This window comes from Lonchura striata, chromosome 9 (assembly GCF_046129695.1).
Source record: "Lonchura striata isolate bLonStr1 chromosome 9, bLonStr1.mat, whole genome shotgun sequence".
In the NCBI taxonomy this organism is placed as follows: Eukaryota; Metazoa; Chordata; class Aves; order Passeriformes; family Estrildidae; genus Lonchura; species Lonchura striata.
The window spans coordinates 22,734,630-23,014,418 of NC_134611.1; the positions used below are offsets into that span (position 1 = coordinate 22,734,630).

The window sequence follows — 279,789 nt, forward strand, 5'->3', positions numbered from 1 at the left end:
CTTGTGTACAGCCTAAAGAGCAGCCAAATAATGAGGTAGAGGCGTCTTAGCAAAAGCAGTCGTTGGAGGGCAATAGTAGGTTAAGTGTTGCCAAGATGTGTTGCAGTTGTGTTACCTAAGGAGAACTTGGGGTAGGATTTTGAGGTTAGTTAGTGTATACATTTTGTGGATATGACCGACTGATTAAAGTGTCAAAGATGACATGTTAGACGGGATCTTAGTTGAATGTAAAATAATCCAGGGACTAGCACGATGGGCTGGAGGTGAACACCTCAGCAGAAAGCTGGGGATGAAGGATGGGGTAAGACCAGTGCAGCTCTTTATTGCAGACACAAATTGGAATGTCCAGCGCGGCAGCAGAGCGTGGCGCGCTTGGCCGCTGTGGCCCCGCTGTCTGCGGCCCGGGCTGGCCCGGCCGTTCGGCTCCCCGCTCCCTTCCAGGCTCGGCATTTCTGCACGGCTGCACTTGCTGTGCCAGCTTTGAACGGCTCAACTCTCCATTCCCGCACGTCAAAATCATAACAAGTTTCTAAATGTTTAGAAAAACTTTCATTAATATATCCTCATGTGGGAGAAGTGGGAAAGGAATACATCTTTGATGGTTTAGTGACAGCTTGATTTGTTAAAGGAATAACTGGAGCTAAAGAGTATTTCAGTATTAGAAAATCCAGTAATATATGTCTCTGTTTTATTGCAAAGTTCAAGATCTATTTATCTCCTAAAAAATGGGAAATGCTAGGATATGAAACCAGGTGTATGTTAGGCATTTATTTATTACTTGCGTAATAGTTCATTTAATGTTTCTGTAATTGCTGGCAAATTTTTTCTGTTTCCTTAAATGCATTGTTTATGCACAAAATTTTAATGTGAAAACTGGAAATAATTCTGCCTGGGCAATCTTTTACTATAATTGTGGGTATTTTAACTTAAGTATGTTGTTACATGGATTTTTTTTTTTTTTAGTGGCATTTATTGTGTGTTTAACAGGCTGCGTTTTCTAGCAGTTATTCCACTTGTTGAAGCCAGATGGGAACACCCACACATTCAAGATAATTTTGTTATTTGTAAAGCCTATAATCAGACCTACTGGGACAGCTGTTCAAGAGCTGGTTTTGTTTTCTTGTAATGGCTATCTGGCTAGTACTGCTGGAGGTCTCCCTTCAGGCCTCTGGAGGGCCAGATTCATGTTTGGAACAGTTAGGTTACTGCAGAGCTTTTCCAAGGCCTCCAGGAACCATTTAGTTAAATTTAATAACCAGATAATGCTATCACCTGGATCAGAGTAAATCTAGAGTAATTTAATTTCTATGCCTTGAATAATTGCAGGTTTATTTTTGTATAATTTGGTCTTTAGACAACTTATACACCTTCGCAAACAGCAGTTAAAAGCATAAATCATATGTAGCAGTGCAATACAGTTGTTTATTCCAGGGTAGGGAGTCTGTACTGTGCTGGGGTTCATTGTCACAATAGTTTCCTTGAAGCAGTTTCCCCCTCATGCAGAGATGTTTTGCCTTCCATGTAAGTACCTTTCCTGGAGTCTAACACAACATACTGTAAATTCTGCTGTAGAATTTTGTGGTAGAGTTCTACAAATCTGGTAGAATTTTGTACTTTGGATTTATCAAATTGGTGAAAACATTCTCTTCAGGAATATTAAAAGCAAATAAGCAAATAACAATTAGTTGAGGATCAGGGGGTAGGGGGGTGATAGTGGTAGTAGTAGGCAGATGTTCCTCTGGTTATTTCCATCATGTTTTCAAATAACACCTTACAAAAATTCCTTAAAAGCACTAGGATTTGGAAATCTATACCTGTGTTATTAGAAAGTCTTGTTTTGTCTGTGCTGGAAGATTGAGCAGAGAAATCTGAAAGTTATAATATTTAGAAAGTGAATGCTTATTAATTTAGTAGCTAAGAACCCTTCAGTTAGGTAATTAAGCATTTCTTCCAAATTTCAGCAGATACTTTTTATTGGTTATGAAGTAATTGTTCTAAACTAAATATTGACGTTAAATGTCGTCTTGCTTCCTATCTGTCTCCCTGATTTCATTTAACATAAAAGGCTTCAGTTAATTGTGGGGAGTGGGTGTTTCTGTGTCTACTGCCATTCAAATTATAAAGCACTTCAATATTTCCTTAGAGAGAGAGCTGCAGTATAGCTCTTTCAAAAAGAATCTCTTAGAGGGCAGAACCCCAGTGTTTGAATTTTAACTTAATGTTTGACTGTCTGAAGAGCAACCCAAGTGCTTGGTGGTCAGTGAATCCTTTAGAAAAGTGAGAAATGGGGTGATGGTTGAGGATGGGTTATGACAGAAAGGGAGAAGGACTTCTAAGTGAACACCTAAGAGACACAACGAGGATGTTTCTTCACCTGTAGAGTGTTTCAAAGGGAGGAAGTAAGAAAGAGAGGAAGTTCTGATGTCTGGTGTTATCTGCATGCTGCAGCAAAAATGAAGGGGAAGCTGCAGTTAACCTCAGTCTGGGCCTCGGGGTTTGTCTGTATGACCCTGTGTTTCAGTGGAACAGACAGCACAGCCACAGGGCTCTACTGCTGTTACACCAAAGCACAACACTGCCCTGACCTGGAGTTCTGACCACTGAGGGGAAGAGCAGCTTGAGGAACTAGTTGTACCGCAGATAAATTTCCAAACTTATTTGAAGTATCACCTGGTTTTCACTTCTGAGCACTAGAAACTTTTTAAATATTGAAATCTCATGGGGAGGAGAAGTGACTGAAAAAGCATTTTTCACTTGGCTGAAATGAAAAATTGGCAATATTTTGTCAGCCCTATTTCCACCTCTTCAGCCAGTTCACTATGGTCTCTTGAAGTTGACTCAATTTCTCTATCTTTCACCCTTCTTCAGCATAGCTGAAATGCTACTGTGAATTTCACCCAGAAGGCATCAAAATCCCTGGAAATATAAGTACTACATCAGACTCAAAGGTTTTATGTGCTTGAATGTAACATTTTAAAGTCTTTTGATGTCATATACAGAAGGTAACTCAGAATAATAATTGCTGTAATAGTATCTTTTGTCTCATAAATTTAATTCTCAGCGTACTCTATTTAATTTGCTATAATTATATACTCAATGTACTGCCAATAAATACACTCTTTCAACACATATCTGTTTGATGTATATATATTTTCAAACATGGGGGAAGCAGTAGAAGTCAAGGATACTTCATCTTTAGCATTTTTCACTATTAATGCTTTGTCAAATACCATGTTATGTTAAATTTCTTTTCAGGAAACTGACATGAGGATGCTTTGAAATAGGATGCTAAATAGTTGTGATAGGGATTAGTATACACCACTCACACTTGTATGTTTCCTGTGCTAAAAATTTAAGGATTTCTCTGAATTAGCTGAAGGGGCATTGGCATAGCATGTAGGTGTCTCTGTGCCCTTCTCTTACTTTCTTGGAAAATTGTAATTGCTGTATTCTCAGAACTTGTGCTAGCTTCAGAACATGTGGAAAGTGGATGGCAGGTAGTACTACCTGGCAGACACACTTCTTTTTGGAAAGTTTTGGTCTTTGTTTCTTGCTTGCTCATTTTCACTACCCTCATAATTAATCAGTAACTATTGTCTGCTGAAAATAAGAATGCTGCTAACCCAAATCCTGCTTAGCTGAACCTGTCTTCCAAGCTAAGAACCACTGACTTTTCTGCCACTGTTGCATGTGATTTCTAAATGCTGCTTCCATTGCTGGGGTTACTATTAAAAGAAAAAAAACCCTCCTGTTGTTAACATATGGGTGAGGAGTGACTGGTAATGGGTCATAAATTTAGACGGTGGCAAGTTCAGCAGAGCACAGACATTTAAACACAGGAAGTCCAGGATTAGTTTCCCACCTCTACAGTGTTAATTCTGCCTGCTTATGTCACTCCCAGAGTGCCCCAGTAACACTGATGTTTTGTCTGAGTACTGCTCTCCTCTGGAGCTACTTCTGTCTGTCCTGTTGTCAGGATCACCTGTATGTGCTTGATCTGTAATCCCACTGTATGTGTGCCAGGGATTATACAGCACTTCACACCATGCCAAATCTCAGCAAACTTTGCAGCAGGCCTCCAGGTGCATTTGCCTTTAGATTGCACTACCTATTGTTAAATATTTAGTTTATAAAAAATAAATACTCATCTCCTACAATCTACAGTTCCTTTGTTCTCACATCTGTCACATTACATGTTTAGCCTTCAGAAAACCTCCCAGCCTATGCTGGTGTCTGACCTAGCTGTGTACAACAGCCTTCTGGGCTCTGTTTCAAGCATGGTCTGCAGATTGAGTGCTGAATTGTGTCACAAAGGTTTCCAGAATAGTTCTTTCTTTGGATCATCATATGGTTTTATACAATAGAACAGCTCAAATATTAATTTAATGCCTTTGGAGATGTTATTCCCCATGCCACGTTCTGCAGAAAATTACATGGCATATACAAACTAATTCATTAAAGTTGTGTTTATATATTACTTCTACACAGGTTGATTTTAAAAAAATCTTTATATCTTTGGATGTGTAGACCACAGGTTTATCTACTACTCTTAAAAAATGCATTTCTATTAGTTACTGGAAGCCACATACTCCTACCTTTGTTTTACTTCCACATCAATAGAGAAAGTATTGGAAATACAAAAAAAAACTACCTAAAACCCCCTTCTTTTTTCTGTGAAGCTTATATTTGAAGTTGAAAGTATCTAGCTCCGCTGCTAAATACTGTGGACTAACTATCTATGAGATGCATGTTCTTCCTCAGGTACTTCTGACTTGAAATGTCAGAATGCCCCTTTTCCAATGCTGTTTTGCAGCCCTTTCTTCATTCTCAGATGTATTACTTCACTTGAAATCATGTTGAGAACTATTTCAAGCACCTTTGTGGTGTGGATGTTTAACCCTTTTACAGCAGAGCTGCAAAGGCACATTTGTGCCTCAGTAGTGCTCATGGTACTGTGACTGTAGCACCTGGGATAATGTATTTTCTTCAGTGGCTGTGGAAATTCTCACTCAGTGCTTCATGAATCACTACGTAGTGGTGAATCACTGCAAAGTGGTCCTTAGACAACTGACCTTGAGTTGACTCTCCCAAATATTTTCACTTACTAAACCTAATTAAAAGATGCATTAAGGATATTTATATTGCTGTATCTCTATAATTACAGTTGCTATAAGGATGCTATTCTTTTGTGAAAGGGTGATAAGATGTTAATAAATAGCCTGTCTTTCATACTGAGAATAGCATCATACTAAGCTTGAAGGTCTTTATAATAATGGATTATAGCAAATTAATACTTCTGCATAAGGAAGATTATCTATCATAATTGTGTTCAAATGTATCACAAAAAATAATGCATTCTGTAAGGAATTTGTTTAGTAGATGGAATATCAGACTGGAGGAACCCAAGAAACTCCTCATGAGCAGAAGTCCCCTGACTGTAGTGACCTGATGGCCCTAAGAAGTCAGAGCAGTAGATTCTTAGTGCAGAGCAAAAATTAGAGGATTTACAATTTAATCTGTGGGACATGTTACACAGTACCTGGTTACCCTGGCTTTCTGTACACCCAGCCAATACTGGTCTAGCCCGGCAGTGAGGGACTGTGTACCCACAACAGCCTTGATGGTCAGCAGCTTCTCTGTGGAACCATCCGAACAAAAACATCCCGCTAAGACCAGGAGTGACCTAGATCTGTACTCTGTAGGAATGTAAAATATTAGATAAGAAATGTCACGGAGCTCAATTTCTGGTTTTGTCCAAGTTGTTTTGTGTATCTCATGGGTATAACAGGACTTTCACATTCCATGTATTCCATATATTCCCTGTTTCATGTTGTGTGCTTAACACCTAGTGCATCTTTCACCTCCTGGTAGAGAGCTCTGTGTGTCTGACTCTTCTGTCCGTGAGAGTCACCTCCTCCTCCCTGACCTCTGGCTAAATGGAGGAGTTACTAGCAGAGGAATGTCACACTTCCAATTTGCCAGGTAGGCGGTAATTGCTGCGTTCCAAAGCGGTTACCACAGCAACCCCCTCAGATACGCGCAGTGCACTGTGCTCCCAGAGTTTGTTAAAGTTATATATCATGTTTAGTGTATACTTGGTATACTTTAACTTAGCTATTTCAACTCCAAGTAAAACCCAGATATATAGGTATCTGTTTTCTCAGGTGACCAGCTTCTCACATTGGTCTTCCCTGCCAGTCCTAATAGAAAGTAATTATTATGATCTCAGCCATTTCCTTTTCCTCACCTTCCTATTTTCCATTACACAACTATAATTATTATTGATTATACCTAATTAGGATTCATTGTGCTTCAAAGATTTAATACTTGGTCCTTGCCTCTAAAAGGTGATAGTCTTACACTTAGGCTTAACATCATGAGTGATACAAGAGACAAGGGGAAAAATCAAATGCAAGGACAAGAGCAACCACTTCATAAACACATGATCTTTTCCTTAGTTAACGAGCTAGTTTTCTGTAATTTAGTAAAGTCTAAGTTCAAAACATTTTCATGACATATATGGAAGGGGATAGTACTAGTGTGAAGCATATTTATTTCTGAAAAATGTGTTGTCTTGAGGGCAGCAGTATTTATGGGTATAGCGCATGTGCGCTTTACTGATCTTGTAAATTGCTTGGCTTGCTTACAAACCAGGGACTCCCTTTTTCCATTGCACAAAAAGGTACCCAGTGAGTCATGATTCCCTGTAAACAGGCACTTTTAGATGCCCATCCCTCACATGTTTGCAGCTCTTCCTTGTTATGTTCTTTTCAGGTAATTTCTGCATTTTCTTCTATGTTCAGGTCTTTGTGTGCACTTTATAGCCAGGGTTATGTGACAAAGAAACTATGACAGGAATTAGTATATTCCATCCCATTGTCCTCCAAAACAGATTCTCCTCTTCAAAATACTAGGAGTTGTGTGTATTCTCATGTTATTATTTTATCTAGGAAGTTATATGTCATTGTTAACATTGTTAACATTTTGCCTTATCTTGAAAAAGGGAGACTAGAGAACCTGATTCTTGACTGCCTGAGGGGGAAAAAAAAAAAAGGTTTTAGTAGCCTAGTTAAAATTATGGTCTATAGGAATAAAAGTCTTCTGGCTTGGTCTATAAGAATGAAAATTTTGGCCTGGTAATTCAAGTCTCAGGATTGAAAGTCTTGCCAGAAGAGTAAGAATGTTTACAAATTAACTTTGCCAATAAGAATTTGGTACAAGCCACAGCTCACACAGGAAGAGCATGTTCAGTCTGATGGAATAGTCAGTGATGTTGTAGAAAATGCATTAGGAATGAATAAATATATAGGTCAAAAAAGCTTCTGTAGACATGCTTGGTCTTCAGCCTCTAAATCCATTGTCACTTATTCTGCTAACTGTAGTGAGCAGTCTTTGCAAACTAGAGCTAATTGCACTACTAAAGCATGTATTACATGAATTGCTCTGAGTCTTTGTCTGTTACACATTCTATTACTGTATTTCTGTTTATACTATCTATTACCATGCAGTGGAAATCCCAAACAGAAGCCAGGTTTTTTTGTTTTGATAATGAATTTGTGGGCATTGTGGGGACTGTGTTAGAAAGCATTATTAAACTCTATCCCAGTCAAACAATTGCAAAATGATGAGTAGAGAAGTGCCTGAAAACACATATGTTCTAAATATACTGGACTTCTAATTATTTCAGATATGACTCCAGCAATGTTTATTATTTTGAAATAAAAGGGAGATATTGTTCCAGCTGCTAGGAACTGACTATTTATAGAAAGTGAGTTGGTTTTTTCCTTGTAGTAGATTTCAAATTCACCATGAAAAAAAGTTACAAATACCAAACAAAATTTGTTATCTGACTATTCCTTATAGTGTTAACTGCTGAAGGAATGGGAATTCACCTCCTTCTGCATTTGAAAAGGAAAACTCTGTGCAACCCAGGTGACATGAGAGCACATCCTGTGGTAACTTCTCACTGCTATGAAGAGTGAAAGGAAGGGCTTGGGAAAGAGTCAGGGAATACCTCTGGAGCTATCTAGACTCTGATTGACTGACAAGTCCTCAGTGCCAACACACATGTCCCAGTTCTGGCACAGCTAGAGGAGACCTGTAAATACTTTACAATAAACATCAACTTCTACTGAGAAAGGCCACAATTAAACAGTTTCTTTGTGGGCTTCTCTTGGGCTTTCCAAGTGTCTATCAGAAAATTAATATATTTGTATTAAGGCTTTCTCTGGAAGCCCCAAGAAGGTGTTCTTGTGTGGATTATAATGCCATATGCAAACATAACCCTTTATCCAGTAAGCTTATTAAATCTTCTTGCAAATATTTTTTATTTATGTAATAAGTGTCTTTTTATTTTGACAAATTTAAAGAGTCAAAGTGGTGGAAATTATAACACATTATCAAGTGAAATTAGTCATTCTAGTAGGAATTTAATCCAATAGATACATGCAGCATCTCCATGTTACCCACTCACCGTAGCTCATCAGTAGCTGCTGCAAAGAAACACAAGAGAGAAATCTTTAACTAAGTGTCTTTCACTAAATCTTTGTGTTCAGGTCATGAAAGTAAGCTATTTTAGATGAATGAGTGAAGCAACTTGCAGACTCTAAAATATTTTAACAGTCATTTGCATTTACACAAAATGTAAAAGTAGATTACCACCAGGAATTTATTTAGTTTACACATAGAAGAGTCGTTCTTGATACCATATGACAACTATCTCTCAATAGAAGAGTGTGAACAGCTAGTGAGAGATGCTGACTTGGCATAATTAAGGACCTGGTGGATCAGGCAGAACTTGGCACAGTATAGTTTTTGCCAAGGCTAGATGCACTAGAATGGCATCTGCAAAGTACCTTAGAAAAAGGGGGAATAAGATAGATTTTGTGAAATTCATGAATACACGTGCTTCAGGAGTGACATGAAATATACTCCTGATTACATAGGTGCAGATAGATCTTGGTTGGAATCAGGAGGGCTGCCTGTGATGGATTTATGCTGGATTACAGTTTACATTCTCAGGTTCCATCTCAGATGGAAAATCTCCTCACTGAATTTTTGTTAGAAGCATCAATTGACAGTGACACATTTGTTTGGTTTGCTGGACAAAGTTTTCAAAATATTTTTGCTCAGTCTTTGGTATTTGGACTTCTAATCTACAGTCAAATTTACAAAACATATTTCCTACATCCAGTCCAAGGTATGGAGACTTTTTCAATTTTAGGCAATTTCTTCACCTTTAGGAAGTCCTCAGGTTGGAGGGGAAAGGAGCATCATTTTATGTGATCGCATTCATGTTTTTCTACTTCTATTATCAATATCTCTTTACTAAATTCTTATTTAATTAAGCTTAAGTTAAGATACTGATGCTTTTAGGAGTAGAGAAGGTACATCTTTACCTATCTCCTTGATTTATAAGGCTAAATATTCCACTGGTTGATTTTTCTATTTTTTTAACCAAAAAAAAAAAAAATAGCATAAGCAGTTTGTCTGAAGTAACCAGGGAACAGTGACAGTATTTTTTCCAAAATCTGTAATGTGGGAGCATACATTTTCTGGGTGCTGTCTTTCAAGAACTAATCTGTTGTAATTGTTATTAGTTTCTATATTTTTTTCTAAAAAGTCATTGTTATTGTGGTGAGAATGAAATAGTTCTCTGAGAAAGGCAGCCATAATAAAAGCATTTTCTTCAGTTATTTTTTTCACTGTGGCTCCAATTGCTGCATCTATATGACAAGATTTGCATTTTGAAGACAAGATCACTTAAGTGGTTGTCTTTTAAAAATGTTGAGTCAGAGTTTTTAGTGTTGTAGATAGTTTCAAGTACCAAAAGTTCTAGAAGTAATCCAATAGTAATTACTATAAATTTTTAACAAAAGGTTGTATATTTGAGTTATGTTTGGCTTATTTTCTTTATGCTTGATTAAGATGCAAATGGAAATTTTAGTTCCTGAATAACCATTTTATACATCAGTTTTGAAAACAAGTCAAGTTAGTATAAGATTTGTTGCATAATAATATTCTGTTAGTCTAGAAGCAGCTCACAAGATGAAGATATAAGGAAATTCTTCACCATCAGCTAAAGTAAATTGAGTTGTGCTACACAGTGCTCATGCCTAATATGTACAAATAGCTCATATCCAATAAATGGCTCTTGTTCCAAGTAATTGAGAAGTCTTTGTTTATATAAATTAGCTAGTTGAGCCACCTAAGCAAGTTTTTTCTTCTGATGCTTTAAAAAAAGGATGAATAAATGGAGACAAAACAATTATTGTTATTTTCAGTTACCAACCTATCCATGGTCAGACACTCGTATGGGTCAGACTTCTCATATGTTGTCATTAAAGAATAAGCCTACCGTGAGCTGTGTCATTGATCTGTCTTCCTGAGCCATTCATGTTCTTCCTTATAATTTTCTGAAAGTATATTTTCTCTCATCCTACTACTATCAAGTACTTTGGGATTAATCTTCTTTTAGAACTGCGAAAATGGTTTGGATATAAAGTAGGAGATGGAGTTCTGATGCAATGACACCTAATCAAGTCCTGAAGTAATTATCACAGGACTGATTTCAGTGCAGTAAGCTATCTGCAGAAATGATAATAGGTGTTGCTCAAGCCTGGCACACCTAACTTGGTGTTTCCCAAGCCATATAAATAAATAGTCTTCCCTGCGTACCCACACCTCTCCTGTCACACCATTTCTGAGCAAAGAAGGGTCCTTAATCTAGATTAGCAAATAGATTGAAGCAGACACCCTCCTGTTTTCATAACACTAAGTAGAATTTTGATATACTTGCAAGTGGAGAGTATAATTACCATTATCCTCTGGTACTATAAGTGACATTGCTGTTACTGGCTCCCAATCTTCATCTTTAGGAACCTATTGGTTTTCATGCAATACCACAAAAAGAAAGCTACTTTAAACTTCAGCTCAGATGATGCATTTTCTCTAACCTTAAATTCAACCTTGCATTATTAAATACTTTTATTAAGAAACACTTCTGTTAGGAAAAATAGCATAAGAAACAGCTGATTCTGTGCTTATTAATGTGCCTCTAGTCATTCCAATACACTGAATATGCTCTACAGGTAGCTTTAGCCTTGTAAATGAAAATTACATTAAGTCCTCATATACTATATGGTATGGTTTTGATTTTCATTCTTCATTAGCACTTCATTTTTGTATGATCCACTGGATTTCTGCATGTCAAGTAAACCATTTTTGAAAAATTCAATTTTTTCTAATTCTGAACTACAAAACAATATCAATAAATCATAGTTGATCAAATAGTTGATCTTCAGTAGAAAGAAAATCAGATTACTAAGATGAGTTGCAAACTCAAACTCCCCAGCATTCCAAGTCAAGACTCGTGTCATTTAGAACTTTGGAATGCAGCAAATAATTTGCTTTACAGACTGTTGATGAACTTGAAGATAGTTTATGGCTGAGAATTATCATCAGTTCAGTGTGAGATTCTACAGCACAAAGCCAGGAAAGAGCAGATATCCTTAGGCTGCTGCAAGATCTGTTCCAAAAATTAATTGTAGGGTAAGTCTAATGAAACTGTTGAAAACAGGATATGATGAAATATGAAGCACTCCTTTGGCTCCCTCACAACACCCTGCCTCCTCTTTCCATATTCTCTCTCAAAATAAATAGCGTGGCTGGGTTGAAACCAGAGTGCCACTAATGCTACACTTTCAATTTTATTTTCTGAGTTTCTGTGGTTGTTAAATACTGGAGACTGAGCCATAAATAGACACAATTTTCAGAGATCCCCATTTTTTACCTTATATCCTGATTTGGAGATTATCTCATGTGTGTTTGTTTAGACAAAAATTCAGGGCCTTACTGGACCCCTATTTCTGTAGGACAGTGTGGATTAAATCTTCGCCCATGTTGCAGTAATGAACTCATGGTTGCACTGTTCTAAACTTCACCATAGTGAAAATGGTCTAGTTTAGTAATGCTGCAGCCTGTATTTCTCAGTCTTGTATTGCAAATATTAAAGAAACAATTTCACAAGATTTCTGAATCATGAGAGGATGGTCAAAAGGGACTGACTAAAATGAACACACCTAGAAGGTTGTGTCTTGAAGGCATTTGAACATACATTTCCTGTTCTAGCAATAAGTCAAAACACTGCTCTAATTTATTATTCTTCACATTTTTACAATACATGAGCAGTTCTAATAAGTTATTATTTAATGATGTGAAATGTCTCTCTCGACTGCTTACAGGAATTTCAGTTTCTCATTTCCACAAGTGGCATTGCAGATCAATATCAGCAGCTTGGCTGACTAAGCCAAAGCTGTGGAGATCATTGGATTTTGGTCCAACCCCAATGTTGATGTGAGGGAGTTCTACAGCAGCAGTCTCCCCTTTAGCTAGAAAAGCAAAAGTACTGAGAATTCAGGATTGCAAATTCAACCATACAAACCTACCTGAGTAGAAAAATACTAATCCTTGTTCTCAGTATTTACAATGCTGGCAATATTTTCCTTTCTTGGGGGGGGGGGTGGGGGGGTGGTTTATTAGTTGCATGTCCCAAAATGAATTTGCCCAGAATTTCTGTTTATTGTTTCTCATCTCCACATCATCTGCAGTCAGCTGCCACAGCACACTGAGACACCAGTGTGTGTCCAATTAGCTTGTGTTTCCACAAGAGGGAATTGGAATCTTGGTTACTATTAACCAAGAGGCCAGAAAAATTTGTGATGTGTCCCCATTAGTGACAATATTAATTCATAATAAATTAAGGTCCATTCCATTTCTCTAGGGCTCCAGGTCAGTGTCAGCCTTTGAACTATGTCTTGAAGCCTTCCAACAAAGTGACCCTCTACAATTAAACATCACTTTGCCAGAATATAAATTATAAATTTATAAAATTTCAGGTACCTTGCAGCTAAGCAACTAGACATTACAATTTGAGGTTTATTATATATATGAACATTGAAGAGTGAATTTCTCTACTCTGTACTTACTAATGCCATGTATTACAAACATGAATTATAATGGAAGTTAATTTTTATGCTCTGAAATTATAAACTTCCTCTTGTTGCTCTTAAAGATTTAATACTGAGATAGGAAAAAAAGGCAAATTTGATTCAGACGATAGCTAGGCCACTGATCATTTTTTTTTGGTCATCTCTGCCTTTCTCTTGTAACTCTGCATGGACATTTGCATGGGGAGAAAATTGAAAGTTTATGACTTTCAAAGACCTCTAATTGCTCTCACAAAAAGCTGACAGGGAAAGAGCTGCACATAAAAATAATGTCTAGTAGTGTTCTCAGTCCTTTAGAGCTACTTTTGGGTCACTCAAACCTGAAGCTTTGCCAATGTAAAGGTGGAAAATGAGTATTATTTGCAACTCTTACTTTGGGAACTCAGTCCAGTCCAGTCAAATATTTTACTTTGCTGGCCCTTTTCTCTATTTTTTTTCTCATTTCAATATTTATATGTTTCTGCCTTCTAAGCAAGGCACAAGAGTTTGTCCAATTTAAGAGCTCTGTATTCTTGATATGATAGTTTCTGTAGCTGCATGGTATGGTATGTCCTTTATCATTTCACACAGCTCGAATTAGATGGAAAGATAATCACCTGGGGAGTTGGAGAATGAGCTGGCTGGCCTCAATACACAGTATTATATTTTTATCCACTCATCTAGCCAAACAGATTTCAAAAGCAAGATTCAAAGAAAAAATAAGTAAACTGTAACTGCTTCCTTCCATGTTTTAAATGCCTACCCCCATTTTCTTGTACTTTTTAAATTCCTAATTTTCATGAAATTTACATACACCTTCTTCCTAACACTTATTTTGAAGAGTGGTTTACTTCTGTTGTTTTTTACATATCAACTATATGGTAGCTTGTACCTGTACAATCCTTCTGCGAGCATTTCATTAGAAGAAATAGGCCAAATTTTAATACTCTCGACCTTGCCCATTCCAGTTAATCCACTCCCAGCTGTACATCTTCTAATGCCTACCTTAGTCATGCCAAGCTCACATTTTTCTCCACTGAGTGTTAGGTCCTGCTGGCAGACACTGCTTGTCAGTTAAAAGTAGGGCTCATTCTCAGCTATAAACCTCTGTGTTGTTTTAAGCAAGTGTAGACCTGTCCAGACCTCTTAGCGAGATCATCTTAGACACAGTAGTTACTGCATTCCTTTAGCTGAAAGCAAATATTTGGAACTTAGATGCCGTGACGTAATTTTAAAACTAGAGATTCTAGTGTATAAACACATGCTAGAAAAAAGTCTCAGCTTTAGTGGATTATCAGTTTTAGGTGTAGGACAGGCCTTGCCCCATTTCTTCTGTTTTTGGGCTATCTGCAGAACAGGTGAATCTTATTGTTTTAAAATTTAGAATAAATTAACCTGAAAGTTTTCAGAGGTTTAATGCTGTCTCCTGTAGCATATCTTCTATTATTTGACTTGCAAGAATCTGAATTGAGCATCTTAGTAGAAATAGGTTTTGAGATCTTTCTTGTTGCAAAGGGTTTACTGAACACAAACCCTTCCATCCAACAAAACCAGATGGAAAAGAGTAAGAGAAGTGGAGCAGTCTGTTCAGGTATTCCTGCATCTAATTTCTAATCTTAATATAATAGTTCATAATTTGTCATTGATTTAAAGTACTGATACTAACAGCGTTAGCATTATTCAGACACTACCAAGCAGAAACATTCACTTTCAATATGTGCTATACATTCCTATTTCAACTCATTTATTATTGAGGTTTTGAAATTTGCTATAGCAGATGGTAATCTTTTCTTCCTTTAGAGATATTGACCAATTAGATCATGTGTGTTTCCTAATATACTAGTTGCAGAATGAATATTTTAGGCTGCTCACTCACTGTAAGAGCTCTGGACACATATATATCATAATTTGCCTTCTGTTTTGCTTGTATTGATGTGAATCAACTCACTTGGTGATAGAACTGAACAGTGCGACTAGGTACAAATCTATTTACATTACACCTTTTGTCCCTACTCAGAATTATTCACTTTCCAATTATACAGTAGTTCATTAGGCACCAGTGTGATATTGTAGAATGTCCTGATCTTTAAGATATGACACAATGAAATGTGACAGGTATGAGAGGATCCTTATTTGGCTGTGTTGCTGTGGATAGATTTCAGAACATCATTGCAAAATGGTGTGCTGAAATCCTAAATGCTGTTTATCTAGCTACTTACCCTGTGTTTGACTGGTCATGTGAACATCACAGTTGTTCCAAGATCTCATATTTTTTTCTGAACTGTGGCTCTTCTGTGCACAGATAATGTTTCCTAGAGAAAATTCATTTAGATTTCTAAAGCATTCTGATTTGGATGGACCAGTGCTACAGTTTGTAGTGCTACTATGATTGGACTTTGATGTTGGGAAGGATGGATAAATATAATTATTCATAAATAATACAGCCGGGATGAGAACGGTCCTCCCTGCTGGCTGGACCATTACCCTTACCTACAGATAAGTCCAAAAGTCAAGTGGACTGTTCCATCTCACCCCCCAAAATGTATGGTTCACCCCGCACCTGTAACCCTCCCCTAAAACATCAAGTGCTGTAACCCCATTGGCCCAAGCCTTGTTCCAGCCCGCCTTGAAGCCCCTGATAAGGGGTCTCCGAGGGGCCAGACGCTCTCTTGGATCTTCCCCCCGCTTAGGATCCCCACCCTCTCCTAGAGCATCCTCTTCTCTCTCCCCTCCCCCATCCCAGCCTCGTCACGTGCTGCGTCTGGCAGCTCCAAGCAAGACCTTTCTCCATCCCTAATAAACCTGATATCCCAAGAGCAGCCTTCAGAGATCTCTCGTCTCCATTCATCTAAACCATCCTGGAGTACAGCGCTCCCTACACTTTATTTCTGCTATGATTGTCATACACACCTATAATTCCATGAATGCTATGCTTTACCTTTGGGAATATCTTCTGCAGACAGTGATACAAGAACAGCTTTCTTTGTCTCTCACATACTATGTTCTTAATTGTACAATGCTTCTGTTCTTCCTTGGTATTTAGTAACATGTATTTGGTGAAAAGGAATACTTGATTAAGTTTCTTTTTCAAGTAAAAAGGTGGCTTGTTATTTCATGTACTCAAGGCACTTGCTGTGGATATCAACATTTTTCATTTGTGGGATATCGGTTATTTACAAACAGCATACATAAACAGATATATTTCCTTCAGGCAATGTTTTAATTTGAAGGGGGAAACAACATGTGGTCATTGACATTATATCAACATTAAAACATCACAAAGAATTTAGGCGACCAGTATAAATCCTTATCACAAATGAAATGAAAATTGCTGTGGTAGAAGCAGAATCATTAATTTCAAGTTGTTGCCTAAAAATATGTTACCAATCATTTTGTCAGCTTGAATTGTTTAAGGTTGTAGGAGATAGTCATCACATTTTTCATGGCCAAAAGCAGTTTAGAAGCATATTTGATATCCCATCATCTCTTCAGTAAAAGGAACATAAACCTTAAAAAATCCAAATCCCAGCAAATATAGATAAGAAGAAGAGAGATGATGGGACACTGGGAGAGGTGAAGTTCTGGGAAATTAGAACTGCTGAGTATGTGTATTTAACATTTGATACCTACATCCACAGGGGTGTTCCAGAAAGGTTATGTGGGGCTTTTTAGAGATCCTAAGCTGCTGTGATTGCCACTGACTGTATGAATTAGATATTTTTTCACAAATGCATTCAGACTTCACAGATACATTCCCATCTAAGAGTATGTGAATGCCAGACACATTAGTTCAAGTCCCTTTGCTTTCTAGAATATCAGAGGGAAAATCAACAAAGAATCAATTTATGTGCTACTGTCTATGACTGATCTGTCAAATGGTGGGTTGTACTAATCCATAGCAAATTTTAAAGCCCATAGGCATTTCTCTAAATCTTTTGTAGTCTGATGTCTGCAATTAGATTCTAACAGTAGAGAAAGGATGTTTTATTTTCTAAAGACAGTATCTCTTCCCACAGACTTACAGATCATTAAAAATTTGTCTTGATTTTGGGGTCCAGACAGTATGCACAGTTACCACACACGAAGGAAAACAAAAATTTCTCACTAAGTGACTCACTTGCTTGGCCAATCTTGTCTGTGTAATGCAGAATTGTGATATTGTTATAAAGTGACTCTCCTATAACCGTCCCAGCAAACATAATCGCGGTATTGCTGTTTACTCTGACAGCAGCTTCTTTCCATCCAAGAAGCTCAGCAAATTTCACAACCATTAAGCCTCCCAATGAAATAGTTAAATGTCATTATCTCATTTTCTAGATGAGGCATATAGAAATTAATGACTTGTTAGAGTCAAACAGGAAATTTGTGACAGAGCAAAGAAGAGATGGCAGCTCCTCCAGCTCTCATGCCTATTTTTTAGTTTTCAAAATTATTCATTTTTTCCTCCAATAAGAGCCACTCCTGGTTTTGGAACAGCACTATAAATGAATGAACTGAAAGGCTCAGTTATTGAATAAGTAAAAGAAAAGTACGAAGAGCAGTTCTGCTGCTTTTCTAGCAATATAATGGAACAACTATGCACAGTTGTTGGCACAGGATTGCTTTTAACTAGAAACACACTAGAATCTAGATCTCAATTTGAAAAAGGTGAGAGAGGGGAAGGAAGACCTCAATGGTTTGATATAGCACTAGAAACCTGGAATAAACAGCATAGAAGAAATAGTTTTGTTTGATCTGCTATCAATGCCTTAAATGTGCTGATTCATCCCTGGGCTTCTTGATTTGGCTGTGGCTGCATCTCACTAATTCTGTTTAAACTGAGCAAAAAGCAGTGTTCACTGCTGAAGTTCATTTAAGTTTCTCACACATAAAGAAATCCCCATTAAGTCCACTAACTGTTCTGATACACAAACACAAGGAAATAAGATGTGAAATTCATCATATTAGTGCTTACACAAAATACATCAGTGATTTTTTTTTGAAAACTACTGTAAAAGTGAAACACTTTAGGATGTCTGTTTTAATTTTTTAGATTATTTTTGCCATTTTTTACTTGATACATAGTGCCATTTATAGTGTAATACTGTCTATACAGAAGATAATATGCTATCTCTATGTTTGTGTGTATATATACATACATATAGATATATCCACATTGTATGAAGATAATATGCTATGTGTGTGTGTGTGTATAAATAGATCCACATTAAATTTATGAAATTTTGAGCTGATTTATATTGTACAGCAAAGGATGGTGGAGAGTTTTAAATGCAGGAGTAGAAATGGGAAAGTTTGTGTCCTGAGAGAAATATGTATGAATCTTTGAAAATAATTACTGCATGTATTTATTGTATGGATATTATCCAGCCCACCTACTTAGGTTTAAATTAGAGGAGTCCCTTAGGAGGAATTTCTGGCAGAGGTGAAAATAAAGTACAATCTTGTAGATAATCAAGAGCGCTAATTAAAAAGTAAGAAAGCTGGGCATCATGCTCAGCCTGACTCTGACCTGGGCTGATGAATTTTTTTCCAGTCAAGGTTAGGGTGGAAGATGATGCTTATGAAATCTTAAAGATGCTGGCCTATGCAGAGAAAGGAGTTGAGTGAACTTTTCAGGGAGTGTCACTGAGTGCTGACAAGGACTGATGCATACCATGAGTGGCAGCAGACTTTCTATATGACCTTGGCCGAGTCACTTAATCCCTCTGTGACTTGGTTTCCTCATCTGCAGGATTGGGTGTAAACAGTAATACTTCCCTGCCTCACAGGGAGCTGTGGGGATGACTTCGTTGCTGTTTGCAGGGTGTGCTCAGAGACAAACAGGAAGAATGCAGTGGAAGTGTTACTATTTGTTGCTGGAAACCTGTGCAATATCAAATGCCTTGTTGAGCCTGTCCTGGAAAATATATTTTTAATGGGCTATTTCTTGGGAATTGGATATTATTGGAAACCACATGAGCCCATCACACCTTCCCTATTTGCTCTGCTACCTTTCTGCTCTCCAGTAGTTGTGCACACATAGTTAGGCAAAATTAAACAACCTCTCTTCCCATAAAAAGTATGCGTCTTTCTAGAATGACAGATTTTTTGGCTTCTGTAAATGAGGAAACTGGGACTACCCAAATCTACAGTCACATTCTCTTACCTAGGAACAACATGTATAGATTGACATAAAGATAAGTAATCTTCTTAACCTTTAGTCACACTTTTGAAGGAGTTAATAGCAAGTGTTTAAAGTTGATTTTGAATTCCAAAGGAATGTTCACTAGTAAGGACATCTCCCATTTGGCTTGAGAGATTGAAAGAAACTCTTAGAAGCTGCAGCTCTATGCTTATTAATAACAGATCCAAGCCTTTTTTGATCACACAGTGGTGCAGGTCTCGTGCATATCTGTTACAGACATGTAATGATGTGACCCCAAGTTACCTAAAATTCAGTTAGCCTAAGCAGCCAACATTTTTCAATGTCTGGATATCCACCAGCAAAGGGAGTTTATACAATCCAGTTTTGTATCCTGTATCTATGCTGCTTTTGACCCAGTACTCTTGGATTGGCAGAAACTCTAAAGCTGAATTTACATGTCTGAATCCCTGCTGCTCACTCACCAGTGGACCATACAGGCATAGATGTGCACTGCCTTAACCCCACTGTGCAGAATTTTCTAGGCCACAGGGACTTAGAAATAGCCTGTAAACATATTTCAGTGGTACTTGAAGTATTCTGGATCTATAAATACAAATTACAGTCAAAGAGAATTTTTCAGTAATACTAGTAGGTAATGCATGTAAGAGAGACCATTTATCTTCTCCATGACTGGGAAAACAGTGAATTTTTGTTGTTAATATTAAGGCTCCAATTTTCTCATGTACAGCATATCTTGGTAGCAGGATCCTTCTACTATAATTTCTTCCATTCCATTAACATGTTTAGGTTTACTTAAATTTGAATGTAGAGTCTGGTCAATCATTGACAAATGGTAGTCATTGTGGCTTATATGAAGTGTTGCATATGTTTGCAGCCACACCCAGGCACTCACCTTAAAAGCGCATAGGGACAATACCACTTGTTAGCTTGCACAATGCATGAGATAACGTGATGCAATGCTCAGATGTCATTGCTCTGTATGTGCTGGTCACGTCGGGTGTTTCTCCTGAGCACCATGTTAAGTGCATGGCACCATCAGCTCTGCACAGTCTTGTTCACTCTCATCTCTACTGGGACACAGAAGGTTTGGCAGAAGTAATTCATTTGATCACTCCCTTTCTGCTCTTATGTCAAGTCAAGGCAAACCTGTTTTTTGCTCACTAATTTTCATATAAGGCTCCCAGTGACTTCATCTATCTAGGACTTTCAGGGTGTGAACCATTTTGTTATTTATAGAATTACTTATTTTTTTACACTAATGTTGGCAGGATTTAAATCAGACAGGAAAACTGCTAACATGAGTGAAGACAAGAAATTAAAGACAACAAGGAGTTGAAATTTTTTAATATGTAGGAAAGGATAATTTTTATATCTTTTTTTTCCCTAGAAAAATGTGGTTTGCTGAATTATCAGAGTTGAATGTTTATCAGGAAGACATTTAACATATTTCCTTGGGAGAGCAAAATATACTATGTAAATTTTAGTTGGTTTTACAATTTTAAAATATAATTATTTTGAAGAATACCACCATATTTATATCTAGAGTTATTCTGAACAATATGTAATATTATTGTATTATATGTTGGTGTATTTTCAATATGGGAATCTATTTATCGAGCATAGGAAAGAAAATGTTCCTTTATAAATAAAAAATGTGGCAATACTTTATGTCCTGGGAAACAGGATGTAAATATTGACATGCTAGTATAAGGCAGGAGGCAGGCTGGTTATGAAGGAAGACTAAATTAATCTGTCTTTTCATTTAATCATTATTCACATAGCTGATAAGAATCCATACCACTAAACTTAGACTAGAATGTTTTTGAAAATAACTTCTATTGAATACTCTGGAGTTATACACAAAAAGTATACAATTATTTCATCCTCCTATCACACTAATACTGTACACTGAGAAAGCCGCTTTCATTTGGAGACGAAATGTGGAATACTACAGAAATTTCTCAGATGGTCAAAATAGATGTCAGGAGAGCAAACTTCATTTCTGTAATTTTTAGGGATTATTCTTGACCTTCCCTGTTTAAGCAAGGAAGAAACAAAGAAAAAGACTGGGAGAGCTTGGGAAGGCACCTGGCACTTAAGAGGAGCCAAGGATGTTCAGAAACAGTTGTGATTTTTTCCAGAACTCTGAAAAATAGTGCTTGGAAGAAATGAAGTTTCTCTCTCTCCCTTCCCACTCACTTTTACTGTTCCATAGAGTCAGTTTGGATTACTTAGCAAAGGTTGTTATAAACTCAGCTCCTCATATCTTTAAGAGCACTTGTTATGTACGTTTTCTCTGAAATAATTTTGGAGTGGCTACTGTTACAACATTCATTGTGTCCAGCACATGTGAGGCATCTGAGCAAAGAGTTTGCCAATTCTCCTGCCCAGGCCAAGACTCAGGAGTATATCTATTGCCTATGGGAAACAGCAAAGCAGTTTGAGGATACCAGACCCTGATGAAAAAAAATCACCTATTTTACCATGTTATTTACATATGTATGTTGGCTTTAGCTAAAGATTTTTTAGGCTTTCTAACCTTTCCAGTTGTAATGTAAACTGCCAGATTAAAAATAATCTTTGGCTCAGTTGTTGCAGAGAGCAAGCAGAAAACTGTTGAGGGTCATGAAAGTGGTTGGAGGTCCTGATGTCAGTAAGGAAGAAGGAAGTGGGCTGCTTATTCTGATTTGTTTTAAACAGTTTTTAGTAGAAACAAGGTAGTACTGGAAAGAAAGTCTGCCAGGGTTTGCAGTCCTTTAGTCAAGAAGACAGTCTTTTGTTTATGTGAGTAGCTGGCTTCCCCTGTGTCCATCATGTACCTTTTAAAATTTTCACCTACTGCCCACAGATATCCCCTTCCTTACGGTGTTCTGGACTCTGGCCTCTCTTCCATGCTTCCTGGCTTCTTCCTAAAATGAATTGGCCCACTGTCGGTGGGACAAATCTAACGTGATTATTTTAAAGAAAGACCAGGTAACTCCTTATGGGCTACATACAATCAAAGATCTAAAAAAAGAGGCGAATATTCCCACGGGAATTTGCATTGAAGGTATTCCAAGCACCAGGGAATTCCATGTGCACACAATGTAGTGTTGTTCTGCACAGGAGTTTCAGTACATAGCAAACTTTGTAATCATGGTTTCACTGGAGTCGGGAGTTTGCCACTTGTTCAACTGGTATTTAAATTATGATCTCAAAATTGTCCTTTCAAGTGTGTGGACCTGAAAAAGACTTTATTTTTTAAACTGGCATTTTAGAGTACAGGTAAATTAATACTGAATCAGTCTTCTATATTTGATTCAGTGGGAATACTGTTCCTTTGTAATAAACCGCAAGCAGAGGGTTGTGTAAGAGGGACGCACGTTTACAGCTCTCACATTGTAAACTAATGGTCTGAGTCTTTACCAGCTTATTCACAGTAGTGTTTTATTAGCGCTACAGCCAACAAAAGCATATTGCTTGTGTTATCTATGCTACTTTATAACCATATTACCAAGATTACAGCAATTCATTGCCTGACATTTATCTATCTGACTGTCAAATCAAATATTCATGGAGTGCTCACTGCTGCTCAAAGTAGCCTGGAGAAATAGTTCTGATCCCTCTGGTTACCTCTCAGTACTTTCTAGCTGGTTGTGAGGGAGGTCTTGCATTATGCATTTGCAAGATCCCATCTCTTTGGTTATATGTTTCTGGTGTGAGCACTTGTCATTCCTTTACTGTGTAATTTATTTGATGGTGTTACTGGTATGTTATTGCATTTGTGGTGTGCAGCATGATTTTGCATTGCTATTTATAACATTGGTATTAATGGTAAGTTTGGTGGTATAGTAAGAGAAGAAAGATTGTGATCTCCTTCCCGATGGATACCAGCAGATAGGAAATAATGCATTTCATAATAGAACAATATAAATAAAATGCTACTCATTAATTAAAGGTAATTAACTGAAAGAGAATACAGTTAGTTAAATGCACTGAATCTTAAAATTAGCTAATTTTCTTAAAATGCTGTGAGCATTTTGAATTTAAATACATTTTAAATGTATGAACATTAAGGAATTGAAGAAGGCTCTTATAAATAGTTTTTGGTTAAAGGATTTCCATTAACCAAAGACTCATAGAGTCACAGAAATCCTTGTTTAAATAGGAATGTTTGTCATACTGCTAAGGTCTTTGAAAATGTCCAGAAGAGGTCAACAAAGCTGGTGAAAGGGCTGAAAGCAATGTCGCCTTAGGCGCACCAAAGAAGTTTGGGCTTGTCTAGTTTGGAGAAAAGGAGGCTGAGGGGTGACCTCATTGACCTCCACAACTTCCTGAGAAGGGGAAGTGGAGAGGGAGGTGCTGATGTCTTCTCCCTGGTGTCCAGTATAGGACTTGTGGGAATGGTTCAAAGCTGCTCTGGGGGAGGTTCAGAGTGGACATTAGGAAGCATTTTTTACTGAGAGGTTGGTCGTGCATTGTAACAGGTTTCCTAGGGAGGTAGTCAAAGCCCCAGGCCTGTCAGTGTTTGAGAGGCATTTAGAAAGGCATGAATTAGACAAATAATTGTAGATCCCATCCAAATGAAAATATTCTATTCTATATGTCATTCAGCTTTTGGACTTCTCCCAATCTCCAGTAAAGACCTTGTGAAAATCTTCTGAAGAGTAAAAGAAATATTTGTTTTGAGTGCAGGTCAGTTGCAATAACTTCAGATTATTCCCACAAGGTGCATGAGAAGAAACAGCATAATTAACTCTTTGCTGTGAGAAAACACTTGGAAGTATGACATTCATTAGAATTTTCCAAGTCTTTTCCAACTGTGAAAAAGGAGTAGAAAAGTGAAAAAGCAGTACCAGAATACTCTGTGGTAACAGATTAATAAGACTAATACAGAATATTTTACCAGAATTGTTATGAAATATTAGTAAGGGTTTTTTGTATAGCATAATCCTTTTGTTTTTAGTCAACATACTGGTTTAGGGTACCAGCCTTCAGAAGCCCTGCCTGTGCCAGATGCCTCGATAAAGGTCAGAGGGGTGTGACTCACCTGTGAGGAGGGTGTTGTCACCGCCAGCTCTGGGCAGGACAGTCCCACCTGTGGTGTCCCAATTTCCAGGGCAGATCACAGCCGGCCCTGATTGGCCGCGTTGGCTCCCGCCTTGGCACGGATTGGCCGAGCCTTCCACCTCCTCTGTCTCATCTTGCTGGGGCACCGGCACTGCCCGGCTGCAGCTCCTCCGCACTGACCACAGAGGCACCGGAGGATGCCCACGCACCGGCACTCGGTCGATAAGGTGTGTTGGTGGGGATGTGGTGGACAGGGTGCACACCAACTGGGGATGCTTATTCTCGAGGGATGGAGAATAAGTCTGTGATGCTCATCAGGAGTGTCTAGGAGAAGGAGAAAAATACTCATAAAGAATGGGAATAGAAAGGGATATACAGGAGACAGTCTTAAACTGTTGGCAGGATGGACTTGCAAGAACTGTGTTTTTCAAATTATAGGATAGGTATTTATCATATTCACTAAATGCTCTATATTTAAAAGCTTTTAAAACAACTTTTGTCTCTATTCAGAAGTTTGCCCAAGGCTTTGGAGGAGCAAACCACCAAAGTGCCTCGTCCCAAGTCCAGGAGACTTTGCAGTAGCTAACTAGCAGGGATTTAATTGTTGGCCTGAAGACACATTAGACTAAATATGGAAAAGGATTCTTAAGGTAGCAGCTCAGGTGTTGGAAAGGTGAGGGCCACATAGACTCATAGAGAGAAAAGTTTGAATCTGTGATAAAAAAAATTATAATTTTTCTATCAGATGGAGGAACTGAGGATATATTTAATTTTTCATCATTATATCCAATTAAAATTTTGCAAATAATATTTATTTGCTAGAATTCTCTATGCTTCCATATTATAAATATTTAATTTTTGTTTCTTTACATTTTTCATGGAGAAAATGTAAAATATGTGATGCAAGGTAACATGATTGCATGGAGTATGTATTGGAACTCAGAGCCCATGGAAGTTTTCTGCCTCAGGTCTGCACTTGGAATTTTTTAAATGCTAATATCTCTCTTTCTCATCTAAAAGCTAGTTCCAAAAGATGACATGATGAGACTCATAGAATACCTCTTGAACTATTAAATCAGAGAGCTGATGCAAAGAGAAGGCATCTCAACTGTGTTTCAACTTGTTGTACTTATATTTCTGGCTCTTTTCTAACAAGAAAAAGAGGAAAGATTTCAGACTGGCCTTCTTTCATGGCAGAGTGCAGTTCCAAACTATTTTCCAATCCTAGCTAAACTAGGACTTTGTGCTTTGAAATTGAACATCTAATTAGAAACAGACTTTTTTTTTGTCTCTCCATGAGTCAGAGAGAGATTTCAACAACACAGTGTTTCTGTGTTGATATTAAATCACTGTTTACTGCATCTCTTGATATAATAGCACCCACATGCTGTATTTAAAACTTAATTAGAGGTGGGCCACGTCAAAATCGTCACAAGAGATTGGATAGCCGCACCCAGCGTGCTGATACCAAAACATGATGCTTACCAGGATCCCATTAGAGTGACACTTTGATGAGGCTTTGGAGAGGACGGTCTTCATCTGCTTTACAGATGCAATAACTTGAGTCCATCACTTTCCTGGTTGGTGCACTGAGTAGTTGTGACACCATGCAAACCTTCATCATCCTACTTGGAAATCTTCCAGCATTTCACTGTCACCTGTTTTATTATTTGTTGACTCAATGGCTTTTTAAAAAGTTGTTAGAGTTCAGAGTTAAGCACATGAATGTTCAGAGTTGTGTATTCTTCCCCTGCTTCCAGATGCTTCTTTTACTTATTTCATTAGCACATACAAAACCAAACCATCTTACACAGTTATGCATGATTTAAGATGCACAGGTAGATGGTACAAATTGAGCATACCTCTTACATTGTGTTTGAAATGCTTTAAAAAATCTCAAGTAAATCTCTCCATTCTTTCTGTTACTCTCTGTTGTGTCACATGAGGCAATCTTGTGGCAGACAGCATGTAACATAGCATTATTAAATATTTCTGGAGATTGAGCAGTTGTATCAGCAATTTTGTAGCTGGAAGAGTGAGTGGTTCATAAGATTTAATGGCCTTTTAACTATGTAGTGCTATAGTTGAATATTTAGGTTTTGAACATGGGCTGAAAAATCTGATATTAAACACCTGAGAATACTTTTGGGAAATGTTTCCTTTCTTTCTTGGAAACAGTTTACCATCATTGCAAGTGAATTATAAAGAAAATACATTTTTTCTTTATGGACAACCCTGGAAGACTGGACTTTAGTCTTGTCTCTTAGTTATTTTTTGTGAATTTCTATACTGGTTATAGTTTCTTTACTGGTTATAGTTATTGTTTACTAATGGGAAGTATGCAGTAGTAATTTAGTATTTTAAAACTGTTTAGAAGTTCCAGAGGACTTTGCAGAAATCTTTTATTAAATCCTTCAGGAAACAAATACTTTGAAATTCTTTAAGAGTACTCTGGGGCATTTAACTAGATTTCTTGACCAACTTGTGGAAGTGAGAGTAGGGAAAGCCGTCAAAGAAGAGCATGCTAATTATGGTTATATCTACAATTTGAGAGAGCAAGGATTCCCTCTGAGCTCTTGCATAACCAGGGAGCTGAGCTAAATCTGCTGGTGTGACAATGAGGAACTTTGTTTTAAGGACTTTTCTAGTTCAAAGGTGTAATGCAGCAGACATGGCTGTTAGTGGATTGCTGACATGTAATCTGAAAATTTAAACTTCCATCAATTATTCAGTATTTTTAAATTATAATATTTGTGTGTCTTATTGCACTTTTCTGTCAATGTATATAAGTATTTTATTTTAATTATTTTTCTTCAAAATACATGAATGCAAAGAAAGAGCAGCTTTCTAGGCTTGCTTTGTTTCCTGTCCTGGAGAAAAGCAGATATTTGCCAAACAAGGCAACTACTTAAAAGAAGTTACTATGATCTGTATTGTCTTTTTGTTCCACAGATGAGGAGACACTCCTGCTTTATTTTTTTGTTCTGTGGGGTATTTTTGCCTGGAATCCTTGGTTTTCCACAGACAAATACCTCAATTGATTGTGATTCTCTGTTACCAAACTATGAAGCTGAACCACAGACATCTGCACCACCATATATTATTGCTGTATCTTTTGATAACTTTGAGCCAGGAAATGAAGTCCAAGGTAAAGAATCTGAATGACATAAAATCTTTAACTGTGTCTTCCAAAATTACCAATCTTCATAAAAATCCCCCCATTTCCCTCTCAGTCTAGATAATTTATTTTTAAACTTCAATCTTGTTCATGTATACCTGAGATATTATTATTTTTTATGTTTTTTATCTGTATGTACATACTTGTATTACTGAAAATGCATTCTTTCTTTCTTTTTTTCTTTATGTAATAAATATATATTAACTTTATGCTGTAATTTTTGTGACAATTAAAATGGAGTGGGACAGCTCAATTAGTCCAGGCCAAACTGGACTAATAATTAGTTGCTCTTTAACTTCGTATTTGATTATTTGCTGTTGAATCAAGCCTCTGCAATACAAAGGGATCCTACTCATTAGTTATTCACATGCTGTCATCCTACAGGAAAGGAAGAATTCAGGGCGCAGTATGAGACTATTTAAGAGTGATACATTTTGAGTCACCCTTCTAAGAGCTGCATCCCAGATTTTATCACATTGCAGGAGGAGGAGCACTTGTGGTTTAAGCTCCCTTTTTATTTTCCTAATCCCAAATTGCTCTCTGGATGGAGCACCTTAACAGCCTTGTTTCTTCACACTGTGATGCCATCTCATGGTGCTGTCACACTTCAAGTAACTTGTGAATGCTTCTTTTTCTAGTCATTCATACTAGAAGAAGCATGGAAGTGGAAGAGAGTTGTGACCTGTCACATGTCTGTTGGATCTCAGTAGCTAAAAAAAAGCATTATTGACAAGTAGTTACTCTCTAGCTGGGATTCTGTTTTACTTTGACCTAGTAGCATGGATGTACTTCCATGGAGAATGATGTATAGGGAGAAGAATGGAGAAGCCTTAGAGCCCTGTTGTGGCTGCCCTTCTTGGGAAAGCATGTGAAGGGCATCCTTTTAGGATGGGAGGGCTCTTTCAATACTCTTCAAATATTTAAAATACTATTGACAGAAAATTGGGGGATGTATTTAAGTATATTCAGATTGTTCAGTAAGTTAAATGAGATATATCATGACAAAAATATTGAATCCCAGATGCTACTAACCTTGCCTTTTTTTGTCCCTTTTTTTCCCTAATGATGGATTTTTTAGCAGTCCTTTTTTCATGCTCCCCACTGTAAGCACCTAGTACATGGTCTCAGGGGGCCACATTAGGACCCCTTGCTTGAGTCTGCTGCAGTTTCACTGTGACATGCCACGTGCCACTCCTACAGATCATCCCTGCTGCATTTAGCCCTGCATTCAAGGGCTCCATGTCATTGCTTCTGGGACACCTGGGGAAATTAGTGAATTAGGACTGAAAGTTGATGAAAAATTGGAAGGCTAATTATGCAGATGTTTGGAAATACTGAATTATTGAAGTATGATTGATTGGTCTTTGCCTTGATTTCTGTGTCATTCCCACTTAATCTGTCCTTGTTTTTAATAACAACGGATATCTTTGTTCATAAACCATTATTCTGATTCCATTCTCTACTAATGGAATTAGCAGAGAAAAGTTATAATAGATCATAGCAAATTTGGTTATGTCTTTTGAAATCTAATTTCAGTATTGATACACACAAAGCACAAAACTGCTCTCTACCATAATTTTCTGAGCTCTTTCAGTAACAAAATTTGAGTAATATTGATTAGCTCATATAATTATTAACTTTTCATATTTAATGTAGAACATGGAAGCCAAACTGTTATCTATCTTTCCAGTTCTAATACATTAAATAAATGTTTCTGCATTTCAACCTTATGCAAAAGCTAATCTTTTCTTTTAAAACAGGTAGAAAGAAATGCAATTCTCTTTCTCCTGTAGCATTTTTGACTTTGTACGCCTGATTAGACAGAAAATAAATAACCTTTTTGTTAACAGGGCCACTTCACATTTAGTAGAGCAGAATTCCTTTTGAAATTGTCAGTAAATCATAAATTTCATGTTACTTTACAGAGAAGCACCTTTCCACATTTTCTCCTTCACCTTTATTGTCATTCCCCTTATAATAAAGAAAGGTGTTTTAAATGTTTTTTTCTTAGAATTGTACAGGGCTTAAAGGAATATCTGCACTGTGCAGAAATCTTCACAATGCAATCTTGTGCCTTGGCATGAAGCAAATTGCATGGTAAACATTTAGGCAGTTTTAGTGGTATATGAAATTTATATTTCTCAAAATGCTTCTTTTCACAGTAACTCTAGAAGCACTTGGAGATGCTGGGTTTAAAGGATTTAATCTACAAGCTCGAGAAATCGATGGAGATGTTCCTGTTGGTACTTTTAAAATTACAGATCCAAACACAAAAGGCTTGGAATGTCATAACATGACGGTATGTGTGTAGTCTTTGGAATATTTACTGAAGCTTGGGTTTCTTTTAAGCAATAGAAGTAGGGATCATTTTTATACAGCAAAGCTATTTTATCAGTAGAGTTTAAAAGATTAGGTTTTCTCAAGAACTTCATCTACCCTTTATATGTGATATGAACCTAATGTAGAAATTCCCTGGCTCTTTGTAGCAGGACACCACTGTTACCTGTTGTAGTAGAGACAGTTTCTGTAAAAGTATAGCTAAAAGTCACTCTTACATCTTATATAATTATTTGTATTTCTTTTTAATTGCAGAATTCAGCAGTAATTAATGCCAATTCAGATGTGAAACAGAAGGTTACAACAACATGGATTGCTCCACAGAATGTTAGAGAGCTTCAATTTATGTAAATATTTGGTTTTTGGGTTTTTTGCCTTGAAATTTTCTTTCTGTATTGAGATAGACCTGTGTTGCTGTTTGAGATATTCTTGTTCAACATAGGTTTTTTTCATAGTTTGCTATAACTTCACACTATGTTCATTAAATTATTTCCATTTCAAGATATATTTGTAAAAGTTAATGTCCTAAAGACCTTAATATATGTAAATAATTCCATTAAGCATAATATTATTAATGAATCTTTGAGTAGCCATTTTTACACTTTTAATTCTTTAATTACAACAGCAACAAAATATGAATGTAACTCCTTCCCTGAAAAAATGAAATTCAGACCTATCCAGTTATACCTTTCTTCATTTTTAATAGTGACAGAATAGTAATTCTTCTAATATAAATTTTAAAATTAGTGTATGACCTATTAAGTGAGTTCTAAAAACAGGGGAAGACATATTTAGCCTACCTTTAATGCTACATTTCTTGCAGATGTGAACTTTGTAAAAACACCACCTACTCTAACAATTGCATGCTTGAAGTATATTGGAAAAAGCCTAAATATTTGATAGTTTGCATTCTTTGAAGTGAAGATTTATGATAGGGCCATCTTTGCCTTGCTTCATTAAATCTTGAGGAATACCAAGAACAGGCAAAAGAATACCAAACTGCAATTGCTTCCACTCATTATTGCCATAAAAATCAGTTCACCATCATAGATGCAGATTGTCAGAATATGTGGGACAATTCTTCTGGACATTTAAGCCAATGCTCCTCACTTTTGTCAGTGCTTCTTCAAACATTGTCTTTCCCTCTTCTGCTTGTTCTCAGCATCTGTTTTAGTTATCTTCAAATTTATGCTGGGTGATAATACAAGCCACTACAAGGAAAAGTATTCTGTGGAACTTGCACTTAAAAACAGAACACAGTGGATATTCTTGGCTGGGGGCAAAGGGGGACAAGAGTTTATTAGTATTTTATATTGAAATACGCTGATAAAAATAAATTATTTTGTTTTCTCTCTAGTGCAACTGTTGTTCAAAATCTAGAGAACTTTTGGGTTGGAATTCAAAGCAAAAGTCTCACACCTACACATTCTGAGTCAGTTAATGTGACAGGAAAAAGTAAAAGGAAGGTATGTATATTTTAGTGTATTTGAATGATAGAAATTAATACAGTAATTAAAGTATCTTTGGCTTGATACAAGATATACATTTGTTGTCATTTATTCATTAACTAAGGCAAAATCATTAGATGTTTTCAATAATTTCAATTTAACTGCCTAATCCTTTTATAAAAATGATGAAAAAATGAAGTTAATACTCTTTTTCTCCTACAGAAATGAGGAAAGTAATAATGTATTTATCAAAACAATCCATATCTTAAAGCAAAAAAAAATAAAAGAAAATTTGTAATAGAAATGTACTGTACTTCTTACGTACAGTGCTGTTCTTAACTGCTGCCCCAGCCCCTGGGAATTGTAACCCCAGCATATTCTTGAAAGGAGTTGGTAACATGTTTTTTGCCAATAATTATGCTTCTATGAAACACATTAAACTTTGGCAGCTCAAGTAAAGGAAGTCTCCTCAAATCTACTGTGTTGGACTGCAGCAGCAGTGATTTATGTGAATTTGTAATGTAACCAAGAATGAACACCTGTCTTAAATCTCTCACTTCAGCAAGTGTATTTTCTGTTTCCGATAATAAGCTACTTCTTTTTATTCTGTGAATAATTTGGTAATGTTTCATCTTCTGTTTTTTCCCCCACAGCTTATGATAGAATTAGAATGTAGCAAGGTAAGAGCAATTTTTCTTCAATTTCCCAACTTCCAGTTACCTCAGTTTTAGAATTCTTCTCCTACTGGTCCAGTTGTTTCATGCTTGTAGCATGAAGATTCTATTATACCATTAAAATTACTTTCCTATCAGGATGTCATTTATGCTTTATTTTTTTTTATTCAGTTCTGATTTTTTTTGAATTAGTTAACATCAGTTTGCAGATGAGATTGTTAAAATGTGTAATATGTTAGCAATTAAACCTTTGATTTCTTCACTCAGACCATCCATGTGAATTCAGTTGATTTCCTGTTTAAAGTAGTGCCAGTCAATAAACAGTAACTGGAACCTGTATTCTCTTGCAGCGTGGAGGGACTTACTCAACAGGCCGATGTATCATGGTAAATATTCCTTCTCCAAAGACATTGACATTCTGCTAACTGCCCAGGATCTCAAGGCCTAGTCAAAAGTTGCTTCTAGATATGTCTTTATCCCCCCTGTAACTCAATTTAATTTTCTTTTTGTTAGTTTATCTTTGTTGATTAAAAATCAAAAACTGTCCAAAGGGTTGTGAGCCTTGTTACCATTTCCTTCTGCAGATTCTCTCTGCTAATCTGTAGTAGCTCTATAATAGAAGTTTTCTTTTTCTCTTTTAACTCTTTATTCTTAATGTTTTCTTACTTTTCAGGATCACTTATTTACTTGCCTTCTGCAAATCATGATCTAGATAAAAAATATAGCTATTTGATTTTTTTCCTTTGAAAACTTTCACTGGCAGTGCAGGGAAGAAGCCTCTTTTCCTTCTTTGCTTTTTAACAGTAAATATGCTAATGATTACCTAGCCATATTAGTAAAAAGCTTTCATCTGCTTTTAATGATTGTGGTGGTGTAGATCTCCTCCTCAATGATGGACATCAAGTATGGGAGATGAAATACAAAAGGATGCAAGCAGCAGAATTATGTTATTTATAACAGCTGGATTGCCACGGTTTTGAATATTTGTCTTGAAAGATCTCTGAAATAATTTTAATAGTATCAGTTGGTGGAATGAATGAATAGAAAACTACTTTGTGAGTTCTTCCTTTTCCCACCAAGTAGAACTTTCTTTCCTAAAAATCACTTATTTAAAATAAATTTTCAGCCAGATAATAAATACCAGTCTGTTTTTTTTTTCAGGTTGGACCTTCTGGTTCCTCTCAGAACAGCTATTCAGGCAGTCAGGTATGAGTCCTAAATTCCAGTATTTGTATGTTTTCCTTCAGTAACCTTGAATGACTAAAATTCTGTAATGTGAGGTGATTTAGTACTGTACTGATATATCTTCTCTGCTGATTAACCCAGAATGGCAGAGGTGTGTATCCAGCAAATAGTGTGTTTGTACCTGGGCTGGGTTCAAATACCTCCACTCCTCTGAACTCAACAGCTTGCTCCAGTTTAATGTCTGTATTGCTTTTAACACTGGACTATATTTGCAGTTGAAAATTTGGGGCCATCACTGCCTAGTTAGCCTTTTAAAATTTCTGGGGTATACATGTCTGCATTGCCACTACTTTCACTTCATTAATCACAACAAGGTATATTTGGTTTTTAGTTTATTATCTCCACTATCATATATATGCCTATTTTCCCTTTAAGTCTTAGATACTTTCTGGTATGTCTCCAGTTTCTTGAACTGATGTTATCAAGGACATACTTCTTACTACTTACTAGTGGTTATATGTATTAGTGAATTATCTGGTAATATTCCATTTCTTCAATCTTTATTGCTTGTAATGAATACCAGATACAGAGAAATACAAATTATTTTCATGCATATGCTAAAACCTAGTTTCCATGTTTTTTTAATATATAATACATATTCTTTTCTAAGAGTTGAGCTTCTCATCTTGTCATATAAGTACTTGAAGTTACTCATTTTTTTATAAAATATAAGCCATTCAGTAACATTCTGAAAGATTTCATGACCAGTGACAAAGCTGATGAAATTTATAAGAAATACAGATGATGTCTCACAATAAATTACAATCAATACAGGCAGTGCCAGTGAACTGGTAACCTCTTTACTTGCTTATCCCTTGCTTGTATATACACATTATCAGCTGCACAGCTTTTCATGCCATAAATAGCATGGCATTGGGTTTTTTTCTCTCTTGCCCATTTGAGTTTTTTATATGGAAATATTTAACTTCTGTTTTTATTTCAGGGTGGAGTAGTCTACACAATAAGCAAGAGTGGATGTACACCTGTAAGCACTATTTTTACATTCTCTTTTTTGTCCCCAGCATAACTATATTTATGGTAACTTTCAATGGCATTATTTGATAAATGTTTATGTGGGAGTCTCTATTATAAATATAAAATACTGATGAGAAATAACTGGTTTATTTTTTGTCTTAGGGAGGTGCTGCTGGTGCATATAGCCAACAAGCCTGCAGAGATGTAAGCTGGTTATATATGTTTTTACTGATTGTCTCCTACTATGCTTATTAACTCATCTCCTTATTGAAAATTGCATTTGATTCTGTTCTGTAGAGCTATTGAAGCCTTCCTAAATATATTCAGGAAAATACTGTTAGCTTGAGATATTGTTCTGAAATTAAATCCCAAAATTAAAAGGTGTTACACTGCCAGTTAAAATCCTGATAATTTATGCTTTGAGGTGTGTATGTACACACCTCTAATAGGTGATACATAATATCACCTATTAGAAACTCTTAATTTTTTCCCTACTAGAATGTCAGAATTCTTACTGCATAATGCTTTTTATCAGCTAAAATTATTGTCTTTGGATATTGCATATTTTGGAATATTATTAGGGGTTCTTTACAATCTTTGCATATTAATTTTTTAATTAGTAGAGAAATTTTTATTGCCTATCTCATTTATTTATTTTGCACATGAAAACAAATTAATAATTAGCAAATTATTTTATAAATAAATAACTGATTTTTCTTTTTGTTTCAGAGTGCATCCTTATCTGGCAGTGGTCTTACTTATGGCCAGGTAACTGTGTTCTCCAACATGCTTTTAGCTTCATAAGTTATTCAAAAGCTAAACAGTTATGTCCAAATTTACCAAACAATAATTAAATTCGTGGAAGAGGATAAAGGAAAACTGTCTTCAAATTATTTAGTAATGATCATACCTAGAAATAACTTCATGAAGTGAATTATGTATTTGGTGTTTGTTGCTGTATCCCTACTTCTATTTTCCAACAAAAATTAATTACATTTATTCTATAAATGGACAACAGTTCCTTTTACTATGTTTTTTCCAAAAGTCAGTGCTTTATTTGATGGTTACTAAGAATTAAAAGTTTGGGGTTTGTTTTTTGGCTTTTGCTTATATAATTTTATGCTTCATTTAAATAATTTTTCTTGTTATAACATATCCCAATTTTTCTAGATTCTGCTGTTGTTTTTTAAATTGAGCATATGGGTTCTGGAATTTGGTTTTTTAGGATGAAGGTAGAAGAGCCTAATTTTTTTTCCTACTGATAAATATTTTTCCTACAAACAAACTTCCAATTTGATGAAACATTTGCAGCTTTTATACAGGACTCTGTAAAACTAGCAAAATAATTGGGCTTTTAAAAAAAATTAAACCAGTTGATTTATTGCAGTTGTTTATTTATTAACTGCCAATACATTAATTTTCTTCAGACTTTTACTTTCTTTGGTGCTTCATGGGTACCATGTTAATATAATACTCTTGTGGAGAATAGTGCTGTAGTTAATTTGCCATACATTTACCTAAGCTACAAATTAATTCTGTATTCTTTACAGTCTGTCCCTTCAAGCAGTTCAGATTCCAGTAAGAAGGTAAGCTCTCCTGTTCAAAGGGATAAAATTCTTACATTTATAACTTGGCATGACTCCTGTTATTTCAGCCAAGACTTTTCAAGGTTTTAACTCAGATTGATTTATATTATTTAATTTGGTTTGGTTCTTAGAGGCTGGGAGAGCTTCTAAGGAGAGAACAGTAACACAGCAGAAGATACAATTACAGCATTTGGCATATTTCGGTTTTCTTTTGAATTAACTCAATATCAAGCCTTTTTTATTTCTTAGCATAATACTGAATAAAGACAAAATAAATTGGTGTTCTAGTTTGGGGTGGAAAGTTGAGGATCAAAAAAGGGCATACAGTACAAACCAGTAGATATGGTACAATACATGAAATCCTGCTTTTGCCTCTACAGCTGAGTCATATGGTTTGGGGCAAATCTTTCATCTACTTTACTCCTGTGTATACTATGCATAAATATATATAATTCATTGTTTGGTAATGTGCATCAATTTTTTTTTATAAAAATAACCTTTTATAAAAGGGATCTTCCATACCATTATTACCAGAGTTTTAAATTTACACATTTTTGTATTCTTCATTTTTTTGGTGACATATTTAGCAATATTTAAATAATCTTTATGGTGAGTAAACAGCTTCCTCTGGTTTCTCCATAGGTAGTGGTCGTTGCCAACAGCAACCCTTTTCCACCTGTGGTAAGCTGTTTTTCTCTACAATACACATTTTCTCTACAAATAACTTTGACCCAAAAAGCTTTCAAGTATCATCGTTTTTAATTTTCAGAAATATTCCTGGAGACAATTTTTTGGCAGGCAGGATTTACCCTAAGTGTATATTTACCTTCAGGGATGGTGTGTTTTAATAAGATAGGTGAAATCCTTGTAGTTCTGTGATTGCTGTTAATACTTGCAGAGACAATGGATTAGCTGCAGGCACCAGGTTTCTCCATGTACACAGTCTTTGTGTTCCTGAATAGTGTTAATTTTCTCTTTCTGTTGCAATTTTCTTCTGTAAATTTACTTCCATTCTCCTTTCTAAATTATTATGTTTACACTCTGGATCTCTCTGGAACTAAAACAAAGTTTAGCCTTCAGGTGCTTGAAGTGAGCTTTTATAATGTAATATTTTATATATGTTTAATTTCTAATAGAACATGTTTTTCTAAGTTGAATAAAGGTTAAGTTGAATAAATGCATTTATTCTATGCCATTCTTTTTATATAATTCTTTCACATTCCACTATGTACTGCATCTGAAATATAAGGGCCCTTTTTCCCTTTCTATGCTGCAAAATTCTGTTTGGGCAAGCCCTTGTGCAAAATAATGAAAGATTTTTCTGTTTCTTTGCAGCGTCACACCTTCCCCCAGGTAAGAATACTTTTTATTTTGATTCCTATAATACCATTATAGTTTTTATGGGATCAAACCAATTGTCTCAGGATCATGTGTGCTACCCTTTTACGCTTGTCCCTCATACCTCAGAATTCAGCAAAAAAATGCCTGGATGAGGAAGCGGATTTTGTATGTGTTGATGTATGTGCAGTGCAAGTGACAGTGAGACAGGTTAGAGGAGTGATGATGTCCCAGCTTCCCTCCCTGTATGTGGAAAACCCAAGCTGACTGCTAGTGCAGAAAGGTGGTGCACATAACCTGTGCTCTCCACAGAAGGTGTAAGAGTAGAAAATTACTTAGTAGGGTCAGCCTGCCTCCCCAAACCTTCAGAACAGAGAATAAACTAGCTTAATGCTGGGTGTTAAGAACTGGTACATAGCACATCCCACATATGACCTTTCCCTTTATTCTCACAAATGAAATAGTTCAACCTAATATTTTCTGTTTAAGTGCATTGCATTAAACAAGTAAATTAAATCTGCTATATTATGTTTCTTTGTTTCTGGATTTTTTTTCAGAGTTTGGGAAGCTCTGCTACAAGGATCATAGTACAGGTAGACATTTCTTCTCCATTATACTTGAGTTTTAAATGAAGATTTGTCTTAGTAGACTAAGCAATAATTCCTCTCATAGAGAATAAGTAAGTGTGGATAACTCAGAGGTATCTTAGATGTCCACAAACTACAGTGGTGGAGTAGGGCATTTCTGTGACTACAGCAAAGGGGATATCTTAGCTGGTTGCTGAATAGAGACTGTTGGAACTATTTTCTACATGTAAAAAATTTTAAAACCTCTGTAGGTAAATTCCATTGTGCTCTCAAAATTGGCAAAATTTGACCATCTCAGTCTGCTCAGGAAGGAGGATGGAATTCTAGAACTAAAGCTTGAATGTTACTCAGTACAAAATCAAATATAGATTGCAAACTGCACAGTTCCATTTTAATTTAAACAGTCATTTTTTTTAATGGAAACACCCAGTTCAGAATTACATTTTTAAAATCCTGCTGTTAATGCCTAGGTGAACTGTTGTATTTGTAATGTTGCTTCTTGATAACCAGGCACTTAGAAAATTTATTGCAATCTAGTCTCATAAAGAGCATGCTTATATAATTCAGGCATATTTATCTGGGTTCTTTGTCATTTTAGCATCCATCCCACTGTTAATGGCTAGCCAGTCCATTAGATGCCAGTCCATCAGACTATGACAACAAATTCTCACTCTCATTGAAAGATCAGCAGCAAGTTACACCAGCTGAAATTTGTCTTTCCAAAACAATTGCTTTCAAAATGTATAGCATTATTTTCTTCCATGACTAGTGATGAATTCTGGCAAACAAAATAATAAGATTTCCTTGTTATTTAAATTCTGATTTTAAATGTACTGTGTTTTGATTACACAAGCTAACTATTTTCAACATGTAAATATAAAAAATATTTTTGTCATCTCATAATCCACATATTTTCTTGGAATCAAAATATTTTTTGTAGTGGCTTTCCCTTATGTTAAATTTTAACTGGATTTTTCAATTTTTGCTTTGGCAAAGCCTTTGTCAAAAGCTTATTAAAGAGAAAAATCATTCATAATGTGAATACAAATAGATATGGGTTTAAAGCTATTTGCAGGGTACATTTGAAAGGCAGAATTATTTTAACTCACTTCAAATACCACAATATGACACAAATCTGTATTACACAATTAATTTTAATTAATAAAATTATATGAAATATATAAATACTTGTAATACTTAATTTGTATAGGATTTTTATATACACTTTGTAGCACATGAGGATGGCATAAAGTAAGAAAAGGTATAATGAACTCTTCGTAGCTTTCAAATTGTCTAGTAGATAGAAGGACAGAATTGCTTCTTGAAATGGCTTAGTGTATAAGCAATTCCTCTTAAAAATAAATAACCTATTTTTTTTGTTCCTGTGTAGAGTGGACAAAAACAGCAAACTAGCAGCAGTACTTATATTCAGGTAAGTAAACTGTAGAAGTGTTATAAATATTCCTATAGACTTCCCTAAAACAGGGCCAGCACAATTTACAAATAAATTACTTTCTGCATTTAAAAATGGATTTCACAGGTGTAGGTATTTCTATTTCCCAGACGTTTGTTCACGATAATACCATCTGATATTGGTGTTGAAATTATTTTGTTTGCGATATTCACAAATGCATTTCCATGTGTGATGGGTTACATGAAATGAGTGTATTGTACTTGGAGCATAAGGGTCAAGGCCCTGAGAGGAAGAGATTCTAGGCTCCTTACCACACCACCAACCCCATACTGATAGATTCAGGGCCCATGCATATTAGACCTCAAATTCCAAAAGTTGTAAAGGGTAGTTGTTGAGCCATATCAAGAATGATGAAAAATCATGATCGTAGAACTATGTGCAATGTCTTCCAGCATTGCCTAAAGCCATAAAGATAAAGCTGCTTGTGTGAAAAAAAAGAAAAAAAAAGTGAGGGAATTTTAGAAAATACTCACACAGTGGCATCATAAATTATTGCAAACTAAAACTTGAGAATATTCATAGTATGGACTCAAGTATGAGGACCCGTTAGGTCTTCCTTCTCTTGGGGGCTGTGGGTAGGAGGGATGCAGAAGTCTGTCAATATTCTCTGTAGCACTACATGCAACCAGAAGACTCTTTCAAAAGGGTAGGTATGACTTTTAGGGATTAGGGCCAGAGGGAGGCTACTACTCAACATCACGAGTATTCAGTATGTACAAGGTTGGCAGTCATGGCTTCTGATGAGAAGAGGACAATCTATTGCAGGGCTGTGAGCATACTGCTCTGTCTCCTTAGTGCTTTTTGAAAAATCCCCACACAACTGTATTTCTGTAAACATCATGGTCTTTAAAAAAGGCTCCTTGTCAAGGTGGTAATTATCTTCTCTTTATTTAAAGGGTTCCCAAGGCAGCCAGTCCTATGGTCAGGTGAGATGTTTTGCTGAAATGTTTTGAGCTTTTCTATAAGAGCCTCTGTTGTGTTTTTACCTTCTTGATGTTTTGAGTGGTCCATGAGTTTGGTTTCTACCACTGAAATGCAATGAATTAAAAAGAACATAGTACAGAATAAGTTTAAGAGGAAATGGACTTTTCTGTTGCTGCTGTACTAAGGAAATATAGCTTTGTTTACAAATGACTTCTTACCTTCCTTACAGGGCTTCAGACCTCAAGGTGGCAGTTCCTATGGCCAGGTAAGCATCAGTCAGTCACCAGTCAGAATAGAGCATTTCAAAAATGGCACTATAAAGGTACTTAGCAAACCCTCAGAATCTGAACTTTAAAGGACATTTTCTCTGAAAGTGTCTATTCACACTCGACATCTATGCATGTGCTACTCGTTGATCAGAATCCCAGTGTGTGAAATCATCACACAGCATCCTCAGGAGAGCCCAGAGATGCCTGGCTCTGCATTCCACCCTGCATGGCTTTAGGATGTAGCTGCTTGCTGTTGCTAGTGCAGGCTGGACCCCTTACTGAAAGGGAAGTAACCAAATGGTGTCCTTGTCTTAGGGTGGACCAAGTTTCTCAGGCAGCAGCAGCTCCTATGGCCAGGTAAGCAAACTGGCTGTCCTGTAGAAAGTTCTTCACTGATCTCTCTGTGGCTGGCAAGACTGGAAGACACTTGAGAGTGATGTTTCCCATGGCAGTCTGTGCCTCAATTTGGACCATGGCTTCTGCTGAGAATAAGGCAATGTGCTGCACAGATGCACAGCTGTTAGCATACTGCTCTGTGTCCTCTGGCACAGGAAGAACCTTTTAGGGAATCCCACATGCAGCTGTTATTTCCATAAATATCATGCTCTATAAAGAAGCCTTCTTGTCAAGGTGGTAATTATCTTCTGTTTATTTAAAGGGTTCCCAAGGCAGCCAGTCCTATGGCCAGGTGAGACTTTATTGCTGAAATGTGTTGAGCTTTTCTGTAGGAGCCTGTCCTGTAAATGGGTTTTGGGGCATGGGTGTGTTTTTCCTTCTCAGTGTTTCTGGGTGGTTCTTGATTTCGTTTGTGCCACTGAAATGCCATGAGGTGTAAAGGAACATCGTAGAGAGGAACCTTTAATGGAAATGGCCTTTTTCTCTCTGGTATTCTGCTTCTGTTGTGCTGGGACTACACTTACACAGCTCTTTTTACAAATAACTCTGTGCCTTTCTTACAGGGTTCTCAGTCTCAAGGTGGCAGTTCCTATGGACAGGTAAATGTTAGTTGGAGTAGAACATTTGAGAAAGTGAAGTGCCATTGCCCTGAAAAGTTAACAAATTTTAAAAAATTCTTTCTTCAATTCACTTTTAACTCTTAACCCATGTATCTCTGAATCCATTTAAAGTGTTTTGTTTTGAACATGACCGTTGTGTTTTTCATGGATATATATACAGGAATCCTAGATTTCTCCTGCTATGTTATCTTTTCCATAGGTGGAACTTTAAACAGTTTGGTAGAAATAGTCTATTTGATGCTGTTCTCATTCCAATTGACAGTATAATAAAAATTTATTGTCAGTTCTATGGTTCCTGCTTTGCTCTCAGCAGAGAAGTAGCATTGAGAAATTAAAGAATCTAGGGTCAGATTCTCAGCTGACTGAGGTATTTATCTTGGAACCTGCAACTAATGAATATCTACCTCCCTTCACAGTTTTTATGTACAATAAAGCAGTCCTAAAATAGCTATGAGTTTTGTCAGGATCTCTATGTCAGATAGAAAAAATAGACAGCATACTTCAAATACTTTTTGATAATCCCTGTCTTCATAACCCTGCCAGGTAGCTATGGCACAGATCTACAGGTACATGGACTGCACTTTTTTGAGATTATATTAATGGCTGATTGCAACAGCACATTAGAATCACAGTAACTTCATATTACTGAGAATTTTTTTATTAAGTACAGTCATCCTTGGCTAATTTGTTTGACCTGCTACTTCGAATTGCATTGGTTTGTTTCCATTTTATGATGCTATAATTTTTATAAGATTGTCTTAATTTTTAAAAACTTTTTCTCACCCTAACTTTCTCTCAGAGGAAGGGAATTATGCAACTGGGGCCAATGGAAAATACAAATATATTAAATCAGTATTCACCTAGTATTCAGCATTAGCCATCCAATCCCAGTGTCTAAAAAAAAGAAGGAAAAGTAGACATAATAAGAAAATTTTGTGTCCCTTCCTGTAAAACTCTCCTAAGATTGGAGTACTGTCTGAGACAGCAATGATTGTCATTCAATGAACACAGTGTGATCACCTATTTATCCAGAATAAGAAATATCAAAATAAGTGTAGTTAAGCAGTAGAGTCTGTACATTCTCTTTACTCTATTTTCTTATCCCAAAAATAGATATTAGTGTGGTAACTGCATCACAAATAAAGTAACTGTGAATCAATCATTAATTTCACACAGGGATACCAACCTCAAGGTGGCAGTTCCTATGGCCAGGTAAGCATCAGTCAGTCACCAGTCAGAATAGAGCATTTCAGAAATGGCACTATAAAGGCACTTAGCAAACCCTCAGAATCTGAACTTTAAAGGACATTTTCTCTGAAAGTGTCTATTCACACTCGACATCTATGCATGTGCTACTCGTTGATCAGAATCCCAGTGTGTGAAATCATCACACAGCATCCTCAGGAGAGCCCCGAGATGCCTGGCTCTGCATTCCACCCTGCATGGCTTTAGGATGTAGCTGCTTGCTGTTGCTAGTGCAGGCTGGACCCCTTACTGAAAGGGAAGTAACCAAATGGTGTCCTTGTCTTAGGGTGGACCAAGTTTCTCAGGCAGCAGCAGCTCCTATGGCCAGGTAAGCAAACTGGCTGTCCTGTAGAAAGTTCTTCATTGATCTCTCTGTGGCTGGCAAGACTGGAGAACAGTTGAGAGTGATGTTTCCCATGGCAGTCTGTGCCTCAATTTGGACCATGGCTTCTGCTGAGAATAAGGCAATGTGCTGCACAGATGCACAGCTGTTAGCATACTGCTCTGTGTCCTCTGGCACAGGAAGAACCTTTTAGGGAATCCCACATGCAGCTGTTATTTCCATAAATATCATGCTCTATAAAGAAGCCTTCTTGTCAAGGTGGTAATTATCTTCTGTTTATTTAAAGGGTTCCCAAGGCAGCCAGTCCTATGGCCAGGTGAGACTTTATTGCTGAAATGTGTTGAGCTTTTCTGTAGGAGCCTGTCCTGTAAATGGGTTTTGGGGCATGGGTGTGTTTTTCCTTCTCAGTGTTTCTGGATGGTTCTTGATTTGGTTTGTGCCACTGAAATGCCATGAGGTGTAAAGGAACATCGTAGAGAGGAACCTTTAATGGAAATGGCCTTTTCTCTCTGGGATTCTGGTATTCTGCTTCTGTTGTGCTGGAACTACACTTACACAGCTCTTTTTACAAATAACTCTGTGCCTTTCTTACAGGGTTCTCAGTCTCAAGGTGGCAGTTCCTACGGACAGGTAAGCGTCAGTCAGTCATTAGTCATTATATACCATGTTTGTTATGTTCCCTTATATGCATTGAGAATCCAGTGATTTCTAACTTGAAATAATATAGTAAGTATCACTTTAGAACTAAGTCCTGTGAACTTTTTTTCATATGGCTCTGGCTCTCAACTTTCTGTTGCAATTTATTTTTCAACATACTCAGTGTTTTACCAAATAATTCTCAGTTGGATATAGCTGGTCTTCTGCCTTTGAAGCAGCCTGGCAGCTAAAGCCCTTGAAAATGTATATCTGTGTTTGAAATGAGAAAAGAGAATGAGAATATTTGGATCGTGAGCTGCTTTTTTTTCTTTTCCCCAGCAGGGCGGATCTGCAGCTTATTTTGGCAGCAGTGGCTGTGGACAAGTAAGACTTTTTCTCCAAAATATTTCAAAACTAGTCGCAGCTTTCATCGCAATACTAACATGCTTTTAATAATTTTTATCTTTTTTGTAGTTTGAAATCTATTGTTTTCATTGTTACATGAACTTATCTATCACAGAGGTCAGGAAAGGCTTCTATTGTGGCCATCGTAACCAATATGAAGTGGCTGCTCTCGTTCTGAGTTACACATGGAAAACAACCAAGTGATTAATCTGTCTACTCATTAAGTATATAAAGTCTTTGCTTGGGAATTTTTGGATGTTGCTCCATTTAATTTCTATAGAAAAGAGCAGGAATAGAGAGTGGCTTCAATGTAGCAATAATTAAATTTGTAGTTTTCATCCTGGTTCCATTTCAACTTGTTTATGTCTACAATGGTGTTAAAGCAATGCATTCAGTGATGAGATCCCAGGGAAAGGATCATGAATGAGGCCAACAGTAAAGCTACATTTAAATAAATATATTATCAAAGCAAACAGAATGAAAGATAATCATAGAGATATTTTAAGCAGTATTTAGCCAAAATATTAGGATTAATGTAAGTTAGGCATGAATGGAAATGCCTCCAAAAGCATCATAAGAAGCAGTGCAAGGACACCATTACCAGCAATGAAAGTGATAAACACTAAAGAATGTGTTATTTCTGCTAAGCTGTGTCACAGATTGACTTATTAAGAGAAGACCTGTACTGTAATAATGGGAGAGTGACTACACAAGTAGAACCCTTTCTGTGTACTGTTCCTCATCCTGTTACCATGAAATATACCCAAAACAGGCAAATGAATGGCCTGAGCAGAAACCTTGCCTAAAATCCATGGTGGTGAATCTAGCAAGATTGATGGCCACATTTAGGTAGATAGTCACCCAACAGTAACAGTTACTTCCAAAAAAATTCACCAACAGTTCATCTTTACCAATCAAGAGGAAATCAAGGAAACCATCCCAAGCGAGGGATAATACAGACAGACATCAATTACCAACCTACCTCTTTCCTTTGATCATCTGTATGCAAGTGTCTTGATGCTTGTATGGGAGTATGAGAGTGACAGAGGGTAAAGCCACACACTTAAAAGGTTAAATAAAATTAAACTCACCCTCTGTAAAGTTATATGTTGAATTTTGTTACACTAATTCTCATACAGGAAATTTTAAGGAAACTAATTACTTTGCAAGAAAAATGGCATTTACCTTTTTGTTTGGTTGGTTTTTGACAGGGTGTCTCCTATGATAGCAATCCCTGCCACCAGGTAATTCAGCTTTCTTCTCTTATTTTAAGATGCATCTGAAATTACTTTTGCCACTACCTCAATTAGTTCCAAATTCAGATTCATATTGCACAAATTCTTGTATTCTTACAAATTTTGAGATTAGAACTCACTATCTTCTTATACACAGGAGTATCAGAGGGATGTTGGAATATTTTTTGCCCCTTTTTCCTAGCATTATGTTTTGAAATGTCTAATTCTATAGGACATTAAGGCCAGATTCTGGAAAGAAGTCTGCTGCAGAGCTGCTTAACTGGCATAACTTAAATGAGGGCTGGAGCTCACCAGCCTCTCTTTTCCTATCAAAAGCCAGAAAATATTTTAGGACTTCACTTGGAGTCCCTGAAAAAATGTTTGTGCAGTGAACTATAGATAGCTACATGTGTATATGTTGTAAGTTCAAGTGTTGGAGCTCTACAAACCACTATCCTAAAAGATGTCAGCTATGTTTAAAGAAGTCACCTCTGTGATGTTAAAAATTAGGCAGAAAATGGCAACAGATTGTTTCCTTTTTATTCACAATACTTCTTTTGATTCTTACTGAATTTTCACAAGAAACAGAAAAGTTGAAGAGATTGCTTCAACAAACACTGTGTTTTAGTAATATAAATATATACTATATTTATAAATATGCAAACAACACAGATGTTGCTACAATGTATTATTATGTGGTGAGAATGTACAATGCATTGTATGTAATTTATTATAACCTTATAGAATATTATATTTTATAACAGCTTTTATGTTTAAGATAAACTATTTATTTTTAAAACTAAAGAAAATACTTAAATTTTGTTCTAAAATCTTCCAGAACATTAAGAGATACTTTTCATTTAATTTTTCTTTGTTCTGAATGAAGCCTCAGTCCCATTTTAGTGAATGGCAAATATCCAGGTCACTTAAGTAATTAATTATTTCACTATTCTTATTGTGCACTTTTGACACTAATACTTCTACAAATGTCTCTTCTGATTTCACTGGAAGGAGTTACATTCCTCTCCTAAAGAGGGAACATCAAAACAGACTGAGAGTTTTATTTAAAACCTTTTCCTCAAGACTCACAGGTCACAGCCTCCTGCATAATAATGCTACCAGGAGAATTTGTATAAATTCATTCCATTTGTATAAATTAGGTTTTCTACAGGAGAAAAAAAAAGATACATTCTCTAGAAAGTGTTCAGAATGGAGCTCATCTCTGCACTAGACATTACTTAAAGTTAAATGTTTGAGGTTCATTGATTTATGTCTCATCTAGTATTTACCATTGCATTACTGGCAATCTGTGCTTATTACATTAAAAATCATATCCATATTGCATATCTGCCTCTGCTTCTTACTCTTCATAAGCAAGTATCATAGCTTTCATCAAAAATATTTCATGGCCAAAGAGTGAGTGTCTAAAGCCTTTTTGTCTGATTTACAGGGTGGATCACAGGGTGGTCAGGTAGGTAGATCTTTATTATCCATTGATAAAAATGTTTAAAGCAATTCTAATCCACCATGCAGTTTTATTATACATGGGGATTTAGATTCTTGCAGAGTCTCTCCATGTCCAGTCTGTAACTCAAACATACTCTGCAAACAGACTCTTTAGCAGAATTTCCATAGAACTCAGCAAACTAGGATAGCTGTATTGACTCAGATAAAATTCAGCTTTCCAGCATTATGACTGTTGCTATTTTGTTTTCACAGGATGATTCATACTCCTCACAAAACTATGGTGGTAGCCAAGTAAGTATTTCCTCCACCAAGGTTTTATGATGGTTTTAACTTCCATGATGACTGATCAATATCTGATCAGCAATATGGTAATGTAAATTCTAATTATTTTGTTGGTTTTTTGGGTTTTTTTTAGCAGAGTGGATCATCATCCTCCCAAAATTATGGTGACAATCAGGTAGGTAGACCTTGATTTTCTCCTGGTAAGAATTTTTATAATGTTTGATAGTTATCCAGATATCTTGAAAATTGTATTTGTTCAAAGGAATCCTAGCCAATTGTTTATTCCAGCTTTACAGCCTCTGAACCAAATCACAGTTTCTTCTGAAGCAGAGTTTGTATTTGTTTGTTTTGTAGGATGGATCCTACTCACAAAACTATGGGGGTGGCCAAGTAAGTAATACTCTATTTCACTACTTATACATCACTTCGTATAAACTTTAGCATCTGCTCAAACAAAATCAGGTTTTCTTCAATTTTGATTGGGTTTTTTTTTTTTTTGTTTTAAAGGGTGGATCATCCTCAGACACCTATTATGATAATCAAGTAAGTAGTTCTTTCTTTCTCCTAGTTACATAATATTTGTAGTCCCTCAATCAACTCTGTACTCCCTCTATCAACTCAAAGATCTAATAAAATATAATTGTTTCTGACCTTTTTGTGGTTTGGATTTGTTTAGTTGAGTTTTTTGTTACTAAGGATTGGAACATTCCCTGTCAGCCATTATTGCAGCTATGTATTTGGCTCCTTTTTTTCTTATAAAAATCCTAATTAAATTTAACTCAGCTTCTTCTTTGCATGATCATCTCTTCTGTCTTTTAGAGTAAACATGAAAATGTATTTTTAGCAATTCATTTTTGTGAGGAAATAACTGGTATCTGATGTCCTTCTAGGAGTCACAAGATTCCTCATATGATAATAATCCCAACGCTTGTGATGATGTGAGTATGCTTCCTTTAATATATTTTCATCACAACATTTTTCCCATAGATGAGAAAATATTGCTCTGCTAGATGCACTCTTTGGAGCAGAATAATCCAGAAAGAATGCTGAGTTTCCACACTAGCAGCTGTTTCAGCAACTGCCTCTTTTCTTGCTAAGAATTGTCATATATGTTCACAGATACAGTTAATGCTTTTAAATGCATTTAACTGGATGAAATTAAATACAAATAAAAATACTTCAGTGCAGTAACAGATATTGCATATTTGCAGCAACAGATATTTTCCTCAAAATCTAAGGGTACATTTTATATGAATTAAAAAAAAAAAAACTGCAAGAAAATCTTTGAGTACATATTGTGAATGCATGAAGAAGTGACAGATATTCCACTGCTTTTCATGTTACATTTGTACTAATCTAAGGTTGTCATTACAATGTTTTTCAGACTGCAATGGTAGAATTTCAAACCAATTTAGACAAAGCTGTGGAGAATAGGAGGAATAAGTGATTTTCATTATGTCTATATGCAGTATCAGGAAATAATTTTCTTTAAGCTTGCTTTATTTAAATAATTATTTTTAAAAGGTAATAACATATTATTTTCCAGAATGAAAGTACCTACAGTGCCAATAGTCAGGTAAGTACTTTGTTCTGTAATGTTCAAATTCTAATGATTAATGATGATGTTAATAACTGAACACTTCTATATTAGACCTGTGGACTTTTATATGATTGCTTTATAATACCCTTCAAAAAGTTAATTATTTCTCTGTACTGAAGGCTGATGCACAATTACTTCAAATGGCACTTCTAAGAATATATACTAATACATTTTCTTCAGAATCTATCCACTTTGACTGGATAATTTGGGAATTAATCACCTGTGTATGAGGCATGTAGCCATCTCAAGCTTTTCTCACTCATTCAGATTTAATGTCACTTACATGCTGCTATTGTAAAGTAACATTTGTGCCTGGTATTACTCTCTCTGTCAAGACTTTCCATCTGTCCTACAAGCAGAAACAGTGATTAACATGAATAGATTGTGACCAAGAAAATACACTGTTGTGTAAATAATTTGTGTAAATAAATTACATTTTCTCTACTTGTTTCTGTTCATAGAAAAGCTTTTTTCCATCTGTCACAGCCTCTTTTTGTTTTACTGCCATCTAGAGCAACCTTCTGTCATCAGCTACTTGCCTTTTCAGTTCTCAGCCATTCACTATTCTGCTTCATTGTTGTCCTTATTTTCCCTCTGTAGTATTTAAGTACTGCACCAAATGTATTCTGGACTGTACAGAGGCCTTCTGAAAACATCTTTTGTTTTGGCTTGTATTTACCTTGAATTCATTGCACCAGGTCCAATTCAAAATGTTCTGAAAAAAAATTCCTTCATCAGCAAGCCCTGTTTAGGAGCCTCCTCACTTCCTCCTTTGTACATGAAATATGTTAGTATTCCCTTGGTTATCTCTATATCCAATCTGTATGGCTGGACTGCTTTGTAAGAGAGTTGGCATCTAAACTTTCTTACAAAGAAGCATGGGGAATGCTAAAAAAAAAAAAAAAAAAGGGAGAGAGAAAGGATCCTTATACAGATTGTACACTAAACTACTAAACTACAGTGGTTCAGCTGAGGGAGACTCCCCTAAGCAGGAATATGCTTTTTAAGAATCTTACTGCTAATAAAACAAAATCTCTGGACATCTTCCTTTTCCAAACATCACTCTGACAAGTAGTAGATTTTTGTTAAAGTATTTTGTGTAGAGAGCTACATCTATAAAGTACTAACAGGCTTGTGGCTCCTTTGCAGCGTTCTGGTTGTGCAAAGAAGAAAGTTGTTGCCCGTGTAAGTAACACATTTTTTCTTTCACTTTTTTCCTGCTTGTAGGATTTTAGTCCTAACAATACCTAATCTGTCTTAACTATACCTGATTTGTCCCTAATCATTTTTATAGTAGTCAATATCCTCCTACATAAGGGAAAAATAAAATAAAATTAATTGGGTATTTGCTCTTTGGATGAATATATACTTTCTTTTTAAAGAAAGTATATATAATATGGAAAAGAAAAAGACATGAAAATCATGCTTTGAAGTACAGGGTAGCTCAAATTCCTGTTCTTCATTAAGCACATACAGAGCTGGTCCAAGCTAAATTTAAAATTAAATGAGTATCTTACAAACAAAGGACCACTAACATTTTAGCTAAAGAAAAATAGACTAATAAGTAAGAAATAATAACATTTCCTATTTTATTAGGCTCATAATAGGAGATACAGATATCTGTACTGTATAGTTGCAGGTCAGACTCAGCAGTAGCCTTATTAAAATTATATGCAAATAGCCTTTTATTTTATAATAATGCATTCCTACTCAATGTACACAATAATGGGTCTGGTGCTATTATAAACAAATAATATGTAAAGAAAAAATTACCTGTCACCGATTATAGACTTTTCATCTCCTCATTGTAAATGTCACTATTTTTTTACAGGACACGTCACATGTTTTAAGCAGAAGAGCCTATGATGTACAGGTAAACCATTCCTGTTCCTTTTTCTGAACTACTGCTGGTAGTAGTAAGCTTATAGCTCCTTGTGTATTACCTACAAAAGAAGAAGGATTTAGTGTCCACAAAAAACAGCTTCTTCTACTTAGGGTTAGGTATTTCTTTCCAAATAGAACTATGTATTTTATTTTATTACCCATACAGATATGTATCTTTTTTTTTTTTCTTTTTTTTTTTCTTTACAGAACGCATCTTCTCCTTCAAATAGCAGCCATTCTGACATGCAGGTAATAATGTAGTGTCAACTGCATGATATCAAGGCGATTTCTGGTAAATTATATTTCATTTTGAAAGTAAGGTTCCAGTAATTTTTTGTGCTGAAGGATGCTATTTTGATTTGACAGCATTTTCCCCAGAATGTTATAATTTTGCACAGTTGTAAATAGTGATATTAGGCTCAGAAAAGATAGTTTCTTCTGTTCCTTCACCCCACTAAGCAGCTAAGAATTTCAGGTCTTTCTTTATATGACATTTTGTAAAATTAATTTGAAAACCACAAACTATATATTTTCAGATTCTTGTTTTAGAAACATTCTTGCATTCTTCATTGTAACGGCCATATATATAATTGTTTCCTTTTGCATTTGGTAAGAAGGTACATTTTAGTACATTTTGTACTTCTGTTACAAAAGTAGGTCCAACTTTCATACTCTGTTGGATTATGTACTGCTGCACCAGTGCTTATTGTAGAGAATTATGTGGAATTTAACTGATCCAGAGTGGCACCTTGTTCTGTATTTCTTAGTATCTTGGATTGGTACCCATCCCAGGGGTCTGAAATCATGCTACACCCAGCATTATGGAGATTTAACAGTAGCAGAGTCCTCTGTCTCAGAGAGTTTGGAGGTTAATTCAATGTTGCAGACAGATCTCTGAGCTCTGGAAGGTAACAGTTTTCTCAATTAGTTTCCCTAATGCCCATTCCCTGCAAATTGTATCAAGTCACTTAATAAGGTTCATCCGAATTTGTATTTTCACAAAAATACAACAGGTTATGTTAGTTGGTTCAGGGAAGTAATAGAGTTTGTAATAGTGTTTCTCACTACATAGTTTTATACTTTAGGTTCTAATAAAATGCTTTAATAAAATATAATTGTTTTCTTCACAGGGTGGATCATTTATTGCAACCAGTGGATCAAGTAATCAGGTAAGGATTTTCCTTATTTTTGACTAGTCTTGTTCAGATATCTTCTTATTAATTAAACTAATTAAATTCAGAAATCTGAGTTTAAGTAGTTTTACATGCAAGATTCGTGATGTTATCCATTAACTTGTAAATAAAGGGGTCCTGTTCTTGTTAAATTTATCAGAAATGGCTTTCTGAAATCACTTTTTAGCAGTGTTTCAACATAACATGTGGTAGCACAATGGGATACTCCTTACTACCGTAGACTTCTCTCTTGCTGAAGCATCTGTCATTGGGACATCCCACTGGGAGATGCACTATCAGTCTGACTTCCAAAGCAAGCATTAACAGCACACATCTATGCTGTTCCCTCATTCGTTCTAGGCATACCAAAGGTCATACCTTCTCTGTATTCCCACAGACTTTCTTCCCCTAAAAGTTTTGCATCTGAAATTAGATTTTATTTTAAATTTCCACAAAGCAATAATTGTTTCCTTTTTTTTTTTTTTTTTTTTTTAATTTGTAGGGTGGTTGCATTTGTCCTGATGGCAGCAGTGGTCACAGAGAGGTAATTATATTTCTGAGTTTATACTTGCTTCTACATAATGGAGTATTTTGAATTAATCACCTTGTAAATATGGACATTTGGTTAACACTAAACATTAATGGTGATTTCCTTAGTATGAGTAGAACTACATACAATTAAATGAAAGAATGAGTTCCACTTAACTGCATAATTACCTTTTGACCACTAATTTTCTGTAACTGTTCTTGGTGATCCACATGTTCTATCACTTGACTATTATGTGCCAATTATTTATTGTGTTCAAAAAACAGTCAATATACCTTGTAGTAACCACAGTACTTAGTTGCATCCATCTTAATTTCCTTGTCTTTCTCACTGGTGCTATAAAATAGTGTGAATAAAAATATAAAATTTGGTAAATATTTCAAAATATAATCTCTTAAATCAACATTTAAACTATTCTTTCCTGTAAAGAGAATACTTGAAAAGGCCCAGGAATGTGCTTATGTGGGCATTATAGACTAGCTCTACCAGGTTTCTGGCTTTTAAAGTCACTTGGATTTTAAAGTAACCTGTCTTCTATCAGGATACACATTTCTGAATCTTTTATTGAAGCTGTATTTACATAAACCCATTTGAATAGTGGAATATTTTTTTTAGTTTTCAATTTCAACAAGAAGCATTTTGTGAATTATTCTTTCTGTAAAAACCCCCATGCTATTTAAACAAACTAATTGTACAAAGAAATTATTACTTTCTGAACTTAACTTCATTAACTTAAAAGATAGCAACAGCAATTTCGGTCTGATACAATATCACATCATTCATATGATTGAGACTAAGCAATAACCATTGCTTACATGCTTTAAAATATAAACTAGTCCTTTAAAATAAATAATACTGAAACTGCATTGAGGAAAATGAAATAAAAATCTTTTTATTTGTCACGTGATTGTACAAAAATACATTTATAAGGAAAAAAGTGTAGATCATTATGCAAGTTTTTTCATTCTAATAAACATTTTTCTTTGCACGATTTAATTGTTGCAAAAAAGATGTTCTTAACAGAAATTTAGCACAGCTTGGTTGAGGAGAGTGTATTTGGTTGCTATCAAGAAGAAATTTTCAACATTAAGAAAAAAAGTCATTAAAATAGGACAGATGAGAAAACCAGTTCTCAATGCAATTGTGTCAACTTTGATACACAAGAGACTTATTTTCCAATTTGCAATTGTATCAGCTGATCGAATTAATTTATGATAAATTATGCAGCAGTAGATTTGGTCTTTACTTTCATGGTCTTATTTTAATTTTCAGGGCAGCTACAGTTCTTACAGTAGCATGTAAACAGATTGTCCATGACAGGTTACATTCTAATAATAGTAAAAAAAGCAAGCCCTGGTAGGTGTATATGTACAAATAAACTACCACTCATAAATCTTACATTAAAGAGAGAGTGATTGACTTCCTAGTGCAGTGGTCACAGCACCAAGCCTGACAGAGTTCAAGAAGTGTTTGGACAATGCTCTCAGGCACATGGTATGACACTTGGGGCTGGTCAGGACCAGCAGGACCAGGAGTTTAACCTGATAATCCTCTTGGGTCCCTTCCAACTCAGTTTATTCCAATTCCTTGAAGATTCTTCAGTAGAAGAGAAAAATTCTTGCAAAAAGCTTTCTTCTAGATTTAAGTGCTGTGAGTTACACAAAAGTCTCTTCAAACCTGGAGAATATTATAAATTAAAAGCCAGAGCTATACCTATTTAAACTATCATGTTTCAAAGGAAAAATGCGTTTATGTATGTGGATCCCGAAATTCCTCACACTGCAATTATTCTGCTTTTTCTCCAAGCTTCATTTAAAGACAAGATCTTAGTCTACAAATAGTCTCAGAGGAAGCAACCTAACCATAGAATAATATTTCCCCTGTTTTTTATATAAGGGGGAAGTGACAGTTATAGTGAATGTCAGAAACTAGTAAATAGTCTTCTCCTTTAAGTGGTGAACTGAAAAATTTGCTCTCCTAAATACTCTTTATACTTTGAAAGTCCAATATTCTGGCAGTTTTTTAAAAGCTCATCAAGGTCATGATTATTTATAAAAGCATGGAGTCTCAAAGGTATGACATGGGATTCTGAGACTAGAAAAAGTAAAGCTAAATATTAGTCAACTTTCAAATCTTTTAACCTGAACAGGAAATAACAGAACCTCTACAGGTTTCCTATCTCTAAAAGAAGTATGAACCAGCAGTCTCTTTTAGTGGTTGCTGTAAACTTTTATTTGAAAGAATAGACATTCATAGCAGACCCATTTATGTAAATGTCTGTTTGCAAGCAAATAGCTAGTCTGTGTTTTCATTTCAGAGAGTCCCAGGTTCTTCATACAACACATATTCTGGTAACCAGGTAAACAATCAGATAAAATGCCCTATTCAGACAATCCATCTAAAACCTTCCCTGGAGGAGTAGCCAGATATAAACCAGTAACCCATTCTGTCTTCTGCACAGGGAGGGCCTTTCTTCTATCCTGGAGGATCCTATGGACAGGTAGTAGTTCTTCCTCCCTCACCAGGACAATACAGACTCCCATCCTCCTGGTTCCTTCACTCCCAATATTGTGGGTGCTATGACATATTAAATTACAGACCTGGCTGTTATCCCTTAAGCAGAAAAAAATTAATCAATCCTGATGTAACCTGGTGGTGTGAAGCTTGACAGAGAACAGTACAGAAGGGTCTCAGCAGTTTCTTTTCAGAATTCAAGTTTCAGCAGGCCAAGAAAATTGCTACCAGAAGATTTCTTCCACTTTAAAAGCAATGGCCTCGAGTTTTACTTAGGCACATAAAATTACCTCAAAACTGGGAGAAAGGGTAAAGTGAGAACCAGATGTGCAGGTATTTAAACTCTCATCTGCAAGAAAACAGCTGGTTTGTGTTTTTCTTTCAGGGCGGCCCAGGTTCTTCCCATGGTTCTTACTCTGATAACCAGGTAAATATTCTGGTCGCTCTGCTTGCTGAGGAGCAGCCTAAAAGTATTCTTTAAGAGAACATTCAACTACAAAATAGTAAATGTCTATATTTTCTCTGTAGGGAGGGCCTTCCTACTATCCTGGTGGATCTTATGGACAGGTAGGTGCTCTTTTTTCTTTGTAGAGATAGAGATTTCTTTTATCTTCATTCCTATATTTCCCATCTAGTGGTTGCTGTGAAATATGACATCCAAGAGTTGAGTCTATCATAACACCTAATAATTTTATCTGCTGTCTGTACCTTGCAACATGAAATCTGTCAGAGAGAAAGACTAAATTGTACTTTCAACTTCCATGGAACGATCTTTCATCTAACCAAAAAATTAGTGATAAGAAGCCCCTGCTTGTTTAAGAGTACTGGCCTGGATTGAGATTTAGATAGATTGGTATTTACACCATCCTGTTTGCAAGCAAATAGCTAGTCTGTGTTTTCATTTCAGAGAGTCCCAGGTTCTTCATACAACACATATTCTGGTAACCAGGTAAACAATCAGATAAAATGCCCTATTCAGACAATCCATCTAAAACCTTCCCTGGAGGAGTAGCCAGATATAAACCAGTAACCCATTCTGTCTTCTGCACAGGGAGGGCCTTTCTTCTATCCTGGAGGATCCTATGGACAGGTAGTAGTTCTTCCTCCCTCACCAGGACAATACAGACTCCCATCCTCCTGGTTCCTTCACTCCCAATATTGTGCGTTCTATGACATATTAAATTACAGACTTGGCTGTTATCCCTTAAGCAGAAAAATATTAATCAATCCTGATGTAACCTGGTGGTGTGAAGCTTGACAGAGAACAGTACAGAAGGGTCTCAGCAGTTTCTTTTCAGAATTCAAGTTTCGGCAGGCCAAGAAAATTGCTACCAGAAGATTTCTTCCACTTTAAAAGCAATGGCCTCGAGTTTTACTTAGGCACATAAAATTACCTCAAAACTGGGAGAAAGGGTAAAGTGAGAACCAGATGTGTAGGTATTTAAACTCTCATCTGCAAGAAAACAGCTGGTTTGTGTTTTTCTTTCAGGGCGGCCCAGATTCTTCCCACGGTTCTTACTCTGATAACCAGGTAAATATTCTGGTCACTGTGCCTGCTGAGGAGCAGCCTAAAAGTATTCTTTCAGAGAACATTCAACTACAAAATGGTAAATGTCTATATTTTCTCTGTAGGGAGGGCCTTCCTACTATCCTGGTGGATCTTACGGACAGGTAGGTGCTCTTTCTTCTTTGTAGACATAACATATTTCTTTTATTATCCTCCTGTTCCTGAAAGATGGAAAACACTTTCTTTGGAGAATCAAATTAATTAGCTTTTTTTATTTTCTCTGCAGGGAGGATCTTCTTCTTATGATGGCAGCAGTGAATCCTATGGTCAGGTAAATACTCTGTTCTTCTCCTTTGTGTAAATGTTGCTGAGGGTCAATACCCTGGATGAAGTAGATATGCAGCCATATCTGTATTTCAGCCCTCACTATATTCTATTGAAAGTAATCTTTTATTTGAGGAATGATTAAATTTGTATATACTTTTAGCTAAGTAGCTTGAAAGTTTACAGGGCAGTAAAAGGTGAGGTGCCTCCAACTTTTAAGGGTTATTCTTCTCAACAATGCTAGTTTTGAGTTACCTGCAAAAGTGGAGTCTCTTCAAAAGTGGAATTAGATTTTGAGTTTAAAAATATGTATCATTAGTATTTTACAGGAACATAACTCTGAGTTGATGAACAGTTCTGATAACTAAGTAAAAAATAATATTTTTTAAATCTGCCAGAAGAAGATCCCTACAGTAAGGAAAAAAAAAAAAAAAAAAAAAAAGCCTGTTTGCAATATGAAAATTATTTATTTTTTCTGAACAGGGTGGATCTTCTGTATATAGTGGTTCTGAGGCTTATGGCCAGGTAAATGTTATTTGTCTCCTACATCAAAAGCTTAAGCTTGCTGTGTTTGTTCTTATGTGTACTGGGTTCTATGCTTCAATTATTTTTAAGTGACCATGACCATGAAAATGCTATTTTAACTTTTGTTTCTCTTTACCTTTCTAACAACTCAAAATGTCTCCATAATGTAGAGAGCATGGGGCACTATGTATGCTGTTTTTAACTGTGACTAACCCTGTGACTATTCAATGCTTTAACAACTTTATTTTTCATGTGTTAGCTCATTCAAAAGAAAAATATTTTGTGCATTTACTTTACATACCTTACTTATGCAGAAGCTGTTGAAAGTTTAAATAATGGGATTTTTTAAATATAAAGAATGATAACTTTGCAAATTAACTTAATTGAAAAGTTTTTCCCTATAAAAATGCATGTTTGCAAGGAAGGCTTTTTTCCAGCCTCTTCTGCTTAAGCAACAGGTAAAATTAAATATTTTTTTCTTTTCTTGCACATCCCCTAGTTTAGGTAAAATTTGAGATTCTAAGTGCTTAGTTAGTTTTATTCTTCTATTTTATATTCCCCACAATTAAGAATATGTAAGAGTCATTTTTACATGAAAATAAATGTTTTTCCATTATTTTACAGGATTCACTTCCCATAGGAGGCAGTGAAACTGAAGACAGTGTAAGCATTTCTTCTCAAAAATATCAATATCTTCATTGACTACCTTTTAAAGTATCTAGGTGCTTTACATGGACCTTTATGCTTTACATGGATCTGATGTCACGTGATTGTGCTATACATGATAAGGACTTTACAAATTAAAATTTAAATTACAATATTTCCAACTTCTAACAATCAAACATTTTTTGAATTTGTTGTTAGAAGTAACAATTACAAAGAAAGCTCTTTTTATTTCACAATTTCCATCAAAACTCAATATTTGTATATGACTACTTCCCTTTTTCAGTCCCCAATTTGCACTACATTTCGTTTGTTTTTCCAATGCCAGAGATATGATTCAAGTTCCTTCATCTACATACTGCAAAAGAATGGTCTGTTTTAATGTAGTGTGGTGAAAACTGCCTGCTTTTCTTAAGAAGATGCCTTTTCTCCTGACTGAAGTATATATTCTATTAACTCTGCTGAAGCAATTGATAAAACTTTACCATTTTTAAGTGTTTTCCAGGGCCTTGATTAGTAGGAAATGGCTCTCTGCAAATAATTACAAATTCAGATGTTCACTTTAGTCACAAGTATACTGTGTCAATAGCTTCAGTGCAGTTTCTGAACCAAATCCTCTTATGGATATTCAAAAAAGCTAAAGTATGATACTACAGAGGGTCCAAAAATCCCTCTGAAAGAAACTACAGTGTAACAACAGATGTGTACCACATCTTGGTCTTTGAAAAATCAAGACAGCTTTGGAAATGCTGATGTTTTCCCCTGAAACATTCTGGAGGAAATAAAATAGATTGAGATGTGACCTCATTCCTTTATTTCACTATACCAGGATTCAGCTTTCAAAGTAAAGAAATGGCTTTCTCCAGAAATGAGCAGAGAAAGAATTTGTAGACTGCTTATCTACAGCCTACATCTTCAACCTTCCCACAAGCAGTACCTTCCTTTACTTCTCACCTTTGCTCAGAAAGAAATGCTAAAATTTGCCATGGCAATAACTAGATTCTGATATTTTTTAGGATTCCTCCTCATCGTCTGGTAGCCGCCAGAGTGAACGGGTAAGCAATCCTTCCTTTATGTCGTGCCAGGTGGCAGCCCCAGTGCTTGCAGCACCTAAATTACATCTCCTGTGGAAACCCTGAGGCAGTTCCAGTGTGGGACAGAAAGCCCTCAAGCACAGCAGGAATGAGGATATGGTTAAAGAGTCTAAGTACTGCTAGAAATCACAGCTGATGCTGAGGTGTGCTCTTGAATCTCAAACTCACATCACAAATGTGATAGCACAATTTACTTGTTCAGGTCCTTGCATTTTTTAAATCATTGATTGACTGCAGAGCTTCAATACCATGATTTTTCCAGCACTTATTCTAAGTGCAACCCTTTGTTTGCTGTGCCATATGACTTACTGATGAAGGCCTCCATTTCCCTATCATTTCCTATCAGACACAAACTGAGAAATTATTTTGTTGGAGATTTAACACTTTCAACTGTTGTATCTTAGAGATTACCTTCCACCAGAAGAGCAACTATCAACAGTTATGAAGGACATTTGCTGTTTTCTATAGAAAGACAGTAGATATTTTTTGTTTTTATTGAACAATCCATAACAGAAAATTAAGGCATGTGGAGAAGCAAGGAGGAGTGTTTTTATTCCACTCTGATATTTCCAGTTTTTGGGGTCTTGTTTTTCCATGTAATTTCATTTTAAATACATTTTTCCAGGATTTTTATTCCCCAGGAGGCAGCCAGTCAGGTGGACATGTAAGCATCTATTTTATTTATTATTTGCAGTTGTCTTTCAAAATGGCTGTACTATTTAAAAATTATCCCAATGAATAAATTACACTAAACCATTAATTTCCTAGAATTTTTCATTACATCTGGCATCATGTTTTGTGAAATCAAATTACAAACTGTTTGAATAAAAAAATTATAAATCATGTGTGTACAAGTCTTGTTCTCCAGAAGACATTTCAAAGAAAAATAAATTGGGTCTTCTTTTTGCAGGGGTCATCTTCTCAAAGTGGTAGCTACTCCACTGGACAGGTAAAAACTAAATCTTTGTAATTTTGACCTGAAGTATCAGCCATACAAAATTTTGGGGCCTCATTTTGTATCACAACAATTTTTAATGTGTGAATGAAAAAGATCGGTTCATTCTTCCTTACCTAGCGCTACATAAAATTCCAAATGCAAGCATAATCAAGAGTAATCAAAAAACAATTCATGTATTACCTGATATTTTAACACCAGGAAAAATTAAAGTAATAAATATTTGGCATTCATTTATATATTTTAAATAGAAAGTAACTGATTTTTATTTTTTTCAGGACTCAACCTCATCTGGAAGCAGCCAGTATGGTGGGCAGGTAGGAAATTTTTCTTCTTCATTGTTATTGTGAGGGGTTTTCTCCCCAATGTACATATTTCAAGAAAATATTACTAGATTGCCAATACCTATGTTTCCAGACTACTCTGTGGTTTATTTTACCCTCATTAATCTTTCTATAGATAAAATTGTATTCTCAACCAAACAGATCTTTTCAAACACAATTAAAAGAGTGAAAGACAATACTTTGTATTTAAATGCATGTGTCACAGAAAAAATTTTAAACAAGAATGTAATGTTTACAGAGTTCACCTTCCGCAGGAGGCAGCCAGGCTGGTGGACAGGTATGAATTTCTTTCTCCACAGTCTTCAGCTGGGCTATTGTCAGGCACTCTAATTTATTTCTCTCACCTTTCCAAGAACTGTTTTCTTTCACCACTGTCCTTTTTGCCCAAAGCCTCAGCAACACATTGTTTTCTTTTGTCACTTGGACATCCTGCAAGCCAGAGTAGCCAGTAGTGACTGTTCGGCATGTGTGTAGCTTCTGTACCTGCTTTGGTACTAAACAAAGATCATACATATTGAAAGTGTAAAGTGAGACACTGAATGGTGAACTCCTGGCCACCTCTCAGTTAGATTTATCAGAGTAGAAATCACCTGTTTTCTGTATCATCTGTAACATGAAACAGTACTACATGTACTCCAGATACTCTGGCCTCTTTAGAAAAAAAAATTGCTTTCTGTGGTACTACTCAGAATTTTGTATTCATCCTTTTGCTCATTATTTTTAAGGTAAAAATTGTAGGTAAGAAAATCTGAAGATTAAAAAATTCACATTTTATTGCCCCATCAGAGCAATAAGTGCAGAAACAGTTGCATAGGATGAAATAGACTCAGTTCTAGAAGCTGGGCAGTTAAAATGTAGCTTTTTGGCTTGCATGCCTTGGATGGCAGAAATAATTTGAGTTGTAATTAGGACCCATTTCAGTCCTGTGCTCTTGACATCTTAAATAATTTCTGCATTCTTTACAGGGTGGATGTGATTGTTCTGGGGGAAGTCCTGTAAGTGCTACTTGTTCATTATACTTTTTTTTTTAACAAAGTATTTAACTGGAAAATTATGCAAGATCCTGTTTATTTCCAAGTTAATTATTTTAACGTACTCTTTAATTTTACATTCATTGTTCCTTTGGTGACTTAGATGGTTCTGGTATGGTGGGAGTTATTTTTTATTATGCCAAGATTCAGTGCTACATAATCATTGAATCATTTAGGTTGGAGAATGCCTCAGGTCCAACCATTAACTCGGCACTGCCAAGGTCACCACTTAGCCATGTCTCTAAGTGCCCCATGTACATGTCTTCTAAATACCTCTGGGGCTGGTGACTCAGCCCCTTCTCCAGCACTCTCTCTAGTGCTTGATAATCCTTTCAGTGAAGAAATTGTTTCCTAAAATCCTATGTGAGCCTCCCCTGGAGCAGTGTGAGGCCATTTCCTCTTGTTCTATTGCTTGTTACTTGAAAGAAGGGACCAACCCCCGCCTGGCTACAGCCTCCTTTCAGGGAGTTGTAGAGAGCAATAAAGTCCCACCTGAGCCTCCTTTTGTCCAGGCTAAACAACCCCAGCACCTTCAGCTGCTGCTCACAAAGTCTGTGCTCCAGACCGTTCCCCAGCCCCTTTGCCATTTTTGGACACAATCCCACACCTCAAGATCCTTCTTTTAGTGAGGGGCCCAGAAGTGAACAAGGATTTAAGGCGGCAGCCTCATCAGTATCCCATCAGTGTAGGGGACAATCACTTCCCTAGTGCTGCTCTCTGGCCACATTAATTCTGATAAAAGCCAGGAAGCTCCAAGGCTGGCAGTGAGCTGCATTTCTGAGCAGTGATGTCATTTGCTAGACAGTACTTACAAAGATGTGTATCTCTTCTCAAAAAGCCAAAAAAAGATTGCATTAAGTAGCAGAATTAATTGACAAAAGACCTATCATGAAAGAAAGCTAAAATAATACCTAATATATAAAATTGCCAATCATAAACATTTGTATCAAAAAGCAATGTTTACAAAATTTAAAACATAAATAAAACAAAAAATGGAGCAACTTGTCACTTGTGCTTTTAGGTCCATATGAAATTATTTAAGGACTATGAAATAGGGTAAACCCTGTTTTCAAAGCAAACATATGTGGACAATCAACATGTAGCATGTAAAGGACATTCCTGCACCTTGGAAATACTCTTATTTCCTAGGCAATGAATTATAGGTAGATACAACATGATATTTTATGATTTATGGTCTTCTAGGCCAAAAAAAGCGCTATTTCCTCTATTGGCAAATTGATAAAAGTAAGTGAAGTATAAATGTAACTAATTTCAGGCTGTGATATTCTTCCTTTGAAATGCCATGGAACAGATATTCTAAGGTTACATTTCATTTATACTTTATGACCAAAGACAAAGGCTAATTTTTCTTTTCCTTTTTTTCCTTTATAGGGTGGATCCTCTAGTTCAGTCAGAAGTGATTCCTCTACAAATGTAAGAAATGTTCATCAGCTTTTTAGTGTGTCCTCTGTTTGTTATCAATATAATGGCTAGAGAGAATAAAAATAATGGCTAATAGAAGTCATACACTTGAGAAAATAACATACTTTGGTTACAATTAAAAATACACACAGGACATTTTTTTAATTGTAACTAAAAAATGCACACAGGACATTTATGTAGTGATCCCAGTTTCTCTTTCCATTTGAAATAGTTTTCATTCAAAGTCTTACAATGAAAAATGTTGTTACAAACACAGGCAGATATTTACTTTGGGAGTCAATTCCATTGGCTTTCTTGGAATTATAGAAAAATATCCCCCAAGGACATGGATTTATATGATTTTATTCCTCTTAGATAATTTACTGCAAGAAAGTTTAGTATTAGTCTTTATGTACTACTATCTTCCAAGTTTTACTACAAAAGACTTCTTCTACAGCAAAATAATTGGTGTTTGCATTTTTCCCCAGGACACATCTTCATCTGGAGGCAGCCAGTACAACAGCCAGGTAAGGATTCATTCCAAAAGGACAGGTAGTTTGCCACTTCTGAAAATGATTGTTAATTCATTCAATTAAATTCAATTTTTATATAGGAACTGGGTAAAAAGAACGAAGCCCAGCAAGTTCACTTTATTTTTTATTTATTCACTTTATTTTTTATTTATTTATTTATTTATTATTTATTAATTATTATTCACTTTATTCATTATTGAGTTAGATATGTCCTAAAAATTATAACAATGGATTTTTTAGCAAATAGTGCCCTGGCTTTGTGAAACTTGCAAAATGAAGCTCAAAAAAAAAAAAAAAAAAAACCAACCCAAAATAAAGTATGGGGAAAGAATGAATCAAAATGCATAAATTTTTATTCCTATTTGACCTAATTCCATTATGAAAAAAATCCAATCTCCCCTCTTTAAAGAGACATCTGTATGAGGTTTCAGTAAATTTTCTTCCTTTGGTTTTTAGACTCCTGTTAGGTAGCCTATATTTTACTGTTAGCTCTGGCCCAGCATTCAGCTTTCCAAATAAAAAGAAGTCATTCTCCAGAAGTGAGCAGAGAAAGAACAGGAAAGAATGTCACTTTAACCTTTCCAACATGTCACACAGAAGACTATGTCTTTGCCTCCCACCCTTGCTAAGGATCTCAAATTTACTTGCTCAACTTAAATCCTAGTTATTAAAGCATTCTGAAAGTCCTGCTCACTATCTTCACTCTTACCTTGCTTTCTTGCTCCTGTTGTCCTGGCAGAATCATGTTTTGATTTAAGGAAATCCTACTGCAGGTAATTCACTCATCTGGTATTCTTTACAGGATTCATATTCCTCTGGATCTAGCCAGTATGGAGGACATGTAAGTTCTTCCTTTAATATTATATATTATATTTTTAATAAATATTTGACTCATATTAAGGATCTCAGTTTGATATATCAAGAAAATTTACAGTGGTCTATACTCTGTAGTAATATTGTGAATTCAAGGAAGACAAAAAAACAGAGTTTATTTTGGGATAATTACACACAAACACTCAATTAACAAAATATAGGTGTCTTTGCCAATTCTTTCCCTTAATTAGATATCCAGAAATAACTAATTATAAATTTTTTTCCAGGAGTCATCTTCTTATGGAGGCAGCCAGTATGGTGGACAAGTAAGCATTAATAGTCCCCATTTTTGTAGTTTATTTATTGTCCACCTGACTGACTCTATCTTAGCTTTAATTTAATCTAAAATCTTTTCAGTGAATCTTTCTCTGTAGTGTTCTGATGCTACTGTAATTAAACAAAACAAGTTCAGATGAAGATCATCATCTAAGACTAAGAAAAAATAGAATGTAAAATACACGGCTGACTCAATTGACTCTTGAAATTTGCAGGACTAGTCAGGTCTTTCTGAAATAAATAAATACTTTATGAAGCTAACCAGAAATTTTAAAGCCTCATGAAATGATTTTATGAGTCTATGAAACCGGTGTAACAAAGTTTCAGCTTCCATTTTTTGCTTATTTTCAGCGTTCACCTTCCTCAGGAGGCAGCCAATATGGTGGACAGGTGAATATTCTTCCCTTATAGCATTTACTACTTTAGCAAAGAGATTTGGCAGTTCTCTGGGTAAAAGAACATTTTAAGGAGATTGGGGTTTTGTCTGGGGGGTTCTGTCCATTTTTTATCTAAAATGGGGTTTTGTCCATCTAAATGGGTTCTGTCCAATTTTGTTGCGAAGTATATAATTGTTGTAAATGTATGGGATCCCAAGCCACAGAAGAGTTTTTAAGATGGAATTTCTGATGCATCATGGTAAATGCAGATGAGCCTCAGCCATTTTGGCACAGTCTGGTTCACAGTCCACTCACAGGTCTGGAGTGAAGGAAACAGGGTACTCCTTCATATGGAGCACAGTTTAAAGGAGTATTATGACATTGATATAGAGATTATTTATTTCTTTTTTGTTCAGAGTTCACCTTCTTCAGGAGGCAGCCAGTATGGAGGCCAGGTGAGAATCTCTTCTTGTTCTATACCAAAACTTGGTATTTTAAAATTTACTCAAAAAATATTTTGTGAAAACTATTTATCTGATAATGAAGAGGTATCTGAAGATGTATTATCTGAAGCAATACAAAAACTATGGAGATGTGCTGCTTCTGTTGTATTAAATGCAGGTCTGGACTTGTTCTACCCTCTAGCCTACCCTGTGCTGTCAAAGTTTCTTAGCTCTACCAATAAGGAAGCAGATTCATCCCTCCTCTATCTCATTTCCTTCAGCAAAATGCAGTATGGTTTAAAATAGGAAGAGGGGAGAAGGTGAGGAGTTACTAAGACTCCTCATGCCTCTGTGAAGTGAAAGATGACAGAGTTCCTAGTGCTGCCTGGAGGTATAGTCCCTAATATGGAGTGACACATAAAGCAATAGGCCGAGTGTTTATCTTACTGTCACTTTTCATTGTGCAACAGAGCAAAAATAGTGTTTCTTTAAAAAGCTCTTGAGGAAGCTTTTTGATTTGAGAAATAATTGGCACCTTTGCTACAGGGTCCATCTTTCTCAGGTGGCAGACCTTATGGAGGACAGGTGAGAATTGTTTTTCTGTTTATTGGTTGTTTTCTCCATTGTTTGCCTTTTTTTTTTTTTTTTTTTGAGAAATTTAGGATATTTTTTAAAGTAGTATCTTACAGAGAAACACTGTTTAGGCAGAATAGATGAATATCTGACTCTGCTGTGTCAGGCCACTCACATAAGCAAAGTATAGAAGGCTGCTGTGAGCATGCAGTCCAAGCCAGAGCACTACTCACACCTGCCTGAAGCTGATTTTGATTCAAACTTCATTGTTCTGTTTAAACAGCAGCCACTGTAAAGGCTTTCAGTGGGTTTCAGTATGGTTATATAGTAAATGTTCAAGTCTCTGTGGCACTTAAATCCAAGGAAGACAAATAAAAATGTGTTTTTCTGTGACAGGTCGTAAGTTAAAGAATGTGCAACAAATACAAATGTTTTTTCGTTTCTTTAGGGTATAGCTTCTTCAGGAAGCAGCCAGTATAGTGGACAGGTAAGACTTGCTACTTTCATGGTACTTGCAGTTTGGGTACACAGTTCATCAGGAAAACAGACCGGTATATTTTGCAAAAAAGGAACATTCTGAGATAGAATAGCTTTAAGCCAGACTGAAGCAGGATTGCTAAATATGAGTCTTTCTGGTATATCAGATCATGTTAAAAGCAAATGATGCAGGGGCCTGTGACACTGCATGGGAAAGTTTCTTCAACATACCACAGTTTAAGAAGACATTTTTTTCTTCTATGTTTAAATGGAAGCAATTTGAAAGACTGAGAACCACAGAGAACAAGTGAAAATGTTACTCAGTAACACAGAAGTAATTAAGTAACTCATTTCTTCCAGGGCTTTTCTTCAGGAGTCAGACAGTCTGGTGGACAGGTATGTTTTCTTTCTCTGCACTGTTTGGTACTGCTAGTGTCATACGCTCACAAATTGCTTTGTGTAACTTTCTTTCACAAAAACTGTTTCCAGTCACACATTTCATCCAGATTGAATGTGGAAAGTGAGGCACTGAATATTAACACCTGGCCCCCTCTAAGTTTTATCAGAGTAGAAGTTACCTAATAGGCCTCCACTGGAAGTCCTCTAAAGAGTGAAGATACTGCATGTATCCATAGGATCATAGAGTACACTGATCCATCAGGATCATCAGTCCAACTCCTGGTCCTGTGCAGGACAGCCCAAGAATAAAACCATGACCCGGAGAACACTGTCCAAATGCTTCTTGAATTCTGACAGGCTTGGTACTGTGATCACTTCCCTGGGGAAATTCTGGTAGCTCTGGTATTCTCAAGGGAAAATGAAATATAAGCTGTATTACTATTCAGAATTTTTTACTTATCCTTTAGTGAGTAGGTTTTTACTGTAAATTTTAAGTGAGAAGTTAGAAGATTCTATTTAAAAATTTGATCAGTAATTGCACAGCTAGCCTAAAGGGCAGGGGAGACATAAAGAAATTGCCTATTTAAATGGAGCTTGATAAGTTGATGAGCACTGTTTTATAGTACATTTTTTTAAGAGTAGCAGAATATGAGTTTGATTTACTAATTCAAAGGCCTATTCCAATCATAGACCCAGGAAAGTAAGTTTGGTTGTGTTTTGTACAGGGTGGGTGTGTGTGCCCCGGTGGAGGTTCAGTAAGTATTGCTTGTCTTTATATATATTTTCTCATAATATGTACATATACTGGAAAATTCCCAAGGAACTACACTTGAAATAATTCTGTCTGTGAAGTTCTATGATGAAATATTTTCACATATATCTCATGGTGGATATATGTGGGTTGGGTTTGGACTTTGCTCTTATGATAGTTATTAACAGTATGATTGAACTAGTTAAAATTAGATTAAAATCTTGGCTCCAAATGCTTTCAGAATGGAGCAGAGAAACACATTTGGAAAAGTTAAAGCTATTTCCATTTTCTGTCTAATTAGTATATTTCCTATTTCTTTGTGAATTCCTGAAAAAAAAGCTAAAACGCCCCAAATGTACAAAATCCCCTCCACTGTTTTGCTGAGATCAAGTTAATTTACTTCTGAAGGAGGGTTCAGTTACCTGGTTTTTTATCAGTAAAGTCAAAATTGCTTGGATCACTACTTCTCTTTATTGGTCTGCATAATCAAGAAAAATTACATCCCAAGTGTATAATCCATGGTATATACACCAATTCTGAGAATCAAGTGTTGAAAACAACATATAAATTAGAATTTATATAAATAGAAATTATACAATAATAATACTCACTTATATACACACTATATATATACATATATATTCCTTGACATAGAATTCAAGATGAATCAGAATAATAGTAAGCAGCGTAAATGACTTGATCATTGCAATAAGTCAGTGTGTTCTCTTGGATTTCCTCTGTGTGACACTGAAGTTAATGCAGAGTAAACATTGCTGTTTCTGTTGCATGCAGGGCTCTTTTGCAGGAACCAACTACCATGGTGGACAGGTAGGCAGTTTGTCTCTAACATTTACACAGATTAGTTTCTCAAGAATAAACATGGTTCAGTTGTCATATTTGCCAGCAGCCATTAAATATTAAGTTCAGTTTAGTCAGAGACATAGGTACAATAATTCTAGAGAGTGCATGGGACTTTTATTCAATCACTCTTGGCATTTCAATTATATCCTTCCATATACAAGAGCCAAGGTTTTACTTTGTAGTTATGGAAGCTTTCTTACCTTAAGAAATTACTGAAGAATTATTCATAGGCTTCATCTCACTGCATAAACCACCAAGATGATGTGTGGATAATTAGTCATTTTCCACTGCATTAGTAACTGTGTCAAGTTATTCCAGTTAATCAGTGTCATGAGTACTGTTTATATTACATTAAGTCCAGGATCTTTTTTTGCCATTTAAAAATTTGTTGCTATTAAAAAAAAAAAAAAAAAATATATATATATATATATGTATTGCATTCTTTTTATAGGGTTCATATCCTGGAAGCAGTCAGTATGGTGGTGGACAGGCAAGCAAATTTTCTTTGTTTTCAAGATCTTCTATTTGCAATTTGTCAGCTGAAAAAATAACATGCAATACATATACTGACAGTTTTTTTAGGGTCATTTTACTCCTAATAAATATTTGAAAACAGGGACTGTCAGTAGCTGGAATCTACTCAAAATGGAGTAGCATGAAAAAATTTCCATGTAAAGAAATTTCATTGATCATAATTTTAGTTGTTTCACCTCAGAATGCCTCTTATTTCAAGTGATTACTTTAATATTTACACTACATACTTGGAAAACTTGGTACAGAATAAACCAATAGATGCTGCTTAAAAATATATAAATTCCAGTGTGTTGCACACAATAACACTACTTTCCCCTTTAGAGTCACCTCAAGACTCTTCCTGTTAAGCATATACCTTATGCAGACTATTTGGCACCAATTCAGAAAGGTTACTAGTGCAAATAGCTGACATGAAATGCATGACTAGCTCAAAAGATGGAGCTTAGTTTCCATTAGTATTACTGTATTTGCAATGTCTCACTCTACCATACTAAAAAAATTAATTGCTTTTTACTTCGCTGGCAAGCATTGGTTTTCAGTATCACTCTGTTAAAAGATAATCTCATGTAGAATGAAGAGGATTCTTAACGGCAGCAAATCTTTTTTTTTTTTTCCCCAAACTACCTATTTGGTAATATTAACAATATTTTAACAATAATACACATGGTGCTCTCTAAACATGTCTGATGTAGAAAATCACAAATAAAGTCAATTGGTTCTTTCCTCTTGAATAGAGACATATATAAGACACTTTTAATCCATTTATTTATGGAACAGAACAGTCTCAGAAGGTGTTTTGTGACTGCCCAATTTACTACTTTCACCTGTTGAAGAACTTAGAGGTATTAGATCAGAAGTCTTTCACTGCATCTTTTTAGATTAATATACTTTCCAGATTGACTGAGATCTCCTGTCAAAAGCCCTGTAATGTTTCATTTTGCACAGAAAAACAAAAAGTATCTGCTGTTAATTTTCCCTGATTTTTTTTTCTTAATAGGGATCTTATCCCTCAAGAGGCAGCCAATATGGTGGGCAGGTGAGTGTTATCTTTCCATCCCATCACTTCAAACTCACTCCTAACATGCTTTGTAGGTCAGTTACTTGATGCTGACAGATACATTAACTTGGACATTTTATTAAGTTTAAACAGTGCAGGTAATATGGATCAAAGTCGCTTCAGTAAGGTGAATAAAAGATTTGGTTACAATGAGTTACTGCTCTGTGTAAAATATTCCTTTGAACATATTCTAGTTGCCAGGCTGTATTTCTTAACACCGCTTTCTTGATTCAAATTGCCATTGTTGTGGTTTGTAGTACACAGTGTAAATTTTAAGCGTTTTTTTTTGTTCAAAGAACACCCAAATAAGCTTGTCCTAAGTACTGCAAAAATTGTCTGAAGACAGTGATAGAAGATTTTACATTCAATTAATACAAGTCTGCTTGACTTCTTACAGGGCTCATATCCTTCTGGAGGCAAACAGGGTAAACCAGTAAGTACAAAACATTCACATTTACCTTTCTCTTTTCTTATACACCTGCTAAAAAACCCTAATACCAAGTTAGTTATGGATTAGACAGTTGGAGTTTTACTTTAACATGCAAAGAGTGGCACATGATTTACTTACCTGGGATACTTTCAACAAAGGCAAATACAGTATTTTCACAACAGTTTTGAGACAGCACATTACTGTGTAGCTGAACTTCTAGTAATCACAGAATGAGGTCATTGGATTTGTGTATGTATAAGGAACTTCTGAACAGCTATTTATCTTTATATTTATAATAATAATAATACACTTTCTGCTCAAAGCTCAGCTTTTCATTGATTTTGTATGCATTTGTCTTAAGTATTTTTGTCTTGCTTTGAAGAAAACAATTTTCCTTTTCAAAGGAAATAATAGTTGCCATTTAACTATGCATATTTTCATCTTCTATAATTTCAGACTTTTTTACTTTTTACTATGTAATTTTGACCTCACTCTTGCCATTCAGTGAGAGTTGATAAAAATGTTTATAGAAAAGATCTTATAGAAAAGATGTACTTGTTATTAAAAAGTGATCATAAATGTTACATTTTCTAATACATGAATCCTGAAGGTGAGACATTTTCTGTACGTATTTGATGGCATTTCTTAAAGACTTAATGATTGTAACATTTCCTGTTGGCAATGTCATTCAAATAAGCAGAGCCACTTCACCAGAAAACTGAATAAGATGCTTTCAGAACATCTAATTTTTCTGTACCTACTTTTATTTTCAACTATCTTTATTTTTAGAGTTTTCTTTAAGTAGGGGCTATAGAGTAAAGGACTTTTATAATTTGCCTTTTTTTGCTGGTGCTGTCTTTTTTTCTCCCAATGTAACCATAGACTGATACCAGGAGAATTATGGTTTAATTGGACCTTATTATTTTTTCTATTCCATATATTAAACATAACTATAAACCAGTTCTTTTTTCTTCAGAATTTTGTATTAAATTGTCCAATACAACATTTGAAAGAACACACATAACAGAAAATGTTAAACACATGTATTTCAGATAAGGTTCTACCTGGGATTTTTGGATGACTGGATACAAAAGTTTTCATTCTTCTGTGGTCTTTAATTACGTATAGCAAGACTATTTAAGCACAAATAGATTTAGAGTGAAAAACAGGTATCTTTTTTCAGGGTTCCTCTTCCTCAGGAGGCAGTCATCAAGGAAAGCCAGTAAGGATATTCTTTCAGTATTCTGCAACCAAATTAGACATGGGGATATTGGGTTTTAAGATAGGTAACAGCAATGAGGGTGAAATTTTAAATTATGTTACAATGGTAAATGTATGAGAAAAATTACCAATAAAAATTGGAATATTTTGCTCAAGCTTGAACCTTAGGATGAGGCAGCATTTATTCCTCCATAGCAAAGTTTTGATATACCCTGTTACTTACTCATAGGAACATTCCTGGGTCATTCTAATAAGAATGATGTATTTAAATATCAGGGCAATTGTTTCAGTTTCCAACTCTGTAGCTCAGACAAGACACATTGCTTTGATCCATTCCTCTGAAACTGTTCATGCAATGAAATGGACATAGCCGTGCTTGTTTGAGACCATTCAATTAAAATAGGGGGGGAAAGTGCAGTGAAAATGGTAAAATCAAAATCATTATCAGACCCACTAATATCCAGGGCATTTTCAAGATTGCTGTGTGCTCTTTGGACACTATTCATGCAGCCTTGTATGACAAAATTAAATGGTTCATAATTGTTTCACAGGGTGGCTCTGGCTCAGGAAGCACTTACTCTGGGAAACCGGTAAGAACACTTTCATCACAGCACTTTAATCTTCTTTTGTCAGTAAAGAAAGAACCTGGGTGGTGGATAGAGAAATTTTGGGATGACTTGGTCTGAAGAGAAAAATCTATATTAATATTAGTTCAGCCTTCCTCTTGAACAACTTAAAACTATGCTGTGGGTTAAGCTATTAAAATCTTGTTGATCACAGGAAGAAACTGTTCAAAACCATTGGCTGGGAGATGCTCTATAAATTTATTTCTTGGTTTGTTTTCAGCAATCACCCTACTCAGGCGGCAGTCAAGTGGTAAGAACTTTTCCTCTGTAGTTTCTACTGGTTTCTTCCTATAAATGTCACAGAAAACTGAAATCTGTCAAATTTCCTACATCTGAATAAATGTTTGAGAACACATGTGCAACATAATAAATGAAATAGTCTTGACAAAAAAGAAGAAAAGTGGGACCACATAGGTGCTTTATACTTTTGACCCTGACTATCACTGAAAAATACGTGTTGATATAAGCGTGGCACATGGTCTTTTGACAATAGAAGTGTCTACATAATAGATGGGGCTAATACAAAATTATTTCTCTGAAAATTTCAATGCTTTTATAATAGCAATAAAGAGAACTATTTAGGAACGGTTTTATCAAATTTCTCTTTTTTTTTTTTTTACAGAGCTCTGCTGGGAAACACTCTATTCCCCAACTCCTGATGTTATTCAGTGTTTTGAGTGCCTTTGCTCTCTCTGCTGCTGTATCAAAATGGTCTATATGAACTTAAGTGTTACTTGACATCCTAAACACAGATTATAATCTGTATTATTAGATTACTTAATGTAAGAAAAAAAATACCACTATGTTAAATTGGCAGATGCTACTTGGCTGTTATGTTGCATGTCTAGCTGGTATGTCATGCCCCTCATTAGTTTACCTGTGGTTTTAGTCATTAGTAGTTATCATTAGTTGTGTCAGTGTTTTAGGCATCATTTTAAGAGAGCATATGGTACCCTACCTGTAGGATTTATTTTTATTTCCAATAGGGAATGAGATGAACACCTACCTGATATGATTGGTGTGACAAATGAATATTTAGGGAAATATCTGGTTATTAACCAAAGTGGACAAGGGAAATAAACTGTTGTATTTGCAAACTGAGCACTGTGCCTAGTAATCATCGCATAAGGTAAGGCTAATGTAAACTTCTGATAAGCAGTTCTCCATGGGACAGAAGGAAAGATGCTGAAGTAGTATCAGAGCATTGGTTTTAGTCTTTTGTAATCAAATGCAAATTCAATATGGAGATTGCAAAGCAAAAAACTCCCAAAAACTCCACAGGTCTGAATTTTTTGGGGGTTAATTAAAGTTTATTCATTAGAAAAATGAAACAGCTCAGAGCAAAAACATTATGAACTCCATTCAAACCAACTACAAATACCTAGAGTTCTGTAGAGTAGCATATGAGGCACATGTACCCCACATTAGGCTGATGAACTAAAAGCTGCAGAAAAAGAAAGCCTTTTTCCTTGGAAGGAATAGAAAAAATAATTAAATTCATAAAACTAATACAATCTTGGCTTCCTTTTTCAATTATTTAGTTCAACCTGTGATACCTCGTGTATCTGAAAGGTTAATTTCATGAGTGCAGGTACATCAGTGTGCTCCCAGAAATACCAGGGCCTGGTTTTGAGCTCAGCAGCAGTTCCACACCTTGCAGCAAACTCTTCCGGAGCTCTCAGAGCCACCTTCTGTTTGGTGTTAACAAAATGCATTCACATAAGGCATACTTTTAATGAATGTGTTGTTGAACATGTGCCTGCTATTAAAATTACCGTTATTAGAAGTGTGCTTTTCTGTCATGGTTTACAATTGTAATTGGTGGAAGAGGTTTCCATTCAAGTTCTCCTACCAGCTTCTGCGGGGCCAGGATTTCACCCGGTTTTGGTGAGCAGCACTACCCTTTGCCAGCCATCGGTAAATCAACCTGCAAAGGAAACACAAGGTTATGCCTATATACGATCTTCAACATTCAGAGGACAATTTGTTTCTTCGGACAACACAGTACCGTTCTGTTTGAGAGGTCCGCACCTTAATTCGAACCAGCCCTACCATTCTCTAATAAATTTGTGATGGGCTTGTACAAAACGCTGCTGTCAGCGGCTGGCGAAGTCCCCCGCTCACGGTCGGGCGGCACACGGCCCGTGCCGCGCCCCGGCCGCAGGGACCGCAGGCTGCGAGAGCCGCCCGCGCCCGCCGCCGCCCCTCGCCCTGCCCGGGCTCGCCGCCGCCCCTCGCCCTGCCCGGGCCCCTCGCACTGCCCGGGCCCCGCCGCCGCCCCTCGCCCTGCCCGGGCCCCTCGCACTGCCGGGCCCCTCGCACTGCCCGGGCCCGCCGCCGCCCCTCGCCCTGCCCGCGCCCGCCGCCGCCCCTCGCACTGCCCGGCCGGGCCCGCCGCCGCCCCTCGCCCTGCCCGGGCCCCTCGCACTGCCGGGCCCCTCGCACTGCCCGGGCCCGCCGCCGCCCCTCGCCCTGCCCGCGCCCGCCGCCGCCCCTCGCACTGCCCGGCCGGGCCCGCCGCCGCCCCTCGCCCTGCCCGGGCCCGCCGCCGCCCCTCGCACTGCCCGGCCGGGCCCGCCGCCGCCCCTCGCACTGCCCGGCCGGGCCCGCCGCCGCCCCTCGCACTGCCCGCGCCCGCCGCCGCCGCCCCTCGCCCTGCCCGGGCCCCGCCGCCGCCCCTCGCACTGCCGGGCCCGCCGCCGCCCCTCGCACTGCCCGGGCCCGCCGCCGCCCCTCGCACTGCCCGCGCCCGCCGCCGCCCCTCGCCCGGCCGGGGCTCCCGCTGCAGCCGCGGCCCTGGGAACGGAGCGGGCGGGGCTCGGCTGCAGCCGGAGCCTTTGCGGGACGGGACCGCGGCTCCCGGAAGCACCGGGAGCCGGAGCGAGCCGCGCTGGGCCGGCGGTGACGGCGAGCGGGGCCGCCGGGCGGGCGCAGGTGGGAGCGGAGCGGGGCTGAGCGTGAGGGGCCCGCCTGAGGCGGGCCTGTGCTAGGGGAGACCTTCGGGATTAGCGGGCGGGCGGGAAGCAGGGCTGGGGAGGGAAGGGTGGGCTTGAAGACACCCAGAGCAATGTCTGGAAATGGAGCGGTTTGGGCAAGAGGGAGGAGAGGGTGAAGTTGAGGCTGCTGTGGGGAAGCGGCCGTGTGTGAAATTGGGAACGGGCACGGATCTGGCCAGAGCTGTGTCAGTGCTGCTGAGGAGATGCTCACTATGCGGGATGTGGTGCTGCATGTAAAGTTCAAAGAAATGCATTTTACGAGTATTTGCATGGTTATCATAATTTTATACCAAGTTTTTGAAATGAGAAACGCTCTAGCGGTACAGCACTTATGGATTAAGCAGGAACTCAGAGGACAGAGATATAACAAATGTAATAATACATATTATGGAATAAACTGAAAGATAAAAGGTAAATATGAGAAGGTACCCGAAGTTGTTTCATTTTATGAAATCCTATAAACTATGTTTTAGACCAGAGGGAGGAAGACTTGGATTCCAGATAAAATATTTTAAGTAATGATTGGGTGAAGAAGACTGACACAGCTTTGAGCAAAAGAGGGGTGTGTTATTTGGGACATAAAGAACGTATAAAGAAACCTTTCTAAAACTGAGCACCACAGTGGGAAGTTTTCTTTTCCATGGTGGTCTCTACACAGGAAAATTGGGATGTGAGACAACCTTTATTTTTTAAAGACCATATGTGCAGAATGACAAAGTAGGTCTTGGAATAAACATTAGCTGATGGACTGCTTTTCTCGAAATCTGTGGGGCTGCCTCTCTCCATAGGCACTGCACTTGACTTTCAGTGTGCTCACTGAGTTGAGCTACAGGCTGGAAGATGAGTTTGAGGGAGGTGACAGTTGCAGAGAAAGTGATTTACAATAATCTCTCCCTTTGGAAACTGTAGTTCTTTATTCCCTTGTACATTGTTGGGCATTGTAAGAAGAACTTGTGATTGAAAATCACAGTTCTGGGTGATAAATATCCGTTGGTTCAGGATGCATGATGTTCTGGTTGGTGGAAGTAGTATGTGTAGCAAAAATATTGGTTTGGGGAAAGGCTGGTTCTAGTAAGTATAAATTTGCTTTCTTTAGAGCAATGTATTGTTAGGATTAACTCAGCCTCCAGCAATCCTACAGCATGCCTACACAGCCTAATTCCTTATTCGGGTGATGCTATTGTTTACAACAATGAGAAAAAGGCAGGGATCATCTGAGCCCAGTACCTGTGGAATTCAAGTCACATGTCCCCTTAAACCAGTTCCTGATTTGGCAGTGTTAAAGGGAGCACATCACATACTTATCTTTGGGACAGGTTTGCTGGACACAGTTATTCCTCCCATATTGTTGTTGAATTGCTCACTGCCTGGGCTTATTTTTCATCGGGTACTTCAGTTTCCACCGTGTTTGTGCTGCTTGTGCAGCCTCCGTGCCTTTGCTGGAACTCAGGAGGCTGCGCAGCTGGATCACATCAGTGAAGGATGTCTCTAGAAGGGAGGAGAGATTCTTAATATCTGTACTTCTCAGGATCTGGCATGATAATGTCAGATGGTTCTGGAGTTAGGAGTTCAGGATTTTGCCACTGGATTTCTCAACCTTGTCTTACATTTATACCTCTTCAGTGCAGTTCAGTTGTCCCATTTTATTTGTAATTCCTAGCATGCTGCTGTGCCTACAGATTGATTTTCCCTGGAGGATCTAGTTTGTGTGACTCTACTCCAAGTAGGTCACCTTGATTGAGGTGTTTGACACACTGTGTTGCCTTGAGCACCCAGACTTTATTTGTAATTCATAAATAGCATAAGTGTAAGCTTCAGCTGAACCCCAGCTGGATTAAATGTTCAGTCTTTCAGCACCTTAAATCAAGCTCCTTCGTTGGCTTGCTGCATCTGCAGGAACTTCATTCCAGCAGTCCTTTGGTTCATGGCATTGCACTCCTGTGTGCTTGAGGAGTGGGCATTTGAACTGCAACTGAGAACTGAATGGCTCCTTGCTTGCAGAGTCTGAATGTGGCTGCTGGGATCTATCTATACTGTGATCTATATAGTGAACATAGTGTATGTACTGTGTGAAAACAAGATGCAGTTCAGGCAGCTTGTATCGAATTTCTGTGCTGGCAGGCAGAGTTGGGCTTAATGACTGTTATGTCAATATAAAACTATTGCACTGCTAGGCAGAGTTAAAGTCTTCATCTTACAAGAAATGCTGGTGTTGACATTTAGCTCAATGAGGGCCTGAATTTCCAGAATGCAGAATATTTATACTCAATATGTGATTTGTATAATATTCATCAAACCAAATTTTCATCAGTCAAAAAATATGATCTCTGGATTCTTAGGTTTGGTGTAAAGGATAAGGGTGGTGGGCTTAAAGAGCACTTAGCCACAGATCCCACATTTTAAGATTCACAATGCTTTACTCTTCCTGCCTGGTACATAGATTAGAATGCTATTTATTCCCCACAAAAGAAAGAAACAAACCGAAAACCTTTGTGAGCTCATTAAACAGCTCACCCACATTTCCTTTCTGCTCAGTTTTCTGACATGTAAGAAAACCTTGCCTGGGTCCCAAGGAATTTATAGCATTCTCTGAAATGCGACTTTAGTTAATAGTTAATATGCAATTGGATTCCCTCTGTTAAACTTGGCAGTGATGGAATTTCCTGGTTGAATTATATATATGGCCAGTGAATCACTGATACAGCCTCCACTATCTTTGGCAGAAGCCAAGGTTTTGGAGCAAAGTTGAGAAGAAATCATTGGTTGATCTTTAACAATTACCATTTAATGTGTAACTACTCTAAAACTAGGTGCACTTGCCAGTTTTGAAAACCATCTGCATGGTTTTAAAATGGCCAAGAGTTGTGGTTTGACCCCAGCTGGCAACTAAGGCACAGGCACTTGCTCACCCCCCTGGTGGGATGGGGCAGACAATCAGAGAGGTAAAAGCGAGAAAACCTGAATTGAAACATAGACGTTTAGTAGGTAAAGCAAAAGCTGCACTTTCAAGCAAAGCAAACCAAAGAGTTCTTTTACCACATTCCATGGGAAAGCAGGTGTTCAGCCATCTCCAGGAAAGCAGGATTCCATCATGTGGAACAGTGACATGGGAAGACAAACACCATCACTCTGAACCTCCCCCTCCTTTCTTCTCCCAGCTTTTGTACTGAGCATGACTCCAGATGGTCTGGGATACATCCCTGTGGTCTCTTGAGGTCAGCTTTCTTGGCTGTGCTCCTCCTTTCTTCTTCTCCCAGCTTTATGTACTGAGCATGACTCCAAATGGTCTGGGATATATCCCTGTGGTCTCTTGAAGTCAGCTTTCCTGGCTCTGTTCCTCCCAACTTCTTGTGCATTCCCAGCCTCCTCCATGGTGGGGTGGGAGGCAAAAAAGTGTAATCCCTGCTCAATGATAGTGAAAACGTCCCTGTGAGCACTTTTCAGCACAAATCCCAAACACGTCTCCCTGCCAGCTGCTGTGAAGAAAATGAACTCTACCCCAGCCAAAACCAGCACATGAGATATGGTTGTGCCTAGGGAGCAAGATGACGTTGCAGGAGCAAGGTCCTCCAGTGATCTACAGTGTTCTACTTGATCACCTTGTCTTAAAAATACCATTTGAATGCAGTTATGTTTTTAATTCTTTTCAGTAGTTAAGATTTTTTTTTAATGTAAATCGAGAAATTGGAAATACTGCCTGAAGAAACTTTCATATGGAAAAAAATCTTTGTTCCTCAGTTTCTGCTCAAAGAGTAAGGAACAGACTTTGCTAGGGGCTTTGCTTTTAACCACATTTCTGAAGAATTGTACAAGCTCCAAGAGAAGCACAGTTTTGCTTCTTTTTTTCATAGTGTACTTAATGCACTTTATAATGTCTCCAGCAAGAAAAATGAGTAACAAACTGGGAAACGAAAAAAGAAAGAGCAAGGTAAGTTTTAAAATGATGAAGTTAATTGCAGTGATTTAGTTGCAAAGTGCCAGGTATGTGGGGAGGAATAGCTGACAATTGTAGATAGCTTATGGGAGGGAACAAATAAGAAACTTGTTCACAATATGAGGAAAATGGAAAACATAGTAGTGACATTTTAAAGTGTGAAATACAAAATATTTAGGACATGCATTACTACAATTACAGTGGCATGACAGATTTCAGCTTGTGGTGAGAGGAGAAAGAATTGTTAAATTTTAGCAGTCCAAATATGGCAGTTAAATTATTTGTGTGTTTGTAAAACCTTCTTCAGAACGCAGTTCAGCAGCTCCTAACTTTTTAGATTTTAACTTTTTTTTAGATTTGGAGAGGTCTATGTGCCCTCTGTGCCATGTGGGATATTTGTCATAAAATCATAGAATGGATTGGGTTGGAGGGGACCTCAAAGATCATCTGTTTCTGACTCCCGGCCATGAGCAGGGACACCTTCCACAGACCACGTTTCTCAAAGCCCATCCAACCTGGCCTTGAACGCTTACAGTAATGGAGTTTCTCCAGTTCTCTGGGAAGACTGATCCTGAATTAGCCCAGCCCAGGCCCTTGCACTTGGCCTTGCTGAACTTCATGAAGTTCCTTTCTTCCACTTATTTCTATACTTAAAGTGTAAGTTGTATTATATACTACTTCTGATAAATACAAAGCTATATTCACTCAAAAAAAAAAAAAAAAAAAAAAGGAATATTTATGGAATAGAACTTTCTCTGTGGAATGTAGCTGTGTTGCAGAAAGTGTCATGTTACTTGTGTGTTATCCAGCACAGGGAAGAGGGCAATGTGTGTAGAAAGTAAGTAAAGCATAGAAAGAAGTTTTATAAAGATAGGTCCTTCAGGTTCTGTGAGTTATCTCTTACTTCCAGCCGGGCTTTTCCTTTGTTGGCAGCTTATTGTATTTGTATAGGTGTGGTGCCAGCACTAGGTTCATATTTAATAGGAGAAATATGAGAACACCATCCTGTTTTCTTTAATCTCTTATCATGAGCTCAAAGCAAATGCTCAGGAGGTGTGTCCATACATGTACCACTGGAACGACACAGAGGCAGATTCAATCAGTGTTTATTTTCCAGCAGATCGCAAGGGAGAATTTGGTGTAGTAGCACAAAAAAATTAAACTTTGCCTTTGGCAGTTGTGAGGGCTGGTTCTCTACTTCTGTGTTGGGCTTTGCATTTTAATTGAAACACAAATGCCTTTTGTTGGTTGAGCAATAGTAAACTGATTAGTCATAAAATGGAATAAGACCTAGGAAAAATAACTCCTGTAACTTGGCTTTTTTACTCTAAAAACCGTCAGCAGTGAAAACATTTCACAGTTAGGCTGGAAGGAATTCAATTCACCTAACAACATCACTGTGAAGATTTGGAGCATGATACTAGTTAGTTTATTTTTCTTTTTTTAAATTAAACTTTTCTTGTGACAGAGTATGGAGGAGTAAAGAAATAGTTGTCAGTAGAGGTTATTTTTGTCAAATCTTTTGGTGAATTTAGCTTACTTTTTTGTTGTGAGAATTGCTGGAATTTACTGTTAATTTTTTTCTTATATTTCATCTACTTCACATAATGTTGGGTGCTTGGAGTTTTTCCTATAAGTTTCTCTGATACTTCCTGTAATTCTGAGTCCTTCTACAAAGATTTTGAGTCCTTACACAAACTTAAGAATAGAAACCAGTTCATAAACTAGTCCTTAATTTTGCACAGGATTTTGCAACAGTAGATACTTATCAGCTGAAATCTTCAGAAGTTTATACCATTAGATCTTTAAAAGACAAAATCTTAAGGTTAAGAAAAGTTCCATAATCTTACTGCTTTGTAGTAAACCGATTAATATCAAGGAGTTTTGGTGTGCTGTTTATTAATTCAGATTGATTGTGGCTTAATTTCATCTGCAAATATTAGAATTTACTAGTATTTTAGGAGAGAAAGTGTAGGGATGAAATAAAAATATTATGTTTTAGCCTGGGTTGGAGGTATTACAAAGGGAGATGAAAATCTGCAAGTCAGAAATGTATTTATTTTTGAATTAATATTATGAGCTGGAAACATGTGATTTTCCACTTTAAAAAATTTGCTTCCTTTGAAGAGTTATTCTTCATACTTTGGGCAGTATGGTACTTTGAGCTGAAAGTATTACTTCCTGTATAGATTGCATTGCTTTGCTTTGCTTTGTGTTCTGAAAACCTTTCCAGGGTCCTTCTGCTTTTCACTTGCAAGGAGTGCAGCTCTTCACATAGAATCCAAATTTAATGCAGCTGTGTGTACTGAATCCAAATGTTACGTGGCTGTAAATGCCACCTTGGCTTCCTGTGTGTTGGCTCCTGTGCAGGGCTGCCTTCCTTGTGGCTGCAGGGTGTGTCCATGGCACACTGAAGAAATGACGCAGAAGGAACTGGTTTCTTTTTTCACATAGCCTAACAGAAGAGAAGAGAAACGAGCCCAGTCCCTGAGATGAGTTTCTTAATATTTTAGTCAGGAAACTGCACACCCTGGTGTAAAGCTCAAAAGAAAGAATTAATGTCACCACTCAACTTTCAGTCTTTGAATTAGCAAACCTAAATCTGACTTTTCAAACAGATGCTTCCTGCAGAGTACCAAGTAGTGCATCCAAAGCCCAGTAAGAAACCTAAGTTGTAGCTCTGTACAGGAAATGCAGTGGGAACTTCACTATCATTGTTGGTTTAAGATCCAGGTGGGGGTTGTTACTGAAGGCAATAGTTCATTTGTTCTGGGACTGCACAGCTGCTGCTCTGAGGGTAGCAGGAGCTCATGGCTACAAGTGAGCTCTTACCCCTCTTGGCAGTCACTTGTAAATCTAAAGGTGTGAGACTACAGTTGAAGACAGTCTTTAAAGTTCAATATTTTTCTCCTTTTTTGGATTGTTCCCAGTTTGCACAAGAGGTCCATGAGCTGATAAGCAGGTCTTTTAAAAGAGAAGGGACCAGGAGAGCTGATGAGGTGTTCTGTGTGCTTAGGAGAGCGTGTTTATGTTATTGACATGTGTACATTTCAGAACTCTAGTTCCTGCTCAGTGAACCAGCTTGTAAGTACAGCATGAAACTTCACACAATTGCTGTCTACAAGCCTGTCTTGTTGACCACTGACAGGACAACTTTTAAAAGATACTCTTATTTCAGCTATCATGCTGGAAACTTAGGTTCCATTCTAGTTCTATTTGGAACTCTGAAATGCATTAGTGACTTACAGTAAGGAAATATTTCCTGCTACTGGTGCCTTTTTGAGATACATTGTCTGGGGAAAGTTCCCTTTTTAATCATGATTTCTGAGGAAAACAAGACAGAAGTTAATGGTGTGGTATGGATTCTTTATGGCTTTGCTTATGGCTTATTAAAGTGTTGTGCTTGTGTTTTTATTTTCATGCTGATTGCTTTGCTACTTCCTCATTAACAATGTACTAGTGACTTACTTTTAAAATTGCATTTTAAGCTGCTTCATAAATAGATGGCTATATTTAAAAAAAATAATGTAAACATTATTTTTAATATTATGATCCTCTTTGAAGGTTACAGAATTGATATCTGATGATTTTAACATTTGTAAAACCCTTTGTCATTTCACAGGCTGACAGAATGCAGAAATTTGGGTCTGAGTCAGGAGGGAAATGTGTGTTCCCATTAGCTGTATTTTGTTTAGAAGCATTTTGAAAACAAAAAAAAATTAAAAAAACCACCACCACCAACAACAACAAAAAAAAAAAAACAAAAAGTTTAAAAAACCTACATCTTAAAGTTCTAAGGACTTACTTATCTGTAGGTGTGTTTTCATGAAATTCAGTTGTTTTTGTCTTGTTGCTCTTTTTTTCCAGTTTTTCAGGTCTGAATACTAAGAAATTAGGTAGGTGGGAACAGTGAAAGAAATTGTTTGTTCAAGTTGGCTCACATAAATGTCAGTTTTCTCTAGTATCATAGACAAGCCTTTTAGTGAAATTCAGTTCTGTGTCCTCTCTCAGTAGGATTCTTTCTTCTTTACTGTTTTTTCCTCTCATCTTTGTGTTGCTGGTATTTTTCCAGAAAGCATGGTCTCTGAATGTGCATGTCACTTCTTCATCACTTTGCAGGAGCTGTTATTTTTCTCCTACTTCTCAGCTGTAGCAAATTTATTCTTCAAAAGTTGTTCTCCTGTTAAGATTCCTTAATGAAACCTTGTGTGTTTCTTCCTTAGTTTCTGCATCCTGGCATCTTTTTCTTCCATATTTGCCAGTATGTTTTTACAAATATTTTTACAATGGCATGATTTTTGAGATGTACAATTTTATTGTGTAGAATGCAAGTGTGTACTTCATATCTTTGTGGCTGTTGATAATCCACTCCTGTTTGCAGGTCACTGCAATGTCTTTTAAGTGTCAGTGTTGTATAAGTAATAATTTGACTTTGAGTATTTGACTGGAGAAGATCTATAAATGCTTAGAGACAAGATAAGGACAAATCAGAAATATTTGAAGAGTGTAGCTCTCCAAATGTCTACAAAACCATCAATGAAGTGCATCTTGAGCTAGAGAAATGCAGTTAGCAAGAAACTGCTTCAGTTCTAGCCACAAATACCTAGAGGTACCAGCACATCCTTGAGCAGTGTGGACAAAGCAGCGTAGTTCATGAGTCAGAAGTTGTGTTTTACACCTGCCAGTGTAAAACATGAGGACAGCTCTGCCATATGCACCCAGCAAATGGGGTATGTCTGCACTTCTGAAATTGGGAACCACATGCATTGTCTTGGCTTGTTACTCTTCTTCTACTTGTAAACATAGTTGTAAACTTCTAGTTATTGATTTAACTTTGACATTATAAAAAAATGCTTTGTTTTTGAATAACTAGGCAATGAAGGAAGTAGAAGATAATCTTTTATAGAAAACATTAGTTTTTGTGTATGAAAGTTCTTTATATGAAGCATAGCAAAAATTATGTGATAGTCTGAGTAGCAGCAAGCTTTTTTAAATCTTCTTGTCATATATTGTGCTTCCAAAAAGAAAATTACTGTCTCTATTAGTCTTCTGCACTAAGTTGATCCTTTAAACTGGTGACGAATTGCAAAGAAAACTACATCAACTTAGTGGAAGTTCCTGGTAGAGATGAGGATGGTACAGCTTTACTAACATGAAGTTTGTGGTAGTCAGTGCAGCCTGAGAAAGCAGTTGCAGTCACTGAGTCATCTATATTCAATGATTTTTTTTCTGGGCAGGATAATCAGCAGGACAGCTTTAGTGCTACTTCCCCTAAAGCTTCTCCATCCCATGTCTTCTCTCCAACTGTGCTTTCCCACAACTCTCCTTTCCCTTCATTGCCAGCCATACCTCTCATTCTCATTTAAAGCCTCACCCTTCTTTTGCTGGCACGGTGACACCTGGCAAGGCAGAGACTACAACCTGACAGGCTTGGGAGAGGTGGAAGAGTAGGAAGATCTCTTCAGTTGGGAACAGCTCACTGCAGCAGGAGTACTGGGCATTCTGCTGTACCACAGCTTTCACCTTGAAAACACCTTCACCTTGAAAATACCTTCTGAGCCTTCACCTACATAAAGAAATCAGTGATTCCCAATACCTGCAATATTTCCTTTGGGTTTGTTTCTTTTTTTCTGTTTCAGAAAGGAAAAAGTCAAGAAATGTCTGCCAATTTAAAGTACCTTTCCTTGGGCATCCTGGTTTTTCAGACCACAAGTTTAGTGTTGACCATGCGCTATTCTCGGACACTGAAAGAAGAAGGACCTCGTTACTTATCCTCTACTGCAGTAGTTATTGCTGAACTTCTGAAGATTTTGGCCTGTGTTCTATTAGTCTACAAAGACAGCAGTATGTGTCAAATTTTGCACCAAGTAATTTTCCTAATCAATATGCTGTATTGTAGTGGCAACTGCAAAGCAGCCATGTGAGTACAGGCATACAACAAAGCATTTCCTTTCTCCTTGTGTAAGAAAGTCTTGGAAAGACAATAATCATACTGCATATTTGCTTAAGAGAATGAATACTGAGGAGTGCAGGAATGAATTTTATGCTAACATCTCAAAGTTTGTGTTTGCTCAGGCATTTTAAGAAATCTGTATGTAGAAGCAGGAAAAAATGAAAAGCTTTAAGTGTGTCCAAAGCACAAATGATAATTTAGAAACCTTTGATAAACAGCAGAGGTAGAAGGGAACAAGCAATTTCATTGTTACAGGAAGAATCATAGTTTTAAACTAAGAAAAATAAAACTATATTCACATTTACTCCAGCTCTTATTTTGCATATTTAAAACTGAATTTATTTAAAACTGGTTTCTGTTTGATATTCAACAGCTTAAAAATGTCAATCTATGCATAAATATAGATGACTGTAGGATTCTAAATATGTTCTTTTTAGGTGGTACTCTTTGATATATTATCTTAAATTACTGAAACAGTTTCAATAAGTTTAACTCAAAGTATTTTGAATACTTTTTTCATTCTGATATTCCAGGCTGCAGGAAGACACTTGCAGCCATACGTCCTTACATATACAAGGCCTGTGAAAATGAAACCAAGGTAGATGGTATTTTCAGGTCTTAGCATAGTGATAGCTATAAAAAGGGGAAACAGTTTAAGAACAGAACATTGCTATTTCTCCTTTTTCCACTCCTTTCCTTTAAGTGAATATCTATTTCTTTTACTGTTTCTTTGGGTAGAATGCAATTTACGGACTCTGAACAGAGTGCTACGTGATGAAATCCTTAACAAACCCATGGAAACTCTTAAACTTGCTATTCCTTCAGGAATTTACACTCTTCAGAACAACTTGCTATATGTAGCATTGTCAAACCTAGATGCAGCCACATACCAGGTATTGCATATTTGGAATTCTCTGTAAGTTTGAAAAAAAACCCATGAATTGTGGCATAGTAGTAGTAACTGTTCCTGGTTCTTCTAGGTTACATATCAACTGAAAATTCTCACCACAGCATTGTTTTCTGTGTCCATGTTGAGCAAGAAACTGGGTGTATACCAGTGGCTGTCACTTGTAATATTGATGACAGGAGTGGCATTTGTGCAGGTAAATATTAGCAGGTATTTTGTGGATTTTAATGAGTTTATTCAAGAAACATGGATTTTTGTACTGATTATCCAGCTTTCAGATTCTGCCAGCTGCACATGAGAACCAGAGTAGAGTCAGGAGCTATGAATCACAACTGGCCAGGTCTGGAGGACACCAGAAATGGTTCAAAGGCAGAAGATAACACCTCTTTTGCAACCCAGTGCTCTACTGTAGAATCTGACAGGGCCTCTGGAGCAACCTGCAAGTAATAATGATAGTTTATATTAGCACATTTCTTCAGGCATTAGGAATTCACAGACCATCTTTGCCAGTACAGGCTGTGTTCACTTTGTCATATGGATTCAGTGTGGCAAATTTACTTTGGACTAATTTCAAGGTTCTCAATAGTGCAGGCACCAGGGTTCATAGTTTTAAGAGGGCAGGATCATGGGATAAGAGGCTATTCTAAAATTTTTCAGCAGATTTTAGTATATCCTAGAAATCTTTATTTTAAAACTTAAGAAATTGAAAAAATATATTGTGATTAAATTCAATAATGAACAATGAGAACAAAACACTCTGACAGTATTTAACAGACTCCTCATAAAGTTTGTCCCTGGCATTGCATTTTATTCAGTTAGCCTTAGGCACATTGCAAGATTTAACTGGTCTGCAGAATCACCAAAGAGGGGCACATGAAAAAGACAATACATTCTACCTTAAAGACAGTGGGTGTAAGTAGTTTTCTAACTGTGTTTATATTTGTAGGGTAGGGTGGCACAAGTTGGTGGCAGAGAATGACCATGATAAGTCACACTGAGATTCAAAACCAGTTCTTGCAGCTGTTTAAATTGATAAGTATTCTCCCAGTTCAGGCACAATTTTACTCCTTACAAATACGTAGGAAAAAATTATAGCATTGCAGTCCTTTAAAAGTATTTATAGTACAAAATACAAAACTTTTCAAGTATGTGATTGTCTGTATTTAGTAACTGTTACTGTTGGTGGAAAACAAATTTGCATTTTGTAGAGGCTCATGACTTGATTTCATCAGTGAATTTTGTGTAATTGTTTTTACATCCAGTGGCCTTCAGATTCTCAAGCAACACCTGCTAAGGAGCACTCAGCAGGATCACAGTTTGTAGGCCTGATTGCAGTTCTCATAGCATGCTTTTCTAGTGGATTTGCTGGAGTTTATTTTGAGAAAATTTTAAAGGAAACTAAGCAGTCTGTGTGGATCAGAAACATTCAGCTTGGTAAGTTTAATTTTAATCATCTGTTAGAGATATTGCATTCTGAAGCAATTAAGATAATTGTGCAAAATAAATGGATAAATAAAAAATACAACTAGCATTTTAGTATGCTGCATATATAGTATTTTAAAACCAGAAGTCAAACTCTGCTAGAGGAAATTATAGCAGTTACTTTCTGATTTCAGTCTAGTTCTTGATTTACTTTGTTAATAGAGTATCTGTACATTTGTACAGAAACTGTCAATTTTTTTTTACTATTCTTTAGAGAATATAGGAATGTTAAAACAAAATACATTTCCAAGTCAGTGTTTTGAGATGTTTTAAAATTAACATATTTTTTTCTCTTGTGCCTGGGTAGGCAGCTTTTTGTATTAAAAGTGCAAGCTATAAAATCTGCTTTGTTTGTGAACAAAGTTGAGGGGATTGTTTACTGTTATTTCAATACCAAAGGTCAGTTTCTTTTGTGTGCAAAGTCACTGAGGAGAAGCTTATGCAAAAGACCAGTTCATCTTAACTATTTGAATAGCTGTAGCATTCTATTCCCAAAGCAGCCTTGGGCCTTGCAGACCCTGGATGTTAAAGGTGACAGAGCTGGTCTGTGTTCATGAGTGAGTTTTCCCTACCTTCAAAGCAATCTTGTCCAGTTTAGAGGGTTGGAAACAGGGCATCAACAATATCTTTTTGTTCCTGTTTTACAACATGGACAAAACTTATTGGTGCCTTTGTTTCTCTAATGGAACCCTTCTAGTCTTCATCTGTAGGCAATACCCATTTATGGCATATTTGAATGAGTGCATAGAGCAGAATTTGACCTTCCCAGCACCTTAGAACAGACTAGGGATCAAATCCTCAGTGTATAGTTAAGTCATGAGATGATTTAATTGATCAGAGCTGCGTAGTGAGTCTGGTAGAATGTAGTGCAGTACTATAAGAACAGGACATTGTATGGCTTCTTTTGTAATTAGTTAGTTGGTCAATAAGCCATCTGTATTTCCTTTATTTTCCTACTACTGTGTTATAATTATAAGTGGTTTCAGTTAAAAAAGCAGAAGTTAATTTTGAATATATTAAAACATTTTTACATGACCATAGTGTTTTGAAACCAGAGTATAGTGGGAGGAATCAAAACCTCTCTTTACTATCTGCTTGTACTTATGGAAACAGTGTCTACTCAAACTAAATTTCCTGAACAGAGAGTAGGTAATACATCAGGAGACGTTATATTGGGGAATTCTGGGGGCAGAGAAAGGTTGCTAGCTGGGGATTGGTCTAGGATCTAAGATAAGATTTGGTGGTATGGGTGGAGCTGCAATATAAAATCCATTGCCAAAGAAAGCTGATTATTATTATTACTCTCAGTTTCCATGCTAAAAGTACTTTCATGGGCAACAGATATCTGAAATAATTTCCAGAAAGAATTCATAATTGTTGAAAAAAATCAATAATCTCTTCATATTTTTCCACAGTGCACAGAAGTATGTACACTTAGTTTAATAGTTGGCCTGGTCATATATTGAATGTTCCAGTAATTCTTTGTTAAACAAGAAGATCAGAACAGACTGTCTGAATGCTGACTCTTTTAGGTGATGAATGACTAGGAGAGTGAAGACATAAATGTCTGATTATAGTGAGAATCAGATCACCTGAGTTTTGTATTTACTTTTGTAGTGAGCTTAATATGCCTCAATAGGAAGTTCAGTTGAAAAATAATGTTGTCATATTTCATTAAGTTTTTAGAAGCTATTTAAATACATAAATACAGTTAAACAATACATATTAAACACATATAAAAATAAATACAGCTTTTACAGTACAGCTTTCACAAAATATGTAAAATGTGAAATCACATTAGAAAATACATTGGTGTATTCTTTCTGCAAGTGCAAGGTAGTCACTCACTTTCAGACATTGTGTTATTCAGGAGCAAGGCATTCATAAGCAAGAGCTCTGAAATAGAGCTTTTCTTACAACACAAACAAAAAACTGTATATGTTCAACCAGGTTTTCATTTTCATATCCATAGAGAATTATTAAAACTATAGGAAATATTGGGGAAATAAATTAGAATTGTTTTAAAAATCAGTTTTTAATGCACACCAAAGCCATAATAGGGATGTAAGAATAAGTTATTGTATTTCTTTGTTTTAACAGATCAATTGGAAAATACAAAGAAATGGTTTAATCTGAATGATAACTACATTTTTAATTCTGCCTACAAAAATCATTATTTCTTATCAAACAGAAGGTGTTATTTTGTTCAAAACAATTCTGCCTTTTTCAGATGCTGAGAAATGTGATGAAAATCACCTTTTCACAGAGAAGGAATAGAAAAAAAGTGTTGAAGGAATAGAAAAAAAGTGTTGACTCTTTCCCGCTCAAGACTAGAGCAGACATCAGTCACCCATTTGATAGAAGAACACTGCACTCACCAAATTAAAAGCTCCACAGTCTCACCTCAGATTCAGCTTTAAACATTAAGTCTCTACTAGTAAAAACTCATTGTGTTTGAGACTGGCTCAGGAGAATCCCATTTAAAAGATCCTTGTCTGAATTGGCAAACAGCTAATTGCTGCTCCGGCTGTGCCAGAGACCTCTTCCACTGAGTGTTTTTCCTGTTTTTCTCTTCAGGTTATAGGGTGGCTTCAGCCTTCAGTCATGACTAGTTTTAGGAAAACTGTAATAACATTTAAGTGAATTTTGCTATATGCATAAACAAAAATCATTCAATTCCAGTAGAAAGCAATGGAAGATAAGTATATAAGGATATCTTAATGGAAACAATAAAACTTGTTTCAAGTGTAGAGACTAGCTTTTAAAAGAGAACAGCAAACTGATTGCATTTGGATGTGATAGTATTGCAAGTGACAGTCCAATTTTAAAATCAGAAATACATGAGTAGCCTTTAAGGACAGGGAACCCATTTGTATGTTTTTCACCTGAAGCTTTTAAACCAATCTTCTACTTTCAGGATTTTTTGGTAGCATATTTGGACTTATGGGTGTTTACATTTATGATGGAGAACAACTGTCAAAGAATGGATTTTTTCAAGGATACAATAAACTTACTTGGGTGGTGGTTGTTCTACAGGTGAGACCTTGTGTTGCATGTTTCTGTGAAGGCACTCAGATTTACTCTTCCATAAATAACTGGGGAAACTAATGGGTGTCATTGAAGGTGCTGAGAATTCTACAGTTGAAAGTCTGATCTATCATTATTATCATACTCTAAACGAAAATCTGGAAAATAAATAACAAGTATGTGATTAAGTATTGTGCAAATTAAAAGCGTGTAAGCATTATTTATTTTGTGATGTTTAAAATTATCTCTCTATATGCCCTTTCCAATGTGGCTAAAAATGTACTACAAGTATTTCAACTAATTTAGTGATGGTTAATGTGATCAGCAGTTTCTTTAATGGGGAAAGAGCTACTCCTCCAGTATTTACTTTCAACAGTACATATTCCTAATATAAAATAAATGTATTGCTCCTCAATATAGACAAAAGCTTTTCCTTAAGTAGGTGCATGGTTTTAAAACAGATGCTCTCAGTTAAATTATCAATTAATTCAAACCTCACTGTTTTTCCAGGCACTTGGAGGGCTGGTGATTGCTGCTGTTATAAAATATGCAGACAACATTTTAAAGGGATTTGCAACTTCTCTCTCCATTATACTGTCAACATTGATCTCCTATTTCTGGCTGCAAGATTTTGTCCCTACAAGGTAAGAATGATTTTCCATGTGTACTGAAAGAAAATAGTTGAAAACTATTGCGAAAATAAATAAAAAACAAATCATCCAAGCCATACGTTCAAAATATGTAGGTCCAGCTTGCAGACCAAAGTTTAGGCTCATCCCGTAGTGAGTTTCTCAGGCGGGTGGCTCGGGGTGCCGCGGCGGCCGCGCTCCCCGCGGCTGCTGCCGCTGCCCGGGGCCGCTGTTCGGCCCGGCCGCGCCCCCTGCGGCCCGCGCGGGCACCGCACCCCCGGACAACGGGGACAAGGGGGACAACGGGGACAAGGGGGACAACGGGGACAACGGGGACAAGGGGGACAAGGGGGACAAGGGGCCGCCGCCGCTCCGTGTCCCGCGCTGCGGGGCTCGGGACAAGGGGCCGCCGCCGCTCCGTGTCCCGCGCTGCGGGGCGGCACAGGGACATCGCCTCTGTGCCTTTCATCGCCCGCACTACAGGCTCTAACACAGGTCACGCACCCCTGGAAGTGATGCTGCAGCACTGAGTTGCCCAAGAGCACCCAGAAGCCCAAAGGCAGAGCTGTTTCTAAAGGCAATGCCACATTTAGTAGTGAGAACAGCTAAGAAAGAAAAATAATTGCTTGCTCCTTTCTTTTAGACCCCGTACAGTGTCCTGATGCTTTGGGGACCAGGTCATGGTGGCTCTGTGTGCCACAGGTTTTGTACATGGCTAGGCTGAGAACACTGCTTGTCTTGGCAGTGCATGTTCCTATGTGAAGTGTAGAATTAATAATCCCACTTCCAGGTGTAGGAATAGGATTTTACTTTTGACTGACCAACACTCATTGCATACGTTGCATGCACTCATAACATAAAAGTATCTTGAATAATATTTACGACTTTTGAGTCTGGTACAAAAAAAATGTTTTTATCTAAAATATATATATTTGCAATACTGTGGTCCCTTCTATCCCTACCCATTCTGTGATTTGGTATTATCAAGACTTAAGCACTCGAAAAAGGAAATGGAATGGCTGTTTAGGCTTAAGAAATAGGGGACATTGAACATTAATTATAAGTAGATTATATTTGTCCCATTAAAACAAATGTAGAAAATGTTTTAAGAATTTCTGTGTGCTTAAATGGAAAATTAATAAGTAACTTAACAGCTTCTGCAAACATGTTAAAAATTAAATACAGCCAACTAGAAGTATGTAGATCTTGAAGTGATCCCATTTAATAAAACTTGACTAACTTGAGTTAATCAAACTTTATGCTAACAGTGCATTTGAACTGAAACTGTGTAATTGTTTCTGTCACATCAACAGACAGTTTCGATAAGGGTAATAGATGTAAAGTACTTAAATGCTTAAATGTGTTGCAAGGGGCCGTGTCCCAAAATAGGCTAAATGTATTCTGTGAAGGATTATCATGTCATATGCCACAGTTTCTTTAGCATTTGGTTCAGAAGATGAAATTGTTGAAGTTGTCATGTCTGTAAGGAGATTCTTTTTTAAAGTGTGTACTAATTGTCTGCTGGCTTTGATTTTGTATCATTTAACTATCAAAACAACTTGAAAGACCAAAATGTCATGATAGAAAAGATGCCTTTATTGTGTTTTCATGAGACAAATCTTTCTGTATCTGCCAAAAATTAGATTATACTGACTTGCAAACTGGTCCTTGGGCAGCAGTGATTTGTTTTGACATAAGCTTTGGGCTTCAATGCAAATACAGCTCCAACAACATTATATATGTAGTATGAGAATGAGTGGGTAACCACAGAAGCTGCTTTGCACACATCTTTAGATAAAAGTTTAAGAAAAAAAAAGATTGATCTGATTGCTTTTGGAAATTCTTTCATGAAAGTGTAATTTTAATTTTCAGGATATGTTAGTATAATGATACATTAATTTGTAGTTACAAGTTTCTTACCTCAACAACTTTCTGCATCCCTCTAAAATAAATACATACAAATTATTTTGCACTTTATCAATTGGACAAATATAATTTATCTTTCTGTTTTCCTCATGGAAAAATGTCCTTTCTTTTGATTGTATTGCTTAAATAAATTTGCATCAACTAAAACAAACCTTTTTTTTTATCTCTATTCAGTGTCTTTTTCCTTGGAGCCATCCTTGTAATAGCAGCTACTTTTCTATACGGTTATGATCCCAAACCTGCAGGAAATCCCATTAAGGCATAGCAGACTTCCTCATCAACCTGCTTCTTGAGATCATGCACTGGGGGCCTTGCTAGCACTGGCATGTGGGAAGTGTCACTGTGCACTGCAAGGGAAGGATGTCTGCCCTGAATATATTGAAGAAATGCCGATGAGTAGTTCTGGACAGCCAGAGGGCTTACAGGTGGAGGGTGATGCTGTCTGCAGCTGACGGGGTGTGGGGGGGAAACGTCAGGGGAATGCCCAGTGCAACTTGCTAATAAAAACTTGAAAGGAACCAAAAGTTTCCAAGAAACTACAATTAGGAATGTTTACAGCTTTGACTGAGATTGCATCAAAAGAATTACTGTATTGACTGCTGCAGAAAATATGTCCTATGCACTCTTGGAAAGAGCACACGACAACATTGTCAGATTGTATGTTTTTGCTATTCAATACTATTTAATCTTAGTAAATATGTTTTTAACTGTTTGTCTATTTACGTGAAATGAGCTGAAAGTCATAGTTCTAAAGTGATGGTTCTAATTAGGTACTCCTTATTAAAACTGAAAATTGAAATATGATTGAAAGACACTCATATCAAATATTTTTATATTTTTAGAAGGCTGATTTAATAACAGAAATCTGTTATTAAATGATACTATAATTCTGTTGCTTCTATAAAACTATGGTAAGAATGTTAATATTCTCACTGGAGTACCAAGGGAGGAATACTCCAGCCTTCATCAGCCTGTAGTGTTGGAGCAGATGGAATAACTCTGGGAGCAGGGGCTGGAGGTTACCATGCTAACCTGGGAGGAGCAGTAGGGTTATGGTGGGTGCTTGCTCAGATGCGATGTTGATTCTTTTTTTTTTTACTGATTATAAATCAACTTTTTGGTAGAACCTTAAAAGTAGCTTTTGTGCTTTAAATAGCCTCTGAAGATTTTTTTAAACCATGATTTCAAAAAACAAAGAGCCCATAATAAGCATTTAAAGGCATTATCATTGTCTGTAACAGCTCCATCTGGAGATATTATGGTATGGCATCTGTATACTGTACTGTACTTTATTACAGAGGTGTTTTTTAAACAAATGTTTACTCATGAACTCTTCCAGGCTTTTTCTATATATTTCTATGTAATGGCTTAATTAGAATTTTGGTGGTTTTTTTTTAATTATTATTATTTTGTTCTGAGAGTCCTTGAGCCAAAATGAGTTATCTGGACCTATTTGTTCTAGTAGTGGAATTACTTTAATAGTAGATATAATTTAAAAGCAATTAATTGTGCAATAGGTAAATATAAAAGCATGCTGTTATTCTGTTTAAAACAAAAAAAAAAAAAACTTCACAAAGAAACCTTGCTGCAATTAGATCAATTAGACTGTTATGAACACTTCACTTGAAGTATTTGCATATAGTCAGAAACACTAAAAAAATCTTGAACTAATAAACATAAAAACTGTCTTAAAAATCATTGGTTTTCAGGTTTACAATGGATGTTAATGTAGGGTGACTCGTGTGACACCTGTGGTGATGCATTTATATAAAAGCATTTTAGGAGTCCCTTGCCAGTAGAATGGCAAGTGGTATAAATGTCTTTATTCCTTTGTTCCCTGCCACCACCCCCTCCATGCTCTTTCTCACATCTGTCTTGTACTAAAGAAAATGTGTGATAGAAGGGTGTTTTGAAATGTTTACCTAAGTACCTCATCTGACTGACAAGGAGATTCTGTAGGAGTGCTCTGAGATTTCTTAATGAAGTATTGTAAATGGGAAAGGAAGAATACAATTTATGTTAGTTAAGTAAATATAGTGTCTTTCTTCTGTTGACAATTACATGTTTTATCAACGTTTTGTTTGTTTGTCTTATCAGAGCAAGACATTAAAGAAATATCAGAGCTCTGCCTTGGGCTTGCTAAGCTTTGTGAACTGTGAATCTGTCCCAGCATGTTGTAATTGCAGTAGCTTTGCTACTTGGCGATCAAAACTATCTAAATGGGCATTCTGTGTTACTATTAAATGTTTTACATGTAACGTCCAATGTGGCACAATCTTTGAAAAGTCCCATTTAGCCATTTCCCCCTGCAGTGCAGGCTGAGGTAAGATGTGTGTGTAGAGCAAGCAGTGGCTCACAGCGGTGCCACGTACAGAATGGGAACTGCATTGCTCTGAAATGAGGTGGGAGGTGTTGGTAGTAATTTCTCAAATGGAGTTTGGCCCTACACAATAATACTTTTGATTTCGTGAGTCACAGTAGTGGGAGTGTTCAAGTGATAGAATAAGCAGGTTGTGAACACTTTAAAGTTGGTTGTACAGGAAGGGACCAAAAAAGCCAAAATATTACCACGTGGCTGGAGCTCTATGACATGTAGCCTGGTTTTAATATTTCAGGTGCACCTGTCAATATTTGCCAGGATGTTTAAAGGAAAGACCAGGAGTATGTGCTCTTTGCTTTGGAAAAGGATGCCATGCAGCTTTGGAAAACTGCCTGCTGTACTAAGGAACAGTAGCTCCTTTCTGTAAAGGAACAGTAACTCCTGTCTGTAAATCAGTGACTTCCGTGCTTTCACTTGACAGTCCCATTCTGGTTTCCAGCAGAAGGATAGATCTCATCACAGACTTGTTGCTGAAAAGGAAAAATGAATTTGCATTTTTAGCTATGTTTCCTCACAGAGAGGAAAGGCTGTTCTCTGAGGTGTGGCTCCGGACAAGGGGAGGTAGCACATGTTTTCTGAGAACAGAAAGGGCTTGAGGAGGGCTCACTGATTTCTGTAACCTTTGCACCGGGGAGCATATGCACATTTTCTCACGGAGATACTTTTGTATTTGGATTTTTAATTTTTAAGTAGCTTTAAGTCTATAACTCATTAACTAACCAAAGAGGAATAGCTAGCACAGAGTTTTGGGAAGTAGTGGATAATGTGCTTTGAGTTTGCCCTAAAAGCAAATGCTGTAGGAGTCTAACTTCCCAAAAATAAACTTGTCTTCCTGAACTATTTTCTGACTTTTAGACAATGGTTTTGTTAGTTAAGTTGTATATTTAGGAGGCTAACCTATACTTAGCAGAATTTTGTTTAAATATTTATAAAGTTGTAGCTAGCTATTTATTTGTAATAACTTGAATTATGTGATCTTCCTTTCTAGACTTATATATTGGGTGTACTAGTATTTATTGAATACTTGGATATTTGGCAGTTTTATTTGAGAATATCTGGGATACATGGTAAATGGTCAAATAACAATAAAGTTAGGACTATCTTCAAAGCAAAATAGATCAGTTCAGTGGTGAAAAAACTTAAAGTCTAATAAAGTAAGATAAACTTTTCTTTCAACATTGTATTTCTAAGCAATCCACAAGTGCCCAAAAATTTATTTTCTCAAAGAATTCAGGTAATTGTATAGTTTTATTCAACTTCATTGTTTTAGACAAACTTAAAAAATACCTTCCTTTTTATTTCAGTAAAGGGTAGATTAATGTTCTAGATTCAACTCCTATAGTATAACACCTTTGGATTTTTACTACAATGTTTTAATAACTATTGTGTTATTTTCCCTCAAAAAGATAAAACATTCTCATTTTGCTTGTGTTTCATGCACATGAACACAGGCCTCTCACAGACTCTTAGTAGTACATAATTCTTTTGTATTTCTAACTTATTTTTTGGCTGTAGCAAAATACTGTAATAGATTTTGTTCATTTTTTTAATTGATAAATGAAACATTGCATTTGTTCTGGTTTTTGTTGTCAGTAACTTTCATATTTGAATGTATTTCCTGATCAGCCCTGCATGTTCTGTTGTATTTAAGTGATTGTCATTTCCCAAATTTGCTTGTTCTCCTGGTGACAATGTTTCTTGGTGGATATTGTGTGGAGGTTTATGCATTCCTTTCATATCTGAAATTTATGTTTGTGAGAATGAGTTATTAAAAACCAGTAAGGGTTTTTTTTTTTGTGTGTGTGTATTATAAAAGTAACATTTATGTATAACACAGTATTGTACCATAAATGTATAAAATGTCATCACCTAAGATAGGCATTACTGTGAAAAAGTCCAAGCAGTGTTTCCTTACCTTTGTTTTAATTGTTCTTTTCATTTTTAATGCTGATAATGTTCCACAGGAAGAGAGTCCTGCTCTTTACAGGTAAGCTCATTGTATGTTTTTAGTTATCTAAAATTAGTGCATTTTACTAAAGAAAAATTTGGGGCAAAATGCAACAAAATATGTGGAATTGATTATATCATATCTTCTGCTTCAGTTACTGTCCAAAGTTCTGTTCCATTGAATTCTTAGGTTTTTGTAAGTATTTCTCAGCTGTATTTATAACTTTCTAGAAGAGAAAATAACCTGTCTTAGCTTGCCATTCAGTGCTTGTTCTTGTTCTTGAATGTCTGCTGCACATTTGCATCCAAGAGTAGACATGGCACATTAACTTGTCTGCAATCTCCCGTCATCATTCTGACTGTAATTAGTCATATTCACTTCATTAATGATTTAGAGCTCAGTAAGAATTGCTTGTACGCTAAGCAGATGTTTGTATTTGCTGCCATGAGTATGATTTTTTTCAATTTTTTTAAACTTTGTTCTTATTGTCAATATATGAGCCCAAATATATTATTCAAACATTGTAGCAAAATTTTTAAGGTAGTCTTAGTTTTTTATATGTTGATATTTGTGTGTGATTACACTGAATACGGTTCTAATAGGTGGTGTTTCCAGGCAGTTTGGAAAAGGTTATTTTTTTTGGTGTAGCACTGCTGAACACTGGAATGCATCTTACATGACCTAACACAGTCCTTCTTTTAATCCATGTTGAGGTAAAATACTGTATTTTTTTTCTTCTATATGAGTAAATAATGTCACTATAGTAATAAACTGGTTGAAATTAAGCATTTGCTTTGTTAAGAATATGATTAAAAACTATTTGAGAACTTTGTTAAAAGGAGAGGCTTGCCTTATGCATATTCTTGCAGAAATAAACCACAATTTTAAGAATGCTTATTATTTCACAATATAATTTTAGCATAATTTTTTATAAATTCTAGAAGGCTATTGGATTTTTTTAATGGTATATTTTAACATAAAACTTGCTAAATGTTGCCAGCAATTTAATTTTGACTGAGATGTGCTTCTTTTTGACCATTGTGTCATGACTTCTTGCAGTGTTCTTGTGAAACTTTTCTGGTCTGGAACCCCAGATGTGTCCTGAACCAGGGGTGGTAGGGAGCATCTGTGTATCAATACTAAGTTATATTGTGGGGTGTGGTTGTAAAACACTATAACACTGTAAGGAGCTATGAATAGCTGTAGTTTACAATATATCAAAGACCTGAACAGAGTTCACAAGGAGTTTCTATAGATGATGAATAACATGTTTCTCTGCCTGTTCTGCAGATGCATATAATAAAACCGGGTCATTTCACCACCAGTTTTCAGGACACTTCATTTCTATCAGTTTCTTTTGTAAATTTTGCCCTGCTCTGAATGTTAACATGCAACATGATTTAAACTGAAAATTTTATGCCATTAGGTGACAAATCAATGATTCCTTATTTAGGGATATTGTTCTTCAAGATTTGTGTAAAGGCACTCCCTGAGGAATCTGACCTGAAACTAGTGAAACTATCATCTGCCTGTGCCTTGGAATACCTCTAGAGAGATAAGTCCTTTTTCATCCCTCTTCCAAAATGATAGTAATGTCTTCTACAGCTAGCAGTATGCATTTACTTAGTAGAGATGGTTGAACACTGTGGGTGTTTAGATGTAACAGGCAATTCTTGTTTCTCTTCCTTTATTTGTGTTAAATAGTGTTAAATATTAAGGTTAATGTTATGTTAATATATAAATTAAATAATGTTAGAGCAGATTATATTGAGACTTGTGTAGGTGAGTGGAGTTTAATATTTGAAAATATGTAGCTTGCTGAATTTCATGACAGAAACAGCAAGTTTATTCTACATTCTCATTATCTGAGTTTATTCTACATTCTCATTATCTGAGTTTATTCTACATTCTCATTATTTGAATCATCTGCTCTGTCTGCATGAGCAAACGTGATACTTAAATGCATTTATTTTGATAATGACACCAATAACAGGTGTTGGTTTAATAGAAGGTGTAGATACAAAACCATCTTGTCAGCCTAGTTACCAAATGACTGCTGACATTGTAGTCAACAGTAGTGTTGACTTTTTACATGAGTCCCTTACATGTCACCTACATGTCTGTGTATGACTTTCCCACCAAAATATAACAGCGCTCTGAGGAATAGACTTGAAACTATGCCAGCATTTTCGGACTCCTATCCTTTTAAAGTAGAAGTGGGACAAAATTGTCAAATACTTCATGTGACACCCTGATACTTGTAACAAATGACTGATAATAGCAAACATCCCAGACTCGCTAGATGTACTCTCTGTTTCATGAGCTGGAGTCGGCTTGTCTTTGTCTAGATCCGTTGGTCTGAGTAGGGCTGTGTCTCGGCAAGTTCTGTATTCCTTAAAAGGTGCATTATGATGAGATAAGAAATGCTTGATCTTAAGGCTCAGGGTTTAACCTAAGTCCATGCGATCTCAAGTGGTGAGTGGTTGACACCCGTTTGGTAACGCGGTGGGAGGCGCAGTGCCGGTCTGTCTCCGGGATAAGTTCCACTGTTGGTAGGGACAAAAAGCTGTTCCTGTGAAGATGAGGTTTTGGGGGAAACGGGGGTGTCACAGGAGCTGGGGAGATGGAGATAAGCAGCAAGAGGGATGGAAGACCGAGGGCTAAGAACTTAGATACGTGGATACAGCCGTGGAGACTTGTGTCTGTATCGTGAATGTAATGGTATAGCATGGACAGTTGTTTTTCCTTAGTGATGCCAGACATCAACAGCGATGAATTTACAAGCCGCAGAAAACGTAATAATGCCAACATGTTTCTAGAAGATTTTCTCCACTAATTGGCATGCTGCTATGTGGAAGCTGATCCCTGTTATCTTGTTACTTGCAGGCGCTGTGGTAAATCGGAACCTGGGATGACCTGCCCGTTTGAAGGTGCTAGAGCTTTCATAAGCTAAGTTTAAAGCTTGATATTAAGAAAGAAGAATATCTGTCTCCAAGCTGGATCGCTAGGGTGGATTATATCTGCTTGTGTACTCTGGCTCTAGAAATGTCAGGTATATCCCGTACTAACTGCGTTCCTTTGGTACTTTTTCCCGGGCGCCTCAGCAGCTCCAGCAGGGAGGAAGCGGGGCCGGATGTTTCTATTCGGAGGGCCGGGTGGTGCCGGGGGCCGGATGAGAGAGAGCCTGAGGCTCCCGGCCGGGCCGCGCTCCGCGGGCGGCGCTCCCGGCGCAGGCGCGCTCCCGGCCGGGCCGCGCTCCCGGCGCAGGCGCGCTCCCGGCGCGGGCAGGGCGGGGGCGCCCTGCCCACGTGAGCGGCGCGCGGCCAATGGCGCGATCGCGTGATGCGCAGCGCCGGCTGCGCGCGCGGTGGGGCTGCGCAAGATGGCGGCGGGCGCGTGAGGGGTGGCGGCGGCCGCGGCGCAGGGACGGAGGGAGCCGAGGCCCGAAGGGAGCCGGGAGGGGCCGCTCGAGCCGCCCCCGGGGTGCGATGGTAAAATGACCCAGGCGGGCAAGAAGAAGAAGCGCGCCGTGAACCGCAGCATCATGCTGGCCAAGAAGATCATCATTAAGGACGGCGGGACGGTGAGGCCGGGGGCGCAGGACGGGCCGGGGACGGCCGGCGGCGGCGGGGCCCCGTGGCGGTCCGGCGGCCGCGCCTGTGTCGGTCGCGGTGCTCTCCCGGGCGCCGCAGCCCCGAGAGCCGCGCTCGGCAGCCCGGGCCGGTGTCGGCGGGGGGCTGCCCGGGAGCGCCTGTCAGCGTGTCAGGCTGCCCCGCTGCCCAGCCGCGCAGTTGGCTCCTCTGTGCGCCGGGTTTCGGGTCGCGAGAGCGGCCTGGGGCGCCCGGCCCGGGGCGCGGCGGGGCGTTGCGGGAGCGGAGCGGCTCCGAGCCCCGCCTCGCCCAGCGGGGCTGCCGTGTGCGGGGTGCCGTGTGCGGGGTGCCGTGTGCGGGGCTGCCGTGTGCGGGGCTGCCGTGTGCGGGCTGCCGTGTGCGGGGTGCCGTGTGCGGGCTGCCGTGTGCGGGGTGCCGTGTGCGGGGTGCCGTGTGCGGGCTGCCGTGTGCGGGCTGCCGTGTGCGGGGCTGGGACCGCTGGCCCCGCCGTGCCCCTGGCCAGCCTGAATGGGCCCGAGCGGGGCACAGACCCCGCGCCTGAGCAGTTCCGCAAAGGGCGCCTGGGAGAAAGGTTTGGCGGTTCTTCCCACTGTTTTGCTTCCTCGTAAATACATAAATTCGAAAAAGAAAGGAAGTTGTCAAACGTTTTGGCTGCTGGAGCTTGGAGTTGTTTTGGGTGCGGTTTTTGGTTGGTTATTTTTTATATTGATGAGTGCCTTTACTTCAAATATATCATTGCCCCTGGATTTTTTCCACTGTGTAGCTTCAGTGTGCCCTGTTCTAAATGGAGTGCCTTTATTTCAAATAAAGAGACATCTTGACAGACTAAATTGCTGATTCAGTTTGTCTTTTTGGAACAAAAATGGAGAAGAGACAGGTGTGAGAGTCACTGTACTTGTTCATTGAAGTGGCCAGCTGGCTGGATTACTGAAGTGTTAGAAAGCAAAATTAATTCTGGTATTGGTTGTTGGTGTTTTCCAGGATGCGTTCCTGCTGTTTGTAAAGATAGAAATGTAGATTACCTTGTACAAATGTTAAATGCAAGTATTTTAGATAGAGTAGTACGAGCAGAATAAATGTTTGTTACTCGGGGGACATAGTGCTTCATAATTTCTCTCTGAAGTATCATTGGTTAAGATACAGTGTGTTTCCAGGCATCCCTAACCTCTCAAGTTTAACTTCCTTTCTCCAAGAGAGGAGAAAGTATGTTACAATTAACTGCATTCCATGATACTTTTAGTACATCATTCAGTGCCTGCCACCAGTTTCAAAAGCTGAGTGCCAGCTCCCGTGAGTTCTGTATTAATTTAATTATTGGAAAACATGTAAAAATGAGCCATAAACATTAGATGAAGGTACATGGATTGTTGTTGGGCAACAAAAACTTCCACTTGTGATACTTTCTGCTTTCAAATAAATGCTTGGGAAATTATTTGTTTTAAATACATATTTTTAAGTTACAAAGTTTGATATAAGAGTGTTCTTTATAACAACAGCAGAAACTTCATGAATGGAATTTTTTTAAATATTTGCTGGAATGTGAAGTTGGCCTTCGGTGCTTCAGTGTCCTCAGCTGCTTCATTCATTACCCAGCGTGCTGTGTGACATTGTGGGAAACAGGTATCTGAAAATGGCCCCCGTGTCTTCAGTGTTTCCCACTGGCAAACCAGTAATTAATTAAGCATCTTTGTGCAAACTTTCCAGCCTGATTGGTGTATTTTGGAACTGTTTGACATCCGAAAAAATTGTGTGAGTCAGAATGAACGTACAGATGGTTAATGAGGCAGTGGCACAGGCAGAAGGAGTTTCTGATTGAAAACCAAAAAAAAACGCCAAACAAACAAAAAGGAAAACCCATCCATTGTTTCTGCAAAGCCTCTCTACCCACTGCAGTTTCTGCTGGGTCTCCTTGGCAAAGCAGTGGGTGGTGCAGGATCTTGGGTTGGTGCTTGGTGGTATTTTTGTGTTTTTCTATTTGTAGCTTTACTAGCTGTATCACAGAACGTGTAATGGTGTGTTGCACTCAAGTGTGTGTTGTCAGATTTCACCAAAGGAGAGGTAGTAACACTGGTGATGTGGTTTCATAGAATCACAAATGGTTTGGGTTGGGAGAGACCTTAAACATCATCTATTTCCAACCCCCTGCCGTGGGCAAGGACACCTTCCAAAGACCAGGTTGCTCAAAATCCCATCTAGCCTGCCACTGGACACTTGCAGAGGTGGGGCAGCTACAACTTCTGTTTCAACATGTTTTTTCCCCCCAACAATTTAAATTTTTCCTTCCTTTATGTATTCATCTTATGTACAATGATGCATTTTTGAAGCAGTCATAAAATGAACTAGAGATTAGGACTTCATTTGGTACTTTTTTCCTTTCCAGCACAGGAGCAGCAGTTGTGGTCTTATACACAATACCTTTGTTGTTTTGATGGTTATTTTGTTGTTGAACATGTGTGTTCTTAGGCTGGCCTGGCATGTACACTTTTTATCACTGGCATGACTGACAGTTCAAAGTGTTTGGTAAAAGGCATTCTTGGAGCTCTGGTTGTGCAGTGGGTTTAGCCAGGCACAAATACACTCTGCTCTGGCTGCTGGTAGCAGAGGAGGGTTGCTGTACTCTGATTGGAACATCTCAGTTCCAGATTGTTCACACAAGGGCTCTGTGTCTTTTCTTTCCAGGTCTGGGGCCTGCTGCTTCAGTTGCACTTAGGCCCTTGCATTGCACTGTGTTAGCCCCTTAGGAAGGCACAGGGGGCACTTTGTAGGGTGGGGCAGGGCTGGACACCCAGCACCTGCACTGCAGCTGTGGGCTCCAGCAGTGCATCAGGCTGGCACTGAAACCTTGTGAGTGCTTGTAATGTGCCTTAATACACTAACTGCTTATCCTCCCCTTGCTCCCTCACCTCACCTCAGAAGCATCCTTGCTACTTGATAGTGGCCACCACCTTTAAAAGTGACTGTAGAGGTGATGATCTAAATGTGACTAAATTACTTCTTTTTTTCACAGATAAGAACAAATAGCAGTACCTGTGATAAGTGAGCACTGGCAACAAGAAAGCAGGGAAGCTGCACCGTAGGGATCTAAATGTCACTTCTGCTTGTTTTTGTCAGCGTGTTGGAAAGCTCTGTTGGTGTTGCTTACAGCAACATGGCAGAGGGCAGCAGTGACCCACCTGAGGCTCTGAAGCCAGCAGCAGTTCCCCTGTGCAGAACAGCCGCTGCTTTCGTTCTGCTGTTTGGCTTTGTGCGGGCGGTCTCAGAGCTGCCCGCAGCTGGACAAAGGCAGCACAGGCACAGATGGCCTTGGAGTCACTCGTGTTTGCTGGGAATGGAGGTGCCCTTGGCCACCGTGCTGGGAGGGGTGGATGGTTTGTGACACCTCCCTCGCTGTCTGTCAGGCCTCGGAGGTCACGAGCCAACAGTGTAGCAGGAATCTGGGGGCTATCACAGTGAGCCTGACTTCATGAGACTGAGTCAAACAGCCTACATTGGTACTTGCAGTTTGTGCAGAGATGGATAAATTTTTAACCCAAAGCTAAAATAAGGATTGTGGGTGGAAAGGGAAAGGGATTGTGGGAAGAGAGGATAATTATAGCCACTCTCTGTACCTACAAAAACTGTTAATTTACATCTTTGGGAGAGTAGGCAGAAAAAATAGCAGAAATATTGGTATGGTATGTCTGTATTTACTGAAGAGGGCTTGGAAAAGAAAAATAGCACAGCGCTGAGGTACTTTTGTATTTCACCTTTTACAGACTGATGTCATTACTTTTGAAAATTATGATCTTATTTAGCAATAGGAACAAGTAGGCAGTGAGGCTTTCTGTATTAATTTCATACTTTTGTTCAGTAAAACTTTTTTTCCTATGTTGGAAATACTGGAATCTGGAAAGAAAAGCTAGGTATAGCTTGCATAAATCTCCTAATAAAGGAAAGACTCTAGTGTTACCTAACTGCAACTTAAAATTGTGTAGTATTTGAGGCTAGAAGGCACCTCCAATATCACTAATCCAACTACCCCAGTCTCTTAGCCCAGACAGGGTCAGCTGGAGCAGTTTGCTCAGGGCTGTGTCTAGTGGGGTTTGGAGGTTGGCAGCTCCACACTTCACTGAGCAGCCTTTTTCAGGAAGGGTTGCTTTCTTGAGGTTCGAGTGTAATTTCTTGTATTTCAGTGTGTGCCTGCAGTCCTGTCACTGACAGCTCTGAGAAGAGACTGGCTCTTGTGTTTACTCTTCCATCAGCTCCTCACACACATTGATAAAATCCCAGTGAGCCTTCTTGGGAAGCAGCTGAGGTCCTTAGCCTGTGTGTGTGCTCAGTGTAAATGAGTGATATGTCTGGTCACATCAGGGCCACTCTGTTAGTAACTCACCTTTGCACAAACCAGCAAAGTAGATGTTAATGAAGTGCTTCTAAGTTGAAAGAACACATAGGAAATTTCTGAGGAGTTATTCATACTGCTTTCATATGAGAATAATTAGTGAATCCTGTCCTTAATTTGCAAATGTTGAACTGTGGCATGTTGTTTGACAGCATTTACAGAGTCTACGAGATGAGCAGGTTTTCCCTTCTATTCTCTTTATATTCTCTTCAAAAACTACTTTTGATTCTACCAAATCACTGAGAATTTCAAGTTCCTTTTGTCAAATCTTTTATCTGCATCTCTTCCTGCATTTGAAGCACACTGTAACTGATAGGCCTGCACTCAGTATTTGGGAAGTGATCAGTGCTGTTCCTGAGATTTGCTTCTGGTGTCCATTATTTTAGTTTCTTTCCTGGTTTAGAGCTGTTTTGTATGGAGCAGTGGTGCCTTTTAGTAACAGAAGAGCTGTTTGATAGGCCAGGTAGTGAGACTTGGGGATAGCTGAAGGTGAGCACTGCATATTTGTGTATACTTAATCACTTTTCTCAAGGAAAATAAATTAGTTGTCTGAAGAAGAGTCTTTTCCCTGTTGCATCCTTGTTTCCCAAATTGGCAGTGTAAGTGGTTTATTTTTTGAAGGATCTGCAGGATTCTGCAGAATAAGAGTAGGACACTTCAGGACATTAACATCAAAGGGTTAAAAAAAGGAGTTTTATTCCATACATTTAATTTCAGTTGGTTGGGTAACTATTCCCAAGCTTTGAGTCCTGTTTCATTATTAATTGTTCTTTTTATAGTGTTCAGATGCATTTCTCATGACTCTGACAGATGATCAGATGTTTTAATCCCTTATCTTTTCTCCTATTTCAGCCTCAAGGAATAGGTTCACCCAGTGTCTACCACGCTGTTATTGTGATCTTCTTGGAGTTTTTTGCTTGGGGACTCCTGACAGCTCCCACTTTAGGGGTAGGTGATCCTTAGGATCATTTTTCTTGCTGTATGGGAGGTGGGACAATTACTGCAAAGGCACTGAGCATCTTCAAAATTACATTAAATGAAAATGAAAATTAAATTAAATTAAAATTACATACCACTGAGCTGCACTCTTGTGAAAAGTTCTATATTTTTTCACTAAGTGAAAAGTTCTATATTTTTAGATGGTATCAGAAATTTCATTTATTTCATTATAGCAGTGTAATGCTGTAGCACAACAGTTTACATGCAGGTTTGCTAACACTCAAGCTTACATGTAAATAGTTTATGATTGGAACCAGCAAGGTGGTAAGGAAATTATCTTTTCTTTCAAGACATTGGAATATTATAAATGTAAGGACAAAAATATATTTGAAACGTGGTAATCGGTTACACCAGTCTGCTACACCAGTCAAAGCATCCCCATGATTAGTGAAACAGTCATACCAGTGTGTTTGTGTGATCAGACTGAGACAGCTGCATTCCTGCATTCTGCTCACCAAACTTGAGAGCCCCTTCAGCATGGTGACATCTCTCCTCTGTCTCTCCCCAGTCCCCAGCAGATGACACAGTAGCATTTGGAGGATCTGGTCAGGGATAATTTTCTAGGTTCTCTGTGGTTTATTTATATTTCAGGCACTGAAATCTCAACATGTCTTCCATGCAAATTAAAGATTAGTCACATTATTTGTGGTTTGCCCTTTTTTCATCTATTTTTTCCTCTGTATTCTATGAAAATAATCAAAAAAACTGCTGTGCATCATAAAGTTGAATGTATCATGAGTGATACTTGTAGTTCAGATTGTGTAAATGACTGTATTCATATTTCCTCTCCAGGTTTTGCATGAAACCTTCCCAAAACATACATTTCTAATGAATGGTCTAATTCAAGGAGTAAAGGTAAGCTGACAGAAGTTAATCAACAAGTACAATTTAAAATAAATGGTGGGAGGAATATAGAAATAACTGCCAACTGAGAGAAACAGTCAAGAGGCTTTTCAATATGGCTTTCACATTATTAATAAAATGAGAATAAATTACTGCTGAAAGTGGAAGTGTACATCTTTTTACTTTTAGTAAGGTCTGTATCTCTGTTTGGGTTCATAAAATAAAAAGGTATTCCTTAATCCCAAATTATGCATGTGGTACTGAAAGTGGATAATTTTTCACTTGGAGTTTGTTGCTGCAGTAGACTATAAAACACAGTTCATGAAACTGCTTATCTGACTGCATCATCTGCATTTTGAATTTTGTGTAGCTCTGAGATAACAGATCTCAAGTTTGATGTAGTCAGACGTGGGCTAGAAGATCAGTGATGCTTGGCCACACTGCCTTTGGTGCATTGCACTGTATGAATGAAAGCAGAGCCCGGGCTGCTCTCAGACCGTGCTGTGGTGCTACCACGAGTCCGAGCCCTTCGTTCTAACTGCACGTTTTGTTTCATTAGGGCTTATTGTCATTCCTCAGTGCCCCACTCATAGGTGCCCTGTCTGATGTGTGGGGACGAAAGTCCTTCTTGCTGCTAACAGTATTTTTCACCTGTGCACCAATACCACTAATGAAGATCAGCCCATGGTTAGTAAGTTGTTTCATGCCAGATTGGCTGCTGTTTGCTACCTAATGCTTGTGCGTGTAGCATAGTTGATAAAATGCTCTTTGTGCTTCATGGAAGGTTGAGGCTTTTGTATTATTTCTGTGCAAAGCTGGGGGTGCAGTCAACTTTATGCAACTGCCATGAGGCCAATGGCCTTGGTCAGAATTTCAGTGGCTGCTGATTTTGGTCTGTGTGCTGTAAACCCTATGTCCAGCACATCTGCCAAAGCTGGAGAACACTGTCCAGTGAACTGTGCAGGTCTGGATTGTGGCCACAGTTCTCTCAGCTACCAGCCAGCAAAACCTTACCTAATGTTGGGTGCATGAGGTAACCATTTGTAAGGTACCATTTTGCAGCAGTTTTAAACTTCGGTTTCTCAAATTCTAAAATGGATCAGCTTTCATGCTGTGTGCACCTTACTGACCTGTTAACTGGCTGGAACATTGCCCAGGTAGGGCAGGAGTCAGAGCCCTGGGCTTGCTCCTGACCCATGCTGCTCCTGGGCGTGGAGCAGGGGCACAGCCTGCACTGACACAGGCCAGTGCCAGCTGCTCAGGCAGCTCCGCCAGCCTTTCCTGTTTCCTCCCTGGTCACACAGGCTGTTCATCCCTCTTCCGAAGGAGCTTGTTTGCTAAGTGTACATTAAGGTTTCAAATGCCAAGTGTTAGTGTCTATAGCATACAGATATGGCTAATGTGGGGGCCTTTCAATGACCAAGTTCTCAAAACACTGAGGTTCCTAATTTGCTTTGGGTCATAGACCAGTTAAGTTCATTAGCTGAGCACCTCTTTTCTCAGTAGGACTTAATCACAGCAACTTCTTGTAGGTGTTACAAAACACCTACAGCTGCTTGTACTTGGTGCACATGTGTTACACAGTTCTATCAGGACACAGTCACATTGGCTTTATCCAAGATTATCTCAATAAATTATCAAGATAAGTTGGACAAGGTGATTTACTGTTTAACTGCACTTGGATTGAATAGACTTTTTGTTTCTATTTAGCTGTTCTAATATTTTTTATCATGTTCTTAGGTGGTACTTCGCTGTAATCTCTGTGTCTGGAGTTTTTGCAGTGACATTTTCTGTAGTTTTTGCATATGTAGCAGACATAACCCAAGAACATGAGAGGAGCATGGCCTATGGTTTGGTATGTATTGTTTGGACTCTTTTCCTGTGGTGTTCATTATTGAGCCATTAAGTTTCTAATGCTTTTCAAAGCCGTGGTTTTGTTTCTTCTGTGGCAAGTTGATTTTAATTTGGAGTCAGTTTTTTCTGTTTAATTGTTCCTGTCATCCAGTCTTGTATCTCTTGAATATTCTGCTTCTAAATGAAACAAAACACGACCATGTTAAAAGCTGTTGTGGCTGTCTTAATGGCTGTTATCAGTCTTAATGATGTAGTTTGAGGAGCTTTAGTTATTCCTGCATTGTTGCCCACACTGGTACTACTCTGTCATCCAGAATCTCACCTTTTGTTCTGGAACTGCCATTGTGTGATTGTGACTGCCCCTGCCTGTGTCTCCAGTCACTCTTCTGAGCTGCAGTTCAGAACAAACATAGTTGAGTTACTTGTCTCTTTGAAGTTCTTGCAACTCGCCTCTGGTTCTCTGTTATCTCCTTCCGGGTCCCAGGAGCCTTGACAGCCTCATGTTATTAGGGATTAGCAGAATTATTTGTGTTTAAGTTACAGAAGCCATTACCATTCAGCAGGAAGAGCTGAAAGCAATGAATATAGACTTAAATAGTTTCTTTGTGCCTGTACACATCAGGGATTGAGATATGTTGAGAAAGTTCTTTTAGTTCTAAGTTAGTATCTTTCACAAGGCCAGCTGATTAACTGGCAACTATTGAGTTGGATTAACCAATATATTAAATATACCCTTTATACATGTGCTTTTTTTAACAGACATTGCCTATTTCACTAATATGAAGATTAAATACAGCTCATTGCTTCCCAGAGGTATCAGCAGAATCTACAGTTAATTAAACATAATTATGTCAGTACACGCAAGAGTGCTGTGAGCCTCACAGTGAGCTGTCCAGTTATCAGAAAATATTTCTTTAAAAATTGTGATTGTCTAAAATACCCAGCTGCTACCACATAGGCATAGGAAAAAGGTTACTTTTAATCACTGTGTGATTATAATGGTGAGGTTTCTGAAAAGGAGGAAATGTGGGTAGTAACACTGCTGACTTGTCTCACTGAAAAATTTACCAGCTGTTATTTATTTCAGGTTTCAGCAACTTTTGCAGCAAGTTTAGTCACCAGCCCTGCTATCGGTGCCTACCTTGGCCGAGTGTACGGCGACAGCCTGGTGGTGGTGCTGGCTACAGCAATAGCCTTGCTGGACATTTGTTTTATCCTTGTCGCTGTACCGGAATCGCTGCCAGAGAAGATGAGGCCAGCGTCCTGGGGAGCACCCATTTCATGGGAACAGGCTGACCCCTTTGCAGTAAGCTACTTAAATAGGGAATCTGAACACAGGGAAGAGACTGAATTTACAAAAGTTCAGGCTTGCAAAACAAAACCTTCAATTTCTTCAAGCTTGACCATGCTTCACTGGTGATCCACTAGTCTTGCTAAACTTAAGAATTCTTTGGTGGTGCTGCATAACAACTTCATTAATTGTCAGGCTTCTCAGAGCCCAGCTAGGGATGCTTTTTGGAAATGAAGGTGGAATGTTTTTTAATTCTTTTTTCTTGCCATAGTCCCTGAAGAAGGTCGGCCAGGACTCCATTGTGCTGCTAATCTGCATAACAGTCTTTCTTTCCTACCTCCCGGAGGCAGGCCAATATTCCAGCTTCTTCCTATACCTCAGACAGGTAATGTAACATTTTGGTATGACTTTGAACAAAAGTAAATTTACAGGATTTAAGGAAGTTTTCAGTGTTACTGAACTAATATGGCAAATACAGATAACTCATGTAATTTAGAAGCTTCCAACAACTGATGTAAGTTCCCTTGTTCTGTTTTTCTCTTTTAGACAGGCAAAAAGAGAGGAAAGTGATGAATGAGTTATAAAACATTTTCTTGTATTTTGTAATTATTTGCATTATTCTTGAACTGTGAGGTTCAATATCTTAAACTGGTGTTATTTTTTAGGGAACAATTTGGTTTTTATTTATGCCACTTTATTTTCATTTATTTGTTTGATGTAATGGAAAACAGATGAAGAACTGAATAATACTGGTCTTCTGCTTTGTGTGTTCCCTCACTGGGGTTTGTAACATCATGACACATGGTTTATGGCTGATAATCAAATTGCCTTTTTTTTTTAATATAGATAATGGGATTTTCATCTGAAAGTGTTGCAGCATTTATAGCAGTTCTTGGGATTCTTTCCATTATTGCACAGGTGAGTTACTGCTCTGTGTGTCATTGAATTGGCAAGCTGAAAAGAAGGAAGCACTGTGGAAAATGGATAACACTGTGGTTCCATAAATGTAACTCAGCTTTTCTGTGTCAGTTGTTTTCTAGATCTCTAGAAATTGATCAAGACTCTAACTTAGATGAAAACACTTGACAACAAATGTTTGGTTCATTAAGGGAAAACTAAATCCTCTGTGCATCAAAGAAGAGATGATGGTTTAGTCCTTTAACTTGCTAAATGCTGCTTGCTTTTTTTTTTTTTTTTTTTTTTTTTTTTTTTTTTTTTGTAGAGGCAAATAATGTTTTTGAAGAACCCTACAATAATATTTCTGCATGTATTTGAGAATACATGCAGAAATTATTTCAGGTGTTGTTTTTTTAATTAACTCATCAGCTTACTTGTGTGTAACCTTTAGGATGTTATTTTTCTGACATTTTACTTTTGCCCTCTCTGTTAGACAATAGTGCTGAGTTTACTGATGCGGTCCATTGGAAATAAGAACACCATCCTGCTGGGCCTGGGGTTCCAGATCCTGCAGCTGGCCTGGTACGGCTTTGGGTCAGAGCCATGGTATGCACGTTTCGCTTTACTTTGACTGATGCGGGGTTGAAGGGTGCGAGTGCAGGACAGCCCATCCTGCTCCCAGGGCAGTCACTGCAGGCTGTGTTTTGCAGGATGATGTGGGCAGCCGGCGCTGTGGCTGCCATGTCCAGCATCACTTTCCCAGCTGTCAGCGCCCTGGTCTCACGAACTGCTGATGCCGACCAGCAGGGTAGGTTTGCTCTTGCTTCTTGGAATTCTAGTTGAGGAATACCATGCAGACATATTGGGGTCTGGGCTTACTGCTCGTCATCCAGGCCCAGTCTTGTCAGGGCAGCCCAGATACCTGAGCTTAGAGCACCACATTAAATCCAGGTTGCCAGGAAGTTGCACTGTGTGTACCATGTACTTCTGCTGCAGAGGGACAACTCAACGAGGCCTTACAGTTGCAGAACATTGAGGAAACTCCACACACTGTTCCTCTCCATTGCACGCAGTGCTCTCTCCTGTGTGACTGTGTGCATATCCTGGCCTCTGAACCAGCTTAGCATGGCAGCTATCAATAAAGAACATGTATTTTACTTTTCCCAGGTGTTGTCCAAGGGATGATTACAGGCATTCGAGGACTTTGTAATGGTTTGGGACCAGCCCTTTATGGTTTTATATTCTATATATTTCACGTTGAACTGAATGAACTGCCCATGCCCGAATCATCATCAGGAGGTAGTGTGGTTGCACAATACCATTTACAACAGGTATGTTTCTTCTGTACTTACTGCTTCCAAAAGAAGTTAGGAAGGGCTCCTGTGCTCATTTGTTCTCCAGTTTGATGCTGTGGTACATTCTGTTGCACGGACAGTAAATGCAGGGCATAGAAAAAGGTTTCGAAGTCCCTCTAGGGGAGGATTGTTTAACTAATCTGTTTAATTGTATGCACTAGTTTAGCTTAATTTTCAATAGCTACAGCTGACAGTCGTAGACAACTGTGACCTTTGTGAGGAGAATACCTTGAGGGAAGGGTGGACAGATAGCAATGGTGAATGTTTTTGTTCTGTTGTCCTTTTACCAAGCTTTTTTTTTTATTATTAAGTTTCTGGGGAAACTCAGCAGGAAGAACTTGCACTAGAAAAGGAAGTTGGCATGGATTAGTAAGAATGATGTGCTCCCTTGTCCTAAATCTTAGGATGTTTTCACACTGTATTCAGCAGTGTGTCAGGCAGCAGCTCTTAAAAGTGGGTAATTAGCAACTGTAGCCTGTTAAGGTGTGTTACACTCACTAACACTTTGTTGTTGCTTTCAGAACTCCATAATTCCTGGACCCCCATTCTTATTTGGAGCGTGCTCGGTGCTGTTGGCACTACTTGTTGCCTTGTTTATTCCTGAACACACAAACCTAAATGTAAGATCCAGCAACTGGAAGAAACACTGTGGCAGCCACGGCCATCCCCACAGCCCACAAGCTCCTGGTGAAGCTAAAGAACCATTACTGCAAGATACAAATGTATGACAAAAATCCAGGAAGACGGATTGGACTCTTCTTTCATCAGCAGTCTGGGATACACATTCCAACTCCATCAAAATGTAATTTCTTAAGGTAATCTTAAGAAGCATCTTTCTGCATGAAATCTGTAGGAATTGAAACAGGAACTTTCTCCAAAGATGTTGCCATTGAACTAAAAACTTACTTGCTTTTATAAACAACTGTTACATACTTGTCTCTTGCCATGAAATACTGTTACTGCTAAACTTTACATTCTTAGTTCAGAGACAAACAATAGAATCAAGGCATGAGCATGTGTCCTTCTGTTTCCTTACGGTGGTGAGCTTTAATTCTAGTCATGCTACGTCTCAATGAGACAGACTGGCATCCATGTAGACCCATTTGTTTTAATGTTGTAAAATCTTGGGTCAGCTGATTCAAAGCCTTAATGTAAATGTACTTAAGTAGGGAGGTGAATTGGTATCATTTCTTTTAAAAGTCACATGGCAGGTTTTTTTTAAGTTTGTACTAATATAAAAATCACAAGCACGCTTGCTGAACAGTAAAAGTTATTTTTATGTAAGTGCATTTACTCTTTCTATTTTTGAAGAAACGGTCGTATCAAACACGTGTTGAAATATGAAGTGGGTGTTTTGGGCCTACAAATTTTAATATTGGCTCTAAACCTCTGCTTTCCTCTGTACCGTTTATTAAACCACTCTATTTCTGATGTTTGCGTAATCATAAAGGACCTCAAAACTTGAATACACGGACTGAACTCTATAAGCTGATAGCCTTGAATCTGTCATGTGCTATATAGTGGCCTTTGAGGACTGTCACAAGAACCCTTCTGCATTACAGAGCTAAAGTTTTAGTCCTAAATTTTCAGGACCCTTAGTACAGAAGAGAGCTTTATACAATTACTGATGTGAATTTCTCTAAAAGTGTATATTTTTGTGTCCAGTTGTATTATTTAAGTGTTCCTTTGTATAAATTTGTGTATAAAGTATTGTATAGGTTTAAAATGTTTTCATCTTGTGGTTATTGCTTAATGCTTTTTTACCTTTGAACATTCACCATGGTTGACCAAGAGAAGGAAAAAAAAATGTAAATATACTGTTAATAAAGTTGAATATTTTAATGAATTTTTAAATAATTGTGAATGTCTCTTCAAACCTCAAGTGAAGTTCAGTAGTTGCATGTGTGTTATACTTCAGCAGGTGGAAAAAGTCATCTGGAGTAGTGATCCAGCATGGAGCATTATGCATTAGGTAAAGCAGCCCTGAGCACAGTGGGAGGCTCCCTGCTGCCAGCAGCACAGGACAGAACTGCCTGCAGCTGCTCCTCGGGTCCTGGGGACCCAGTGAACAGGACGAGCACAGGCCCAGGCTCCAAGGGACAAGTCAGTTGCACACAGCCAGCCTGGCCAGGGCTCCCTTTGGAGTTAAGTGGCCTGGGAGATGCTGCCACACTTCTGTGCCAGCAGCTCCTCTGCACTTGGAGATGAACACAGCCTCAGGCACAGGCACCTAAGGACAGCAGGAGAGGAGCTCTGCGGGGCTGGGCAGGGGGAACAACGAGCAACATGGAAAACTGCAGAAAAAGGTAAATAAAATAGAGCTGTTCTGGTGCTTACCTCAGCTGGGAATTCCAGTACAGTGGAGATGTTGGTTAGTACTACTCCTGAAGCAGAAACTAATCAGAGCTTTTGATAAAAACCATTTAATATTTCTACAAAAACATATACATGACAAAACCAGACACTATACATTAACATGGTGCTAATTTATAAACAAATGTAAACATCTCACACAGCAAAACAAACCACTGAAATGTACAATCCTCTGGGTGCACCTGAGCAACTAAGGTAAAAGGAATGAAATATCTTCACCAAAAGTAAAGAATAGTCATTGTAAGGGTACTTTGCCTGGTATAAGTCCATGCATGCTTGTTCTGCAGGGGACACCAAGTCCCAAGTGGTTATTATGTTGAACCCAGACAGTAGAACAAGCTAAATAGATGTAAGAGTACCTAAAATTTCTGTATAGTCTTACAAGTTGTAAAGGGTGATTTATAAAAATAAAGTAACTTTGAGATGTTGATACTTATCAACAGTTAACTAGTCAGCTACTTCACCTTTTAATGTTTCATGCATGGTGGCCTATGGAATTTAATACTGAGAGATTAACAGAAAAGTTAGGGGAACCAAGACTGAGAATTTTAATTTTCTACCTTCAGTGAAATAATTTAGCATTTTTAGTATGAGATTATTTCTAAGTCTATATGCAATTCAAATAAGCTGGTTCCAAAATTAAATAAGTTTTTAAAACTAAATCATGTTCCTGTATGAGCTCTCATGTGCTTTCACCTCATCTGTTCTCTGAAAGGAGTGAAGAAATAGAAATTCAGGTAATTGCTCTCAGGGAATGTACACTTCACTAGTTATAATAAAGAGCACCTCGGTGAGTTTTTAGGAGGATCTACATGTCAACAATATACTAAGAAATTCTGCACAGCCCTGGTGATGTCAGTGTTGTTCCCACTAAGGCTCCTTATGGCTTCATCTTCTTCTCCTTAGGCTCAAGCACCTTGAAACATCATCCAAGTCAGTCAGGATCCCTGCCTCAAAGAAAACTGACTCATAAAATTTTGTCAGTTCACACTGATACTTTACTTAACACACTACTGCAGGACACTCAAAAGAGACTCTTACTGTAAGAAGCCTGTCTATGATCCAGGAAAATAGGCCGAGGCTGGTGTTCCAGCAGCTTTTGGCGATGGCTGTGCTTTGGCTGGCAAGTAGGGTCTCAGGTACTCTGCAGAACAGCACAGGACACTGCACTGAGCCAGGGCTCTGCCCTTCAAGTACATTTCAAACAACACCTGCAGTTTCCTACTTACCTGAGTTAAGTGTGTTTTGACTAAGCCCTCGTAAAGGAATGCTGTCATCTTTTTTCTTGAAATACTTTGATTCCAGCCCCAGTTGATCACCACTAGAAATAGAACAGCAAATTAAAATTTAAAGCAAATTCAGTTGGTCATCGGTGCATTATAATGAGGGCAGCTACAGACTCGCTCAGAAAAACCTTCACTAGAAGTGCAACTACTGTGCTTCATGACCTTTACCATGTAAAATTAAACCATCACTGAGCAGGTTAAGAACAGACTAGAGCTAATTTTTTCAGTGACCCAGTACTGATGCCTTGGATCTCTCAGCAGGAGCAACGCTGAACTGTTGTTCCTTGGGGCCCACTCCTGCAAGCACAGCTCTTCCTTTGGTTTCAACAAACCAACACAAAACTGATTAGCATCACAATGAAGAAAGGCAGATCACAGAAACAAGCTAATACTAGGACCTTTAGTCAGTTCCAAATACACCAAGATGACAAAGGGCTTTATAAAATGAATTAACAAAAATACTAAATTGCAGTAGCTGACACTCACTTCTCCTTGTTTGCTGCGTGATGTGCTGCAGGCACTGTGTGAGCATCCAAACATTGACTGGGTTTCAAAAGCTGTGAGTTCAACTGAACCTGCAGAGAAGAGACAAAGAGCTGCAGGTTAAGACTTACTCCAGATCTGAGAGTCTGAGAGTCCCCTCCCCCGAGGGCATTCACAGAGCCAAATTCCCAGAGATTCCTGTTTCTACACTTCACTGGCCCTGCTGTGCAGCAAAGCCTGTGAGAAACAGCCTAAAGACAAGCATTAGCTATGAATAACAGTCATAATGCTCAAGGCAGAGAGCCCAAGAGTAAATACAGGAAATATTTATGTACTTTGTGAAATAGTCAAAATGTTGTTTTGATATTTTATACAACTTAAATAAAAATTTATACAATGAATAAATAAAATTGTATACAATTTTATACATTCTTAAGCAAACAAAAAAGTCAAAGTGCCTGCCTTTGATACTGGACATTGGGAACTTCCATTTTTGCCGTGTATTGGTTCCACAAAGTTTTGGAAGGCATAGAGAGGAGAAATGGGATGACTGATTCCTGAGCTATGAAACAATGGTCGGTCAGGCTGTAAAAGAAATAGAAACTCATCCATAAACGAGAAACATAATTTTACAAGTAACTGTAGAGATTAAAAATTCCAAAATTAACAAGTAACTGCCATTACAAGGCCAACACTTACGTGAATCTTCCTGATGGGAAGAAAGCATAATTTTTTCCAAGATTTGCACACTTAAGGAAAACCACTTTGAAAAAGTTAGATGAGGTGAGCACTCTCAGCTAGTAACAAGCTACACACCCTGTCATTGATTAAAGCACTTAATGTATCCAGCTACAAATCCTCTTTGTATGAACACTGAACAAGCAGCTCATCAATTCCTGCTGTTGCTGTGACAGCACAGATCTGCACAACACAGGGTGAGAAGCAGCAAGTTACAGTATTCAACAATGACTGCAGGAACATTCCTCAGCCCCTGACTTTTCCTGTTTCTAAAAATTACTTTATCATTAAGAGTACTGAAATAGTACACTTTGGGTTTTAATCTTTACAGAGGGAATTAGTAAGTTAACCACTCAACACAAAAAAGCTGCCTTTTTTTGTCTTCACTCTGTATTTCATATTTTCAAAAGTTAATTCTATTACTCCTTTGTGTATTTTACATAAACAAGAGCTTAGAAGATTTTTACATAGAAGGCTCAGGGCATCAAGAAGCATCAAACAGGGTTTTATATTGTTAAAAACAAACAAAGCCAAACCACACCACCCAAAACTGTAAGGCCAGAAGAAGATGAAAGCATTTTTTCCTCTTTGAAGGCTCTGCATTTTAGCACCTGATGCCCACCTGACCAGCCTGCTCTACCTTACCATGCTGAGAGGTGAAACAGCAGCCCTTCCAGCAGCAGGGGCACTGGCAGGACTGTCCAGCTTCTTTGCCATCTGAACTTCACTCAGCTGTCTGTTCAGCCATGTGATAACTGCAAGAGGAAGAAAAAGCTCAAGTCCACTTGCTCTCTTGTACAATCTCTTGGAAATGGCCAGTAGCCCTTCCTTCTCCCTAGTACCATGCAGAGCCATTTGATGAAGCTTCCTCCCCTCTCCAGGCCTCTGAGCACCCCACAGCCCCAGGCTTGTTTTCCACGCATGACAATAATGGCAGCTCTTCACAAAAACCCCAAAAATTACTTCTATCAATTTCAGCAGTGGTGAGATCACTGGGTCATTTTTACAGAGGGAAAAATCAAGCTTTATAAACCTACCATTTTCATTGGTTTTCAGCAACTGCTTACTTTCTTCAAGTTTTTGTATTGTACTTTCTAGCTGCTCTCGTAGCTTGTCAACCTGTAATTCCCATAAAAATTGCAACACTATCAGGAGTGTTATACTACTAGTTTTATATACTAAATACAAACAACAAAAAAAGCATTTACGAAGTTATTCTAAAATTAAAGAAGTTTGAACTCAGTTTGTCACAAAAGCAACATAGTAATTCTTTTAAAGAAAGCCCTACTTTCAGCTAGGATTTTGGCAAGGTGACAGCCAGAATCCTTTCTGATCTTCATTTTTCTATGATTAGTGCAAGGACTCTAAACAGGAGAATGTCCTGTTGAATGGAATTGAAGAAAAAGGTTCACTCTGTTCTTGTTCTTACTCCCTTCACCAACTTACACATGAATGTGCCTTCTAAAAGGTGCTGATTCATCATTATGTTGCTTTGTTCTCTTAAAACAATTTTGATTACTTTCCATATAAATGGATGGCTTTTACAAATCAGGTTAACATTAAAATTCTGAAAGTTGATGACACATTTAAAGAAATACATTAAATAAGCAAAAGAGTATATCTATTGCATGGAGAGATTTAGTACCTTATTTCTGTAACTAAGTTAAAGCCCACAAAACACAGCAAAGTCCATACAATTGCACTTCCAGCACACAAGGTTAACCCATCAATACCTCCTGCTCTTTCATTTGAAGGGATTGTCCCATCTCCTGTGATTCCCTCTGCTCTTTTTGAAGTTTCTCTTCTTTTTCTGCCAACAGTTTTTCTTGCTGAATTGTCACTGTATTTTTCAATTTTAATTTACTCATTAGAGTTTTCAAATTTCCTTGTAACTTCTTGATAATTTCATTAGCCTATTAAAAAAACCCAAGCCATATATTACAAAAATAAATACCTAAGAATAAGGGAGATGCACAAGGGAAGTGCCATGAAATGCCACGTTCAAACAAACCTTAAGGAGCTCAGCTGACAGCGACTTAATTGTTGTCTCTAGTTTCTCAATATGCCTCTGTTTTTCCTCTGTACTCTCTTCCAGTATCACCTTGAAAAGAATGTTACAAAATACAATAAGGCTGTGATATACATTGTTTATGATTTCAAGTAGAATGTTCATAATCCTTAAGAGTACTATCCTTACAGGGAACCAGCTGCTGCTTTTCAAATTTTAAAGGATCTGGATTAATCTTTTTTTTCCTACCAACAATACCATAAACTATTACTCCAGTACCACAGGATTAAATCTGAACCCAGTATACTTTTGATGCCATCATTTAGAATCTTAACTACAGCTGTATTCATAAAAACTGGCCAGCAGCTCCTCTATGGAAACCAGAGTTAGGAAAGTTTAAAAACAATAATGAAAAAACCTTTTGCTCCTGTGTCGCATCTAGGACTTCTTTCGTTCTGGTGACGAGCTGATCTTTGTCTTTGATCTCTTGTTCCAAGACAGCAACTCGTGTCTGCAGCTGATTAATGAGCTTCTCTTTTTCATGGCATTCAGCATCCAGAGTTGTGTTCTCCCGGCGTAGGGACAGCACCTCCTGCTTTGCTCTTTGACATTCCTAAATGTTGGGAAGGAATTGAATTTTATTCTTCAAGAAAACCCGTAACAGTAATTTAAACAGACATATTTAAACAGTAAGCATAATATGGAATAAAGAGGAAATAAATGAACTTAGCATGCTGAATTTTCTATAACGTGCCCAGGCAGGCACAGTTAATAATCTAGCAGTAGTAAGCTTAATTTTGGGCATTGGGAAGCCGTACATCTTCTAATCCAGAAAGCTTTGCTTTCAGTTCTCTGACTGTGGAGTCTCCTTTGTATCTCCTCTCTGTTAGGTCTTTATTGATGACCTCGAGTTCTGAGAGCCTGTTCTGCAACTGCTGAATACTTTTCTGATGCAAATTTTCCAATTCCTTTTTCTGTTGCTCATGCTGTTGTTGGTACTGAGTTTGTGCCTGTGAGGAGCACAGAAATGAAGCAGTTATTTGATGACTCTGACTATTCCAATACAAGAATCCTGTTCATTCTTTCCAGCCATTGTACCTGGAGAGCTCTTTCCTTCTCACTGGTCAGCTCCTGCGAGTGTTTGTTGCTCAGAGCTGTAGTGTAGGCTGTCCATTCATTTTTCAGTTTGTCAAGTTCCCGGCTCTTCTCTGACAAGCTCTGTTTAAATTTGACAAAAGCACATAGAGTTTAAAAATGTAAATATTTCAGCCAATACCGAGTGACTGTTACTTACTAAAAAAACATGGAATTATTAAAAAAAGTCTAAATTTCAGCACCAGATGCTGCAATATATTAATTTTGTAAGCAGGAAAAGGCACTGAGAAGCTGAAGAGCACTGTTCTAATGCTGTGGATAAAAGAATTTTAATTTCCAATTGCATTTTTTTCCAGCCACTATTTAAGCGTGAAAAAACAGCCTGCTGCTCTCTAGCCTTGTAACACACAGCACTCTGTTAGGGGAAAAAAGAATAAAGTTCTTCAGCAGCATCTTTTCCTTTTTTTGATTTGTAATTCTGCATTCCAATTCAGCAAACACATTCCAGTAACTCAAACTGAAGCTGCAGACATGAGGCAAACAAATATTCCATTCAAAAAATAATTCTTAACAATTTGATTGGAATTGTTCTATTTCATTATGGTGAAAAAAGTCACCTTGATAACTGCAGAATCTGACCCTAATCATTCTCTTGAAATACAGAATTACTATGCTGACTGCAAAATCCAAAATGAAGTAATTAAAGTCCAAGACTTCCAATTTATTTACCAGTTTCACTATTTTTCCAAATAAAACAATTTCCAACGATTCATGGAATATATTAAGTATATTTATCATTTATCGTCACATGACCATATATTTAGTATTCAATTTGTGTGTGCACAGACCTCTGCACAAAATAAAGTAAAATTCTGCTTGAGTACTGCAAGAGCTCAATTTAACTCTTCAGCTGCAGGCTTTACTCACTCTCAGAAAGGCTACAGTAGACTATTCTCTTCACTCAGTCTCAAGTCAGTTATCTTGGCTAGGTAGTGGCTAACCAACCAGCCTACAAAAAGGACATTTTCCATAAAATCAAAAAAGTGCAACACACAAAAGTTAAAAATTTGTTACCTGTTGAGTGTAGCTCAGTTGCCTGGTAAGATCCTCCTCAGTTTTCTTAAGCTTTTCTTCCAACATCTTTTTATCCTCCTATGTACAAATTAACATCAAGTCAAATCCTTAGCTCCCAAAACACAAGTAGCATTTAGATCCCATTTAATCAGCACACCTGCCTAAGCACCCTTATACTCACTGTATTTGTGAAAAGATCACCTTATTAAATAAGTGTCATACTGAATAAGATATAATTAGTAAATTCAAAATAAAAGCTATTAGCCCACAATGTAAAAACCCCAAATTAAATTCTTACCAAATTTCTACAAGGAAATGGTATTTTATTTACAATATATGTTTACAAAGGAGTTACCTAAACAAGAGATCAACTGAAATACTGTAAATCTATGTTATTAAAATGGCTTATTAGGTGCCTAGAAACATGACAGCACAACAGTCAAACTGAGACCTTTAATTTCTCACAAAATGAAACCTAGCATGCTAACAAACTGCATCAGCATTCCCATTTTAACTGGCTTTTACAGCTGTTAGTCCTCTGAAGCCCACCAAGCCTCACAATTACCAGCAGCCTGTGCTTGCCTACAGCCAAGTGCAGAACAGAGAATGAAGGTTCCAGTCAGTCCTGCAGCTGCTCTGGCCATCAGCACAGGCTGCGAGCAGGGGAGTGCAGCAGCCAGAGCACTCAGCAGCTGCACACCACGTGCACTTTGTGTAAAACACCTCCCTTCCTGCCTGAATATACAGAATGCATTTCCACTGCCTGGGTGATGGTAACAATTCAGACTTTACAACATGCACCCAAGTAGCTGCATGCAATTATGTATTTGGACTAAAAGGAAAAATAAACAAGAGCATACAACTTGGTACATACTTCTGAATTTCCCAGGATGAAAAAAATGCTTAAGTACATACAGCATTGAGGCTTAGTTGCAGCTACAATAAACTTTCATTTTACCTTAAGGCATTTCAAACAGTTGGCCAAAAACTTCTTTATTTCTGCATCAGTTCCTGGCAGGAATTTTAGAGAGAGATGGGTAAGGTGTTTGAAAGGGTTGGTCTCCACTACATTTAAAGAGACAGGTGTGTGATCTAGAGCTGGTGCTGAGGAAACCAACTGCAGCAAAAACCTAGGGAAAAACCAAGATAATCAAATGTTTAGCATTTTTTCCTGAAACTACCTGTAGATCCTAATCTATTTGACAATAAAATATATTTTTATATGTACAGTAAAAGACTGTTCAGTTTTTGCTCAAGAAAGAATTCTCCTCTAAAGACTCAGGTTTTGCCACATCCACCAACATATTCAGGTCGGGGCAGGTCAGATTATCCTTTTCTACTGACTCTTCTCAGTCTGAGTGACTGACAAGCATTTTAAGAACTCAGCAAGTACACACAGAGTAACATGGCACACACTTGTGACCTACCTTGGGATATCTTTGTTCTGCTCCTGAATGCATTGCTGAAGCAAATCTATGAATTTTTGCGGGAAAGCAGAGAAGTCTACCAAGAGACCTTGCTGGGATTTCAAACTATATGAACAGACAGAAAAAAAACATTAACAATATAGAGAACTGTAATTAATTTCCTGTAAAATATTTTGTTTACACTAGTAGAAAGAACCACTTCTGATTATTTTCAACCAGAAGTGTGTCCTCAAATCACAAAATCACAGAAGAGGTCAGGCTGGAAGGGACCACAGAGGGTCAGCTGGTCCAACCTCCCTGCTTGAGCAGGGTCAGCCTAGAGCACATCCCGGATAATGATCGCCAGAGGATACTTCTGAACACAAGAGTTCTTGCAAATGGACTGCACTAATTAAAAACCAGAAGTTGCTGTGGAACAAATGTGTTTCTTTGAGTAGGCATCACCCTCACAGCTCAGTGTGGAGGAGTGATGGGACAGGCACAGGGAACAAGCACAGGACAAGGAGGGGAGCCTCAGCCATTACCTCGATCCCCCACTTGCCCATCTCTGCCCCCTTCTCCACAGCCACAGCAAATTCAAACAGAAACATGAAACATCCTGCAGTGCATGCACAAAGCTCTGCCTCCGTGCAACGAAACACTCCAGCACATCTCTCCTGCAAACACTACTTTGCTTTTGCCTTTTGATCCACATACCGATCACACCTCCCTTTTAAAAACAACACCAAAGCCACCACCCCATGCCAAATCCTCAAACAAACAAAAAAAAAAAAAACCACAAAAAACCCTCAACAAAACAAAACATAGCAAAAATAAAATAAATACCCAAGGAAAACTGAACTGTTCATCTGTTCATGCCTGGAATCCAAATTTGATGATTTGCTCAAATTCTGAGCAAGTCAATGAGACCCAACAGTACAATTATGCAAGAAACCCCTAAGATACAGGCTCAGGTCTGTAAAACCATGTCCATGCCAACAAGACTTTCTTCTTGCAATTATTTCCTGAACTAGTTCACACACACATACACACACAATAGTCTGTAAGAAGCAGTTAGGATAAACAGAAGATACCAGCAGTATTCCTCTCTGTAACCTGAGCTGGTCACGCTCCTGAACATGGCTGCTTCACCAGGTTGGTGACCGGTCAGAGAACAATAATGATAAAACACTGACAAAACCCCACAAGTGAAAACTTCCAAAACCTGAACTCTAACACAGACCACTAGAAGCTACAAATATTCCATTTCTTTTTTTTTTTTTTTTGCCATTTAGAAATGTTTCACAGAGAAAGTACTGTAATTTCACTTACCTTTGAAAATCTTCCTCTGATATAACAAGGTTGTAAAGGAAAAAAGGATCAGTATCATCAGTCAATCGAACAGCTAAGTCCTGAAAAGATGTACATTTAAATAAGATTAAAATACTATAAATATTTTAAGCCAGCATTGCAAACAGTAGTGAATGCTTTCATTGTTTAGTCAAAAATACAACAGAATTGTGGCAACTGATTCAAATATTACAGCAAGAAAACAAGGAAAACTCTTTCACAAAAACAAACCAAGTCAAAACATTAAACTTTGACCAGCAAAGGTTTTGAAATTCAGTGTGTAGCCATAATTTTTCAGAGAAAAAGCTATTTGCTCTTTTTTTCCCCTCATGAAATAAACGTAGCACTAGCAGCCCATCTCATGGTTTAGTAATACATCACTCCCATAACTGGAAGTCTTTCAGAGCACACTGCTCCTGAAGTTTATAAAACCACCAGCTGCTTTTCTATACTTGAATACAGAGCTCTGCAGACTGGATACAGCTGAATCCCATCTGGCAAACTGCAGGGTTATGCTGCTTAGCTTTGAAACAGACACTCACTTGATGTCTACACAATGTTCTGGAAAGCCTGCCCTCTCCATAAGCATTAAGCCTCCAATAATTCCAGGGATGGGGTTATGCAGTACATTGGGCTCAGGCAGCTGCTCCTGGAACAAAGCTTGCCCCTGTGGCAAGAATATTCCCCAGCAGAGGTACAACAGTAAAGTAGAAACGTGTCAGCTGTTCCAACGTAATGAGTGACACAGCACTGTACACACACATAACTGAAACTTTTTTAGTTCAGGTGCCAGTAACACCAACGAAACTCTCAGCTGGAGATGCACAAACAAACTCGGGGATTTACAGACACGGACAGTTAAAATTAATGCTAGCCCAAGCCAGCTGGGGTGGACTGATGGGTGGGACAAAATGCCTGTTTGGTCTGATGTCCCATTAGCTGGTTAAGCATTGGAAGATCTCCTATCACTCCCTGATGGACTCAACTGCATTTCCAGTCCCCAGGCTCCTCCTGATACAGCTCAGCACACACTTCTAACTGAGCTGCTTCTGCTCAGAGGGAAGCACCATTATCACTGCCACCAGGAGCACAATCTGACCAAAACTGCTGTATTCCTATACAAACAAATCTTTGCCCAACAGCACCATAACCCATCCATGACCAATCTTAACATCATGCTGAAGGGATGAACACTTTGATGACAAATCAGACATACAACAGAAGACATGACAAAATCTCCAGTAGTGGTCTCATTGTGATTTCCCCTGAGAAAGACGATATTTATTTTTTTTTTCCCCAATGTGGAGCCTTGAACTAAAGGTACCCCTAAGCTCTAACTCATGTTCCCCTGAGCATCTCCAAATACTTTTACTATGCAGGCTTGCTAAGACCCATCGACAGCCAAACTAAAATAGAGGGCTAAAAAAGGCTGGGGGGTGGGGGAGGGAGGATGGAAAACCACAATACCAAACCAACTAAGTTACTCAAAAAATCATATAAGAAATAAAGTATGGTCAAATGGCAAACACTAAAATCCCACTTTACTTTTCCTTTTTCTACTTATACGTCCATAAAATAAAATTCAGATAATACGTAATGAATGACAGATATATGATTAATTTACAAACCTTTTTATGAACGGGATTAGAAATTGACAGTAGTTCAATATTCACTCGAACATTTAATCTCCTGTGTACAAAAGGATTAAACTCAGTAATAAATCAAGAAAACATTCTCCAAATAATATGTGTTCACAGCTTCATTAAAGGAATCAATGACATCTCAAAAATAAAAATTTAGGCAGAAACATTAATAAAATTCCCCTCAATGACTACACTTAAAATTATAAGAGTTTCAGTCACTGCAGCACCTCAGGCAGAGCTGTTTTTTTTTTGCTGCTTGCTTGTTATCCACCAGACTTTAAATCGCGAGGCAGAAGTTTTGAAACGTTGTCCAGAAACTAGAACTTTTGTAGAAGCCTGCTGAAATTAACGACCGCTCAAACTCCTGATAATAATAAATACAGTGCTACCTTGCCTTCAATGATTTCTTACTAAGTCACTTATATTACAACGCACACCACAGCAGCCTTTCCGTGCCTTCTCACACTGTCTAACCAGACAGGACCCGTAGTGCCGAAATTCATCCTGTTTTGAAGAGACGCTTCACACACGGAATGTCTGCGCTTTCCCGGACACCGCCGCTGTGTGCACCCTCGCACCGGCGGTTCGGACCCGGGGTCCTGGGCTGCGGGGAGCCGCGCATGAGGCCGCGGAGCGGGGCAGAGGCGGAGGCACCGCGGGAGGAACCGCGGGAGGAACCGCGGGAGGCACCGGGGGAGGCACCGCGGGAGGAACCGCGGGAGGCACCGCGGGAGGAACCGCGGGAGGCACCGCGGGAGGCACCGCGGGAGGCACCGCGGGAGGAACCGCGGGAGGCACCGCGGGAGGCACCGCGGGAGGAACCGCGGGAGGAACCGCGGGAGGAACCGCGGGAGGCACCGCGGGAGGCACCGGGGCAGGAACCGCGGGAGGCACCGCGGGAGGCACCGGGGCCCGGAGACGCCGAACCCCGCGCGGGCCCGGCAGCCGCCCGGCCCTCGGGTCGCCTCAGCCCCGGGCCCAGCGGCGCCTCCGCAGAGCCGCGGCGAGCTCGCTCCGCTGCCGGCGGCCCGCCGGGTTCCCTCCCTCCCACGGCGACCGCCCGGCCCTCCCCGGCTGCACGGGCCTCGCCAGACCCGGCCCCTCCCTCAGCCCGAGGGTGCCAACGCCAGCAGCGCCAAGCGCGGCACCGCAGAGCGCTGCCCAGCGGCGCCGAGAGCCGGCAGGAGGAAAGCGGCTGTGGCTCGCAGCCCCCCTGAGGAGCGCAGAGAGACTCCCGCGCAGCCGGCCCGCACTCACCGCTCCTCGCAGCCGCAGCCCCGCACTCGCACCGACACCGCCCGGTCGAAGATCCGCTCCGCCGCCATCTTGCTCCGGCCGCGGGGCGGGGCCGCAACATGGCGGCGCGGGGGGCGCCGGGAGCGGCGATGGCGGCGCCGGGGCCGGGGCGCTGCGCTCACTTCGTGCTGAGGAAGAGGCGCTTCTGCAGGATGATCCCGGCGCCCGGCAGGCGCTTCTGCGGCGAGCACGGGCACGAAGAGGTACAGGGACGGCCGGCCGGGCGTGGGGTGGCCCCGCTCCCGTGGCACGGGTGGGAGAGGCAGCGCCGGTGCCTCCCTTGAGCCTCTATGTGCCGGGCAGCCCAGCGGTAGCCCTGACCTTGCATTAGGGGTTTATTCTTTTAGGATCCAGTCAAGTATTAAGTTCTCGTCTCTGTTTCTCCGTTCCGGTTAACTAAGTTATTCTGCATAGCTGTTTTATGAAGCTGATGCCCCTCAACAATTTCTTTAAAACACAACGCTGAATGCATGCTGAAGTGTTTTCTAAAACTTTTCTAACTAGGAACAAAATGACAGAAAAAGAATTCCGTGCCCTCTTGATCCAAAACAGTGAGTATATGTAAAAGTTTTTCCCGTTCTTTGTCAGTATTCACATGATACTTACTTTTCTCTCCATTTGGCTTTTAGCACTGTCTATGAAGACCAACTACAAAAGCATTTAAAAAAATGTAACTCAAGAGAGAAGCCAAAGCCTGTAAGTGCAGTGTAATTTCAGCACTTCCTCTCGGATTTAAGACCTAAAACATTACAGTTCTGCAGGGAATTTTCTGTGCTGACAGCAGCTGTGAGCTGCAGGGCAGCAGGTCTAGCAAAGCACTACTGCTGAAATGCAACTCACATTCCAGTCCCCTCATGTTCTCTGCCCCTTCTCATTGTAATTTGGTACACTTTTTCAATTCTTGGTTACAAATAAAAATGTTGAATTAATTTTTCTCAGAAACAACCCAGGGAAGAGGCTCTCACAATGCCATTCATTTCAGAGGCTGGGTGAGAGCTTGTCCTGAGAAAGCAAAACCTGCAGAGAAGCTCTGGGTATCCCAGGCACTTGCCCACTCCAGGCAGGCTGGCAGTGAGCCACGGAGAGCCTGGCTGACAGCTGCTGAGGGAAGCAACAGGACGTGTTTATACAGCTCTTTCAAGAAAGCAGAGGATGGCTTCTTTATTGCCTGCCTTTCTGCCTTATTCGAATTGCACCTTTAGTATTCCCTGGGAAACCTAAAAATGGTCTCTGGAATCTGTCTAGTAAGCCCTGACTGCTTTACTCTTATGAACATGTTCAATCTTGTAACACTGTGTCAGAAGAGTAATTTCTGGCTGGGATTCAGTATCAAACTATAGGAAGGAAAATTACTTGGAAAATCTTAACCTTGCAGTGGATTCTTATTGCTACATACCTTACATAAGAACACTAAAGAATTTAGCTATTTGATTCCTGGTAATTAACTGAATCAAATTTATTTTCTTTTTTTTTTTTTTTAAGGTCTACTTTGTTCAAGATATTAATGCTGGTTTAAAAGATGTAGTAGAAATATCAGAAAAACAAGTGAGTACATTATTTGGTTTTAGGTTCAATCCATACATTACATGTTGCAACTTATGACTATAAAAATACAGAAAATTTCAAAGGTCTCACATTTATTGGTGTCACTTCTTTTCCTTAAAAAGGTTCCTCTATCTTCTTTATCTCTTGAAGAGCTGCAGAATTTAATTATCAAGTTGAAAAAAGCAAGTAATGGTGAGCTTAATACTAAATACTAAAAGTTTGTGTGTAACCTATCTTAAATTGAATTGATTAATTATTTCATTGCTATTTTTGTTGTTAGATACCTGTAAAAATAAGATAGGTGCCATAAAACACATCTGAAATAGTTATCAGGCAGACTTCCAATAGCTAAATTTTACTCCAAATAGTAAACTAGAATGAAAGAGTGATAAAACTCCAATCCTGTGTTCCCTTCCTTTTTTCTTTTTTTTTCTCACTCAGATATCACTACAGATGATATATCTGTTATAAACATATGATGATAGATTTACACTCCCAGCAGACTGCTTTATTAGTGCTTCAAACTGAGCTCATGTCACAATTGTAATTATGTGTGTTACAAACTAGGAACCCTTGGAAACTCAAAGCTATACCTGAAAGTTTTGCATTTGCTTTCAGGCCTGGAAGTTCATCTTAAGGAACAAATACTGTCCCACCAGGCTTTACAAGAAGCCTTAAGTGACCCAAAGAATGGGGAATCTGCTTTCAAACACCTGAAACAACAGGTTTGGTCTGATTTAGTAATAACTCTAGAGGAGTTTGGACAGGGAATTGTGCTGCTGTAAATTTGAGTGACTGGGTGCATAATTCCAGTTGCTTCCCACAGAGGGAATCTGATATGGTAAAACAGAAGATATAATCCCTTTCCTCTGTACACACATCATCTTTTCCCTAATCTCTCACTGAAAGGAAGGCTTTAAAAAGTCTTCGGTGATTCGGTGAAGGTATAATTTTTCTATAAGGCATTACAAAACACAGGGTATATATTTTCTTGGTTCACAAATAATCTTTTGATGTTTGTAGGCTTCTATTTTAGGTAACATGGAAAAATTGCATTTACTTGGTCCAGGAAGGTGTTTTGTTGAGTTTGGAGCTGGGCGAGGAAAGCTGTCTCATTGGGTTGATATTGCCTTAGAGAATGTTGAAAATGTTCAGTTTTTGCTTGTGGAAAGGGCAACCACAAGATTCAAGGTAAGAGGATATTGTTACATTAGTAAAGTATAATTTTTAAACCATTGCCATGGAAACTGTTAGTGTTTACTTTTTATCCTTACTTACATTTAAATTTTACAAGTTATACATTCCATACTTCACCAATAGCAAATTTTTTAGAAAAAAAATCTTGATGTTTAATATTGGAAATTCACAGATGTCGATTTGACAAGGAAAAAGTCTGACATTAATACCTGGATCAAAATTGTAGTTATTAGTGACCAATCCTATGAAATCTCTCGTTCTGTTTAAACAGGTGGATGGAAAACACAAAAGGAGAGATTCTATATTTGAGAGGCTTCAAGTAGACATTCAGCACTTATGTTTAAGTAAGTTCCTTCTTGGCCTGTGTCATTCTGAAATAGAGGCTTATTTTTAAATTTTGAATTGAGGTTCCAGTCAGTTTGTGTGTAACATGCTTAAATGTACTTGGTTCTGAAGATTATTCTCAGTGGTTGCTTGGACATGTTGATGCTGTATGTTTACACATATATGCAGACAGGTATGTGCGAATATACGTAGATACACATATACTTTAGATGGACGTTTAAAGTTTTCTACTTTTTATACACTCATAGGACATCATTATAGGTGAGGAAATACCAAAACAAATAAATTTTGAAGGTTTTTTAGCACTTGCGGAATTAAACATGCTGGCATTGTTTGTTTTGCTTAATTCTACACATAAGTCATGCACCATCAATGCTACAGAATTTGTGGGAGCATGTGTCAGCAGGAGATGCATTAATGTCATATTTACCTTTCATAGGCAGTATAGAAAGGCTGAAATGGTTAAATGTGCTTCCCAGCCACTGCATCCTATTGTTTTAATTTGTCTTAACAAAATGTGCCAATCAATGTATTTTTAGTCATGGCAAACATTTATTTCTAAGTCTGCTGTAATTATATTATTCAGAAAAAGCAGAGATGCTGGGGTAGTTGTGGATTGGATGGACGTTTGTTGGTTGTTTTTTTTCTTCCCTCCAGATAAAGTACCTATTTTGGAGAAGAAAAAATTACCAGTGGTAGGAATTGGGAAGCATTTGTGTGGTGCTGCAACAGGTATGAATTACAGATGTGTGAAGTGCAGAAAGTCAGGATATAAGCCTTACACTGTGAATGCACTGATCTTCCACATTGTCCTTTTAAACTGTTCTTGCCCTCTAAACCTTTTCTGGTGAACACAGTAATTATATTCTAAATATCTCTAGGCTCCAGTGGAATAGTAAAAGGATAACAGATGTAAGGATACTCTAGGCAGAAGTGAAGCCCTTCTTGGCTTTAATAGATTAGAACGGAGAACAATGTGTGGTGGCATGGGTAATATATTTGAGAGTACTTTTTTTAGCACAGTTGCTTCTTCTTTGAAACAATTCTCTTTCTAAAATTTTATTGGCTGTCTGCATATGTATCCCAAACACAAATAAGATTGTGTTTCTGTCCTGATAACTTTAAACTAATACAGTTTTTTAATGTTATATGGCTATTGTGTTGAGAATGTCATCTCTGTCATGCTACCTATAAAGGTGTCATATTTGAGATGTCTAAGTTAAGCATTTAAGAAGTATATGTGCATATATAATAGACTGTGTCCTAGATATCAAACTTTTAGAGCAAATATTCATGTGTTTTACAGGGAGGAGATTTTCCTACAATGCCAATTTTTTAATCAAACTATTTTAAATTCACTTTTGAAGAACAAATATTTCAGAGGATAAGGTCTTAGAAGCTCCAGAGAAACCACATTTAGGGTTTTCATATTTTCAAAGCATATTTGTAATTTTTAGTTATCATTGAACTTGCTTTTTGGCTTAGTTTGTGATGTGTAACTTGATTCTTCTCTGTGGGAAGCACATTGCAACGATACAGCCTGTATAAATAATGGCATGGATATTTTTTGTTCCTTCTCAGATCTTGCTTTGAGATGCTTGGTTGAAAGTTACACCACTAGCTGTGATGGAGAAGATGAAGAGCCTGCACCAAAACGCTGCAGGGCTGCTCAGACAGAGGTGGCTCCTCACAAATCTGCTGGTAATGAAAGCACCACAGAAGTCCGTAAACCTGTAGCTGGAATTGTTATTGCTCTGTGTTGCCATCACAAGTGTGACTGGACACATTATGTAGGCAGAGAGTTCTTTAAATCAACAGGACTGGGACCAGTAGAATTCCATTATTTTCAGAGAATGAGTAGTTGGGCCACTTGTGGCATGCAAGAAACCACAAGCAAAGTTTCTACAAGTGAAGACAGTGAAGATCAAACTAATGACACAGAAGAACATGAGCACACCCTCAGCAGGACAGCAAGTGGTTCTGATACTTTACAAGGGTATGTAGGTTTTTTCCCTAGCAAATGGACTCCAGCAGAAAAGCTATGTATAGTGGCACATTAAATTGCTTTGGGTCCTCAAAAGGACTAATTTTGCAGAAACATTTAATTACTAAACTTATAGAGATATTTTACTTTAAAAATATGATTTTCATGAACGTACATTTCAAAATATTTCAATAGCCATGCTTAACCTGACTGGACTGAAATGAACTTACAATGATTTTGGTAGTTTTTCTAAGCTTAAGTACTAATGTTAATTACCAAAACTATTTTCTGACAGCTGTCATTGCTTCTTTCCTTTATCTGGAACCAGGATACTGAGTGTTGAGGAACGGAAGGAGATCGGTTGCCTCTGCAAACGGCTGATTGATCATGGACGGATTGAGTATTTACAGCAGCAAGGATACAAGGCTGCAATGCAGTATTATACAGAGCCTGCTGTGTCCTTGGAGAATGTCCTGTTGACAGCTGTCCCAAATCCTCCTTTGATACCAGAGCCAACTGTATGACAGGAGATAGATTTGGAATTGGTAGAAAAAAAAAAAAAACTCTATAAAACTTATCTGGGTTTTTTTAAAAATCTAATTAATTTTTTACAAAAAAAAACCAACTTATATCATCTTTCCTGTATGCAGGAAAAGGTCTTATACTTTTCAGCTTCACTGGGAATTACAAATACACAAACCAGTTCTCATCAGCAAAAAAATAAAAATCCCTAAAAATACTTGAAACCTGTTGTAGCCTCTTTGCTGTGAAGAAGTGTACTTGATATTTTCTTCCATTCACAGTTACATTCTTTATTCATTAGGATTCATGACAGGAGGAGAACCAGAAGTACAACTTTCCACATTTCCTGAAAGACAATAGGTTAAAATAAGAGAAGTTGACATACTTTATTCTCACTTTGAAGTTCAGACTAGCTTTGTATTTCTTCTTAAAATATTTAAGTAGGCCTAAGTACTTTGATCAGCCTGTGCTGCTAGAGAATCTATCCAGAAAGAAAACTTATGTCTAAAGTGTCATCTTGATATATTTTCGCTAATTTGATAGTTCATTCATGAAATATTGATAAGAAAAAAGCTGTCTTAGTGTTCTAAATCAAGAACATTACATTCACTTTTTAAGCCTTCACAAAACACAAAATGAAGATCAGCAAGAACATTTTATAGCTGCAGTGAAGTGCTCAGTGCAAGTAACAGCTGCCAACTGAAAATCTGTTCCAAAGTGCTTATTTGGGTCTCTTATTGCAATGTTAAAACTGTTACTCCAGAGACAATGAACAGCAAATTTTTTTCATATTTTAGAAATGGGATGAAACTGGGGGTGTTTTGTTTAAGTGACTGTATTTTGTGTCAGGGAAAGCAAGTTGTGAGAAACATCTGTTAATCAGGTGTTGATATTTCATTGCTAAAAGATGTATCTTAGGAACATAGACATTTCTCCCTTAATCATCCTCTGGAAGTACCATCTGGACAACATCTAAAAATAGGAAAAGTTGAGCTTCATAAATTAAAGGACACTAGAAGACCTTCACTATGTAAACTGATTAAATTGCAAATATGAAACACAGTCATCAGCTTCTCTTTATCCATGGTGTAGGTAACTCAGGCACATTTAATACAGTGCTCCATGGTTCCAGTATGTTCCTACCAGAATCTGTGCTGTTTGTTGGAAACCTACTGTGCCAACTCCTGCTAAAAGTGCCCCTGTCCTCAGTAAAAGCCTATTTACAGATTTTTTTGGAAACTATTACTCATTTATTAAGAAGGTTATTCATGTTTCATATTTATACATATCCTCGATTTTATTTATCCAGTTTATCCCTCTCTTCCTCACTGTATTGTGGAGAGATCAGAATTAATAAAAAAGACATACCTGTTTTCTTGAGTGATTCCTGGATATACAAGTGCATGAAGTCAATGCCAAACATTTCCTGTTGCTCCTCCTCATCTGTGTTCTCACATGGAGGGAGTGTTACCTCTAGCTCCAGTGGGTTGTCTCTGAAGTTAACAAATCTAGGAATTCACCAGAAAAGGTTAATCTTGCAGTAAGTTTTGTCCAGAGAAAATAATTCTTTTGAAACTGAATTAAGATTTCTCAAATGCTATTTTAAGCAAAAGGAAATGAAGTTCTTGTTATACTAAACTCACCACTCTATCAGTAGTATTAAGTAAGCTAAGAAGATGCTTTATAATAGTAACTGATTGTGGTGGGGAAACATTGTGGTCCTCATAATTTTGTCTTCAGTTTGTGACCCCACTGCCAGATGTTTTGAGCTTTCACAAACAGGTGAGTGTGGTTGAGAACAGTGCAAGTGGCTCCTCCCAGCTTTGCAAGGCAGGAGCCAGTCCTGTCTCTTTATTCTCTATATCCTTGGGCCTATGCTTGTGCATATTTAGTTAAGGAGGTTCTTCCAAAAGAGCTGAGAGCAGGAATTATCTTCCTGGGTTAGGCATGGTTTATGCAGACTAGGATTCTTTCTCTAAAACAGCCAGCATCCAGTAATCCAAATGAAAATGCTAACAACAGGGAAGTTTCTGTCACAGTATACTAAGGAGTAATTAAAATTCTACCGCTTAAGAATTTACATAATTTTGTATTTTTCATCTCAAGTACATGACAGTTTCATCCATTTCCTTAAACCTAATAAATTTTATTTAATTCTGAATGCTTGAATTCTCAATGGCAAAGTTCTACTTTCTGTCATTTTAATGCCTGCCACATTTTTCTGCGAGCTCTTGCCTTCAGAGAGTGATATCAAAGGACAATTATAGTGGAAGGGCTATGAAATGAGTATTGTCTACTTTTCATGTGAGACTGTAGCTATCTTAATTTACTTCTTTAACAAAGTTTCACTACACAAAGCTTACTTCACCAGATCCTTAATTGTTGTGAATCTGTGTAATTATGCTGATTTATTGTATCCATCTGTACAACTGTGGTAATACCTTTTCCTCTCCCTTAGTATCACTTATGATCTACAGCTCAAGGGGGGCTTTAAAAAGTATTTTCTAGTTATTTTCATTTATATTACTGGTGCTTTTTCTTACCTCAGATTTGTCATATCCTTCATACAAGCTGGAATATCCTTAAGTTTGTTGTTGCTAAGAACAAGAGTACTAAGATTTTTCATATTACCAATGGTTTCTGGCAAAGAGTTTATTTCATTCCTTTGGAGCCATAAAGTGTGGAGGTTTTCCATTCTGAAAAATAGGTATTTGTTCAATGGATCAAGATTCATAGAATTAATTCTCTCAGTCATTACTATAAAATTAATTTTTCAGTCACATAAAGGACTCATAATGCAACAAGTCTCAATGGAAACCCCATATCCAAGATAATCACCTAATCTGTTCAAAAATGTGATTGACAATAAATACTTAACCTTATAGTTGATACTGAATTTATTGTTAATTAAATTGATTATTCCAGCTTATCTAAAACATCATATTAGAGCTGATAAAATCTTGACTTTGGAGTGAGGTTAACATAAAAATCTTTTGAAGTACTGTTTATTAATTAGAATTTCAACACAGTGCAATTGAGACTAAAATTAGCTTTGAGTGTATTTACCTGTCAATTGCATCAGGAAGCTCCTGGAGTTTGTTTCCCCCCATATCTAACCATTCTAGATTTGGCATATTGAGGAGAGCTGAAGGGATGGCAGTAAACTGATTCATGCACAAATCTATGTGTGACAGCTTCTTTAAATCACTGAGCTGAAAAGAAGGGGAGATTTAATGCAATTTTGTGTAGCTGCTGCATCTGTACAGCACTTATCTAGTAATGTTGAGAAACATTACAACACATTTTGGAGCCAGTAAACACAAAATGGTTTTGAGTTCCAGCAGCTGATAGTACCTGACAATAGCAGTTTTGCCTCAAAGGTAGATAGGTTGGGAACTGGTAAGGCAGCAGAACTTTACCTCCCACCCAGTAGTGAGTGCCATAAATGCTGACTACAATGCAGATATACCCCAAGCCTCAAGGAAGGAGAATGTTAAAGACAGCACTGTCCTTAGAATTTCATACTCCATGCAATATGCCATTTTTTGTTTGTAAAATATTTAGATTTTTATGTATCAAATTTCATGGACTGTAATTCAGAGTGAACCATAACACCTTCCATGCTGTGCAGTCTACTACCCTGGCAAGACATTCTAAAAAAGCAACACAGTATCACAGCACCTAAGTAATTTGGTGAATTATGCCTTCAGGTGCTTTTGCAATGTTCAAGTGGTACAAAAATGTTTTATAGCAGATCTGGTGCAATTGTCTAAACACTGAGTGCCACTCAAGTGTACATAACCAAAGCTTCCCAGTGATCACATCGCCGCAGTCTCCATCAGACATAACTATGTCCTATGTTTCTGTGTTACACCCTGCAACCTGGATCCACTGAGATTTTGTAAATTCTGGATTTGGGTTAATAGTACATATTTCCATTTGAAGATTCTATGCTATTGTTATTTGGACCCACTACATTTTCAAGACACTGATTGGTGTCAAACATTGCCATGACTGGTTTTTTAAATAAAACAAGTAAATATAGTTACATACTTGTCATCTCTAAGAGATTAATAGTTACAGATGCAGGTCTCTCACATTTTGGTCTGTTCATTCTCTCATAATTGTTTTAAACATTTGAGAACAACAATTGTTCACCTCTGCAAAGGCAGTTGTATAAATCACACAACCCCTCTATCAGATCTATCTGTTCTCGTAAAGATGCTTACAGGTGTCTCCTGACATGGTGTGAATTTGTACTCTCAGCCATAAAAGGGAACTTCTCTGTGCTAAGACATCAGATTCTTAGTGGGGTAATTCAGTGACAATATCCAGCCTAAACAAATTGATATGGAGTGTGTCACCACCCTCCATGCACTGCTTATTTATCTGGCCAAAATAAAGACTGGCTCCTTCAGCTACTCAGGTGTATGTATGTGCTTCTCATGTGGCTTCAGTTTGACCAGTCATGGAAAGGTTGTTCACATCAGTGTGGAGTACTGTGAAATCACAGCTTCACAGCAAATCTGAAAACAGAAATGCAACACATAATGATAATTTGCTTTGGATAAATTCAAAATATGCATTAAACAAAACTAAACAGTCTGTCAAAACCTGAGGAGGAAGATCAGAGATACTTCTGTTGACAGCCAGTTCCAGTCTTTCCAGACTGATGCAGTTACTTATTTCCTTAGGAACAGATTTTATTCTGTTGTAACTGAGAAGCAGCTCTTGGAGGCTGGTGAGCTGGCCTGCGGAAAGTACAAAAGAGAAATGTTCATGTTTATTCTACTTGAAGCACAATATTATTTGTTTTCCTTTATCCTTTTGCTGTTATAAAAACTCTATGTGTTCTCACAAAACAAAACAAATTACTGAACTGTAAATACCAGCACCTCAGGACTCTTTAGTACAGGACTGCAATCTAGCTGAGTGCTTCAAGGAAAAACCCAAAACCAAAAAATTGTGACTAGGCTACTCCTGTCATGGACTCAGGACATGAAGTCTGTTTTCCAGTATCACTTTGCTAGTTGCTTTCTGATGTCTAGTCCCTGCTGTGTAAACAGGTCCTTTTTTGTGTCATGAGGAGCTTTCACAGAGATATCTCTTCCATCCAGCCCACTTTTAGTTTATAGGGATTTTACAGTTTGGAGATCTCTATCTTACTGTCAGATTAAAATAATCTGTTTTCTAACTACCCAATAGGATTATTAGACAAGCAATGGGCAAAAAATGGAACATTTGTGCAAGACCAATTTTCTTAGAAAAGCAGCTTAAAATAAAAGAAGCACAGCTTACCAATTTCTTTAGGTACACTTTCAATTGAGTTCCTTGATAGATCCAGAACAACAAGGCTGTGAAATCTTCCAATAAACTGAGGAATTTTCTGCAAACTAGTTCTGTGAAGCTGCCATTCCTGGAGATGGATTAGTTTCAATAAGCACGAAGGTAATGTCTGCAATAGGAAATATAAACCAGAAGAAATTTGGCTTAGAATATGGGCTGAGGCAGAAGTTTGATTTGAAACACTAACAGTCTGTCCTTTTTCTTAAGCTATACTTTAACATGTAGGTTACAAAATTAAGCCGAATAACTGTTTTCTAAAATATGCCAGAAGTAGCAAGCATAACTGATATGATTTTACTATCATACATATTAGGAAAAGGTTTACATTTTATAAAGGCTTACATCAATATATTAGGAAAAGATTCTTCCCCCAGGGGGTGGTTGGGCACTGGAACAGGCTCCCCAGGGCAGTGGTCACAGCACCGAGCCTCATAGGGTTCAAGAAGTGTCTAGACAATGTTCTCAGACACATGGTGTGACTTGGAAATGGTGCTGTGCAAAGCCAGGAGTTAACTCAATGAACTCAGCATATTCCATGATTCCATGATCCTGAAGGGAACATCAAGTGTGGATTGTCATTCTGATCACAGGCTGAACCTGCCTTCTTTTGGCTCCCAGGATTTAGATACCTGCACTACTGTCATTGACAAGTTTCAGGCTTGTTTTTGTTTCTTTCTTTCTTTAAAATAAAAAATCAATATAACTGAAGATGAAACTGCTCTAAATAGATTGTTGCACAGAAAGGGAGATCTAAATTCTATTTCCTATTCTGTCAATAAAAACAGTGAGCAGCTGAGAGCAGAAGAGCTGAGGGATAAAAAACCTACAATGTCTGTACGTGAAGAGCTCTGAACAAGGACCACTGGCCTGCAGACCACCAAACTATGGCTGGGTCTGGCTGCCACGTTCTCACTGGCCTCAACACAAACTAATTATCACCACTTTCTAGGAGCTGGTCAGTGCATTTCTGCATGGCTCAGAGCACTGATGGCCTTCATTCTGCCAGCATTAACAGCAGATTAGCTCTGCACATGAGAAACAATAGTAATAGTGTTCTGGGACTCTACTGGCTCATTTTCACTCTTAGAAAGACAAAATAAACTATAAGAAATATCTTCATGCGCCCAAACACAGAGGGTTTTCATCCTGATACATTTCAGTAGTTCTGGTGTGTGAATGTTAAATGAGAATTTACATACTGAAAATCATACTCTGCAGTGAAAATAATTTCTAAAGCAGGAAAATATCTTGGACTTTGTTTTTGCAGAGTAACGCTTAATATTCAGGGCTAAAAAACACCCAGATTTCTTTTATACTCACAACAGTGTGTCCTAATTCACTGTTAGCAAAGCACAGTGAGCAGTTAATAGAACACAAATAAGTGTAAAGCTGTAAATATTACTTTTCTAATGCATCAGTCATTCAACACAAGCAGCATTCATTCCTATCAACACTACCTTCCATTCTTCTTCCTCTATCCTTAAAATTGCTCTTCCACCTTCATTAATAACTTTTTCTTTGAGCTTTGCTAAAGCAGCTCTCTCCTCCCAGACAAGCAGTAGCCTACAAGGGAAAAAAGATCTGCCAGTGGTGCCACAACAAATACAGCCAATAATTACTATCCTATCTATTTTCTGGAAAAAGAGACAAACACCACGTTGTTAAATAACCTTAATTTTATCTGGATGTTAATATACTATGAGTTGGGGAGAAAAAAAGCCCTTAATGTTTGGCTGAGGTTAATTTACAGGAATTCTATTTTACGCTTCTTCAAATTTACATTCACTTTCACCATGTTGCAGCAGGGCCACAGAATATAAAGTCATGTGGAATAAAGTTCTAAAGCACATTATCAAGCAGACTCCTAAAATTAAAGCCTTCCAGTCCACCACATATAAGTGCAAGAAAATAGATCAATCAGCTTCTTTAAGCTTGCTTGCCAAAGGGGACCTGTACAAGAATTATGACAAGGTCATTCTCTTTCTTTCTGCTTATATTGAGTAACTTTTGAGTTTGCTGTTCCACTTCAAACACATCTGATAAATTAGGAGTACCAAAAATTGAATTCTAAATCTCTTAAAATTTCATAAAATTGCTGGCCAGATAGAAGACCAAGCAACCCTGTTAATACCTCAATGGAGAAGAAAGCATAATATATCTTTACTGGTTAGAATAATTACAGAGCAGAGGATTTTACTATCTGAGTACAGGGGATTTAATCTATATACTAATATTTTTATAATAGACACTAGATAAATTCTAATCACAGGGAATCCTGCTGGAGTAACAACTAAGAAATGGAGCCTGCATGAGTTTGAAGAAACCAATTATAGTCTTCTGAAATGTAACATAAGGTCTGGCTTTTCACATACTTAAAGAGTTACAATTTACCTACCTTCCTGCAGACCTCTGCCTGAATTCCTTTTCTTTCTGTAATTCTTCATTTATCTTGTGTATTCTCACTTCCCAGAGTGTCTTCACAGCAGAGAATGTTCCCAGGCAAACTGCAGTTTCAGCCATGATCCTTTACATGTTCAGATTTGCTTGCAGGAATCTGACTAAATTTCAGGCTCAATGTACTACTTCAGATATGGGTTACCAGATGGAGACAGAGACATGAAAAATAAAATACTGCAATACCAACTTCACTATGTTATCAAATGACTTAATATAGAGAACAGACAGGATTTTATCAACTGCTTTCTCTTTATAAAAATAGATAATTGCACCTAGTTACATTTTATTATAGTAAGAAATGGTATTTTTGCAAACTCTGCATTCTTATTCAGTGAACAACAGCTTCTCTCAGTTCCTTCAGTGGTAGGCTAAGTGTGGACCATAATTATTAAATGCAGATTTGTGCATTTGTTCCCATCCCAGGCATTAAACTGTTACCTGCAATCTAAGGCAGTTCAATTCTGATAGCTGCATTCTGACACCTACCCGATTTAATACTTGTCACAAAAGGAGTTTTGCACTTTATAGAAACGGAACTGTTCCTGAAATCAATTAGTATACTTCATTTGCATTCATTTTCTTCATAGCTTAATTAATTACAATGCATTTTATAGTTAGCAATGCATTACCTTTAGGAAAATGCATTTAAATCCTTCTGATTTCTCTTTGAATGTTTGTGTATCCCTACTGAGCGTCAGAATTCACATGTGAAATTAAACTCAGTCTAAAGTTTTGAAATAATGTATCCTTTAGTGAGATAATTAATATCTATTGTCCTGAAGAGCAGCAAAATAGGATACTCACTCATCCTAATAGCTGCATCCCTCTAAAAATCATTCTTATTGCCATTACTGGAGCCAAGATACTGCTATTCAGATAAGCTTACAGGGCTAAACTTCAAACCAGCAGCAGTGTACTCTGAACACTGATGATCTGAATGCTCCCTTTCTAAGTTTTTACTTGTAGTGGCAAGTAAGAAAAATGTCCTATATATGCTTTAAACTAAAAAAAGTAAGAATAACTTTCTTCCAAACAAGCAAGTAGGTAACAAAAGAGGAATTTCATGTCTTTTCATACATGTATTTCCCTACAATAATTGCTGCAGGTCTGTCTTTTAGAACCAATTTTTTTCTTTCATATTTGTTTCTGTTATAATATTGTGTGGCCCTGGATAAGCCACAATTGCTTAGTGACCATTTTTATGTTCATTTGGCAATATCATTCTATTTTATGTTTACTATGACTTTTGCCAACATACTTATTTGTAAAGTCTGAAATTAAGTTAAAATGTGTAGGCAAATAAAATGTAAAATATCAGGATTGCTTTCTGTTGTAAAGAGAGCATAAAATCAAATTATAAAGCTTCAATAAAGAAGAATCTGGTCTAATACATTAATATTTATGATTCTTATGTGTTCTCTGTTTGTTAAGGAGAAATGGCAGGATTTGACAAGTGACACAAATGGCAACTCCAGCCTGGCAGTTCAGTCTGGCCTTTGGGTTCCTATAGAGGAATTGGATTTTTTCCTCTCAAGATAGGACTGTACACTTTTTCCCTCCCCCACGTAAATGTGATCACATTTACTAGTTTAGTTTGAAGGATTAGCTCCTCTTTCAGTGGTCAGAATAACTACCCTTCCCAGTCCCCATCTCAACATGCAACAGTAATGCTATGCATGCATGAGGTTCTTTGCTCCAGTTAGTGGTTACAATTCAAATTGCCAGATTTTTTCAAGTTTAAATTTCTATTGAGATCAAGTGATTAACTAATCTATCATTTCTTGTTGTTTAAAGATATTTTTTGAACTACAAGCCCTTTTAGCTAGAAAACTAGAAATCTTTTCATATAAATTGTGCAGAAAAGAGACATTTGTTAATAGTTGTACTACCAAACCCAGTATCATACTGTGCAGTCAAACCAATACTTATTTCTAGTAAAGCTTACTCTGGACAACTGTCTTTTGCATACCATTCAACAAATACTGCCCTAGAACCATGAAATATCAAAGGACCTAAGAATACAACTATTTTCAGGATTTCATTATATAAGAGGATTCCATCAAAAAGGTCTTATTATTCATCGAGAAAATAAAAACCATAATAATCTTGCCATTACAGACAACAATTCAGAAATTAATTCCCAAGTGTGGCTGTAAAACAACTACAAATTCATCCCAAGTAATCAGATCTCCCAACAACTTCACCTCCAAGCATTAGAAAGAGTTTAACAACAACTTACCTTAATTACTTGGTGTTTTCAAGGATTTTCTGTGACTCATTGCTTTCTGGACAAGAGCGGAGATAAATTATGAATCTTGTCTGCATTACCAAAGCCATTTAAAACTCTCACTCAGACTCCAGTGCAATGTCAGTCTAGTTCTAATTTTAACCTATGCTGAGAATAGAAGGCATCACATGAGGCACTTTTGCAACCCCCCAAAGCATTTACCACTGTTGAAGTCTAAGTTTGCTGAGTGTGACTGGGCTCCCCTAAACTGGACTCCCATTATCAGAAATTGTGAACAAAGAAGAACAAAGGAATATTGTTATGCTACACAATAAGTTTGTTTTGAACTAAAAATGACAATTAGAAACAAAGGCCAGTATTGAATTAAAAATGACTGCTTTCTTTAGAAATGTTTCTCTGTAAGGTAACTGAGCTTCAAAGTGCTATTAAACAGCAAAATTGACTAAACAGACAAGAAAAGGTATTACATCACTAAGTATTTTACTCATTACTTTTGCCAATGCTGAAGAATTCTCTTGCTGAAGAATTTTACTGCAAATTTTCAAAGTTCAGAAAGAAAAGTAATCTTTACCAAGATGTGCAGAGGGGTTATTACTCACCCCTTTTCGTGGTTCCAATTATGAAACATATTTTAACATTCTATTTCTTCAAATAGCCCTTGGAGAAGATAAAAGGAGAGCAAGTCTGTCAGAATCTTTTACTTCAATCAAATGGGAACAGAGACAACAATAGCTACAAGGTCACTATTTGACACAGGGATAGTTCAAACCAATTGAGCTGGAGTATAAAACATGAAGATAAAATTTTAAAAGCATCATTAATTTGGTTATAACTCTACCACACAGAACTTTATAACAAAGAAACCCAACCATCTCCAGTCCACAAACAACTAAATACATTAATACCATTACCTACTTAAAAAGACACTAAGTACTTTAGTTTTCAATCTTCTCCTTGATTCTGTCTTAAGTATTTCAAAGCAATTTTATTGTTTTCTTTCATACACTTATATTTCCTCAATTTATTTTCTCAATCATCATCAGATTAAAAAATATCCTAAGCCTTTAGACTAAGCCCTTACCACAACAATATACTTGTAGGGAAGTACACATTAGGCTGTGTTCTTCTAGTAGCCTTGAGTACAGGATGTTTTTTTAAGGCAAGAAGAAAGAGTTTGAGTCACCCATATGGGATTGCCTGCATAAAATTCACAAATAAAAACCAATATTTTGTGGCTTTACAGTTTTATTAGGAATAAATAAATCTGATAAAAATGAAATACGTGATAAGCATGATATAACAGTTAAACTTTGCAAGAAATTACTTTTATATAAAAGACCCTTATACCACAATAGAAATATTAATAGCACCTTACATGGATGCGCCACACTCCCCTTCGTACATTACCAGCTTTTCTCTTATTCAGTCTCAGCATGATGGATAGCAGGGATTCTACCTCTGGTAGCCTGTCTCACATCTTCACAGCTAAATGCAATAGACAACTTTGGTCTACCATTTTGAAGAATGCTCCTGTTTTTGATATATCTAAAAAAAGGAGAAAATGTCCATTTTGTGCATTGCAAATTCATTTTTAAGGCTAGGTAACTGTCTTTTCTCATGACTGTGTGAAGGTATTTGTATGCAACAGTTTTCTTCATATCTCCCATTAAATCAGCAGTGCAATCTTCATGATCTGTTTATTTTACCTTAAAGCCACGTAAGTTTTCTGTTCTAAAGGCATTAACTTGAACCTATTCATTATGTGCCTTGTATCTGAGTTTAAGAAGTCCTTATCTCACAGTATTTTTTAACATCCATTCTTCTTTGAATCTGATTAATCTATCAGATTCTAGTATCTGAATATCAGTAACAGAATGCAAGCTTTAGTTCATCAGCACCTTACTATCAGGCTTACCTAGTGACAGAATAATAAAACAAGATCCTTCTTTTTTTGTTTTCTCTTTCTCATTTCATTTTAAGACAGATGCTTTCTATAAGAATTAAAAATAACTGGAAAGTGTTAACAACTGAAACTACTTTCAGCCTTTAAAAATACAGGATACTCTAGAGAGTATTAAGGCCTTTATAGTTATCAATCAGTGTTGTCAGAAAGCATTTGAATAAATATGGCCTCTTCATTTATAGTTTGATAAAGAGTACCTGCGCAAGTAATTGCCAGATAAAGTGAACTAGCAAAAGACTTAAGAGGTTTACTCAGTTAAACAACAAAAAGCTCTCTGGACATCTTACAGCAGAAGCATTAAAGGCATTTTATTTGTATATGATTTTTGTATAATCCCTTTTAGGAATTCAGATATTATTTGTTAAAATAAATTTATGTGTTCAAAATAGAAGTACTATGAGTATTCCCCTCCAAAATCTCCCTTCAGATTATATATACTGCAGGTGTAGAGTAGTGGCACTCAGTCACACCAGCCTGACAATCATTCTTATTATAAAAGGCAAAATAAAGACATTCCACCACCACTGTATTCAGAAGCTGTGACCTATTCAGTTTGACAGTCTGCTGTAGATGAAATTACAGCAATACAAAATGAAAGAAGCAACAACTAATTGAGACTGATATCAGCTGTTGAGAACTTTCAGCCACATAACATTATTATATAATGCACGTAGCAAAGGGCACATGTTAGCAGAGAAAGCTTTTATAACTATTCAGTCTAATCCACGGTGTTTAAAGGCATATTCTAGTCATGATTTCCTTTATTTAAGGTCCAGCAGCATCAAAGCAGGGTTCTCCAAGTAAGATTTCCACAAGTTAGAAAATCGGGCCATTGTAGCTCCATCAATGATGCGATGATCAGCTGACCAACTCACATTCATTATTTGTGCTTTAATTACTTCACCTTTGCTATTAAACCGAGGAAGAACCTAAAAATCAGAGGAAGGACAAAACCAGAATTATTAAATCGAATACTTTCATTAGCAAATCTGCTTTTTTTTTCTTGCTAATTTGTTGATCTAAATTAAAACATTTTGCTGAATTAGACAGCAGCAACACCATACTAAAAACCAAGACTTTTCCATTACTGTTTGTGCTATGGATCAGAATATACTGCAAGCCTGTGTAATAAACAATCATAGCCTATTTCCACCATCATGGAAACACTGAAGTAGTAAAAGCTTTTCCTGACTCCAAAGTTTCTTCCTGAATAGTTTATTGCACTCTTAGCTCTCAAAGTGGCAGTTTCCTTAAAGCACCTCTAAAAAATGCTTAGAGGAAGAACATAGAAATAATTTCAGTTAATACTAATTTAATTTCCAGCACTGAACTCCAATGTCTGTACTAAAGATTTAAAGCCTGAGATACAGAAATATAAAACTGCCTTCACATCCAAAATTCTCTATGAATTCAGCTACCTGGCTTATGAAATTAAAATTCATTTTCATAATATTTCTCAAGTTTTCTCCCTGCTGATAGCAAAATTGTTATTGTCGTGTTGCAAAATTTGTAAAACTGTATTTATATTGTTTCTTACTAACCCGAAGGCTAAACATAGATGTGAGAGAAATATAACAGGATTCTGGAAAATAAATATGAACCTTTAGTGTAAGAGACTTCTAATTAAACATTTGGTGTGTGCATAGTCATTTAAAAACACCACAAATTTTTCAGTCATGCGCTATGCATTTTCTCTGCAACAAAGGTAGACTCCATGTTCCATTTCCATTAAGATGACCTTAGCTAACACTCTCATCACTGAGATAAAGTTAATATACCTGTATCTTTCCAAATGCTCCAATAGCTACTTCAGGAGGTAGTATCACTGGTTTGGCATAAGTGCCACCAATCTAGAAAAGAAAAAGGTGGGGATATTATTTAACAACTTTTTTAAGCAGATTGCCTCTTGAATTAATTGCTACAGATTTTCTTCTTCGCATATTAAACTTCAGTAAAACTGCATTTCAGAAGAAGATTTCAGAAGCAGCTCCCATTTTCCTTGTACTTACTGTGCCAATATTCGAAAGGGTGAATGTTCCCCCAGTGAGGTCACTTGTTCCCAGTTGGCCTGCAGAGCCCAAGGACTGGAGGCGATTTAATTCCACAGCAATGTCAAACACACTGCAGACTTGAACATTTTTCACATTTGGGACAATTAAACCTTGCTCTGTGTCCATTGCAACTCCAATGTTGTGTGAAGCCTGTAGCAAGTGCCATTAACCACACATTAATATAAGCTGTCAACTTAAAATGTATTTTACGTAAAAACCCACTTCAGTCACATTTTCCTTATTTATCTTTTTTACCTGGAAAGTGCTGTATTTAGTAAGCATTCCTGCATACAACTTTGAGGGAAGAAAAGGATATAATTTTATTTAAATTAGCCTCACATTTGCAAACTGCAAATTGATGTTGATAATTCCACTTTCAGAGAATACAAAGTCCTGGAATCAACTTCACATTGAAAACACTGCACTTTAGGATGATCATATGTGTAACAAAACATAAATAGCATATTTTAAAGTGAACACAGAAATCAAAAAGAAAAAAAAAGAAATTTGGTGTGTGCATAGTCATCTAAAAACACCACAAACTTTTCAATCATGAACTATGCAGTTTCTCTGCAACAAATGGAGACTACCGTGTTCCATTTCCATTACAGATGACCTTAGCTAACATTCTTATCACTGAGATCACTTGCTTTTCATTTTTTGAAAGGAATATAAGGATCCTGAGAGATACTTATAAAACAGCACAAAAAAAGTACGCACTGCAAGGTGCAAGTACACACCACTTAAGAAAATAGATACTTGTTTCCCAGAAGTATCAATCCAGCAGCTTGTATAAAAACTATATAAGTTTTATCAAGACTGTACTTTAATATATAAGGGTTGAGTGTTGGAACAGCTGAACTACCATGCACAAAAAACCCTAAAAATTGTTGTACTATATTTGAAATATTCTCATTTTAAAAGCATGACCCATATCCAGGTGAAAAATAGGAAATTAAGTTATTAATATGCATTTTTGAGGCAAGTCTGAATAATAAAGTGACTCTTACCTAACAAACTACTGAAATAAGATGAACAATAAATCAAATCTAGATCTCAGAATCTGAACACACTAATTATTAGCCTGCACAACACCATAATATTGGTTCTTATAATTAGCTCAGACATTCTGAAAGGTTCCTGTTAGACATTACTTTTCACTTTCTGCACACAACATTCATCCATAGTTTACAAACCTTATATGTGACATTTTGACAGTTCTCATCCAAAGAAGCATTAAGAATGGGATACTGCAGCAATCCCAGAGAGGCTGCCTGTTAAATATAACAAAAGACGACAAAATAGGTTTTTATATTTTATAAGCAGAGTTCCATGCAAAAGAGGCAATAGTAAGAGAAAATTTAGATTTATAACAATATGGAATGGGTGTTTAGGTAGCACTCTGAGTGCAATAGCATTACCAGATTAGTCTGTACATCCACTGCACATGAGTGCAACTGCCTGCTTTTCTGAACAACAGAAGGGACAACAGTCAGTGACCTAAGGGATTCATCAGCAGTACAAAAATTATAATAATAACACCAACAAGAACCATGATGCATTTCATATCAGCTCAAAAAACACTGACAATTTTGAAAACTTGCTTTGTGCAATTCAAACACCTGGTGATGCTTACCTCCATATTAAATTATGCTGAAGGCACTCTATCCTTTCCCATTAATATTTCAAAAAATTTCAGTGACATTACATAACTCTAGCTGCAGTTCCAACTGTAAATTGCTATGTGGCTCAATAAACAAAAAAAACAGTTTTCCTGTGATCTGCCATAACTCAGATGATAGAGAGGTGCTCCAAACTTACAACAATCATTTAACAGATTTTGGCAAAACCTGTGTAAGTACTCCATACAGGGCTCTGCTGCATGCCTCACCTTTATGAAGAAAGGCATAAAGGAAAGCTTAACTCCACGGATTTCAGCAAGAGGTTTCAGCTCTTCTCGCAGCTGAACGAGTTGAGTCAAATCAATCTCATCAGAATAACCAAAGTGGGGGATCTTTAGGGCTGCACTCATAGTCTTTACCATGGCCTTCTGAAAACCTGGAAAATATTCATTGTCTTCTTAAACCAACAAAATGACCTTCTGTGAAGTTATGGACAGTAAGTGAACAGAAATTTCATCTGTTTCCATTAACCAAATTACACAACTTACAAAAACCAAACCAAAGCCAAAGCATAACCAAAGAAGAACAGGGTAGAGAGCACTTACTGAGTTATTTGGTTCATAGAACTCAATTTTGAAGACTGTAATACTTCAGATTATATTACTGCATCTCTCGCCTATGCATGTATAAATTTGAAATCATAATATGATAATCTGCATTACGCTTTCCAGCCTCTCCAAATAAACACTGCTTGGAAGGCAAGCAAAAAACTTTAATCTTCCTCTTGTAATGTGATTTTTTTGTTACCTTAGTGTCTTTTATGGCACTGTTCTCCAAAACAGGTGTGAATGTCACACATAATAGTGCAGTATGCTTTTACTAAGCACTGATAAACCCTTAAATTCACTGCACTTTGCCACTAATTGCATAATGATTGCTACCATGACAAATCCATGTTTAGAATTCCTCCTACCTGTTTCAACATACACTTGAAGAATGAGCAAGTACAATTTGCAGCCCAACTCGATCCAACCAAAACATGAACAAATATTTCATGAAATAATTTCACCAGATATGCTTTGTACAGAGTGTTTTCCTAAATGCTCACTTGCATAACAATCACATGAAACACACTCCCATCAAAAGGAATCAGCTACTCACAGAGCAACAGGTACTGGTAGTCTACTGTGACCATGGTCTCAAGACTTTATATTTCATGATTTACCTGTTACGGGTTCAGTTTTATCTTTTTCTGAAAATGCAATGGGTCTGGAAACAGGCACAGGGATTTTGCGTGCTTTGTCCTTTGGAGCAGATGGCACAGTCTCTGCTTTCCGCTGAGGTGGGACAATTTCAGCCTTCGGTGATGGAGGCAAAATAGCTCCTGTTTGTTTGGCCAAGTAGTTGAGTATATCTTCTTTAAGGATTCTATTATCCTTTCCTGTCCCAACAACTTCACTCAATTTAATCTAAAAATCACATAACAAGCAGTGATACTTTAGTTTTACAGCAACATAAAAATACCTTATATTGTGAGCTATGGTTAAAAATTATTCCCATTTCTGATCCAACATATTTGCAGTTTTTTGTTTCTTTCTATAGTTTATTAGGTATTCAACTTAGTTCAAATCATCCAAAAGTCCCACTAGGTATCTGACTGCATACTTCAAGGAGGAATTATGAATACTGTTACCCTCCTAATTACTTCACAGGATCAGTAGTGAAATATTAATTTGAGAAAAGCTATTTGTCACTTAATTCTGTCCTAAGAATGCATCATGAGCTTTCAAAATGAATGGAATATTCATAGGGCAAAAAAGGCATGCAATACATCACCTAGTATATCCTCTGCTCTAATACAAATCTGAAAAGCAAAACAAGGTGTTTTTTTTTCTTTTTCCCTCCTATGTTCTCTGTAGAGATTCTCAGGAATCTCCTTTGACAGTTTCTTATTTTCATTCTAGATAGGTTTTCTCAGTCTTCAGCCTAAAGCCTCCTAGCTGTCTTTTCAGCCCAGCAATTCTTTTTCTATTCACCATAACCATCAGAAAGCACAGCCCTCTTCATTTCTACAGCAGTTCTCACACATGTAAAATGTATTTGAAAACAAGTGTTTCCTCTAGATCAGTGCTCTTCTAATCAGTCAAACTGCTGGGTAAAATGCAGCAGGACCTTATTCAGCAAACCTACATTGTTCTCCATGGCCAGGCGACGAACTGCAGGGGTTGCTAATGTTTTGTGACCTTTTATCTCTTGGTGAGTGTGCTCTTCATGAGACATAGGAGGTGTTTCAACAACATCTTCTTCTGAGGCAACACCTGCAAACAAAAAGAAAAAATTAACTTTATTATATTATAAGCATTTGTTAATTCCCAAGTCAACCATTCTGTGACAGCTAAAGTTTTTATGATTTACTTTGAGTTAATGTGGATGGGAACACAGCTTGCTAAAGGTTGCTGCTTAAGTTAAATATTCAAGAGGAAATGTCTAGGAGATTTTAAACTCTAATAAATATCACAGCTTTCTCTATTCAAATTTCTTGACTTTATAAAGGGAAAAAAATCTTTGAAGATTTTCAGGAGGAAAAAGTAAGCTTCTCTGCCACTGATTGTTTTATGACAACAAACATAAAATATGCATGAGAAAAAAAATGGCTTACAATACCTTTTGAAGCATCAATTTCAATGTCCACTAGTGGTTTTCCAACAAAAGCAATATCATCTATGCTGTAATGGAGTTTTCTGATGACGCCATCATAACGACTGGTGATAGTAACAGAGGCTTTATCACTCTGCACCTCACAGATGCTGTCGAACTGAGATACGCTGTCACCTTCCTTTATGTACCTGGGAGCAAAGACAGCCAGTGTAAAAACCTGTTCTGTTCCTCTGGTAAGTTCAGTAATACACATCCCACAACAAGGAAATTCATTCCAGATGAGAAAACAAATTCTGCATACTGGCTATGTTTGCTACATGCATTTTGTCTGACTGCCACAGACTTCTTTGTTGGGTGAAATGACAAAATTATTATGAATATCATTACACACATATTACATTTACTTTATTAAAGCAGAGTTTTCCTGTCAGATTATAAAGCATCTAAATATAAGAATGAACCCAACTTAATCTCCATGCAAGGAAGTTGTTGGTCTCAACTTGTCAATATACTTATCAGTTTCAGAAAGGAAATGGATAGTAGGGAATACTGTTTTCCATGCAAAGAGGTATTTGTACAAAGAACAAGGCTTTTCAACACTGCCTTCCTTCATGTACACTTTGATTTTGTTTAATCCATTCATCACTGGCTTTTTACAAACAATTTAGAAGTTCAAATCCTTTACTAAAAGCAACAGAGGAGGGGTACAGGATAAAATTATGTGGATTCTTTAGGCTAACCATTTGTTTCCAAAGCTAAGTAAAGTTTCTAAAGCTAAGTAAGTGTAAGTAAAAATAACAAAAGACAGGCCTCCTGAACTCAAAACACATCAATCAGTGAAGGAGAAGCCTATATACAGGTGCATCCCATTCCTTCCAATTTTTCCAATCACAAACATATGAGACTGCAAACAAACAAAATAAAAAGCTCAGTATGTATAATGTTTTAAAATGTGCAAAATGAAACCTGAAAAACTTCACTAGTAAACCAAAAACTATTCTCACATAACTCAATGGTCATATAGATAAAGCTGCTAAACTACCTGCTGATTTCTTAGTGTGTTTCCAGGAAAGCAGAGCTTACCATTCTTTTACAGTCACCTCTGTAATTCCTTCTCCAATGTCAGAAAGCTTAAACTGGACAATTTGGCCACATGAAACTTGAAACAGACAATAAAAAAATACAGCATGTTTAAAATTCAATACAAGCTACCAGAGAGAAAAATCTGAATGCATGAGAAAAAATCTGCATACCAGCCATATGCAAACCTCTAACACAACACTCATAAAATAGCAAAATAAAATAAATTATTTTATTATGAAAAGGATTACCAGCAGATGTTCTGAATAATCGCTGTTGATGACTAAACTTGAGGGCAGATTTGTCAAACACGCACACATATTTTGATTTTATAAAGCGAATGCTGCTGCACGATCTAACGCGATGAATGCAAACCTGGGGAGAAAATCTCAAGGGTTAATATAGTGGAGGTAGAGCTCATTTAATATTCCCCATGTAACAGTCATACTAAAATAGTTTCATTCTGGTCAATATAAGAGAAGTTCTTATGGAACACAATTACACTGAATGCATTCTTGAACATACAGTAACCTTTACACTAGCCAAAGCTTTGCCAGTTTTTAGCTTCTTTCACTAACACAACACACGGGGAGATTAAAGCCACAGTGACACAACCAATTAACAAAAATCATTACAGGATTTGGTGAGTGATTCATTGCTATTGTTTCTCTCATGAATTAGTTTAATCAGGACAGGCACACAAAAAGTACGCTCACTATCAACCATATCAGACATCTGAAATATTCCTATCCAGGATGAATGCTGGAAGGTTTCCCTAGACTGCATGGAAAACCAGCATATTTGTCCCAACAGAAATTGATCAGAAGTACTAATCAGAAAGGAAATTCATACCAGAGGGCCCAGAGTTGCCCTTTCATTTTTGTTCCTGTATAGGTGGCAATCGTCTTCAAGTAAACATCATCTCAAATCAGCTTCAATGATATTTTGTAAGAACTGGCCATGAGATGGTTGTCTTTTATGGTTACAATTATATTTATCCAGAAACGAGTTTTAAAGGGTCTACAGATTTTTCTGAAAGATTCTTCAGACAAAACTTTAAGCTTTAAAGCATCTTGTAATCAGTCATGATTGTGATCATAAGCAAAGATGGCAGTGCTTGCATTGACATAAACAGGTATTTTATTAATTTCAACACAAGTTAGTTCAGACATGTTCTTATCCAGTAAACTTATTCAATTTCATGTAATTCTGGTGTTATGTTGTCTTAAGAGTACTGTAAAATCTATAAAAATAACAATTTCTCTGTAGATACTATCTCTAACTAATTTAGAGATATGAAAAAAATTCAGGTGCTACAATGTACCTCAAGTAGCTCAAAACTGTAAAATTTAGAAATTATCTTCTTAGAGGAGCCAGAAAACAGCATACCTGCATGGGAAAGTTAATTTTAACTTCTTGTTTAAAAAAATCCTTTCAGTAATTACAGAGTATATGAAATTTCTTGTTTCCCTCCCCACACCCCAAACTGTTCAACTATTTGCTATCATTTTTCATTATTTAAAAAGTACATTATTCAGCAGGCCATACAATTCTGAACTGACAATGTACTCATTTTCTGTATTATTTAACCCAGCACTGCAAGTTATATCCAATATCCCCTTTCTTTAAGAAACAAATCTTTATACAACACAGTCTATCATGGTGGACACAACAAAGTTATATAATTTGAATTACCTTTCAGTTGCCTGCCACTAAGATGGTACTTACTGATCTAGTATGAGTATTTTTCTCATTCCCATAACAAGCAAATAGAAAATCTTTTCATTGGTCCTCCAAACAACTTTCCATATTCAACAACCTAGTAACATGGCAATTTTACAAAAAATTGTACTTTAGGAATATGTTTAAAGTTTACATTTAATTACAAAACTGGCATACAGTGTACATCTTCACAATCTTATTTTTCTTCTATTTTTAATTCTGGGCTTCTTCCCAGTTGAAGGTTACATTTTAATGTTTACTGAAAAAACTGTTCAACTAGACGTTTTTGTCACAAACTTGCAAAAACTCTCTTTTCTCTTTATATGACCCTAAATGAAAAACATTCAGTATTTACCTGTGAAGATGATCACAAGGAGCACATCAAATCTCTGAACTATTTCTAAATGTGAAGTTTCACAATGATTTCCATGTGATTTTTAACCTTTGGTTACCAATGCAGGTAGTAAATTAGTAATGTCACTGCCAAAAAAAGAGACTTGGTGTTGTTATTAAAGAGTTACCATGCTGTTTTATATTATATTTGAAGGAATAATTAAAAACTATTGCATTTTTTAAAACAATATCTTTCTGGTTTTCAGTTTTGCACATTCTCTACCAAAAAGCTGATGTGCTAGTATGTTAAACTAATAATACAGGACACAATCTTCTCACAGAGCAGTGTTCCTTACCAACAAGGAAAAAATTATAATCCATTAAACAAAGAGACTGTGCTTACAATTTCAGCATTTAATCACCATAATACTGGTGTAATGCCAAACAAAGAAATAAAAATGGCACATAAAAGACAAAATTAGCTCTAATATCCATAGTATACCCATCTAAATATTTTGATGTTTGGAAAAATCTATCAGTAAACCCCAAACATAAATGCTATACTAAGCTTGTTAACCTGGCTATTGTTAGACTAAACAGCAACTTAAAGGCAATACTGCCACAGCAAGGCAACAGCTTTCCTGTGCACGTCTCCAGTGTGTAGAGTGACTCTGGCATAAAGGAGCTGAGGTCCCAGTCAAACCCTCGCTGGGACTGAGGCCACACCAGCCTGGCTGACAGAGCCGTGCTCTGACCCCAGCCAAGGGGGAGCTGAGGGCACTCAGGGGGACAACTGCCTTCCCTCTCAGGTTCAGCTTTGTTTCCTTAAAAACAAGCCAACTCCGGTTTTCTAAATTACCACTGATCCTGTATGTTGGCCTCAGACCAAAGTATTTTTAAGCAGCCTGAAGAGAACTGATTAACTGAGGGAGTAACACTAAATTTCCAAGTAAAATTGAACAGTTCATGGTCACAGGCAATAACTTTGCATTAAAGGATATTGCCCTGCTGAACTCTCTTGACTTCTGTCCCACTGAGTCATTTTAATGAACATTTTCTCACATTGGATGTGTTTTGCATACATATTCTATATTTCCAAGTATATAGTTACCTATATACTAAAGCAACATCCCTGGTAATGTGTTTTAATCTGATGCCATCCCTCATCTAAATACCTGGCACATGTCCCAGTGTCCAGGTACCTGCCATTTCCCTACCACTTCAAACAAAGGCCTCTGGCTCAGATTCAAAATGTGCTTGCAGGAAACACACACTACAAACCAGCCAATTCTACAGTTCAGCATGCACATAGATAAGATGAGTGTTTTCATCTTATCAGAATCTCTCTCCAGATTTAAGAGTAGAAGGTTAGAAATACAATTTAAAAGAAAATGCTAATTTCAGTGCTCTTAATTAGTAAAATTATTTATAAATACTTATAAGTTACTGGATGTAAACTGCCTTACAAAAGTATAATTTAAAACTTCCTCAGCATTATGCTTTAAAATTACAATATGAATTAGTAAGAGAAAAACATACTAGAAACTGGAACTGATCCTTAATTTTGCCTCTAAATGTCAAAAATTATTTCTTTTCTAACATCCTACAAAATAGGGGTGACATAATAGGAAACCAATGCTCTTCACAATAGCAAGAAGACTGTAATGCAAGACAGAAGAAAGCATGAACGAAGTCTACGGCCATGAAATTGTAAGTATCTCAAAAAGGCAACCAAGAAGATTCACTTCTTATGGTAAAGAATCTCAAGTACTTTTCAAGTATCAAGGCTCCTGGGATTCAAAGAAACACGTTTTCCTTTTTTGTACGTGTATCCACACCGTCTCCGTACAGATGCGGTATGCAAAGGGAGCTGATGCGTGGGCGGAGAAGCGGTGATGGCAGAGCAACGCTTAGGCAAAGCAATAACGGGATGACTTAGAAATAACAGAAGAGGAGGATGTCACTGTCATATTACAGAAAGGCACAAGTTTCTTTCACAGGGAGCACGGGCAGCGCGGGGGGAGAGGGTGCCACTTCGGGGTGCCTGTGGAGCGCGGGGCACAGCCGGGGACTCGGGCACCGCGGGGAGCGCACAGCGGGGACGGAGCTCAGTCGCTGCCCGGCCCCGCACACTGCCGAGGCGACAGGTCCGCCAGCGCGCCGCGTTTGCAGAGGCGCGGTGCGCGCCGTGTGCCCGCCGGCAGGAACAGGGCTCGGGGATGCCAAGAGTTATCTCTCCCTCCCCGGCCGGCCGCGGGAGGAGCGCCGCCGCCCGCGGGGTCCCCGCTCCCCTTACCAGGCGCCCCGCGGCTCGGCAGCTGCTCCTCAGCGCGGTCACGGCCGCCATCTTACCCCGGGCAGAGCGGCCCCGCACACACCCCCGGCACAGCCAACCCGCGGCGGCCGCGCCGCCTCGGCCAACCAGGAGCGCGCGGCGGCGCTCGGGGCCCACACACGCCCACGGGAGGGACCGCGCCCTGCGCGGGGCTCCCGGGCCCGAGCCGCGGGTGCCGGTCCCGGGAAGGGCAGCGCCGAGAGCCCGGCCTTTCCCCATACACGTGTAATAAAGTGCTGCGTGCGCCTGCCAGACCTACACGCCCGTGTCTGTGGTTCTGCGCGAAAGGTGATTGTAGCCAGCTTGGGGTCCCAGGTGACAAGCGGCAGGGCATAGTCTTAAGATTCACCAGGGAAAGTTTACGTTGAACAGTAGGAAGACTGTCTTCACACAGAAAGGGTGATTAGACATCGGAACGGGCTGCCCAGGAAGCTGGCGGTTATACCAACCCTAGAGGTGTTTAAGGAAAAGACTGGACGTGGTAATTAGTGCCATGGTCTGACTGGCATGGTGGTAGACTTGATAATCTCAGAAGTTTTTTACAACCTAATTCATTCTGTGATTCTGAGGAAATTAGCTCATAACGAGCAGGGCAGCTCTCCTCCGCGGCAGCGCTGTACCCATGGCTCTGATGTCCCAGGTGCCGCGGTTGTTACGGCTCCGGCCCTGAGGACAAGGGAAAGGCATTGCCTCCTGCGGTCAGTACCGCGGGGATAACGGAGGCACTCCTGCCCCTGCCTGAGCGCCGGGCCCGCCGGCTGCTCCTCCCCGCGGCGGGCGGGCAGGGCGGCGCCTCCGCTCCGCGCCTGCCCGGCACCGCCGCCCGCCCCCCGCGCCCGTACCGCAGCATCCCGGGCCCGCCGCCGTCAAGCGCTCCTGGCCCCGCGGCTGCTTCGCCGAGGGCTCGCCGTGGTTAGGGCCCCGCCGGGATCCCATCGGCGCGGCCTCTGCGAGAGACGCCGCTCCTCGCCAGCTATGGACGGGGACAGGGTGGAGATAGACGGCGGGATCATGGAGGGGGTGAGCGCCAGCGGGCCGCGGCTTACCTGGCCCCGGTCAGCTGTACGGGCTGGCCGGGAGGTGCCGTAGCGCCTGACGAGCGCCGTTTGTCCGTGCAGGGCGGGCAGATCCTGCGGGTGTCCACGGCGCTGAGCTGCCTGCTGGGGCTGCCGCTGCGGGTGCGCCGGATCCGCGCCGGGCGGAGCCAGCCCGGCCTCAGGTGAGACCCTCCGGCGGTCCCGGGGCGCTCCGCCGGTCACTGCGGCGTGTGGGCCCTCCGGGGCTGGGCCACGGCCGCGCAAGGCCTCGGCTGCTCTCGTCTGAAACATTTGCGCTTCCATTGCTCTAAAAGAGCCTTTGTACTGGGAAATGCCGTCTGTGGCCCACAAGGAGTGAGGGGGAACGCTGCGGCATGGTGCCCTCAGCGCGGGGCCCGCGCTGCCTCGGAGATGGTTCCGCCGGTGAAACAGGCAACACACTCACGTAATGCCTGAGCAAAACACGGCTTACCGAGCGTACAGTGTTAACAGCAGTTAGTGCTTATCCTAGTGCTGCTACGCTTCGTGTATTTCCAGTGTTAAGACCAGTTGGTGTATTTCCTGTTTAAATTACACGAACAAATGGTAACAAGCACAAGGCAAGTACATAGCAAACCTGTTAATTCTCTTGTAGCACTGCAACTGGTTCTGGCTCAGCCAGTATTGCCATCATTTCCCACTGCATTTCTGTCTGAGCATTCATAGCACAGATAGCTCTCTTGGGTCTATTCTAGTGGAAAGGATACCAGAATCCTGCATATCCCAGTATGGCCTGAATGCTGCTCCTTTGGCGCCTGTGAGCTCAGAAGTACTGTAGCAACCAGAGTGAATTTCTGATCCTTGTCTGATCCAAAATTTGGAGTCGTAGTTTTTCAGTTGGTGTTTAGTGGTTGTTTCAGTGTAACATGAGGATGTAGTCTACTTGTATGTGTCTTTAACTGTGTATTGTCATTCTAAGACCTCAGCATCTGTCTGGATTGGAGATCATACGAGATTTGTGTGATGGGAAGCTGAATGGTGGAGAGATTGGCTCAACAGAAATAACCTTCACTCCTGGGAAGATCAAAGGTGGAACTCACATAGCAGATACAAAAACAGCAGGGTATGTCTTTGTACACCAGCTTCTGATAATTTTAAAATTATCATAATAGATGGGGGGGAGGTGGAAAGAAGATTTATGCTTTGGTAATGACCCAAGATATGTGCTGCCTGAGCCAGATTTATGTGACCAAACAACCTGTAGTATAGGCAGGATATGCATGAAGTACACGTGAAGTTTAAAAGTACGATTTATATAAAATCTGAATGCTTGATTCATGTTATGAAGAAAGCAGCTGCCCATGTCTTTAAAACTTCAGATGTAAATTCCTCACATTAGTGTGTTACATACCAGACCAAATGCATTAAATTAGATAAGTATCTCACATGCATGAGGTCTGAAATAATTGCCATATAATAAGGTAAATTTTGACATTCTACTTAGATTCATAGTAGCACAGTATGCCATATTGGTCTTTTGGAAATGGGAACATATTCCATTGATTTATTAAAACGTTTTCTGCTACCTAAACACAGTTTTCTTGGTCCCATCACTATACTAAGGAAGATACATAACTTTATTTCAAACAGAAATATTAAAGATGCAATTATTGTGAAATGAAAACTTTCATATTTATGCTTGCTAAGGACATGAAGTTTTAAAGTAGTATCTTTTAAGACTAATAAGTTTATAGATAATTTAAAAAATAAAATACAAAAGTAAATGTTCTAGAGAGTCATTTGCCTTTGATATATAATGATTCTATGCAATTTTGTGGATTAATAGAGTATGGCATTTGAGTATCTTATAATTGTTTTTAGGAGTGTGTGCCTACTGATGCAGGTAGCAATGCCCTGTGTGCTGTTTGCTGCCTCCCCATCAGAGCTTCATTTAAAAGGTGGGACTAATGCGGAGATGGCTCCTCAGATAGACTACACAGTCATGGTAGGGAGAAATTCCTTTGCCTTGGTGCATCTTCCCTGAATATGTATGCAATGTAACTGCTGTTCTCTGTTGCTCTTACTGCAAGTCTATTTGTGATTATGCAATTAGGCATGGAATATAACACTATTAGTGTACTGGATGTAGAGAGACACCAGTGATTCATGGAATTTCTGAAATGGCAAATAGTCTCTTTAGTTTTAATTTACTGCAGAAAATTTCACTTAAAATGTATTCTTTTTTCTAGAAGTGCTGTGAATAACTCTTCTTTTTTTCCATAAGAAAATCCTTTTACACAAAGTTATATTGAGAATAAAGTATGAGGAATGTCAAATAAGCTATATGGATAAGACTGGCTATCTTTTTTTTATTTTAATAATGCAACTGAAATTTTTGTGTTGAGCTATTTTTTTTCTTCTAAGAATTCATTAAGTAGTGGAAAATTATCAATGCAAAAATAAATTAATTCTTATATGTTTCTTTTTCAGGTTTTCAAGCCAATAGTTGAAAAGTTCAATTTCACATTTAATTGTGATATAAAAAGGAGGTGAGTTGTGGAGCCATGCAGCAGAGCTGGGCCTTTACTGAACTTGTGTGTGAGCAGAGGCACACACAAGGGGCTCTCAATCAAACTGAGGGGTGAATTTATAATACATGAACTAATCTGCATTAGCTGCCCCTGTGTGTACTGTCACCATATGACAAATGGGATAGGATTCTTTGCTGTCTTTTTTTTCATTGCTGAGTCTACAGCTGCTGTGTAATGTTTCCTGTTGGCTCCCCTGAGGGGAGGGCATGCTGAACAGGCAGTGCATTACTGAGCTTTTTCCAAGGAGCCAGTTAGGTTGGGGTTAGAAAGTTAATAAGATGTGAATTACAGAGGATTATTGTTAAAGAGCCTAATTCCATTATAAGGGTTTCTAAGGCAGACATCAAGAAAATTTGTATGTACTGTGACATAAAACGGGGAACATAAAAATGCACAGTGAAATATATGAAGAGCCCCCGGCCCTTTTCTTGGTCTCCTTGTGATCATTGCATTTAATTATAGCCAATGACTGTTTTTAAACAGGGGCTACTATCCTCAAGGAGGTGGTGAAGTTGTAGTCCAGATGTCTCCAGTCAAAGAGCTGAGCCCAATAAACTTAACAGAACGTGGCACAGTGACAAAGATTTATGGAAGGGCATTTGTTGCTGGAGCACTGCCTATCAAAGTAAGTGCTTACCATGGCTCTGGTAGCATCCAACTTTATACAGCTATATAAAATTGCATGCAATCTGCTCAACATTCCTCTACTCTCCTGTCTTTTGCAGTCTTACACAACCCAAATAACCATATTAAATGGTTTCAATTATTCAGGCTGTAGAATATTATATTGGACATACGTAAAATTCATTCATTGCACAGCAGTGTAAAGCTAAAACAGGAAATGAGAGCAGTACTCATCTTTCATAGGACAATTCAAAAGTCATATATTGGCATATATTGAGGGATATGTTATATCTGATTTATATATTCTTCATATTTATGTGGATTATTGTAAATCTAAAATTAGGGCCCTTGTTCATAAATATATGAGCACTGTAATAGGTGGAGGCCAGTCTACAACAAGTTTTTCAACCACTACTAAGGGTATTAGAAAAAGTTAAGGGTAGGTTTAGCCAGAAATAAAAAGGAGAGAAATTTGCTCCTTTATTTCTCCTTCTTTCTATTCTTCCTGTCCTGAGTGCTGGGATCTCCTTAAGGTTCCTTCTCACATACAGGCTAGGAATTAGTAGAGAAAGGAAGAAGAGAAGTTACATTTTGAAAAGCTGTGGACTGCTGGTTTTTGTCTTAAAGTATCCAAACCCATGAATATAGTTATGATTAGATCACAAGAATGGGATAAGCTTCATACGTCCCCATTTACTTGTAAGGTAAAATTGTTATTTTATGTAGTCTCTCTTACAGAGTACATTCTGTACATAATAATTGTGGGGTGGGGTTTTTGCACTTGGTTTTGGGGTGGGTTGTTTTTAGAATCTAATGTTTTGCGAGAAGACTAAAATAAAATATTTTTTCTCTATGAATGAAGAAAAGTTCTTGAATTTCTACTGATATTGAAGTTTCTATGTACATTTCTGTAACTGTCATTTGTACAGAATTTAATGTTACCTTGATTTTGTAAAAAAACTTTCAGAAAAATATCACGTTCAGTTCTTGCTTGTAGGGGTTTATAACAATACTTTGTTTTTCTAATTAATAACGTAGCTCCTTTATTCAGGGATTAACTGTAATAATTAAATTTATGAGGAAAAAGTATTGCTATATTACATAATTTAATTACTGGGTTTATGTCTTGTCTTGTTAGCTGGCAAAAGACATGTCAGCAGCAGCAGTGAGATGCATCAGAAGAGAAATCAGAGACCTTTACATTAACATTCAGCCTGTCAGAGAACCTGATGATCAAGCTGTTGGGACTGGAAGTGGAATAATGTGAGTTCAAACTTTCTATTGTTACCTCTAATCTTGTAGGTGAATTAACTAGATTTTGATTAAATATCTGATAAATAAACTGTAATATGAGTGATTTTGATTTTATTTTTTTTTTTTCTGCTTAGTATTGTTGCAGAGACCTCAACAGGTTGTTTGTTAGCTGGGTCATCACTTGGCAAGAGAGGTAAGAATTCCATGAATTCTTTGAGACTTGATATACCAATAACAAATAGGAATCTGAAGTATCATCTGTTTAAAGATCTGATGCTCTGAATGTTTAATTTTTAAATATATGCTTTTAGAAATAAAGGACAACAGAAATTAGCAGATTTAAAACATAGTAAATGGAAATTTACAAAAATTACAGAACAGTTAACTTGTATCAGAATGGAGAATCACTGGAAGTATTTCTGAACTTTAGGAACATAGATTTTGTGTTTTACATTTACAGCTTTTGCTCAAGAGTGAATCTAGAATAAAATGAATGGAAGTGATCTTGATTTTAAATTATTTGAATCAAAGGTTTTTCTGATTAAATGAGGCTACTTTCTTTCCACTTAGGCAGTATGAACTATATATGTGCATAATATAGGAAGGGTACACATTTGAGTTAAGAGGACTAGGTATAAAGAAAATAAGATCTAAAAAGCTGACAATTTCTTAGGTTGTTTTCTGGGTTGTTTTTTTTTGGGTTTTTTTTTTTTGTTCGGTTTTTTTTACTTTTAAAACTTTAAATAGTAATTTTCAGCTTTCTGATTTCTCTCTTAGGAAAGAATGCTGACAAGGTTGGCATTGAAGCAGCTGAGATACTGCTTCAGAATCTTAAACATGGTGGAACTGTGGATGATTCTCTGCAAGACCAAGTAAGGTTCCTACATGTGTTTACATGGTGTTGAAGTAGCAAGAACATGCATGCACTACTTGTAAATAATATAGCTCTGAATAGGGAAGGAACAAGATGTTAGTAGTCTCAGAGATGTGTAGTCACAACAACACTAGAATTGGCAAATTACACACAGTTTTTAGGAACCATGAATGTTTTTAGCATTGCACCAACACCCTCAGATTTTGCCTTTCTCTAAGCCTCAGTAAGTATGGAAGAAAGTGGAAGGAATTTGCTTCTGTTTGGCATTCCATGTAGCGTAGTGATAATAGTTCCCTCCTTACATATATAGAATGATACTAAGGGAATAGTAGAGAATATCTAGGACATGCTCCCACTTATCTCGCTCCTCTAATTTCATTTGAGAATGAAGGCCCTCCACACTCTTATCTTAGCCTGATAAGAATCTTGGGCTGGTTTAGCTAGGTTGAGGCTAGCTCTTAGCTGTAAACACCTAGGCACACATTAATATTATGTAGTATAATAAGTATTTGGGTCTTGGACTCAGCTTACTTTTTTCAAAGCATGCAAGTACCATTGATGGGAACAAGCCACAACCAGAGTCACTGTGTATGGGAACTGCACAGAGTTAATCACACCTTGCAGTATTCTTGTTATGGAGATGTTTTTAAGTCAAATCAAAGGTTTTTGGGTATCTGTCTGGTGAATATGTGATCAGGAAGTGTTAGAATTAAAGTACCTCTTCCTGAGTTTCTCTCCATAATATGGAGTCTGACATGACTTGAGGGAATTTTGGGGCAATACAGTGGGGGAGAGCAAAGTTAAATGTAGTAACAGGAATTCAGAGGCTACTGTGGAAAAGTAGTCCTTCTGTAATAGGCAGTACAGTAACAATCTCCAAACTTCTGCAGCCATGGATCACTCTTCAAACTCAGCTTCATGAACTATTATGAAACTTGGAAGACAAAATTTTTATATTTGCAGATATTTTGCATGTTTTAGTTGGGGTTTTTTGTAATCAATATTTTTTTTTTAATCAATAAATTCCTAGAATCTGAAGAATGACTTAATAATTACTTTTCCCTGCCTTTCAGCTGATCATTTTTATGGCATTAGCAAAGGGAGTGTCTAGAGTGAAAAGTGGACCAATTACACTTCATACTCAAACAGCTATACACTTTGCAGAGCAGCTAACAAAGGTGAGTCCAAACATTGAGGAAGTTTTACCTTTCAGTTTTCTTCCAGTAATTTAGCAATGTACAGTTCATCAGAAAGTGTGAGATTAATTTGATCATGGAGGACAAGCATTGATAAAACAATTGCTATAGTATTTACCTGGGAGTTTTCCTGTAGAAAGCATACTCTAGAGTTAAAGGCTTTTAGAATGGTTAGATACTTTTACCACCTTTATTTAAATGGTTTTTTTAATTAAATCTGTTAAAGCTGTAATATACATAAACACATGGCAATACAGTTATTGGACATCAGATATTTAAACTGCGGTATGTGATAACTTAATTAGTGATATATTTCTAATCTTCTTTTAGGCCAAATTTACTGTGACAAAATCAGAAGACCCTGGTAATGATACCTATATCATTGAGTGCCAAGGAATGGGTATGATAAACCCAAACTTATAGTGTTAAAAAAAAAAAAAAAAAGAAAAGGCAGCAAGCTGCCAAAAGCAACACTCAACATACCTCAGTGATATATTGCACTATACTTCATTGGACGTATAATCTGCCTGAAGAGGAGGAGCCTTCTGTCACATCAGAGTGATTTAACTTGAAGATTGATATCAAACTTTTCCTTGGTATTGTGAAAATCTGTCATGTGAAAAAGGAAAACTTTATTTTGTTTTTTTTACTCTTTGCAGCAAAATGAGTAGCAACAGGATAGCAAATAGCATATACTGTATGTATGCAAGAGCTTCATTTAGAGGCTTTGAACTTTACCTAAATAGAAAATAACTATTTTAGTTCAGTATTTCTTTCACTTTTAAAAACTGTAAGTTTTGTTATGTTAGGAGATACATGGAATGAAGTGCGCCATCAAATCTGTATTGCTGTTCTTCCATTTGCTAAATAATAAAGCAGTATCACACTATAACAGGCTGGTATTGATATTTGCTGTTATCTCAGCAGATTGTGCTTGGGAAAGGTGGATACAAAATAACTTTTCAGCAGCATAGTTTCTTTTTCTCCCTACAGAAAGTAGACTCAATGCGAAAGATAATATTTTAAATCTTTTTTCATCTATTTCATAATCAATGCTCAGGCAAGCTTAATCAATGTACCACATTACAGCCCAGACACCAAGTATTAACTCCATGATGATTTTATTTTCTAGCTACAGTTGTCCTTGTTATTTAGGATACTAACTGAGGCTGCATTTTCACTGAGGTGGTGTTCTTTTTGAAGGGAATACTTAATTTCAGCTGAGATTAGGGTGCTGTTGGACACACATATAGACACAGTACCTATGGGTGTGGACAGGGAGCACTGTAAATACATACAATTTGTGTAGGCATATAAAATCCAGGTGTGCTATCCCCTATCTGGGGATTAAGCAAAGAAGAACTTCTACTAGGCTGGTGTTGATCATGCTACAAAAACTTTCTCTGAAGTAGAAGGAAGGGGAAAGGAGAAATAGGGCACAATTTGTTTTGCATATGAAGACCCCAGTCATGGAGTTGGAATCACTTAACCAAAAGTGTATAAATGCACTCTGGAAGCTTGAGCTGATTTTCAAGTTTCCCAGCCCATCCTGCAGCCATTGCTCTATGATTTTTTTTCCTCAGTTGTGACTACTGAATCTAACTGCTAAAGATGTAACTTGAGGTATTGTTTGCTGTACTAATTAAGATAATTACTAACTTAATGCATTACTGTGCATCTCTAATACCAGGAAAAACCATTGGTACTATCCAAAAAAGGTAACCAGCTATCTACTTAATAATATCTTTCTTCTTAGGGTTTTCCCTTAGTGCAAAGGAATGCTATTAATTTCTAATTATTTTTCTCTAGTACTGGGAATAGTCTGAAGGGGGCAATAGTTACCCGCTGAAGTGTTTTGGGACACAGACTCTACATCCTTTGAAGAACACTTCTCTGAGTTACTCAGCTGTGCTGTTAATGAATATCAGTGTTTCCTTTTTGAAGAATTTTGAATGCATTTAAAAAAAAAAACTTGAAAGAAGATCCCAAAGAAATTGCTGTCTGTGCTTAAGAAAAAACATTTGAATGGATCTTTACCTGTTTTCAGTATTCAAAAGATTAATATACTGGACTTGGTTTTTAAATGTGCAGACTTTGTTACCAGTGAAAGTTGAAAAAAATATTATTAAAAATCACTAAATAAAACAAAATTCAGTTGAACAAAACAATCCCATGAAAAATTGAAGTTCAATTTTTGTCTTCCAGACATAGAAAAACAAGTAACACATTTAAAAAAGATTAACAAACCCAGGTTACCAGTGATGCCTTGAGAGGATACCTAGAACAGGGGCTAGCCAGAGTTAAAGGAATAAAGTATGTGTTTATTAAAATGCCTTCAAAGGATACACCTTGGGCAGTACAAGAGCCCAGCCATGGCTCTACCCAAGATGGACCATGAGTTTCCACACTTTTATAAGTTTTGGTCCATTTTGGGGTTAATTGTCCAATTACAGCTTCACGTTATGAAGTCCCATCCTCCCAGACTGCTCTCCTCAATTCACTGTTGTTTATACTTTTGGGCCTGAAGCTCCAACACTGTCCTTTGTTCTCAAGCTGGAAAAATATTATTTTTTCTTGACTAAACTGTGAAGAGAACTTGCTAATACTTTACATGAAGTTTAGAGTTACATATTAATGCAGTACAGAATCTGGAAAATACGAAAGCTAAAACTTCGGGCATCACCAGAAATAAACCTCCTGTTGGTAAATGTGCAGTAAAGAGCAGCTCAGCAGCCCTGACACCTCTTGCTGCTGCTCCCTGAGCTCCACTCCTGAGGTGTGTTACAAAGAGCAGCTGTCATTACTAACTGGCAGTCCTTGCTGGTTTCCTGGCAGGCCTGCTCAAGCGCCCAGCCCTTGCTCCTTGTGACCCGACCTCGGCGCCAGCAGTGGGCAGGGGAGAGGCTGCAGAGATGCCCCTTCCTTGCTTGCCTTGGTTGTGAGGGCTGTCCCCTAATGCCATCCCTGCTCTGCTTCCTGTACTGGAGGAAGATGGAGCTGATTTGACAAGGATTTTTACATGCAACCTTTTCCTCCTCAGGATTAGAAAATCTTCAGAAGGGAGTAATCTACTAGGAGCTTTTGCTCCTCAACAGGATTAAATTCCCCATATAATTGTTGTCCCCTGCTACACACACACACAGAGAATTTTGTTACCCAGGTCCAAGTCACATCCTGTCACCTCATGGTAGCTTCTAACCAGGAAATGTTTATTGCAATTCCTTTTCTTTTTCTATATATCATAATTAATCTTCATTACATATATACGCAAACAAATTTTAACTGAGATTATAAAAATCATAAAATTAATTTGGGACTACTGGTATACTGGTATAATTCATATTCTACCAGGTTCCTACCTTCCCTTTTCAATGGGGTTCTGCATCATAAAACTTAAATCCTCCAGGCTTACATTTACTTTCAATTCACTTGATTTTAAATCTACAAGTCAAAACACGAGCTGCAGACCTTGTTACTTCACACTCCTACATTGCACATGCTGTATGTATTTAAGCTTAAATTTTACAGCATAAATAATTCTTAAAATTAATACAGGGTATGCAAACGTTGTTGGTAGTTAGTGATGTAACTTTTTTTTTAAACATCCTGTCCTTTTTGAATATTAACTGATATTTACAGGGCATTACTTGAATCTTTTTAGCTTTCATTTTTATCCATTTACAATCACAAATTCTTTAACTATAGGGTTGGATTAAGTCACTTGTGAGAATGTATTAACCTTTTGTTCAGGAAGAGATGAGACATTGCTTGCACCTGCTCCACAAATATGCACTGGGTTTTCTTATGTTAATCAGGAACATTTGAATCTTATATAAAAACTTCTGTGTGGGTGTACAGATACAACTAAGATGCTTACATTTAGTACTGCTCAAACAAGTAGTGGCAATGACTCAGAAGTTCTATGTACCAAGGAAATGGGATAAATCCTCTCCAACTGTGTGTCTCTTGTGTGCTTGCATGAAAGAGAATTGTGTTTGGATGAATGCAATGATCAGAGACACCGCACTCAGGTGTGGGGGGACTGGAGTTGCAAGACAAATAATACAGGCATTATATGCAGCCAGTTACAAAACTTTCTCCAGGAAATAGTGCACTCTGTTTCTGACTGAACTCTGTTCCTCTCAAAAAGGATACTTCTGAACCTTTTCTCCTTTCATGCCCTTAGATTGTCTGGTGGCTGTTCCTCTTCTGAGCCTGGGTGTTTCGTTCTGGTCACTGAAATGTTAGGGCTGAGGGAGGGCACTCGCTCAGCCTGGGGAGGGAATGGGCTCACACCTACCAGCAAAAGGCCAGTGCCTGCACAGGGGTGAGGGAGGAGATGGAGTCAGGCCCATGGTGTGCAGCAGAGGGTAAGGAACAGAAATGAGAGATGCTCAGGCTGGCCAGAGCCCTGACTGACCCAGCCTGAGCTCAGGGCCCACCCTGCATTGTGCAGCAGTTTTGACCAGGGCCCGCCTGTGATCCCTTCCCACCTCACCCTATGATCCTGAAATCCCTATCTGGCAACTAACGATTATCCAAACATAGTGTGGAAGGATTCTCTAAAATATTCCAGCACAGATTATCTATTAATGACAATGCTGAAATCAACCAGAGGTTAAATAAAACACTACTCTAAACAAAGGTGCATGCAGGAAAAAATTGCCAACACAATTTTTTTAGAATGGGAACAATGAAGACATTTTAGAATTAGAGCTACATCTTTAATTCAAAAGAAGTGACTGCAAACACAGACATCAAATCTGTTGGTGATTGGAGAGAATAGGAATATCAATATCTAATAATTAAGTAAAAGAGGTCAGCTGAAAAGTGCTTCCCTAATATTTGACTGCAGAAAGGTCTGTAAAGGCAGGTAAAACAAGTGAGAACACAGTCCTGCATAAACTTGGGCAGAACTAGATTTTTTCTTTTAATCCCAGATTTTCTATTACCTAGAGGACCAAAATTCAAGGCTTAGGAAGCCTACTGATAAGTGCACTTAAAAGCTAAAAGCTCTTGTGGAGTGCACATATGGAGAACATCCAGTGTAAGCTGTGTGACTTTGAATTTTTGTCCCACCCAACTGTCTCTCCTCTGCCCAGGAGGCTTTCTGTGCAATGCTTTCCAAATCCAAAGTATTTGGGATCCCATAATGATAGGACATCTGCTAGAACAAGGAACTCTTATTTGAAAATCATGCTTTCAAATAATAACTGTACCTTTTTCTTCACATAAAACTTTTTTAGGATTGAATTTTAGTAATTTTATGTCACACCATACGAGTTTCCAAAGACCCACTAAAAGAACAAATATTAGCTCAGAAAACATTTAATATTATTTTTTTCTTTCTCTCCTTCCAGAGATATTTTCCTAGCTACTTTAGACTTTCATTACCAGATAAATGATTCATATATAAGTAGACAATTTATGAGAGGGTTTAATGATTTTTTTCATATGAAAATTGCTCTATAAACAGAATTCTACATTCATTGCACTTTTCTAATTTATACAACGCCAACTGAATTGAAGTTTATCCAACTCTTGTAATCCAGAAATGCTCTAGTAGATTATATGTTTTCTCAGATATTAATGTTTGTAGCATCAACACAAAGTCAGGCTTCTGTTCCTTCTTTCTTATATTGGTATTGCATTCCATTAAAAAAAACTGGTGAGTAAAGCATTCACTTTTTAACAGAACGTGTCTTACAGAAAACGTCTGTGCAAACTAAAACAAATTCTAGAATACTGTGTTTTAGAAACAGCAGTCAAGGCTTCATTGTAATATAATAGCAAACATTTGCTTTTATAATGATGAAACCATGACTATGGAAATTCACATTTTTTAATTGAAGATGGAACCTGGGCTATAGACATAAATTAAAATGCTTATTAGATTATGTCATTTGGAAAGAAAGGAAGAGAGAGAGTAAGCAGTGAGTCTAAATGTCATTTCCATAACTTTTGTTCTACCATCATCTCCTCTAAATTCTCCACAGACAACTATGATTTTGAATTCTACTTTGCTGAAATGGCTTGCTAAGAAATACCTTACAACAAATGTTTTATGCATACTCAATATACCTTTCAGCCATGAAAATTTACCAATTATATTGCTTTTTACAAAAGTTACTACTTTCTTTCCTTGCTCTGTTTCTCAAGATTCCTTAGATTTTTATTTTCTGCCTGATCAAAGGTAAAGGTAGGTTAAAAGTTAGGTTGCCTATCAGCAACTCTTTATTCTAAGCTGCAAGCACAAAGAAGGAGTCTCAATTCACGACAGTTAAATTCACAGAATATCCAAGTAAGTCAAAGCTGTGCTCTGAAGCAGAACTGGAAAGCACTGACCCTGACTGAACAAGGAATATCAACAAGTGCTGACAAATCTTAGATAGCTACAGTGGACTCGTCATCAGAAATGAGGATAAGCACATGGCTCCCTTATGTTAAAGTGATTTGGTGGTGCTGTATAAATATCTCTTATCAGAACAGGATTGCTAGCATTCTCTGCTATGTGGGAGAGTTCATTTTCATAATCAAATTATCAGATGTAAAACCATAAAGAAAATCTCTGTAAACTAAGCTGAACTGGATGAACTCAAAATAGGACTTAAAAATTAATTACATTTTGTAAAGACCAGCAAACCTTGGGCCTTCTGTATATTCAAACCTTTCATCTTCTTATCCCCACATATTCCCCACATCATAGCTCTGGGCTTTGAACTTTAGCTCCTCAGTTTTACCAGTGATCTTGCTACACACTGGTGAGTACTCAGCCGAAACATTCTTAGTATTACCTCTGCTGGTTTTTTTTTCCTCTTTCCATTCCAAAACGTAGAAGTCTCTGCTCTCAAAAGCATTTGAAAATGCCTCTTAATTCTGGTGTGGTTTTTTTTCCTTTATCTCTTTTTCAGTTCTAAAATTGAATTATTTCAAAAAACAAATACAAAAAAAATCCATCTAAGCTGCTGATTTTGTTGAAGGGAAAGGAAAATACCTATGCAGCCATCTCATGGAAACATTTAAATGTGCTGTTTTCTTTCACCTTATTAATTACAAGTAGAAAAATATTTTCAAGCCCGATGGCCTTCTGGAGAAAAGCAGTTAACTGGTTTAGAAATTTATCTCTTTCAATAGGACAGAGCCTGCTGCCAGGTAAAATTGAGAATATTTACATACCTGTATGAAGTTTTGATTCCAGAATTGGCTCTTTGTATTTCCACTGAAGTTTACAATTGTTGCAGTGTGCTCAGCTCCTCTGAAATTGAGAATATATTTAAGTTTTCTTGCCTTTTTTTTTTTTAAATCAGTTGTAAAATCTGCATAGATTAAGACAGCTTTAATTAGTAAAAATGAAATAGACTATTTAGAATGGGTTAAGATAGTACAAAAGCCATATACTAAACTAAAATAATTTCTGTATTAACCCTTTGAACTTGCAGTGAGAAATTAATGTAACAGAATCAATGATAGTCACCTTTGCAGAGGAAATGGTCAATGTGATGGTGAACTAACTTCCTTTCAGCATAGTTTTGTCAGTCAGCACAAAAAATTTTTAAACTGAGCTTTTAGATAGATTTGTTTGCTTCCGTCTCATAGGATGTTGACCTCCAGGACAAGATTTATGTCCTCTGACTGCAAGCCAGATTCCTGTATCCTGTTTATTTTTAATATGTGCTCTGTAAAATAAGCACAATTCAGTGCTTTGCCATTCAGTCAAGACTCAAGCCCAAGCTCATATTTAGACAGAAAGTGGGTGTTTTATCCAATGATTATTTAATGAAACAGAAACAATGCAACTTTCTCCCATATGAACACTCCAGTCATCCTGGTTATCATGCATGATAAAAGGAGAGGCTCTGTCCCACAGCAAATTGGACAGCTAGTGATGGTTGCAGTTTGGAGGGAAAGGGAATTAAATCCATTCTGGCATAGGAAGAAGTTAACAGCTGGGTCTTTTACTTCCCGGGAGATGCTTTAATACACATATTGTGAAAAGAAGGAAACCCTACCACCTCTTGTTCTGACTGTTAAATGACTCCTGTGGTGTTCTGATCAAAAGGCTGTTGGTTTCCCACAATACAAGATCACAAACAGAAGGCATGACATTCCTGCGGGGTGAACAGAAGTTTGAACTTACCCATATACCACTTAGGCTCTGTTTGGATGGTTCCCTGCCCCACTACTCATGGGCTGCACAGTGAGCCTGGGAGCACAAACCGAGGCTCCCACTGTCCAGAAATTTGTTGCAGAGCCAGACACCACAATCTAACAATTTTTACTTAAAGCTTCTTCTCCCACATGTGAGTGCATGAAATTCGTGTTTCCAGTAAATCACAAGCTGTTTCTGAGATCCACTGCTTTCCTGGATGTGTAATATGGGTAAGAGAAATAGGGACAAAATTCTGCAGAAGAAAGTAAGAAAACCTTGGCAAAAAGTGCACAATTTTCCACAGGATCTCATGACATATTACAAAATTTCTGACACCTAGCAGGTTTAAATTACACTAAGCTTTCTTTCTTTCTTTTCTTTTCTTTCTTCTTTCGTTGTAGCATGTAAGCCTATGAAGAAGTGAGCAGTGCCCATTTCCTGCACTGCAGGCTATCAGCGCCACCATCTTGCAGACTCAGTTGCAGCTGAGCCAAGTACTTATGACAAATAGAATCAGTGTTTTTTTTAATTGTCTTTTTTGCTTCTTTTTTTTTCCTTTCTGCTTCTATTTTTATTTTCTATGTTCTGCTTTCAAGTTAATTTCTTTCCTGTTTTATGTGCATTTCTCACCTTGTCTCCAGCTTTCCAGATCCTTCATTTCCCTTTTCCCCCTTCCTCTCACATTCACATCTACTTAGAGAAGCATTACAGTGTTAAAGTATTGTTAAACTACAGAATTAGCAGCACAGTCTGGCTCCAGCTAACCTTGGTCTTTCTAAAACCACTTTACTTCCTGAGAACCACAACTGGAGATGCAGAAAACTTTCAAGGACACGTGTGGAAGCCCCTCCTCCTACAGTGTAAATGAGCAGAGGCTCAGTTCCCGAAAATGCAGCACCAGTCTCTGCCTGCAAAGACAGCTGCAGAAATGGTGGTTCGTGACATTTTACGAAATAGAAGGAATGCTGGATTATGGATTCACGGTTTTTCTGCATAAATAGGAGACACATCCTCCTACAGAGCTTGGTTGGGGTTTTCTGCATCAAACAATTTGTTATTTAAATCACATGGAACTGAGGCAAATTGAGCTCGTGCATATAATGCTGTAACTGAGCCTATGTTTATGGTCAAGTTCCTGGAGCCAGCTGCACCCACAAAGCCTAGAGGGATAGACTTTCATGGGAACCAGGCTATCCCCATGTCTGAGTCACTCCTCCTGGTAAGTTCTCGGCTCACCCAGCTTAGACAAAGTGACATTTAATGTCTAGGCAGCATGAATTATCTGGGAGTTCTGGCTCAAGGAAGCTAAAAAGTCAAGTCAGTCAAATACCATTCTAGCAAAAATGGATCCCCATTGTATATATGGACATTTGTGAGGGTTTGCAACTACCTTTCAGTCCTTAGCAAAGTAAGTTATTTGCCCATAGACAACAGACATATTTGAAAGAAGGGTGTTTTTCTTTTAGTATTCCTTGTTTAAGTGGCAGAATATTCTTCAGAATATGACTAAGACTGCATCTAAACTGCTGGGAAGCTAGGATGGAAATTTCACAAAATTACTTGCATGAGATTCCTGAGATTTCCTAGCTTCATCCAGGAAAAGAACATTACTGATTTTTCTCACATAAATGCAAGACTGACCTTCAGTTAAACCAAGATACACAATATCCACAAAAAAGCCCAGAAATAAGAGATTAAAGAAAATGTGTTCTTCAGAATAGTCTCTTTCCCAGCATTTTACTTCAATGTATGCTTTATCTAGCCTGCACTAAAATTACCACCATATGAGGAAGAGTACGCTTCTGCCTCAGCAGAAGTAATAAGCAGAGCAAAACCTACTCTGGCCCAGCTTTACAACTGCATGCAGATAGAGACATTATTTCCCCATTTAATGTTAGAAGCAAATAGTAGTAGTGTTTGTGGTGGTGACACCTAAATTTAGGTCAGGGGATGAAATAGCTGCATGGATGGCTGTCAGATCACACTGCAGTTATACTCCTCTAAAAAGGCTGTTGGTCAACATGAATTTTGATGTTACAGATATGTGTGTAAAGCAGCTGAGTCTAGACTATCATGGAAAGTTATTTCCTAAGCAATTTCTTTATGACAAGACAGTAGGAAGACAAACAGCAATTATTTGCAGATTTATGTGCTCAGCTCATGGATTTTGACATAAAGTTTTGGGGGTTTTGGCATTTTTTGTTGTTGAGCAAGTGAGTGATAATACAAGACAACAGGAACAAAATGTGTTCTTAACCAACTTGCTGTTTCAAAACAATGCTGGAAAGATGCTGACATACCAATATATATCACTTGTACAGCAAAACTGCTGAAAGCAACTCGGAGCACCTGTTAAACTACAGGACTGTATCTGCTCCCTGGGTTCCTCAGCAAAAGGTCCTGGTTGCAGACTGCAGGCTTTCTCCAGGGGCAGTGGACACTGAGCCACCAGGATGGGTGGTTCACAAGCCTTGAGTTTGGGCTGGGGTCCTGATGTTTCACCCTCTGGGCTCTTGGCTGATAACAGTTGCTGAGGTGGAAGCCACTGAAGAGGTGTTACACCAGTAACACAGGGAAGCAGTGGAGTTCATGGGATGTGACTCAAATGGTCACACAGCTGTAATCCAGAGCAGAAGTACAAGTGAGAATTTTCAAACAGGAAAGGAACAGAAGAGGTATTTTCTGTAACTAATACTGAACAAGAAGTGAAAACTTCTTTTTTACTCAATGATTATTTATTAAAACCAGAGCATTCTGACTTTGCCTCACAGCAAAGCTTCTTAGAACTTTTCATGGTGAGCAAATATATGTTTTCATGGGCCTTTGATGATATTGGTGATTTATGGATGGCTGAAAAGGGATATGGCTGCAAAGCACTGCAGGGCAATTGTAGGAGAGATCTAGTCCATCATCATGTTTTCCTTTGTAGGGGCTGAATTCTGTATCCTGAGTGATCTCTGACAGTCTCATTAACCTTTAGTACAGGTCTTTGCACTTAAAAAAATGTTAAGGCAATCTTAAACTCTTTCTGGGGATACAGGTTTACTTGCATATTCTTTCCCATCAAGGATACTCTAAAGGAAGTCCTAAATGTGGTTATCAAATACACTGAAACTCCTCTGGGAAATGGAAAATGTTTTTCAGTCAACTTAGTTGGAAAATCCAGGTCAGGCTTTATAAATATCAAAGATTTACAGAGAGCAGCCAACTGTTTTCCACTTTCATTTCCACAGGAAATTTTTGCTGATGTGTTGAACAATGACCATTTAGATGAAGTTATTAATAAGTAGGCAATTAAAAATCACTGTTCTAGGTGCAGTACAGGTTTCTGCTGAGTGTGCTTCTATGGTTAAAAAAGGTTGGCTAGCAGAAGTAACTGGTCACAGACACTTTCAACTGATGCAAGAGCAGAAGAGATAGCTGTGTCTCCATCCTGAAAGTCACCACCTCTGCTTTGGCTGCACTAGCCTAAATAAATACAAGATCATATAGCAATTTCAATTCAGGATCTGATCCAATCAAAAATGAACCCAGAAGAAAAGAAAAAAGGGAAGAGTGGATGAGAAATTAGTTTTCTGTAGGGAATAGACCCTCTTTTTGGCTTACTATGGGTGATTTGGATTGGAAACTATGGATATCAGCCAGGCCATGTCAGCTTAAGACAACAATATCCCAAAAATATTGCAATGCAAGGAATGAGATGCAGAATAATCCAAGAAACATTATAGCTCCTTTATGGTAAGTAAATGATGAAGCTTCATTTGGAATAGAAAGTACCACACTGATATGTGCTTATGAAAGGTAACACTGCACTGGAGGTTTTGGAGAGGGTGACAGATTATTCAGAAACAAGAGAACAAAAAGGAGAAGTATTTTAAAACTATCAAAGGAAATACTGTTCACAAAGTGTCTTATTAAACTGTTCAACTCTTTTCCACAGGAAGTAATTGGGGGAGCACTTAAAAAGGAGTCATGAAATGACTGGACTTTTAGACTTATGACTGTGCCATGCTTTGAAAGATAGATTGAGTCCTATGTCTGCATTTAGGCAATATATATCAGGTGAAAAAAAACCCCACCTTAATACTGTAGAAGCAGCTGGTCCTAAATCTGTCTTCAGGGATGTTCCTTACATCCTCCAGTGAAACTTTGGTTGCTGCTTATTGCCAAAGATCAGTTTCTGTTTGCATAGCTTTCATATGATCTTGTATGTGAATTACATTGCTCCTTATCAAAAAAATAATGGTATCTTAAAGAAGCCTCTGTCATGCACAGTTATAGAAAAATTCGGGCAGGGATTGTCACAGGAGATCATCAAGTCCTGTGTTTCACTGAAAGCAGGGCAAACTTTACAGTTAGATTAGACTGATCATGGCCTTTTCCAGATGTATTGCAAAAACCCCCAAGGGCAGAGGTCCTAAGGTGCTGAGGTCCTGTTTTGGCTGCTGAAGCACCTTCACCATGTATTCATTGCTCATGTACAACTGGAACTACCCTTGTGACATGTGTTGGCCGTATCCCCTTGTTTTTTTACTGTTCACCTCTGAGAACAGACTGGCTCTGTGTTCTCTCTAATCTCTGATGACTGGAGGGATATTGAAAGACTTCAATCAGTCCAGAAACACACTTCTTCCTTCTAAGACGCATTTTTTACCTAGCATCAGTACTTAGACATATTTGCATCTTAAAAACTTCAAATTGCAAAACAGATTAAATGGCACATTCATTTTAGGCATTTGCCACAAAATTTCAAATACTTTGCATTTGAAACCTGCCATCAGTGTATTTTTGAAAAAGTCATGCTTTAACTCAGCCTATTTGTGACCTCTTGAATGCTTGGAAATCAAACTATCAAGAATTAGATTGGCCAAATATATTAAATGAAATTTAAGATACTTGTTTGTACAATTTATATTTAGGCAATAATCTCAGGGTGACCTAGAAGGTTCACTGCACTACATTCCATTAGACTGCAGACTTCTGTCTCTTTCCATCCCGAGGATGGCTCTTTTAAGACACTCAAAAAACATGCTTTCAAGATGTCTGTTCTTGACAGTTCAACTGCAGGAAAGATAACTGAAAAGAGGTATTCATCTTTTAAGTACAGGCAAGGATGTTAATCTGGTGGTTCAGAACTGACAGTTTTTCTTTTCAAGTGTCATAGACTTGAGCTCTGATTACACACTCTTCAGAGGCTCCAACAAAAGAATTTCTTGTTTCATCTCTGCTTCAAGCTATTGGCCTATTGTTTCACATATTCATTTTGATAAATCGTACAAAATGCTACCTTGAAATTAATTTTTTGTCATTAACAGTGGAAACAATATCTATGTAAACAATCTTTTACAAAATCCTAGAAGTTTTAAAAAATGTTCTACCAGTTCAGTAAGATTCCAAATATTTCTCTCTTACCTTAGTTTTATAGTCTTTACCATGCTTTATTATTACTCTTATTAAAAGAAAAGCAGGACATTTAATAATGCATCAGCAATGCATTAATACTCTCTGGTCCAGATGTCTACATACCAAAAACATTAGCCTCTCCTAGCCCAGTAACCTACCTCAAAATTTTTCCCAGGGTTTTTGTGAAAAGGATTGGAAAGGCTTTCATTTTGTTTGCAAAGAACAAGAGCGGATGTGGTGATTGATCTTGCTCCTGCTAGTCCTGAACATAACTGTCACAGCCATCCCCTGCTTTGTTGTATTTGAATATTAAATATCTAAGTGAGAGTTCATAAAATATGAAATAATTGATTACTCACCTGTACCATGTTAAATACAGTAATTGGCAATATAAATGGTATGCAGAATTACTTCTCAATAGGTCTTGAACATTCAGCTCTCCAGCTAGGTTGTGGGATCACTGCCAGATCCCTCTCTCCTGCTGTTGACAACTTGTGGCAATGCTGTGCAGAGTTCTTCACACTACAGTCTCTCGTGTCCCAGACATTATCTAGAAATCTAGATAGCTCAGTGTTGAAAGATGGCTCAAACTTTCTCCCACTTTCTTCCATTTTGAAAAGAACACAAACCAAAACAGTGTAAGGCAGAAATTTCAAAAGCTCTCAAACATTACACCATAAGATATCAAAATCAGCAAAGCAGTGCTTCTTCTCTTGAAAACAAGGATGCTGTGCATTCTATGGATTTACATAATTCCAAGTGACAAAATGAACAGAGAACAACCCCCTTGCAAGTTACTAAATGCAGTGAAGAAAACTCTGACTCAGGAAACTCTGAGCTTCAAAGGAGCTGGAGGCTGGGAGTGCATTTAGAGAGCATATTACCATGCTTGTTGATTTTACAGCATTTTTAGGCATTCATTTTTACCTGCTGCTGGTTAAAAACTTTGGCTTGACATAATGTGGTCATTCTTATGCTCTACATCATAATGCACATCATTTCCCTTTCACTGAGTCTTTCTACAATTATCTTGTTACCTTTAGTCTCATTCAAAAATTATACACATTCATCCATAAAAGACTGCAGAAACCTTGTGGGTGATTCAGCAGTAATCTCACACAGAATTTATCTGCTCTTCCCTATTAAATGAAGCCCAAGGCTGAACAGGTGCCTTGATCATAACTTACATCTACTCACCTGTCTCTCATTTTTGCAGCAAAAGGACTTTGCTAATTAAAAAGCACAACAGCTTTTATAAAGTAGATTTTCAGGTTTGAAGAAGAGAATATTGGAGGTTTATGGCTTCTGATTTTTTTGAATTAACAGTGAGCTAGACACAGTGAGGAAAACAGGAATAATCACACATGAAGTCTACAAGTAAAGAGTGATCTTCAGCTGCTTGCTATTACAGACACTATTAAGCAGAAAACAAGAGAGGGAAGAATTAAGTTCTGAAAAAAGTTTGTACATACAATAAAATACATGGAATATTGCAGTACATCTGTGTTTTGAACACAGAATTTTAGCCTAGAAAATTACCTTTAGATGTGGAAATACATTGTCCTGCATCCTTTTAATTTTTTTATCTGCTTCTACAGATTTACCAATTTTTTGGCTGTCAGACAAAGCAAGCAGAGCCTGATTCTGCTATGTTCTTTCTTTTTAGTTCCCCTCAGGCAACCTGGGAAAAGTGACTTATGCCAACATTGTCACAATTTCCCAAAAGAAGTGATCTTTAGTCAATAGAAACAAAATATTGCTATCTGCTCCATCCCTGCTCTGTTATCAGCACCAAAACCATTGTGATTATGAACTAGAACAAAAGCCTCAACAACAATGTGGTGCTGGAATTTCAATTTGTTTGTAAGAAGGAAATTTTCTTTCCTTTTTCCCAGAGCTTATCTACAAAATCTAAATTAGCTCACTAAAATATTTATTTCTGCATGGTGTTCAGATATGAGTGCCTAAATGATTATTCAACAGTGAAGAATCATGCTGTCTTATCTCACTCAACTATTTTGATGTTTGGATATAAATGAAGGGATAAAATATTCAATTTTAGTTGAACAGGAAATCAACAGAAGAAATAGTAGATACAGATATATTTTCAATGTCATTTAAAAATGAATGCAGTTCTGTTTTAACTCTATTTTATATGTATTTGATATTGAAACAAGCAAATGAATGCACCATTTTTAGTAATATTTTGTTGTTTGAGCACATTAGTTGAAAATTAAGTAAATATCACAGCCCTATGCTCTGAAGTTCTCTATTCAGCTGCATGTTAGCAGTGGTGCCAAAGGGTCAAGTGCTGTTTTCTGCCCTGTACACCAACTGTCTGGGAAAGTAAAAAGTAGTTTAATCTAGGTTTGACTAGCAAAAATTAGTTTAACCAGGTTTGACTAGCAAAGAGGCTCTGTGGCTCAACTGGTAACAGTGTCTTAAAGTTAAATCACTGTAAAAACTGATAGTCTCCATCACTGGAAATCTCCAGTAAATATGAAAGAACAACATGAAATATAACAGTTGGAAATACGTGGGAGTGTTCAAGACATGACATCTGTGTTGGAACATCATATGCCACCATTTCTTTCAGCTGTTGAGAGCAGATGTCCCATATCTGCCTCTCATTCAAAAAGGAAAGGAAAAATATTTAAGAGTAAAAAAACAGCAGCATTAGGACAGAACATTTTAGTTTTTACAGTCATGCATAACAAAGAGGATTACAGTAAATGATCTTACTTTCCTCATATGCTCCTGTCTCTTTTAACACATGGATATAGTGTTTATTACTGCAATTTAAAAAAAAGTAATTGTTGCCCTCCTTCAAGTCACATAAGCACTGAGTCCCAGACCCCCCCATCACATCTATTTATAAAATATGTGTCTGCCTTTTGAAAAAAAAAAAATCTTCAGATTTAAATGTCTCAATTTCTTTGCATTGCAAAAAGTAAAAGGTGCCCTTAAAGGGTAAATTTTCAACCTGTCAAAAATCTGTTTCTCTTATTTCATTTGCAATGAACTTTAAACATAGCAGAACTGCTGAGAGGAACCAAGGACCTCATAAACAAGGGGAACTTCCCAGCCCTGTATCTCACAGCCACACATTTGGCCATTCTGTGTACTTCAGCAGCACCAGAAAAAAACACCACTTCTCACTCAGGTGAGAAGGCCAGAGGAACAGGCAGGAGGTCCCCTGCTTTTGTGTGTGGTGTGTACTTGGAACAAAACATTACTAAGATGCCTGGGAACCAACAGCAAAGCACATCATTCTTGTCACCAGAATTTCTGCATTTCTGGTAACATAACTTGCACCATTTGGTGGCAGGATATGCAACATGTGGATCCCAAAAGACTGTGAGGCTTAAAGACTGTTGAGCTTCACAACAGAAAATGTAACAAGATAAGGAGTTTCCCTGATATAGCCACTTCTCTCACTCCTTTCTTAAATGTGAAGTTGCCTTCAAACTGAGTATAATGTTAAAAACTCTGTCAGATTTTGATTACTAAGTTGAATGGTCTAGGTAAAATTCAGACTGGTTGGTTTGACAAAGTTTTTTGCCTCGTGTTAGAAGGTATTTGTAATGCTGGAGGGGATTTAGAAGAAACTATAAGAATTATTTACTGCAGTAGAAAAGGCCAGATTAATGTAGGCTTCCAACAGCCCTACATCTTTAATTTATAAAATAAATAAGAGACTACTTGATTACAGCATGCAATTATCATCTGGGGAGAATGGTGTAAAAGGAGAGAAAAATTGGATTAGGAAATAGGCCATGTATACATCACAGGCAGGGCACCACTGATAACCAAGGACAATTGCATCCTCTCTGTGAGGAACTTCCAGATCAGATCCCTTACAGGGGACTCTGATTAAAGAAGTAATGTGGTCCAGCACAGCAGCAAGTCCATGGAGCTGAATGGCCTGTCCCCTTCAGAGACACCAGATCATCATTTGGCCTTAATATCCTGATCAGGCCCTGCTAGTCCCCAAAAACAGGGAGGAGCCTGCCTCTTCAAATGCAAGGCCACCAGCAGATAACAGCACCTCTCTCATGGGATATATTAACTGTCCCGTTCAGTGTACCTAAAATATTATTTGAAAGCATTCTTGGAGATACTTAAAATATGCATCTTTTCCTGTTTGAGCTTTTAATGAAAGAATACATCCTGAACTGACTTCAGGGAGTGAGAATTTGCAACCACCTGTTAAAATCCAGACTCATATGAGCATTCCCCAGTGGTATTTTTGGGCTAAACTCCTGATGAGGAAAAGACAAAGCTATGCTTGAGCAAAGATCTGACAGGGGAAAATGCAAATCTATGTGTGAAGTGACTTTATAGAGAAAACCTGACAGGACCCATCAGTTCTTTGCTTTGCAGACCACTTTCTTAATCATAAAGACAGGTCCTGTGGCAGGGATTCTTACCTAGACCTCCAGGCAGCTCTGAAAACACTTGCTGGGCTGGAGCTGCTGTTCATGACTTTTTGCCAGGACAGAGGCTTTGCAAGTTGCTTGATGAGAAACTGTATAAGCAGAAGCAATATTCCTTCTGTAGTTTTAAATAAAAAGAGAAGTTATTTGACTGTGAACTTTAAACCTTCATAGGACAAGCTTGTACTGATATCATGAAGTTCCCTGGAAAATACCGAGAGTCAGACAGTAAGGCAGGAAATCCCCTGGCAAGACTTTCTTTGTGATTTCACTGCTAGGAAGCTCACTGCCAACACAAGAGCAACCTCTCCTAAAATGGGCACTAGAAGTTCTATCCATTCACTTAATATTTCTGGGGGGCAAGTTAGGCAATTCCTATTGACTAAAGTCACTTAATACCTTAATGGAAGTCCTGAGAGGGCAGATAAGCCACGTGGACATTAACATCTCTATCTGCATCAGAAATACTGACAAAACCAACAGCTGAAAGAATACTGGAAACTTGTGGAGGAATTTCCAGTAAAGACTACTCAAGCACCAAAGCACTGCTGCAAGGTAGCTCCTATTTCTCTCCCACTCATCTTTCATCTTTTCAGTCCAGAGGAGGGGGAAAAACAGCACACTTTTATGCCCCTTCTGCAAAGTCTGGCCCAAGGCTGCTCAGAGGAGGAGTAAGAAGGCAAGGCATACCTTCTGGGGTCTCACCAGTAACACACCAACCCCAGGATGTCTACAGCAAAGACAGTATTTCAGGATGTCATACACTGGCCACATTCTCCGGTATATACCCCGAGGATTGCTCAGCATCAATGGCCATTGAATAAGGAATGTTGTATAGTACATTTCTGTCTACTCCCTTTTGGGTTTTTTTATGGATCTTTAGCCCATTACTTTTTCCATTCTGCTTTCGAACTAATTGATACTGTTATTCCCCTAACCCTTCTGCAGCAGCTTTCAGTAGATTAACATTCACCCTGTAAAAAAGTACTGTTTTATTATTTTTATTAAAACACTTTCTCCTCAGTTTGCATATCCTGTAGTTCTGGAATTGCATGATTTAGCAAACAGTTCTGCATCTGTTGTTTGCTATCAACTGCTTTCACAACTTGGAAAACATCAGTCAGAACCCCTCCTCCTTCAGCATTCTGTCTCCAAACTGGAAAGTCCCAGGCATTTTCATTCGCTCTGTTTTCCAGTCCTCCTTCCCTGTATCTTTCCTAGCTATCCTTCTTGCAATACAGACACCAGAACCTCACTGATTAGGCAAAATATGTGTGCACCAAAGTTTTGCACAGTGGAAAATATAATGCTTTCTGGTTTATTCACAAGACAGAATTGAGACAGGCCTGACATTATCCTGAATAAATATGCCTGGCACCACCTCCAAGAAATTTATGTCATGGGCCTGTCAAAGCTCTCCTCCTCCTCTGTCTTCAATCTTTTCTTCACCCTCCTACTGCATGCTCACATTTCTCCAAGCCAAGTCCACACTGCTCTCCCATTTTTCTGCTACACCCCCACTTTCCAAGCCTCCCTTTCCAATTTAGATAGACTGGATGAACTGATTTACTGATTACTGCACAAAACACTGCTGAACACAGTATGAAAAACTATGGGAGATGTGCACCACTGCCTCATCCCAGAGCTAGCACCTGCATTTGCATTGCTGTTGGCAGCAGTTGTCACCATGTGTATAATGTAAAAACATATTTTTTCACATATCTCTGCCTGAGCTTCTTGTGTGCAAGTTTGGAGGAGCCAGGCCCACCTTCCTTGCCTAGCACAGTGGATCAGGCCACACTGCATCAGCATTTCGACATCTCAGCCACAGAGCCTGCGTCCCCACAGCTTTGCCTTCAGTGCTGAACATCAGCACTCAGATCAGTCAAAGCACCACTGCTAGTCAGGAGAAGGGAGGTAAGGAGGAATAGTATCAAATTCCACCTTTCTTTCCCTCAATCTTTGCTTCTGCACAAGAAGTTTACTATTTTCACAGTCACTTTGCCAGCTCTGGAAAGTGTGTGGTGAAAGAGGCGCTAACCAGAGTAGAGCATGCAGACACCGGCTCTCTGTTAAAAGGAAACTTGTCAAGCATGTGGTTCAGCTTTTCACAGTGAGGAGCTTGGGCGTTTCTTCAGGAAACACTCACCCACCATTGCCGAGGTGCACAGATTTTGCCTGTGCCCCCTGCCTATGCCTTGAGCTGCTGGCCTTGTTTGTGTCTCTCCCATGACACCCACAACTGCTGGACAACTTCCTTCCACAGTAATGTGTATTCTGGCATAATGTTAAACACGCATCACTAGGGGGATTTAGTCAAAGAAAGCTACTCATAGTTTTATTTTGCAGTGGAAATCTGTAAAGCATATTTACAATCCCCTTATATTTTACAAGAAAGGTCTGATTTGGCTCATCACAAAATAACGGAATTCTGACATTGATCTGAGAAAAACTGAAGTCAGCAAGAACCTTAGCAGTCCTAGAACTTACTAGATTATAACCCCAGACATTTTTTTAATAATATTTAAAATAAAATGTTTTGCAAATGAGCCTCAAAGGCTTAAATTAGTTAAAATTTGTTAGAAATGTATAGCCCAGTGATTGTGTAACTTCAGTGAAGATACAGAGTTTATGGCAATATCAAAGAGAACATTTTCCAAACATTACCACAACCAGACAAATTATATTAAAAAAAATTCATGCTACAGAATAATACAAAATAAAAGTCACCTGATCAGCTCAAGCAATATTGATTTATATCTTTGAATTAACAAAATTTCTCTGTACATTTGCAAGAAGATTTCAGTTTTACAAACTGATATTTAGTTGAACATATTCATAACACAAATTATACACTATGTACAAACCTAGTTCTCCACAGAACTCTTTGTTCAGAATGCTTCAACACAGAAATGATTTACCAATTTCTAGTTCAGGATTCTAGATCTTCCTTTAATTTAAATACCAAAACACTTATCAAAACATGAAAATAAGCCCATTTGCTATCATGTGGTGCTGTTCTTAAGTCACTTGTTTGTTACCATATGTTACTGAAGAGTAGAACGAGCCACAGCAATAAATAAATGTGCTTATTATCAACTAAAGATTTATATTCACATGATCACACTTTCAACCTGAGTGCTTTTACAAGACTGTAGGATCCATTGATCTTTGCTTGTCTTGACACATAGATCAAAATTGCAACTGCAGGTACCGCTACTGCTGCTACAGATGAGAATGCAATAATCAATAGTATCATCTGATCTGGTTCTTTCAATCTTGCTGAAAATGAAGACAAAAGGAGAAAAGAAAGTGTAAATATTGTTTGAAACAGATACATGTGCATCACTGTAAAAGCAGTGTTATTAATGACCTTCATTTGAAACATATTTCTATTTTCATGCACAAAGCATACTTTTTGTGTTTTCCTTACATTTTTTTCTTTAGAACTTCATATTACATACTTTAATTCCTAGCCACTATCTTGGTCTTGAATTGGTCCATGCAAGTTCAAACCTATCTGATATCATCTACAATGAACAATACCATGAAATTCACAAAGAATGCAAGAGGAATACCACATATTATACCCAGCAAACATTTAGGTATGTTTCAACCTCCTGAAATTCATCCTTCAAGGGGAAGACCATATTTTAAAAGGTAAATATTTATCTTTTTTGTGAAACCTTCTCTGGATTAGTCTCACTGTCCATGCATGTGGGCAGAAATGCAGCCAGGAATCACCTTTTTGTGGCCCTATCCTTAAAGCTACCACACCAGCTCAGGTTAAGAGAGACAATGACAGCTATCTCAATCTCTGTAATGTTCTTCCAACATTATTGAAAATAGGAAGGACATATATACGTGTATAATTTTTGCTGACACTGCAGAGCATAAAATTTCCATTCACTGATGGCAGAATAATTTCTCCTGAAGGGTTTTTTTTCAGGACCATCTCTGAGGGTGTATGTGCTACATGTAACAGTGATATTTTCTACTTCTTTTACATTTTCTGATGGATATACTAACACAGTAATATTTTGGAAAGGAACTGAGAAGAAATTCAAGGTGGGATTTAGCAACAAACAGAGGCAAAACTCATGAGGCATCAGCAGCATTTACATGCAAAATACTAATCCAGTAATGGGACCACTGTAGTAGTTGAGCCTGTAGCTTTAGACACTGCTCTGTCACCAGCTATCCTTCACCTCTGAAGCCAATGGCAGCTGGCAAAAAGAACATTTTATTAATTGATAGAGTATGTTGCATAACTTTTACATTATATAGAGCCTCTTCTTCTTTTCTTATTTCAAATTCACAGTTTATTGGTTTGAGTTCATGAAAGGGCACAGACCAACAAACCCAGAGGCTGATGTCCTCTTTCAACAGAAGAGAAATAGAAAAGGCAAAAAAAGGAGTCCTAGAACTGTTTTGTTTTTTTTTTTCCACAAGGTTCCCCAGTTTTATATCCTGTTTTCAAAAGATGAAGTGGAAATATAAAAATTTTGAAGCAGCAATTATTTTTTACATCTGCTATTTTGGACAGACATTTTCATTAGCATTAAGATCCTATCACTTATGACAAGAACCTGTGCAACTCATGTCAGGTTTTTTAAAGACAAAACGTTCTTAATGAAACTGAAGATGTCACTCTGTGTAAAACAAATCCTAGTATGAACTCTGTGCAGCAGTTATGTTAACTAACCTTTGACATAAGTACTATGTACTGAGACTGCTCCTCCAGTTCATTAATGGTATGCATGTGTATTTTCCTGCATCCCTTAGTCGAGCCCTGCCTGTGGTATATTTGCTATCTACTTTTTCAAGGGTTGTGAACCCATCACCAACTTTCTTTTACAGACTAGTCCTAAGAGATGTAAAATCTGCAGATATGCAAGGAATAGTAACACTTTGTCCTTGTTTCGCTTTGCTTGAAGGGGAATTCAAAAGTGTATTTTTTGGTGCAGCTATAAAAATAGAAAAGAACAGGGAAGAGAGCTGAATTGGTGGCAGAAGTGATCCCTAAGCAAGACACTGTTGCTATGCAATAGGCAGAAGCAGCAGAGTTAAAGCAGAGAAGTCTGATTACTATTGAAAATGAAACTTGGCTATCATTCCATCTAAGTTGAGGAATCAGCATTTCTTGTAGCTGAAATGCAGCTTGTAAGAGCACGAAACAGAGCTGAAGCTTAGGGAAGAAGTAAGGAGCTGCTTCCATAGAGCAGCTTCAGCATGTACTGTCTCCTTGAATCTTTCCTATGCAGATATCCACTGAGGCCTGCTTGGAAGGATATTTCCTTCCAGGCACTGCATGCCTTCTTTACCTCATGCATTAACTCAGCAGTTGGATGGAGTGATGGAAGCCCCATCAACTTAAGAACTTTTCATAATCAATCTGTACTAAGGCAGACTTCATGCTTCATTGTTTAAAGCTTCCTAAATCACTTAGTGACATTAAGGCCACCTTTTAACTCCATTGACATCAAAGACACAATTACCTCATTCTTCAAGAAGATCTGGACCTAAAATACATAAACCAAAAAACTTGTTTTCTGTCTTGATCTACAAACCTTGAATATATAATTCCACAGCTTTTTCTTCCTTGCCAAATTGATTATAAGCTTCACATTCATAAAGCCCCAGATCTTGACTTTTCAAGTTTGGTATAGTTATAGTTGCATTTTTAGAAATTTTCTCAGACTCTCCAGTGGCCTTCTTTTTCTTCCAGGAGATCACAGGAGATGGATTACCAGAACTAGTACATTTCATTGTCACAGTTTCTCCTTCTTTAAGAGCAGCAGTAGGGAAAACAGTGATCATTGTATTCTTTGGTCCATCTGAAAGGAAGAGTCCTATAGTTAATCATCACTGGATTTTTAAGAGATGGGTCCAACATGTCTTATTGGATACTAGACTGTCACCCCTCCAAAAGCTAATTTCTTTTTAATTCTCAAAACAAAAGTAAAGCACAGGGTATCAGAGTTTCTGTACAAACCCTCCATAGTCTAGACATTCCAACCAAATACTTGTAAACCATGTAGATCAGTTTCTCACTCATTCAGATCTGTACTAAAGACTGTCACCACATTGAAGACTTTGTTATTTTGTTTTGTTCATCAGCACTGCTCTTTTTTAGGGAAAAGCAGAGGACGATGATGATTCTTTGTTCTCACAGAGTTTCGTTTAATTTGATGGTTATATTTATCACTGAAGAACTAAGTAATTATTTATAAAATACTGGGAAAATTTTACACATACTTACATTTCACATTAAGTGTGATTTCACTTTTACTGTTCCCAAATTTATTTTCTGCTACACATTCATAGTCTCCTCCATTTTGGAACATCACAGATGGAAGACGAAGAATATTCCTGGCACTGTAAGACTCTATGTCTGCATTGTCAGATTTTCTCCTTAAAATAATCTTGGGAGGAGGGTTACTTTCAGCAGAACACTGTATGAAAACATTTTCTCCCTCCTGAACTGTTGTAGAAGGTTCAATGGAGAGTTTTGTAATGACTGGAGCACCTGCATGACAAAAGAAAAGGCTGTTAGAATAATGCAAAGGTACAAAAGATGGAGGAAGTTTTAAGAAAGCAGGAATTGCTAGCTCAAGGATCTGTTTATTTTGGTTTTGATCCCAAACTCAATCTAAGACTTTTGGCTCTGTCAAAACAGTAGCAGTCAATCAATCAATAAAAAAATATTACAACAACAATATTATTATGTCCAAAACAGTTTTACCATTAAATGCCTAATGAATTTAATGCTAATGATTAAAACTACTAGTTCAAAGAAGGAGACTTAGGTCCCTGTGATACTGGTATGCACATTACATTTCACAGAAGTAACAGTGTGTGTCCCACCACCTTCTCAGACTCTTTTGTGACTTATAGTGCTGCATTGTGGGGATATGTATTAAAACGTGCATGTACAACAGCAGTACTCAGAGAATTAGCTGAAAATTAGATACAGAAAGAAAAATTACAGTGCATGAGGAACAGCCTTAAATTGAAGCTGAATCCTGAATATGTAGCAAGGAAAGCCCCATATTTTCCTAATTTTCAGTGTTTCAGCATCCTCCAACCTAACAGAGGTCAGCCAGTTAGGAACTGGATAATACAAGTGAAACTCAAACAGATTTGTACCTTGTATAATAATGTCCACAGTTGCTTTCTGTGTTTTATTAGTTACCAGATTAATTACTTCACAGATGTACAGTCCTGAATCATTGAAATGGACATGGGGAATAGAAAGAACATTGTTTTTTATCAGATGCTGAATGTTTTCTTCAGCCAAATATTTACTCCAAACTATTTGTGCTGGTGGGTTACTCTGAGTCACACAAGTGAGGTTCAGAGAGTCTCCTTCCATTGCTGAGTTGCCTGGAGATGCAGTAATGACAGTATTTTGTGGACCAACTGTAAGAGAACAAAAGGAAGAAAAGATCCGTATGTAAATGAAGAATGACATGCACATCTCTAACACTAGCTTTTCTAGAGGTACATGTCACAGAATACCAAGAAAGAAATGAAAAATATGTATGCCAGTAGCACAGTGGAACAATTTTTCCAGACTTAGTAAGATGTTTTGCTTGCAACTTTGAAAGCTAAACTAGCCAAAGCCTTTGTACAAAAATACTTACAATTTGCATTAAGTCTCTGAGAAGATGTTCTTTCTTTGGGCTCAAAATCCATATCAGCAATTGGTAGCCTGGCCACACAGGTAATCTCTTTTCCAGCATCTTCAGCCAGGGGATGAAATGTATATGTCACATTTTTGGTCTCTGTATTTGTGCTGTCATCTTCCAAAAAATATTTCTCATGAAGAACATGTTCATCTTTCTTTAGGAGAACTTCCAGATGATCAGAAGGATATACATCAGGAATTTTACAGATGACAGTGGCTGGTTCTCCAGCAACTAAGGATGGGCTGATCTCAATGATAGGATCACTGGGGAAAGCTAAAAGAATAAAAACAATTTCTTTAGACTAGCAGAAATGAACAGTAGGGTCAACATAAGAGCAAGATCCAGACACCAAATGTCTTGAGTTTAGAGGTGCTCAGAACATGACATTCTATCAACATTATTACAAGACATATCTTGATCTGAAGACCTACAGGTTCTTTATAAGCAGTTCATATACTAACAGGAAGTTTATATGTACAATTGTTGAAACATGACCACAAAAGATCAGTAAGATTCAGTATGGCACCTAGGCAATGATACAACTGCTTAACTATAGGCATTCAGAGAAATCCATACACTAGTGCTATCCTGTTTTCTGTGCTGGTAGGTTTAGACATCTGTATTACTCTGCTGCAAACGATGAAGGCTTTGATTTTTATTCCCCCAGCTCTGGGAATGCATTCAGGCAGTGCATGTTCTGGCTTTCAAGAATTACCAAAATAAGAATAAATAACACTAGTACATACAATCTTCAATGCAGAAAGTTAAGTAGAAATGGTCTAAGAATGTGCCCTGAACAGACGCATAAAGGAATCTCAGAAGGAAGTATATGTTGTGCTATAACACTCATTATCCTAGAATTAAAAGTTAACTGGTAACCACAATATCTAAAACAACTATTGAGTTTCCTATCAATATGTATTATTTAAAGAGAATTTTACATTTTTACTTACAGTAAAGTTCAACTTTGACACTCTTCTCTTTTTTCTCTCTCTCATCACATATGACAGTACAAAGATAAGAATGAGAGTTCACAATGCTAACTGGATTAATAGTCAATGTAGAATATGTCCTGTGGTTGCTGACTTTTCCTCCAAGGGGGCTGTCCATCTGTGTTCTCCAGGAAAAACTTGGTGATGCACAGCCAGTAGTATTGCATGTGAGTATGAGTGCATCTCCAATCTGTGCCACAATTCTCTCAGCAGGTATAATTTCCATTTCAAAAGCTTTAACTACAAAAGGGAAAACACACATCAATTCAGCAGCTTTCTCAACTTTTATCTTCCTATTTCTTCTCATGTTCTACTGTGATATGAGGTCTTTATGCTTCATTTCTTTAATTTATGGTTGTGTGGAAGTTAAACTAATAAAGCTCATACAGTGGTTTACATATTCAAAACAACCCACAATCATTGTTATTTTTGTCAAAGACAATACAGACTCAGATACTGAGTTTTCATGAATAAAACAGCATCAACCAAATATAAATAAATGCATTGGCACAATATAACTTTTTTTGTCAGGTGGATCTGGTTCTAAAACTTTGTAACATTTGAGGGGAGAGGTAGCAGGTAGATAGCAAAGACAACAGCAGAAACACTTTCAACAGGACATTTAGTACCAAACTTGCCTGCTAATGTCAGGAATGAGTAAAATATCAAGCATCCAGTGATATACTGCAGTTGTCTCCTAGACTGTCTTTTAGCAAACTCAATAGGAAAATGACTGAGTCATAGCAGAGCACAGAAAAGCTCAAAGTAAATGTCAAAAAAAAACTTCCTGACATTTTGACAGAGCTACTTAATTGACAGTTGTATCACTGAAATAAAAAGGTAACTGGAGAAAAGAGAAATAAATATCAAACAGCAAATTCTAGGTCAGTTTACATTTAACAAAGTTTAAAAAAATAAAACAAACACCACCAACCCCCACCTTCCCCAACTTACCAGTTCTTAACACACACAAAATTACTATCACAGCCTGGCTTGTTCTTCCCATCTCTTTAAACATTTGTAATTGCTGTTACTGGGTAAAGAGAGTAAATTCAAAAGTTTACTTTCTATTTTCTGTGAAGAAGCGCTGTGAGATCTTGCTGCTCTGCAACAGCTTATTACAAGACCTCCAGCTTGCTCTTTATAAAGGCTCTCTCTCCTTGGTACAGAGTGGGAAATCCCTGGATGGGGAAATCCAGAGCAGGGAGGAAGAGACCCATATCGGGCGGTGTCCGTTGGCTCAGCGCCCTCTGCTGCTTTAGACACAGCCCAGAAAAAATAATAGTAACACTTGTAAATATAGTGTCTACTACATTGGAAAAAATCTGTTTCAGATCTGATCCTGCAAGCAACTGATAAAATGAAAGAATGATTGTAAGTCCAAGTAATTGAATGCAACTGTATCTCAGATAAAAAGTTATTCAAATTTGCTTTTAACAAAAATATTTTTGTTTGGATTGAGTTTTCAGAACCATTCTAACAATGCTCAGCTCTGTAAATAACATTACATGACTCATTATTTCCTTTGAAAACTGTGCTACCAGTTTAAGAGGTGTTGTTACTCATGTTCCTAAGTATTTTTGATCTCTAAAAATGAAGAAATTGCTACAGTGGGTTCTACCATAATATTTTCTTTTTATTATCACCATCTTTTTTTTTTTTTTTTTTTTTTTTTTTTTTTTTTTTTTTGAGGAGAAGGAAAATATGAAGAAGGAGAAGGCAGAGAAGGAGGTAGAGAAGGAGAAGGAGGAGGAAGAACAAAACACTCCTAAGTGTCACAAAATGCGAGCAGAGTACAGTTCTGGAAGTACTGCTATATAATCCAAAAATACAAGAGCTATCCATGATAGGAAATAACACATCTACACAATGTGATTTTGATGCAGAGAAAATGGTCTTGTTGAACGAAAGTGTACTCTCTTACTTAAGTTGCAAATAATTACTTTCAAATCATAGTCAGAGAAAAGCAAGAAATGAAACTCTTCTGCTTGGACTGCTTAAACAATCATCAGAAGCTAAGCTGAAAGGGCAGTATTTCCTTGTTTCTGGGAAGTCAGTTTCTAGACGGAAAAAAAGTTAAACATAGGAGGTGATATCTGCATACTGGAAAAGTTTTAATCAAGCCCTTCATCAGATAACATTAAATAGGAAATAACTCTGATCCTGCTCTCAGTAAATTAAACTGGGCAGCTGCCATTAACTTTACTTGAGCTGGATCCTTACCAGAGGGATTACTATACTGAGTGATCAGACAAATTCAACTCAGACAGTTTAGGTAAGAGCAGAGTTAGCCAATAAATATTACTAAGGGAAGTAAAAATCTGCCAAACAAATTTTAAAAACTTTCTCTTTAAACAACTTCAAATGTAGGCCTTCTATGTATTTTAAATAGAATATGTACATTTCTGTTGCTCCTACTACCCTCAGCATCAACCTCAAAATAGGAAGATGGGCACCAAGTAGGGTTATTTTCAGAACTGTCTGTTCTGTCTGTAAACAAACAGAGATCAGCTGACAAGTTTTAGCACTTGACCTTGAGAGTTCAGATAATCTAGTTTTTTATTCAAACAGCACAGAGGAGGATGCTGGGGGTAAAAATAGAAGATGCATCTACATCCACAGTGAGATAAGTATTATAGTACCAATGGAAAAAATCTTGACATATGCAGAGTGTAATGAGGACTGGAATGAAACAAGTATTACAAGAATATTACTAAATGCAAAAAAGATTAAAATAATTAAGCACTGGGATGTAGCCACATGTTTTTCAGTGCATCTAGTAATCGAAATAGACTTCTAAGGCTTTGATGGACAAACAAAGATAAAACAACTATTCATTGTAAAATGGAGTTTGGAAATATTGAACACAATTTTTGCCCTGGCATAAGAAAACACAAGCGTCATTCAGGAAATTAAAGTTTACATCAGACTTGTCTGGAATTTAAGAAAAGAAACCACTTCAGAACTGTGCTAATTATTTGCTTTAACTCCTACTTCTGCAATCCTATTAAATACCTACATTAGCTTCCTCTAAGCAAAAGAGGTAAGTTCTTGAAATGTTAATGAATTATTTGAACAAAATGCACATTTTCTAACATGTTAGTTTTCCAACGTTTATATACTTTTTCCTGCATTTTTTCCTCCTGTCTCATGGAGGCTATTAGGGGAAAACTGGAAAGCTAACCTTTTGCAGAATCTGGATTCTCAAAACTTTCACCACTGGTTTTGTGATTTTTTGGCCAAGGACCTATGGTGAAGGAAGAGAAATTTCCTCTGTCCTTTTGACAGAGGAAATATAAGAAAAAAGAAGGTAGAAGGAAACTCATCTGATCTGACATTCCGGTGATAGGATGCAGCAAAGTCTGACTCAACAGTTCTTCAGCCTCATATCAAAGAGGTGTTACAGCAAGTCCATACTTAGGTCTCCCATTCAAACTGCAACCCTCACACATCTCAGGAAATATTCTTGGGATGTACACTGGGGATCTGAATAAAGAAAGCCTCGAAGTTTCAGATGCTTTACAGAAGCAGCTGGGATGAAAAGCTTCCATGCAAAGAGAAAGAAAAAGAGCCAGAGGACTGTGCTGTAACTCAAATAAGAACTAATCTCAGAGGGAAAACACACATCAGCAAAGAAGGAATGCCCTTCAGGTACCACATGCAAGGTAGTGCTTTTAATATGGGATAAAGTAACTGAAAAAGCATGAAGCTGGAGGACATGTATGAAGGCAGCTGATTACATGGCTAATACAGCAGAAAATGTTCTGCCAGCCTCAACCTTTTCGTTCTCAGCAACTTCAATAGCTTGCTCTATGGGTTATACACTGTCTTCTTCCCCAGCGCACCTGGATTTTTGGTTCCCAAAGCTTCCCCAAAACATTGCTTCTCCTGACTCCCCTCCACCTGCTTTCTCACCACCTGACAATAATACAATCTCTGTATAGCCCCAAGAGGGGGAGGAGAGCATCACTGACTCCCTATAATTTTCATCTCTGGATGGGAAGGATGAGATCTACATGCATATCTATTTAAAGGGTTGTGTCTGTTTCAGGAACTGTAACTTTGTACCTAACTACAAAAAGAACACCAACGCATTACCCTGTAACCCACATCACACCTCACAATTGTACTCCACATCTAACTTGTCATCTATTGCAAGAAGAAAAAGATAAAGAAACATCTTAAGAAAGTTTTATCATCTGCTTTTTTCCTTTTCTGGAATTTCTTAAATACCGTATGCAAAAAGAAATGCATCTACTTCCTCCATTATCTTTCTCAGGCACCAGCTTTTCCGTTAGGACACTTCCTGTCTGGTTAGTCTGAAGGCAACCAGAATCCACAAAGATGCCAGATAAAACAATACAGAAGTGTGATAATTTGGGTAGACTACAGAATAGCTATTCTCTTATTTTCTTCTATTCAGAAGCATTGTCCACTTCACAGAAAGAACAAAAATTTAATCTAATAATAAATAAAAGCCACTAGAGAAAAAGTCCCTACTTGTTATCTTAGTCTTCTGTTACTGGCAATAAACACACTGTGGAAATTCCAAACTTTATTTCTAAAAAACCAAAAGTATTATTTTAATGGTGCTAGATTTCAAAATTAAACTGTTGGATAGCCTTGAAATCCACATGCTTCAAGTGCCAAATGTTGTATTCCAAGCCAAATTTTATTAGTTTGGATAGCTGAGCTCCCATTGCCTTCATAGTGACATAGGTAAAAAGAAGTTTCCCTCCTGAAATACTATCTAGTGTATAACAAGATTAAAATTCAAATATAAGCCTTGGAGTATTCAAAATCTCTTTGGGAATTCTAGACTAAGATTTCAGATTCACTTTTATTTTGATCTGAATATACCAAGGCATATCAAAATAATTTGTTCTCATTGGAGAAAACGACAAAAAGCCTCAGACAAAACTCATTCAAAATGGACAGAGTGAAAAAATAAAGTGGGCCTTGGGTCAACATGCAGATGATAGCTAGAACTCAGGATATGGCAAGGTAAAGTCAGATGAAAACATTTAAGAAGGAATATGAGGAAGTTACTTAATTCCCCCAGTATTCCACAGGAAATTCTAATACAATTAAATCTTGTTGTGTACTTTATTAAAGCCTGTATTTCATATGGTCAGAAGAAGTTTATCAAGACAGTGGTGGAGAACTTTTTGACCAAGCTTTCTTGTTGCTCACCAGCAGCAGCTCTGCAATACACTTGTTCATCAGTCACTTCCCTGTTTCCCACATCCTTCCTGCTGTTCAGTGATGAGGTACATGGATGTCCCTACGGACCAAGAAAGAAAAAGGGGAACGATGAAAGCAAAATCTGTAACAGACCATTCCACCTTCAAGAAATACTGAACTTGGATCCTCCTACAAAGGCTACTGAAAACTGCATTGCTACTAATGGATTATCCTTCAATTTATCTTCCAGAATATATTAATTTTTATTCTCTTACAATGGTTTATATTCTGAAATACTGTGCTTGGCTGGGTATTTTTGCCGCCTTGTGTTATAGAAATGTTATCTTTTTTGTCCCAGAGTGGACAGGCTAGAAATATTACACAGATGTCAGAAAGTCATTAAATGAATTAACTTTGCAGGACTGAAGATTAATAATTTTTAAATCTTCCATATAGGTAAGGATTACAGGGATCACTCATTTGTTTTTTTTTTTTTTTTTTTTTTTTTTTGTTTGTTTTTTTAAGATACACACAAATGAAATCTCTCTTTTACCTAGATTTCGTCACCTTCCCCTCTCTGGAGGTGGACTGGAAGTCCTGAAGAAACTGACCATCCAAATAGAAACAACTGGGAATGAACTAATTTTTACTTCCATCAAGCCAAAATGACATGTGTTCAAGAGAAACATTTTTCAGTAGCAAAATATGTATGTTTGTGTTCCTGTACACATACTGATAAATCAAGTAATGCTTGAAACCAGCTGCAACTCTATGAACGGCCTGGCACCCTGCTTTTGTCTCTTGAATGTGCTCTACCCTAAATAAAAAACATGCTGTTTTGTCATTTGGACTATTTCCCTCTTTCCTTTTTCTCCCCCCCAAACAGTTAGGCATCACCTCAACTGCTTTGGTTATTAACACTTTCACAAAAGGAATATGACAAAGTAGGAGTGGCTAAGTGATAAAAACCATAAGCAGCTGAATTTTTCTCAGCAGGGTAAGAAAGATGAGAGTTACTGGAATTTATTTCCCCTTCCCAGACAATTACTTGGCTAGGCATCAAAGCCCTGGCCCCTGTAGTCTGATATAGACAACTGAGCAAGAATGACTTTCATAGCTGTGTCACCTTTTATCACAGACCATGTTACTCTCTCATGATAAGAGAGGCAACTTGAGAAATGTGTCACATGTTTGAAATTGCTCTCAGGCAGGATAAAAGTCTGTACTGAATTCGTATGAGAAATACCTGACTTCCAACATTCTGATACTTCTTAGCCAAGGATTTCTCCTGAAATTTCCCAAGAACTGTATGTGAATACCAAATTATAAGTAACAGATGGTTTAATGACCCTCTTGGTTGGAAAATATTGCATTGTTTGACTTAATTTCTTACTATAGTTATCTCCACACCATGAGGAATGGCTATTGGCAGTTCTCTTTTAACAGCTCAGGTACAGGCAAACCTGGAGCTGAATGAAATCACCATTCACTAAGTGAGATGACCATGCAAAAAATGCTAGGGCTTTCACTTGGAAGCTGGGACATCTGCATGGGAAAGGGAACAATTCTGTGCAATCCACAGTTTTCAACAGATAAAGAAGACACAAATGTTTCAAAAGCAGCATTGAATCCTTTTGTGGATCAAGGATCATCCAGTTAAGTTCTCATAGGCTCATGAGCTTGAGATTAATCTTACCTCTGTAGTGCCTTTCAGTACTCAGGATCTCAGCAGCATGGTGACTTGGATCTGCAAGACCATCAGGGTCCAGGCACAGGAACTTCCCAAGATGTATGATGATGAATTCATTAAGAATTTAAGCAAATCATCTTACACCGAGTCCCCTAGATTATTTGAATTAATGTAATACAAACATCTCACACTAAAAATAACACTCTAGGAATTCTCTATTATTGATTTAAAATTGTTTGATATAAACCCATCAGCCTGTAAGTGATCTATTATTACATTTTATTATACTGATTCACCTGCTATGGCACCAAGATCCAGCTGCTGACTTTGCCTTTCTTGCACTCTCGAGTGTATTGTGCCATGACTATTGAATTTTTGTGGCATGAAGAGATTTTCATTCTACCTCTAAGGGCAGCATATGGATCCTGCTGTAGCTCATGGTTTCACAAAATGTGCTGTGACATAGCAAATACAGTCTATCAACAATTTAGGATTTCAGACAATTTAAGAAAATTTGTTTCACTTTATCCTGCATATTGTATTTATTAATGGGATTATTTATTTTAAATATATTTTTCTAATTCATTAATTAGAAAATTAATAAATAATAATTATATTTAAAGATTACTACAAGATTTGCACATTTAACTTAAAGAAGGATAAATTTTCAGGTCAAGTCTACAGTACAGAATGATTGTAAGTATGATGAGAAATTTATCAAAAGGTTGAAAATTAAGCAGTGTATATGTATGTGTTCAAAACTCCATAAATACCCAGGAAGAAAGCAATTACTAAATTAATCTTCACTCTTTACTAGTTCCTACTAGCTCACCATATTCCCTTTTTAATAAAAGAAACAACTACTTTCTAAGTAGCTTCTTTTTAAAGGATTGTACAGTTGATAAATGCTACTAATTTAGACTAAAGCTACAGATGCTTATAAAGATGAATAAATGAGGAGATAACAATCCTGCACAACATTCCTTGTGAAGTTAATTTTGGTTTTGTGAATCACCTGTAAACTTACCTTGATCTTTTATTTTCTTACTCTTCCTAAAAAATCTAATATTTCAATGAATGCATTTCATATCGTGGCTCTAAGCCATTTTCATAAGGATTGCTATAATGTGCCATTTAAGATTCAGTTTATCCTTCCAAGGCTGTTTTAGACAGAAAATTAAAGCAGAAACTCAGACAACCACATTAGTGTTTTGACTGGCAAACACAGTTACCTATGGGACTTAAGCACAAATAGCACTTTTCTGGCACATAGCTGTAAAGCAAACCATTGTGAATAACTGGAAATCCTGTCAGGATCTAATTAGCAGAAATAGGGCATAAAACCAAGAGAGAAGTTGTCTGTGACTTCTTGGTAATCTCATGATTATGGAGTGACATCAGTTACAACAATTTCATAGTAACTCCTTAAAGTAAGTAAGGATTAAACACAGGGCAAGCCTAACTTGATATGTGATTGGAACTTCAGTTTCACCTTGGCTGTAATAGCTGGCTGTGTCTCAAAAGCAAGACCTCTACATTATTCAGAGGGCTCTCTGGAGCTCATGGAATGTCAGGGGCCTGCAGGGAAAGCGAGTGTAGCCTGGATTGTCACGTCTGGGTTTACAACACACAGAAGTGTTCAGGAACAGTGAGAGCAGCTTGATGCTTCCCATATGAATATGCAGGAACTACCCAGGAAGCTTTAAAATCTTGCTGTTAAAGAGAAATGAAATCTGCCAATGTAACAGTGCTTTACAGAGACATAAATTCCACAAGTTCTTCTCTGAGAAACTTACTAGTCAAGGTATGCATGAATGTCAGACTCTGTCACAAATGCATTTGTAGAATATTCAGGGTCCACATATTAAGAGGCTATTTGAAAGAATGTTAAAACAATTTATTTTATCATGAGTTCTTTCTATGTTAAAACTTAAAATCTTTCTTAAAAAACCAGGAATCATTTACAATTGCTCCACAAAACACAGTAATTAATGCAAATAGATAAAAGAACAAAAAACAGAAAAAAATGGTATATGGGAAGTAGGTATTAAGGAAAATTCTGAAAACAATATTAAATAGTCTTCCTTTAGTATCTCAAATATTTCACGAAATTTTTTTTCTTATGAAGTAGCTCAAATGAAAGGACAAGTGGTGCTAGCACATAGAGTTAAGATAAAAAATATTACAGAGAATATTCCTATTCTCTTATTATTTCCACATATTACAAAACACATTACATGTTTTGCATTGGAGGTTATACTTTTTAACTACTTTTGCCAAAAGGAAACTTTTTCATAATTAAGTGCTGCTGCTGTTTCTCCCTTATATTTAGAAGTATTTGCTTATTATCTTTTCCAGTGTGTATTAAAAGAAACACAACTGTACACCAAAGCATTTGACAGAATGGTCTGCTTTTGCAGGACAAAGAATGTTTTTCCAGTTAATTCAATATTCCTCTAAACCTTGGTAAGAATAATGGAAAGTAGTCCAGAAGCTGGCTAGTACCTGACATCTCACTCCTATTTCCCCATTTCCAGTCTTTTGGGACTGAAATCCTGTTTGGATGTGCTCATGAGTGTAGTTGTTACAAAGAGATGGAGATGGACAGAATACACCTACAGTAGATGAGTCAGAATTTTTCAAGCCAGGATCCCATCCCTGACACAGGTTAAAAGCAGATTAAATGATAAAATCTTGAGAATGGTGGAAACACAAGTGATACAATTGCTTACACATGGACTCAGAGAGAAATGGTCTCTGCACTGGGCCTGTGTATTTGGGAGCATAATTCAATACAAGAAAAATCCTATGAGCAAATGAAATTTGAGAAATATCCAAGAGATTTGGAAATACAATTTTACAGATGTATTTCTAAAGCTTGCAGCCTTTTAAAACTTATCCTAAACAGCATAGAAAAATAGAAATTAATAGTATTAACTAACACTATTTCAATTAGAACTAGGAATCACCTGCTCTGTTCTGCCTCTCTAAAACCAGCTCTGCTGCTTTACTCTCCTCTTGCACTATACTACTGCAAAACCTTTTCCTCCTGCAACTTCAAAACAATCTCTGTCATTTCTGAATCTAGAACGCCACTGAACTTTATCAACTGAGCTCTTAGCATCCCATCATTGCACAGAGCCTGTGTCAAAGTTTGGAACTGTCCCACGGCTGTTGCTGCCTGCCAGGGCACTGCTCCCAGGCCATCTCAGTCCTGGTACCACAGTTTGGCTGTGTCACCATCAGCTGATTTTGCACTACAGGTGTCAGAGAGCTGCTTGTTGGTGCCCACTTGTAAACCATAAGATTTCCCCAAATTAATCATATCACCTTCTTACTTAGGTTTGCTTTCTTGGCCTAGTCTAAAGCCAAGGGACGCAAACAGAGAATCTTCAAGATAACACTATTATTGTCCTCTTCAGCTGTGTAATGACTTACTAAATGATTTTTAACCCTGAAAACACCACATTTACTAACACTGCAAACTGGAATGACTGAAAGGCTAGGAAGCTGCTTTGCTTGCTTCACTGCAAGCACAGGTTGCTGTAACTGAAGTCATGAGGAACATGATAATTTATAGAGCTCCTGCTATGCTGGGCTGCTCAGCCCAGGCCTCAAGGGCAAAGCATGGATGTAGTTCAGAAGGTTGTCTTTGCCACAGAACAAAATTTTGCAAATTTTATCACAAGAATACATATCTTTACTTGAAGAGTGGAAGTTGGCTTTGTAAAATAGCTTGAAAATCATGTAAAAATTGATCTCAAAATGCAAAGTTGTTCCAAATGTAATATATTAAATAGAAAATCTCTAATACATATAATCAAAATCACTTTTCTTTCTGTAGTGTTTCTTTCCATTCTCTTGGAAGGAAGTTAGCATTTTTCATTATAATAGCATCTATTATCTCTCTTTAAGCATTTCTCAATTTTAGTAGAGAAGACTCCGCCTTCTCCCAATACACAATAAACAAATCTTTTCTAAGGCTTCAGTCCTTTTCAAAGTCCCAAAGTCACACATGGGATAAAGAAAGAAACAGGATGTTAAAGTAAATTACACAAAAATAGGAAGAAGGTTGTTTATGAAATGGCAACCAGAGTCCTGACATATACAGTATTCTCACTGTTTTTTCCTTTGCCATAAGTTTTCTGACCCTTCTGTTTTTTTGTTTTGTTTTGTTTTGTTTTGTTTTTTCTGGCTGATTTATTCATCAGCTTTTTCTATCACTATGGCAAAGGCAAATATCCTCTGGAAGGAAGATATTTTCCCTCCTCCACACTTCCTCTGGGACAGAGAAGAAAGAACATCAATTTATTATCCTGCCAAAGCTGGCCACCTGGACAGACACCCATCATTCTCAGAACAGAAATGCAAGACTAGAGTGTGCTCTGGCAAAATCTGCCTGAGGAACAGATCATTTACCACTTTACTGTAGTTCCAGTGTTTAACTTACAGCAATAGTCAACAGCAGTGGCTTCAGCAGAAGATGAAGACTGCTCATAACTGGCAAAGTTCGCTGTTCAGTTCTTTAAATAATGTCCTTATTTGCTGAGATTATGTCTCCTGATTTGAGGTATGACTTCCTTCTTTAGCTTGTCTCACTTTTCTGCAATTATTCCTTCAACAGTGAAAAACCACAAAATTGTTTTAGAAGTCAAAACCCATTCAGAATGAATAATGCATACAAACACTGGTAAACACTGGTGCATATAAATTTGTCTAAGTTGAACATATTATCTTTGAAAACAGAAAGAAACTTCACAAAAGTTTCCCAGCTACAAATTATTGTATAATCAGACTGTATCAGCTTCAGGAATCACAACATACTTAAATCAAGGAAATACAAAACATTAACTGGAAATGAGAGGAATTCTTACTTATTAAATCACAGTTCATGATAATCTTAAAATTAAAAAAAAAAATCTTCCTCATGTCATCTATGCTGTGATACTTATAGCACTTGAACTGCTTGTATTTAGTCTGTGACCTTTACATTTGACCTTTAATTGAAATAAGTTATAGAAAGGCAGATAAAAAGACATTAAAAAAAAAAATTAAGGTTTATTTAGTGATTTATGTATATACTGCAGATTACTGTTGAAAATGTTTTCTGTACGCTACCTTTATTAAAGGTACATAAACACATATTTGTTTTCTGATGCCACAAAAATGCTGTATCTGCATCTATTTTGTCAGGATTAACCATCATTTTAACAATGAATTTATTAGTCCTATTCTCCACACAACAGGGAATTTATATCTTAAATAATCTCAGATATATTTAACTCTCAATTAATTTAAAAATGTTTTTCTCAATTTGCAGATGAATGCAAATATCACCAAGTTGTTTGCATGCATACAAATAGAGGCCAAAGACTACTCTTTCTGATGGAAACTGTCATTTGACTTGCCTAATAAGCTCAAAGGAAATGGAAACACTGTGAATGAACTACAAAGGAAAGTTTAAAACTTATCTGTAGTACCAAAAGGAGAGAAAATGCTTCCTATTCCAAGTTCTATTGGAATACTTCTAGGCAACTCAAATGTTGAACAAATGTATCTATATACTGAATTACATTAATCTTCAAAAGTACTTTATTCCCTACATGGCACATAAAATCCATATACAAGCAATTAAGGAAGTCATTCCCAATTTCAGTTCTCTTCAAAAAATGATTGAAAAATATTTTTAATTGAAAACCAAGAAATATTCACCCATCTCTTCTTTTGATTTTGACGCAACTGTCATGCAGGTTCTCCAACAGAACACAGAATTAATCTCCCTGATCCAGGTCCTAAACTGCTTTCAATATCCTGGCTGACTTTTCTCCTTGTGTAAAACATTCAATTTCTTATAATATTATTATAGTTGGGGTCTTTTAGTTTATATTCTAGTCATATTTTTATAAATGTCTATCAGCATTGTCATGTAGTAAAGCATCAGAGATAATAATAATAATAGAGATCATATTAATTTCAGGGAAAAATCAAGGCAGTTGAGAGGCACTAAAATTTCTTATTTGCTTCTCTGTGGAGAAATGTGTGACCAGAATGATTTGGCCATACAACGTGCATGAGTCTATCTTAATGAGGGCCCTGTAAATTGTGCCACCAAACAGGTACTGAAAGTTCATAATTTGCAATAATTTAATAAAATTATTGGCAAGGATTAGCAGTAGCCATTGAATTTTGATTCTTTTGGACCAATTCAAAGAGCCTTGTCTTCTTTTGGAAGGACTTCAAAATTATGAATGACTGCCGAGAAAAGCAGCCTTTGCTAGGAAAAGACAATACAATGCAATAGGTCAGTGGAAGTTCCCCTCCAAATTTTTTTACATGCAGCCTTTTAGGGAGCAAAGGGAGGGAGGACCTTCCATCTGAAATAATAAACTCTAACTCCTTTACAGAAACCTATGGTTACAGAAACACAGGCATTCACACAATTATGTTAAAGAACATTAGGTGCTTCTGCAGTCTCCACCCTGAAATGGTTTCCTGTTTTTTAAAACCTAGCTACTGATGCTAAATGCTAAAAGATTTGCTTTAATACAACTCATCTCATTACAGCCCCTACATCCTGCTTGTAAATCTGTCACTGAATTTAAGCTTTCATCCAGCTGTGAAGTCTGTCCAAACTGACCTCTGTTACATGCCAAACTAGAACCTGGCGTCAACTTTCTTGAGATAAGGACCTGTCTTCTCATTTTCACTGTGGGATACCTCATGTTTCTGAGATTCTACAGGAATAGTTAAAAGCCCTAAAAGTACATACAAAGAAAGGGAATTGAACCACTGAACTAAACTCATCTTTTAGTTCTTGAAGAATTTGTTCATATAGCTATAGGGTTAGATATAGACTTTAAAAACATTCATTAAAACCATAAAGATACATTTACAGAAACACAGCTTCACAGGATAAAAGCAATTAGTCACGGATCAAATACTGTTATAAAATGGAAGTGCTTTGTACTTCCAAACTTGTTCTAGAGAAGATGACTATTGATCAAAACACTTTCTTAGAAACTCCCACATCAATAGCTATATGTAGAAACAAAAAAAAATTACATAGTCAAATCTGTATTGACATCATTTGATTAAACAAAATCCATCTCAGGGTCCCTTCCAAGGCATATCTCTGTTCTAGTTCATTTTCTCTTGGTTAAAAAGAGACTGAATCAGGTTTCTAAGAAACCTGGAGAATAGATGTTTAGGAAGTACTGCCCTTCCAGGTTATGCCAAAGATCTTAGAAGACTTTCAAATTACTTCAGATTTTTTTTTCTTGTAAAATATGAATTCTCTGAATAAAGATGTAAAATGAGAATTTCTCTAGAATGTCTTCATTTGCTTAGTATGTTATTTTTTCCCTGACATCACAAGCAATATTTTTCAAAGTCCAGGCTACAACAGCATGAAATCCACTTAGACCTGCACTCCTGCATTACTCTGATCTGATTTTCAGACTTTCATGAAACCTCCATGGTTCCTAAAAAAAAATTTAAAAAAAAAATCACTACAGAATCATGTCCTAGATAAAATCTGAAAATATTTGACATCCCTTTTGATATTTTTAATTTTTTTTCAATCTGTTAAGCTTTGAATCATGATCATTTACTACACATATTAATGCCTGTATACATCCATATTTTACAAATACAGCATTAAATGTGTTTTACAGTTCTTGCTCATTCAACCATATTGGAGTTTAAAACTTTATAACCAGTATTTTAGCAAATTTCAGACTGGTCATAGCAAAGTCCTCAGTACATCTCATGGTATAAATACTACCCTTACAAAAGAATTTTTAATATCCTGCATCCAAAAACATATAGTTGACATTCCTTATTTTAAGATGTTTCTTAAAACACTCAAAACACTGATTTTTTTACTTTTACATTTTTTTTTTTACCAAAAGCTTCAGTTATTTCCAAATGGAATTATTAGCCAAGTATGGTGTATATACCATACACACCCCTGATCAATCCTTCAGAACAAATAAATCTGTCTCAGGTCTTGCCTGCACCAGGATAGTCCTAAATGCACATACATTGCAGCTCAACAGCACAGCTGGTCTGCTGGAGCTGCACTCCCATGGTCTCTGTCAGTATGACATGCTATGAAGAAATTTTTGCAATTAGATATTTTATTTTAAATTGCTATTAAGGATGTAAATCTACAAGCTATAAAATGGGAAAGAAGATAACTCAAGTTTGTATGTTCCCACATACATTTTTTCCCCCAGGAAATCTTCTGTTTCTATAGGAAAAGAGATATATTGATTGTGGTAAAACGTGAGGCATTGGACTGTAAAGCAGACTCTTTGCACCTGCATTTTGTCTCATTTAAAGTTACTGAACACTGTCATTTCCTAATTAAAGTAGTAAGGAATGTTCATTACTCTGAAAATTCAGGTGTTTAACTTAGGCAATCAAAGTTAATAGAGTTGAGGTGCTCCAAAGAAGTGGGTAGAAAACAGCAATAAATTAATCAGTGGCAGTTGTCTTTCATGTTTTGATGATCTATGCTGAGTATGTTGGCCTAGGTACAATATAAACACATGTATTGAAATCAGTACATCTATTATCCTCTGAATAAGCTGCAAGGGAGGAGAAGGTTTTTAAATCCTGTTACTAATAGGAATTGCTATAATAGCTTCATGATTGTGAGGAAATGCTTTGAGATTACAGACTAAAAAAAGAAGACATAATAACAGAGCTACAGAAAAAATGGCCTTAGGCCATACCCAGCTTCTAAACTCTTTTTACATGAGAAGTAACACCCATTTTGTCCTATTTCCTACATCCAAAACCACTTCTACAAGGAAAGAACACCAAGCAAGACCAAGATCCTCACAGCAATTTCTCTTGACAGCAGCTCCCATGTTTTGCTATACTAAGTGAACCTAAATTCCAGCCAGCTCAAGGGAAATGACACTCTTGAGCAGAGACTGCGACTGGAACAGCACAGCTGTGGAGCCCTTTGGTTACACAAAGAAAGCACTCATTTTTCAGAAATGGGCCTGATAAAGAACTGTTCTGTTACAGGCCATCTTATAAAACAATAAAGCTGAGATTAATGAAGGTTGGATGAGGAGGAACTCACAGCTAACAGCCCAGCACCTGTGAAGAACTCAGGTGCCTGAACCCAAGCAGCCAGCAGTGCCTGCTGTGAGCCCCTTCACAGCACAGGTTCCTCTGGGCTCCTAAAAGAAAATCTTAAAATTAACCATTGAAAATCCATCCAGAGAGCTCATCAAGCAAAGAACAACAATTGGACCATGGAGAGAAGAACCTTGTGCAAAATTTATATTCAACAGTGATCCTCCAACTGTGGGGGATTTTGTGTGATGTAACACTTGTAGTATGGAGTTACAACGGAAAAAGTACTGAAATTTGGCATCTTTATATTTTTCACCATAGAAAGACTACAATAAATACACAAAAGTATGTGCTCTGGAGGTTTCAAAAGCTTCAGAATAGTCAAAGGTTAGATTTCTTCTTGGAGATATTTTCCAACCTTAATGATTCTGTGATTACTATTATCTCCATGTTCAAACTCAGATGAACCTATGCTATGGGGCAAAACTTTGCTCACATTAGACTCTTCTGCTGCACCTAGTTTTGGTACCAGTCCTTACCAGCTAGATGTCCCATGAACAATAGACTATGTTATACAATGACAAAAATAAGAGCCTACTTTTTACCATGTTTACAATATACATGATTTTATGTACAATAATTTCCTTTTGGCCAGTCTGATGTTAAGCAAATGCCTTCCAAATATGGCAGTAATCTCTACTGATGCAGCGGAGAATAGGAAGTCACAATATAAATATCTAATGAGCAAAAACATGTAAAAACCCTGTACCTTATGAGAGGACAGCTACAAAGAGAAATGCACCCTCTTCCTCTCTGCCAAGAAGTTTTGCAGTACTGCAATGGCAAATGCCCCAAGCTACTTTGGTGAGGTCAAAACTGGTGAAGCACAGCTGTGCAAAGCACTGAAACAATTTACATGCTACTGTTTGAAAAGTATCTACACAATGCTTTTACAAGCATCTAGATCTCCAGAGAGACAAAATTGTTCTCAGATTCAAATGAAATTAAAATATTTCCTCCTTCACTATCTCATGTCTATACTTCCTTCTTGGTTATCATGGGCCCAGCATCCTCTGGTTCTCTGCAACTGTTGGGCACTTTTGTCCATGCAAACAACAATAACCTAGAATGATTAAGACAATGTGCTGAATAAGGTAATTTGTTCTGACATTCTGTCTTTACAAGTACATAAAATATAAAACACTGACTATTCTCCCGTGGTAGAACAATTACAAGTGCTAGCATTTAAATTCACAGCAGATATATAAAACTTCCAAACCTTTCTTGCAGTATCATCTCTTAAGTCCCTGCACTCTCCTCTTTCAACTTCTTTTCAGCTACCAGTAAATTAGGACTTATTTTGAAATTCTTCTTTCTGGTCATTAGTTTTTCATCTTATTTTCAGTAGTTCAGTTTGACTACCTTCTTCCTTATGAAATCACCTGAATCTTTATACACTAGTTTCAGCACACCCACTTTTCCTTTGCATATTTATTTTGTCTTCCCAGTTAATCAGAGGGTAACCTCAGAATTGCTTTTGTTTTCTTTAAAGACTTTCTTCTACACTGACAGGTCTTGCCTTTCCTATCACCATACTTGCTCTTGGGACTTTTTCCAGTCCCCTCAAAATCACATGCTAAATGTTCTCATTTCCATTACAATATGCCTTTCCAAAAGTCAGTTTCTTACACTTTGAATTACAGCCAATCTCTCATTCAGTATGCTGAACAACTCTCTTATGCCTTTGCAAATATTTCCTCGCCAGCACCAGGAAAAAGTTAGCAAAATCACTCAGGTGAGGACATTTTCAGAAGCCACTAATGCTTCCAGGCACTACTGAATGTAGTCTGCAGTTGCCCTGATAATTAAAACTAGTATAACTGTAAGATATTTTATAGCAGGCATATTTGTAGGTATTTAACCTCTTTGCATGTCCTGTAACTTCCAGTACTAGCTAAATTCTCAAACTCCTTTCTTCCAAATACTTAGTATTGTGCGCTCTCACACTATTGTTCTTTTCCCACCTAGTTCCTGCTCTGTCACTCAGTTACTTCATTTGTACAAAATCAGTACAATTAATTAAGATTTCCTACTATTCTTTCTTTCTGTTATCTGTTGGAATGCCCCCACCTACTTAGTATTCAGAAAAAATTTTCTGATATATCGAAACTGAAACCTACTCCAGGAGAATAAAGGAAAAAGAAAATGATTGCATAAAACATAGTATTTATGAAATGAAACAAAACAAGATAGGATTAAAAAAGTACTCTTGATACAAAGTACAGTGCAGGCTCTCAGAACACCACACAATTTCAAAACTGAAAAAAAAATTAGATGTTACTTCACAGGTATGTATTTCTGATCATTAGTTGTGCAAAATACTGAAATATATACATAACAGCAGTAGAGGGTATTCATTCCAGTTAACTACATCATAGAAGCCTCATACATGTTTAAGTGTTTTGCAAAAAGAATCCTTACTGTCATTAAATAAGAACTGTAAATGAAGGTATAAATATGCAAGAAAACATCACTGTAGTTGGCATATCAGTCAGGAGCGAACCCAGAGACCCAAAGGTTTTGTTAAAAAATCTCTAACAAACTTTTACTACAGCAATCACATCTTAATTGTTCTGAACAAATTTTGTATGTATGTACTAAAGCAGACACTGTTTAATGAGCGTTTGAAATATGTGGAAATACCCTTGTAAAAGAGGAAATGGAAATCCCCCTTCACAACCATTATTAATTTAAAATATTTTATATAAAACTGGTATCATAATCATGGATGTAGTTCAATGTTTATTAATATGGAAAAGATCTTGCATTCTGGAAATTTTGTGAGGATCTGTAGGGGCCCTTATGGTTCCAGAATTTCCTGCTTGTAACTATTCTTTCTCAGCAAAAACTTAATCTGTTAGATATTAGTCCCTTCTTTAACTTATGTTGGAATAACTCTTGTATTTCACATGACTAGACTAGAAGGAAAAAGAAAAGGAATGTACATGGTCAAATTAACTCCTGCTTCAAGCAAATGCTGCAGCCAGACCAGGCACAGGCAAGTGAGGCTCTTTCCTCCGGCTTGTCACCCTGGTTATGAACGTTCTCATCTTTTTCTTTAATCCTCACCTGTGCTGGAGCAAGTTGCTTTTAGACATTCCTGCTGATAATAAAAATATTGCAGCTTAGAACTTCAGTACCAGTCAAACCTTACACTCAGAGAGAAAACAGAGAGAAAATTAAAAAAAAAAAAGAGTGAGGGGCAAGATGGAATCTCTGTCCTTTCCCCACACCGTGGGTCCCGGAAGGAAGGCGGTTTATGAGTGAGGAACTTTGGGAAAGCTGCATTCAGTCCTTGGGCAGGCAGATGGGGGTCACTCCACATAAACTATTACAGCAATATTAACAGTTGCAACAGGAGATGAAAAGGAGGGTGTGTGTCTTTCCACAATCTGTCCCTTAACTGCAAATGCAGTTGGCAGGTTTGGGTCTGAATCCCAAACTGAGGCAAGCAGAAAAATGGTCTTTCAGCCTCAGCTCTTACTCTGTGCTCCACCTGCCTTGCTCAGCAGGCAGCTGGGGAGACACCGGGTACCTGAATTAGGGCAACCAATTTCGGGTGTCTCTGAAACACTGAGCCAACACTGGGAATTTGTCATGTACTTTGCAATGCAGTACAGCAGCATATACTTACAGATGTTTGAAATAAACATAACTGATTTGGCACCTTCCAAGGATGCTAAATTAATTTACCAGAAACTAATTTTTATGGCAGAAGAGTGATTTTCAAGTGACTATTGCAGTCATAATTCAATGTATTCATAATAATAATCATCTGAAATTCTGATCTGTTCTTCAAATCAGTACACTGTAAAATGCCATGACAATGAAAAGCCTATTCAACATCCCATTAGAATGCTGTATATTTCTAATGCACTCCTGGTGTTTACAAGAAATTATCTTAATTGTAATAAATAATTGTTGATTTATTCAGAGCAATTAACAACCTCAAGAAATGCTAATGCTTTCATGTACTGTCTATCTTCTGCTGCAAGACTCACAAGGCTCTAGGCCTATTTCATACACCCTGCTTGGACTTCCTGTGAACAGTCACTAGCCATAATTTAACTATCCTGGTACTTTTAATATTTTATAAACACATGACCCTTAAAATACACTGCTTTGATGAACCATCTTGTGAATAAATTAATACAAGGATAGTGAAGTAAAATAAGCAGTTTCAATGTGTGATAAGCATCTTAAAATATTAATGTTTAGAATATCTTTTTAAACACATTCACAGATTCAAAGCACATTAAATTTATCAACTCATGCTATCTTCAGTTAACCTATGACACTAAAGCCAAAAACAGCCATGCTGGATTTTTTGCTGACTGGGCCTATTTAATGGCTGTTGCTGCAATCCAAAATGAGTAGTTTATTTAGTATCAGCACTTTCTTGAAAACAAATACAAAGTTGACAGTTATTTTTAAGAATGTGCTGTATCACACATTTAGAAAACACAAATAATGCCAGCAAACATGAAGGAGATGTACCTTATAGAGTGTCACAGGAAACAGAAATCTCACAGAACAAAAAGATCTTCCTATCACCAATAACTAGAATTTGGACCTGCTATTGTTTATTTAAAACATAGGGAAAACTCTGCTTCCTGCCACTATAGATGTATTTTGCTCCATATACAACATGACCCTTGACTTATAATAGACATTAGAGAAATCCTTTGCTTCCATTCATTTTAGCCACTATAGACTGAACATGCAGAAGGTTCAGCCAACATCCACACTACTTTAAAAGGATTTGACACATCATCAGAAAAAACAAAATATGAGCTTCCTTGAATTCTAGGGGGGAAGCACTTGAATGACAAAAAGGAAAAAAAGAAAAGCACAGAAACATTGTCAGGTCAGACAGTCCTGCTCCTTGTTGCTGAAGCAGCACAAAGCAAAACTCCCAGCTCTACAAGTACTATATCAGCCCGCCTGTATTTCTTAGGTTTTTTGAAAACCAAAACCTGCAGTCAGTTCTCCAGAACCAAGTGGTAAACTGCATGGTACAGTCCCTACTAAGGGAAAAAAATGTGTGATTCCTAAAGACATTACAAATTAAGGTAGTTTTTAATGAAGCATCAGAAATCTATGGTTAACTAAGAACAAGGCTCATGATATAAGTTGGAGGTATGGTAGCACTCACTGGATGGTTCCCCCCTTCCTGGGTAATCTACAGCATCTCTCTATTCAATGCAAATGGGCAGAGCAGCAAGTAGGTGTTGTCTCTAAAAGGTGTAAACAGAAATGAGAATTTTTCGTATGTTGCTGATAGAAGGGAAACACTTGATTATAATTTACTCTGAATTTTATTCCTAAATCCCAGCTCGTCACCATTTTGTTGATGGGGGCCCTTTATGTTTTCTATCTCTTGGAAAGCATAATTTTTCCCATTTAAACTTCACATACGTCCTTCTAGTATACTGATACTAAGTACAGGAGTTAAAAAGGACTTTGGAATCACCAAATACACAATAAAGCAGGAGCTGGCAAATTCAGTGTATCTTGAAATGGGAGGAAGATGTAAAAAAAAAAGACTGCTGTGAAATTAATTTTTTTTTCTTATTTTTAAACAGATTGCTATGTTAAAAGTAATTGATTTTTTTGTTATTTGCTAACCTAAAGGATATTTGTTTCATTACTACTGGTTGTTCTAATAGCCTTCTACTAGGTTCTTCAAATTTGCAATCCCACTTCCCAAATTAATATACACCTACCTCTCTGTACATTTTATACAAACTTCTGAACTTCCTCCACTGTGCCCTCTGTCCACAGATGACTCCTTCACTTCTAGCTTCTCCTGAAGCTTCTTCAATAAACTTCCTGTTTTCTTGACAGTGTTGACTATGTCCATTATCTCATTTTCATTTCCAAGGAGGTGTCTTGCTCTCCAATTCCTTCCAGTCCCATTTTCTCCTCTTTGTTCCAACTTCTTTGCCCTATTTGTTTACCTGCTTGTTCCTTAACACTGTCCATGCAGGCTTACAGTTCTATGAATTTGCTTTGCTGACCTTCCTATGCTGTCTTGCAAATTCGTGAGCATTAAAATTCTGTAATTATATTAAGTTTTTTAAGTCGCCTTGCTCATCCTTTTTTTTTGCTGGATTTTGCTTGCAGAAGTTCTGCAAGTTTTTTCCTAGTGACTGCTAACCTTGAAGCTTTCCTATAATTTCCAAATTATTTTCATGCTCATCCATACCTCTTCCTGTCACATTAATGATACACTGAACTCTGAAGGAACAATATGCCTTCTGCCATGATAAAATCCTACTAAATAAGTTATTTTTTGCATCTCTTTTGTGACAGATGCACATTTGTGTAATTTGTACAGCACTACCTCACCTCAACTATTGAACTCCTGTAAAAAAAAGGACTATTTCTTTATCAAAAGATCTTGTTTCAAACATGGCATGCTGCAGTGCAGACCCCTTCACTGCATAAGCAAAAGATATAAATGAAAAAGCCTAGAGGCTGGCTTTACTACAGATGGAAAGTTGTTTCTCTGACAGAGTTCTATTTACTTTCAAATGCTGAGACTTCAAAGTAATTATAAATTAAGACCTCCCCAGACTTCCAAAGCTCACAGATGTTTTGTTTATTTGTTTTGTGTTTTAACAACTTTGACATTCTCCTAAGCAATTCTTAAGCTTAAACTGTCTACTTGCACAGACTTCCAGAGCTTCCAGATGTTTTTGTTTATTTATTTTGTGTTTTAAAAACTTTGACATTTTTCTAAGGAGGTCTTAAGCTTAAACTGCCTACTTGTGCTCTTAAATAGTAATTACTGGTTAGGAAAAGGTTTTCATTTGCCTTGCAATTTTAATACAAACTGTATGAATATATTCTTATCTGCTTTTGTTTCAATTTGATCAATTACATATATTTGTTAACTAAAAAATAGTAAAAAGTAGAGATCATAGAAACTGACATATCACAGTGAAAATATATGTATATAAAGACAACAAGTGTCTTACAATAACTAGCCCAGATATTTGCTTGAATGAAATGTATACTTGGTATACTTGGTAGTGTAAGCCCCTTTACCTCTACCCTTAAAGTCATTAAAGGAAGGTTTAATGAGTGCATCAGGGTAGATTATTTTTCCCCTCTAGGCTGCTGGATCAAATCAGATGAGTGTGTTGATTTTCTGTGATTGCACACATGTGGTACACAGCTTATCTACTTCCATAAATAATAATGTATATAAACAGAAATATTTGAGCATATGTTTAAAAATCACAAATATGTTTAAGTTATGTTAAGGCAATGATGAAAAAAATACTTCTCAAAGCTTTTATCTGTGTAAGCAATCTTAAAACCATTTTACATCTGCTTTCTTTTTCATGTTTATATGCTTAGGTCTGTTTGTGCTAGAAAACACAAAAGGTAAGTAATTCTTCTCTCCTTAATTCCACTCCAAAAATTCTGATCCTGTTTTTGCTGATATTTATTGAATTCTAGAGGCTTTTTAGACCATATAACTCACACAGCTTCACCCTGCTCACCAGCAGCACACGATCCCTTTGGACCATAGTGCCATCTAGCTTCTCTTTTCCTGACCTCGGTAATTCCATGTGTGGAATACAGTTGAGTGATGAAGCAAAAGAATGGCCAGGGAGCAATCTTAATAGAATTGTCAAGTTAGATGGCTATTTATCTAGACATACAGCTGAATTACGGGAGCCTGACAATAAACCCCTCTTTGATAATCCAAAAGTGAGAATAAAGCAGGTATTTTCCTTTGGCAAAGGTCTTATTGCTTCCCTTCAAAATGTGAAAATCAAGATCCTTGCTGATGCTCTAGGCAAGTTACCAATGCCTTTGGAAAAGCTCTGGCACCATTCCAATACTAACACACACTTCACAGGACAGCAAAGACAATGTGGCTAAATCCTTGCACATTGTTTCCTACAGAAAAATCTCTGCTTTCAAAGGTGCAAAATTTGAAGAGACTTGGAACATTCCTTGAGATGCCTAGAAAGGAAAAAGGCTAGAAAAAGTATCTTTCCCTCCACATGATGTGGTGGGAGGGCAATGGACTTCCTTGCACACACATGGAATCTGAGATCCACTGAAAGATGCCTGGGTTTCATTTGCCTTTGCAATATATGCAGGACCTAACTCTATGCAAGCATAAAACAAACCCAGTCCCTTTAAGGAGGTTATAACTTCAAAACAAGAGCTGCAGTGGTAGAACAGAAAAAGTGTTTTCCAGGTGTGGGTCTGACTCCTATCCTTGGCAGTTTCTGATGGACTACACAAGATCCAATCTAGTTTGCTTAATCTTTCTCTCTAATTCACTGCTGTGCTTGTTACTACCAGGAAGGACGGATAGATATTTCCTGCTGTACCCTTTGTTCCTCCAGTGGCACCATTACATGAACTTCTTACTACTGGAATGTCAAGTGTTTAATGCTGTTAATACCTAATATGAAAACAGCTGAATCATCAAACATTAATTTCAGAATGAACATCCAGATAAAGATTTTCCACAAAAATCCTAATCAACCAAACTTCTTAAATTATCAGGGTATATTAAGGCCTTAATCCCTAAATAATTAACAAATTAATTGAGATTCCATTGAGATAACATAAACCATCTTAAGTCTGCAAAGAGATGAGGATAAATGGGCTACTAAATGTAAAGGTGGCATAAATGTGCAGCTCTTAGAGAGATGCAGGAGTTGGGGCCTTTTGCAATGGTCTTGTATGAGGGAGAACAACTCAGATCTTTGGCTGGCCCCTGTAAAAGAGCAGCTGTAGCTCAGCTGCCTTCTTGTTCTCAAAGAGCTGACAGACACAGCTGTCTGCACTGTGACAGCTTCCACCAGCATCAGACACCCTTGGTTAACAGCTACAGACAGCCTTAGCATCACTGAATGTTTTTATGGACATTCTTGCCAAAAGCTTGTCCATAGACTATCTGAATAAAATTATTTATACAATAGGTACCTATGCCAGCCCATGAATGGCTGGCACATAAACAGCTTTGTACACTTCTGTTTGAAGCCAAATATTGATGTAAAAATATTACCAAATATTTATATGACAACGGTTCACCAACTTTGTTCCCAAAATCAATTAACAGAAAACAGTATTTCAATATAGTACTGTGTAATTGATAAGAATAAGAAACAAAAGAACACTTCAGTATTTCTATAGGTATCTCATTTACAGATTTAAACTTATATGGTCCATTCAACTTTGATTAGGTTCATCACAATTGTTTTCAGATTACAGATAAGAATAACATATAATCACCTATTTTATTCATTAGGTTAACATAATATTTGTAGTGTTAAATGGCACTAAATCAGATAATGGCTATAATACTCTTAGTTTTACATGTAGTGGGTTTTTATTCTGAATTATTTGCTCCACACAGATTGCTCAATATGCTTTTCCTAGAATCTTTTTTACATTTGGGAAGAGATTGTTCATACATTTGTATACTTATGAGTCAATACTTTTTCTTTATAATTAAATTAAAATTGTCTCTGAAATCTAAAATAAATTAGGCCAACTGAATTATTAAAATTTGCATAAGCTATCAGATAATGACTTAATTGTTTTTTCTCAGAGTTGTGCCCAAAATTCTACAGAAATCAGACGTATGTTATCCTCTGGGAAGCCACATTCTCTGTGCCACCCACAACCTTGTGGAGTCTTGTAAACATATGTCTCCCAGGAGTCCTGATCTCCAGATCAGCTTCTGGGCATTAGGGCTCACCGGCTCTTGGCACGACAGAAACCTTGGGAGGAGCAGCCAGAACACCTGGGGCACCACGTGCTCTACTACAAAAGGGTACGGGCTCATCTACCATTCTGACACATGCTGCCAAACCAAGATTTCTCTGAGCAGTAACTCCATTTTTAAAACATTCCTAAATTCCCAAACTCAGCCAAAGGGATGCTTGTGAAGGGATATGAAGCTCTGAAAAGTTTTGTCTATCTCAAATGAAATAAAGCCATAGTTCAAAAGGCTATATATTTTGTAATTAAATACACATGTATGTACATGTAAGTACATAATTCTTGAATGTTAATAACTTAGTAACAAAATATCTTCCCCTCAACAGTCTCAAAATGTATTTGTGCTTGGGCTGATACCAAGCATGGGACACTATCATCTCAAGGATTTTTTTTAGCATAGTATGACTACATTGCAGAAGGGACTATAATTATAATCTTGACATTACCATAACGACCGTGGTTGCTATCAGGTGACAGGTATTATATAGATAATCAGTAGACAGCAATATTTAATGATGCATGAGATAAAAGAAAATTAATTGATGCCTTTAATTCAGCTCAGAGCCATCATTTGTTAAATCTGCATGTGACTGTCCTAATCCTGTTTATATGTACATAAGTTACATTAAATAACTAAGAGCTAAGCTAGGTATCTGCTGTGAAATTCAGAGAGCTTATATGTACTCTTTATATACAATGAATAGTTTTTTATGTTTCTATTTACCTCTATTTTTAACACAATATTTCTACTGCCTTGATTTAATTAGCATACACAAAAAAAAAAGAAAAAAAAGAAAAAAAAGAAAAAGCTAGTAGCTGCTGTGAAAGGTATAAAAAAAAGGTCTTTGTTGAAATTAAATAGAAGCAGTAGTGAGGCTGGCTATTTTTTTCCCATGTTGCAACCTACTTACTCTTTCATTTAATCTGTCCTAGAGAAATAATGCCACAACCTGAGAAAAAGGAACCTAGAGTAAGGGGAGATGCTCTGTTGAATGAAAGAGGGACAATTATGCTCACTGCAGGAGCTAATATGGCTGAACATTTCAAATCCTGCAATATCTTATCACTACCTTTATAAAACATGATTAATTGAAAGAGATATTTTCATGGAAAAGGACACTCCTGAAATGAAACTATTCCAGTATGTGTAGATGGCCATGGGTGAAATGCAACAGAAGACAAAGGAGTAATACTCAAACATAGATATGAAGCAGCACTACTCACATATCTTCACAATATTTCTGGTTACTAATTCTGTTCAAACCTTGGTGCTCCTGTCTCCACAGCGACTACACTGCTACAGCCATCTCACTGAACCTTAGAATGGAAGATGCAAAGTTTACTGAGAATCGCAGGAACAGTGTTTAATGAAATTACATTAAACTCAGTGTCAGAGGTTCCAGGCTGAGAAGAAACTGGCGGACTCAGAAATGTGGTAAACAGAGGCAAGGCAGACAAAGGGGTCAGAAGAAAACATAGAGGATATGGAACATACATGAAGCAAAGTTTACACAATGTTTTATAAAACTGACTATTTTTCAATTCATCATCTTTGTCTTTCAAGCTCTCCCTTTCACAGTTTTCCTCTGCTGCTAATGCTCACTTTGCTGCTTTGCAACTAACATTACACCTCCATCACATCATCAGCTTCAGAATAGATCAGGAGGGATGCAGCTCTTGCCTGAAGCATAGCTGCGTTTTTAATTCTGCCCTCAGACTGCCACACAGCAGGTGAAGACAGCCTGAACACAAGGCATCTTTGGTCTTAAGTGAAGCTTTTCAATAACGCATTTCTGTTATTCTGTTATTTCTTTTCAATAACAGAAATTTCTGTTCTTGTTCTGTGTGCCTTGGCTCTTGAACCATCAGAGCTGATTCTGTCCAGTAAGGATGAGATTCATTCTGCCTTCCTTTGTGTTTCTTTAGTAATTAATATTAATTATGCTTTTCAGCAGCTGTCAATTCTAGAGCAGCAGGAAAACTTTGGAAGCAGGAGTGAATCTCACAGAAGTACAGAAAAAAGAGACATTTAAAGGATGCTGAAAAATTTTGGCAGAGGCACGTTTTTATTATTCATTATTTAAATCCATTGTCTTACAAGAGGATAAGTTCAGCATGGTGAAGTCTAAGGTGCTACATAGCTCACTTGATTGGCTTGAGCTCCCCTTCCAACTGGCAGTTTGCTTTCCTTCTGAACAACTCCCAAAAGCTTGGCTCTAAAATGATGACAAGCCTGATGTCTGGGGTTGCAGGTTAGACATCCTACAGTTTTCCCTGAACTCCAAACAGTTAACCTTCCTGGAGTGGTTATTATGCCTCTTCAGAAACCCAAAGCTTCAGGCAAAAAAGCAGCCACAAATGTTTTTTTTTTCTCGGGATTGTTTCAAATTCTTTATTTTCATGAATGTCCATCCAGACTTGGTGTAGGGCAGACTGCACAGGGACCCTGACCATATTGAACTCCTTGACAATAAACAGGCAAGGTGGCCCACGCTCTTCAAGCAGAGCCCTTTTTCTGTAAGGTCGTGTTTTCCACACCAGAAGAGATCATTAGATCACCATGTATAGCAACAGATTGGTTTGAATACCTGCGTAAATGCTCTTTTTCTGTACTGATGTCACTTTTAGGTTACTATGATTGAACTCTTGAGCCAAAAAGATTTTTTCTCCAGCCTTCTATTTTTCATTTTTTTTTATATTACCCTTTTTTTTACACAACCTTACTCAAATGCAAGTATCTGTAAATATAGACAAAGAATTTGTCCACTGCTCTGCACAGTAAAAGCTCAACTTCAATACCTACTCACCCTAAATAGAAATTTAAGCATGTGGGATTTGTCTATCACTTCTTTAGTCTTAGTTTACAACTGTCTCCCAAAACCCTGCTCAAGCAGTTGTGCCCTGATCAGCAGAATCAAGAACTTTTCCTTTAGTGAAAAAAAATACAGAAGATACTGAAGAAAGGGAAAGAGAAGGAAAGAAAATAGACTATTACCCTGGTAAAATGATGACAGTGCATGGGAAGGATTGACATAAAAGAGCAAAAAAACGTAGCTTTCTTAGAAGCTAAACAGTCACGAGAAAAGCTATTTTTGCTGCCATTTGAGAAAGGGACTTCTGAATTTAAAGAATATTGCAATAATCTAGTTATGTGATTTAAGATTAAATAGAAAGCTAAAGTATATGTTGTCACTTTTTTCTTTAATGAAATGCTACACTTAAATGTCTTCATTTGAAAATAATCTGTATGTGGGTTTTTTTAAAAATAGCATCAACTTGGTAGTTAGAAAAAAAAGGTTCACAATGTGCTTATGGCTGACTGAATCTGGAGGTTAGCTAAGATGTTATCTCTGCTTGTCAGTCCAGCACTGCTGTTGAATGCAGTCTCCATAAGACTGCTTCTGCAATTCCTATCTTTGATTTTAGAGTTTAAAGAAAATTTTCTGGTGTACGAAATGCTTTGTTAAAGGAAGAAATCGAGAATACAAGTGCATGTTTTTATTTATTAAGAAAAGCATAGAATTGTATCTCCTCACATACAAAGAATCAAAGAATTTGAGATGGTTAATTTTATCATAATCCCAGGCCTCTTCTGGCTTTCAGATTTTTCTCTGTGCTGTTTCTCAGGATCAAACTGTTAGCACCCCTGTCCTGTCTTTTTCATCTCCCCTTGTCATAATTCCCCAGCTTCACCTTGCTGCCTGTACTTTTTTTACACTCCTATTTTGAGTACAATGATCGCCCAGTTTTGGCGGAGACTCATATTGCTGTAGCTACCTAATTCCACAAAGCAGCTCTACAGCTTTTTATAATTATTTTGAATTAAGGGTGACTTCAAAAGATTGAATCCAAACTCTAACATCAGGAACACCCTCTACAAGCAATTTTCACTAATAACCCATGCCTCAGGGCATTATTTTGAGGCATCACAATTTTACTTTCAAAAAGCAGGTCCCACATGTGCTTCTGCATGGGCAATTCAAAAACTGAGTGGCAGATTTATTTGGGCCATAATATGCCAAATAGCGCTTTTCAAGCACATCAGCGCAGCTGACCACAATTCATGCAGGCTGTTACTAACTCCTACCTGCTCTTGTTCTCAGAAGCCCTCAGAAAGTAGCAAAGGAATAGGCAACTATTGCACGTGAACATCATGGCTGATCTGCACTACTGTATCACTACTGCATCATAAATTCAATGCTTTAAGGAGCTCTCCCCTCCCATCTAAAGCACATGAAGCCAGCTAATACATGTCACTGCCAGCCAATCCAGCAAGGGCAGCTTCAGGCCATGCTCAGACAACTTGCTTGGCACAACACCAGAGGAAAGGAGCAACTCAGTTCAAGCAAATCTCATTTGAATTGCTGACAGGATTTTCTATCATCTTCATTTACACCTCTTGAAAGGGTGTTTGGTAGAGACATTTTAAAGGACGATTGGCAACATATCCCTTGTGTCTGTAAATTAGTTATTTGAGCATGACAGAAATTCACATTGAAGAAAAGTCACCATTAAACTAGCAGAGGACACATATAAATCATCTGTAAATTAAAGCATAGAATGACAAAAACTGAGAATGAAATCCAGTTCCTTAACCAAGAAGCAGTACCATAGAGCCAGGAGAACTTGAGCCAAGCTGAGCTTCCATTGCAATTTACCACGGAGTATTTACAATGTGGAAATACAAAGATAATGGCTGTAGAACAAGGCATACAGGACTTTTCAGAGCATTAATTTCTCAGAGAAAGTGATCTTGAGACAAATACTCTTTCTTAATTACTTTAAAGTCATTCTTTTTTCTGCGTAATGTTATTTAGGTCACCTGAGTATATTAAAACAGTCAAAGATTTACAGTCAGATGTAATTACATCAAACTTTCCAAGGGATTTCCAGTTGTTTTCTGGAATTGATGCATAGCATAAGGATAGCTGTCTAGAGTTTTGTACATCGTAACATTTTTATACATGTTTGCATTTTAAACGTAGTCTATATAAAATACAGGCATTTCAGATTTAACTTGCATGCTATTTTACAAGGGAAGAAGCCCAGAAGTTCCAGTTATCTGATGGTTTGGACATTGAATTTGGAAACATGTTATTGCTTTAATTTCAGACTAACGTGTTCCACAGCCAAAAACAGGGGAGCGGCATTGTCTAATTTTTTATTTTAGAGTTTGATTTTTTTGCTTATGGGCCCAGTAATGAGCTTTACCAAGTGTCTTGAGTTCCTTTAGCCATAGTGGGAGATGCAAAATGCATTTTTCTGTGGGTTCCAACCTAAGGATTATTTTGTAGTTGAACAGGGTCTTACCCTCGAGTGGCCCTTGGTTGAACTTTATTTTGGAAGTAAACCAGCATATTTTTCAGTATTGGGATAGATGAGGTTGAAGCAGTTTTCCTTCTCCATTTGCTACACAAAGACAGCTAAAGCACAGCCACTGCGATTAGGATGAGATATTACAACAAGGATATAGTGGCTCCTTCACTCTCCAAGATATGTGCACAGTGTTAATAAAATAAATCTTGCATATCTTATATGTTCAGTATTTCCTTGCTGGTCCTCCACATCTTTCTGGTGCCATCACTCAGAGGAACACTGTCTCCAGTATGAAGGAAGAAGCGTTCTGTAAAATTCAGACTCAAGGAAACTTATTTTACTTTACCACAGGTGCTTGCAAGTGGCTAAAGCTGTTTTCAAGATGTTCATACAATTTCTGGATGTCAATTTTTAAAAAAATCCTTTTGAGGCCTTCATTCTTTGTGTTTTTAAATCCTGACCTTAACAATATCTGACCTTAACATAATCTTTTGTGATTATGGAGGTTTTTTTATGCCAGAAAACAAAATATTGGTATGGGACTTTTAGAAAAATCATTCATTCACAGATATCAAACAGGTCTTAGTCTTGGGAAAAAACATTAAATTATTCCCTTTCTCTCAAAGCATTGTCTGTAGAAACTCAAACTCCAGCAGGTAAAGCAAGCAAAGTGTGTGGGGCATGATAAAATAATGCCAAAGGGCCTTTAATATTATCAACTATCATGTGTGTCTTTTCCTTGTTATTATCCCATCTTAAACTATCCTCATGAGAGCTCCAAGTTCGTGTCAACCAATGCAACACACTCTTGTTTGACAAAGTTTCCTATGTTCCCATGGGTCCATTCTTCTTGAGACAGCACAACTTAGGTGATACTGCTTGTGGATGCCCACGGATTCAGAAAACAGCTACCTTCCTGCAGACGTTTGTGCCAGAAGGCAAACACAGCACTATCATCACCATGAGAACAACAGCAACAGTGTTGGAAAAGAGGAAGGACGAAGTCAAGCAACAGAGAAGGAAATAGAAGGATTTTAAGACCATTCCTGGAAGGAATGGGCCTGCAGCACTCACCACCACAGTTTCAGTGCGAGGAGCTGTCTCCTTTCCAAATGCCAGACAGAATCTGTTATTGTGTATCTAGAAGAGACTGTGAAATCATACTTCTGCAATAATATATTTAAGAGAAATACAACAAACTGGTAACTGAACAGGTGACAAGGTTAGATGGACACCACCAGCCTTCATATTGCATTGCATTTTATCGCGTGGCCATGGGCAGAGACCTTCGTTAAAACAGGCCTTAAAGAGCTTCCAAACTAGATCACCACAAAGGTGCATATGTTTTTGTTTTTAACAGTTTCCACAGACAGCATCGTCCGGAAGTTTGCCAGAGAAAGCTGAAGGAGGGTCTTGCATGGAGCACAGAGATCAGGTATGCTGGGGAAAGGAAGCAGCTCCCGGTGTCTGTGTGCGTGTGTGTGTAGTGAGACACCTGCCCGTCCTTCACAAAACGAACCTGGTGTTCAGGGAGCTCACTTCAAAGAACTACTTTAAATGCTGAAAGAATTACATCGACTTTATAAAAACAAACTTGCATATGTCTCAGAAAGAGCTGTCTAGGTGTCTGTCATACTGAAATCTTTCGAGCTTAACAACAGTTACGTGCGTTGCCATATTTACCGGTTATCCCAGATTGGTAAAAGCACGGCCGTGGCTGGAGTCCCGGGGGCGGACAGCAGCGGTGCCGGGAGCGGGGCTGAGGGGGCGGGCGGGAGATCCCGCCCCAGTGTCCGTCCCGGTGCCTCGGGAAAGCACCCGGCGCTGCCGGGCCGTGTGGCAGAGGAGGGAGCGGGCAAGAAGTGCGTGGGGTCAGAAAGGAGCAGCAGGAGAGGAAGAAGCGCTGCCGGGACGGGCGCCGTGGCCGCCGGCGGGGCTGTCGGAGCGGCCTGGGGGGTCCCGGCGCCGCCGCGGGCCTCAGCGCGGCGCGGCCGCGGCGCTGGCGCCGCTCCCCGCGCCCCGGCGCCGCGGCAGCGGCGGGCAGGGCGGGGCGCCGGCGGGGCCCGCGGCGGCGGCCGCGGGGCGCGGGGCGGCGGCCGGGCCCTCGCCGCGGGGCAGGACAGAGCGGGCCGCCCGGCGAAACTCCTCGCTGCGCCACGTGTAGAGCAGCGGGTTGAGGGCCGAGAGCGAGCAGAGCAGCAGCCAGCTGGCGGCCTGCAGCGCCGGCGGCGCCGGGCGCAGGAAGAAGCCCAGGAGGCTCACCCAGACCAGGGGCTGGGTGCCCAGCAGGAACACGCAGCAGAGCAGCAGGACGGAGACGCTGCTGAGGCGGCGCTGGGCGCGGCGAGGCGGCGGCGGCGCGGCGGGGAAGGGCAGCTGGTGCAGCAGGTGGAAGTTGAGGACGCTGACCCGCTTGGCGCTGCCCCGCACCCGCCGCACGATGCCGAGGTAGCAGTGGAGCAGCAGCGCGGTCTGGCCCAGCACGGCCAGGGCGAGGAGCAGGGCGGTGTAGCGAGAGCTGCCGTCCGACTGCGCCGAGCCCAGGGTCCAGAGCCCGGGCAGCAGCGGGACCGGGAGCAGGGCGAGGGCCCAGGAGAGCCCGATCATGCAGCCCGTGTGTCTCCGCTGGTAGAGGGCCTGGTACACGCTGGGCAGCTTGGTGATGAGCACGTACCTGTTGAAAGCCACCAGCAGGTGCGAGGCCAGGGAGACGGTGAGGCCGAGGCCCAGGAGCCCCCCTCGGAGCAGCCGGTACTCCGCCGAGCGAAGGGAGGACGAGTTGGGGGGCAGCAGCCCCAGCACAGCCTCCTGGGGCATCCACAGGGCGCACACGCTCAGGTCTGCCGCACAGCCGTTCACGATGAAGGCATTGCTGGTTGTCTGCAGCTTCTTGAAGGAGAAGACTAAATAAATGACCATCACATTGGATAAAGTCCCTGAGATAGCTAAGACTGCGTAGAGCAGCGACAGAAAGATGCGGGTCCCGGAGGAGTCCTCCCAGAGCAGCAGTAGAGGCGAGCTAGCACTCCAGGAAGAGGCGTTGGGCATCTCGCTGAATGCAGCTCAGTTTTGACTTTGCCCTGTAAATCCCATCCTTGTCTGGGTCAGAAGTTCTGCTGCAGGAGTCTTCACCAAGCACACGGGAGGCTGTGCAGCTGAAGGACTCTAAGGCAGCTTTCAGTCATACAAGCTGTAAGGTCCAGAAAATGCTGTTTGCAGTAAAGATCCAAAAACCAGCAGTGTCCAAGGCAGTTAGGCAGCAAGAGTCCACAGATTGTAGCTGGTAAAGGTGGGTCCATAGGGAGGCAAATGGCTGTTGGCAGACCAGAGCACGACTGAGGTTTCTGTAGCTGTGAAAACAGCAAAAGCAGCAGCACCTTGCAATCGGCAGCAGAAACGGCAGCAACTGATACAAAGCTTTGCAGTTTCTCCTGTGCCACAGTACGTACACTGTATATCATTTCAGGAAGATTCAGCCCTTCCACTCTTCATGAATTATTCAGCAGATTTTCAACTTGTTAAATCAAGAAGGGAAAAAAAAAAAAAAAAAGCCAAACCCTATCATGCTCCAGAAATACTCCAACTACACAGTCTGACTCTTTTCTCCCTGCCTTACCAGTCTTCTGGATCTTGCCCATTTACACAACATTCATTTGAAGCAAGGTTTTAAACCCTATCAGTCACTTCTGTCTGAAATACTGTCTGTAGAAATTCTTCTGCTCAATACTCAGTTTTTAACAGATTTTTTTCTGATTTTATTTTTGTTAAGAGTAAGCTCAGTATGCTTCTGCAGTTTTAGTTAATTTTAGAACTGGTCTGTAATAACAATATACTTCCCAAAAGAAATCTTTCAAACACAATAAATAGACCAGTCCTGGTAAGACAGTACTTATTTGAGAAAGCTGGTTCTCAATCTGAACATTTTACATCTCTTCATAAACCTCAGCCTGTGTCAACCCACAGGAAATCCTGCATTGCCACCCTGCCAGAGGTGAACACTGGTGTTGGTGAGCACACAGATAACACAGCCATCAGTGTAATACTTGAAATGTTCCTGGAGAGGAGAATAACAACTCCTGAGGTGGACTAAAAACTGATTGAAAGAGTAGGCATTAACAGTCCATTCCCAGATGGAGAATAATCCCAGGAACTCTACCCTGCCTTATTCAAACAGGGATAAAATGGTAACTGTCCTTAACCTGGACAAGACTTAATAAGAAACTCAGTAAGAGAACTTACATTTACTTTTAAAAGCTTTTCAGATACGGAATTTTGTGATGAGCTTCAGAAAAAAGCTGCTTTTGCATGTAGGTTAGGTATAATCTACAAAAGCAAGCAATCACAGCTTGTAAGGTATTATCTGTACCAGAGACTTTCATGAGGCATTTTTAGATATTAAACTCCTGATGCTAACAAACAGCAATACCAAAATAATGTATTAAGAGGTAGTTATAGTTGCAATATACATTTTTTTTAAGTTAAAGAAGTTAAATTGTGTGGGTTAATGGATGTTGCAATACAGCATATCTTTTGATAAAAAAGGCTCATGTTAACAATTGACAGAAATATTGATCCAAAGGTGGATTTGTTACAAACATGAATATCTATGTTCACTTTTAATTAACTGGATGGCTCATGTGCTTAAGGTTAAAGACCTACCTCAGTGATTTACTTGATCAGGCCCTTAATTATCATATTTTTTGCCTGCTGCACTTTACAGTGTAGATCTAATCAAGTGTCAAACCTTTTGAGGCCTTTCATTGTTTAGTTGTCAGTAAAGAACAGTTATTATAGAAACTAAAATCCTCCCCTTTCTGCAGTACTGTAATTGAAAATTAGTCTCTGAATTTGTAACAAGTAATACCTCCCTAACTGAAAAGCTTCATAAAGCATACTTTAAAAAGAGATTATGATGATTAACTGTTTCATAAGATGTTAGCCACAGAATATTATGCCCAGTAGAGACCTTTAGACTTATTTAATCAATCCATTCATATTTACAGATCTTGTGTACTACAACTTATTCTCCCAGAACCACATATATCCATATTTGAAGGAACAAAAATGGTGAAGCTCAAGGACAAGTGAACACAGGATATAAAATAAATTTCAGGCTATTTCTTAAAAGCTACAAGGTTCTAAAAGTCCTTCCTGACCTTTCACTGTTTCAAATTTTTTGTTGTTGTTAAGAAGTTGATTGTTGCAGAATACTGACTTATTTATGAACTTTAAAAAGTTCTACATAAGCTGGTATTTATCTAAATCAATAAAAGCCTAGAAAAAGGCCAAGGGAGAGCTTGATTCCTATTTACTAGAAACCTTTTAATTAGCTGTTCATCCTGTATCTTATTTACTCTGCACATCCAAATCACCATCCATTATTCATACAAATGCAGGGGCAGAAGCCTTTTGTTGTTTTTTTAGCTCAGACTGTCACCAGAATTTGGGCAACTTGGAAAGCATCCACTCTATTCCCAGCTTTCCCATTCCTTTAAAGTGGTTGTGTAACAGTTACACACTGTCCACATCTATTGCAAGAGAGGCTAACAGGCTAATAGAGAAGTAATCATGTAATGCAACAAATTTGCTGAAAATCAGCAAGAGGGTTAAACAAATGTTAGAACCATTTGTGATTAGTTTTAAATTGAAGGAAGGATAAAAAGCTAAAGAAAGCTAAATTGTTTAGGTTCTTATGGACGAAGAACCTGCTGTTGGTGGGACTAAGAGACCTGTTGCACATGCAAAAAAGTGAAAGTATATTACACCTGTAACAAGGGACTTCCCCCAGGAAGGATTCCTCAGTTCAGAAATCACTGTAATTTGGAATATAATGCCATCATCATCACATCAACATGTTGATTAAATACCTGGCATTATACAAAGCAAATACAAGAAGGTTCAGAGAGATTGTTAAAAAAGTTATCTATCTTGCTAATGGCCTTTTCCAATGTTATCCTACTTTTAAGTACATTACATGGTTTAGAGGAAAGAAGGTGATTTTGAAAAGTTACCTTCAATTAGAGATCAAATCATCAAAATATCTACCAAAAAACCCAAGAAACAAGGAAGCTGGCTTATACAGGCATTTTATTATCAATTAGCTGTATATATATATATATATATATATATCTACATTTCAAAATTAATTAATCAATCAGTATTTTATTAAGAAAAACTATTTATAACAAAGTAAATTAGAAAATTCTTTATGAGAGGTAGAATTACCTTATTAATCTATAGTACATATACAGTGTATTGTATATAGATACACATATGCTACTTTGTGTGTATATATTACATATACACAGTTGCAAAAATGTACAGTATTGCATGTAAATTTTATTTAGTGATTTTGATTTTTATAGCTGTTCTCAGTATTGCTTTTGAACACTTTCAGTACAACTTTCAATAGCAATTTGTGATCTCATCTTTTAAAACATGATGTAGCACAACTTCAGTTGTAAAGCAAATGCAGGGTCTTCAGGAACAAAGACTGACAATTCAACTAAGTTTTATTTTCAAGTTTCTGCAGATATTTTGAAAAACAAACAGGTAACAAATCTGTTTTGTTTCTGTCTTGTACATGAGGGGCAAATAAAGTCCTCACAGTTGCTTATATTCTTTTCCTTACCATGCATTTGTGAGTTCTGAAAAATTTACACATGATCCTGTACCTCCCTGTAACACCATTTCAGCCTAAGCCTCATTACTAATCACATCTGACTGACCTGTACATTCCACAGAGTAAAAAGCATCTTTACTATGACCAAACCCTTCCATGATACAGGAGGCTACCTCAGCCATATGCTTAACAACAAATGTAAAGTTTATGAAGCATCCAATTAATAGATAAAAATTTAATATATGTCCAACTCATATACTGTGTGTTACTAAGGAAATTGTACACATACTGCCAAATGTAGGTTAAAAGTATGCAAGTATGCAGTGCTACCTAATTCATGGTACATTTCTACCAACTTCAGTTTGGTCTGCCTTCATTTTTGCAGCATATATTGCATAGCAAAAGTTAACACTCTACATTGAAAACAAAAGAAATTGAAAGAGTGTTAACTGTACAATTGAGTAATCACATAAATTAATTCTTTGTTGCAGTAGCATATGTAATTACATCACATATCAACAAATATTTTCCCTTTCTTTTTCTTTCATTGTGCTTCCTTAAGAAATGGTAGCAGCCAGAAGTGGAAAGCAGACTATGGATCAAGTGCTTTTAGTTGACATTGTAATAACAAATCTCTCACTAGTTAAGACTTTCATCAAATTACCAGAAGACCAATTAGTAAAAAAGTAAATTACATTAGGCTCTAAGGAATAATGATGGACCCATAAAACAAGAAAAATCTCTTGTTCATAAAAAAAAAATTATATCTTTGATAAACATGTACAAATTCTTTAAAATACACATTTTTGTAGCAAACTAGACCCTAAATTAAAATATATTCTAGTTTTTACATAACTTTTATATATAGTTTACCAAAATATTCTCTTAATACATATTTTAACACTGCACAAGTTAATAAATGTCTTAATGAAACTCATTAGAAATATATTCAACTGTCTCAATATAAAAAATTTAAATTTGTATACAACATGGGGTAGTAATTTCCATAAATTCAATTCAGTGCATCTGCAGTAGTCATTAACAATAATTTTCTGCCTGTTAAGAAGTGTCCTCTTGGTGTTCAGGAATTAATGTATCTTATATTGAAGGTTCCTCCTTTCAATGAGCAGCTTCTTCTCTTCAGATCTTCTCCACCATGAAGGACGTGATTTGAAGAGCTCAGCAGGTCTCACCAAAGCAGCAAGGCTTTAGTACTGAACATACTCAGACTGAAGGGACTGTACAGAGAAGAAAAACTGATTAAAACTCACTGGAGAAGTTTTATTTATATATAACATATATTTTTCACTTAAAGAGTAGAGGAAGGACAGAAAGGAGAAAAATAAACAGAGTTGGGAGGGACCTGAATCTCTACACAGGTAAAGACTAATAAAATAGAAGAAATTAAAATCTGATTAAAATGCATCAAGTTTGCTGTATCTACACTTACTTTTCCAAACCAGTTTCTTGAGATTCTAAATGGAAGTGTTGCAAGTCCTTTAAAATACCACTACTACTGTAATTGAATTGTTTCCACTTATTCTGAATAAGAATCCAACTGCTACCATAAAAGTCAGCTTACTTTAGATGTTGATCCAGATAATGATATAGAAAACATATACTGTAGTTCATTATTGAGGAAAAAAACTACATCAGTAATTAACACAGATGGATAAATATTTGTAAGACTACCAAAACCAGATGAAAATGAAGCACTGCAAATAGTTCATCTGGATTAGTAACAAGTCTGTATAATTAAGAGAAAGATCATAACCAGCTTTATTGTGTTTATTTACATTTCAGTTTCTACTGAAGTCTAAATTTTTAATAGAACTGATTAATCAGCTTAGACAGTATCCAATCATTTTACTAGCTCCTATACAGATGTGATTAAGAAGTCATTCTGATGAATAAGTCTTGTACAGTGATGAGCTGTCCCAGATGAGTATGGTTACAAATAAAGAGCAAGTAAAACCAGCAAAGGTATTTTAAAACTGCATCAATTCTTCAGAATTAGAGCGAACTACTGGAGACCAACGTGACTCCTAAGACAGACTGGACTCTCACAGACTTATGTTTTCCTATTATTCCTAACTAGTCATTACAGAAAATGCTCTTTGGCACCCATGCTGAAACCTGTCAGTACTAGTGCATAATACATTTATATATATCTTTATAGCTCTATATCTGTAGATCGCTATTGCTTTAGCTAATGTAACACAACTATTTCCCCCCTATATTTTAAGTCTCAGTGTATATTTTCAAAGTTGTCTTTTAAATGCATTTTCCCATCTCAAGATTTGAGACCATCTGGATATTCTATCCTAGGTAGAAAAAGTGCTGTCAGCATGTAGATTTGAATACTATTGACTAAAAAAGGTCTGGTTTTAGTAAGAGCAAGGCAGAAGGAATAGGCCTTCATTAATGAGCACTTGAAACTTCTCTCTTAATGATCCTCAAAGGCTTCTCATTTTCAGAAGTGCATTTTAACAACTGGAAAGATGGTTAATTAGTGCAATATTTGAAATGGATCCATCAAAACTGAATCCCAAATAAAGGTGATTAATAAACATTTTAAAATGGCAGGACGTGATGACCAGAAAGCACTTTACACTCTCAAAACCAGCAAGTGTTAGTTACAAAGAATTGAGAACACCAGCCCTTCACTCAGCAGACAGCAGTAACCAGGAATTTTACATCATGATTTCAATGAAAGAAGCAAACCATAAATTAAGATTCTGAAGTTTAAACTGTAATTCATAAAACTGTTAGCAATCCAAGTTTACAAAAAATAAGGGAAAAAAAAGCCCCACATAAAAAATCCCCAAGTATCCAGCAGCATATATTGTTTGGAAACAGGATAGCATGTTTTGGTAATTTTCTTTACAGATTGGTAGGCACAATTTATTTACTTTCAAATGGAGAAATATGTTTTTCAGTGTGTTCCCACCCTCATCATATCTCTACTTCACATCCCCATGATTTTTTCCTAATGTCTCAAAGTGTTTTCTGAATACAGGGAAATAATTAAATCTAAACAGCATTTTTTTCAGATTAATCTATGTGACTTCCCATAAATTTCTATCACTAGAAACATGGTGATACCTGTAACAACTGAGCTACTGCAAAGTATACAGACTCACATTTGAGTTTGAAAAATTTAAATATAGCAGGAAAGGCTTGTTGCTTTGATTTTTTTTGTGTTTTCAGAGAAGTCATTTGTTCTCAAATCTCTTCACATGTCTGAAGAGATTGACTGTAAAGTTTTAAAGCCTGTAATTGTAGTTTTTTCAGTTTTTCTTTTAAATCTTTTGAGGAATTTTCTATTTTAAAATTTACCTTTGCCATGACTCAAAGTATGGCCTATGCTTCTGAAAGCTTTATTAAAAACAAAAAACCCCAATCCATTTTCACATGTATTTTTCTGGATTTAACAAAATATTATTTAAAATTGAGTTAAAAATAAAAAAAATTAAAAAAAAAAGAAAATTGACTGCTGAATTGCCAAGATGAGAGTATAAAATCAGTTAAAGGAGAAGCAATCTCAATGTTTGTGCCTACAGTGATCCCATGCCATGTCAAGCTTGCCATTTTATACCCAAGTAACAGACATCTAAACAAAGAACTAAGAATTAGATAGTTTCACTATAGTTAAGGATACCTAATGAAGTTTATGCTGAAATAACTGCTTAAATTACTTCCATTTTTCTTCTTCAAGAGGAGGCAGAGAAAGCCTTCTGAGAAAGAAAATCAGCTCCAAATCCTCTGAGGCACCAGAACTGTGTTTGCTGACATGTGACTGCAGGACCAAGCCAGCCTGAATTTGAACTGTTTCAGGGTCCTATTTGTTAGGATTTGAACATGCCCTTTTCCCCAGACAATTGCAAGAAAGTAACTTAAGTTTTGGATTTGTGCATCAACTCTCCCAAAACACTGTTGCAATAGGAGTGTTGCTGCAGGCAAGAACCACTGGGAATACACAAGAGCCACTAAAGTGTCTCAGGATGCATTAGGGAAAATGTACACATGTGAAGTCTGTGGGTCTGCACAATTTTACACATAGCAGGATGCACTAGTGTTTGGTTTTTGCAGAGCCTGTCCTATCTTCATTAATGGTAAGATCTAATTAAGAAAAACCATGCTACAGGTAAAGATGATGTATATGAATTTTAAAACACTGCCAACACATCTCAATTTTTTGGCAATGTTTCCATCTTGCCAGTTTCCATGACAGCTATAGAAGCAAAAGGTGACTCATCTTAAGACTACCCAGTTACATATTCTCCAATAAAAATACATTTTAAAGAGCCATATTTGGATTTAGAATTATTGTAAGAACAAAGCAAAAATCTTATAGCAGTACCTTAAGCGTGATTACAGTTGAAGAGAGTAATTCTGCAAATGTTATTGTGAGAGATTCTGTTTAATCAAAACACACACTTTGTAAAATAAAATATTTATTCTCTTTGACTGGAACAGCAAGTTTGGCTTTTTTTTTTCTTTGAAAAATCAAGGTTTTCTTCTAGTTCATCAGCATAAACACAATAAAGTGGATTATAAGCTTGCAGTGATGAAGGACAAAATCCATTAGAGAAAAATACATATCTGACAACAATAGTTACAGTCATGGTTATTTTTTTTCTTTCTTTTTGTTAAATGGAATGTAGAACAGTGGTATTAATGCTGTTTCACTGCAAAACATTGGAAAAAAAAAATCAGTGAATAACCTTCTCTTCCACACTGCAGGAAAAACTCACTAAGGAGTTTAGTGAACATACACTAGAACTGAAAAATTGCTGTCATAATGCTCCTGAACCACTCGTGTTAACAAAGATAGATAAGAGTGATAAGGTGATTTTCTAGAATAAAAGTACTGCATGATTATAGCTGGTTAGCTTGATATCTAACTCAAGGAAGTGAGATTTTGCCAATTAAGGAGAAGGGAATTAATCAGCATCATTCAAGATTTGGATGAGCTAAATGAATAAACAAAGCACCAGGACATGTAATAGACTTCTGTCAGGTACATCACCTGATGTGCTCCAATTAGAAAGAACACAAACACTGCAACAAGCCTAGGCTGGGCTGTCACGACTTCAAGTAATTTCAGCATCTAAAGCAGTGAAGTGGAAATGATTAAACAGAATTTTGTTTTTAAAAGAATTCTTCTAGAACTGGTAGCTTGATACTACTCCATATTTTGCTGATGAACTTCAGACCACTGGTAAGTGCCACCAAAAGCAAAACAGCTGCATGGCAGGGGCTGAAGTGGTAAGGAAAAACCAATCTTCCTTGATGGGTTAATTGGTCCCAGAAAAGAGGGGAGAGGAAGGAGAAAAAAAAACCCAACCAACCAACTAAAAATAAAAAAGATTATGCTTTTCCACAGGGTTCCACATGAAAAAAAAAACAAACATCCCAAATCAAACCAAAAATTCTTCCAGGAACTCAGGACATAGGACTCAAATAAAAGAAACAGAAGAAGTCATTATCATCAATGGCAACAACTCTTTTTTTCCTCTCCCCCTCCCTTAGCTGCCAGTACATTACAGTAAAAAAAAAATAAATAAAAGAGCTATGCATCTATAAGCAGGATAGCACTGCATAGCAGATTTCTGGATCAGAATGATTTAAAAAAATAAAAAATTGGAACCCTTTCCAAAATTATTTTTGAGCTAAGTTAGTTTATCAAAAGAAAATCAAGTTGGAGATGAGTAGCATGAGATAACTCCACAACAAGAAAATAAGACAACAAAGGGCTATAACACTGACATAATAAAGAGATACAGAAAGTTTCAGGTTAAAAGTGAAATAGTTTTAAGCATGACTCTGTTCAATCAGTGGGACTGATCTTTCAAAAAATTTTGTTGCCCTCAGAATAAACCACCTATATATTTGCCAGAGAGCTGCTCACTACCAGACAGAAAGCATTCAGAGATTAAATGATTGAAAAACCTACTCTTGTCTTAAACCTCAAGATGTCACAGGGACTGCACTCTGTCAATTGTGCATAAAACGGGTAAGAATTCAGTGCACTCCTCTGTGACTGGGAGAGATGCACAGGGCTACAGGGTACTTTTTGAAGCAAATGCATTAATCAGAACATATCTGAAAAACATTCCAAACAGGAACACTTTTCAGCCATTATTATATTGAAAGAATATTACTTCACAGGTAAATCAGAAACTTGCATTTTGCTATGCAGACTTTGCATGGTATAACTCTTTCTAAGAAATGCTGCTTCTCACATCACAGCATAGAATACATTAGAATATTTTCAGCTCACCTCATTCTTCAGAGAAGACTGGAGAAAGAATTTTAAAAGATCTTGCCGCACTGGACTGTGTATAACTTCAACTCCACAAGAGCAAGCAATATCAAGCCAAGAATTATTCAAAAGTTATATCCTTTATATCCCTTATAGCCTTCCATGCATTATTAAGTTATTAAGATAGGTAGGAAGAAAATTAAAGATGTTCTTATAACAGAAGAATAGTGCATTTTAGAAAGGTTTTTTTCCTTTAAATTGCTTTCCATTCAACCTAAAACTATACACTATGCCTAAGATATTTCATTTAAATTAATGCTTTAAGTCACTTAATAGTTCTACTGCAAAGAGACAACAACTAATTTCCTTCTTCACTGCAATGCCGAGAGCTGTGAGCACCTCTCTCCTGTTGACATGGCTATTTCACTTGTTCATGAATTGCTCCTTTCTTCTTCCTTAAACTACAGAGTAACTAATATTTATTGGTTTCTTTTCCTAAGTCATCCTTATCTAATAAAGAAAGGCATGCTACAATTCTGGAAGTTACACTGTAAACCACCCCCTCTCCCCACATAGATTTGGGGAATTTTTGTGTCAATGTCAACTATGTTGCACCTCGAGGGTTTACATAATTAAGGAACACAGCACTATCCTACAATTTTGTAACTATCTAGACACAGAAGCAACCTGAAGTGTCACCAATGCTTTATTTTCTGTCCTATGCTTATGGAACAAACCCACTAACTTGGCTTTCATTGTAAAAAATCATTTGTAGCATTAAGGTACAGCAACTACCTCTCCAAAGGAGGTGACAGTTAGCTTTTAAGATGTTCTATTTACATACAACCTTTAAAGCTGCTTAAGGAAAACAGACTTACTGTTTCTGTAATGCTTTATATTATCATTTGGTACTCTTGTAAATTCTGGCCTATTGTGAATGATGTCAGGTTATTTTCATGACTAAGTCATATTGCAGTTACAAGGATTTCTTCCCCTTAGGATGCTGCATGTAAGTTTACATGCAAATACTTTATGCATAATATATAGCTGTAAATAAAATATGGAAAAAAAACAAACCCTCTAAAAATGCTGCTGGCAGTATATAATTTACAAAAGAAACAACTGAAAAGAATGGTAATGGGCTGACTTGCCAAAGAATTATTGTTCAATACATTAAATATGAGACAGCATGGAAAGTGAGACATTAAAAAAAATAAAATCAGCCAATTTACCACTTATTATTCAGATGAGTGATTGCTCTCACCCACTGGTGATATACTGACTTTTAGTTCCAGTATAATCAACAAGAGCAGAGGACTGAACTCCTGAGGACTGAAATTCTGTAAGCATGTTGGATTGAAGACTGGGAACACCTAAAAAGGATGACTTTGCAGAGCAATCAGAATGCATGAACAAATGAAAGATTCATCAATCTATCTCAAACAAACATTCCTGGCTTGCTATACAGGTTTTCACCTCTCTCTTCATCTCTATGCCTGAAGAAATTAAACCAAATTAGGTCAAGAACAGTCCTCTTGTTCTAGAGCTTGTTTCATCATAGAAAAACTGTTACGGTTTCTATACCTTACTTCAAAAATCTCAATTATATATAGATTATTACAATCCCATGTAGTACGGAAAAACAGAATCAAATTAAAAAGGTGAAGATGTGACAACATTTAAGAACTCCCTTACAAACAAGTTACTGCTGCTGTTTAAGGTTTAAACTCAATTTTAAACCCAGTGCAGAACAGTGATTCTAAGATCATGGAATATCAGCATTTATTTCCAGATAAATTGTAGTGGATAAGAAGCTACAATTTTTTTTTTTTTAAACAAGGAGCCTGAAAGCATCAAGTATTCTGAAGAGCTGCACTAGTCAAGCAGATTCTACCACAGTAGGAAGAACCCACCGAGTTAGAGAATACAGAATCACATTCCCTCAACTAATTTCCATGTTCAGTCACACATGTAATTTAATTCCACAATGGAACAATTTTATTTCCTACTGTCATCTATCCTCAGAAATAGCAATTTATACTCCCAAGCTACAGAGATGTGGCTTCTGAACTGTTTAGTGGTGCCACATCTGAGCTGTTAACAAGAGGGTAGGTCTTCCACTTCTGCAGGAAGAAAAGAACATAGCCTATGAATGACTTTTGGCAGGACATCCTAGTTACATGCAATGTATATTATTAGCTGTTTTAAGACAGACTCTCCACACCCAAAACCACTAGCAGGTATAACACCAGAACTTACTTGATATGAAACATTTTATCAGTGCTAAGGAAACAGAAGAGTGATGTGCAATACTCTGAAGTTCATTTTCTATCCACAGTAAAATAAATAAAAATCCTAAGTGTCAGAAATAGTTGAGAGAGTCTGACAGGCTCCTTTAATCATAGGCAAAATCTATTAAAAACAGTGTACTATTTTTTTATAATTAGTAGGCTATCAAATCCTTGGAAGCCAGGTATTTTAAATTGATTTTAGATTTATAGTAGTAGAGATTATTATTTTTTCCCTAGAATAGACGAAGCTGTTTCTGATTTCATAACTGAAGTTTCTCTAGTCTGTCTTCTCTACATTTTGTATAGAAACACGGAATTTCAAGTTCCATTAGTTTATCTGTACATCCTCTTTATACAGACGTTTTTACACAGAAAAAGAGCACAAAATAAACCCAAGGCACCAAAGTTGTTGAGGAATGAAAGCTGCAATGTGAGACCATCAGAAATATCTTGCTTATAGTATTTTCCATATTTGGTGTTAGAAAAGGAGTAGGTTTCAAGTCAAGGGCAGTAATTGTTCAAATAAACCCTATCTTTAAGGATGTTCTACCTTCTGTTTACTATGATAAAAACAAAGGTTTCTTAAAAATCTGTTTAAGATTGCACAAGATGAAAATGCATAATTAACTTATAGACTGTGTTAAGGATAATTTGAAATAAAATCCAAAGAGTAAGAAGGTCCATAAAAAAAGTTATCAGAAAAGATATAAAGTTCAGGCACAATTTATGTTCATGAAACTTCCATGTAACAGAAGAAATGGAAAAAAAAGCAGCTGAAATGATTGGTAACAGACAAAGGTGCTGTTCAGAAACATTAGAGAAAGCTGGAGAATTATGCTGAGTTGAGATTTTTTTTGCAACAGTTTTGCTCACAGAAGCAAGGAAGAAAAACATCAGTGAGCTGCCTGAAGTGCTGTTGTGACTATGACTTACAGGAATGGACTCTGGTATCATGCTGGAGGAGCTGTAAGGCCCATAAAGGAAGGCTGGTGCGTACTCATCTGTCACGGCGCTGTGAAAACTGCTCTGGCTGCTCAGGTTGTTGCCACTACTGCTGTTTCTGTTGTATAGGTTGTTGTTCAGTTCATGGTTTTTTCTGTGTGGCAGCTGCAAGCTGCCATTCAGGTGACTGGAGATATGGCTTAGAGAAAAACCTGTCCTAGAGGACGAGGATGTCATTTTGCTCTCATCACCATCTGAAGCAGCATACAGGTTCCCTAGAGAACTGGCTAGTCTGGAGTTTATGGAAACGCTGAATGGAAAACACATGCAGGGAGAAAAATATTCACAAGGTATGTAGAGATAAATACAAAAACATAACAGACAATTCAGAAGACATTAGATGAGTTACACAGACCATTGTGAAATAATCTGTGTTTGCACACAGGCTTATTTCTAGCTCCTAAAGTAATGAAAAGCAGAATTCTTTGTAAGGACTTTCCAAGTTTTGCTTATTCAAGCACTACACCATGGCCAGCTTTCACCTCTGTCAAACATACATGCATGCAGGAGATGGTGTTAAAAGGTTTAGGCAGTATCTGATTTACACTGAAGTAGTTTGTGTACATGGAACAGTTTAAGAACTCCTCCTCTGTTTCTTGCTATTAGTTTTGTGATACAAGCCTTCAAGTAACCAAGAAGTAAATATGACAAAATTTGAGACTAGAAATAGGGTGTCCTGAAATACCTCAAGCTGGTTACTCTGTTTATGCAAATATTTGTGGACATGTTTATTAAAAATGCATCAATCATTCTGAGCATCGTTTAATATATATAATTGTTTAGGACAACAGTTATAATGGAGCTAAATAGTAATAAATAAATGGTTAATAAAAAAAAATTAATTACCACTCAGTATTCTGAGCGTAATAGTACATAGACTAGTGGGAATAGCTGCAAAACATCTATTAACTTAACAACCCACTTGAGCATGACAGTACTGTTTCTGATGACAAGATCTGTATAAAACTCTCAGACCAGTAGGACAGATTTTGGGTTTTGCTTGTTTTTAAAATTGGTAGGCAACTAAAGTTCAGCTAGTAGAACAGCAAATCACTCTAAGTAAATTTAAGTCTTCTTACAGCCAAGAAGAGCAAGAACTTCATAGGCTGCAGATGTGCTGACAACCACTGTAGGATACTGTAAGCATTTGTACAAAATGAGAAGAAGAAAAAAACCTTTTAATGTTAGAGCCTGAAGATGTGGAAAGTCTGCTTATTCTTTCTGCAGATGCTGAAGTAACTGCCATCACTCTGGAGGCCTTCAGAGGAGATATGGATCCTTCTGTGCTACCTGAAGTATTCAGTCTAAAAAGAGTGCAGAGTTCCAGTGAGAAGCAAGATTTTATAATTAAAATATACACCTCCAACACATATAATCTTTCAGTACATAGACTGGTATTTTAAAAAGTGTGAATTCTCAAGACTGAGAACTCAAGAGCAAAAACTCAAGTCTGCCTCCTTTAAACATATTTTTAAAAAAAAATTCCCAGATATCTGCTCCAAGTATTTCCCCTGCTGCACCTTATTAAAAAGTTACAAGCTACTTTTCACCTTGGTAATTTATGAAGGCCAAGTGTCCATTTTTAATAAGATTTATTGTAAGTTTTGTAATAAATTTTAGAACTCTAAATGTAAACTTCATTAAGAATACTTTTTGAGTTTACAGAGCAAATATGAGTAGAAAAACCCAAAACTGTAGCTTTCATGAGATCAGTGTAATTTCTAAATGAAAATTTTCACAAAGTTGCACAGAACATGCAGCTCTTTCTAGGGTGGGATTCTTAATGATAAAATTCATGATGTGTTGATAATGAGCTGTATGTATGTTACACTGGACTACTCAAATTGTTACTATTATGGCTGTCCACATTAATTAATTAAAAAAATTAATTTTCTCTAGCCCTAGATAGAGGGCTTGGGTACAGATCTCCAACTACAATCACAGAAGAAAACTGTCATTGAGCAGCTTTAATTACACATCACGAAAGGGTAAAACATTCATTTCCAATGCCAGTCATCTGGAGAAATCCAACTCAAATATTCAAGTCACAAAACTGAAAAAAAGTGCTTTTTGCAGTATTAATGCTTGATAATGATGGAAATTTTGTCTTACATATTGCATTTTAGATTCAATGGGGTAAGGTATGCAATTTGCAGATGTTTAAAAAGGTTTGTTATCTGCCCAGGCTCAAAAGTCTGAAATAGTGATCACATAAATTGATTAGCAATGATCCAAAATACTGAAAATTAGGACCCTAGTCAAGTGATATACATTTAGAACCAGAATTTTAAAGTCAGTACCTGAAGGGTTGTGATATTGACCTGGTGTGGAGTTTCATGTCTTGCAGCCTAAAGAAACAAAAGCAGCAATATTTATCCTAGATAAAGATAACCCTTATAAAAGGTTAAAAACCTTTCCCCTCTGCCAAATCATATCTGTGTGTCTCAGATTGGCATAAAAAAAATATATAAGGGGTAAAATTATTGACAATCAGTGTTTTAACTTACAGTAAAAGAACAGAGAATTACTTCAGGTTTAATTTGAAAGTTCACATTTTTATTGATTCTGAAAAATTCTGAATTTCTATAAGGAGTACAGAGAAGTAATTATAGAAAGGCTACCAAGTTTAATTAGGAATATTTTGTTCAAGTCATAACTTCTAAAATACTCGATATAAATTTGAAAATTTTGAAGTATTTTTTACATTATCTTTACTGCTACACATAACAAGGCATCGCTAAACAGGGAGGCAGAAGGCAAAAAAGAAGAGAAGAAAAAGATTAATAAACCAAATCTGCAACTAATAGATACATACCTGGAGAAGTTTCCACCACAGGCGGTGGTACAGGTAGAACCACTGCCCTAAACAAGATCATGTACCTGCCACACAGATCTGATAGAATGGACAGAATTTAAAACTGTAAATTACTTCAGACTGGTATAATTACCTCAGAGCTCCTGCTGTAGCAGAACAAGGCTGTCTACGACTTTTTAAGGCATTCAGCTTATCTCCCTGTGTCATCCCATTCTGAGCTTCCACATCTTTGTCTTCAGAATCATTCTGGGAAACAAAAGTATGTAAGCAAGGGAATCTATCAAATCCTAGGAGCAGCATAGTTTGAAAGCACCGAGTATCTCCCTTCACAAAGATCAGAACCCAGAAGGTTGCTCTGCTGTCTTCTGTAGACATGGCACTACTCTTTGCATAGTTCTGGTACATGAAATGTGCCTCTGTACAAACACACTCACATAGGGCTTTTGCAGAACCTGAACTCAAAGTTCACGAATCTCAAGCTTAATGCCAGCATTTATTTACTTCAAGGAAGTCTGTTGGGCATTTACACACACCGGCATTATTATTAGTTAAAAACCTGGAATAAGCATATTTTTGGTTTCCAGGAGGAAAGCTGACTTTTGTTTTCCTTCATTCTCAAGAAAACAACTGAAAATCCTGAGAGAATGACTTGAAATAATACAAACCTTCAGAAGCTTGAAAAATTACCTGTAACAGTTTTAAATATTACTTGATCTTTTTTATTAAGTGGAGATTTGTTCTAATTATGTCCTAAAAGTATTTAGAAGTTATCTATAACTAGTTATTAAAAGGTCAGCTTCAGTTTATTTGAAATTTTTCCTAACACCTACCTCTTTGTATTGATCCAAGTCTTGTGCTTTATTCAGACTGTCACTGATGGAAATGTCATTTAAGCCACAAAGAACTCTGTTAATGTTTCCATCAACTCCTTGCTGTTTCTGCTTTGATCGGATGAGATCTCCCTCCCGCCATAACATTGCTTGCTTCCTTCAGGATACAAAACCAAAGCCATTCAGATCAACAAATTTGCATACACATAAAAAAACATATGAAAACATGGATGCTTACAGATTGCCAACATTTGAGTCTTCTGTACATCTTCATCTGGAAAAAAATTTACACGTCTATCACAAAAAAAAATTTAAAACCTCAATACTTAAAAACAACAAAAACCCCTTGAGAATCACCAAATAAGTCTCTAGTCATCACAGTACTAAAAATTAATTTTCTCAAATCCTTCTGGGGAAAGAGGTTAACTAAACAGGAATTTGTGATCATGTTTTAATATAAACCAGTGTTTTTATATACATCATGTGTAGCATAACTGATGATACAGAACTTTGCAACTTACTAGTGTGTGTTTTCTGGCTACAGATATTGTCCAGGGAAACTACAGCTGACCTGTGCACTGCAATTGGATGGATGTAGTCATGTAAAATTCACCAGGACTCTAATATTGATTTTTAGAAAGTGAAAGAATATATCCTTCAAATGGGTGATAAAAATAATAACAATTTCTTTGCTTCAACATGCATGGGCGGAGCAGACTTTTTTCTATGAGTCTGCATTATTCCTCAATAAGAAAGTTTGCTGGGTAGGTACCAGTCATGCTAGTTCCATCCAAGAACTGAGACCCTATCACATGCTATTGAAACAACATTGATTTCCTACACTGAACAGAGAAGAAAACAGTGAGGAATTAAATCAGAATACACTTTCACTGGAAGCATTTGTTTGGAAACAAAATATTATGGCAGACCTGAAGAGCTAATGGATGTGAGCCAACTGCCTAAGCTTGCTCAATAATAAATGCAAAAGTTAAGCCCTTAAGAAAAATTTCACCACATCCTTAGTAAACATCACAAGAAGGCAGAACAAAGGGGTGGGAAGGAGAGGGAGTGCCACTTAGTCCACCTAACAGAAGTAGCCTAGAAAACATACTTGAATTTAAATACCATTGAAGTCTTTCAGGATTATTGCATATGCAGTAACAAACTGATCTGATACACATTAAAGTGGAAGAGTTTCTATTCAAAAAAAACCCAACCTCCTTTATCAAAGCTCAAAGAATCTAGATTAGGCTTTGACACCTTTGAAGCTTGGGAGATCGAAATTGCAAGATGTTACCTTTTGTAAGACATAATTTTGCGGCCCTGAGAGCAAGACATTTTATATTAGAAAGATGTAACTGACATTCTTTCCTAGCCCCATTTTGACACCACTGGTGTCATTGCTTGACTTTTGTCTGACTTTTGAAATGGGTACCTACTACCCTTAGGAGAGAAGAAAATTCTTACTGAACAACACTGCAGCTCTCAGCTGTGACAAATGTAGGTAGACCCGAAGGATCTTTGCCTATCTATAAAACCAAGCCAAGTATTCCTTCAGTCAAACCAAGAAAGGACATGGGTCTTGTTTTTCCTATCTTGAAAGTAAACAGCACTTACTGTTCACATTACCTACTAACTTTCTTGTCATTTTGCTCTATTGTGCAAGTCATTTTTAAGAGTGTATCATCCAATCATCAACACTGTCTGAAGAAGTATAATCTGGCTCCAGTGAACACCTGTAGCTTGTGATCTGCAGTATTTTGAGTAAGAGCAAGCCACCTCACAAATAGAGGTGTGTCCATGCAGTTGCACTGGAAAAGAAATAAAACCCCTCATTCATGCTCTATTTCTCTTGAGTTACAGTAATACACCTTTCTCTCCAATATCCTATGGATTTTAAGATTCAAGGTCAGTGCATCTTTTACAGTATTTACACACTACCTAACAGAGCTGACAAATTCTTTTTCCTATTTGTAGTGGAATTTCTTAAAATGCATTGTCCCATAAAAGCGAGAATGCCTCCAAGTAAATATCACCATGCCATTAACTCAAATATATCAGTATAACCACAATTGTAAATGCACAACACAGAAACCACTATGACATTAAACTTACTATCTACATCACTGTCATTAATTTCCAGTCAGGATCAAATCTGAAGTTGTATTAGAATCATACATTTGTTTGCCTAGAACTACTAGTTCCAAATGAGAAATGTTTAATACATCCCAAATGAGAAATGTTTCATGCATTGGGAATCTGATGTAGATCATAAGCTTTCTACCAAATACTTATTTAATCTTCAGTTGCCATAAAGTAACACCATACAAATGATACCATTTTAAGATTAATTTTAAGTGCCATAGATGGTATATAAAGTATTTAAAGACTATTCTTTTGATGCTAATATTTAATACTATTTGTTGATTTCATCTTTTGTCCACATTTGTCCACTTCCAACACATTTGTATAACTCCTAAATTCCCCAGAACAGAAACGTGCAGTCTTGAGGCCCTGTGTCCCTCTAAGGAGACAAAATGCACAGAACTCCAGAGAAGCTGACTGCTTCTGAGTAACTCAGATTTCAATCCCTTATTAACTAACCTTAAATCTACTGAACAGGCAATAATTTACAAATGTCAGTAGACAAATTAGGTCTTACATATACTGCAAGATGGACAGGGATGGAGAGGAGCAAAGAAGGTACATATATATGTATACATACTCTTCCAAGAAGTGTTGCTGGGGTCCTATAATAGAGCCTGGGCGACATATTCTTATCCAAGCAATGGCTTCAGCATGTGTGAACTTGTAGTGCTTCATAATGTAACAGGCAATCAGTGTTCCTGTTCTCCCCAGGCCAGCTACAGAAACACAAGAGGCAACAGCCACATATGAAGGGATGAGCATTCCAGAATTATCAAATAAAAGTATGGGATGTAAAAAAACTTCCATGCAATTCACCATATTACTATTTGAAAAAAATTTCTATTCAGTGTCCCATTTGTCACATAATTCAATTTCAATGCTAGCTACAGATATAGGGACAAATCTTTCATACTTTAGAAAAGTTAATGTTTAATAGCACACCTGCAACAGTGATCACTTGTGGTTCTTGAAAAATTATACTCTGAACTTTAAAAAAGGCCAAAATTTTTTAAAAAGCTGTGGTCAAGCTGGATACCAACTTCATATTTATGATACTGGTAAAAAAACATAATCAAAGCACCTTTGAGAGGCCAGCACAAGTACCTAAAACCCATGGTGCAAATACATCACATCTCAACAGAGAGCAACTCAGTGGGTTCTTCTTCTTGAATCAGTTTTTTTTTTTTTTGTGAAGCCAGCACATAAAACTATTTACTGCTATCTGTATAAACAGCAATGACTGTAGACCAGTGTATAATTTTAGATATCAATAGCTTAAAAAAATTTAACCCATTGTCCAATAAATCCCAAACTAATCCTGTTTTTAAGGGGACAACAGAGACACAGAGAAATTAGCTTTTACTATCAGTAAAATCTCAAAACTACAGAGTGAGAATTAATCTCTTTCTAGCTTGGTGTCTCGTGTAGTAGTAAAGTGTTTCCCCATTAAAACCTTATTTCCTATAAATACAGTATTTGCAATTTAGGGTCTCACAGTAGCCTGCTATTGTTTATGCACCAACTATCCAAATGGAAACTCTGCAAGCAGCCAGACATCTCTGCTGACAATTCTATACATAACTACAAGCTCTTTACATTTAACCACTAACTCTGACTTTTTTGAAAGTGAAGATGATTTAGGTAGGATGAAGGTAGAAGTTCACACATAGTGAGGGTCCATAACTGTAGCTTGGAAGACAAGCTCTGAAGACTCATTTAAAAGGCGAAGTATTGATTTCATTTCTTTCCTCCGACATTCTGCTAATGTACAAACTTCCCATTGCAATTCTCTGCAATTAGCTGTTCTATCTCATCTGAGACAAGCAGTTCCTAGAGTAATAGCTGTGCTCAGAACACCTCTGCAATATAACTCTGCCTGAGTTAGGCCTATGTTAACTGTTGATTTAACACTGTAGAGGATTATTTAGGGTGGTATAAAAATTAAGAAGAACAAGATTGTTGATTTGCTTGCTAAATGGTCAGACAAAAGATCAAAAATATTTCAGTGTAGAAAGCACATCTATAACTCACTACCAAGTGTGTTATATTCCTTTAGCAGTTAAGCCCGGAGAATAACTTACTAACAACCTCCTGCTAATCAATGATTTATACTCTTATTTAGCTAATTGGCGGATGCCCAGCTTATCAATGCCAGAACATCTGGGTTCTAGCAACAGTAACAACTTGTTGGAAAATAAACCTGTTTATCTTTGATATGCATATTTATTGTTCACAGGAAAATTATGAATAGTATTATTCTTTCTTCTGATCAGGCAAGACATTTATCTCCACAATGTCCTTACACAACCCTAAACATAAATCAAGCTGAACTCTTAGAAGCCTTTGTTAATCTCTCTTGACTAAGCATGTTTGGTGTATTTTCTGGCTGGTTTGCTGAATTAGGCTGGTTTGAAATGCTGGCATCACAATAACTCACATCAACTTGAAATGTGGAATTCATACTCCACAGAAAAATGTAGAACAGACAAAAAGCACAAAGAAAACCTTTTAGTGTTTTTCATTTCCTAGCCAATTATCATAATGCTGTGAAAGCATAATGCAAAGAAGAAACCTGCATCAACTAAATCCCAAGTTTTCAAGTCATATTAAAAAAAAACCCACAGAACAATGAACAACAGATTGTCAGTTCCTGCAAATAACAGTGTAGGATGTAAGGATTACATATACACAGGAAAACAACGAATATTTGGCGTATATTTAGTCAAGCACAATAAAGCATTATTACTCCCACAATCTGAAAGTGTTCTTAAATGCAGTATTTCTGGGATACACTCTATGGATTTCTACTTATTTTGAATTTCAGTCAGAAGTGAATAGGTGCACATACCTTTACAATGTACAGCGATGGCACCATCAGCATTTTCACAGATATTCAGGAACCTCTGGACTATACTGTCACTTGGTGTGCTGCCATCAATGAAGAACAGATCATAATGCTCAAAACCAGCTTCAGTAAAGCGTTTTGCCTCATAAATTTTTTTGTTTAGTCTTATGATTGATGTGACATTATGCTTCTTGAAATAAGGAAAGTAGGCTTCAGGTGCATGAAGAGGATAACCTATAAAAAATATAAAGCCACATATATATAATAATAATAATAATGTCCTAGGTTATATATAATGTCCATATATATAATCATGTCCTACATTCATGAAGTTCAAAATCCTGCTAAACAAAAATAGCCCCTGAAAACTTTTTTAATAATAAACACACTAATACTAAAAATGCTTTAATACTTTATTCAGAATAAACATGTTAAGGGATATAAAAAATTGTCTAAAAAATGGTCATTAAGACCACTTTTATTATAAAAAGTATTAGAAGGCAAAAAGTTAAAACAGAATCTATGTGAAACACTGTACTGTCTCACATTAAGACCCCATTCTTCTCTGCAAGGGGGATTTATACATAAATCTGGGGACATATGAATTCAGCGCTTCAGAACAGCTGTTTATCTAGAGTCAAGCTGCAGATCAATGAATAGAAGCATGCTTGAAGAGGAAACACTGTTTTTATGGAAAATAGATTGCTCATCTATATTATGGACAGGAGCAATAGTCAAAAGATAAACTTCAGAACCAAAAATATTCCTTCTTTTTAATTCCACTAGATCACATTCCCCAGGTTCTTCACATTACCCCAAGGATCTTCTGTAGGAAAGGCAAGCTTCTTTTAAGTTTTTCCTGGTCTGTGTCACAAAACTCCTAACACAGTCTGTGTTTAATTCAACTTTAGTTCTGCACACTTACTGTATCAGGTGGCAGGTTCCAGGAGGATAGTAAGTGACCTAAGTCTCTCAGGCACTTTGTCACAGGATGAAACGTTACTGACTGTTAGAAGAATTGAAATTCTTCTGGCAAAGAAGAATTCCAAAACTTTTTGAATTAAATTCTATGAGCATATATAAAATGCTCACTGGATGATTATTGCTGAAGATTAAAACTGATCTATGATCCTCTATTACCTTCTGCTTTTTTGCTGTGATGGTTTTACATACTGGAAAAATAAGATCATAGCACACCATTAAAACATATACCATACCATTTTCAAGTTTGCTTTTCGGGTGTGGTCCACTAAAAGCCAAAAACTTTCCTGGAATAATCCAGTTGAAGTCACCATTTTCCACTCGCTACAAAAATTTCAGAAAACAAAGACATTTTAATATCTGTATATACAAGTTAAAAAAATTACTCAAGATTTTATTTTACTCTTCACTGTGTTCTTGTGGCATTAAAACAAAACACTTCAAATGTAATTAGCTAGCTTAACTATATGGGACAAATTAACATAAACTGCTTCTCAGATCTTAATAAAATGAAATGTAAGTAAAACTTGCTTAAGTTTTCCAGTAAAAGCAGAGAGATCCTTTATGTAAGATATTTGTCCTTGAGAGGGTTTGGTGTTTAAGAATACCTATTAACAATACTGACAAACACCATCACTTCTGTTTTAATGAAAAATTATGGAGAAGTGCTTTCTCATGAGGCACTAGCTTAAAAACCCAATTCACAGAAAACAAATTAAAAACCAATTAGCCTTCATAACAATTACCCTTTCCGTGTAGAAACTGAAATTTACATATTGGCATAAGCTCTGATGAGCCAGTAATCAGAAAGAAGAAAAGTGTAAATTAAATAAAGAGACTAGATTTTAATAAACTTTCAAACAATGACATTTTGCATTTCTTGCTCACTTTTAATGTGCCTTTTAAAAGGCTCTTCAAATTCTGTCACTGCTGAAAATGAAAGCTTCTTTGGAAATACGTAACATGAACTGTAGCTCTAAACTGCCTTCTTTTCTTTCTTTAATTGAAGACTGCTCATTCCTTGTTTGGCAGTGCAGTTATTCTCAGCATGACTTTTAAGGACATGGCACGCAGTTCAGATGCATTATTAAGCTTGTGTTTTTAGCTCTCAGTTCATCAGAACATCCTAATGAGTGAAAGGTTCTGATAATGGACATCACTGTAATCAATTCAGGAACTGTTTGCTTAGCTGAGCCCATTAGGCTTGCTCCCAATGTCCCTCCACAATGGAAACTCCTGGAAATTACCCAGGTTGCATAAGGACTGGAGAACCAAGCTCAGTGCCAAACCAGGACCCCTGCCCCCCACGGGCAGACATGTCACAGACTGACATTTCAGCCCTGCAGCACCCCTACTCCCTTCAGGGAAGAAGTCCCGTTCAGTAAGCTAAAAAGATTTCTGTGTTTGTATCACCAGTTTTATTTATGGATTAAGTTCTTTATAGTTACAGGGGTCATGACAAATAATTTCCATTTTTATCAATATGAACTACAGGTAACTCTGTATATGTGTGTATGCATGTTTGACACTACATGCAAACACCATTACTACTAAAAACCCCAATCAGTAATTTACTTCCAGTCCAACAAAAGGGGAATTAGCTGCCTTGGTAAGATAGTAAGATGAAAGAACTATTAACATGAAACAATTTCCTTTTAACCTGCTCCATTTAAGTCGTATGCAACTTTTGTCTACAAAACCACACATTTGAAGACCTAACATAGCAAAAATCTGTAACATTTAAAGTTTTTGAAATATAGCATGGGACATAACTAAACACAAAGCTGACCATGATGTGTGAAGAAAAAGGAGACATACCAAAAAATGGACAAAAAATTAAAGATGATTCCAAATTCGTGCTTCTTAAACTCAGCAAACAGCATACTATAAACATCACTCACATGTATATATTTTTCACATGCTAAAATAATGTTAAGCCTTAAACAAGATAATGGGATAGCTTTAGGCAATTATTTTAAGGCTCTTTTTCAAGCAGACTAACACCTACTATACATACAGAATTTCAAACTACCATTTGTTTTTAGACCGAGTTTTTCTTTTTGTACACGGAGTAAGCAAAAAGCAGCAATTTCATATTTTAAATTTTAGTTCCTGTTCATTTAATTTTGGTAATTCTGCAAAGGCGATACCAATTTTTGAACCTAATCATTATGGAACATTGCAGGATACAGAAATCCTTTTACAAATGCTTTCAAGTTTAGTAAAATAGGCAGATTGGTGTTACAGACTGCCTGCTGCAGACATCTACTGTATAGATGTGCTGTCAACTAACTTTTTACACTGTTTATTCCTCTTCTTCACTTTCTTGAACATCTATGAAGCATTTCAGTATGTACCTGAAATACATACAGCTATAGGAAATACTTTTAAAATGGAGATTTTCAAACTTAGCAATTCTCATAACTTCCAAGTTTTCTGAAAATTACAATAGTGGCTTCAGTAAAGCAACACAAGTTTAAAAAGAGAATTAATTTATATTCAAATATTTAGCACACCTCTAGCTTATATATCTTTCTCCTTAACCCATACAGCTACAGGAATGTATAGGTGTTCCAAAGACAATGTCCAATAAACTAAATGATTGTCACTGTCTTCAGTAAAAACCTTTTCCTTTCCTTGGAGTGAGACCTGGTAGACAAAGACCATGCAACTCCTTTGGACCAGATGTACACACACCTTCTGTGCCTGAGATTTCCTCTGCGCACAGCCCAGTCCACAGGTACAGCATGGCATATTTTATAGCTTCTCTAAAGCAATGTAGCTTGAAGTAACTTTTTACTACCAGCAAACAAAGGTGTGCATGTTACAAAGTCCTAGAAACATCTAGAGCCAACCAGAGTACCTATACCTACGTTGTAGGAAAGTGGGCAGAACAGTGAAATACACCTGTTAGCTTTCTGGGACTTCATTAGGGAAATACTTCGGATGTATTTCCTTAACTAGAATCCCACATAATGCATCCTTACTAAAAACTCCTCAAAATTTGCTTCATCTATGGGGCTATTAAAAATTTGTCATATATTTGGAACTAATAGGAGTGGAAGCAGGAGCTAACAAGTGCTGAAAGAGAACACTCTGTGGGTCAACTGAGAGACCTTGGATTGTATCCTGGGAGAAGGTTGGAAAGCATGAGAGAGGTCCCAGAAGCCAGGAAGGCTACAGAAAACAGTAGATTTATGCTATGCACTGAAATTGCAAGGATAGTAATCCTGCATGTTCTTCAAAAAGAGCATATAGGTTTCCATGTACATATCTCACATATGAACTCTGGGTTTTACTCAAATTAAAAAGTGCTTCCAGTATGTTTTAAGTTGGGAGATACTGAATACTCTTATTTTAGGTAACTCAAACACATTCAATGCATTATTAAATTTACAAACCTCATAGTGCTCATATTCATCCACATCAAATGTCTTAAAGTCAAAAAATCCATGCTGCAAGGCCTAAAAGGCAACAAGGCATCAGTTTACACTGAAATACAATATATAATCTAATTTTATAATACTTTTTTGAGCAAAATTAAATCCCTAATTGTGGCTTATTGAAGCTTTTATGTTAAGACATTACATTTTGCACAGATTAACACAGACAACAAAAACTCCACCAATGTCACTGAAACATGCCAGGCTTATTATTTCCCCTGCAAAGACACGAGGATGGGACACAAGGTTGTTGCATATCACTTAAATCGTAACATTGATTCTACACACCCCACCTTGTGGGGTTTTTTTTCTGTAAGGCAGATGACAGGTTAAATAGCAATTCCCTTTTTGTCATACACTCAATGATTCCTATGCCAAATGTATTTTCATGCAGTTTGACATAACAAAATATTGAACACTGAGAGCTTATTGATTTTCTGCACTTAGTATGACACTCTGGTTTTACCACCATAATACCTAGGTAAAATGGCATATACAGAATGCAGCACCATGTACAATCTGTATTTCTATTATTTCTTTTAATACACATTTTACAGGTACAATAAAGTCCACTAGACTACATTAGACAGTATTTATTACAGAAATGAAAGAAGTTTTGTATTCTGATATTTTTATTATTATTTATGCCACATTTGTACTAAAGATTTGTATCTAATAACCATATTGAAAACAATTCCATGAATAAAAAATTCATAGCCAATATTTATTCCAAATTCGTGGAAGACATTTCTGAAGCATATATTTATACTGAACCAATTGCATTTTTAAAAAACATAGATATTGCACAAAATTCTGAAATTAAGGTGTGATAGGAACACATCACAGATCTGTGATTTAAAACCAATAATCAGACTGCCATTGTTTGCTACATACCGATCATCTTTTTAGGGCAAATGAAAAATAGTTTTATTATAGACAAAAAAGGCTCAATGACTGGACCTCTCATGAAACCTAAGATACTGGGAGGCTTGTCTGAACAGCTGATTTTTATTTTACAAAATCTATTTTAGTGAAGCATGGCTGACTGGCTGCACTCCACAACTTGCAGGCCCCCTGAATTACATGTATATGACATACACACATACAAACACCAAATTTATCCAGGTAAACTAAGACTACTTTCAATTAAGGCATATGTTTTCTGCCCTAAGTGTTTTTACCTCTGTAGGTGAACTAGACAAAAATTAAATAATAAATTTTATGAGAACAAAGGAGTAAAAACTGATTCTCACCGTCCTTTTGATGTATTAGCTGCAGATAAATTACAGTGATTGCACTGACTACTTCAGATCTTCAGGATCTGTGGAATGCTTCACAAATTACAGTCTTGCTGGTAACTGACAGCTCCTTTCCCACCCCCACAGAGCTAAAAATATTAAGCTTGATCTCTCTTTTTCCAATTTTTAAAAAACAGTTGTTTTGCCACTTTTAAGAATTACAAGTGGTCTATAAAGTATCTGCACAGCACTGTTCCTATAGTCTGCTCCCTTCACCCAGAACAATGGGAAATGACAAACAAAATTTACATGTCCCCATTCAAGAACTGATGCAAAATATTTTAAGAAAACAATACTGGAGCTTAATAGCTCAGGACTACTTAAAGTGACACGTCAAACCTCTACTAAGATACATTAGTTTTCACTGGTTTTAAAAAATTTTGAAAAGATTGGTGTCAAACACTGAACCAAGTGTTTTGGGGAAAGCAGGGGCCAAGTACATGCAAAAACTGTTCTGATTAAATGACAATATACCTAGGTATCTGTTTCACTTGACCTCATCACCTGTCACTCCCTCTCACCAATGGTTAGAAATGACCTATCAGCAGACCTAGCACAGTGTCTTGCCTTAAGAGCTCTCCCCAGCCAGGCCTGGTGCATTTTCATGTTCCAATTCATGAGGTGAAGTTCAAAAAGCTGCCAAAGGCCAGTCCAGGCAAAGTGCAACCTTCCTCTGCCATCAGTACTCAAACACAGTCCTCAGTAACTTAGGTTTCATCACTACTCATACACAAATCTGCTCTGAAACCAGGTTTTATAATCCATTTAAACAGGATTTTTCTTCAAGTTTTAAAAATCAATTTAAACCTATTTTGCTAAGAAAAAATGTTATTACCTTATTTATTCCCTGTAAACAGTCCAAGATCGTAAGATTGTATGTGCAGTTCCCAAATGAAGCATCCCTATAGATTTAATGCAAATGAATTTAATACACACAATTATTTTAAGAATTAGGACAAAGGCAGAACACAACAGAATACATTCAAACTAATCCATACCCTTGGAGAACTCTGAATTAAAGTTCAAAGACATCTTTTTAGAAGTTTGTCCAGGCTAAAGTACTACCCCACCTAAGATGTAGCTCAGACTAAATGCAGTTAGATACTGCAAGCTACTTTAGGTGCAAATTTTATATCAGGTAACTACATGCTCTTCACAAAATTATTTATGCTATCCTGGAACAGGAAGGTTTGCATCCTCTCTGGGTTGTGTAAAGATAGCAGCAAATAAAGCACAGTTTGCTTTAACTATTTTTCAAGTCTTAACTGAGTTACACTAACAGGGGAAGACAAATAAGACTAATAGCTTGGAATTAATTTACAAGCTTCCATTTTGATGCCTGATTACAGATGTGGTTAAAAGCTATCCCAATACAATTAAAATTATTTAACCTCAGTATACCACATGAAAATTACAATTTGTCTGTAAAAGAAGAAAAAAGACTCGCCAGCAAACACACACCACCAAAAAAAAGCATTGTGGAAAAATGAAAATGTACTTTTCAAAGTCTGCTTCAGACCATTCTGATTTTAACAAAACTGTCTGAGCAGATTACTTCCTTATCACTCATTAAGGAAATATTTTACAGCTTTTCTCTTTGCTATCTTAGATAGAGTCCTAAGAACTGCAATTTATCAGAATAGTAAAATTTTAGGTTCAGACAGATACATATTTCATCTATAATTGATTCAAAATTTCAATCTTTCATTGAAAACTTTACTTTTTTGATAAAACTTTAATAAAACTTTTGATAAAACTAGTATGAAATTTGTGATATGCTCCTTCAATCTCAAGTACTTTAAGAGTAGAAAATTCTCTCCTAATCTTTAAGAGCAGAATAAGTTTACCAGTTTTGAGCAGTGTTCATAGAAAATGATTTTAAGAAAATTAAAAGCTACTATTTTGGTAGGGTCATATTGCAAGCAGGCAAATCTAAAAATGCTTTCCAAATATTAGATTATTAAAACACACTTAACCATAATGTTTTGGAATAGGAACTCTGAACTGTGTATGAATCTTCCATATCCAAATCCAACAGAGAAGTTTTAAAAATGAGAATATATAAAATATTTTCTGTATGTTGAATAAGCAGAACATATCTAAAATTAATATATTAATTTTGCAGACAATATGTTTTTGACAGATAATGGATTAACATTATTTTGAATATCACATGATAACAGATAATTTTAGCACAAAATTCTCTTAGCAAACAAAAAGGTCTTGTGAGAAGAAAAATTAAGAGCCCCAATGGGAACACATACATAGCAGAAAGGGTTTAAAAGATGTACCAGTTTTCTGGAGGGGCTGACAGAAATAAAATCAACAAATGCAGACCACAAAACTAAATATTTAGAGAAACATGACTAGAAGATATGGTTGTATCAGACAGGTTCTATTTTCTATGTTATTTTGTTGTAACAAGAATATAACTTTTATCTGTATGTATAATTATTGTATAATTACTTTTTTGACTGATAAAGCATCTGATAGTGCTGTACATGAAAACTATGCTGGGGTTGAGGGGGGGAAATCACATGATCCCTAAACCATTAGTAAGAAATACTACAAAAGAGGGAGGGAGGATGGTGAAGCTGACCTAGATGTACAATTCCAGGTGTACAGTAAGCTCAGCTACAGTTCCCACAGCCAGCTGTTACCAGTGATCTGCACACAGATGCTGGCAGCTAACACAGACTTCCTCCAGCATCCACGTCTCAAATTTCTCCTGATGTGTACCTGACCATTAAAGTAGGTACTGATCACGTTTCATTACAGTATTCTTGGAGTCCTTTATGCCCAAATGAATAGCCACCTTACTTTTGAAATAGTGACAGAACTCTATTCAGTTTCAAAATGAGAAAAAATGTGAGTATTTCTAGGAGATGCAGATTTAGTATGAATCTGAGCTGGCATTACAGAGTTGTATATCCCACATCCGATTTCACAGTCGTTGTAGCTGACCTCAATACTGCATAATGCTTTCCCTTTCACCAAACCACTAAACACTATCAATAACAGAACAATTTGTTTCCCCAGCCCCTGCCAATAAAGAAACAAATCCCAGAAGCTATGAACTAAAATCCACCTCTGAAATTCACATCATTATTTAGAGATCGAACATAATAGTATTAAAATATATTTGTTTTTTCATCAATACAAAGTAGTTTGAGGTAAAAATCTGAAATTCTGCTTCTCAGTAGGCAACTGGTATTCATGACAATTTTAAATGGTGTTAGCACTGTTTTTAAATGGAAGTGAGAAGATACAGTATAAGATCTTCAAGAGCCTAGAGCGTCACCAAGTGACAGTGAATCAGCCAAAAATAAGACAAAAGTGTCTCAAAGACAGTACTGCCTTATCCTGCCAAGTTATCTTTAGCTTTTCTATTATAAAAACAAAACAAAACAAATTTCCATGAATTTTTTAAGAGGAGCAATCTGAGTTTTTTCCAACCCTGAACTGTATTTGCTGAAGCTGTCTTTAAATGAAATACCAGCTGAAGACCTAAGCCGATTAGGGCTTTTTGAGGTCACTCAGCTACATGAAAGTAGATCAGTTTCCCAGTGCTCACTTCATGTAAACCTACCTCAGTACTCCACAAAGAATCTGACAATGCTGCAGCTTCTCCCTATTCAAAGTTGTCTGTTTTTTTTTTTTTTTTTTTCAAATAGAGGACAATTCACATATCAAATTAACAAAATTGTTAAATAGTCCAATTGTAACACTTAACTGATCATTGCCCAATGACTAACTGAAACTATTCAAACAGACATGACCTATACCACAGAAGTTATGTAATATCTAAGTTCCATGTTGCAAGATAAATTCAAGTCCGTAAATACTGAATAGCAATGATTAGTATCTCCAAATTATTTCCTTTATAGACCTTTAACATGAGGGAAGAGATAAGACATCTGGGTTATGCTTTGATTAAGCGTTATTTTAGTTATTTTCAGGACACTAAAGGAGTGGAAAGAGTGCAAACTTCCTCATAATACCACCTTGTTTCTGCCAAGCTGACACTACCTAAGGCTACTGCTTCCAGCACAGGTTCAATTGCTTGAGCCTCTGTACTATGCTAGATTTTGCAACAGAGATGGTTCAAATATGTTGGAATGGGGGGCAGGGGTAAATGTCTCAAAGGCTTTGAAACAGCAGGGAGGATGACTAAATTATTTCTTTCCCATTCCAAGCTAATCTAGATTGTCCCACTGCAGACCCTCATCAGATCCAATTGCCCTTCTCTCAGCAACAGCAATTCTCGAGATCCTTGTATATACCAACCTCCACCTGTGAACTCCACACACCAATAGTCCCTCCCTGTCAGACTTTCCATTTCTCATCTAGCTTCTAATGACAATTCTTCATTTTATTTCCTCACTCCTCTTTGTCCCCTCTCCAGTACAACCAGGTTACACACCCATCTTCCCCAGCAGGACGAACTACACCGCAGGTAACAGAATCTGTTTAGGCTCTAATCCAGAGACAAGAGCTGACTTAGTCCAAAGCAGATCCAAAAGAAATGTTAAGTACTTTCCAGCCCGACACCATGCAAGAAAAAATGCTCAAGAAATCGGGATGTTTAATTATTCTAGCAAAAGCTCCCAACACTATAGTCCTTCTAGAGACAGCAAGGCTCAAGAAGAATGTCTCCCTCTAACATTGCCAAAGCTTTGCCTTAAAAATCCCAAACAAAGCAACAAAAGCCCAAACACATACCAGATCCCACCTACAGCAGACAACCCACCACAAAAACCCCATAACTGTCAAAAGCTTTAACTTTAGACAATAATTTCTTTCACAGCAACCCAGGGCTTGAAACACTTGGAAAAAGACTGCAAAGTAGCTATGTTTCAGAATATCCGACTCCATAAATTTATTGCCATTTTCTCCTGAAGTTGCCAGATGGAATTAAACAATTCTTCTTTTGTAATCATTCTACCAATCCAGACAGCAAAACTTGAGTAATCTCTTTGCTGGACTTTGCCTTCTTCAATGTTTTTGATAGTATACTCTTCCCAGGGAAACATAAAAAGCTCTTTTGTATATAACATAAAATTATCTCCAGAAAATCTTGCTATGTCTTCTATTTTTTGATCCCTCCTTTGATGATTCTAGAGTAGCTAAGTATTCTATTCTAAAATAAAATTTCATTAATTCAAACTGACAAGGATTACCTATGAATAATCAATTAACACTTAATAGGAAATTGTTTTGTGTCATTAAATTTGTTACTGTGGTTCCAATCAGCCTCACAATCACAGAGACAATTACTTTCATTAGTCCTTACCAGTCAAGAAGAAGCATTTTCTTATCATTGCTGCTAGTATCAGTATTATAAGGAATTAGCTGTAAGGCAAGAATCCATAGCCTTTGACTGAAGCCAACATGGCCTGTGAGAATGTTCTGCAAACACACTATTCCTCCCAAGTTTTCTGTCTTAGCATTTTGGTACCTGACAAGTAAGTTTCTTCACTCTGTCAAAACCTCTTTTCTACACACCTTAATTTTCACCTTGGCAGGGATGACAAAAACCTAAAGACATATCAATTTGCTACAATTCCAAACAGTAAATTTCTTTAGTTGGTCAACAAGATACAGCTATTCAGCTATGGGGCCTGATGAGATGTATCCATCCTCAGGGTCCTGAGGGAACTGGCTGGTGGTGTTCTAAAGCTCCTCTCCATGACATTTGAAAAGTCATGGCAGACAGGCCCAGTCCCAGTGACTGGAATAAGGGAAACATCCATCCTATTTTTAAAAAGAGTAGAAAGGGAGTGCCAGACAACTGCAGGCTGGTGAGCACCACCTCTGTGCCTGGATAGATCATGAAGCAGATCCTCATGGAAGCAATGCTAAGGCACATACAGATCATTTTTTATTGTAGATTGTGATCCCTGTATCTTATACAGAACTTGGAGATGTTAAAAAACACTGCCATGTTTAAAATAACTGATTTTTAAATGCATTGTACCAAGTATCTTTTATGATTAGCTGAAAAAAAATATGGATACCAGTAGCTCAGTCAACTTGGGTTCTGGAGAGCTATCAATGATCAGAACAGTGTATAAATTCTGTCAGTAAATGCTATCAGTGATTCAATATCTTTTCTTTAAATGTAGCTGATGGTTTAAAACTTCATAACCAAATTGGTCGTGACATAAAAAAAAAATCTACAACCCCAGCAGTTTATACTGCATCTGCCTTCTGTGCAAAGTATGAGAAGAAACAATCTGATCTTCCTTTGCTGAGTGGCTGAAGAATCAGAGGAATTTAATATAGACAAGGTAGGTCTACATTTACAAGTGCATTGCCTGACAGTCAACACTACTTGCAAAATGCTGATTCCCCTAAAAGAGAGGATATTGACCTTGTTGCAGTTGCATTTTATTGCCAGTGTTTGCATAAGAATACCATGAGGTATTCTCATTCATAAATCATAAGGGCATTTCATAGTCCACACCATGAAAAATATTTGGAAGTCTCTCTATCAGATAGGCATGATAGCTAAAATTCCTTAGATTCAAGCCTCAATGTGACCTTAGTACAGAGTTTAAAGACAGGTTAATAGAAACTATCCATGATTCACTAAAAACACTGTAACCTTAATATCAGTACCTGTTCTTAAAATAGAGAAAATGTAACAGCATAAAACCCCCTTCAATCCTGTAAATCTCATTAGCTAGGGACTAGGTAATTTCAAATATTTGAATGACTTCCAAATACTAAAACACAATGCATTATGAAGAAAAGGTTTAAGTGCTAAATCACAAACATGCTAAGAACTATTTTCAAAACCTGACAGTTTGCTAGACTGAGTCTTACTTAAGACTTACATTGATCTAAATAATTTATTATTCCCACAAACAGCAAGTAACTACGCAAGATGTAAAAAATATTTTTTCTGGAAATCAGTCATTTTCATACAATACCCATAACAGACATGAAACACCTTTTTGGGAGGCAATCTAAACCCCAAACTTTTAGCAAATTTCAAAACAGAGAAGTAGCCTCATTTCTTGTGTTCACATACCTAAATGGAAGATATGGTGGATTAGATCCAGATAAAAGCATCCTGTAAGCTTCTTCTGGTGTTTTCTTCAAGTATATAACCTAAAGGGGATGGGGGAAGAGGGAAAAAAAAAAAAAAATCAGCCCTGAGCCTGAAAAGTCTTTAACCAGACAGGAACTTCCTCCAGCACACTAAACTTGTAAGAATGCCTGTTTTACTCCTTCATGATCAATTCCTGTGACACATACAGATCAGAAAAGACATGCCTACATGAAGATTCAGCTATCAACAGAAGTCCAAAAGTTTTGTTTTGTGTCAATCCCATACTTTAAAAAAATAAAATTGGAAAAAAAAGCCACATAATGCTGCAACTGAGAGACTTCAATAAAAATATAAAATAGCCTACATTTAAAGCCTAAAGTCTTGCTTGTAGACAAAAGATCTTTAGAGGGTAGTTCAGAGAACTTCAGGAAAAAGATGAGTTTCCATCTTATCAAGGAATTAGGGGCGTGAAGTAGGGGCAAATTTGTACCACATATTTTCCCAATACTGCAGGTTTTATTTAACAGAAGTTCTGGCCCTTCAAAGATGTGTCTGCTCAAAGACATTCACACATGACACTTTGAACATAACACTGGTCATTGTCTGTCCACACAGCTCATAAAGGCTTGTAAAAAAGACACCAGGAGGAAACAGAAAAAAGATATTAAGAACACAAAAGGAGGAGAAGGAAAGAAACACTGAAAGAGCTCCAGAAAAAAAATCAAAAGTATCTGGGATGTCAAGAGCAATGCAATAACCGAAGGAGGAAGTATGATGAAATGAAGAGGAAAACATTACAGTATGTCTTCAACACCTAAAAAGTAGTGAATTCCATTAAGAAAAATCAAGGCGACATTTTCTGACTCATCTGTATTGATGAAAAGTCAGCAACCAAAACTTAGTTTCATTTTTAACCTAAAATGATGAATCTTCAGAGTGTTTTCCTTCTGCAACATACACAAATAAAAAAACCCTAATAACACAAAAAGCCCAGTGTGAACAGTTTGGATAAGCTGAAGCTTTTTTTGATATGAAAAAAAGCAATGTAAAAGCTTAAAAATTACTTTATAGATATTAACTATTCTCTTAGAGCATTTTTTTTACAAGGGACAAGGTTTTCTTCCCTTTCCCCACTGTCACTACTGTAACTCTAACCATGTGGCACTGCTACTTGTAAAACACAGATTGAAAAAAATATCTGAACATTTTTTTTCTCTGACATTTTCATTTTTATGTTCTCAACTTTCTGAGTCACAATGTGGTTGAAAGTCCCCACAGTTAGGCCATTACACAGGCACATGATATGTAGCAATACTGGCCCCATGTACCTGCTGTCAAGAAAACTCATATTTCCTAAAAAGCTTACAGAACAAAAAGGGAGTGAGTATTTTCTACGTCCATCTTAACAATTATCCCCAGTATTTCAAATGCAATTTGGATTTGTGTTTTTTCCACCTGCACCTGCCATTTACAAATCAGAAGTATACTGAACAGATCCCCTCTAGAGCTGCTTAGATTACCAGCACACAAACTCTTCATGTTTCAGGTAGGGTTGAAATATCTAATTTAAATTTTTATATTATGACAAAACACTCCTGCAAGCAAATAACTAGACATGCCATAGTAGTTTACTATTACCCAGTCATTTGCTGCATGAAAACTGCAAACTTAAGAACTTAACAGCTTTTCTCTCTCATTGGCATTACAGAAATCTAATAAAAGATATTACTACCAAAACAGACACTCAGAGGAATAATGAGAAAGAAATTTGTCCAGTCCATCTTCTACCTATAAGAAAAAGGAACAGGACCCAGGACAAATAAACCAAACCTCCTCACCTAACTTTCAAACACCAGTAGAGCTGTGACACACTGTCTATTACTCTGGGTAGGCTGTGAAAATTAAATGAGGAAATAAATGAATTCAATAACCACTATGCCTCCGGTTTAGTAACTTTAACAAGGTTGTGGGAAAATCTTTTCTCCTTCCCAGTCTGAATCTCACTACTGACATGAGAAGCAATTCAGCCAAACATGATCAATCAGAGGTAAACAATTTGGATTTTCAACATTCAAGAAAACAGTATCCTATGGAAAAATGCAAGGGATGTGCCAAAGGCATTCCCTTCCCTATGTAATAAAATAATTGGAGTTAAGGGAGGATGATCAGCTTTCTATAAAACTCATACCAAGTTTTCAAAGACAGTTTAGAGACAAATTAAATTACCATCTGCCCACCTCCCTACAGGAGCACCCCTTGAGAAGCCACTTTACACACAGAAGTCTCTTCAAGAAGGTTAAAGTATCCATGTGATCAAAAATACTCACAGCATATGAGCCTATTAAAAACGCTGCATTTGCTCGCTTCCGCTGGTCAAAACTGGTGTAGTACACAATCTTCTTTCTTGAGAGACTGAAATACTATTTAAAAGGAAATAAACAAACCAGTGTATTTACTAAGAAAAGAATATGCTTTAAGAATACTTTAGCAAAATCGCTTTTCCAAAACTGCAAAACATGTTAGAGAAAATTCTTATCAAGAGGCTCTTAAAGGGGAAAAGATTACTGATACTCTGAACAATCTTCTTATATCCCAGATAAATAAGAGTGCAGGGAAATAGCCACTCTTCCGGGGCAGATCTCTTGGTTAGCTGTACAAAAACATACTATAAAGTGGAGCTGAACCAAAATCTTCAATATAAAAATCTGTCTGTCCCCCTCTGGCCCCAGATTTAAATATTTGAAACACTAGCTTATGAACACTGATTAAAGACATCAAAAATTTCAAACTATAATATCATCCTCTATGTTAAACCTCTTTAGCACATAATTCTGTGGAGAAGACAGAAGAAAAAGTCAAGCAATCAACCTTATAGTCATTTTACAAGTTAAACATTTCCATCCATACTATTTCAAAATGAGGTGATGGACATACTTAGACACCTTCAACAGCAAGAATTTACTTAAAAAGGTAAAAAAAAAAAAAAATAATATTGTATAAGAGAAAAGCCTGAAGGAAAGGCTAGGCAAAGAAAACTAGTAACACTTGCAATTCTTGCTCCTTTATGAAGACAAGAAGTCTATGTCAGAATCCTGTGGACAAAAGTCTCATTGAAAACAAAATCAACAAACACCAGAAAAGAACAATAATGAGAAGCTGCAATAAAACTGTTTAAAGCCAGAAAGACAATATTGTCACTTAAAAATGGCAAGTTGAACAATTTACTGCATTAGTAACTTTTAAAACTTCATTAATTGCCGGACTTCTATTATACTCTGCTACACCCCTGTATGTTTTTCCAGACTGATTTTTACAGCACTCCTACAGTTTTGAGGAAGTCATCAACAGATAGACTAGATTCTGTTTCTAATTACTTGAAGCATTTTTCTACTTTTGAAAGTTGCACATCCTACAAAATGTCTCAATTACCAGTGCCATTGTCACCCTATTTCAGGTTTCTAACTCTTGACACCGTTGACTCTTGGGAAGGGGAGATAAAGTAACTGCTGCAGAATAGTGTTTCATTTGTAGTGCCAACTGTGTTTCACTCCCAGAAACCTGTCATGTCGAGTCTTCAAAACTTACTGCAAATTATAGAACAGTTTTAACCAAAAATCAAATTTTAACCAAGAATCAGATTTTCAAAAAAAATCAAATATCTGATCACATCAGGAGAAAACTGATGCAGGCACCACAGTGAGTTTGTTACTCCATCCCCAAGAACAGCACCTTTACTCGCAGTTCTAACTGTACCTTCCAGTCTGGTCTTACAAGCCCCAACTTCCAGAGGTGGAAGGCGCGAGAGCTAATGCAAGTGAGTGTAAATAGGACTGTAATTCCTGAAATTGCTGCTTGCTGTTCATTGGAAGAGGTTGTATCTTAAGGCCAACAGCAACATCTCTCTCAGTGTATATGCAAACATACGAAGCACAAGCTGTTACTTAATTAGTGGAACATTCAATTATTATTAAAACTTGACAAAATGAATCCCAGTACTTTAAGATTCCTCCCTTCTTCCCCCTCCTCAATTTTTTAATTTTAGTGTTCTCTAACTGCAATTCCACCCATGATGTGTAGGTGGGATAAGATTACACTAGTTATGCAACAGTGACAGAACTTCAATTATAACTTATTGACTACTACTTATTTTAAAGCAAAGTTCTTTGTAGCAGTTTACAGTTTACCTAAAACACTATTTTAAACTGCAAAGCTAGCTAATGAGAATTAAGTTCTACATAGTAAAGACCATATTTCTTGTTTTATTTTATAGAATGGATTTTTTAATCATATGGGTATATCAAGTCATTCCCATTTTGAGCCACTTTTGTATCCAAAATAGCCATAACCTGCAGGTTCCAGAATATTTAGATGAAAACAATGGATCATTTTTATTGCCTAATTTTCAAAATGTAAAGGTTTAATACTTATTGTATGAAATATTTCAATGTGTTTTGAATCCTGACTAAAGCTTTAACACAAAATTGAAAACTGACATTAATGCCTTATAGCATAGCAAGTAGCACAAGTTTTCAAAAGCCTATAAAACAAGTAATTGTTTTTATTTGCACACTAGTTACAGAAAAGTAAGTTTTACAGTAGGTGTTTGCTCAAGTCTCAATGCAATGCATCTGTTAACATAAATGTGCAATTTGTCAACTCAGTGCACTTTCATTATCAAAAGTAAGCTATATGATCTATTAAAAAAAATACTGATTTTTCATTGTATTTAATAAGCTACATCTACTCTGGCCAGGTTCAATGATGAGCTTTCACAATAGCTCTGGGAGGTTATTGTTTTTACAGCTCCAGAGCTCCACCTGAATGGATCAGGGCTTTAGTTCCCTTAGGCACTGCACAACTCTGAAGAACCAGGAATGTTTCAACAAGGACTTTTTCAGTACAGGTCATCTAGGGAATAACTACAGTTGCAGGTAACATAGTTGCCAATAATCTTTTTTTTCCAGAACAAAACTAAGGTGCACACACTATGAAATGCTAAAAATATTCTTTACCAGTAAGAAAATTGTATCAGTTTCACACATCATTAAAAGATAAATTTTAACAGCACAACATAAGTGCCTGTCAAGATATATCCCAGAGGAACATACTGAAAGAATCTTGTGAATTAAAAGCAGAGGTTACACAGAAAGTGGAGCAGTTTTTGCTTTATATAATAAAACTAATTCATAAGGTGCATGAGAGGGTAACAGAATATTTACTTTCATTGCAGGATTACAGTTTTTCTTTTTTAAAAGTCCCCTGTAGACATCAAGAGAGACTTACTTGCAGAGAATTGCTGACAGGATTAGAAAGTGTTGTGGGGGACAGTTACCAGATAGCTGTGTAAAATCAACTTATTATTTGACATTATTTTATATCGAGGATAAGGTTTAACACAGTTGCACTGCTGAAGCAAGAAATTACTTCAATGTGTTTAATAAGCCTAGATCTCTGCAAATTCTACTTATATATACAGGTGTACATATAGGTAACATGTACTTGCAAATAGACATGAATACAAGATTGGCAAACTTAATACTAAACAATTAATTAAAATGTGTGCATACAACCCTGCCTCAAAATCTACGCTGTCCTAAATGAGAGGCTTTGCAGTTACTATAGTTCCATGTGTCTGTCCAGCAGTTTATTTATTTATAGTAAAACAAAAAATAAGCCAAATCCCTCTCTGATTCAGCAGCAATACAGTTACCATACTACATAGTTTATAAGCCTGCCAGTACCTTTCCTCTCCTGCCTTTGATCTTCAATACTTGTACTATTTATATCAGCAACACTCCCTGATCACTTCTGCTCTTTAATTTATTGACAATGTGTAAGGCTATGCACAGATAAAACACAACAGTTTTTTAAAAGCAGTTTTCATGACATCAGACTTATTTAAAACAAAAAAAAAATTTTCTTTCCTAAATGAAGGCCAGCTGCTTAGTCAAGTGTTTTCTGCCCTGAACAGAATTCAAAGTAGGACGATAGCACAGACAAGTTTTTCCTTGCTGCTGACTTGGATGGTGAAAATCACCTTCACACCAATCAACAACTGAAAAATTACAAACACAACAAGATAAAAAAGGTTTTCCTGAAAGGCACAGCCGAGACTTTGCCTCAAATTTTCTACAAATGGATATATGAATAAATTCTTCACTTCTTTAGAACAGAGGTATTTACTGGTTTTAAAAAAAATCAGTCAGCATAATAAATTTACTTTAAAACGTTAATCTGCCATTAGCACATTTTAAACCAATATCCTTCTTCCTCACCAGTCCCCCATGAAAGGAGAGGGGAAAGCAGAATACTGCCTCATGTCAAACTTCTGTCCCAAAGCAGAAACAGATATAGCTGAAAGATTTGAAAGCGAAGCTTGTGGGGCTTTCTTGTTTTAATTAGATCTTATCCTTTCATTTCTCCTGTGCCTGTACAAAGAAGTTTTAAAATTAAATTAACCTAGGTCTTAAATTTGCGACACCATATCCATACCAAAACCCTCATGCTTGCAAATAAACCTTTTGTGCTATACTTTGACTCTTTCCTGAAGAAAAGTACATTAAGTGCTTACCCAACCAAGCACACCAAATCATCTAGGTTTAAGCACTATGATTGTTTCAGGGTCCAAAAAGTGTTGCAGTGTGGCAATAGCAAGCATCCCATGATAATCTGCAGACTCTTTTACTTCCTATGATCAAAAACCTCCTGCAGCTGGTCACAGGGCACCCTTAAGGCAAGGGTGTGCAAGCAGCAGTTTCCCAACAGAGATATCTCTCTCTGTCCTTAGTCCAATCTACACTTCCCATCACTGAAACACTCATCCCAGGCTGCTTATACATCACCTGGTGCCACATGACAATCACCATACTTTTGCTGCTGTAGGGCAGGTAAGGCATAGGTCAGGAACTTGTGAACACCCTAGTTCAGGCCCCAGAACTCTTCCTGAGAACATGTGTGAAGGACACACACGAGAAGATGAGGTGTAGAAATGGTGACTAATTCTTGCCTGGGGAAGCTGAGCAGCAGTCACTGTAGGTAGGCCTACAGTCCACAGCAGATGCACCCCTCTGGGGCACGTAAATACACATGCAGAGACAGGCTTCAGCCCTAGGTCTGTCTTACAAGCCTATTTATCCACTGCACATGGCATCTAAATTAGGAGAGTATGGCACAAACTACTAGAAGTGGTTTCTATACCACTCTGGCAGTACTCCAAGCTTTAGCTGTTTGATTCCAGGTATTACTTTCAAGTGGTTGCACTATCAGGTTACCCTTCTCTCTTAGGCACTAGGAGTTTAATTTAACCTATTTGGAATTAGCCTCTGGCAAGCCAGAAGCAAACTGCACTTCCTCCCAGTGGAGACCTCTCTGTTTTGGTCCTGGCCAGCAGTACCCTTCACCCTGCAGTGCAAGTATATTCACTTGTCTCAAAAGTTAGAAAAGTTACATTAAAATTGACAATACAGTTTGCTAAACCAACCCTGCATCTATCAGGATTAATAGTTCCTATTAAAAGAGTTAATTTAGCCTCTTTGTTTTTTTCCCCATCATAATATCCAGTCTTCATCACCATGCTTACACAACACTTCTGACGATTCACTTGCCTCACTGAATGAGCAAGATGGTCTTAGAACAAGAATAAAGACTGCAGACACATTCCTGTTTAATACTGAACCATTTTAAAAAACCCCGAGATATTTATTAGTTGCATACTTATTTTCTGGGTGAAACTCCTGGTACCTAGGTTCAAGATTGAAGACAGACAGTAATATATGAGACTATATTAAGGTCCCAAACTGATCACAGTCACAATCTGAATCTGAAAAAGACAGGACTGATCTCCCATGGGCACAGTGAAGTTAGAATAGTAGGTTGATTACTGGTTCTCCTCTGGAGCAACTGCTTCACAGAGCAAGCACAGTCCAATTTTTAATATCACAAATACAAGAGCAAAAACAGCAGAATTAAGTTGAAAAAAATAGATTCCTACTTCAGTAAGAATCATTGGTCACATGTTTGAATGGGACAGTGGCACTGCAAACTAGGGTGATAATGTATTTATAAGGTGACTGGTGTTATCAAATGGCAACTCCAACGCTTCCCCAGTATGAGCACAAGCATTCAAAATTACAAACAGTAGAGATTAACTTTTTATATTTTTAAAGTAAGAAGCAATGTAAATTTTCACTAGAAGCACTTCTTTTTTTTCAAGAAATTTGCAGCAACTCTACAAGCTCTTCAGTTTGCAGAAACTCCACTTAAGAATTCAGAGTTCAGCACACCCCTGAAAGATGCAGGTAGCATGAATCAACTTAATTAAAGGTTTCATTTGTGCCCCTAGAAATAATGTAATTTTCAATAAAGAACCCTCTTAACAGAGGCCAAAACAATCACATCTGTTGTCCCATTTCTTTCTGTCAGTAACAGATCTAATATTTTATACAAAAAAAGATTTTACATCTGTAATATTTAGTAAAGGGTCTCCTCATTATTTGCCCACAAGTTATATTAATCAGCATTTTGGAATTAAAACATCTGCTTCATTTCTTGCAGTTGACAGATTTTCTATACTGCAAATCAATTCATTATAGGTATTTGGAGAAAGTGAAGTCTGCAGCTGTACATATGTTCAGAGGGTCTGGCTGGGATGGAGCTGGGATTTAGGCAGAGCAGCCAGTGTGATGTTGTGATTTAGATTTGTCATCAAACCTGTGTTAATAACACACCCATGCTTCATCTGCTGCCAAGCAGTGTTATAGTCCCAAGGACTTCTGTTTCTCTCTGTGCCCCTGACCTGTTTTCCACTGAGACTTACTTTCAACAGTGGGATTTTGGGGCCAGCACAAACACTTCATTAGTTGCAAACCCCTGACACAACCAGGAGCTTTTGTTACTATTGTCTTGAAAGTGTTACGGTTATGCAAAAAGACGAACACAGACTTCAGCACCTGCCTCACCTCTTAAGCTGAAATGAGGGCATATTATTTTCTTTCACTCTTCAGAGGGGAAAAAACTCAGAACAAAGAATATCCTTAAAGAATAGCAATAACCACCTAGCTAGTGAGCGCCTAACAAGTACTTTCAAACTGCATAATTTTATTTCAATTTGAAAATACAAAAATGTAAGAACACTGTTTTTAAACTAAGCTTACCTTTAATTTCTTATTTAGTTTACAGCAGTATCTGTATAACATTGCCAAATTTAAGGGTCCAAAATCTCCATAGAAACTGTAAAAAAAACCACAAAACAGAATTATTTATACAGAAGAGCTAAGCAAATTTCAACATGCATGTTGTTGATAAATGGAGCTGGAAATCAAGGACACTGAGCAGCCAATGCACATAGAACAACAGTTAAGTCCTTTATTGATTAATTTAAAATGACAATAGTAACAATTAATTTAAAGTTTTTTGTAGCTTCAGTTTAAAACAGTCCAGTAACTACTTTTCCCATTATATATACACGCTAACTAGAGAATTTTTTTCCTCATTCCATGATATCCAGTCTGGTTTTGGCCAGAACCACAGAGTGAAGACTTGAAGACATGATATACATTTAAACCATGCTGATGTCATCCTAAAGATTCTACAACTACTTAAGATGAGACTATATTACCTACTATCAAGAATAAGCTAAACAGAATTTCTTATGGGTGATAAAATTTATTTAATAACATGTAGTCTTCATCTCTGTCTGAAGTTTAAACTCATTTATTTATATCCCTTTCTTCAATATTCCAGAGATTAGGTATTACATACATACTTTACATCTAATTATGTTTATTTTTGTCCTCCAAATCCTCTTGCCTCTAGGCTGTTCTTCCAATTTATTATATATTTCATGTTCTAAATATCAATTTCTCATTGTTCTTGTTTCTCTCTTCTGCATTTATAAACTGTGTTACCTTTGAACAACAATCTCTGGCAGTAATTTGTACAGGAAAATTATTGCACAACAGGAGTTCCTTGTAGTGATTCCCAGTGCTCTTCCTAGCAAATCCTCTATATAGGCACCTATACAAATAACAGCAGCCTTTATGCAAGAAACTTACAGCAACCTCTTCTAGAGCTCCCTCTCCATCAATTGTGCAAAACCAGTCAAAATTTAACCTGCAGACTTCCTCCTGTAATTCTCCTGTTGTGTATAAAAATCTTAATCTTGATGGTCTATGTAAATTCGTTGCAGCCCCAGGAAAGCAGAGTTTAACTTCAGGATTCATCAACTTCTCTTAGATAAGTTCTGCCAAATATGGTCAATAGTTATTTTTAAAACAAATGGACTACTACTTAAACTGCTTCACTCTAATTTACCTTAAGTTTTTTTTGATAAAAGAGACAGGAAGCTTCTTGCTTACTGACAAACAAAACAAGCCATCAGCATCTGAAGACATTGTATTTGGGGAATCACAGAGGAAAAAGCTGTTCTGGATTTACAGTCTTTGAAGGAGTAAAAAGGTACTGAAATTACATGATAGAATAGATGGCAGTACCTATCAAGCTTTCTCTCCCCTGGCAAAGAGGTTATTTTTCAGGAAAACTAATTAGATTTGAGTTGAACATAAAAAGAAAACTTCCACTTTGAGGGCAATCAAACACTGTGAAGCAATTGCACAGAGAGGTTGTCAAGTCACAACCAAATTGAGCAGGTTGTTCAGATCCTTGTACTTGTCAACCTTGCTTTGGGCCCATGGTACATTACATATCTGCAGAGGTGCCTTCTGCTTCACCTGTTCTGCATAGACACAAAAACAAATTAGGAGTGCTTATAACATCACTGATATCCTCCTCCCCACATTCTCTCAAACAAGAAAGCCAAGACCAGTGCAAAAAGAGACAATCATATTCGTTTGATCACTCTCTAAGACAAGTAGCCTTCCTGCCACAGCAATGCTATTTCAGTATCACCTACTTCACAATATCAAGTAACAACACAAGCGTTGGTTAAGATTCAGCTCAGCACAAAACATTATAATGTAATTACAGAAGACAATTAGCTGGGAAAAAACCCACATTGTCCAACTACTACAACTTAATTTTTAGGTAGAACAGAAGTTAACTAAACCAAGCGAAAACTGCAGCCCCAGGAAAGCAGGGTTTAACTTCAGAATTCATCATCTTCTCTTAGATAAGTCTGCCAAATATGGTCAATAGTTATTTTTAAAACAAAACCTCCATACAGTTTTTCATAGAGATGAAATAAAAATGTTCTAAGGACAACTATGAGTGAAGGCAAACAAGAAGTTAAAATTTGAGCTCTAATAACCCTGGAGTGAATGTAGCTACAAGAAAGTCATATAGAAGGCTTCCTAACATCTCTTCCCATACAGCTGCACTAACACATGAATCAAACATTCCCACCCTATCTTACTCCATCAACTTTAGAGCATTCTTTCACTTAAATATAAGATGGAAGAGTAAAACTGATGATATTAAAATTATTTTGGAAAAATTCTTTTTAAGAATTGTGGAAAAATACGGAATGGGATAGTTACTATAATATAGAATACTTTAAAAAAATTGAAAGCAAAGCACCTGAAAGCTTTAACTGAAGACACAGTTCATCTAAAGAACTGAAGAAGTACAGCCATGCTTTATTATATGATTTCTTACAATTAATTTCCTAGAAGTACATCAATATCAAGTCATACTTCTACTTTTCCACATTATTAAATTTGAACAGCAGTGTAGGAAAAATACACGAAGATCAATTTATAAATTTATCCACAAGACAAATTAATATTTTGGTGGGTATAAGGATAAATTACGACTGAGTCCAGGAAGTAATTGTCTTTCTACAAAATCAAGCCATTCAGCTTCTCACAGCCCCCAAGTTAAAGATGTCACCATCTTTGACTAGTTCTCCATCACTGACTACCATTAAGAATCTTGTGCTTCTCTTAACACAATGGAGTAGGGGGTAGAAGTATTTGTGTCTAGAAATCTGGTACTACCCCCTCTTTTTCTGCACTGCAGAAACAAAGTATTTCTTAGAATACAAACACAATCAAAGGAAAGACAGTCCCTGCTGCACCAGCATTACTACCCATATACAAAACCACTGTCAATTCCCAGGTTATTTCCCCACTACCAGAGAGGCAGTATAAACCAGCTATTGTCTTTGCTGATAAAACATTGTGATTGAAATGCGAGGCAGAAAGTTAAAATATTGCATGTAACATAACCTTTTTCCATTTTATACCTCTAAATTGGAGTAAGTTAATTATCCTTTCTTTGATGGGGCTAAGTGAAACAAGTGCTTTACAAATCTTCAAATCAGAAGAGTTCTTTGAATGATAATACAAGACTCTGTACTGAAGTCAATGAACTCTGATCTACAGAATCTTTCTTCAATTTACATCCCTAGGCCTAAATACAGTTTCTGACATGTTTAAGCAGAAGGATTTAATCCTATGCACCCTCATTTACTTTTTCTACAAAAGACCATTTTTATACTTGAATTAGTGACACTTGATCCTGCTTCACCCAAAGGATTTTCATCTCAAGACCAGAATTTTAAGTAAATGTAAGTGGAAGATGGGAAATGGGCAGGGTATAGAGAATGGGGATGAAATGACACACCAGGTCACCAGCTGAATAAAGAATTTCATTTGGCAAAAACTGAAGATCAACATAAGAAAAGGCAAATAGACACTGACAACAATTCATCCAATATTATTTTACTTCCATCTCTTTTACATCTAGATGTTTTAACAAAGCATTGAAAAACAGTAAGAGAAACTGGAATGCCTCTGAAGCTTAAGCTAGTTAAGAGAGACAGTTATTTACAACAGAGGTGGAAATCAGAGGAACAGGAGGCAGATATGGTATTAATTATATTTAATTATACTTTGCTTTAATCAAGTACCTAGATGATAGCTTAAGTTATTATCCCCCCCTCATTCCATTGGGACTTGCTATCCTAATGCTTCTCAAAGCAACTAATGAAACCCCAGAATACACTAGCTGAACATTTAAATACTCTACTTCAAAAATACTGTCATGATGCCACATGGAAGCAGTAGTATAAACTTCTGGTATCTGTTATCTCCTTAAACTCCTAGAACCATTTCTTCCTACCTGAAATTTGTTGCAGTATTATATCTGAGGCATTTGCTGTACTGCATTATAGCAATGGTCACCCCCCTAAGAAAGGCCAGCCCACTGCTCTGCTCTGTCACACAAACAGTTACTGTAAATTCTTCCAGGGAATTTAACAGTGAAGGAAATGCAGCCCACATCCCTCTAGTAAGAAGTTTCCAACTGCAGTTCCATGGGATGCCACATGAAGGTGCCACGAGCCAGTTCAAGCCTGAACCAGCACTTCTGAAAGCAAACACCACTTTTTACTAAGCATTTGAATATCTCTGACCCTTGTGCTGGACAAAAATGGTAAACATATTTCCCATCCTGAATGATTAGATGGTGCCATTCGCGGAAGGAATATTATAGCCTAGCAGTCTTTTAACTGAATTGATGACCTCCACAGAATCATACAGTATGCTGAGGTCCCTTTCTGTGGTGTTGCCCTCTGGCCTCTCATTCCCCAGTCTGCCCCTACACCCAGGGCTGTCCCATTCCAGGTGCAGAATCTGGAATTTGCCCTTGCTGAATTTCATACAGTTGGTGATTGTCCATCTCCCTAATTTGTTAAGGTCCATATTAGCCTCAGTCAATCTATCAGGCCAGGATATCATCTTTCAAAATTAAAATGCATTACTTATACTTTACTCCAGATGCCTGATACTTTTTCCCTACAGAGCAGTACTTTTATACTGCCACTCACTTCCCATCAGGGCATGATGTTTCTTGTTTTCCACCTTATTCAGTCATTGGTTTAGTAGCTTGAAAACAGAGGCACTATTTAATAACTGCAATCATTTTCTGGAGTACATAACCCAGAATTGGAGCACAAAGTACAAGTATACTCCTTAAAGTATGAAGTTTGCCTTCTTGAAAACTTGCAATCATATAAAGCCATTTTCCTGCCAAAACAGGAGCTCCCCAAGTTTGCAATTACTTAAGCCAAAAGATAAAACCCAAGAACCTGGTGAAAGAACAAAAATACACCTCCCTAACTGCAAAACTTGGCTAATTCTTCAGCATTTTACAAATGTCCAGCTTCTATTAAAATTAAGCAAGGAGACTGTTTCTCTTATTGTGATTCATTCTTCTCTTGCTCCTCCCTCGCTCTTTCCTATGCAGCCCTTAACTGCAAACAAAAGAGAAAAATCTTCTCAGTACTACTGGCAAATGCTTTTATCTTTTACTTATGAAAAAGCAAGGACAGATATAGTAAAGCAAAGCATAAAATTAAGCTAGGAAATTACCTTGTTTTAATTTTGGACTTAATCTTACTAAGTTGTCTTGGTCATCCAATAGTCAAAGTCAAGTCTTCAAAATTACCGATGTGAATTGCTTTCTGTGTGAAGTGACAGCTCTGATTGTTGTAACAAGGCTAAGTTTAAGTTTTCTTTTTCCTTTCCAGTGATTTAAGTCACAGAAAGATTGAGAAGTTCAGGCTCCCTATGCAAGTACTGTTATTGGTGTGCCACAGAAAAGCAGCATTTAACGAAAGCCAAACAGGATAGGCTAACCCTTACTCTTCTCACAGGAAAGACAAACTGTTTCTTTGCATATACACACGCAGTAGAAGAAACAGTACTCATTTAATATTGTTGTAGCTAAGCACTTGAGAGTCTTGCTCTACTGCTACATAACTGAAGTAGCTCTCATGAAGACTGCTGTGAAATGGGCAAGTAACATACCATAGATGAAAGAATGCTTCAGTGCAAAGCATGATTTACAGAGACTATCATATTTACTACTTCTATTGCTTCTTACACCATGTCAGAGATTAGATCTGCAAAAGCTGTTTATACAAGAGATCCAAAGTCAGAACAAATGACTGAACAAATCCATTATGATTTATGAAGGTCATTATAATTCATCAGTATGAGATTCCTGTTTCACAGCATTTAAATTCTGACTTTGTTTGAGAAAACTACTCAGAAATAAAAAGGACATTAAAAGTTGCTTTGATAAAACTGTGTGAAAGCCAAGTTAACCAGTCAAGTGTAGTATTCTCAACCCAGATCTGCTTACTGGAAGGTGAAACGTGAAAGATGCTATTCTTAGAGAATAAAAAGCTTCTTACTAGTGCCTAACTCATTAACTGAGGTCCTGCCAAGGCAAGGTTTGTCTATTTGCCAAATGGCAATCTTCATCAAGATGGATTGTTTCTCATTAACTCCATTTTTCTGAAACAATAGTTACCTGTACTACACTATCCTGAAAGACTGTACTCCCTTTTAAGAAGTAATGCAGACTTTCTCAGAAGAAACCTCAGACAGTTTCAGAAAGACTCTGAGAAAATCTTACAGAAACAGAACTATCAAAGAAGAGATTTCAGAATTGTATCATTCCATTCAGGTTTCTTGTTCTCTTAACTGAGGCATTTGTATATAATTTCTCTGGCATAATAGGTTCAAGGGTAAATTGCAGCACTTTAGTTGAAAGTAATGACAGTTCTAGGAGCAAGTTCCTAGTCTGCTAGCATTTAAGATAGGCTTAAATGGTTATAAGAACATCTTCATTATCTTTTTAGTGTGAATGTTTAAGTTAGAGAGTATTATGAAGTCATTAGAACAGCTGAAAACGTCAAGTGAGAACTGAAGGCTAAAGTGCTCAAGATTACATAACCACACTTTGTGTATAATTTAGTGATAAATCATGTGACAAGGTACAGGAGAAGTCAACCCCGAACTTCCCAAACCATCAGCTCTTTTGTTCAATAAATGGGGTATAGTACTAATATAAAAATTGCTTTCTTATGGCTCTTCAAGACTGGGGGGAAACAAAATGGAAACAAGATAGTGAATTTTTAAGTATTACATGATTCAGTAACAGGCTCTCTGTAATCAGGCAACTCCAACCCTACATATTCATGAGCTTTTCAGATCAGATACTGCTTCAGTGAAGCAAACTGACACCACTGTAAAGTCAGGCAAATAAAATTCTGTAACAACCTAACAGAATAAGAGCCCAAAGAAAAGCAATTTAAACAGAAAAATAACTGAAAGAAAAGCAGTTTACTTCCAAGCACAATGAAGTATCTTTGTCTTGTCATTACAACGATGCATCTAAGCAAAGTTAAATCAATAAAAAATTGTATTAATGTAATTACTTATACACCTTACAGGTGCTGAGGATTTCATGCCTGAGCAGATATCTCCTATCCACCTCCTGAAAACTCTCTGAACAAGTCATTTGACTGAAAAGGAAAAGTGGCTGTGGAATTCTGACCACAAGAACCACCCAAGGAGACAATTTCCATGAGGATTCTGCAAACCACTGTTCTGAGCTACAATGTTACAGCATTTCAAAACTCACTTCCAAATATTTACTTTGCTATTATGCAACAAATACTTCTAATCACTTTATCAGAAAGAAGACTATTTTTGAGGAAGTGAGGAGACCATCTGATCTGTTGTACTAAAGTTACACTCTACTACTACTTGCAGAGAAACCCTGTCAGGCCCCTCACTTTGTGCGCAGCCTGGGACACACAAGTGACTGATGTCAAGCTTGTTGATGAGCATAAGGGAAGCTATAGTAAAATTAGCACTTCCCCAAGAACTGAGTCTTGCATTCTGTTCCTCAACTTACTTTTAGCCTTCCAAATTCAGAAAGATATTGAAAATATACATAACATGGTAACCCTACTGACACTTACTTTTACTTCCCTGAGACCATATAAATCTCCTCAGATATGAGAGGGGGGAAAAAAAAAAAGTTAAGATCAGGCATTACCAAATATTGCATTCACTGATAGGGATGGGTGCTGCAATACTAATACCAGGGGAAAGTTTAGCAATGATATGTAAAAGTTTATTACACAATTCCTTGGTACCATCTGGTAACTGTCACTCATTTTCATATCACATTTCAGCATTTTATGAGCACAAAAGGGACAATATCTTTATGGAATCAGATACAGGACAACAACTTTAAAATGGGCCAAACAGATTAGGAACCATCAATTCAGACCATACCCCAGGAGTTACGTGTTCAAAGTCTTTAGATGTGTCCTAGAAGATAAAGGAAACTTTGCTTCCTTCCATTACCCAGTAATTATATCTGGTATCAGGTTACACCTTCATAGGTAGTTAACACTGGGTCAAGGAATATACCTATAGAATTTCCTGTACGCGTTAAAGAAAATTACTTCCCCCCCAACACCCTCTCAAATTTCTCAGTACTTTTTTTTTTTTTTTTTTAATATGACAGTGTCCTTACACAAATGCCTCAATTACAGGCCTTGGTTAGTACAACCATTTGTAACTAACAGTACAGAACTGCTCCCCCTTCCTACCCACAAATCCTTCACACTTCCATGTAAGAGTCTTCCACACTTCCTAAAAGCACATTAAGAAATAAAACATAATACTAAAGTCTGAAAGAGATACAACTTTCCTTTCTTAAAGCAAGTAGAACACTTTGACACCACACAAATTGCTCAGGACCTTCCTCAGTTGAGTTCTGCCCTCAGTATTAGTATCCTCCCTTAGGATACTCCAAAAGTCCCTTCCAATCAAAATTCCTTAATGATCATTAAAGAACTTACTCCCAACCTAAGCAGACCGTTACAAAAATCAACTTTCAGAATGAACCATTGGGAGCTCCAGTAGAAGATACACAGCTAAAGATAAGAAAATGTCTAGAAAATATACCCTGAAACTACAAGCTGTGCAATGAAAGTAAGCTAAAAGCCAAGGAATATTGGTTTACATCTTCACAGAAGCAGTACTGGTCACTGGCGAAAGGAGGGAAGAATGGCTGATGCTCACAATTGCTTCAAACCATTTAGAAAAAAAGTTATGCTAAAAATAGGAACATACTTTTTGTTTCACTTCTGCTGCAGCAAACGCTGTGTCAAGCAGGTAGGTATATATTATCACACAGGGAAGAGTTGATCTTGAAATACAGTCCAAAGCAGCAAAGTTTTAGCCACAGCACAGAGTGATTACTTTGTTTGATGTTTTTTATGTCCTTAAATAGTATTCACAACTATAATCAGTTTTATTTTTTACCTTCTATGTGAAGTCAGTGTCTTACAAACATGAGCTTTTTACACCGCAGAAAATATTTTTTTTTTGCTGTTCTAAAGATACAAAAGCCAACAAAAAGTGCTATCTCAAAACCCTCTAATAAAACCAGAGTTACAAAAGAAGTTACAGATGCTCTTCAAGAGCACATTTAAACATTGCATCCTCATGATTCTGTAAACTCCATACTCTCTAGCCAGGAAAATACAGGAAATATAAAACAAACGACTGTTTAGCTATTCGTGCCAAATAAGTCTTCTATTTAAGACAGCATTCAATTAAGTGTGATTAGTCCAAATAGACCTCCATGTTTTAAACACATCTTACACGGCTCAGATATCCTTCTTCGACCTCAACCATGATTTAAGCCATTTAACTGGCCCTGCAGTTTTTATGGGCCTTTTTATTAAGTTACCTTGTTAAATTAGTTTCAGCTAATAAATAAATACATTCAGACTAACTTCTTGCTCATATTCTATGCAAGTAACCCAATGGGGCACAAATAGTCTACAGAATGTATGCGTGTTGGGGAGACTCTCAGGTGATCGCTTTGAATATGCAAACTACACTTACTTTTCATAAACCAGCTCCTCATCGGTACAGAAGTAGTGGGTATTTACGGTACTTTTCGGTTTAGTTCGTAAAGTAGCGAAGTACAACCGATCTGAAAGACAGATTTAGAGGCACAGTGTCGGACAGCGAAAGCGGCCGGCCGCCGCCTCGGGGCACGCCTGTCACCGCGGGGCGGAAGAGGCTCCGCCGCTCCTTTTTCTGCTGCGTGAGCGGCGGCGGGAGCGCCCGGACCGCTCCGCCCGCGGGCCCTGCCCAGCCGGACCCCCGCGCTCCCGAGAGCCCCTCGGCAGCAGCCCCGACCCAGCGCGCAACAGGTGCCGCGCCCGGGAGCGCGGGGAGAGCAGGACGGGCTGCCCGCGGCAGCCGGGGCGGCAGCCCGCCAAACCCGCCGGGCAAAGCGGCCGGGGCCCGCCGGGCAGGCAGCAAAGCCGGGGAAGGGCGGTAGAGAAGCCAGCGAGTTTCCTCGCTGGGGGAGGCTCCGGGACCCCGCGGGCAGGGGATGGGGCGGCTCCCGCCCCGCTCTCACCTTTCACGAACTCCGAGGCTCCCCCCAGCACTTCGGAGGCGGCCGCCGCCGGCTCCATCTTAAAGAAGGCGCGGAGCAGGGAGGCGCGGGGCGGCTCCGAGCTCATGGCGCTCCGGGGCAGCGCCGGCGGGGCCGGGGCGCGCTCGCAGGGACGCGACCCGCTGCCCGGAGGGGCCGCCCGCCAGGGCCCACGGTACTGCGAACGCGGCGGCCGCAACCCACATAGGAGCGGGAGCGGAGCCGAGAACGAGCCCCGGGACACGCCGGGCAGGCACCCGCAGAGACTCCAGCTCCACCCCGCCCCCAGCTAGGAGACGCCCCCGGATAAAGCGGCAGCGGGCGGTTACCAGGCGACCGGCGGCGCTCTGGCAACCGCGTTACGGAGCCTTTGTGTCGCCCGGCCCAAGGCTGACGCTGCGAGTGACCGGCCCCCGCGCTCCCCCCGCTCCCCGGCCCGGCGGCGCTCCTGCTCCGCCAGGCAGCGGCCCTAGGCCGGCACCGCCCCGCCCTCCGCCCCGCCTGCCCGGGCAGCGCCGCCGCGCCCCGCTGCGCTGGGACTGCTTTTCCGCGCCTGGGGGCGGCCCGTGGCGGAGCGCCCCACGGGCAGTGGGCGGGTGTCGCGTACAGCTCGGAGCGGGGCTGAGCCCGAGCGCTGCCTGAGCAGCGCGGCCGGAGCGGCGGGGCCGCCTCAGGAGCGGGGGAACCGGCGGATCGCCCATTGCGCTACCTGGGACACCCTTTGTCCTGACAGACAGGTCGGCTGACCAATCAGAGGCCGCCCTGCTAGACCTGCAGCCAATGAGGTGGCGGCGCCCCGGGGCGCGCCCCGCCCCAGGCCCCCCGCGGCAGCCGCTTCCCGCCCGGGCGGTGGCGGCCGCCGTCGGGCGCGGGGCTGGAGGGGCGGGAGCCGCCCGGGAGCCCCGGGGCAGCCGCGCACGCCGGAGGCGCGGAGCTCTTCCGACGCGCTGGTTCGAGCGCTGGACGCGCTCTTCCGCCTCTCCCGCTTAGAAGGAATTGGTAAGTGCCAAACGGGGCAGACTGTCCGTCTCAGTTTTACAACTGAAGCAAAGGTCGCAACGGAGAGGTTCCTTGAAGACCGAAGAAAAAGGGGGTTAAAAAGTCACTCTTCCCCGTAACAAGCAAAAAAGTCCACTTTTGAAACACCTTTAAAAGATGTTGTAATACAAAGCCATATGCAGCCCTGAGGTTCACATTTGTATCACCA

At 37.6% G+C, this 279,789-nt stretch overlaps 11 protein-coding genes and 6 long non-coding RNA genes across 38 annotated transcripts; 10 read left to right on the forward strand and 7 right to left on the reverse strand.

The window, feature by feature from the left end:
- The first annotated feature begins 32,167 nt into the window (after positions 1-32,167).
- Positions 32,168-34,134, forward strand: LOC110470321 (uncharacterized). The gene is made up of 3 exons (XR_002465387.1): positions 32,168-32,203; positions 32,979-33,023; positions 34,006-34,134. It is a non-coding gene; the product is annotated as an uncharacterized LOC110470321 (long non-coding RNA).
- Positions 34,135-37,515: 3,381 nt separating this feature from the next.
- On the forward strand, positions 37,516-40,212 carry LOC110470316 (uncharacterized). The gene is made up of 4 exons (XR_002465386.1): positions 37,516-37,554; positions 38,939-38,980; positions 39,919-39,948; positions 40,176-40,212. It is a non-coding gene; the product is annotated as an uncharacterized LOC110470316 (long non-coding RNA).
- A 6,965-nt stretch (positions 40,213-47,177) lies between these two features.
- Positions 47,178-47,843, forward strand: LOC110470309 (uncharacterized). The gene is made up of 3 exons (XR_002465385.2): positions 47,178-47,234; positions 47,352-47,387; positions 47,735-47,843. It is a non-coding gene; the product is annotated as an uncharacterized LOC110470309 (long non-coding RNA).
- A 4,161-nt stretch (positions 47,844-52,004) lies between these two features.
- Positions 52,005-55,644, forward strand: LOC144246741 (uncharacterized). Its single transcript, XR_013340410.1, has 5 exons — positions 52,005-52,044; positions 54,947-54,988; positions 55,090-55,128; positions 55,469-55,510; positions 55,613-55,644. It is a non-coding gene; the product is annotated as an uncharacterized LOC144246741 (long non-coding RNA).
- A 613-nt stretch (positions 55,645-56,257) lies between these two features.
- LOC144246782 (uncharacterized) lies at positions 56,258-64,502 on the forward strand. The gene is made up of 14 exons (XM_077785539.1): positions 56,258-56,399; positions 56,876-56,917; positions 57,542-57,580; positions 58,597-58,635; positions 59,300-59,338; positions 59,585-59,623; positions 59,908-59,946; positions 60,212-60,250; positions 60,939-60,968; positions 62,397-62,438; positions 62,915-62,953; positions 63,762-63,800; positions 64,060-64,098; positions 64,460-64,502. Coding segments are annotated over exons 5-14 (351 nt in total). The 5' UTR covers positions 56,258-56,399; positions 56,876-56,917; positions 57,542-57,580; positions 58,597-58,635; positions 59,300-59,336.
- Positions 64,503-65,480: 978 nt separating this feature from the next.
- Positions 65,481-67,119, forward strand: LOC110470304 (uncharacterized). Its single transcript, XR_002465383.2, has 4 exons — positions 65,481-65,513; positions 65,950-65,988; positions 66,339-66,374; positions 67,103-67,119. It is a non-coding gene; the product is annotated as an uncharacterized LOC110470304 (long non-coding RNA).
- A 461-nt stretch (positions 67,120-67,580) lies between these two features.
- LOC110467888 (uncharacterized) lies at positions 67,581-74,029 on the reverse strand. Of its 3 annotated transcripts, XR_013340474.1 has the most exons (3): positions 73,889-74,029; positions 73,633-73,784; positions 67,581-73,548 (listed from the first exon to the last, which is right to left on the reverse strand). It is a non-coding gene; the product is annotated as an uncharacterized LOC110467888 (long non-coding RNA). The 3 variants fall into 3 exon arrangements; XR_002464935.3 differs by having other exon boundaries at positions 67,581-71,254; positions 73,633-74,029; XR_002464934.3 differs by having other exon boundaries at positions 73,633-74,029.
- Positions 74,030-74,690: 661 nt separating this feature from the next.
- Positions 74,691-96,666, forward strand: SLC35A3 (solute carrier family 35 member A3). Of its 2 annotated transcripts, none has more exons than XM_021525286.3 (8): positions 74,691-74,791; positions 84,427-84,631; positions 85,479-85,633; positions 85,721-85,843; positions 86,910-87,081; positions 90,047-90,165; positions 90,667-90,800; positions 92,886-96,666. In XM_021525286.3, exons 2-8 carry the CDS (start codon positions 84,445-84,447, stop codon positions 92,974-92,976), a joined length of 981 nt encoding a protein of 326 aa, XP_021380961.1. In that variant the 5' UTR covers positions 74,691-74,791; positions 84,427-84,444; the 3' UTR covers positions 92,977-96,666. The 2 variants fall into 2 exon arrangements, with proteins under 2 accessions (XP_021380961.1, XP_021380952.1); XM_021525277.3 differs by lacking the exon at positions 74,691-74,791 and adding an exon at positions 77,238-78,781.
- Positions 96,667-98,939: 2,273 nt separating this feature from the next.
- On the forward strand, positions 98,940-114,116 carry SLC71A1 (solute carrier family 71 member 1). Of its 2 annotated transcripts, none has more exons than XM_021525264.3 (12): positions 98,940-100,091; positions 105,884-105,979; positions 106,823-106,885; positions 107,433-107,560; positions 108,614-108,728; positions 109,815-110,033; positions 110,290-110,403; positions 110,865-110,936; positions 111,409-111,521; positions 111,626-111,723; positions 112,083-112,246; positions 112,792-114,116. In XM_021525264.3, the coding sequence occupies exons 3-12, from the start codon at positions 106,859-106,861 to the stop codon at positions 112,996-112,998; spliced, it is 1,257 nt and encodes a 418-aa protein (XP_021380939.1). In that variant the 5' UTR covers positions 98,940-100,091; positions 105,884-105,979; positions 106,823-106,858; the 3' UTR covers positions 112,999-114,116. The 2 variants fall into 2 exon arrangements, with proteins under 2 accessions (XP_021380939.1, XP_021380930.1); XM_021525255.2 differs by lacking the exon at positions 98,940-100,091 and adding an exon at positions 100,413-100,622.
- Positions 114,117-114,677: 561 nt separating this feature from the next.
- Positions 114,678-127,083, reverse strand: SASS6 (SAS-6 centriolar assembly protein). 4 transcript variants are annotated; one of them, XM_021525222.2, is made up of 18 exons: positions 126,984-127,083; positions 125,712-125,772; positions 124,066-124,145; positions 122,755-122,859; positions 122,286-122,457; positions 121,328-121,405; positions 120,257-120,376; positions 119,977-120,168; positions 119,577-119,771; positions 119,162-119,251; positions 118,884-119,063; positions 118,188-118,269; positions 117,796-117,905; positions 116,875-116,997; positions 116,416-116,504; positions 115,873-115,964; positions 115,685-115,787; positions 114,678-115,590 (listed from the first exon to the last, which is right to left on the reverse strand). In XM_021525222.2, the coding sequence occupies exons 1-17, from the start codon at positions 127,049-127,051 to the stop codon at positions 115,699-115,701; spliced, it is 1,926 nt and encodes a 641-aa protein (XP_021380897.2). In that variant the 5' UTR covers positions 127,052-127,083; the 3' UTR covers positions 114,678-115,590; positions 115,685-115,698. The 4 variants fall into 4 exon arrangements, with proteins under 4 accessions (XP_021380897.2, XP_021380887.2, XP_021380876.2 ...); XM_021525212.2 differs by having other exon boundaries at positions 114,678-115,594; XM_021525201.2 differs by having other exon boundaries at positions 114,678-115,787; positions 126,984-127,070.
- TRMT13 (tRNA methyltransferase 13) lies at positions 127,080-132,839 on the forward strand. 3 transcript variants are annotated; one of them, XM_021525152.2, is made up of 11 exons: positions 127,080-127,225; positions 127,527-127,573; positions 127,652-127,718; positions 128,505-128,567; positions 128,690-128,759; positions 129,186-129,292; positions 129,591-129,758; positions 130,036-130,108; positions 130,767-130,841; positions 131,691-132,105; positions 132,422-132,839. In XM_021525152.2, exons 1-11 carry the CDS (start codon positions 127,082-127,084, stop codon positions 132,615-132,617), a joined length of 1,425 nt encoding a protein of 474 aa, XP_021380827.2. In that variant the 5' UTR covers positions 127,080-127,081; the 3' UTR covers positions 132,618-132,839. The 3 variants fall into 3 exon arrangements, with proteins under 3 accessions (XP_021380827.2, XP_077641589.1, XP_077641588.1); XM_077785463.1 differs by having other exon boundaries at positions 131,691-132,060; positions 132,389-132,839; XM_077785462.1 differs by lacking the exon at positions 132,422-132,839 and having other exon boundaries at positions 131,691-131,810; positions 131,960-132,065.
- A 40-nt stretch (positions 132,840-132,879) lies between these two features.
- Positions 132,880-143,775, reverse strand: LRRC39 (leucine rich repeat containing 39). Of its 2 annotated transcripts, none has more exons than XM_077785465.1 (9): positions 142,658-143,775; positions 140,357-140,540; positions 139,419-139,524; positions 137,914-138,070; positions 137,230-137,366; positions 135,682-135,827; positions 135,159-135,311; positions 133,984-134,123; positions 132,880-132,961 (listed from the first exon to the last, which is right to left on the reverse strand). In XM_077785465.1, the coding sequence occupies exons 2-9, from the start codon at positions 140,479-140,481 to the stop codon at positions 132,906-132,908; spliced, it is 1,020 nt and encodes a 339-aa protein (XP_077641591.1). In that variant the 5' UTR covers positions 140,482-140,540; positions 142,658-143,775; the 3' UTR covers positions 132,880-132,905. The 2 variants fall into 2 exon arrangements, with proteins under 2 accessions (XP_077641591.1, XP_077641590.1); XM_077785464.1 differs by having other exon boundaries at positions 140,357-140,543.
- A 1,137-nt stretch (positions 143,776-144,912) lies between these two features.
- Positions 144,913-156,465, reverse strand: DBT (dihydrolipoamide branched chain transacylase E2). Of its 3 annotated transcripts, none has more exons than XM_021525129.2 (12): positions 156,392-156,465; positions 153,365-153,429; positions 152,292-152,415; positions 152,044-152,119; positions 150,967-151,148; positions 150,493-150,620; positions 149,528-149,771; positions 148,572-148,738; positions 147,877-147,954; positions 146,639-146,830; positions 146,408-146,479; positions 144,913-145,558 (listed from the first exon to the last, which is right to left on the reverse strand). In XM_021525129.2, exons 2-12 carry the CDS (start codon positions 153,425-153,427, stop codon positions 145,391-145,393), a joined length of 1,494 nt encoding a protein of 497 aa, XP_021380804.1. In that variant the 5' UTR covers positions 153,428-153,429; positions 156,392-156,465; the 3' UTR covers positions 144,913-145,390. The 3 variants fall into 3 exon arrangements, with proteins under 3 accessions (XP_021380804.1, XP_077641587.1, XP_021380814.1); XM_077785461.1 differs by lacking the exon at positions 156,392-156,465 and adding an exon at positions 154,118-154,125; XM_021525139.2 differs by lacking the exon at positions 153,365-153,429 and having other exon boundaries at positions 156,392-156,459.
- An 807-nt stretch (positions 156,466-157,272) lies between these two features.
- RTCA (RNA 3'-terminal phosphate cyclase) lies at positions 157,273-164,877 on the forward strand. The gene is made up of 11 exons (XM_021529827.2): positions 157,273-157,450; positions 157,549-157,649; positions 158,426-158,569; positions 159,328-159,451; positions 159,937-159,995; positions 160,521-160,662; positions 161,800-161,924; positions 162,050-162,108; positions 162,693-162,787; positions 163,863-163,967; positions 164,316-164,877. Exons 1-11 carry the CDS (start codon positions 157,406-157,408, stop codon positions 164,406-164,408), a joined length of 1,092 nt encoding a protein of 363 aa, XP_021385502.2. The 5' UTR covers positions 157,273-157,405; the 3' UTR covers positions 164,409-164,877.
- A 19,407-nt stretch (positions 164,878-184,284) lies between these two features.
- On the reverse strand, positions 184,285-223,527 carry VCAM1 (vascular cell adhesion molecule 1). 7 transcript variants are annotated; one of them, XM_077785468.1, is made up of 9 exons: positions 223,445-223,526; positions 222,836-222,901; positions 195,850-197,618; positions 190,618-190,896; positions 189,620-189,937; positions 189,123-189,395; positions 188,236-188,502; positions 187,544-187,810; positions 184,285-185,255 (listed from the first exon to the last, which is right to left on the reverse strand). In XM_077785468.1, the coding sequence occupies exons 4-9, from the start codon at positions 190,880-190,882 to the stop codon at positions 185,095-185,097; spliced, it is 1,551 nt and encodes a 516-aa protein (XP_077641594.1). In that variant the 5' UTR covers positions 190,883-190,896; positions 195,850-197,618; positions 222,836-222,901; positions 223,445-223,526; the 3' UTR covers positions 184,285-185,094. The 7 variants fall into 7 exon arrangements, with proteins under 7 accessions (XP_077641594.1, XP_021380780.2, XP_021380773.2 ...); XM_021525105.2 differs by lacking the exon at positions 222,836-222,901 and having other exon boundaries at positions 195,850-195,940; positions 197,537-197,618; positions 223,445-223,513; XM_021525098.3 differs by lacking the exons at positions 222,836-222,901; positions 223,445-223,526 and adding an exon at positions 217,670-218,371 and having other exon boundaries at positions 195,850-195,940; positions 197,537-197,618.
- GPR88 (G protein-coupled receptor 88) lies at positions 218,493-225,298 on the reverse strand. The gene has a single exon (XM_077785470.1). The coding sequence runs from the start codon at positions 224,807-224,809 to the stop codon at positions 223,739-223,741; it is 1,071 nt and encodes a 356-aa protein (XP_077641596.1). The 5' UTR covers positions 224,810-225,298; the 3' UTR covers positions 218,493-223,738.
- A 2,533-nt stretch (positions 225,299-227,831) lies between these two features.
- On the reverse strand, positions 227,832-278,842 carry CDC14A (cell division cycle 14A). 4 transcript variants are annotated; one of them, XM_031505524.2, is made up of 16 exons: positions 278,565-278,840; positions 278,039-278,129; positions 268,514-268,589; positions 261,689-261,781; positions 259,341-259,420; positions 253,140-253,206; positions 250,965-251,027; positions 247,800-247,887; positions 246,586-246,816; positions 244,315-244,453; positions 241,590-241,746; positions 240,893-241,005; positions 240,245-240,292; positions 239,120-239,248; positions 237,876-238,194; positions 227,832-229,621 (listed from the first exon to the last, which is right to left on the reverse strand). In XM_031505524.2, the coding sequence occupies exons 1-16, from the start codon at positions 278,668-278,670 to the stop codon at positions 229,592-229,594; spliced, it is 1,830 nt and encodes a 609-aa protein (XP_031361384.2). In that variant the 5' UTR covers positions 278,671-278,840; the 3' UTR covers positions 227,832-229,591. The 4 variants fall into 4 exon arrangements, with proteins under 4 accessions (XP_031361384.2, XP_031361385.2, XP_021398954.2 ...); XM_031505525.2 differs by lacking the exon at positions 237,876-238,194 and having other exon boundaries at positions 278,565-278,842; XM_021543279.3 differs by lacking the exon at positions 250,965-251,027.
- Positions 278,843-279,789: the final 947 nt, after the last annotated feature.

Bases quoted from the DNA above. Each gene is read 5' to 3' on its own strand.
- LOC144246782 (XM_077785539.1), top strand. The intron at 62,439-62,914 runs GTAAGAAATGTT...ATTTTTCCCCAG, and splicing joins GAAGTGATTCCTCTACAAAT to GACACATCTTCATCTGGAGG. The intron at 64,099-64,459 runs GTAAGCATTAAT...GCTTATTTTCAG, and splicing joins GCAGCCAGTATGGTGGACAA to CGTTCACCTTCCTCAGGAGG.
- SLC35A3 (XM_021525277.3), top strand. From the start codon at position 78,713: ATGCACTTTATAATGTCTCCAGCAAGAAAAATGAGTAACAAACTGGGA. The intron at 87,082-90,046 runs GTAAGTTTAATT...TTCTACTTTCAG, and splicing joins GATCAGAAACATTCAGCTTG to GATTTTTTGGTAGCATATTT. The intron at 90,166-90,666 runs GTGAGACCTTGT...CTGTTTTTCCAG, and splicing joins GGGTGGTGGTTGTTCTACAG to GCACTTGGAGGGCTGGTGAT.
- SLC71A1 (XM_021525255.2), top strand. From the start codon at position 100,536: ATGACCCAGGCGGGCAAGAAGAAGAAGCGCGCCGTGAACCGCAGCATC. The intron at 105,980-106,822 runs GTAGGTGATCCT...TTTCCTCTCCAG, and splicing joins TGACAGCTCCCACTTTAGGG to GTTTTGCATGAAACCTTCCC. The intron at 106,886-107,432 runs GTAAGCTGACAG...TTGTTTCATTAG, and splicing joins GTCTAATTCAAGGAGTAAAG to GGCTTATTGTCATTCCTCAG.
- SASS6 (XM_021525222.2), bottom strand. From the start codon at position 127,051: ATGGCGGCGGAGCGGATCTTCGACCGGGCGGTGTCGGTGCGAGTGCGG. The intron at 121,406-122,285 runs GTAAAATGAAAG...ATTTGTACATAG, and splicing joins ACTGTTTGAAATGCCTTAAG to GAGGATAAAAAGATGTTGGA. The intron at 118,270-118,883 runs GTATTGATGGGT...TGGGAATTACAG, and splicing joins TTCAAATGAAAGAGCAGGAG to GTTGACAAGCTACGAGAGCA.
- TRMT13 (XM_021525152.2), top strand. From the start codon at position 127,082: ATGGCGGCGCGGGGGGCGCCGGGAGCGGCGATGGCGGCGCCGGGGCCG. The intron at 127,719-128,504 runs GTAAGTGCAGTG...TTTTTTTTTAAG, and splicing joins CAAGAGAGAAGCCAAAGCCT to GTCTACTTTGTTCAAGATAT. The intron at 128,568-128,689 runs GTGAGTACATTA...TTCCTTAAAAAG, and splicing joins TAGAAATATCAGAAAAACAA to GTTCCTCTATCTTCTTTATC.
- LRRC39 (XM_077785465.1), bottom strand. From the start codon at position 140,481: ATGGCTGAAACTGCAGTTTGCCTGGGAACATTCTCTGCTGTGAAGACA. The intron at 139,525-140,356 runs GTAGGTAAATTG...TTTCCCTTGTAG, and splicing joins AGGCAGAGGTCTGCAGGAAG to GCTACTGCTTGTCTGGGAGG. The intron at 132,962-133,983 runs GTATGTCTTTTT...ATTGTCTTTCAG, and splicing joins GGAATCACTCAAGAAAACAG to GAAATGTGGAAAGTTGTACT.
- DBT (XM_021525129.2), bottom strand. From the start codon at position 153,427: ATGCTGTTTTCTGGCTCCTCTAAGAAGATAATTTCTAAATTTTACAGT. The intron at 152,120-152,291 runs GTAATCCTTTTC...GTCTGTTTCAAG, and splicing joins ATTATTCAGAACATCTGCTG to TTTCATGTGGCCAAATTGTC. The intron at 146,831-147,876 runs GTTTGTAAACTA...CACTTGCTACAG, and splicing joins GTCAAAATGTCACATATAAG to GCTTCACACAACATTGGAGT.
- RTCA (XM_021529827.2), top strand. From the start codon at position 157,406: ATGGACGGGGACAGGGTGGAGATAGACGGCGGGATCATGGAGGGG. The intron at 160,663-161,799 runs GTAAGTGCTTAC...TTGTCTTGTTAG, and splicing joins CTGGAGCACTGCCTATCAAA to CTGGCAAAAGACATGTCAGC. The intron at 163,968-164,315 runs GTGAGTCCAAAC...ATCTTCTTTTAG, and splicing joins TTGCAGAGCAGCTAACAAAG to GCCAAATTTACTGTGACAAA.
- VCAM1 (XM_077785466.1), bottom strand. From the start codon at position 190,963: ATGAGAAGAAATAGGAAGATAAAAGTTGAGAAAGCTGCTGAATTGATG. The intron at 189,396-189,619 runs GTAAGTATTTTT...GTTCTCTTACAG, and splicing joins TCAGAGACTTAATGCAAATT to TTGGTCCACAAAATACTGTC. The intron at 185,256-187,543 runs GTTTGTAGATCA...CTTCATTTTCAG, and splicing joins TGTGGAATTATATATTCAAG to CAAGATTGAAAGAACCAGAT.
- GPR88 (XM_077785470.1), bottom strand. From the start codon at position 224,809: ATGCCCAACGCCTCTTCCTGGAGTGCTAGCTCGCCTCTACTGCTGCTC.
- CDC14A (XM_031505524.2), bottom strand. From the start codon at position 278,670: ATGAGCTCGGAGCCGCCCCGCGCCTCCCTGCTCCGCGCCTTCTTTAAG. The intron at 241,747-244,314 runs GTATGTATACAT...TGTATCCTGAAG, and splicing joins CAGCAACACTTCTTGGAAGA to GAAGCAAGCAATGTTATGGC. The intron at 240,293-240,892 runs GTAATTATACCA...TTGTTTCTTTAG, and splicing joins GCTACAGCAGGAGCTCTGAG to GCTGCAAGACATGAAACTCC.